The sequence below is a fragment of the Struthio camelus genome, chromosome 3 (genome assembly GCF_040807025.1).
Source record: "Struthio camelus isolate bStrCam1 chromosome 3, bStrCam1.hap1, whole genome shotgun sequence".
Classification (NCBI taxonomy): domain Eukaryota; kingdom Metazoa; phylum Chordata; class Aves; order Struthioniformes; family Struthionidae; genus Struthio; species Struthio camelus.
The window spans coordinates 111180316-111468673 of record NC_090944.1 but is presented as its reverse complement, the minus strand read 5'-3'; the positions used below and the strand labels follow the sequence as shown (position 1 = coordinate 111468673).

The 288358-nt window shown below is 38.3% G+C and overlaps 1 protein-coding gene across 1 annotated transcript; it reads left to right on the top strand.

Moving 5' to 3' along the window:
• The first annotated feature begins 70910 nt into the window (after positions 1 to 70910).
• LOC138066838 (uncharacterized) lies at positions 70911 to 287206 on the top strand. Its single transcript, XM_068939683.1, has 9 exons — positions 70911 to 70932; positions 71159 to 72234; positions 76384 to 76448; positions 79286 to 79327; positions 222269 to 222349; positions 251388 to 251538; positions 253993 to 254095; positions 283245 to 283348; positions 285916 to 287206. The coding sequence occupies exons 3-9, from the start codon at positions 76416 to 76418 to the stop codon at positions 286026 to 286028; spliced, it is 627 nt and encodes a 208-aa protein (XP_068795784.1). The 5' UTR covers positions 70911 to 70932; positions 71159 to 72234; positions 76384 to 76415; the 3' UTR covers positions 286029 to 287206.
• The last annotated feature ends 1152 nt before the right edge of the window (positions 287207 to 288358 follow it).

The following is a 288358-nucleotide window of genomic DNA, read 5'->3' as shown; positions in this document are numbered from 1 at the left end:
AATGGTCCTGCTGCAGTTTCACTGCCTAATACTCAGTTTGGGCCTGTACTGCCTGAAGACAAAATTATTCCTTTTAGCTCTAAGTGCCTGCATATTGGAAAGAGTATCTTGTATCTTGACGAAATGGTGTTTATATAGCAGGCCAACAAGGATTTATGTTTCAAGCCAGGAGTGTGTTTGAAGGGTCAAGTCTACCAGGAGCTTTTGGAAGACTGACCCAGGTCAGATGCGGGGCAAATGTAGCATCAGCTGGGTCCAAACTCTGCTTTGAGTAGAGTGGGCCATCTTAGCAGATCCCAGATACTGCGAACCTGGACTGAATCATGTTACTGTGCTCCAGGTTTTCACCTTGAGACTTGCTCTAGAAGGAAGATTGGAGACAGCTAGTGTATATGCAGTGTGGGCAAATGGGGGACCACAGCGAGGAACGAATTAGGGAGTTACACTATTTGACTGTGTAGATATACCTTGTATAGTCTGCAGAAGTCAAAAGGAACCTGAGTCAACCCTCAGATATTAGTCTAATGTATGAAGTTGCCTGGGACTTTTCTGAAATTCAGATTTGATCTCCTTCAAAGAAGGTATAGTGAAAAGTATACGTTTGTGTGTATGTATGGGCAGGATGGGTAAAGACTGAAATCTGATCTTTCAAAAACTTTTACGCCATAACCTCAAGCGTAGGCTTGTTGAACCCAAAGTAGGGAGACCCTGCAAGTGATTATTAGGGTATTAATATTGTGTTGGGGCTGTCTGTGCTCCTTCAGGGTTGAGAGGCGCTAGTGACAAGGCATTGCATGTGTTAAAATGACAGGGCTGATTTCATTCTATGTTTATTTTTACTGAGTTACATAGTTTAATTATGCTACAGTGGTGGATAACTTATCTAAAAAAAAGAAAAAGTCAGCTATTGCCAAATTCACATACTTATAATACTGTGGGTTAGACTTAGTGAGAGCTGTACTTTGAAAAGGAAAAAGTAAATTGATATTTTGCATTAGAAGTGTATAATTTTTTTTCTTTATTTTTTTAGAAAATGAAGATAGGGTAGAAAAGGGTAGTCAAGTAAGCTTCAGTTATAGTGAATGAAGCAGTTATATTCTTAACACTTCGTAATCTACTTATTGATACCATTATTTAGATTCTACACTGAATTTTCTGTGTAGCATTCCCCTGAAAGTGTAATTTTTATACTTTAGATTGCATTATTACAGCATTTATGTGTTCTTTTAAAGAAAAACTACCTACAAGTTCCTACCCTTTCTTCTGATGCCTTTCCTTTAAATTTATGCATCCATACTATGCATGAGAGCAAGAGATTACTATGTGCAAGCAGTGGGGAAACAAGATTTAATGAATAGCAGGAAAGTGTTCTTTCTGCTTTAAAAAAAAAAAAGGCACATTCTGTGTATTTTTTCATGCAGAGACCTAACATTTGCAAGGAAATGGCTGAGGTTTTTTTGTTTTTGTTTTTTTAAAGGACCAATGTAATTAGGACAATGGAAAATATACAGCATCCTGCCTGTGTTACATACATCTCAGATGTTCCTCATTAGTAGAATCATTCTTCGTATCCAAGCTTTCTTCCATCCAGTATTAAATGTCTATTATTTTACTTTCCCTTACCACAGTTTGCTGGTATCAAAACTGAAGACTGCAAAGAACGTACTTTAACAAAAGCAGCATATAACCTGCAGTTCACCCACAAAAAAAAGTAAAATCTTGTTGAATTCATAGTTTTTCTTCATTTTCAGGAGGGGTGGAAAAAACAGATTTAGTTTTCTATAGGGCAAAAAGTAGTATTTATCTCTTTATAGCCGGTTTTGAAAGAGCTTACCCCATGAGTTGCAATGATGGGGACCTGAATAAGAAAGGTTTTCAGGATTAAGTCTGTACCTCAGTGGGAAATTTTCTAAACAGTGGAGAGTGTTTTTTTTTTTTTCTTCTATAAAAATTGTTAGAAAATGATGACCTCCCATGTTTTAAAACAGTCTTGTGAAGAGTAATACAGAAATCACAAGGGAATGATTTTGGATTTTTACCCTGTTTTACTCTATACATTCCATGATGAGAGCATTAAATTATTAATTGGTCCTGTTAATTGGTTAGACTCCTAACTCTTATTTTCCTTATTTTTTCTTCTCTCGCAGTTTTCTCACGTTAGTTATTCATTGGCAGTAGGCAAAATAGATGCATACTCATATAATAATTAAAATGTAATCTATTTAAGATTAAACATAGGTTAGCTGAAATTTAGAGAATTGAAAACTGCTAAAAGGCCTTGGGTGGTATCTCATTTGATAGTTTATTCAGATCGATAAAAAGATAAGATAAGTCTGATTCTAAATAAGTCTGAAAATACACTTATTCCCAGACCAGCTAACAAATCTGAAGTTTTGGGCCAAATTCTGTCTTCAGACTAAATTGGTGCAACTCTGTCAGCTTACTGCAGCATTGGTTATTTGGCAGAACCTAGAGTCATTTTGTCCTTTACATGTAAAATACCTGGCAAGCTGAGACCTTAATCTGACTGATACTCTTAAGGCATTGCCACAGTACAAATGCATAGATAGTGACAGAGAAGGTGCTAATACTGGCTCTCCAAACCTGGTTCCCCATGCATTTCAGAAGCATGACTGGTCTCAGGCTAATATCATGGAATTTATAATATTTTATTTGTCCAAATTGTATGGTAAATCCATTGCTGTAAATCAGTAGAACAGTGACTTACATTGCTGCTAAAGCCTAGACAAGATGCAAAGAGGTAATAAGACTTGCAAAACTTTACCTTTAATGTAATTGTACTTTTAATGTAATTTCAAATATCTCACCAATATCTGTAATGTAAAGATACCAAATACAGATCTCAAACAAATCTGTAAATAGCTTGGGGACATTAATACGGAAAAACACAGATATTCGACAGGGTGCCTCTTGTTGGTTATTACTGTGTATCAATGATTCAAATCACGCTGTGAGGTTAATATGAATATCGGATAGTTTGTTAAAAATGTGGCTGCACACATATAGTTTCAACTAAATATATCTTTAGTATTTATGATGGAAAATACATAGGTGTTAAACCCAACTATGTATTCATTTTTCCTGATTTTTTTTTCCTTTAAAAAGGGTAATAACATCTATAACTCATAGCCCTGTTTATTTGCTAACTTGTTGCGTTCATCCTCACTAAATCTGTTAAAATAGCTTAATTTCAGAATGTGTAATATCAAAATGTACTGATGGGCTCAGGTCTTTTGTACCAGCCTAGCTTGAAATTTTGCTTTGAAAATAGAGTTAAAATGGATCTTGTAACAGAAACACAGAAACATAGCCTTGGTCTGTGTGCAGATACCACTGTGATATATCGGAAATTGGAAGCTGGAGTTTGAGTTCAGTAACAGAGTTAAACAGAAAAGGTTCCACTCACTACACTGGTGTTTAGATGAGTTGTCTGTATGATGCTATAGGTGCAGCATGTTTGCAAGTATTAAAAGTGAGAACTTGTGTAGTATTAGGATGGACTGTTTTTTTGACATACCAATTTCTGCTTTAGCAATGAAATATGATAAGTCAGTTCTCTCTTTAGCAGGCAGCCTTCTCCTGGGGTCTTGAATGATGAGGACAGAATTAAGTCCAAGGTATGTGTTACAACAACAACTTTCCATCATAAATTACTGGTCTCCATTTTGCGTAGCACCTCAGCTCAGTAGTGGCACTTGAAATGAGAAGTCCAGAAGAATTTGGCCCTGTGTTTTCTCTGCAAGAAATACTGGCAGCGGAGGTTAGTGGTGTGTTGCAATCTGCTTTCTGATATGTTGGAGTTGGGGGAGGAGGGGAGCCCTGGCTCTTATGTCTGTCTTGAGAGTCTTCCCAAGGTAAGCAGGAGGAGAAAGGCATGTATAAGGGAGGACAACCCTGTGTTGATAAGCAACAAAAACAGCCAATAAATTCACATCTAGCATGCCATCGATGACATGAATATATTCTTAAATCTGCTATCTGTACTGCAGTACGTTAAAACAATCAGCATTTAATAAAGGAGAATATATAATTGAAATGCCAAACACAGGGTCAAATGGTTACAGAAGGAGGGAGGGAGGAATCAGTAATAGAAATGGAATAATGGCAAAAGAAAAAACAAGAGGAAAAAGAAACCTTTTCATAATATTGTCAGAAAATCTTGCTCAGCATACATTGTCAAATACATCCTTTCAAATAATTTGTTTCTTCATTTAGAGATCTTTTAATGTCTGTCTCTTGATAATTATAATTTGTGACAATTGCCACAAGGCAGATACTAGTTTAATTAAAGCTACCGTTCATTACCAGTATCTGAATGGAATTCAATTGGCCTTGGATTTTAACAAGGAAAAAGTATCAGATAGCACTTCTGTTAATACGAATTTTGACTGAAAAAAGTAGCTATAATTTTTGAGAAATGAGTCCACCTGTCATGTTTAGTTTGGATATAAAATATCCTTTGATTTCAGATTCTTATTGTCCTGAGTTAACACACTGGAGAATTTACTTTTTATCTGCCCCCACCCCAAACAAAACAAAACAAAAACAGGAGCAGTTGCTAAATCAGGGTAGAAACCACAGCATGTGACTTACCTTTTCATATGCACAATGTGAGTGAAACACAAACAAGAAATACCTGAAATTAACATTTTATAAGCATCTTATTGATTGAAAATTAATGAAATTTTTTTAGTGATTATTTTAAAAATTGCCAACAGAGAAATTGGTCTCAGGAGAGAGTCTAATTTCATTTTGTACTTTGAACAGTATTTGTAACTAACAGGCATGGTCCTAATGCTTTGGGAGTTATTGCTTGTGAAAATATTACCTTTGAAATGTTGGCGCTTTGAATCTTGTTATTGGTTGACAGCTGTATAAATTTTCATCAGCCATATCATGGTTACCCACAGAAACATCTAAAATGTTTCTGACTATCAGAAAAATTTTTAAAACGTCTTGTAATGACTCACAGAGACTTGCTGTTTTATGTGGAACTGTTATTTGGAGGTAGTGGATCAACTCTTCTCCAGCATATGACTGGTGTGTATCCCTGAATGCCCTGAGTTAAGCAAGAGAAGCAGTCATATTTCAAATATGTAACACTGAACAATGTAAGCTGGTCTAGGTCCACATGTAAATAGTGGCCATGACATGCTGTTCTGTCACGCAATTTTTGGTACTATTGATAAAGTCATACAGTGGAGACAAATAGAAATAATCGGTATTTGCTTTAAATACATTTACAGCATAAGAAGATGGAAAAATAGAACGACTGGTGTATCTAGCAGGGATTAATGAGACTGAGCAATCGGGTTACATGTTCCGCCTGTCTTAACAGTAGAGCCACAGCTCTTAACATCACAAAAGAATCTAATATAAGGAGACCTATGGTAAACTCACAAGAGCTGGCAACATTAGCAGATCTTGCTGGTACTGTTTTTGGAGGGAGAGTTTTAGAGAAGCACCATATTAATTTGGTTATCAAATCAGATTTATCCACTATTAAACCAATTCAGTATAAATGTTTTTGGGTTTTCACCAGTAAACCAGAACAAGGAAGAGATCATATTTAAAAAATAACATTAAAAAAATGTAAAATAGATGTATGTGGTACTGCAGATATAGAGTAACAGCAGATACCTAAATTCAAGGATACTAGTTATTTTCTATTTTTTTCTGAGTCTTTCCTTCTTTCCTTCTGTTTGCTGGGGAAAATTTAACTTCACTTTCAGAAGTGATTTAACTTGTAAATGTCTGAAGTTTGGAATCCCCAGCATTAAACAGGGACTTGGCTTTTATTGGATAGGATGCTCAGCACCTTGTAAAAATTGACTTTTTTTTCTGAAGTATCTCAGACTGGCCAAATAAAAGCTGATACGCTTGATATTACTGGTACCCTTTTGAAAAGTTGAACCCAGAAATTTATAGACATCAAGTTATTGGACTAGTGTGGAGAATTGACGTGTCTGAAGAGCGCTGATTCTCGTTGGAGCTACCAGTGGGAATTTAGGTGAACAGGAAAGATGTTGATGAAGTTGCTGGACCTTAACAAGCTGAATAATTCAGGTTTTAGAATTGCGATATTGCTCTTATTCCTAGATGTTGATCATTTTGTGGCATATCTTTGCTCCCGCTCTCCCCCCTAGTCCCTAAAAACACAATAACATGGAGTGCTTATGATTAGGGAATTCCCAGTCTACAAGATGACCAGAGCTTGGGCAAGCTGAGCATGGGAAGATGCTAGAGTAGAAAGGATGACTTTTCAGTGGTGGCACCTGTCTGGAACGTTTGATCAGTACAAAACTGTACTGAAAAACTGCTGTCTCTGAGTCTGTTGATAGGGTAGTTGGCATTTTAGGCAGTTACCTTTCTTACTGGATGTCACAATCGAGAGACAAAAAGTTTTGCAATTTAACAAGCTGTGTACCATGAACCACCTTATAGAACCACCTTTTAGCTTTATATTGTATCTAATTTTGCTCCCATTGCAAGTTGCCTTGCCTCCAGTGAGATCAGGTTTGACCGATTAACATGGTAGCACAATTTAAAATAAGTAGTCTTGTGTCCTTTTTGAAATGATTTCAAAGGAACCTGAATGCCTTAGATAATGACTTTCATTGAATACCCTTAGAAATATGTAGTGTCAATCTTGTAATTAGATCAGTCAAATAGCTCTTTAAATTATGAAGGAATTTTTTCAAGTTTGTATTGAGAAATACAGAAATCTGAATTTTTTTTGTCTTTTTGAAATTAAAGATAAATCCCTTGTCAATTGTGTGTGTTTAAGCAAGGACCAGACAGGTACAAATAGTCATAGAATAAAAGTGCATATAAATTATATTATGGCTTGTCACGAGTCAGCTAAGAAATACATGGAATAGTGAAGATAAAGCAAATTACTCCTCTCCTCTGACCTTTGATCTTGTCTTTTCACTTCACACTCTTATGTTGGGTTAGTTAAAACATGGTTGACTAATATGTTATTCATGAATGCTTCCATACTTAATTCCCATTATGCCACTTTATAATAGCTCACGTAATTAAAATAGTTGTTCAGAGCATGCAGATGACTTGCAGTTTATAACGTGATCGTATTTTCAGGAGATAATCCCTGAAATGGATTACCAGCTGCCTTTGCAGCATTTCAGATTGGTTTAATTTGGGCTAGAAACAGCCACATACTTTTGACCTAGTTTCATTTCACTTAGGTTTCTCTTTGCCCTCCTACTGTCTGTAGCTCTCTGTCAGTGCTCTACCCAGGACCTAGCCACACAGTTTTATTTTATAATTTCACAATTATATACTGTGGTAGTGTTCTTATTGAACATGGGTGTATTGCTAACCTCCCTACCCCCTCCCTACCTCTTGAGAGGTAATTTTCAAAATAAAGAACTCCAGCTTAAAATCCTTTAGTAAGTCCAAAAGGAAATAACAGACATTTAAAAGAAGGCAAGGAATTTCTTGGTACGCTGTGTACTTATGGCCTACTGAACAATGGTATGTGCTGCTGCTGTGAAACTTGGATTTGGGCTTTGACCTGATTCTTTGGACAATAATAAAACCAGTTTTAGAAAATAAAATAATATATGTGGCTTATGGCTTTATCCTGAAGGAGTTGAACACCTTCTAAGTAGTGCCCATTGCATTTTAGAGATGGCATGCAGATGCTGGCAGAATAGGTCATTACTGGTAAAAATAAAGTGCTGGGAATGCTGATTCTTACTTTAATTCTTACTTAAATATTTAACTTATGGAATTTCATGTGATTTATGTAATCAGGTAAACCCTTTAATTTTGGATCTGCTATTTGAATGCATACCTATCTGTGCATAATTAGACTTGCCTCCCGACCCCGAAATTGTCAGTTTGCTCTTAAACATGCTGTAAGTCATGATTCAGGTTTCCAGTTCTGAAGTGTAGAATACATTGTCTTTCAAATGAATATTTACTTCTACAGTCAATGTTGCCTCAGGGGTGCAGATCAGAACTCAGGCTGGTGAGCATCTCAAGTTAGTCTATCTCTGAAAAACTTGACCTTTCTCAGATTCCCCATCTGTGAAATAGGAACGATTCTGCCTGACTGTGCAGGACTTTTCTTAGCTTTCAGTGTGTCCAAGACTTCAAGACTGTTATGCAGCGCACTCTGTATAAACACACAGCAGTGGTGTTACACTTGGATCTTTTATTTCTGCCACAGTTGCAGTTACTCTGCGTATTCTTTTTGTTTGAATACCTTGGTCTCCCCTTATGGAGGGGAGGTATCTTTAGGATCTCTGTTGTGCAACAGTGCATGAAACTGCAAACACCTGGGAGATTTTTCCATGGTGCAAGCATTAGTGCATCAGTGGCCAAACATCTGAAACTCATTGAGAGATTCCCAATGGTCCCTTCAAGTGCTGATTGAGATTTTTTCTTTTATAAGATGCACATCTTTCTTCATGTTAATTCTGAAAACTGAGAAAAAAGGGGGAGAGAAAGTTTCTGACTGGCAGACAGAACTATCTACCACCTGCAACTCTTAAAAATGTAAAATATCCACATACATGCACATATTTTTTTGAAGAAAAATATTCAGTTAAAATAAAACGTCATTTGTCGCAGCCACCAAATAACAGAATTGTAGATATCAGGTTGTCTGTAAATAGTTTTGAAATATGAAATATGGAGTTTCACCTTAGTGAAATGCTTTTCAAAGAAATGGTAAAACAGACTCAAACCTCAACATCTGAAAAGCGAAATTCTGTGATATATACTGGTTCTCATAATGTACCACCTTATCCTACATTCTGTGGCCTTTTTTGCGATGTAATGAAAAGGATAAACGAGGTGTCTCTCTCTGAAGAGAGATGAAGCAGCCCCAGTTATGCCTGCTATTTTCAATTTGTCATCCTTTCCTCCTTCCTGATCTTTCCCATGTGAGTCCTTATTGTGACCTATTGCTAATATCTGACAGTGTTGTTGAGAGTATGGTGCCGTACTCTTCTGGAAACATCTGACGCATTGTGACTTCATTACATCTGGAACACAGTAAAAATTAACCTCTAGTCATTAAAAATGACTTGACTTTGAGCGAAGTGGTGTAATTTTCAGAAATGTATGATGACATATGGAGGAACGGCCTGCCTCTACGTTTTTTTTTTTTTTTAACTGGTCTTTTATTTTGACTTTTCCTATAACAAAATATGGCTGCATCCTGGGATGTTGTGGTGCTGCTCAGCATAGGACACATATTGATTTCTTCCTAGTCAGACTGGACACTCTGGTAGTCAAGTTGGTAGTCAAGTATTGATGAGGGGAAAAAAAGCCTCCTTATCATCTAGCTTTTTCCCCAGTTCCACGCTCCATGTAGAGAAATTGGGAGATATGGGAGATCTAATCTGTGAGAAATACTTTGACTGTATGGTGCTCAGGAATGCCTCTTACAAGGAGATCCCTCATAGAACTTCTAACCACCACTGTGTCCCACTGGAGTGTCAGAAACCAGCTGGAGCCAGTCATGGGGTTTAGCCTTCGCTGTAATAGTTATGCTTAAAGGCTTCCATCTGCATATTCTGTTCATTCTTTTTTTAATTTTTAAGTTATAGGAAGATACCTTTTTTAAAATAATATAAACACAAATGTTTGAACTGATGAAGCTGAGTACATACAGGATGTTTCAAGCCTCTCTAATCTAATGTATTTCTGCTGAGTTTTCACATTTGATTCCAAAATTGAAAGCAAGGTTCTGAATAGCCATTTGTGTAACTCATTGATCTGTTAAATGACTTTCTGCAGAAGATCAACAGTTAGCGGCTTTACCGAGTGCAGGTAGGAAATCTAGAAACCCACACTTTGTTGTTTATAAAACATATCCACCTTTTTTTCTTCTCATTTTTGTCATTATCTCAAACATATTTTTAGTGGGGGTTCTTTGGGACAGAAGTGTTTGAAGAAAGGTTTATGAATATAAATGATAACCTTTTGTAAAGGTAAAGAAAGTTCAGAAAAAATGCTTCCCTGCCCCAGTTTAATCTTTGTGATTTAAATACATATGCAACTGTTCAAAGAAGAGTGAAAAATAACCAGGTCATAAACTCAGCTTTCTGTTGACTTTTTAGGAGCAAGGCCTTAAAGTCTCATTGCTAGTGTTTTTGTTAGGAAGTACCAAGGACCAATGGAAATGGACCTGTGGAATAAAACAGCACTGAGGATACGGTGTGTGCATTTCAAGATGTGTTCCTTCAGACTATCTCTCGCGAGGCCCCATGGGCTGAGTACCCAGGTCAGCAGAGTGCGCTGGGCAGGCCACTGGAGTGCATCTTCCAGTTCAGTTTCAGCTAAAACAGATCTAGTTCATATGCCCCGAACTGAAGCACAGTATGTGGAGATTTGCTTCAAAAGTGTGCTGGTGATCTAAACTAAAACAGTAATTAGTGTCTCAGCCATTATTGACTTCAGTGAGAACTGAAAATTTTGTTCTTGAAATATGCTTGAAATATTCTCTTTTTACTCTTTACAGTTGTATTGGTAATAAGGATTTGACCTGAAAATGAGACTTTTAGAAAAGATTGACCTAGATATACACATTGTCCTTTTTCCTATGGAGTTTGGGATACCCTTTGCCACAGCCTGTCAGACATTTATAGCCTTATCCTCGTTTCCAAGTGTCTTGTTTTTTTAACATGAAAGTTTCATTACAATCTTAATTTTAAATGGATGAAAGCTGAAATATAAGGACCGTTTCTCAGAAGCCTGTGATTTATAATCAATTAATTGAACTGCAAAATATTTTGAGGCTGCTCACATCCAAAAATTTGGATGGGTACTGACTTATTAACAGCAGAGAGATTCTCCAGTGTAATTTTGGGTGCAGCAAAAGCTTAATTCTTATAATATATAATCCTCTATTATCTTTACTGAGGTAAAGAGATTCTTTCTAGAGTGGCTAGAGTAACAGGAAAAATTTCAGCAGATTTAGGATGCCGCAGTTGAATCAAGTCTTTCCAGGGACAGAGGTCGATGGGACATGCTGAGTATGTTACTAGCCCCTAGGCTAGTAATCTGAGAGACTTTTCCAAACTTGCACAAGACCTTTATGGCAAATATAGAAGCTGAATCCAGATCTTCTGCATCCTTAGCCCAGCTCTCAAATCAGAGGAACATCTGCCTTCTCTGTGTACTTGATCTTTGTATGGGAAATGAGAACAGCACCAAATCTGTAACTCAAAGGGATGAGCCCACTGGTAGATTTAGGTATTATATCGCTGTACTGCCTAAGCTCTGCATCTGTAATCAGTGGAACTAGCTGGCAGAATGAGATAACCCTTGTTACAAAGAAAGTGATAATACTGGCTTCTCTGTCTGTAATGTCCACCCTTCTCGGTCACCTCCCAGATTTACTAATCATGTCAATGTGTATATTGCACTAGGCCTTATGGAGAAATGTAAACTTATAGTGCACTAAACTGCACCAACTGTAGCACAGTTTAATGATAAAAGAGCCATTGAAATATTTTGCTGGAAAGCCAGACTACATTTTTTCAAGCATGTGTTTATAAACTCTTGATTCTAAGTACAATGGCTGCATTATGAACGAAAACTCAGAAATAGGCAGCCTTCCAAACAGAGTCGGTAGTGGAAAAGGAGCAACAGCTGAGCTGTGTTTATCAGACCAGCTTGAGCAGGATGTGCTTTCACATATCTAAATATTTATGTAAACAGATGCACATTAAACCACTTAGAAATAAATAAGACTTTCTGAAAATAGAACTCCACAATGACATCAGGAACAGTTTATCTTTAAGAACTGTGGGAATGGGCTTGAATAACCAAATATTTCATTGAAAAAAATGCAATAAAACTGGCTTCAGATGTAATTCTGTAAGTTTATATGACACAGGCCATCTGACTGTGCTGAGTCTACAGATTTGCTAGTAGTATTTTTCTAAAACAAGCCAGCTTCACCTCCTTTCCCAACCTCGCACAATGGTTGATAGTCTGTACTTGCTACTAGTGTAGTGTTTAAGTGAGATAGTTTGTCTGCCTTTCTGCATCTGAAGGCAGAGAAAGCTGTATCGGAGCCCAGCTCTCTGGGAGACAAAGGGCAAAGGCTTGGGATCGGCTGTGTCTTACCCATGCAGCGCAACCTGCGAGATTTGCAGAACTTTTCTCCCACTATACTACGTGTCAGTACAGGATCATGTCTCAATAGACAAGGGTTGCTTTTGGTATGGTTGCCTGGGAATGCTGAATTAAAAGCCTATCTTCGACAAGTGTTTTTTCTACACTGTGCTACTTCCTCTGCTTCACTTCCACTATTGGTATGACAGTATATCAGAGTCAGGGTTTCATAGCTGATTTCTCTGTGTTCCTGTACTTAATTTTTTGCCGGGGTCAACTTGTGTTTATTTAGTCTATTCTTGCCAGCTCTGAAACATTTTATCACAATTTGTTGATGCCCTAAATGTTCCTCCATTTTCTTTCTCTAGTGTCCAACCTCGGGTAAGCTGTCAGTTTTTTTTTTTTTTAATGATGAATGATTTTGTTTTCCTTTGTTTTTTTTTTTTTTTTTTTTTAACTATCCAGTTTACCAAACTCCTAAGTTTCAAACACTATCATGGACATCCTCCTGACCTTTCTCTTCTCCTCACCCTTCCCCAAAACGCAACACAACCTGTTTTCAGATTTCTTTTCCCTCAGGCATCTGTCCATGTTTTCAAATAGAAAGTTAGGACCTATTTATTATAAGCCTGCTGTCCTGGAGTACATAAATGAAACAGTTCAAACTCAACCAAATTTATAGCAGAGGCGAAGGGTCTGATTTCTTTGCATTTTAATTACACTTTGTATATATGATTTCTCCTACGCAACAACCTTAGTTAAGATTTTTGATAGGTTTCTATTCTATGACTGTAATTACAAATCCTGAGGATTTTTTAAACACTTTTAACCCTCTAAAACTTCTTGATCAGTCTTATCTCTAAGAGCTTCATGTTACAAAAGCTAGCAAAAGAAACATTCAATCAAACTGCTTATTGTAAATCTGGGACAAATCTACTCTAGTGGATACAATAGCTATGAAGCTATATTAATGGACTTTCGTGATTTTTTTACATCAATAAACGCCTATCCTTGTTCTTTGTGTTCTTACTGTGAGAACAATGCATCTGATCAAATGGTTGGAGAGTCTGTGGTTGCAAAAGGAGATTAGTTCTGCCTAGTCTTGAGTAGATGTCCACAAAATCCATTTTTTTTCTTTTCTTTTCTCTTTTCTTTTCCATGAAGTACCGTGTTTATAAAACATAGTGGGCCAGTACCTTTGGTTTGTTCTTACTTCCAATAAATGTGAAGATACTGGCTCTACAATTAAATCAAGTTTGTGTTCTGTGATTATGAAATCCTTGCAGTGACTTGCTCCCCCAGAGCTTCATTTTGCAACTACGACAAACCTGACAATAGTTCTTTTGGCCAAAACACTCATGGTCATAGAGATCAACTTGGTAGACTCTGTCTACATCTGGAAAATATTTCTACTTTGGTACCTCAGTACGTTTGAATAAAATGAACAGTCACTAATTGCGTCCAGTTTGACTTCATAGATCCAAAAAGTCAAAAGAGTCGTCATTTGTGATACTAACCCAACCTGTTGTCTGGATTTTATTGTTTGCGCTTTAAACGGTAACTAGGGATAGAATTTGTTTCCTAGATTTTTCCTGTATATTTGAAACCATTTGTATGTTTCTTCTACTACCTCATGCATATTGAAGAGCATAAGAAAAGTTACTGCAACTTGTGCGATTGCAACTTGAGCACTTTTTTCACAAAAAATAGCTCTTTTATGGATATTCATATGAGAACTTGTTGAAGTGTATATGAAAGAAAGAATATTAAAGCAAGACTTTTTAAAGAGTTTTCCCCAAAATTTTCTTGAGATCATCATTTCTGTCCCTCACTGTTATGAAAATGTCCTATGTCCCCACAAGATCACATTAATTTAACAGAGTCGCAGAATGGTTACGGTTCTCGAGATCATCTAGTCCAACGCCACTTGCTCAAGTAGGGTCACCTTAAGCAGGCTCCCCAGGTCTGTATCCAGACAGCTTTTGAATCTCTCCAAGGAAGGAGACTCCACGACCTCTCTGGGCAACCTCTTCCAGTGCTCTGTCACCCTCACAGTAAAAGTTTCCTCATGTTCAGATGGAACTTCCTGTGTTTCAGTTTGTGCCCATTGCCTCTTGTCCTGTCACTGGGCACTACTGAAAAGAGTCTGGCCCATCCATCCTCTTGGCACCCTCCCTTCAGATACTTATATGCACTCATAAGATCCCCCTTCAGTCTTCTCTTCTCCAGGCTAAACTCCAGCTCTCTCGGCATTTCCTCATACAAGAGATGCTCTAATCCCTTAACCATCTCAGTGGCCCTTCACTGGACTTGCTCTGATAGCTCCTTATCTCCCTTATACCAGGGAGCCCAGAACTGGACACAGCACTCCAGATGTGGCCTCACCAGCACTGAGCAGAGGAGGAGAATCACCTCCCTCGACATGCTGGCAGAGCTCTGCCTAATGCAGTCTAGGATACCATTGGCCTTCTTTGTCACATGGGCATGCAGGTGTCACATGCTGAACTTGACCACCAGTAGTCAAGTTCTTCTCTGCAGAGCTGCTTTCCAGCAGGTCAGCCCCTAATCAATAGACTTAAATTCGTGCCCTAGAAAGGTGGATTTTTTGTTTTTGTTTTGAGGTTTTTTTGTATTTTGTAGGATCAGTGTCATAAACAAGTGATACATTTCTCAACAGTCTGAAAAATCAACCATCTGCTATGTGTATTCAATCTCCTATCAGCTTTAAGTCTCTGCCTAGAATGGTCTGCACTGTACACACACATATTGTTAGTGTGTGTGTGCAACTTATTTCATGCTCTATGAGATTTTTTTTATTTATTTCTTGGAGTTTCATTGCAGATAATGTATTAACTTTTTGACTTTATGTTCATTGTTGGCTATCTTGGGCCTTACAGAGATGGACATGCTTTAGCATTGAGTTTTTCTCACGAATAGGAATTTCAAATGAGATGCTGTTATAAAGAGCTGATTTGCTGTTTTTCAGTTTTTCCCAGAGATGCCCAGTGCTGAAGAGCTTGGCTTTGTTGTTGTTGTTGCTCTTTGTGATGACAGCTACCCTGTGTGATGAATGTTCTGTAATTACGTGTTGAGAAAGGAATAAATGATCATAAAATCATAGAAGGCTTGGTTGACTGGGACCTTTCAGGGTCATCCTGTCCAACTTCCTCCTCAAAGCATGACTGCCACTAACAACAGATCAGTCATGGCTTTGACTAGCTTGTGTCTTGAAAAGCTTCACAGATCACGTTGTCTCTCTGGGTAGCCTGTACAAGTGCTGAACTATTCCCCAGTGAAGAATTTTTCCTTAATGTCCAGTCTGAATCTCTTAAAACACAGTGTCTGGCCTTGTTGTATTGTCTGTTGGTTCTGAGAAGGGTTGGGCTCTGTCACCTTTGTAAATCTTCAGATATGTAGGATGCTATTAGATCATACCTTAGCTACCTCTTTGCTCTTTTTGTAAGCTACTGGTTCTAGGTTCCTGACCATCTTAGAAGCCTATTACTGGACCCTCTCTAAAATCTCAGTATTCCTCTTGGAGCGGAGACCTAGAGCTGGATAAAGTATTTCAGGTGCAGCTTCACCAGTACCAAGCAGAAGAGGATGTCACCTGCCCTTGCTCTGCTGGCTCTGTTCCTCTCAATGTAGCCCAGTTATGTAGTTTGCTTTAGTTGTGGTGAAAGTACACTGTTGGCTCATATTTAGCTTGGCATCTGTTGTAACTGCTAAGTCCTTTTCAGCTGATGCTACTCAGCCTGTATTGATAAAACTTCTGCTTCTGCCCCAGAAGCAGAATCTTGCACTTCTTGTTGAACTTCATAAGTTTTTGTTGAACTGGGCCTCAAACTTCTCAAGGTCCGTCTGACTTGAAGCTCTTCCCCAATTTCTGTTAGTGTTTGAAGTCCTGATAAAACATCTTCCCTTTGTAGTTCAAGAGATTAGAGCGGTCAGTGCGTTCTGTAGTGTTTATGCTCTAGACACAAATTAACCAATTTCAGAGGTAGTGTTTTGTGTTAGTATCCAAATGACATTTTTCATTGTCATTAAACTCTCTTTAAAGACATTTTGGAGATTATGTCAAAGGTTTCTTGAAGATAGATTTCAAATTGTTGACTATGCATATGGACATAGTTGTTTCCCAGGAGACAGTGATTAAAGTTAATGCAGGCAAAAGTGAGAGCTAGGTTGTTCCTTCTCTTTTGATGATGTTTGCTTCTGTTGCAAGCAGTTAATAGCTATGTTGTGATGTTTTGCTCCTAGCTTGTATTCATTAACGTTCATGAATGGTCATGTCATACTATTTTATGATGAGATGAAAATCTCTAACTGTTGTTTGTTTGTTTGTTTTGAAAGCTGCTTATTATTATTATTACAATGGCCAACTCTTTCTAACATCCTTCATGTTAGTCCTACAAGCACCCTGTGTGGCAGGAATCTGAATCTTTAAGAATATGACATGCTTTCTGAATGGCATATACATACATCCCTCAGAATTTCTTAGTATTCCCTTTAAAATTCTTAACTGTGTCAGTGTGAACACCAAATAAGGTTATAGGTTTTGGCTTTTTTGTTGAAATAGTGCATAGTTACTGCGCAGAATGTTAAGAACTTAAGGTTCAGGATGGCCATTAAGGTTTTCATGGTAGTTCAGGAAACCTAAGCCTAAAACGTATTCTGTGGTTGCATCATCCTCCTGAAATCCTTCTCTTTCACTGTGTCGACATCTCTGTTTATCTTTTGCTCGGTGTCTTTCAGAACTGTTTGTGTCTGCTAAGGAACCTGGCAGATGCATAGCTTTATCACATGGGGTTTTTTACCTGCCAAAAGCCATACAAACATGGGGAAAAAAATCATTTGTGAGTTTATGCTGGATGTCTTCAACTGTGGAGAAAAAAGTATGATGGAGTTTTTTTTAGAGCTTTTGAGGGGATAGTGCTTATGCTGATTTTTGTGCTATTTTAATAGTGACCATTTTGTTTGGTCTGCCTGTCAGTGATTTAGGCTTAAAACATTCATAACAAGACTGTTGATCTACTGTTTTAAATCCTTCACAGAAATTTCACCAGTTCTGATTTGCAAGTAGTGCTGCAGGAAAAGATTCAAAGGCCTTTAGAAACATTCCCATAATGACAACATAGCTGTCCCTTTGTGGTTCCTCTCCCTAGGGAAGGTTAGTGTGTGATACGTTTATGTAAAATTTATTTCTTCTGTGCTACCTTTGATGAACTTAATTTTGCTGCTGGGGAGAGAGGAGACAGTGTTGTGTTCTGATTTCCTCTTGAAGCTCCCCTTCTGTGTGTAAGGATCTGTAGTGTCTTCAGGGATCTCTGAGGAATCCAGAACAAGAAGTGGGCAGCATAGGGGAGGAGATGGTCTTGTCTGTGTCAAAGGACCACCACTTTCAGGGGGGGGTTCTAGACTATGTTTTCTGATGTATCTGGCTACATTGCACTGTCACAGAATCAAAGAATGGCCAAGGTTGGAAGGGACCTCTGGAGATCATCTAGTCCAACCCCCCTGCTCAAGCAGGGTCTTCTAGAGCACACTGCACAGGATCGCGTCCAGATGGGTTTTCAATCTCTCCAGTGAAGGAGACTCCACTACCTCTCTGGGCAACCTCTTCCAGTGCTCTGTCACCCCCACAGGAAAGCAGTTTTTCCTCATGTTCAGCTGGAACTTCCTGTGTCTCAGTTTGTGCCCGTTGCCTCTTGTCCTGTCGCTGGGCACCACGGAGAAGAGTCTGGCCTCATCCTCTTGACACCCTCCCTTCAGACACTTGTACACACTGGAGAGATGCTCCAGTCCCCTCATCTTCTAGTAGCCCTCCGCTGGACTCTGTCCAGGAGTGCCATGTCTCTCTTGTGCTGGGGAGCCCAGAACTGGACACAGCACTCCAGGTGAGGCCTCACCAGGGCCGGGTAGAGGGGCAGGATCACCTCCCTCGACCTGCTGCCAACACTCTGCCTAATGCAGCCCAGGACCCCGTTGGCCGCCTTGGCCACCAGGGCACACTGCTGCCTCGTGCTTAACTTGTTGTTGTCCACCAGCACCCCCAGGGCCTTCTCTGGGCAGCTGCTTTCCGGCAGCTCGGTCCCCAGCCTGTACTGCTGCGTGGGGTCATTCCTCCCCAGGGGCAGGACCCTGCACTTGCCTTTGTTGAACTTCAGGAGGTTCCCCTCCGCCCAACTCTCCAGCCTGTCCAGGTCCCTCTGAATGGCAGCGCAGCCTCTTCTGGTGTGTCAGCCTCTCCCCCCAGTTTAGTATCCTCAGCAAACTTGCTGAGGGTGCGCTCTGTGCCTTCCTCCAGGTCACTGATGATTAAGTTGAACAAGACTGGACCCAGGACTGACCCTGGGGGGACACCACTAGCTACAAGGCCTCCAGCTAGACTCTGCGCCACTGATCGCAACCCTCTGAGCTCTGCCATCCAGCCAGTTCTCAATCCACCTCACTTTCCACTCATCCAGCCCACACTTCCTGAGCTTACCTAGGAGGATGTGATGGGAGACAGTGTCAAAAGCCTTGCTGAAGTCCAGGTAGACAACATCCACTGCTCTGCCCTCATCTACCCAGCCAGTCATTCTGTCATAGAAGGCCATCAGATTGGTCAAGCATGATTTCCCTTTGGTGAATCCATGCTGACTACTCCTGATCACCTTCTGGTCCTCCACATGCTTAGTGATGACCTCCAGGATGAGCTGTTCCATCACCTTTCCAGGGCGACAGGCCTGTAGTTTCCCAGGTCCTCCTTCTTGCCCTCTTTGAAGACTGGGGTGACATTGGCTTTCTTCCAGTCCTCGGGCACCTCTCCTGTCCTCCAGGACCTTTCAGAGATGATGGAGAGTGGCTTAGCAATAACATCCGCCAGCTCCCTCAGCACGCGTGGGTGCATCCCGTCAGGGCCCATGGATTTCAAGTGGATGTCAAGTTTGGACAAAAGATCTCTAACCCGATCCTCCTCGACCAAGGAAGAATCTTCCTTTCTCCAGACTTCCTCTCCTGTCCCCAGGGTCTGGAATTCCTGAGGGCTGGCCTTAGCAGTGAAGAATGAAGCAAAGAAGGCATTCAGTAACTCTGCCTTCTCTATACCCTTTGTCATCAGGGCACCCGCCCCATTCAGCAGCGGGCCCCCATTTTCCCTAGTCTTCCTTTTGCTGTTGATGTATTTGAAGAAGCCCTTCTTGTTGTCCTTGACATCCCTTGCCAGATTTAATTCCAAATGGGCCTTAGCCTTCCTTGTCGCATCCCTGCACACTCTGACAACGTCCTTATATTCCTCCCAAGTGACCTATCCCCTTTGCCACATTCTGTATGCTTATTTCTGTTTGAGTTTTGCCGGAAGTTCCATGCTCATCCATGCAGGTCTCCTGCCCACTTTGCTGGACTTCTTCCTCAGAGGGATGCACTGCTCTTGAGCCTAGACGAAGTGATGCTTGAATATTAACCAGCTCTCCTGGACCCCTCTTCCTTCTAGGGCCCTACCCCATGAGATTCCTCCAAGTAGGTCCGTGAAGAGGCCAAAGTTAGCTCTCCTGAAGTCCAGGGTTGTGATCTTACTTATTGCCCTGCTTCCTCCTCGCAGGATCCTGAACTCCACTATCTCATGGTCACTGCAGCCATGGCTGCCCCCAACCTAGACCTTCCTAGGTCTGCCTGCAACTAGACCTTCTTTTTTTTGTTAGTACAAGGTCTAGCATTGCACCTCTCCTTGTTGGCGTCTCCACCACCTGAGTCAAGAAATTATCCTCAATCCTCTGCAGGAACCTCTTTGACTGTTTGTGCCTAGCTGTGCTGTCTTGCCAACAAATGTCAGGGTGGTTGAAGTCTCCCATGAGAACCAGGGCCTGTGATCGTGAGGCTACTTCCAGCTGTCGGTAGAAGGCCTCATCGATGACTTCCTCCTGGTCAGGTGGCCTGTAGTAAACCCCCACAACAGTGTCACCCATGTTAGCTTGCCCTTTAATCCTTACCCATAGGCTCTCCACTTGCTCTTCATCCACCCCGAGGCAGAGCTTCATGCATTCTAGTTGCTCCCTCACATAAAGAGCAACTCCAACTCCACCACCTCGCCTTCCTGGCCCGTCTTTCCTAAAAAGCACACAGCCATCCCTGACAGCATTCCAGTCATGTGAGCTATCCCACCATGTCTCTGTAACTGCAACAAGATCATGGCCCTGCAACCGCACACAGATCTCTAAACTCTTCCTGCTTATTCCCCATGCTGCGTGCATTGGTGTACAGGCATTTCAGAGAGCCAATCAAGCATGCAAGCTTCTCAGGAGAGGTGCAAGAGGATCCTCCATAGCTATGTTCCATGCTGTCTCCCCCGCTGTATGCACCTGCTGGAGGCATCCTGATTGAGCAGTGTTTTACTGAGTCCCCTGTCTCTACACCACTCCCCTTCCCCCGTCTTTCCTAGTTTAAAGCCCTCCTTACCAGGCTGGCCAACCTGTTGGCAAAGACAGATGTGTGCCCCACCTAGTGAGGTGGATCCCATCTCTCCCCATCAGCTGTTGATCTTCAAACAGGGTTCCATGGTCCTAGAAACCAAAACCCTGCTGCCAACACCAGTAGCACAGCCAGTTGTTAGCTTGGAAAACCCGCCTACTCCTCCTCCCGGTCCTTCCCCCTCACAGGCAAGATTCAGGAGAAAATGACCTGGGCTGCCAGACCCTTAACTACCATCCCCAGAGCTCTGAAATCCTGTTTGATGGTATCCAATTTGCCCTTTGTGTCATTAGTGCCCACGTGGAAGAGCAGCAGAGGGTAATAGTCCGATGCATGGACAAGCCTTGGCAGTCTTTCCATGACATCTCTTATTTGAACCCCTGGCAGGTAGCAAACCATTCTGGCAGGTTGGCAGATAGCCAAAAGCACTCAGAATGAATGCTTTCAATGCTATCAATATATTTCTGAAAGGAGAACTAAAAAGCAGAAAATACAGAAGGCCTGTAGCATTTATTGCAATACCTATTGTTTTTAGGGGACAATCGTCTTGGAATATCATCCACCCTTCAATCCAGACCATTTAGGCAGTTTATATTCTCAATCTTGGTATACTTAAGAAAGGAAATGATAATACTAGACTGAAATTCTGCATTCTGGAATTATTTTTATTTAAGTGGGTTCAGAAAGTACTGCACCAGTTTTTGTGAAATGCCCAACCAGCTGTACCTTGAGTGAACTTATGAACCTGCTAACTTTGGCTTCAGTAATGCATGTTTGTGTGTGGAAATCTTTGTATTTGAAGGAGTAAAATACATAGACTTTTAAAATGGTGCTCAAATTTCTTGAAATGGTTTCTAAGAAACAATTATGGAGGAAAAATAATTTCTGAGCAATTTTTCTGCTGCACTCTTTTCATTCATGCTGCCAGGCACTGCTCATATGCTTTGGTTAAGTCCTATTGGCTTTTTTTTTTTTTTTTTTAACTTTGTGTCCTAATTTTCAGGGTTATATAACCCTTGGATGTGGAACCTTAGCCTGTTCATGTAAACCTGAAGGTGTTAGTATCATTTTTGGATACCGGAGTATTTCATCACAAGAGAAATTCCTGGTAAATCATTTTAAAAAATGGGTGGAGATTTATTGCTTTATTCATTTTTATAGTGTCTTAATGGGGCTTGAGTCACTGGGAAGGAAGCCATAGATTCTTTGGTATAGAGCCTTTGAGCAGCCTGTGTGTTATTGTGCTGAATCACAGCACCTGCGCTGACCTAAACAAACCGCTTTTCAAGCCCCTGGAGATTTTAGACTTATGAATAGCAATTTTCTAGTCCATCCGATGCAATTATAAGAAATGCATCAAATGTTTTGAAATAGATGCATTTTCATCTGCTTACGCTCAGTCTGAGCATAATTAAATTACACCTGATGTTTATGATTCATTCTGTGAAGATTTACAAATGATGTTTTTGTGGTATGAGAAATATTTTGAATGTTGCATTGCTCTATGAGATACTTTCATTATTATTTCCATATGCACAAACCCTGGGATTTTTATTATGCATTTCACTTCTATAGATCATCAGGAATTACTGAAAAATGGTTGCTTAGGCCAGATCTCATTTTCCATAGTTTCATTGATTTTTTTTTTTAATTCTTGCTCTCCTACGGCCTCTTTGTTTGTATATCTCTCACCATTATTACCTGAAAATTTATAAAAGTAAGCAGAACAAGAGAAGCGAGATGGAGGAGGTACAGGTTCTTTCTGTCAAACTGATTCATATTTCCTGTGTGAATTTGGGTGAATCACCCAACCTTTCTGTGTCTGTTTCCAGATCTGTACAGGAGGAATAAATTTGCTAAAGGCTTTATAAAATTAATTTGTCTTTGGAAGGTACCTAGGAATTCTGAAATGGAAGGCCCTATAGATTCCAACATCTTATAATTTACATCATGATGGCATCAGTTAACTTAGGACTTTCCTTGGTCAAAAGAATGTACAGAGTCCTTGTACATTTGTGTCAACAGCTGTAAGTGGTATATTGATTTATGTTTCATAGGACTATACGATTATCACAAGTTCTCTGGTTTGTTCTTGCTGGTTATATGCTGTCAGTAGTAAACATGACAAATGCTAGCCAAAGCATATTTACATTACTACTAGAAAGCTCAGCTACCAATAAGAAGTTGTAGAGTGGGGCAAAGAATCTGGATTCAGAATAAGTACTGTTTAAAAATGTATTTATTTATTATCAAAGTAAATACTCTTAAGCCTCTTTGGCATTGCTGTCACTCTGTTTCTGGTCATAACTTATTTTTCCCCTATTATTCCTCAATGTTTAACCTTTCCCTTTTGAGTCTTAATAATGAAAAGGGTTGAATGTTTGCAAAGCAGTGCCTACAGCCATCTGGATATCTGTGCCTTTGGCCTCCTTCCGTGTATTTGCACAGTAATTGTATTGGTTTTCCTGACTGACCTTGTGATCAATAAAAGTCCAGATATATCTATGTTGATTTTTATTTTATCTTACTATTTTTGTCTTTTAGGAATAGTAATTGGAGCAACAAAATGCATTTCAGATTTCTTTCAGATAGCTTGGAGGTTAGCTAACTCCAAACTGAACAGCACGATGACAGAGAGAAGCCTCAGAAGGACTAAACAGTTTTTCGTCATCTAAGATGTGACAAGGTAGTTGCACTTGTCTGAGGTCTTTGGTGTCTTTCTACATCTAGCCAATAGAAGCTGTTTCTACCCCTGCTGAACAAGTATGATTTTCAGTTTTGGGAGACTTCTCTGAGCTACAGCGTTCCTTCGTTCAGTCTCGTGGATCCAGAAGGTGGTATCAGAAGCAGACATTTTTTAGGACAAATCTCAGCTTGGTCTGTGTTTTGTTTCTATGATTTCTTCTTGCCTGTTTGCTGCTCTTGCTTATGGCACTGAAAATTGTCAGTTCTTTGCATAATTTTAATCTCTAGGTTTGGGAGTGCGTTTTGTGATTTACAAAGGGAAAGGTTGTTATATTAAACATTAAGTTAATGTAATGTAATGTTTAATAATCTACTACTGTGCTGTCTTCTATTCCCTATGAGGTATCTCCTTCCTTCATGTATGTTTAGATTAACTGGCATCAAAATACAGAATCTTTACTGACTCTCCCATATTACTGGCTAATGAGAATTACTCCATAGCAAGAACCGGCACCTGAGGTCCCGTGAACTTAAGGAAAAATAGAATTCTTGATGGACAGCAGTAGTGATAAAAAGAGAGCCCACTAATAATTAGCTGCATAATTGCTTTAGGGTAGACCTCTGGAAAAGCTGTTTTCCCCACGTCGTTTTCTTCCTCCTCCCCTTTGCAAATCAGCCCTTGCCAAATCCTAACTTAAAGCCTTTGGCAGGCACAGCTAGCCATCTCTTACTCTGTATAAAGTACCCTCCATGTGAGGCACACATATAGAGAAAGTTTGGGTAATGGTTGGCTTGGCAAAGAGATTTTTTTGGACGGATAAAAATTCCCAAGGTCTCTGTTTATTTATATAGTTCTTGGAATAACCCTGGTTTCAAAAGGCTGCTGGCCAGCTGCTGAGACAGCGTTCCAGCTAATATATTCCCAGCGCAATCACCACACTTTGCTTTTCCCATCATGATATCCCCAAAGCTGTTTTTGGTTAAATCTCATGACTGGAACATAGGAAAGTTCACATTAAGTCAAAGCTCACAGTGGCACAATGTTTCTTTTTAATCAAGCCTCTTTAAATGGAAAGATGCCTACTTTCAGCTGCTTTAACCTAGACTATTTCTGTATCTGTGGGGAGAATAATGCAACTGTAATGCAGTGTATGACCAAAATATGTAATGCCAAGAATAAATGGATCACTATGGTGGATCTCAAAAGGTATATGGGAAGAGGTTACTTTTAGTAAGTAGATTGAACATTTTATTTCAGTGACTAACATAAAAGCAGAGCCAGAACTAAGGATTTCTGTGGTATAAATGCCCTTTTACCATGTCATTGTTCTTAGCAACCAAACCACTGAGGCAATGAGCCAGGACAACAAACTACACTTCTTTTCTCCTATTTGTTTGGTGTTGGTTTATTTATTTATGTATTTATTTGTAAGTCAGAAAGTTAGTGAGACTAACATATCTCATAGCCATAGTGCATAGAGAGCTTAAAGGACTTAAAAATGTGTACAAGAATTTTTTTTTTCCTGATTGGTTGAGCGAATGTCACTGCAGAAATTTTTTGCCCGTTTCTATCTTCCTACTCATGGTGTTTCTTTCTTGTGGTAAGGCACATGATTAATTTAGATCCATGGTACCCGTCTATTTATGTAATGGAGGCAAGAAAAAGGGTTCTCCAGGTAAGAACAATTCATTTATACTTGCATACCCCAACTTGTCCACAGGAAAGACTGTTGCTCTGCGGTGATCCATGAGCTGTATACAGTGTTGGTCTGAGCTTTATATGAATTTGAAGTTAGAGAGAGTATTTTCAACAGAGGCTGAATATAAGCAGAGAATTGGGCCAAGCAAATCTTGTAATATAACTTTATTCAAGATATTTTGAGGTGTCCACTGTTCTTCTGGAATTTCTTGATAATACCAAGCAGCCATTAGTGCTCAGTAAGATTTGTTTCTGTTTTTCTCTGCCTACGTACATTTCTTGATTTTTTTTTTTTTAATTTTAATTTTAATTTATTTATTTTTAGTATATCCAGGGTAAGGCAACTTCCACTACTGATTTGGCTGGTTCCTGTGTACTGATTGAGTATCACCAATTTCTTTAATTGTTTCAGAGACCGTTCCTCCACCCCAAACCCATATGCTTGGGGAGAATGGAATTTACAATTTTGGCAATTTTTCTCAAAATACGTATTTCACTTTCCCTCTTCCTTGTTCTAATCCCAAAGCTCACCCTCACTCTAATGAGCAGTAACACAGATAGTTTCATGCTTCCAGTGATCACAGGTCTCTTTGTATGCTATGGGAGCTTCTGTGACAGATTGTGGGTAGTTCAGTATATTAGTATTTGCTAAGACAGTAGTTTTAAGTAGAAATAGATGGGCCACCCAGAGAAGTGCCGTTCAGAGTACAGGGATATTTTGCTTAGTGCGGGATATCCAGCACTGTAGAAGAAGTATCTCTGTTGACTGTGTTACTCACTTTAGATATGGACATGAAATGCACATGTTGTTGATAGACACCTGTATGTCTCCAGAGCTCTATTAATTTCAGTTAGACCTTAAAAACACATCCATCTGAAGTTTTTTTTTTTTTTTTAAATGGGGTAGTAGACAATGAGGCTATCCTAGAGATACCCTTGGGGATGGTACACTGGAGAGAAAACATATTTTCAGTTTCTTCCTAGGGAAATTATGGTGAACTGAATAGAATCTATCCATGGTCAGTCATGCATGGGATTGATGGATATTTCATGTTGTTCAATATTTTAGGGCATTCCCACCCCCATAAAATGTGTGTTAATGCTGAAGTGTACTTAATTGGGGGAAAAATACAGATACCACAGCTGTGCCCAGTATGCCTGGGCTGGCCTATTGGCCTATTCTACTGCCATAGCTCACAGCTTCTAATTAAATGGTATGCTGGGATATGAAAGAGAAAAATTATGTTTAGCAAATATAACAAGAATTTCATGTCACTCTCTTCATACAGACAAACTGAAACTACTGTAGAGCAAAGAGTGGGAAGAATGGCTGGCATGTAACAGAGAAGGTGTTTAAATGTTTTATATACAGGAACATAAACCGGCTTGAGCTCCACAATTCAGTACTCAGATGGGCTTATGAACCCTGTCATTGAGATGTAACTGCAGAAAGATGGGAGAATTCAGCTACTGTAGAAGTCACTCTACAAAGAAAATTATTTGAACTATTATTTGTGTTCTTTGAGAAAAGAAGTGTGGTTTGCCTCTTGAAGATGGTTATGCCTGTTGTTCTGTTTTTTTTTCCTTCTCCCTTCTTGTCTGGCTTTTAAAAAATTGTGTTGGTTTAAAGCTATTTATTTAATTCATCCTGAGGACTTAAGTTCACAGAGCATTGAGAGGTGGATTTAATTTTCCCAAAATGTCTGGAGATGAGCCTAAAGACACTTAAAATTGCCTGTCACAGGCAGAAGGTTGCAAGATCAGAAGGTCCTGGCAGCAGAATGCAAGGGAACCAACTTTTTACACGAGAGTCCCACTGCATTTTATAGATAGCAATATTAAAAAGAGCTGAATGTTTTTTCCTGATGTTCCATTAAGTACACACAGGAAAGCAGTATTTTATGTGAAAAGGAGCCCAGCTCACATTTACAGTCTAGTTTGTGTCATCATCTTTTGTGCTGAGAGTTTTTTACGCTTCTAAAAATCTTTTCTTTTCAAAGTCATACTACATCAGGTATTTGTTACTTGATTTTCTCTATAAAAGGATAAGAAAAATGTCCCATCTTGCTTTCCAAGATACTCTTTGAGAAATCTAAACCGAAGGATAACTAGGTTATGTTGAAAAATAATAAACTCCTATACTGTAAGCGTGCAGAGACTACACTAGCTCCTATTTCATTTCTCTGCATATTTATGTGCTTATTCTAACACATATGCCTAGCTTAAATGTTTCAATATGAATAGTTGGTTGGGGAGGGAAGGGTCAGTCAGGCATAATTTAGATAGATGTGATTATTCGTTTAAAAGCTACTGGCTGGGCTACTTAAATGGCTAGGTTTGGTCAGTTATATCTGGTTTCCACATGTGTTTCCTGTTTTTCTTCTAAATTCTATACTGCTCAGGGACCTGGGGAATGTGAGTCCAGGATTTTCCTGAAAGGAAGGACTGCTTTGTTCATTACTGCCATGGGAATGTGTTAAATTTGAGCATATGTAGTACAGGTCTCAACAGTGTTTCTCCAATAGCAGATATCAGCTTAGCTCATTAAAAAAGTAAGACTAGAGAGAAAGGAATGGTGGACAACTTTTTTTTCTTTCTTTCCCCCTTCCCCTCCCCCCCCCCCTTTTTTTTCTTGGGTGGCAAAAAGAAGAAGGGAATATATATATATGCTGTTTACTGTAGTCCTCTTTACACAATCACTTGTTATCTGCCAAAGGCAATTCTAGAAAATTAAAACAACTACTTTGAAGTATGTAACTAAAGTAGCTCTGGTTTTTAGCCTAGTATAAACAATTTAAAATACATCAGTAGTCTCGGACCATCAGGAAGAGATAAAACATCTTCAGCAGAAAACCTGGGAAGATATCAAAAATGTGTTTATTTGAAATCTGTGACAAGGCACAATTGTGTTTTTCTCTCCTTAGACAATACTGTTTTAATTATGCGTGGCTCTGTCTCTTATTATGGTAATCCAGCATAATTCCTTAGAAACTGCTTATTAAGAATTAAGTTTCTGTCTATCTAACTAATAGGAATAAGATACTAAACCTTTTGCAGCCAGGTCATTATTGATACGTTTTTCTAAATGTTTCATGGACACTTTCAGTGGAATTACTGTAGTCAAAAGTGGGATTTTTCTGAGTAAATACTAGTTAGTTATAAGGGAGAAATAAAATACATGTTCCAGTCTGTGCAGATTATGCTAAGTAGCATAATGCACCCCAAAGAAGACACTTGCGCGGTCTACTCCAGGTCTCTAACTGCGGTGGATAAGTCAGAGCCTAGTTTCTCTAGATTCCATTTATAGTCAGTAGGAAAGATTCACTCTTGCAGAAGGAAACGCTGCTTTTTCCATCAGGTCCCCAGATATTATCACGTTCAAAATTAGCATCCCTAGCTTGTGTAACCTCCAGCTCTGTAAAACCGGGCTCTCCTGCTCTCGGAGCATTTTACAGTCACTCCTGGGGAGCGAGTCCTAGCACAGCCCTCAAATTCGTTTTGCTTGGTAGCTCCCAAATAATTACTAGGCTTGGGAAAATCGGTTGTGCTGGCTGTTTCCTGACTATCCAAGACAGTAGGAGAGGAATTAACAATTTCTTAGCACACCCTTCTTCCATGCCTGCTCAGAATTAATTTGTTTCCTCAGATTAGCTGGAAGCTTTCAGGTGACTTGGATTCTTGCCTCGCTGCCTGCGGCATGGTACTTATTGTCAGCCTGCACAGTCAGCCCTGTTGCTTCCATCTGCGCTAACTCAGGACCGTCTTGACGCTGAGGTTCAGCAACTTAGCCAATATTTGGGCAGATGGAGAGACTAGCTCTTTTTGAAGAGAAAAGTCTTAATTGACCATGAGGTATTTCTTTTCTCCAAACTTTAATCTCTGACTCCAAAACGTGAGCATGAGTCCATGTGTGTCAGTGAAGGGGCTCCAATGCTTTATGCTAGGCTAGAAAAAGAAAAAAAGATGAGGGTCAAGCTGATGCTGGACGCTCAATGCATTATCCAGGTGGCATACAGAGGAGGAGCCAAAGTGACAAAGTCGTACGTGCATTAATTAAGTGCAGTCTTTAGGAAGGGGAGAAGGAACAATTCTTAATCACATATGAAATGGATTGTGTTTTTGTTCAGCTGATTGTGAAAAATATTGCCCAGTACGGGTGGTACATCAGGTCTTACGGAATCAAATTGAAGGGCTTAAGCAAGATGGAAACTAGAACCATATTTCAAAATGTCAGGAATTGGTTTGTGATTTCCAGGATGTCTTTTAAAAAAGTATTTCAGAGAATCACTACTATTATTTTTAGCAAACTGCACCTTTTGGAAAATAAAGACATGGAGCTCTATATTAACATATAGTTAAATCATCCTTTCACTCAGAATATTCTGCAGAATGTTAAAACTTTCTTGGAAATCTTTGCATGTATTGCGTCAAATCTCCCGGAAGGATTTTAAATAAAAGAATATTGTTAAAGTATGAGATTTGGATGGTGAGAATTAAAATTAATTATCTTGATAAATAAGGAGAAGGTTGAGAATAGCACTGGGGAATAAAAGACCTGGGAAAGTGGCATTTTGCTCCTTACTCCTTAGAGAAACATTGGAATGTGGAGATGCCTTAGGAGAAGAGTGTGTTTTTAACAACAGTTAAGGAGGAGCATTTAGTATTTTGCAGAAAAGCATAGAACTGAGCAGCAAAATCAGGTGCTTTTGAGGTAGGAAAAGTATCAGTGTTGTTTTCCAATGACATACCAGATCCACGGCACTGTGGAGAGGTAAACTCTGCCTGATGCTCAGACAGGAGCCAAGAACTCACCTCAGTTGCTACTGTAATCACAAAATTATAATTCTGCTATCTGTTATGGAAGAAATAGTAGTAGTAGTTATAGGATTAATTACCTTTACCAAATTATAGCGTAAACAAACGTGAACAAAACAGTAAGACAGGTGAGTTATTTTGGCAATGGTGTGTCACCATCTTAGAACGATATATTTTTTCTTCTACTTTTACGCAGTGGGCTTGATCTTCCTCCAGGTAGCAGCAGAGTTTTTATTCAATTCTAGTGGCCACAAGAATTTGCCTTTTGTAATAGTCTTTCTTCCAAAGGATATCAAATGATTCCTCAAGCAGTGCTAAATCGGATTTATCCCTGTCACATTTCACACAGCTGTGCACTAGAACGCGTTATGGGGCAACAATACTGTTCTATGCGGTTACCCTCTCTTGTATTAATAATTGGTCTAATATTCTGTCTAAATCTGATAGAACTGTATTTCTCCTGTTTGATTTTAAGAAGTGTTGCAGTATTTCAGTTATGAATATATATTTGAGTTCCTTTTCTCTGTGAAGAAGTCTTGACTTGTTATAGTCTCCAGATAAAACGCACTGGTTACAAATGGCACAGTTACTGTTTTGAGTTGTGGATCTCCCCGGTTCAGCCCTTCTTTGCATTGGCTGAGAAAATGTTGTTTTGTTTTGTTTTGTTTTTGTTTCAAACTGAGATGGCAACAGGTACAGGTTCATGGGAAAAACTTTCTCTGAGCTAAAAAAGAGTAAGGTTTGCTAGCAAATGTGTGTAACAGCTCATGCTGAGTGCCACTGCAAGAGATAGGGATTGTTACAGTTCCTGCTTTCGGAGTTATTTCTTTTCCAATATCTTGTTGATCAAGATGCCCTCTGTCATACCAGTGTGCAAGAACTGGTGCTATGCCAGAATAATAGTCATACACATAACTTTCAGTGGTGTGCCATAATGAGGACACAAATAACGCATCTGAACACATTTCATGTGAGTACTGAATTGTTGAATCTCATGGTGACGTAAAATGAAGGCACAAAGATTGTCTCTCTTATAAGCCTGCTGGTACCGCAGAGCTGATTTGCATAAAATCTGAAAACATTTGATAGATAAAGCTTTAAGTAAAAGTTACTAAAAGCAGTGGATTTTTGATGTACTAAGGTGTATGATGGTGACACTGTCAACATAAACTGAGAGTGGTTGGCTCTTAGTCGCTGCTTCTGATTACTGGTGTCATTCCAGGTTTAGTGAACATAGCTACAAAAATTGTGTTTTTTTTTTCTTTTTTTATTGGTTCTTGCAAAACAACTTTGGCAAATGCTTTGTTCTTGATTTGATTTTTAAAAGCTGATGCTCAGAAATCCTAGCAGTACATCCTTTTTGGCTTTTTATGTCACAGTTTGACAGTGCAACTCTGCACAGAACATCTTTAGTAGAAATCTTAGGAAAATAAAAATTACATTTTAATTCTTCTTCAGGTCCCTTGATCTTCTCTTTGGGCTTATATACACTGTAAATTTATTTTCTATAGAATATTTTTTCACGAGCTGGGTTTGAGATTTTGAAGTTTCTTAGACTCATAGCAACAGGCCTTGTTTTCGGTGACTTAAGATTACTCAACCTGTTTTACTGAATGCTTTTCAAAATTTCTTCAAAATCAGCTTGTCAGAAACCAATCAATATTGATTTTATTCTTTAGGTTTATGTCAATATAATATTGACATATACCCACACATGGATTTTATATTGAAAACAGTGTACATATCTGGAAGGCTAAAGCCATTCTGTCCATTCTGAGGGTCAAGAAGGCATAATTCTGTTCTTGATGTAATTAGTGCTGTTGACTTTTTTTCTGACCTGACCGAAGGACTTCAGCACATAATCCAGAGAGCTTTCAGTTAAGTCACAGGATTATCACTGCCACTGTGTCAAGAAGCATGTTTATTACCAGAAGCAAAAAGAAATGTAAAATGGCATTTCTTCTTTTGAACTGATGCTCAAGTACCAGGAGGCAAGCTAAATCAGAGACAGGCTCTTCAGAGAGTTTTGCATGGACAAGCAATTTTGAAATAAGTTAGCGTTCCTGATGGAGCAATGTATTTTTTTTAAACTATTATTATTTTACTATCAGCATATATTTTCCCCTTGAATGGGGAAAAATGTATTGTAATATATGCACCAATATGAATTTCCACTGAAAGTATTAGTCTTCCTTCCTTTTCAGTATTTAGTAAATGTCAGTCAGTGCTCATTAACACTCTGAAATCTCCAGAAAGAATGTAGATAATTATCCATATCCCAGTTTTCCAGCAGCTGTGTTGTCAAGATGTAGTAGTTGAAATAAGCTTCTTAAAAATTGTAAAATGTGCTGCACTTAGTTTCTCACAAACCTCCGTTTAATAATCAGGTAACAGTATGCAGAACAAATGCCTTACCAAAGGAAAGCAAGTATCTAACTGTAGCTAATAATGTGATGAATGACAATTGTCAAACTCTTTTTGGGCAAGGATTTGGAAGCATCATAGCTGATTGATCTTAGATGGAGCCTGGGAGAGAGTTTATGGAATTCTCTCTGCACCAGCCAAAGGTTTCTTCTCAAAGCAGTCTTTGAACTCAAGTTCATAAACTAGACATAATAACTCTGAATGAAACCCAAAATTGACAAGAAAGTGCTAAGTATAGGATGTTGAAGAGCAATGCAGCCAGAGGTAGACTTTGCAGATTAAAAAATGCTGATTAAAAAATACCAGTGACTGGTATTTTTGGATTTTGGTGACTCCTGCAAATTCTTCTTGTTTTCTTTAATTTGATCATTGCATCCGTAACTCGGATTCCGTTACCACCTTAAGCTTCTTATTTTCTTCCCTGATTTTCTTTAGGGATTTAGTGTTTAGAGATTTCTTTAGGGATTTATAGCCCTGGGAACTCTGTACAGTTTTTGGCCTAACAGTCAGGGAGCTACAATTGGAATGGGAAAAGTATCCCCAAAATTTTTTGTGTTATAACTCTGCCTCAAAGGGTTTCGAAGTAAATCTAAAATTTTTCCTGTAGTAAATATGTTAAAACCCTGTCACAGTACTGTGCTCAGTGTGTTTCTGATCAAACAGTGTTGACACCTCATTTATTTTTGCTCTATTTGCCGTTAGCTCTGTTATAACATATACTTAGTTGAGTAATTTTTTTCTTTTGATTATTGAAATGGCAGTGCTCCAGATCCTTTTTGGAACTCTTTTGATGCTGTGCATCTCTGTGTAGCTTATTTTTCTCCTGGGAATTTGACAATTCATACAATGTGTGGAGGATTTTGGAGTTTTTTTGTTTTGTTTTGTTTGTTTTTGTTTAGACTATATAAAAAAATGGCCTTTCTTTCTTTTGAAATTATTTTTCTTATTTTAGTCCTGATGTCCAATTACAAATAGTTCAAGGACCATCTGTGATGGAACAGATTACTCTTTGGCTTCTAAACTTCACCTTGAATGGAGAAAATAATGAGTCTGGACAGAGTCCTGGACGTAAAAGATGGGTTGCATAGTTGAATTGGTTATTGTTGGAAGGAAACCTTTTCTCTGCTTTCTGATTTACACTGGAGCAAAAAGAAAAAGAAAGGTATGCCCAGTAACTTTAGAGGCTGAGCCCGGCTGACGTTGCATGGACTCAGTAGTATGTTAGGATACTGATGATATGTTAAGGGATTAATTTAAGAAATTCTAATTCCAATTCTTGAATGGGAAGCAGAGTTAAAAGTTACACACAAAACCAGTAAAAATGTGCATAATTAGAAATCTCAGTAAGATTTTAAAGCAATCAGATCCAGGCAGTACAAAGGATATTCACATGCAGATCGCAAAAGCAGCTGTAGCAAAAGGAAAATCCCAGAGGACTGGAGAAAAAAGATGGCTATGTTTGCAACAAAATGGAAGCCAGATCGTAATGGCCTTAGGTTCTGTCTTTGTGTATGTGTTACAGTCAAAAAATACGCATACTTTTCTATATCTATATGCAGAAAATAAAATAATATGTGTGGGCAGGGATGCATATGTATATGTACGTATGTATACATAAATAAGATGTGTACATGCATATGTATATACTGAAGATATATGTGTGTGTGCAAATACTAAATATACCAAGCTTATATTACATAATCATTAATTAAGACTTACTAATACAGAGAACAGACTCCTAAGTGATCGTGAGTTAGCCTAATGCCATTGGTCGCGTTTTTGATTCGTTAGCAAGTGGTTCAAATATTTTTTCTTGTCTTGTGTTATAAATCCCAAGTAATTTATTTTCATCTTCCAAATCCATATTTTGCATGAAAATTAACTCTATCTCAAATTTGCAGCGGGTATAACCCGATGCAATGGGTCAAATACGTACTTTGTGTAAAGTGTTGTGTCCATGAAATGCTTAACTCTGATTTACATCTCCTAAATCAAATTCAAGTAAAAAAAAAAAACCCTCAAAAGTAAAACTTAAAGTAACTTCAGAATTTTTTTTCTAAAAGAATTGATAGAGTTCTGAATGCTTGGCAAGATATGTATATCTCTGTACAGTTAAGCTTTGCTTTCTTTACATTATCTTGTGCATTCTATTGGATTGAACACACTTCATTTTTAAATGTTATCAGCAAGTAATGTTGTTTAATTGTTATTTGACTGTAATCATTCTGATGGTAACATTTCAATTGATACGAGTTAGGTTGTTTTATAAATCTAGTTTAAGAAAGAAAAAAAAGAAGAACCTGTGGCAAATAATTTTCAATGCACTCCTTGAAGGTCAGTAGAAACAGATCTTCATTAAAATCTTCTGCAATAGGTCTAAAAATAATGAATAAAAAAAAATCTATACTTATTTGAATTCTTCAGAAAATCTTCATGCTCTGCAGCTGTGAACTTGAAGTCATTGAAAGCTTTAATCTGTTTACGTGTCCTTTATGGAAGATAATATTAAGAGCTTGATATTGCAGTTAAGAAAGCTAAGCTACTAAGATACTACTAGTATCTTCTAACCAGTTGCTGGTATAACTAATTACAACATGGTAATAATCACTATGTACTATGTTAAAAGGTGTTCCTGCCAATATATTAACAGCAGCCATTTCCCAACATAATCAGATAGCTGTTTGGGTCAATGGTGTTATGATTGTTGTATTTCTGTTGCTATGCCTGTCTCACATACTGTCTGCTGGACAGATATTCCTTGGAATAAACAGAAGATGAGATAAATCTGGATTTTTTTATTTTATTTTATTACAGATTGAACATTAGCATTGCATTCGCTAGTCATGAAATTGGCTTCCTTTTAGCAACTATTAATAAAATAAGAACTCCATTGATTTATGCAGATTTTACAAAGATGTCTATATTTTCACACTTCCATCATCTTGACTAGCAACCTAGAAAGTTGAAAGAGTGGTACGTAAACTAGTCAGGCATGGTTTGCAGACACAGTTCTCTATAAATCTATGTAGTCTGTAAGTCTATCACGGTTAAGGCATATCAATTTCTGAGGCCAATATCATGCATGAGTGTAATGTTTTTATTTCTGTGCCTGTGAGCTTTTTCCTCCTTACTTGGACCAACAGTAGGAAGACTTAAGCAAAAGTCCGGAACAAGTCTTAAACTGATACCTCTGGATCCACAGCAAGATAATTAAATCTTTGAGGCTGGGGTTAGGAAAAGGCAACATCCTACTAGAAATCTCTAGCTTAATTTCTACTGTTATCCCCTCTCTGCTTGGGGTCATCAAAATATGCAGTTTGCTCTTTCCGTGTTGAGGTTCTTGCTTCATTTCTGTTCATTCTGTAAGTGCCCTGGGGGAGGGAGGGCAGGCAGGAAGGATCCTCTTTGCACCTTTCAGACCTTCCTGTCCTAGACTGAGTCTGGATTGGAACCTGCTGCTTGTGTTATCCATGCATGCAAAAAATGTTCTTGCAGAACAAGTCATGTTTGTTAACATAACACCAAGCTCAGTTTAGAGTGGCAAATTTTTCTTGTTTATAGCTCTCACAATGAGCAGCCTCTAGGACAAAGGAAGGAGGGAAGAATAGAAGAACTAGTGGAAGAACTGTTATCAGCTCAAGCTGTGCTGCTCTTGTTCACACTTAAGCAGCCATGTAGACAATTTGGTCCTGGAGTCATGACCATCCTCTGACATCTTTTGTGTTAATGCTCTTTGAAATGGAAGACAGAGGGACGAGAAGGAGATATTAGTACCTGTTGGGTAGCCTTTTGAACAGCTCGTGACTGTAGTTTTTGGACTGCTAAAGTGTATCGGCCAGCCCCGAGCTGCACCACGGCAGGTGCAGCTGCATCGTGGGAGCTGAGCTGCCTGTGTCCTGGAGCCCAGTGGCTGAGGAGGTGCAGAACCCCAGCTGCTCGGGCTGATGCATCTCAGTGGCCTTTGAGCCTTCTTGTGTTTCAGCTCATTCCTCTCCCACAGTCAAGTGGAAGGGTTACGGGGCAAGCATGGTTATTTCAGGCTCATGAGCAGCTCCCTGAGCTCCCCATCCACTGGGTTCTTCATAGTCTGAAGTATGTATTATGTAAGGTGCTTGGCTTTATGATGGGGCCTATAGGATTAACAAGGTTGATCTTTCCTAACATAGGGCATTTTCTTGTATTTGAAGGTTTCTGTTTACCAATTCATACTTTTTCAATAAAAACACAGTTATTGGCTCAAAAAATCGGTTTCTCCTTTCTGTAGGAGACATAACTAAGGTTTTATGAAGGAAATGTTGTATTAGTGACAATTTTATAAATGTAACTTACTTGACTTGTTTGTACTAGCCTGTGGCACATCTTATCTGACTATGTCCAGACCAAAACAGCACTGGAGTATTATTGGCAATGATTATTCTAAACCAGTAAAAAGAAATAATTTTTTGACGTTTAAAGCTATCAACTTTGATTTCCTCAAGACTTTCTGTTGTATACTATTAGATCCCTTAACTTATCAATAGAATTCTGTACTCTTTTTTTTTTTTTTCTTCCTTTATTTCCTCCCCTCTCCATCTAAAACCTGAAGGTTATGTTCTTTTTCTGTGCTATATAGTAGCTGGAACTCGGAGATTTTAGAAAGTCCAGAGTTTTAGTCTGACCAGAAAAAAATCTTGTGTGTTCTTTTTCCTCTTCTAGCTAGGCAAAAAGATCTTATATAGGATGTTATCTTTGACAGAGATGCAAAAATATTTGAAATAATCAGTGATGCCATAAAATTGTTATGTAAGTTTACAGACTTCAATTACTTTGCTCAATTTTTGGTTCTTCTGGAAAGTTTACACGCTGTTACTGATGGTTTTTTTTAAACATACTGTCATGCCCATCACCTAGCAATAGCTTCTAGATCCACTAAGTGTAACAATCATGTAACTGCACTAGTATTCAGAATAAATTACTAGATTTCTGATACTTCATGTATCATGCAAGTATTGCATAATAACCATATAAAACAAGAGTTCTGACAAGTAGTCAGAATCTCAGGAGGTATAAAATAGTTTAGTCCTGTTCAATGATAACTGTCAGTCTTTTACTATGGGCTTGGTCCAGGATACTTGACCTGTATGCAAGAATTTGGAGCCCATAACTTTTAAAAATTTCCTTTACAATCCTATTAGTAGTTCTTGCTTAAGCTGTTGTTTATATCTATTTCTTACTCTTATTCTAGGGGTAGGATAGCCTTTTCCCTGTTGTCCTTGTCAATGTATGAACAGAGATAATGGTGACTGGATTTTTTTTCCTTCTTTCTTTTTCCTTATATTTTTAAGAAGTGGAATAGAATCTATAACCATGGTGTTGTCAGTAAGGACAGACATACGTTTTATGAAGTCTTGCAAATTATTTTAGTTTAATTATTTCTAACAGCTCATCTTTCACTTTAACAGGCTTCTGATAAGTAACAAAAACCAATTTTTTCCTCCTTTGGCTGTCATGAGATAGGTCAGGAATAGAATAATTAATATTTTACTCTGAAAATTTTTAAAGGTTCTGTTGTAATTCAAAGGCAGAAAAAAAAAACTGTAGCTGCAGAACACAGTATAAAAAGGCAGTTCTTGTATAAACTCTCTGATGATCTATCTGTAGTTGGTTCATTGCAGGGACTAGAAAGTAGAAAATAACACCAACAATAAAATATTACTCAAAAAAAAAAAAGTTCTTGGCAGCAAGTTTTCTTAGGCATCTTGCCAGTATCCTGATTCAGTGTTTATGGGAACATCTTGAAATGCCTCCCAAATTAATGACTATATCTTCCATCACTCCAGTCTGGTGTCTGAACATGAGGAGAAATAAACAATAGTTAATGATCTGGAAGCTGCTGGCAGTTACTGTATTAGTTCTGGTTCTTATTTTCACTTACTAACAGTAAAGTGTTCTGATCAGATGTTTGTCTTTGAAAAACATATGCAATGGAAAATTGCACCTCAGATTGCTATCCATTTCACAGTTTCTTTCACTGGGACAGTTTCACACAGAACCAAATGATTTCATTTTGGTTTCATAGCTGGCTGCTTATTAGGATTAAAAAGTCTGCTTTAAAATAGACAGGGTTTTTCATCCTTTTTTCAGTGAGAGACCTAAGGCACCTCAACATACTGTACTGTGGGGTTCCCATTAGAACTCGACAGCGATACGCACATGCATGTGCCAGACGGCTCTTCTTGCCCAATACCATTGACCAAGTTGCTGAGGAGAGGCAATTCGTTTCTTATGCAAAGCAGTCAGATGTTATATCATGATCTCACATTTTATATTCAGTATGCATATCAAGGGGTTCTGTTACAACATTAGCTGTAAAAGCACAACTGGGCTTTTTATTTTTGTCCCTTCCATTTATTTGAGGATGAATATATTTTGTTTAGTTGGGTAATGTCAAGATTTTTTCTCACTTTCCAAGCTTTTACAGTCTTGTACAGTATATTGTATGCAGAGTTGAGATCCATGTGATAGATTTCACAAACATATGATAAACGTTTCCAGAGTCAGTTCTGAATTATCTAATTCTAACATTGGAAACAAGTTTTTCCAGGTCCCTTAGCAGCTTCATAGCTTCACATGTTTCTGTGTGTGTGTGTGTGAGTGTGTGTGTATGCAGACACACATACATATATGTACACGTATTTTTTATGATTTTGCAGAGGAATATTCCATAGCAACTCAGGATATAGGATTGGAAGGGTGCCTTGATTCATCAAGGCTAGGCCCCTGTTATTACAGGTACCATGTTATATAGCCACTTTCTGTAAGTACAGTGCTGCAATTTAAAAGCTCATATTCTTCCTTTACCACCTCCCTAAATGTGGAATTCTTATCCGTCCTTTGAGATCAAGGGAAGTCATTCATTCTTCTGCGCATAAATGTTAACAGCGTTTTCTAAAATCCTTATGCACTCTGACACATAGAGGAGAGTTTTCCATTGTCCTCATCTTCCAAATGCCTATTTCCAGTCCCTGAAGAAAGACCTAGGGTAATGCAAATTAGCATTATAGTATTTTGCAAAATTTGATTGAAACAGTTAAGTTCTGAATATATATAAATATATTATTTATATATCTACATAATTTATAGATATTTCAGTTTATATTTATATAAAATATCTGAAGGTATTGCATATCTATTAAATTTAGCATTTCTCTTTCTACTGAGTGCGGCTCATTATGAGTTATGGTGCTAAGAGAATAGAACTTATGATCATATTGTATTGGGAAATACATTAATACATACTTCTTTCATGTTGCTGTGATATTTCTATCAATATGATGAGATAGAGAAGTTCTGCAAGTCCGCATTTGTGTTGATTTGTAAAATGTATCATTGCTAATGCAACTTAGACTTCTCCTGCTCATGCTAATGAAAATCTTTGTTGCATTTAGGATATATTACCTTCTTATAGATGAGATACTTTTAAGTTTTAAATCTATTTGCTGGCTCACTCAGTTGCTATTTTTCTAGCTACATTACGAGGAGCAACATCTCATGATATGCTTCAGACTTTCTTGGGGTGGTTGGAGGAACTGCTGAATGATTTAAAAGAATGTGATTTTTTTTAATTTTAATTATTGTTTTTGCTTCTTTGAATACTGTTTCCCCAAAAATGTGTGTTAAATGTCATCTTCGATTTTTGATTTCTCAGCTTGAGACATTTTCAGGGATCTTACTTGCAAACATTGCTGACCTACCAAATCATCTCAAGTTCAGAATCTCAGAACCATGGCATATAGTATATCTAATCACATAAGAAAGTATAGACCATTTGCAGAAAGTTTTTGAAGTAAACAAAATGATTTTTCTCACAGTAGCTGCTGAATTTTCAATGGACATGAATTATTAAATTTAACTCAAGACCTAGTACTAGAAATGAGAAATCAGTTCCACTGGGGACACAAATTTGACAATTCTAGGCTGAGTCTGAATAAAAATTTACCCTAATTAATGAAGTCAGTGAAATATAACTATTTTTCTCAGTTAAATGAACGTAAATCTTGATGTGAAAGAAACTGACCTGGATCTACACATGGATGTAAAATATCTCTTTAAGAAAAGGGCACTTAGAACTACTTTAACAGAAATAAAAAGTAATTTCCCAGGACTCAGTCATTATCGTTTCAAATATTGAAGAGTACTTGTGAAATTAGGGCCACTCGCCAGACCATGTAGACTTTTCCTGTTCTACTCTTCTCCTCTCTGTGAGCCATAGAAGAAGCAGGACTTAGCCAGACCTGAAGCCGAATTTAAAAGAGAACTCCTTTTGAGGTTTGGCAAATTTATGTTTGTCTCAATCACATCAGTCACATTCTGTACCTTTGCATTGTTGGTATCTTGTGCTTTAAAGCAATAGAGTCGATACTCTGTAGATGGTCTCCACAGCAGAAATACTGTATTTTATAGCCTTAAATACATACTAGACTGCAATTCTGTGCTTTCATCTAGATTGCCTTTATCAAGCTTCTCCACTTTTGTTTAGAAATAAATCTGGCATTACTCTCAAAGGCAAGTGGGAAACTGCAGTGTGCTGCTTGACTCCGGTAAGCCTACCAGGAAAATGAGATAAACAGTTCTCATGAAACCACTTTCCAAGCGCAGGTACAAATGTTTTACCCTATATAATAAAGATTTATAAGTAAAAGGTGTTCAGGGCATTGGAGCAGTGTGTTCTGCTCTGGAGCTAGTCGTTTGCATTTAAGCTTTCACCTGGATTTGCACCAGCAGTTATTTTCAGTTGGTCCAGCTGCAAATAACTATAAATAGGTATCTAATCATTGAGGTGTGAAGAGAACAAGCGAGGGTGCCTGGATGTGATGCTACCTTGTGCATTGTTAGCACCAGAAACAAGTCTGCCTTAACTGATCTAGCCCTAGTTCCTCAGCTTCGAGTAGATCTTTTGCCTTTTTTTTTTTTGTTAACATTTGGCTTAGGTACCATGCTCAAAGTTTGATGTTCACATTTAAAAACATGAGCGGGTGTCCCGTGCAAAGAGACAAATTCATAATGTGGCTATAATAGAAATGTTATGATTATGGCCAGAGATGATTTATAATTTGAATTACTTTTTTAAGTACTGCACAGAGGAGCAACACAGTCTTTGAAAACGTTAATGATCAGAGTAAAGATAACACTAGCTAAGTCTCATATGAAAACAATGGTCAGCAAGAGATGTGTACTCAGTTTGAACATAAGGCATGTTGTACTGGGCAAGAGACTTACAAAACGCTCCCCAAAATAATAATTTACAAGCAAAAATGATTTTTATATATCAAATACTGCTACTTCCTCCCTTCCTCCAATACTTAGGTTGTGTCTTTTCCATTTATTAGACAAAAGTTGGTAGTCTAAACAAAAGTTAACACAATTTACAAATAAGAAACATTTGATACCAAATATGCTTTAGTATATAACACCATAATTTATATTAGTATGTGATATATAGAGGTTCATATGGAAAAGTAACACTAGCAATGAAGTATCTAGCACATGTGTTAGTATACTCATACTATATGATGAGAGTAATGGAAGGACTGCTGGTAATAGAATATTAAAATATTTAATGCTTCAACAGAAATAAATGTTTCAGTAATGCCAACAAAACTTTTAAATTACAAAAATAAAGTTTAACGAGAAGAAAAATCAAAAAGGATAAATCCCAGCCTACTGAAAGAAATATTTGTTTTCATTTCCCGATAGCTAGTAACCATACTTGGAGGCAAGATCAGTGGACAAAGGTAGGCTATCACGAATCCACCCGTTTCATAGTACGGCTCCAGAAATAGGATCTAAATTAGATAAATACTCATAATTTTAAAACAGAATAGGTCTCTGGGTATTTTCTACCCAGATCTTATGCCTAACAGACAAAACATCTCGCCAGATAACTGACACGAGAAGCCTAGACCTTCCGTTTAAGATGCAGCACATCTGTGAGATATAGTTTAAAGCTATAGTTGATGGAGTTTCTACCATGCAGTTTTAAATAGATTTTTTAAAGTAACCACACTGCTGTACCTCATTTCTGATTTTGGTTTAATGATTGAGTCTCATTAGCCCTTCCTCAGCTGGTGCAGAGCTGTGAGCTATTAGAAATTTCCTCTTTGTAAATGTTTGTCTCATTATTGCTTTTGGGTTCTGGCTTTGTGCATGCTTTGCAATTTTGACAGTGCCAGAGTGCCCCCCATCTACTAGCTGCTTCATTGCTCTATACACTCAGGAGGTATTCGCCAGTCACCTCTCCACCCTTCTGCTGACGTGCAGCTTTAAGGAAAACTTAGAATATTGTTAATAAACAGGACCTTGAACTTTTATAACATCTGCTTAGATTTGGCCATAAAAACCCCATTCCGTATTAGAAAAGCCCAAGAAACTGTGCAAAGGTTGGAGTATTTTTTTGCATCAAACAATTTTCCCAGTGTATAATTATGCAATTATTTAAGTAATAAAGTTTTAAGCTAGTACACGCCTGTAACTTCCTTATACTTTTTCTGTTAAAACAAAATGCCCTTAAGCATTTCACGTTGTTTTATATTCATTTCATTTCCCAGAATAATTAAGGTTTAGTCATTCTTTATAACATTACACAGGTAGGAACATAGGCCTGGTTTACAATCATAAAAGTAGAGCCAAATAATACTTTCAGATTATGTTGTTTTAAAGAGTAACAAGTTCTCAACAAAAGAACTCTCTGCGTTACATAATACAAGAAATTAAAACGTCAGTATTGGAAGATCTGAGGTCACATTTGCAGTTGATATGAAGAACTGTAACTTTATTGATTTCAGGACGAAAATGAATTTACATCAGCTAAGCATCTATGAGTCAGAAATAACTTTCTATTGTGTAGACAGCGCTATACCACCTAACATTTAAGAAAGGCCAAGATGGTTTAACAGGGTTACTTTTCTTTATTTTTGTTTTCTGTGACCAGAATTTTGAAACACAATTTAGTGTTTGCAAGCAATGCACGAGTGTCCACAGTAGAGCTTGCACTGATATCTATAGATCTGCTCACATCAATCTCTGCATAGAGCATTGATTCACCCCAATCCTAAAGGTAGCTTTCCAGTTGCATTTTACTTTTTTCTCCTCACTGTGAAAATTCTTTCAAGGTTCCTTCTTACACTGTACAAGTATCTTGATGCTTATCAATTGCACTGATCTGTGCAATTTAGGAAATGTTGCTTTCATCTGAGAACTCCTAATTTTCAATCAGTGTGTGCCATTCATAACTAAATAGCCTGTGCTCTTCATTGTTCTTCTAATTAATGATTGTTGATTGGTTTGACTTGCTGCACATTGTAACCAGGCATGATCAAAGAAAATCCAAGATTAATCTGCTAAAGTAGATGTCAGATTAGTAAATTCCTCTGTGCTATTACAAAGATTTTTCTCCTTCAGTAAAAGCCTGTCAGAGGATGATGGCTTGGCTATACCTCTGGTGGGTCAGTCCAAAGGTCAGTCCTTGAAAACATGCACACATTGATGCAGTAAAGCGTGGTGACTCATTTATATCCAGTTTATAACTCCAAGTGCTCTCTTCGTGAATTTTAGTTGGGTAGTGCTGAGAAAAAGATAATTTAGTTTGAGTGCTTAACTGAACTCCCTGGTATTCAGTAATCTGTTTTTTTTCCAAAAAAAAGTGCCCACCCAAAACAAACAAGCAAGCAAAAAGCCAAAAACCCACTAGTGAGAGACATAAACACAAGAAAATTCACTTATAACTATTTTATAATGCTGTTCTTTGGTGCAGCTCTCCTGGAGACCCTTTGTTGCTCCCCGTCTTCTACAGGAACAACTTGCAGTCTGGCTTTAGGTAGCAAGGCTGGATTTCAGCTGCTGCTGATCCTGTGTTGCAATCCGCTTCCATCCACCTAGCCATGCCCCTAATCCTTCCTTTCTCTGCCTGCCACTTCATTAGCCACTGCAGTTTTGGCGTTCAGCTCTCAGCACAGAAAGCACAATCCTGCTCCTGCTTAATAGCGAAAAGATGTTTTAAACGCATCTCCTATTTTCATCCTTTCTTTCCTTGATAACATCTGTATCCCAGTACTGGAAGCTATTGGTTGAGATTAAGGATTGATTGTTTCCCCCAGCCACATAGATGTAGTGAGCTGACTGGGCTTCTGACTTTCTTCCACTTTAAGAAATCCTTCCTTTTCTCCAGACATACCTTTTTAACAGAACAGAACCAAGTAAACATTTTTCAGGCCTGCCAACTGGTCCCTTTGTCTCATATTCCCCCAGAATGATTCTCCATTTTGGCCTCTTTGCCAGTGCAGAATGTCTTTCATGGCAGTGGCAGTGTTGAAGGTTATGGGTTGCTTTTGCTTACAGACCTCAGTCACAAAGCTTGCACCTTACTCTTTTCTTTCCCTCAAAGATCTTCTCGCTTACATTACTTTCACAGTTCTTGTTTCAAGCACAAAGCCCTTTCTAATTGTTCCTCCAGTTTGCCATAGTCCATGTTACAGACTTTATGGTGTCTTTCAATGCCGTAAAATAGCATCATGAGCTGTTCCTAATTAATTACATCCATATTCATTTTAGTGGATTTTAAATCTCTTACTTAATCTTGCTGAAGTGTACGACTTTGTTTTGTTTTGCTTTTTTTCTGGATGCTTCAGTTTCATAACCATTACTGTTTTCAGTAACCAGGATAAATAGTGATCTTCCAGATACTTTTATATATATAAAAGAGATCCTAGGCTGATAATAACACACACATATCGATGTTTTAAGAACATTTTCAGAGTTCATCTGTGGCATCATACCTTTTGAATTAACTGATGTTTGGATAGGGAAAAGTTCTATTGATTCTGTATATAACTGGATATTTGAAACACCATAATATTGTTCTCTAATTGCTTTTGTTATTAGTTCATCACATTACTAATATTTCTGTTAAACTATCTAAAACCTATTACATTTTTGTTTGAAGGTCAAGGAAGAAAAACTTAGTGTTAGATCTGTCACGTTGCAGACTAACTCAATTTGCCTTTTAAATTTCTACAGTTATTCATTTTTCCTTCTGCTCCTTAACGAATTTCTGGGTAAGTTCATTTTTGCAGCCTAATTGGTCTTCTACCATGAATAAAAGATGTTTTCCAAAACTTCAGAGTATGCAATGCATATGTAAAGTGGCAAAATGCTTAAAACATGTAATTCTTCTTTTCTGAGGAACGTATGGTCCAGGCTGATATTGAAAGAACATCATAACAGTTAAGTGGAAAAGAAATGACCTCTTCTTTCACGTTTTTAACTTATGGAAAAGAGTCATTTAACATTAGAAATGTTTTTTTTTCACAAAGCAATTGTTGATTCTCTGCTGGCAGAGTTCTGTTATTTGTTTTGTGTTTATTTTATATCAGTCCATAATCCATGACACAAAGAGATTTATCTGATCTTAAAATTAGGAGAAGAGCAGTATCATCTCCTGATTTATATTTTTATAGGCCGTAGTATTTCCATGGGCCATAGTACTTAAATACTCCAAGGATCGTAGATGGTTTCCTGTAAATGTGCAAACCAAACCGAGGTCATTTTGCACCTGAACTTTTCCATGCATGTCAGCAGATTGCTGCAGTTTCCTTAAGACAAAAGGAAAAGGAGAGCAGCTGAAAATAATTAATATTGAACTTGACACATCAAAAATGTAATTTGTCACTTGTGATTAAAGCATTTATCTTTAGTTCTATTTTTATATCCATCATGGGTCTCCCTTAGCTATCATTAGGTTCCACATGGTTGGAGTTAGTCTGACCTTTGATCCATCATCATAGACAAAGGGATCTGTTGCTACAAAATTGGAGCCCAAGTTAGTCAGCAATAGTGTAGATCAACAAATGTAGGCTTGGTTAATAAATATAATGATTGATTTAGCTACTCTGATTAATTTTTAAATCTGTGTGGCTAATATAGCGACATTTTATTGGCAATCTACAAAAGAAAAATTAGACATAGAGCAAAATGGAACATTAGGAATCTGTAAATTAATCTGATGTGAAAAGTAAAGACAGTAGAAGTGATATATATTTTCAGTGTATTCATATGCTACTGCTCAGTTGAGGAGATAGAGCAATGGTTTTTCAGACTCTGTTTAGTTTTTCCTTTGTCTCTGAAGCTTTCCAGAAGTTTTCAGACTGCCATAGATATTGTGGTTGCTTGTTTTTTAAGCGCAAGGAAGTGAAATGTTTGACATATCACTGTTCTACCACATCATTGTCCTACCACCACATTACCCTCTTTCTTATCGTTGTAAACCCAATCTGTCATACTGTATGTAAACTGAAGTAATGCATAAAATGTGGTAAATGAATGTTTTCATATCAGCCATGTCCTTTTTTTAGTACAAGCATGTGCAACTGAAAATGGCCTATATTTTCATGGGTGACCATAAGTGGCATCTTTTCAGAAGCAAAGCATTTTTCAGTGTTTTATCATGGAGAAGGGCTCAAACGGCAGTAGCCAGTCATGTTGCCTGTTGCTTAAGCTAATTTCAGTATCTCACTTAAACCCAGATTATATGTTCTATAGTGCAACTTCACTCTGTGGATGTGATGTGAAACTAGTTTCTAACCCGATGTGCTTACTAAATATGTCCTGTCACTTTCCACAATAATGAAATGCTAAGCCAAGCCTTAGTTTTCTGTTAAGTAAAACTCCCTTGGGAATCGAGTGGAGAGTAGTATATTTATAGTCCTATTATTAAGTACTTCTGTGGTAACAGCTTCATTATTTTCAGGAGGTCATTAATGCATTTCCTCTTTTACAGCAACTGATTATGAGTTAAAGTCATTATTTTAGACATGTATGTTTTGATTACCAACATGCAGTCATAAACAGCTTTTAGTTTCTGAAAGTCAGAACAATAGTTAGGAGAGGTTCCTATTACTCAGAAGACCAGATTCCCCTCTCACACCCACTTCAGCAAACACCTCTGTGCGTAAGGCCTTGTTTAGTGTGGAAGTGGTGATGTCTGAACCTCTGAATCTCGGCATTTAAAGACCGAACGCACTGAGGCACCGTTGTTATATTTCCTTAATGTGCAGAAACACAGATGTTATTTTTCAGCAGTTACCCCTGTGTTTAGCCACATAACTTGCCCTTCACTGTGGTGTAGCGGAAGTGTTTCTCCACTCACACACCAGCCTTGATCTTAGGACTTCAGGGTATGTCCCCATGTCCTTTGGCTCCAGTCATTAAGGAATAATTTATTCTTGTTTTAGGTTTGTTTTAGTAGTTTGTAAACAGGTTTCAGTTTCAAATTTACCTCATTTATGTGAATTTTCAATTCTTCGTGTTCAAAAGGCAGACATAGAGAAGTGATGTATGGAGAAGTGAAAAATATTTCCTCTCCGTGACCTTTAGTGGTTTTTTGTTGTTGTTTTTTGTTGTTTTTTTTATGACTTGCTGGTCCTGTGTTTGTACAGTGTCGTCTGCTTTTTCCCTTTTCTTGTGTTTTAGTTTCTTTGGGAACATTGCTCTGAGCTCATTATAGCATAAATCAGCAATTGGCTAGATGGGTTTCTTGTATCTAGCCAAATAATTTGGAATGGCTTGGGAAAATCTAGTTTCATCTTGAAACATCCAAAAGGCAAGGAATGCAGGTTTATGACATGTCATAGTGCTGTGACAGCCTTTTAAACTGCTGTTAGTAGTTTGGATCAAAATCCTATAGAATTTTTGTCATCAACTGTAGCAGGCCAGGTTCTTTCTGCTTTTAATTTTAAATATGGTAGAGCTCTCTTTTCACAGCTTTGTCCCACAGCCCTCATAAAACCATCGGATTTCTTCAGTAATGATCCCATGCTCTCCTGGTCGCAGAAGCGCGGTTGGAGTGTTTTTAGCCATTTCTGAATAATACTGTTCTATATAAGAGTAATAGGAAGATGTTACAACGTGAGGGAGTCTCTCCTTCAGTGATGAAAACAGTGTCCATCTGGAAGGAGAGTGCACTTAGGGCTTCTTCTGTATCAGACTCCAGTTCCATCCCATGTGTTTCCCTTGCTGCTGCTGTCCTAGTTTTCCGGGTTTTGTTCTTATATTTTTTCATGGAAAGTCAGTAGTCTTGGCCATTTGACAAAATGTGATTGCTCACCACACGGTTATTTAATTTCTTTTTAATTAGGTGTTAATCTTTCCTCTGTACAAATGCCCCCCAATCCCCACAACTTATTGTTACACTTGGCTGTCCTGCATAATGGGTAACTTAATATTTTGCCTTTGTAGACCTAAGGTGCTATGCTTCCATTCGCTATTATGTCGGTGCTATAGAACCCAGATAACTCTCCATATCCCCATTTATTTCACATATATTTCTATTAAAGTTAAGGAGACTTCAAGTTTATTTTGTTGTTGCTCTGGATTTAAACTAAATTGTTTGTTATCGGGATACCTATTTTCTTCTAGATCTTCTGCTGAGCCTATTTCCTTCTTCTATGAGGACAGTGCTGACACCAGTCATGATTTGAGAGGTAAGATACTACTTGATGTTTTATTACTCTTTGACAGATGGTGTAGTTTGTTGTCATTATTTTATATTGCTTAACAAATAAGTCTTAAACAACTTAGTGATGAAAAAAAGATCCAACTAATAAAGGAATGGTTCGAGGATATATTTTTTATCCTCTCCAGTTTTACCAATGATAGGCCTCATACAAAGATATTATTTGCCACGTTTTCTGTTGTTAAACTTTACAATTGTAAAAAAAAAATGTATGCAGAGAAGTATATGATGAACAGTAAAGCCGCTTAAGCAATTTGTTTTTACAACTTTCCTTATATTCTTATTATTCAGGTATAATTAGAATTTGAAACAAACTTAAAAGTTTCCATTTTAGAAACAACTTTCTTCCTTTTTTGGGGTAACAGTTTTCCTTGGAAAAAAAAATTAAGTCATATTTTCTAAACAGTAAAGCATGAGGTTTTCTCTCATAACCAGCACAATTTGTTTGAACTCACATATGGTTACGCTTCACTTGTGCAAACGTGCTTAACACTTACTCAGCGTTGGAAGTGTGGTTCCAGTTTCTTACCAATAAAACTGATCATTGCTCACTGGTGATTTTTAAAATGGACACACTTCAGTTCAATTCATTTTGTTCTCTACTTACTGCAATGTGAATTTCAGCATTTTGTTCTCTTTACTCCTGAAAAGAAGGTGTTAATGTGCTGCTTTGGCGCCTGGCTCAGCTAACTAAATACAATCTATGTTTTAACAGTGGAATTGCCAAAGTTACAAAAATCAAATGGGTGTGTCAGTCTAGATATAGTTAAATAGGCCGTGTACTGGAGTACGTCATAGTGCAGGCAGAAATAAACTGGTCTTCCATGCAAGTCAGTGGTAGTCTTACTGCTGTCTTCACTGCAGTGGATTTAGCCTTTAATTTTAGAATATATGACCAGCTTAGGCTATGCTTGGAGAACGTTTGGGTCTTTTTTACTCTGGAGATGTTTGGTGAAACTGTCAGGCTAAATACGGCAAGGAGCAACTCATGCTGGCCTTGAGGGGATGCCTATAGAGAGAGACACAAGCTCGTCGATGTGCTTTCAGGCTGGCCAGGTGAGGCCGGTGCCAGTGAGATAGGCCTGTTGCCACATTGCCCTACCCAAACCTGATAACCTACCATCAGTTACAGTACATCTATGCAGCAATACAGGTCATGGAAGAAAAATCTCTCTCCCTCCAAAATTCTCCGTGAGTGGGTCACTTAGTTGCGATACATTTTAAACATGTGGGGAGCTGTGAAGGCTTTGTGTCTGCCTATCTCTGGCTGGCCAAATGGGAGACTCAAGCAGAGCTTTGGCTTGCTCTGTGCTGATCTCGGGAGACGAGTGTGTATGTGGCTGTCAGCTGTCATTCCTTGGTGAGCTGAGATTACACTTGTGCACGCTTTTTTGTCTCTGCAATTCAGGTCAGAACTGCACTAATGGGATAGGTCATGTACAGGAAAAAGTGGCAGTGAATACACTGAGACTTTTATGCTGACTCGGTAGCATCAAGGAGAGTGGATCATATAACTGGGTAAAAATCCTTCACGGTTGTATGGCTGCTCTGCGTAACGAGCAGCAGACAATATTTCTGACAGGGCACAGGATCTGGCCCATGATTTGCTGTGGTAACAGTTCAGCTGAAAAGTAATTTCAATATGTAAGGTAAGGACATCACATTCTCAGGAGTACATTTCTCTGAAAGGAAACAGATAATGTGAATTCTCTTCAGGTTGAACGTGAGGCTTATAACATTTGCGTCTGTGAGAGCACACCTAAAGGATTCTCAGGCCTTGCAGATCCTGAATCCAAATTTGAATGTTCCTATTGATTATAGTGAGTAGAGAAAGGGGAATTTGAATAAGTGAACTGAGAGATTTCACGGCCTTAGATATTTCTGCTACATCTTACAAAAACAATGATTGCAAGTGCTTGTTATTGTGCTCTTTCCAGAACAAGCTGGAGAGAGCTTGCAGTTGAATATCACCTTGAATTAAAAAATACATTAAAACATTGTGGGTTTTTTCTTCTATACCCTTCATGCCTCCTTTGATTTTATTCTGTTTTGTTTTTAAGATTACAAATAGTTTTGTTTGTTTTGATTGCAAAATTACAGAACAAAACTTTAATTATACAGTTTGTACAGAAAGCAATTAAGAGACTAAATGTTTTTCTCTTGCTAGCTTAATAGTTATGTCTTGTCTGGTGAAACACCAGTTGCAATGTGTATTTGTGTAGGAGGTTAAATCTGGTGTCAGTGCTTTGTAACTGACAATTACAATATATTCCTAGGCAGTTATAGTGTTGTTCAGAAAAAAGACTGTGCTGTAAAATTTCTCAGCATATTAGGGTGTATTTTAAATTTCCTAATATGCAAAATACCAGGTACTAGCATTTTGTATTAAAGTGGCTGAGAGCCCCTCAGGAAAACAGCAACAACTAGATCCATGACTGTTTATTATAAACGGATTAAAACATTTAAATTACTCCTATATAGCCTAACTGGAGTGAGGAAACCTCAGTTCATCCTGACTCAGGAGGCCAAATGTTCTGAAAGAATAAGCCAAAGTATGAGGTCGGGGTTGCTGGGACCCCTGCCATCTTCTTTCGGAGCCTTCACAGTTTTGCAGAAATGTAGTGGTTAAGATTGACTCCAGTTTCTCTGAGGGAAAACGTATCCTTTGCCACTGACACTTTTTTTTTGGTCTTGTTTATGTTGAGCATTCAGTGAGAAGGTTCAGAGTTGAAATGGAGGGTGAAAAAGGAGAAGAAAAAATTTACACCTCTGAGTGCTACTTGCATGAAAATAAAACATACCCCTGCTAGTAGGCATCTTTAGTACAGCAAGTTCTGACCTGATCTAACTGTTCTGGCATTAAAATGCGTAAGAGGATCCTATGCTCTTCCAAATTGGGAATTGTAATTCTGTGTCTTTTTTTATAGACCCTTTTTATATGGGCATCTCTCCTCTGTATGAACAATTGCTCGTGTTAAGCCTTCTTCCCCAACTCCTGGGTGGTAGTTAAGTAACTGGTGTGGGGCTAGGTCTGCAGAAGCAAGTATGCTGAGCATACTTAACTTTGGCTTGGCTTCCAGTATGGCAAAGGCATCCCTAAACTTTCTAGAGAATGCATGGGGAAATTGAAGAGGCTGAACAAAATTCACAGGAGCTAAATGAAAAGCGATAAAAAGTGACAGGAGGAAGCCTGAAGAGAGGGGTCTGTCTTTTATCCTTCACCTTCCTAGAGCTTTGATACCTACTTCTAGGCTGTAGAGAGGCACCTATGTCAGATGAGATCCATCAGATGGAACCGATGGATACATTTTCACCTTCCTTGAGATCTATTTTATTTCTATTGTAGTTAGTAGTCCTACTCATAATCTTGAGACAAAACTCTCTGTTAAGTTACTATGTGCCAAATTGTCCAGAGTCTAGGAATGTGGAGTAGTTGGAGTTACTATTGCTTAGGACTGAGAGAGAAACCTAGAGGTAGGAAGAACATTGCTGGGCATAGAGACTGCTTCTCCTCATACTGAATTGAAATTCCCATCCTGGAATATTTTACTAAGTTATGCCTCATGCTGAATTAACCTATATTGTACAAGGCTTGTTCAAGACTTTCAGCTTCCTGTAATGGCTAGGCTGAAGTCCCCAAAATTCATTTGTCATTTAAAGTGGGAACATGAACAGTTTTCCTAGAAACTAGGCAACAAACCAAGTCATACGCTATTCTTATCACCTACAGAGGAGAAATAGAATTAACTGAAGTATAATTGTTTTTCCTCTTAATGAGCAAATCTTGATATTTGTCATGTCAATGCTATTTTTTGGATGCATAGGCATTCCAAATTACAGTGGTTTCATATATAAGAGTAGCATAATTTAAGATGATGTAAATCAAATTAGTGCCTTTTGAACAGAGATTTTTTGACAGCAAATTAGAGACAATAGGGATATTTGTCTTTAATTCACTCTGGGAAGCAGCATTCATCTCAAGTTTGTCAGGCAAGGTCTGTTGATTCACGATTTCAAACAAATAATGGAAGGAGCAATTACGTCTCGCCACAATAAAACAAACATACATATATAGTAGGTACATGGTAATTTTGCTGGGAATTGCAGAACGGGCGAGATAAAATAGAAAGCAAAATAGGAAATAAAACATGGAAATCCTCAGAGCTGAAGCCAGGAATTCAGGAAGGAGTAAGCAAATATTGCTCACGTGAAAACATAATGTGTACCCAACCATATGAGTGATTAGCATCTACAGTCATATAAGGAATAGATGTCGCTGTAGAGCTTTTATTTGCAATTCTGATTATTTTTATTCCGTTGTGCCTTTATGGTGTTTGCCAAGGAGCAGAGATTAGGGGAAAATAAAGATGAGTTTTCCTCAGGAAGTGACTTCTTCTTTCTCTCGTGGAATTTTTTTTTTTTTTCCTGTTTTGAAACTGTATACAATAAAGGTCTGTGCATTGCTATTTGCGATTGAGGGGAAAAAAGATTAACGAGTCAGAAATAGTGGAAAGATTAAGACTGGTCTGGTTGGAGGTTGTGCAGACCTTTTAAAAGGACTGTGAGAAGGGAAATCCCAGCTTCGCTGAGGTCAATGACAAAATCACCACTGACTGCATTAGGATAAGCACCTCCCCGATGGGAGCAGAGAGTTAGGGAAAGGGAGACGAGAATCGGAGATCTTAGGTGTCCAGAGGGAATGCAAGAGCGTAAGAACACAGAAGTGACCTTCACAGGACCAGTGCTTGTTTTTAGTAAGAAATGATTAAGTAGGAAGCAGTTGAGTCACCACATGAATTTCTGTGTTTTCCAGACCGAGAATCCATAGTCAGAATATATTACTGTTTTTTTTTTAAGTGAATAGCGCTTAAAAAATTACTGAACAAATGAATACATCAAAAAACAAGCAAGAACGATTAAGCTTTTTAGTTCAGTTTTATTTTTTGTAATCCACATCCAGAAGACAGACAAAGATGAATCTAGATATGGCAAGGATAATTGTAAGGTATATTTTCTCCTGCCTTTTCCTCAAATTGATCTTCTTCAAAGAACAAAATAATTGTACAAAAGATATAAAATTGATAAAGCTTTTGGGAGGGACAATATTTATATTTCAGTCTTTAATTTTTTATCGATAGTTTCAGGTATCAGATGTCCCTGGGTGAGTGACAGGCCAGCTAGCTTATAATAACCTGGTAACATGTCAGAATCAGTGCTTTCACCAATCTTTTGGAGGTTTCCTATTAGAAATATTCCAAAATACATAAAACTAATGTGAAAGACTCAGGAAGCTCCTCACATTCCTTTTTTCAGGACTGTCAGGTACAGATTATCTAAGCCTACTGATTTAAGAATGTTTTGTCCTTGCAGTATGTCACTTGTTACCTTTAATTTTCAAAGCTGATGGTCTTACAAAAGAAACTTCTTTCCTGAAGGACATTCAGAACAGTTAATGAATTTCAGTTATGTTCCTCTTGCCTTTTACCAAATGGGAATATCAATAATATATGTGCAGACTAAGAATTTCTTTTGGTTAGTCAAGGCTCGTGGCTTGTTTCTGCTGTGGGTTTACACTATGCTACCATGTCATATTATTGAATACTTCCTCTTGGGGTCTAGTTTAAGATCAAGTACATTTTTATCTTTTCTCTAATTCTAATTTGTTCTTCTTTCTTTCTGAACCTATCCAAAATAGAGGGTTTCATGGAGAGTAGTTATGTTGCCTTGCAATTTAATTCTCATTGCATTATTTATTTATTTTTACCTGCTGTTTAAAAAAGCGCTGCCCTTTCCAATCAAAAATAGTTTTTGTATGATTTCTGCTCTGTGTGATATACAAGCAAGCTGAAAATGGTATACAATTCTTATTTACAGCAATAAAAGCCAATGGACGCTGGCATAGTTACTCAGTCAGTTGAAAAGCTAGGCATTTGTGTTTTCTTAAGAAATTCATTGGTTATTTTGTCTCAGAAATCATGGCATACAGTAGCACTAATTGTTTTCCTGTGATAGAAAAGCTACAGATAAATGGCTTCTTTATCAATTGTTAGAAGTTTTACTTGCTGGTGTTTGTTAATCCATATGCCAATTATCCCCTGGCATGTGGCCCTGGAAAAACAATTATAACTTAAGTATGCCAATTGTCCAAGCTCCTTAGCCATTTTACCTATGCTTGTGTAAATAAAAGGCTGTAGAGCGCATAAAAGTAGTTTAGGCAATTTCTGGATTAGATTATCATTTTGAAATCTCACTGTACTGTCTCAAATTAAAAAATCTTTCTCAATGAGTATCCTTGGTCATAAAAGGCAGGGTCAAAAAAACATAGAAACTTCTATGTGACGTTGTCTCTTAAAACAATCAGTAGCAAGCCTTAAGAACTTGTTCAAGTTTGTACAAATTTTCATTTTAATGATAGGTAAGATTACAAAGTGAACACTCTGGATATTTCAGAAAAATGTTCGGATCAGAGAACCTATCAAAAAAGGTTTTACCTAAATGCTATTCTTCCAAGCTGACTGTAGTAACTGACTAATATAAGTTATATTGCTCTTGTTCATAGGATGGCTGTTTTTTAAAGAAATTCTGACACCTCATATATAATGATAATGAACTAGTGAAAAGACCTAGTGCTTACTATGAAGATTGGATAACCATTCAAATCTAATATTAGTTGTTCATGCTGTATTAGACAGGAATATACAGGAAGATTTATGTTCACTATCTAACCGTTTCTTTAATACATATGCTTCTGTATGTGAATTACAACTTTAGAAGTACTTAACTCCTGTTTCTGAACCATGGGGGAATGCACGTGAAGTGGAAGAGTTGCTGTAAGGTGCCCTGCATGTATGCATAAAAAACTCTGAGATCAAGGTCCCCTTCTGTATCTCTTGGATTCAGGAATCAATAATCAAGCCACGGTGCTGTGTTAGTACCATAAGATGTTGACCATATCCCTTTGGTAATCCATTATGCAACCATTAGGTCACTGTGCAACCATTAGAATTGTTTTTTTGAACTCTGTAGAAGAAATGTAGATATTTGGCTATCCAGATGTATAAGCTATGCGTGTCTAAACCAGACCTTGCATAATTTATAAACATATCATTATGGAACAGATGATTTTTTTTTTTTGAATGAAAGATTTAAAATCATTTTCTTCTGGGGAGAGGAAGGAGATGGCAATGCAGAGTCATGGATCTGTGACAAAATGTGGTTCCAGCTGTTCTAGGATGTGAACTAAGTAAAAGTGATGGTTTTAGACAACCAGTTGCTAGAAAATGAACTCATGACTTTTAAAAATATTAAAAGGAAATACTGGGAGAACATTTATCTGTTTTATTGCTGTGGAACTAACGGCAGGCTTCATCCTAGAAGTTCGTCTTCCTCCAAGTATATTTTAACATCACATGGGAGTTTTTCATTTTTCTAGTCACCATTCCTTCCATTCTATTTGTCCTTAGCAAATTAACTAACAAAAGATGAGGAAAATCCGAATGCATGCATCCAAAGCACTGTGGGTATCTTAGCATGTTTATCTGTGGTTTTCCTACCTGTCAAGCTTCTCTGGGGGTGGACATCCGTTGCTTTCTGCTTTGGATATTTTTCTAAAAGTAATTGCATTTTAAATATGGCATGGACTTTTCCACTATTGTAGAGCAAAATCTAAGCTCAATACGTACAAACAGCCTGAGAAATGAGTGTTGTCTTACTATGCTGACATGGGTTTAGATTACTGATAATTTCTTTTGCTTTGTTATAGCGCCCAAGAAAAGATTCTCCTTTAGTCAGCCTTTGTGGATTCTCTGATAAAGCGTGAGCTTATGCTACATGCTTTTCCAGTTAGTGCACAGGTAATAGTATGACCTTTAATGTCTCATTAGTTTCCTGTTTTCAAGGAACTTATAAGTACTGTGTTTCTGGAAAAGTTGATTAAATTGGCTAATACTTTCAAAAGTATTTGACAGGTAGGCATTTAGTGCAACTGCGTACGTCTTTCACAACAAATGGACTTAAAATTAAAATCCTCAGTACAAACTTTGGAAAAGCTACAGGAGACTAGAAAATACTGGGAATATGTTGGTTCCTCTCAATGCAGTTATTTTCTTATAGTAAGATTTTTCAGAATGAAATAGTTTCATTATACTGTATTAAACATATTACTAGGTCAGAAATCCTGCAAAAAAAAAAAAATCAACACACAGGAAACTTCATTGACGTAAATATTAGTCAGTTTAACAGAACTGTGTAGGTGCAGTTATGTTATAAACTTGTGAAGCTTGTCTTTTAAAAATATATTGATGTACTGGAGGTAATCTAGAACTGAGCTAATCAGGGAACTTTTGTCCATTAGAATATCTAGGAAAATGTATTAAATATTTTTAATGAATTTGGGTGAAAATTCCCTCTTGCAGAGTTTTTTTTATTAATTTATACGGCTGCTGATATCTATCAAGTGAATTTCTTTTGGAGAATAGTATTTGCATAACAGGTTTAAGAAATATTTTTGGGAGCATATGAAAATGTGATATTTTCATTAGTCTTTAAACTCATTTAAATACATTAAAATAAATCATTTTCAAAAGGAGTTTAGTTTTGGGGATGTTTCTTTCTTCTTTCTTGTTCCCTCTTCACTAGAGGTAAAAAGAAAGAAATAGTAAATAAATAAATAATACAAAAAGAAAAATTCACCACAATTTATCTTGTTGTTTGTCTAAGTAAAAATATTAGGTATTTGTTCTAGCCTAGGTGACAGAACATTTCTAATGTGAGAAAGGAGCTCTGTACTCTGAAGTAGGAAGACTTTAGCTTCCTTAATCCAACAGGAATGCAAAACATAGTCTGTTATGAAAAACTGATAAATGCTGGAATAAACTGGAATAATTGCTCGGAGGGAGAGCCAAGCAACCTCTTGCTGCAGTGAATAATAACTGAATTGAGGCCTTCTGATAGACTTGGCTCTTCAGTTTCCATTACAGCTGAAATGGATTCCATCCTCTTCTCTGCAGTCTAATGGAATTTCAGTAGAACACATTGGCAGGCTGTGCTTTTTATATTAGAGCACTAAATTCTGGTTCTCAGTCCCTCTTCTGAGCTTGTATTCTGTTTACATCTTTACTCCGCTCCCAGTTGCGTTTCCACACTCTTATTCCTGAGGAGAGGTATGACCTCCATTTTAGAGCTGTAAAGACTAGAATAAAGAATAGCAATGATCCTTTAACTTTTCTTTACATGTAGGAACCAACTTTAAAGTAGGAGAATACTATAGGAAGCAGATAAGAAATAGTTTTCGTCCAGTGGGGAAGGATCTGCAGATTCAGCCTCTAGACCTGCTGTAAGTGGATACAAATCTCCACTTACTTCACAGCCATGTTGAGCCCAGGCGTGAGCTTGATCCTTCCTCCCTTGTGGTTCATAGCAACCTCCCTTCACTGTCTGAACTTCCACACTTGTCATCAATTATTACTCCTTACTCCTTATTAATTGTAACCACAGAGCAGCGTTTGAGAGACCAGTCATTACCCAGACTGGAAAAACTTCATATTTATAGTTTGTCCAGCAATACAGCTAAGTGATGACATTGTTGTCATGTGACACTGGTAAAAGTTATATGACTGTCCTCAGTGATAACAATAAGTAACAACCTCTTTGTAGGAGCATGTATTGTACCAGATGGGAAATTTTGGATTTCCTCTTAAAAACAGTAATGTAACCTTCAGGTATTTCTAAAGGAGTTTTGCTAGGCATTGGATGGTTATTAGAGACATTAAGATCATAGAAAACAGTCATGGGCAAGACATACATTTTCATTTCTTTTTGGCAGCAAGCGAATTAATAGGTCTCTCTGACTGTGTGTTTTTCTCCAGTCTATCACAGAATTTATTTATTAAAATACTGTGGGGAAAATTTTGGATATATTTTTGTGGTATGCTAGAGAAAAGTCCCAAGATTTTCCTTTGCCATCCCATTTCAGGACCTTGGGCAGGATTTAACGTTTGGTTTTGCTAGCACTTCGTTTATAGCTTTAGGGGTGGTGGTGTTGGTTGTGCATCTGCTGTTACGCAGATGTAATGTCTTAGCCAGTCACATTTTGCATGCTATTTCTACACATGCACTTCTCAGTGCATTAAGTATACCTAGCCATAAAAATTAATGTCTGGATGTTCTGCACATATTTTGTCAGTCAAAGAAATTGAAGTGAATGGAGAGAATAAATATACTAGTTATAGTACATGCCTGCCATCACCTGTCCTAGTTAGATTGTGGCTTGGGTCAAATGGTTTCCAAGTTTTCCATATCTCAGTAATACTCTTTTGGGGGGCTGGTGTCCAGTTGGTCCCAGAATTGTGAGTGCTGAAACACTCACAGTGCAAACAAAAGGCTGATGCCAATGCATAGGCAATACTCATAAATAAACCCAATGTTGAGTTGAAAAGCCAAGTTTTTGGTGACAGTATTGCTTCTCAGAAGATGTTTAATCTTAATTTGGAGTCTTGTTTTGAAAGTCTAATAATATCAAACACATCTTGGATATTTATGTTCCAAAATGAATCTTAATGTCCTTATTAATGTCTATACTTACCAGATAGAAAGGCTATCTATACTTACCACTATATTTAAGCATTCTGCTAGCATGTAATGTCAGTTTTGCTTCTGCAGAAGTGGAAATATCTTACAAATTTGGAATGTTTTTTTGTGTCCTGTGTTCAATATCTGAAGTTTCGATTAGACCTTCTATACAGTACATTAATAATAGATTAAACTACCCTACAGCTAGAAGGAATCATTATCCTTATCCACTGTAACATAACGTAGGTACAGTATGACTAAGAAAAGAAATTTACCTCATCGTTTAGTTCCTACATAGCTATGGATTTCTGGCACATTTTGATATGCCCAATTATACTGAAATGAGAGCTTTAGAATAAAATAACATTGCAGTTTAAATACCAGAAAGGAAGGCATAATATTAGAAATGTCGCATATTATTCAGTATTTAAATCAACCCTCTCAATTTTTTCGGCATTGTCTGTCTTCTCCCTGACTCTCCGTACTGGATGTCTAAAGCTGATAAATGCAAAGAACCCATGAACCCTTTTCCATCTGAAGCAGGCTGTTCTGTTACTGACAGTGGTTTTGCCTTTTCCATGAATACTTTTTAAAGCACAGCTTTTTTTATCTTTCTGATCAGCAGATAGCTGAAGAAGGAAATATTCTAGACTTTGAAAGAAACATCTGTTATAACATAAGAACAAACCTTTGAACCACTCTAGTACCTTTATTATAAACTTTTGATAATTTTGCTTCAGGGTTTTAAACCTATGACTTTCAAAACATTTTTGTTACTAAAATTCATTAAACAAATGTCATTCAACTCTTGCTTTTGGGCAATTCTTTCTGAAGGAAAAACTTGCAGCAGAACTTTCCTGCAAAGCTCAGAAAGTTGTTCTCTGTTAATCTTTATCAAGAATTTTAGAAACGGATGAAGTAACCCTGCTTGTGAGAAGGAAGGGAGATTTTCTATTTCTGTGCAGTCTCTCTTCCTCCCTTTACTTTTTGTTGTTTAAAAATGACAGTAAATAGATTTTTCAATGAAAAGTACTTATCAATCCTTTGTTCTTCTAAACAAGTAATTTCACAGAGTTATATTTAAAAATAACCACCATAATAGCTCACAACTTCTAAGGCCCAAAAGGTATTTGTTTCTTTTCAAATTGTTTCCAGTTGCATCTAACAGCTGTTAAAAAATCACAATAGTTTTATTGAACGGAAATAACTTGCAGCTCAGGGATTCCAAGAGCTAAAGAGATTCAATGAACTTTTTAGCCCAGAGCTTTACTTTAGACTCTTAAACACGGCCAAGTATTTACCAAGGACACCTATCACTGTCTCCTATCAGGCACTTGGGAGTAGTCAGTACACTTGAATGGAACAGGCTGTAACAAGCCAAGGTGCTGATACATGTTTCAGATTCATTTTAAGGTCAGGTTCAGTGACAATGAATAGTTGAGATTTAGGCCGTCTTAGTAGAATAACTTCTAGTCCTGAAGAGGATTTCATTTTTGACTTTTTTTTTTTTGTGATTGCAAATCACAATTTGAGATTTTCCCCTTCAGGAATGGCAAATATGTTGCTATTTGAGAATAATTTAATAGGTGCAGGCTGTTACTGTCAGATTTCAGCCCCCTTAAACTGTGAGGAAAAACGTAAGCCTCTGTTTTTGACTCTCTCAGAAAACAAATCCTACAGAGCCTGCCACTGATATCTCTCAGAATGTTATGGATTTCCATGCTTCTGTTTTGTCCCTTTTCTGGAGGATTCAGAATCCTAATGTGGGAAAGCAAAGGCTGTAACATTTATTATGTCAGCAACCTCCGACTGAATTATCAGGCAGAGCAGATAGAAGTGGTCCTTACTTCGGAGTCCCTCTGAGCAGAAGTAGAGCCAGGTTCAAAAATTCCTATTTCTCCTGAAAGGGCATCAGTTTCTGTTATCACCTATGATAATTATGTTTATCAAATATACTGAGGCAGAAAGCTTCAAAGTGAGACTGGAGCTGTAAGAAGTAGGAAAGTTCCAGGTAACATCTGGACCTTATTTACATAGAAATGTAATATTGTGAAGAGGGAGACTTCAAAAGTAATCTGTTACATAGGAAGAGGCTGAAATTCTTGAAAGGAAAAAAGGAAGTACCATATACTGAGCCAGCCAACTTTACCCCTCTCCCTTGGCTATTTCCTCTGATACTGCACACTCATTCTGTAGAGCAAACATATTCTTCTGCAAGTGTTATGTGTTCAAGATATTCAGTAGAGTTGCTTCAGGGTCTATGGAAATAATTATACTTTCTGACCTCAGCCGTGCCGGGCACAGCATGTTCTACCCTCCCAGTAGACTCAGCACCTTGCAATATCAGGCTCTTTAATGATATGCCTTTATATCTTGGCATAACATATCACTAAATGTAACCATCCTGTGGTACATTGGACGTCACAGTTGTCAGCCAGTCAGCACGCTCTGACCACAAGGACTAAATAGTGGCTAGTTGAAAATTTCTGCTTTAAAACCACACAGTTCCTACCGCTTCAGCCAAAAGACAATTTCAGTAACATTTAGTATGAGAGCTCCTTGGTACTTTGTGCTTGAGAGTGCATCTCATTTTGCTTTTGAGCTGATCGAATAAAGGCCATATGACAAAAAAATTCTGCTTTTACAGACCAGCTCTTACTCTTTCAGTGGGCTACCTTTTTAACGCTTCAGTATACTACTTCCAGTAACTATGATCACTACTTGTACTCAAAGAAACGTAATTGTATTTAAACCAATTAAGAGCAGTGCAATTGCCATATTCTCCTCCTTGAATTAGTAATTTCAAAATTATAGCAATTTTTTCCTAAGGAAAATTTTAACTCATATTAAATATGAGTTAAATAAATTACATATTTAATTATTTCCAAACATCATTCCTTCTTAAAATAAAATCTTAAAAAACAAAAAACCCTTAAGATTTATAAAATGTCAAATGGCTCTAGCTGCTAGCTGTTACTAACGGTTACATGTCTTTCTATGCGCTAATAAGTATTATTGCCATGTCATTTAGTGGATCTTCTAATTCAGCTAGGGTCGATCACATACCTTTCTGGATTTTATTTATTTGTTGTAAAAACAGCTTATACTAAATTTGACTAGAGAAACTTAAAAATTCATGATGATCAATTTGCTTGACTGTTAACAACACTGAAGTCTTTAAAATGTTCCTATATGTTTGAAATTTTTAGGCAGAGCTCCACTGAATATTTGCTTAGAGCCATTCATGCTGCTTCTCTGCAGAGTGCACACGCTCACTATTTGAGACAAACTTCTGCTTGTTTTGTAGCTGCTTCTGTTCCCAAGTAAATATTTATACTGGCAGTTACCCCATTTGTTTACCAGTCATTCACAGATTGGACTGCATTTGGAGAATTAATTGCCTTACATAAAGATGCTGTTTATTCTTTGACAGCATGTTTCTGCATTGCCCCTCTAGATGGCATTTCTAAAAACAATTCCAGATGGAAACATGCAAGATATTTCTGTATTCCCCAATAGCTTTAAAAACAGATGCCTCTGCATGATTCACAGGGATCTCTATGTGCGTCTGAGCTGGCCTGGACTATAAACACTTTATAAATAAAGTATGCTAAAACAGTAGATACTTTTTTTGATTGTCTTATTTCTGGATTTTTTTGTTGTTTTTGTTCTCAGAGATGTTAAAATAAGGCTTATCTAGAATTAGATGTTTTTTAGATTAGAATATTTTATGGGGCTTCCTAGTTCTTTTTTTTTTTTTTTTTTAGTGCTTTCAAGTTGTTATCAGAAGATGTTCATGAATCAATCCTCAGCTGGCAAGCTATAGCTCTCAATTTATTTTGCCTGAAGATTTGACTCTGTGCTTTAAGGTAAAACATCCCTTAGACATAGAAGCATGACTTGTTCAAACCTGCAGGCACCATGGCTTGGAAATGAAAGTTTTCTCATGGGGTAGAGCAATGGAGAAATACTCCGGCCGTTACTGTAGCTTACGGGCTACAGGAGATTGAATCCGATTTCTACCGGCTTCCCTGAGCTCTGAACTACTAGATACAAAACACCTTTTTTGCAAATGGTTGTGTCCTGAGCATGCAAATGAGAAGTAGACCCTCTGTGGCTTATCTTTTGGTGGATCTCAGTAGAATTATTTTGACGTGTATCCTGCCTAGCTTCTAAACATGCTGTAAAATCTCTGGCTTTCTCAAGTACAGTGATCATCAGTTATAACGTTATCATTGGTTAATGATTTCTTTAAATTTCCTGTTAAAAGGGTAATCAGAGAGTCAGTTTTGGCATCTAAGCTAATAACTTTTGCCTGTAAGGAATTCTTTAGCTTGATATCCAGTTCCTGTCAAGGTAATAACATCAGCCCTGTTCTTTCGTTCCTGACATGCTAGATAACCTTTGTGTGTTTTTTTTCCCCCTAAACAGTTCCTTACCAAAAGTGACTGTTACTTATCAAAATATTTTATGCCTCTTAAATACGATTACAGTGGCCAAGAACTAAATATCTCTGAGCTTTTAATGGACAGTGACATAAAACATGGATTATTTTCCTCAGTGGAAGGTAACCAGCCTAACTACAATATTGCCCAAACGATCAAAACATACAGAGCTGTAAACTGTTGGCAGTGGTTAACTTCTCTGCTGGAATAAAGCAAATTTGAAAGGGCATATGTTATAAAATGAAACAAACTCCTCCTGGCTTTAGCAGCCCTGTAGTTACAGATGTGTGAACGCTTACCAAAGTGATCCCAGCTATGAAATACTGAGTTAAAATTCATAGCGGGGCTTGAGTCAACCTTGAATTGCGGCATTTTATGAAACTGTGAGGTAAAATATGGTCTGTGCGTTTCAAATGAACGGAATGAAAGAGCAGCAGAATGACATGTTATGAGAAGGGGATGAACACTCCTGTATTGCTTTGATAGTACTAATACTGCAATCATGGAAGTTTTGTCTTTTGATTTGGCTGAGGCTAAGGGATCCTTAACCAACTAGCTAGAGGTTATGGTGCAGGAACTTGTTCCTCCAGTAGAACTTTTCAGCGTAGGGACCTTTTGTTGTATGAGAGCAGGAAGACCTAAGCTAATTCCAGTTTAATATTAGTTCTTCCAAAATAATACATTTGTAAGGAGAGATCAGGGATCTGTATATGAGACCTGATTCCTTTGAGGGAAATGTGGGTAATGTTTAAGAGACCTCAAGACTAAGAAACAAACTGCAATCAAAAACAGCAAGAGGTAAAGGGAGGATATTCTTCAGAGATCTACTTTCTTGGGTATCTTTGGATTTACCAATGAGGGAATAAAACTTTTGGGAAAGCAGATCTTAGGTTGCAGAACTTGATAGCGTTCGGTTATGAAGCGTTTCCTTATTCTCTGCTGTGAGGGCTGATTTACACTAAATCATCAGGCAATATTTTATGACATAGTCCTTTTACTTTTGCTCCTGATTGATTTCTAGACTTTGTAAAGATATTTAGCTATATTATCTAAATCTTTTTCTTAAAAAAAAAAATCTGGTAAAATGGCCAAATAATTTACTAAGGATGTGGGGAACAGTCTTAACTGTTCAAAGACTTTAATTAAGCTTGCCATTTGAGTCCTGAGCACTTTCCACTTCTGTGGATATTTGTATTTGCAAATGCAAAATTCCAGAATTCTAGGGATGGTATAATTTTGCTTGCTGAAGTATGATTTTGTCTGAATGGTTATTTTATTTCAAGCATGTGAAGTGTTTATCAGAGAACTAGACATTTGCACAGTCCCAGACTTCACAAAGATTTAAGAGGTGATGTTAACGTTGTAAACATCCGCTGCTTTATGTATACCTTGTTTTGCCCAATCCTCTGCCATAGAAGACAGATGCATGCAGTGTTGCTTCCAAAGGAAGAAATATTTTTGCCTTATCTTTCTAGGTCTGTAAAAGTAAGAATATAGTGTGTCCCAGTGCAGACTTCAAATGCAGTTAACAGATGGTGTACTGTTGCAGGGAATTGGCTCTCTGTGCTATATCATTTGAGCTTCATGCTAGTGGATCACTTTCATGGACGGTGTAGGTAGTAAAGGGTAGCTCTGTAAATATACTCAGATCACTGGAATAAGTTATTAGAGGTGGAAGAGAAAGAAGTACATCAAAGCAAAATCACATCTGGTGTATATTCACTATGGCAAATATCAGAGGTTAAGAGGCAAAAATGAAAGCGTTGTTAGTAGGCTTCTTCTGTGTCCCTAATATTCCCTAACCAATGCTGAAGAAAATGGAAATTTCTCTTTGGGTACTCAAAGCAGAAAACGTGGAGGGTGATAAATCCTGTTAGTTCATTACCACTGATTGCTAATGATATGAGGAAAAAAGGCTGGATCAGATTTGATTTTAAAAAGTATATTAAGCAAATATTAATTTCAATGCATAAGGAACAGAGATGAGTGAGTGCTGCAGAGTAAATAGCCCTTTTGAGTAAGTTGCTGCTTAGTATTCAGAGAGTTGTATATATGTTTGGTGTTACTCAGTAGGATTCACCCCACAGCCTGAGAAATGACCTGTCAGGAATGATGAAACGAGTTCTGGAATCCCCCAAAATGGGAGTAAGGAGGTCTAAAATTATGGAAAGAACTGGGTGGTTCTTTAACAGGCACGGATTTCTATTTTCAGCCTTTTCTAAGGAGAATTTAACGGTCAGCTGGACCTAGCTATCACTTTCTTATATATCAAAGCAATCAGGAGAGCAATTCTTGCTTCCTTTTCAGTGCACCTTGAAATCTCACTTATCCTTTCTATGCTAGGTTGTTTATCAATGCTGTGGAAAATATTCCCCCCCTTCCCCTCCCCCCCCCCAGCATTCTTGATATGCTCTTTATAGCCCAAATGCCTAGACTCTGTCCCAGGCAACCTGAAACCAACTGAAGAATTTGCATTCATTGCAGTGGGATTTGGATCAGGCCCAGCAACAAGAACATTGCAAATTAGGAATGATGTGGAAAAGTGGGTGTCATGGCAGAAGTATGTGTGTGGGCGCTTGTGTAAAACCTGTACACAATATGCTTGTGCTGTGCTTTTCCAACTATTATTTCTTTTTAGCCGCTAGTTTAAAATGAATGAAATTAGAACTTTAAATTTGATTCATATTTTCATATAAAAGCGAATAGGGAGAACTGCATAAATATTTTTTCTGTTATTCTGCAAAAACAAACAGAGTGTGAAGGCAGGAAACAATTTGATTGAAGTACTCTTGAGAGACCCACAAGAATATAATCTTCCTTTTCAGAGAAGAACTAACATGCAGAACTGAGTTGTGTGATTTGAAAAAGATTCATACTAAATTGTTCAGTGCATGCCATATGTAATTAGTGCACACTGGCTGAGTGATTGTTTACAAAATAGATCAAATTTTGGCCTAACAAATCTCTCTTCATGTTGCCAATATACTCTGCTGGCTGCATTTTTTCTGCCTCATCCTAAACTCCCCCTCCCCTGTTACCTCCTGTTCTCTCTTTTCTGCAAGGACTTCCAAATGCCTCCATGTGTGCTGACAGCACCAGGCAATTATCACTGGGAGACTCTCTGCCAGGACAGTGACACTGTGCAGGTCAGGATGGGGTTGTCACTGTCTTCTGCAGAGTCTGCCTTCAATGTGGGAAAAGTTCTCTGAAACAGCTTCTATCCTGGCTTCCCTCAGGTTGTTGTGACCTTTTGTTTTTGTGCAACTGGAGTTTCATTAGTTTGTTGCTGCATGCACAACTTTCAGCGGCTGCTTTGAAGACATGTTAATTATAGTAATAATTTCCAACTCATTTACTAGTCATTGCCTATTTTCTTGCAGGGCAAAAGTGGAAATAAGATCTTGCCCAAACCACTCCTCATTGAACAGTAATGCCTTAAGTCAAATCTGAATCTGGAAATTCTTTTTCTCCAGTGAATTTTGCCAGAAGCCATCATTTTTCCAGGGTCTGTGCAAGTAACTGCTTAATGCAAACACTAATACTCTAGACCATTTCACACGTTAGTAATAGGGGAAGCATTTAGCCATCAGAGGAAGAAAAAAAAATCTATTAGATAGAACACTTCATTTGCTGAAAGCTAAATAAGCTGTTATGCTGTGTAAGTTCACAGTTACAGTGCTTTTCCTTTAAGGTTGTGAACAAGCCTTTGGGCTGCACTGCTTATTTGATCATCATAAGCATCAGTAGCTTCACTGTAGAAACTCCAACAAGAACTCGCTGTGTTAAGGTTTGATTCTGTGAGGAACTGAGCACCACCTGGAAAGTATTTTATGTCCACAGTTTGTGTCAGAGTCAGTTCCAACTGGCCTAGGCCTTTAGCCAGGATTTATCAAGAGAAATATAGATTTCTTTTCAAAAGGAGCCAGAAATAGTCATGTGTGAGCATAATGGGTAAATGCACACTACTGTGCATTTGCACATGCAAATTTGCTAATGTAAATACAGACTTGCATGTGTATTCACATATTTTATGGACTCAATCTCGATACCTGTTTGAATGTAGACCTCAGTATTACTAGTTTCTCTGATTGAATCATTTATCTCGACAAGATTAAACCAGAACTTCTGAATGCTGGTTCAGCTTGATGTCGTATTTTGTTAGGTGTGTTCATTGAAGCTTGTTTGAACCTTCCTTGGTTGCGAAATGCAAAGAAATCCCCTTCTCCCAGCTGATCTACAGGAAAGAAAAGTAAGCATACATCATCACCCATTCCCTCCTGCTCTTGTATGTGCCTCATGAAAAGAAAGTCTAACAATGTATTTCCTGTGGCTAGCCTCTTTGCAGATGATGGGTAGCTCAAGCCACAGAGCAGCTGACCTTCTGTGCTAGTTTCTGGTGTACAGTGCTTTACTTAAAAAGAATAATGCAGTAGAGTAGCAGCTGTTGAGTCATTCTGATTGTATTTTATGCTTACTCTGTTGTCTGCACTCTCTGGAATGGGAAGAATCACGTTGACAATATGGTAGCATGTTAGTCATATGGTAGTATTTAAAAACTTTATTGTCAAAGGTGACCACGTTTTGAATGATTCTAATGATGGCAGGCCTGTTGCTGGGAAATTGGGGAGAGTCGTTCTTCAGCTCATCATAAGGGGAGAGACTATGGTGCTTTGGTGTTGGGTGCTGGGGGTAATTTCAGTTTGAGAAAAGTCATTATATTTAATAAGCGAAGTATTCCCTAAATGTTCACTCAGGGAAAAGAGGCATTGCTTTGGAATTTCTCAAGTAATAGCATACTAGCAAGCCGTTATTTTGACACTATACAGGCCTTGCACTTAATAGAATACAACATTTATTTAGGCACTCTCTCAAACGAAAGGGAAATGCTCAGTGAGGCAGACCATATATTACACGTTTCAGTGACAGTTCGCTTGTCACAGATGCAGTAACTGAGCAAATGTTACAACTTTCTTTAGAAATCTAGGTTATTTTAACCATTTTTAAAGAAGTTGTTTCCACTATACACGAATGATTCCCCAACATTTTAGGGTTTTGTTCAGGAGAAGTATTCAGAAGTCTGATTACTTGCTTGAATACCTTTATTTCAGAATTGCAGTCAGTTGTGTTTTTAAAGAAATCTCTAATACTTCCTAGTCCAACCATGCCAGAAGTGTTTCAAACACTAATCTTTTTTGAGATTTTCAAGTTTCTACTTTTGGTCACAAGCAAGAGTTGAAGAGGGCTTTAGTAGCAGTTACTGAAAGCCAGCATCGATTTTGTCTAGAATTTTAGAAGAGGATTATAATCATTTATTATTTTTATTTGAGTAGTGGGTTGCAGTCACTGTTTGTGAGCTGAATGAGAAATACACATGAAAGACAAGTTTTAAATGGCAATCTCTTGCCTAAAGTAAAAATTTTATGAATTATCTGATTTTTTTAAAAAATAATAATGTTAATTGTGCCATAACAGATTCCTTGCCACTTCAAATATGATTTTATGTTTCCTTCTAATGTGGCTGTTAGCCCATTTCTGGAACATGAATGCAGGAATGGAATCTAGGTCTTCCTCTTCCACATCTTTTACTCCAAAAGTGAATTAACATTCGTAGATAATGGTATAGAACGTGTGGTGACCTAGCTGGACCCACAGGAGGTATGGAGTGAACACTGCTTTTGGTGAGCTGCAGATGAAAGCTGGCTAGGAACAACTTCTGTGGTTGATACTGGGAACGTTTGTTCAGGCACAGATTGCTGCACAAATGGCCAAGTGGCAACTCTGCTTCTGTGGATAGATCAGTGCAGAGCTGGTTAACAGCCATTTCTTGCTAAGTGGAAGGAGCATGTTTGTTAGAGCAGGGAGAAGAGCTTGTGTTTGTGCACACGAGGCCCAGCGCCCCACCAAATGAGCAGTAGATGTTCCCACTGGCTGGAGATGGATGTTATCAAAGTGGGGTTTTACCTCCCTTTTCCTAAATTTGCATAAGTGGTCTAGCTAGTTGCTGTTAGACTAGTTCTAAAAACCTGCTAGTTCAAATTTTTGTCGTAAATATTTGGGGGAGGGTGAATGGAGACACAGTTCTTTGCCCAGCACAACTCTGTGAGAATATATTTGAGGAGCTGATCAGCAGTGTGATATGAAAACAATTACCTTCTTCATTATCAGGAAATTAGAATAATGAGAGAAGCCTAGCAGTATTGAAATTTATTTTCAAAAAAATGTGCACAAATAGCACAAAGACCACAAATGATTCACTTGAAACATAACTTTGCAGTTTTCTTACTTTGTAGATGGAATTTTTTTCCAGTGTTTTTTTTCTATCGTAATTCATGCATGTTAGCTAGTATCTAAGGTGCTGAGTTTGGAATCCCAAAGCAGTACATAGCGAGTTGCTTTATAGTATTGTTCCTTGAGAACCCTGAATGGAGAGATGCACACAAGGACAGAATATTAAATGCATCTTCTATTTTGTGTGTAAAAATGTGTGCTTTATTTTCCCTCCATACAGCATGTTTCATTGCTGTCTTGGAAAACAATGATCCATGTAGATGATGAAAACATCTTTAATCATATCCAAAAAAAGCTCCCACCTGTAGTAAAATTCTGACACAGCTGTGCCAAGCTGTGCATTTTGACCAGGGCTAGATTTCAGTTTTGTACATAGCTTAAAAAAAAAAAAAAAAAAAAGGAAAGAAACCAGGTGGAACCACTGAATTGTGACATTTGAATAGGAGTAATAAAACAAACTGGTGGGTGGGGGAAAAGGAATGTTCCTGTCTCCAGAAAGAAGCTGTGTTTTTTCCAAGTGGAAATAAAATATGTTTGCAAAAGGTGGCTTGTTTGCACCTCATATCATATACACTAAAGAAAAGATTAAGCAAAAAAAAGTCTAATAATGGCCTATCAGATAAACTCAATAGTTTACCAGTGTTATGAATACCAAACTCATTAGAAGAATGACTTGGAAATATTTAACACAATAATAATCTTTTTGCTCTGTTGTGCCACTTGTACTCCTATCAAAGCTATCCTTTGGTAGTTAAACTTGTCTGTAAGAGCTTTCATTGAAATCCAGATTGATTGGTAGTCTAAAAAGTAATCATTAACTGGGGGATATCACTAGGTCAACATTAATTTCATCCACATTTGTTTACAGCATAAAAGGAAGCACGGTGAGAACGGTGAGATCCCATCTCTGCAGGGAACTTACGAAGGATGGGTTGAGGAGCGAGGGGCAAAAAGCTATAATAATTTTGTACTGGTTAGCATAGCAGAGTGGCTAATAAGGGAATTTGCATTATATAACAAATGGTTTGTTGCTTTTGGAAGATTTTGTTAATCAAGTTTCTATTTCTGCCTCTCCATGCTGTTCACCTATGAGCTCTTTGTTCTCTCCTTTCTTATTAGGCTAAAGATTACTCCTATACTCCCGTAATGGAATTTCTCCTTAGGGAGCTAATTCTGTCAGAGTGAAGAGCAAGCAGAGGTACAAACAATTTTTTTCTGGTCAAAATGAGTTCTTTGCTGGTCATATAGAGTGCATACAGATAACACCCCTTCTTCTTTTGCTCTTGTAATTCCTCTTATGCACTAGGAAATACAGTTAGTAATGTATGTTTTCCATCATCTGATGTACCAAGTGCTATACTAAAATTTTAGACTCTTAACTTAAATATCTAAAGCAAACTTGTGTGCAAAAAGGAATGAATAACAATTTCTCTTAGAAAAGATACTAGATGATTTTTAAAGAATGTTCTCTGTGTGTTGAATTTACAACACTTTTGTGCAGCTTTATAACCCGTAAACGAATTATCCAAATGACAAATACAATACGTCTTATTTCTAATTTGGGCTTGTGTGGTTTTGCATGTGAATTATCAAGTGTCTTAAATTATGCTATACAAAAATGCCTTTGAAATTGATTTGTGTATGATAATTTGATGGTTCCGCATGAGCGCTTTTTCTGTGCTAGCTGATGTAACACAGTTCAGTTGCTGGCTCATAGGAGAATTTCCAGCTTGCTGCTTCTCTCATGAAAGAATTGTTGCCATTGTGTCTGTACAATACAAGATAGCGGGGTTGCCTCCTACCCTGCCTGGAAAGATCAGTCCTTTTCAGTGATGGCATTTCAAGGACTGAAATGAATCATCGTAGCATTAAGTCATGTTTATTTTTGCACAGAGATGAGTGTAAGTAAGACTTCAGTGGACTATATGTATATATATAAACTTGGGAAAGAGTCTAGTAACAAATGGGTTAGAGGATTACTTGAAAGTATAGGTGAATGCCATTAGCTAGAGTTGCAGTGTGATGTTACATCCATCTGGTGCTTCAAGGAAATCTTTAAAATTTGTTGTTTTTTTCCTCTGTGTTTCAGTGACTGACCATCAAGTGCTGCGTACACTGCAGTTCTTAGATTGAAAACAATGTGATATTTTAAAATGATTTTTATGAGGCATGTGGATCTGTTAAAATACTTACCGGTAAGAAATGAGAAAGGGGAAAGGTCTATTTTACAGAAGGCTTCCATTATTTTTAAAATCTGCCGTCCCAGGAATAAAATAATGTTAGCGGTATTTGCAGTGTAATAACACTCCACTCTGATAAGTAACAGAGAAGATGCTAAGGTATTGTGACTGTTGCAACTGTTGCAGTTGCAACTGCAATTTCAATAGTGCTCACTGTTTAACGCTATTTAGTCCAGATCCTCTGACTTGGACTGCTTCACCAGATTTTTCATTTACAGAAGGCAGAGATCTGCTCACAGGATACCCCAAAAGTGTTCTGGGTCCTAGTTCTGAACCTGATCTGATAGAGTCCTAGAATTTGCTAATGTGTATAGAAAGTCATACTGAAAGATGAAGACGACTGGTGTCTCCTGTTCCATAACAAGATTTTTATGTGAGCATTTTAAAGAATCTCATTGCACTGCACCTTTTTCAAATTCTATTAAAAGATCACTCTGATTCGGTAATGCCTCAGTTAACTTAAAAGTGACACCGATGACACAGGTAGAAATAACTAACGTTAATGCTGCTTAATGCTTTATGTTCGCTTGCTCATAATGCTGCAAAATTTAGAAATTTCAGTTAATATTTTCCATGTGGGGTATCTGCCTCAGCCTAAATAGTTTTGGGAAGTGTTCAGCAAGAATGGAGCACCCATTGCTAAGAAAGCATCAGGAAGAGCTTGTTTACTTAGTTTTAAAAATATACAGCTAATGAGTTGAAATTTCTAGTCACTCCATGCTTGTAGGTGTGTGGGGCGGGGGGAAGAAGGTGTCCAAATTTGGTGGTGGTTAATATCCTCTGTCCTTCTGGTGAAAAAGCTGCTGAGATTTGGCCAAACTATGAGACTCTCAAAATCTCACTTATGTACGTAGTCTATTTAGATTTGGCAGCTTCATCATCTGAAGGATCTGTTCATATTAAGCATATTCCAACCCCGTAATTCTCCTGTCTGTCAACTGTGTATCTGTTATCTCCTCATGGCAACTATTCATCATCTAGTCTAAGGCAGCAACAGCTAATCAGGAGTTTCCACTTTTTTTTTTCTTCCCTGGCTGCTGAGATTCACTGTAATGCAAGTCACAAAGACAAAAATAGAGATTTTACTCTGAATGAAAAAAAAAAGAAAGATCATGTACCATTTTAAGACCCATACTATAGTATGCACTCACAGAGGAGACCAATTTTATGGTGCTGAGTCCTTACTTGACTAGGTATATTTCTTAACCTAGTTGCTGTATTTGAAGCCTGGCTTACACTTGTCTGCTCCTGAAATTTACATATAATACCTACCTGTGCATGCATATAGGTTTTCCACACAATTATTTGCATGCACTGGTATGCATTGCATAGTGATATTTTGACTCATTGCAGCCCTTGAATAACCGTGTTAAAGGTGCATGATTAAAGTTTGTGGTAGTTCTACCATCTGGAAGTCTGAATTCATAAGTAAGAGCATGCATGCTTAGAGTGTTGAAGAATAAACTTTCTGAGATTTAGAGGGTTTATATAGAGCTTTCTGGCAGGACGATGTATTTTCTACCTTAAGTCTTCCCTATGCTCCCTAAGTGCTTCTCATCTAATCTGTGGAATTGGGAACATGATTTCCTGGATAGCTACAACTGATTTCTGTGTGTTCTTCCAACTCACTGTATAGTTTTCATTTTAATTGAAGAAGGAATAGTGAAGTTTCATAATGAGATGGCTTTTTCCTGACATGAACAAGAGGATAAAGGACAAATAGAAAAACACAGATATTCTAAAGACATAAATTAATTATCCTACTTTCTATAACTACTCTGCAGAATGTTGTTTAGCAAGCTTCATATAATAGCACTCTTCTTTACAGTTTTGTTTCCATCACAGTAGCAGACTTTTTTCCCCATTGAAAAAGTATTTGACAGATGCTAAACTTCAGCTGTATGCACAACTCTAACAAAAAAAAGAAAGAAAAAAACCCTTTGTTTTCTTTTTTAATGGCCAACCATTAGTGATTCTGAAAATAGAATGCATTTCAAAAGTACTTTAAGAGCTGCTTTCATCAATCTTTATTATTTATTGGTTGACTCAGATGACAGATCTGAGCTACTTTATAGTTGGAGGTGTGGTTGATGAGTTGCGTGCCCTTCTTGACCTTGTCAAGGGCAAATGTAGTTTAAAGTTGTTTATAAACTATAAATTTAATGGTAAAGAATGATGTGAAAATAAATCTGATGTACTTCTGAAATGATTAGAAGTAGTACATTGTGTAAACAGGATACTACAGTGGGTTAGTCCCTGAAAAGTGTGATTCTACTCCTAAGACTGCTCTGAACAGACATGTAGTGCAAGATGATCATTAAAAAAAGATTTCTGTCACTACACTTAACGGAGAATGGTGATAATTTTGTGGGTAGTAGCTACATATAACAATGAAGCTAGTATGAAAGGTTGATGCCTGCTATTTTAAAGTAAGTAGGTAAATACAAGTTCCATTAATTAATTGAAGAAAACAGTTCACAATGATTAGAAGAGACTGTTCTGTTCTTAACCTCCTGAGGGCTTGGAAGCATAAGGTTTCTCTTTAGGCAGACCGGGCTGGAACGACTAGGACATTCAAACTCGTATTGGATGCCTTTAGCTCTTAGACATTTGCCCTTTAATTACATTGATTCCGAGTTTCTTCCTTCTGTAATACTTCAAACACCTCCCCAATAAAGGGTAGATTTGCATTTTAGTGTACATTATACTATTGGAACGTAATCAGTGTATAATAGTATGTTACTGATTGCTACTCTGCTTAACTTAAACAAGATGGTGCAATGAGTAAAGAAGAAGAAAAAAACAAAAACAAAAACCAGGATTAGAGTATTTGGGAGAACTGTTTGTGGTGTTTTTTCCAAAGCAAAGACTAGCAATCTCAATACTTTTGCAACTCTAAGAAAAACAAGCTGTACACAATAGTAAATGGACCTGGCATGGCATGTGGATGAATCGCTAGTTAATTGTATTCATGGTTCACAAGATTATACAAATTGCTGTGAAGATATTATAAAGTTTTAGTCCTGGAGAGCTTAAACTGATTGTAAAATGGCATAAAACCATTCATCATGAAGCTTGGCTTTCATTTGAACATAATAGGGAATTTGCTTCTGTGCTTCCTGCATCTGGTTTTAAGTTCTCCCTTTGTCTATGACTTTCCAGGACTATTTCTGAGTGGCGTATTATAATCCTTTGTCCTTCCTCCCCTTTCTACCCGATCCCCAGTTCAGCCATTCGGTTTTACCTAACGCAGAGAAAGGCAGATGAAATTCTGGTACTGTGGAAACCAATGGCAATCCTCTGCCCTATTAATTTCATAATGTAATTGCAAAGATAGAGCTAAATGGCAAAATAAAGACTTGCACATAGTTTCTAGTTGACAGCTTTCTTAAATTCCTTTGCATGTTTACAGTTTTGCTCTGATGCACAGATCTTTAGTAACAAAGTTAGGATGCAAGGCTGCCTTTCTCCAGAGATCAGAGGAGTCTGTGTCTAGACTTTAAACTGGGACGTACGCCTAGTATTAAGTTACTCTTTTCTATATGCCCATTACCGATTTCTGGAATGTTTAGATAGGAAGAATTTTTACTTAATTTCATGACTTCCACTGAATAGTGTCTGTACTCTTCTGGAATGAATTTACAAGCGAATCTCAAAGACAAAATTATATTTAATTAATTTCAGAAATTCTTAAAACAATACAAAGTATGTTAAACAAAAGTGTATTAAAACAAAGCATAGTATACTAGTGATCATGTTTCTCTTCAGCATGAGAAGTAAAAACCCTAGGGAATGTTTGTGCTACTTCTGACATAAGCTTTAAAGGGATTCTATGAGATCCTGTACAGAATAAGCTTTTTCAAAATCGAAGAACAGGAATACTTTTGTTTCCAGATGAACAATATTTTTCAAGAGGTGTTTTCAACAAAAGTGGAACAAGACAATGCTAGTATATGAAAATCAAAAATTGATGAGATGCTAAGTATATTTTAGTATGAGTGAGGACTGGACTGGGACTTGTTTAGCTCAACGCCATAAACAGCTCCTCCTTTCCTGGTAGTGGCGTGAAGAGATATGCTGTGAATTCTGCTGCTTCTCTTGTAGATGGGTGGAGGAGTGGTGAACCATAACGTTTAATGGACAGATCTTTGACCCGTTGTAGTGACTTGGTAAGAGATTTTGATCATATGTCTAAGACTTCATTTTTAGTTGCCTGGGGTGTGACAGTAGACATGAGTAAAGCAGGCTAGAAATTGAGATATATTCACGCAACACAAGGAATGCTTTAAAAAAAAAATCCATCCTGAATCCGAGTGCAAAGTACAAAATGTAAAGATTTCAGAAAAAAAAATTCTAACAAAAATATCAATTTTAGTGTAACCAAGTGGACTTCTTTTTTTTTTTCCTGAGGAAAGTTTCTGTCCATGTTTCCTTCTCTCCTTGTAGGCACCTGAAAAAAACTTTGTGGGTAGTCAAGGAGCTAATATTATGATTTTTTCAAAGAAAATTGAGGTTATTAGTTCTAAAGAAAAAGAATGTCAGTTCTTTCTAAGAAAACTGGAAGAATTTTCCACTTCTTTGTGTTTCATTTGAAAATTAACATTTTGGCATGCTTGGTTTGTTTAGTAAATGTCTACAAGGTCATTCATGTTTCAGATCGTAGCTGCCTACTATGCATTGTTTGATATTAAGCCTCTAATTTGTATATCCTTTGCTTATCTAGTAGATGGTGTGCTAATTCAATGTTTAGTCCAGGTGTATTAGGTGCATTTAGTTCAATTTATGAATTAAATAATTAGGATAGAGAGCCACAGATAGGCCCATTCTAAAAACAGACAAACAAAAAAAACCCAAAACTCTCCACACCAGAGTTAAACTTAAAGGAAATTTTTGTGACTATCTCAAATTTGAATCATAAATTTGAGCTGCTTTCAGCCAAATCAGAACTATATGATCAAGCACTGTAGCCTTTTATGAAGTGTGGTAGGCTTCAGAGTATATATGTCCGGACTAAAATTTTGCAATTCAGCCATTTTTTGAAGCCAAATTATGATATTGCTCTTCACTCCAGATATTATGACAGTCCAAGAGCAGCCCATTGACTGTTAGAGATACCACATCCTGTTCCCGGTGAATGACAGCATTCAAATCTGCCCCTGATTTAGCAGCAGCAATGTAACCTTTGTAAGTTTCTAACACATTACTTTAGCAGAGATTATCAAGCTGATAAGTGCTGCACTTCTGAACTTAAGAGGCAAGAGTGAATATTAAAAGTGGAAAACACACAAGAGGATGTAACTGATATCCTTATAGCTTAACTGCTCCAAAACATTTTTTTGTGAATACATAATCCAAGAACCACCCACACAGATGCTGATCTGAGTAAATGAAGCAGCATTAAATGGTAATGCTTTTTCCTTTAGTAGTTTTATATGGTTAAGAGAGTTGCCAATTTATTAAATAAAAGTTCTTTTATATCGTCTCTGGAATTACCAGATGTTTCTATAAATTGATGGCATTGATGCGTGGATGACATTTTTTGCTTTAAGGAAAAGTTGCAGGTCTTCCTAGATAGCTGTTGATTTAGTTTGCTCTTATTTTAGGCCTATTTAAGAGTTCCTTGCTAAATCTTTGTTGCTTTTGCTCATAAGAGGAATACATACTTGAGAGTACTCTCAGTGTATTATCAAGATATGCATGTGCCATTCTTTATTTGCTTGTAACAGTGACAGAATAATGGTATTGTTAGGGAGAAAAGTATTAATATAATTCAACTGAAAATTTTAAAGTGCTTTACAGACTTACTTTATAGATGTACTTCCTAGATAGGCAAGTTTTGCACATGATGTACCTGAGGCCCAGAGTTTAAGCCGATTGACCGAGGTGAAACAGAAACCTGCAGTTGAGACAGTGCTATTCAAAATGATGACTTCTCTAACTATAATTAAGGTCTGTCTCTTTCAGCAAAGATGTGTTTGCTATCATCTGCAGTGGTCTAGGTGGCAGACTTTTTGTTACTGTATTAAGAATGATGATTGGTGTAGAATCTCATGAGCAATTTGAACAGCCTCTTGCACACTTACTTTCAGTAATATTCCTATCAGGTTCAGAATGTGGGCCCCATCTAGGCAATATGTAGAGGAAGAGTTTGGGCAAGCTCCAGCACGGGTTCTTTGTTTTGCTTTTTTGCCTTTCTGTTAAAAAACAAACAAACAAACCAAAAAAAAACCCAGACATGATGCATGGACACTTTCCTGAAGATGAATGCATTGAATTGTTCAATACTTTTCAAATTTCTAATTGTCTGGCAATAATAGAAGTGAGAGTGTAATGGCATTGCATCCTCCAACAAAACACTTGATTTTCCTGTTGAAGACACTTAGAATATCTCTAACCACTCACAAGGCTAAGCAAATAATGAATTCATCATTTTACTTGAACAACATGGTATTTTAGATTGTGAGCCTGCAAAACTTTGCAGTGACTGCAGTCAGTTAGGATTAAGTTCTTAATGAAATTCTGAGAAGACTGTAAAACATATTGCTTATTATTATTTAATGCCATTCAGTGTTCGGTGGGCTTTGGCTGGACTCTTGACAAGTTTCTCTCAAGTTATGTTTCCAAACAGGTGATGATTTCAAGGATAGGTTTAAGATGGGCTATTGACTCTATCCTGCTCTTCGTATTCTTCCCCAGTAATAAATATATGTTCTATTATTTACTGGGCTGTGTACTGCTTAGATGATGATGATAACCTCTTGTAGAGTGTGTACAACATCAGTCTTTACTCCCTTAGCCTTACTCAGTAAATTCATTCAAATACTCTCACTTTTATGTTGTTCTATAACTTCTAATCTCTTCTCATCATATAGCTACTTGCAAATTTGACCTTGTATTTTTAATCCGTGTGATGCTTACTTCTATAAATAAATTCTGATAGGATTGTGGTAAAAATAAAGAACAAATGGAAGAACAAATGTAATGGTATTGATCATCTTTATTTCAGAAATTTCAACAGAGTTTTCAAGTAGATGTGACACAGCAAGAGGTAACGACAAATTTCCTTGCTGACTTCAGACTTCTGAGACCGTCTTACATGCTTTACTCATTTACAGTGGTGCTTTAATGATTTTAAATATCAATCTTCTGAAGCTGTTATTGGCATCCACGTTATAATAAGTTAATACTTCTTGAAACGGAACTACTAGTAGCTATTGTGTATATAGTGTTCTTCTCATGAGAACCTACAGCGCTGCCAAGCTGTGAGATGTTTTACTGATTGGCAGAACTGAGATAAAAGTTGTGGAAATTAACTGTTGCCAACATCCGTCATCAGGTCGTGTGGTATCTGTTTTTCTAGCAGCTGGGTGGCTTCCATCTCTTCTGCTGAAGACAATGCATTAGCAGTCGATCCATAGGTAAGGATTCAGCAATAGCTTACTCAGCACTGCTCTAGAGTTAACTTTCCCCTACTGCAGGGGATACCCACTTCATCTAAATTGCAGCTTTTCCAAAGACCCACACGGCATATTCCCATTCCCTAGAATCTTCCAGGTCCTCTCGTGTTCATTTGTATACAATTATCCCTGCCTGTCACAGGATCAGAGGGATAAATGGTACTTTAGGAGGTTTATACTGCAACACTCCCTGCTTGAAGCAGGGTCAGACCAGGTTGCTTTGGGCGTTACCCAGTCAGCTCTTGTAAACCTCCAAGGACAGACTGCACAGCCTCTCTGGGCACCTGCTCTGCTGCATAACTGCCCTTGCAGCTTAAGGTTTCTTCTTGCATCCAGTCTGAACCTCTCTTGTTTCAATTTATGCCTGCTGTCTCTCATCCCTCCACCGTGCGCTGCTGTGCATAGCCTGGCATATTGGCTCAATAACCTCCCCCAGGCACTGGGAGGCAGTTGTTAGGTTCCCCACCCCCCCCCACCCTCTCCAAGACCAGCTCTTCTCCAGGCTGAACAAGCCCAATTCCCTCAGCCTCTCCTCATAGGGCAAGTGCTCTTGCTGGACTCTGCAGAACTTGCTCTGGTTTATCCATGTTTCCTGTGTTGGGGGGCCCAAAACTGGACATGATATTCTAGATGTGCTCAACTGATGCCTCTCATCAATTGCTCACTCCTCCTTTTGCTCACCTGCCAGAGCAATTTCAGCCATCGTCCTATGTACCCCAGTCACTCATAGCTACCAAAGTGGTATTGACCAGAATCAGAATGCTATGGCCATATGCACAAATCTGAACACAGTCTATTTTTATTATAAATAAAGCTAATGACTCTAATTTTCCACAAGAACCATCACATTCAGACTTTTACGGTGGTGGTATAAATTCCAAAAGTTCTTTGATATAGGTAAGGTCTGTCCAAACATACAAAAAAAGCTGTTTTTAAGGATTGCTATACTAGATATTAAAAAATAACGTGTCGATTCTGCTTATTTTACAGAAGATATTTTTTTCCCCTGAACTTTCTCATTAAACTTGTTTTCCCTTTCAAACAATGAGGTAGAAGAGGATTTAAATGCTCCCTTCAAGCAGACCTCTGATACTTTTTGACCTGTAACCACAATACACACAAGTACTATTAGTTTTAAAGTACAAATGCTTAGAAAGTTAGTGTGAAAGGCACATGAAGTCCATTAAGTATTTAAAAAACATGGCAAAATAGCCAAGGTCATAATAAAAATTAGTTGCGAACATATGCAAAGTAATTCTGTAACACTCTTAATATGCATGTCTGTGTATTCAGTTCCACTCTATGGAAGCTTCACTCTTTTTGATTCTCGTTAGGGGTATTTACAGATGGCTGCTGAAACCAAATAGTGCTCCTTTGGGTACTGTGAGACAAGGTGTCTTGACAGCTTCAAAATCAATCTGGTATACGACTAAAATTGTAGAGAATTACTGCAGTTCAGAGGCCATACAAGTAGCTGAAAGGCCATGCTGAAACTGGAATTATGGCATAGGAAAGTTTCAATAACTGATGCAGTTTAAAAGAAATTCAGTTATATCAGCAGTAAAAATAAAAGGGCTGACATGGTGGAGGCATCTTAATGAATGACTCATTAATTTGAGCTGGATGTTGCATAATAAAGACTTAGTCTTACAAATAAAGTAGGGTCGGGTTGCTAAAGACAACGTAGCTTATACAAATAAACAGTAGTAATGGTTGCTAATAATAGTCAGTAGTACTGTTAATCCCAAATATTCAATCTATATCCCCAAATCCTGAAACTGAATTCAGACCTATATGGGTTTCTAAAAGAAAACAAGAAAAAATATGGTTTATTTTCATTTCACTGCTTTTTTAATTGTTGGAATACATTATTACTCCTTTTATCAGAAACCATAAGACCTTCTTTACTTATGAAATTCCCATGAAGGCTCACGATCACATTTAGGTAAAATACAAAATATTTGAGATACGTTAAAAATTGCAAGAATTAACAGCAACAACAGTGCAAGTTTTATGATTTTTTTTTTTTCAAGTTACTATTGTTTTAGGGTAAATGTTGTGGAAAACTTTGACCTGCATCTTTAAAAGTAACTAGTGTTTTTTGATGTTCATCGCTTCATACTGTAATTAGGTTTGATTTTTCAGAGTTCTCTGTACTGCTGTCATTCAGTCATCATTTCTTTGAGGGACTTGCATTGTGTGAAGGGGACACATTTTTCTGTTCTGCTTTTTAAGTTGCTGTGATTCTGGAGATAATTTCATGATTTGGAGGGACTAAATCACAATTACCATTTCAGTAAATAGTGGTTTTTTTGTTATTTAGGGAGCAATGAACAAAAGTATCCGTAAAAGTAATAATAAAAGTCAAAGCTACAAATACATATTTTTAATTGCTAAGTTTAAATTCCATGTTTCCTATGGCATGACAGTAGAATCATTTAAATAATGAAAAAAAATCTTTAGATATGTTTTAAATATTTTTAAAATGTACATTTCTTGTCTGTATTTTGATGGGCATAGCCATTTTACTGTTAGAATTTAATATTTATGAACTTTTTTGAATTAAATATTTAGTATCCTATATTCCTATACACTATTAAATAACATATATGTGTTCCTATTCAACAATATGAATATAGTTTTGTGACCTATTCTAAGTACATTAAAGTCCATCATACCTCAGCATAATGAATACACGGATAATACTGTTCATTGCTGAGATTAAATTAAGATGTCAGACTTCCTGAAAATGAAGCATCCCAGACTATGAAATAGTTCCTAAGGGAATAATCTCATACTTATTATTCATATTTAAAAAAACAAACAAACAAAAAAGACCAAAACCAAGCAACAGCAGCAAAACATATCAAAAAGAGAAATCATTTGAACATGATTTAGTATTGGCAGCCTTGGCAGGATTTTCAGTGGGACAATGGAAAGCTTCCCATGGGACCATAAAATAATCCTGGGAAACTCTTGCTAATTTCAAAAGGCTGTGTCATCCTAGTAAGTACTTTGTATCTCCCTTCAGTCTTGATTGGGCTCCCTGAAATGAACCCATTGGAATGACTCTGCTGGCAGACTGGCCTCAGAAAGACTTAACTGATAGGATGTGCCAGAATCCAAGGACAGCGCAAAAACATTATTCCTTCCCCCCGTTACTATGATCACAGGCCAGTCATTCAGTCAAACATCCCCACAACATGCCCTACGTGCCAGGCAGAGCTTTTGAAACCTACAGTCGAATTGCGTTCTACTTATGGCTTCCACTGAAAATGAACCGTGTCTCTGGATACCATTTACAGCCCAGTGCAGTGGACACAGGGCTCATATTAGTGGTTCAAATCCTTTGGAAAATATATCACAAAATACATAGGAAGTTGTTATTTTCTAGAGTTACTGTATGTTCTTACATTATGCTCTTGTTCCATAGACTTCTCCAAGAGAAAAAGTTAGGTTTTTAGTTAAAAGAGTAGAAATGCTATAACTTGGACAGCCTGAAAGTTACTTTTGTATTTCTTATAATAATAATAATAAAATTATTCAGAGAAACCAAGAAAGTGTTTGAGGCGGAATTGCATTAATTCAAAAGAGTTTTAAATAAGTGAAACTCAGAACACCCCCCTCCCCGAAGTTTTACTGTACGTGCATACTTTTGATAGTCATAACTTTGGAAAATTTTATATGCCTGTAAAGTCAGATTACTTTCTTGCATTGGTTTACTAAATAAGGCCTGCGGTGCAAAGCCTGGAGAAGGAGAAGCTTTCTGTGGTTACCTTTTTGTGAACCTTGGGGAGACCGCAACTCAGCTAAGAGGTGCCTATTGACAGAAACTCTTTACGGAGGAGAAAGCTTGCCTTCATTTACTGGTGAATAAGCAGAAATGACAGAATAGGTCAGACCCTGTTGAATTTTGATATGTTACAGCTTGGCATTTTAGTCAGATGCTGTTAAGATTCAAGTATGCAGATAAAATGCAGTTGCTGCTGAGTAATGAGAGAGCAAAAGTATAGTCCTAACACCCTTAGTTTCTGTTGTTTCACTCCCCATGATTAATCTTTCTTTCCTCAAGGGACAAAGCCAGAGTCAAAGTGTGCCTGTTTACGCAGGAGCCCAACATAACATTCTGCTTTTCAAGATTTCCAGGTGGGGCTTTAAACTGATGTTATTTAATTTATTTTGGGAAGGAATCCCTAATTAATCAGACATGACCTATTTTGTTGTACTGAACAGCTGCAAAGGAGTTGTACTAGAAAGCTAAAATCATGGAAAGGACCTACTTTTTATTAATTAAGTGCAGTGACACAAACATTACAAAGAAGGTTGGGGCTGGATCATCTCTAAAACTGACAGAAAACAAATTTTTAGGCCAGATCCTGTGTTCGTTATCAGATAGAACTTGCCAATAAAATCCGAAGCGGTTTTGTTGGAGTAGAACTGCTCCAGGATTCCACCTGGTATTTTAACAATTGCAAACCTACACTGTACGTGCATTTCATATTTTTAATAGATATTGGCCACAGCTACCATGCTCATATGTAGAATTTGGATTGAAACCAAATCTGGAATCTGTCAGGTTCTAGGGTTTTACATTGGCCCATCTCTTATTTTTACAGTTCCCTAGGCACTGTTCAGATTTTCAGACACTAGAGAGGGAGGAAAAAAAAAATTACTATTAAGGAAGATTAATAGCAAATGGTTATAATATTAGAGCAGTTATAGAGTTAGCATATTGCCACTTGTAAAAACATTTTAAAGTGGAAAACATTTTACATCAGATTAGAGAAACATGTTCGATACAGTTTTGGAGGGCATCGCTTTGAAATAACATCAGTAGACAGCACCAATATGGCTAACGGGGCTTAAAAATATTCAAGGTTACCAGTGTCTGGAAGATCTCTTAAATGGGTATTATACACAACTGATCTCCAAAGAACATGACATTGATGATTATCACTTAACTTATGATACCATGAATAATAAGAAAAAACATATTTATATGGATAGCTAGGATTCCACAGAAATTAGTAAGAAAAGAGGTATAAACTTAAATACTAATTTTTCTAGCAGAGGTTGGAGCAGGGAACTTTTGCATTTAGTTTCCGGGTCTCCTATTTATTATAATTTAAATGAAAATAAAATTGGGATGTTAGTTCAAGGAGGCGTATGTTGCTGTACATTGTCTTGAGTAAATGGTGCCGGTGAGATACAAAGTTAGGCGAAAAAAGGCATTGCGGCCACAGGAGAATGCTGGTAGCCAGCAATACAATGCACAGTTTCAAAAACAAAAGGCTTTTGAGGTGCTGCCAAACAGAATGTAAATAAAAATATTTTGGTATACAAAGACATTACTGCTGCAATTTTATGCTTTATCATTTGCAGTTTAAAAGGAGCTTGACAAAGTAAGATAAAGGATTGTACCATTGTGAGATTGAAAACTCTGTGAAATAAGATGAAAGGAAACCACCAAGAAAAGGTAGTATCCGTAATATCTGCAGCTGTGAAAAACCAGAAGCCCTCTGCTTTTTTCAGTTAAGAGGGAGGAATTAAGCCAGGAAATTAACACAAAAAGAGAAGGCTTTTAGAATCAGATAGTTTTCTTTTTCCCTGTCCCATACCGGCTCTGAAGCATGAGTTAAGGTTGCATGTGTAAAACACCACAGTTTATTGCAACATTTGTCTGGAAATTGACTAAGTTTGTTTAAGTGTGGGAGAAAAGAGAAACTTGCCTTGTTTTGTTGGTTTGGGTTTTTCTGGTCAGTCCCCTGCCAAGATTAAACTATACAGTTGCGTTTAAGTGACTATATATTTGCTGCCTCGACGTCGATCAGGAACACTTAAATAGCAGTGCAGTACAAGAAAGCGCTGCTGTAGAGATGAAGCTGTGGAAATGCCCACAGCTTGGTCCTGCGATGTGCTGGGCGCTGGATGACATCCGCTTGAATCAATCCAGGTTGCATTTTAAGCAAGGCAAAAAGGTCACTCAGGCTGCCGCAAGCAAAGCTTTCAGCAAAGTCTGGGTGCCGGAGGGAGGGAGGAAGGGAGGGAGGGAGATAATCCTTTAAAGCAAACAGAGTTGGTTAAATAATGCCGTGAAACTTCCAGTTCTCAACAATGGTCAGAGATCAAGCTGTGTTTGTATATACAGGGTTGAAGGTTAACCAGTAACTAAAGTCCTGCCTGATTGCCACAGGTTTACATTTTCTCTGTCACTGATGTTTGCCAAGTGAGATTTTGTGAGATTAGAAAGAATACAGCTGCTCAATGGGTATATTATAGGCTTTACCCAAAGAGAGTTAAAGAAGAGGACCGCATTGATACGATACGCGTTGTGAGTTCAGGCCAGTTTGAGAGTCCTGGTGGATCGTATAACTAGTAAGAACTGAATTCATTAAATTTTAAAGGGCACTCTCAAGCTGAAACACCACACTTCCCTCTCATTTCATACTTCAAAGGCATTGCAGCAGTGTATAAGAATACTGCAATTAAAAGAAGGTATAAAGGGATTTTTTTCCCCCCATGTATTCTCTTTGCTACTTGATAGCCCTTACCAGAAAGTTAATTTCACTCTTTGCATTCTTTAACGTTCGCACTGCTTGCTGAAAAGATCCTGATAATCAAAAAGAAGGGTAAACAGCTTCTCTTGCTAAATAATAATAAGCAGCACATCATATGTGATTACAATGGTTTTGCCCAGTAATTTTCAAATAACTGATAGTGGAGTGAAAGATTATTTCCTTTGCAGAAATTCTCTCCTTTGACACTTAATTCTTTCCCCTGTCTTTCAGCCAAGCAGAGCTGGTAAATTTTTCCCGATTCTTGATGCTTCTGCTATTTCTACAAGCTCTGAAAAGAGCTTAAGAAATGTCTGTAATGAGATGTGTGATCTTGTTGCCATCACATTTGACTGTTGAACTTAACTTCTTTGTTGTTTACAAAAAGAATTATTTCTATTAAGCTAAATTACACTGAGGTAGAACTGATTTCTCTTGCTAATAAGTGGTCTGGCAACAAACACAAAGACGACTATTCATACGAATAAGCCTATTTTCTGTTCCAGCATGTACATTTGTCCAACACCCGGTACAAGGTGATTCTAGTTTAGCATTGTGTTGTGGGGTGGTTTTTTTTCTTATTACAGTTTATAAGTAGTAATAAGGATTGGTGCAAAGGAGTGAACTTTGGCCAGCATTGTTGCTCAGAAACTTGATGCTCTGCAGACACTGAAAGTAAATGCAATTTCTCATGTCTAGCAGTAGGAATTACTAAAGGTTGCCTCATTGTGCTCAGTACATAGCAGGATAGGTTTTAAGACAGACTTCTACTAAGGGGAATTACTTTGCGTGTATGATACTTTTCTCAAGCATGTTCCATGCAGTACTGACTCACCTATTCTGGCAATACAAAGTTTTGCCTGAGATCTATTATATACAGCAGAAGAATATAATGTGTTTACTTTTTAAAGCATATCTCATAACCCTGAGTAAATGAAGTTTCCTAAGTACAGCTGCATTGCAACTACATTAAAGGCAGAGAAATAAAACAGAAGTCAACAAGTGAATTTCAAAATCTAAGCTGAAGTCATGAAGAATGATTCTCTTCTTTCAAATATTGTATAACATTTCTAAGGACCAAGCTCCTCCATCTGTACCCCTACTGAATGGTACTTTACTTTGGACATTAGTCAATGTAAGTTAGAGAAGTAGAATCTAGCACTCAGAAGATCATGAGATTTATTAAAAGCACTTTTCACAGACTAAGATTGAATCCTAGAATGAGAAAAATCTGCTAAATTGACAGTTGTCATGAGTTTTCTTTCTCAACTCAGACTAACTCCCCTTCCCTTTCGAGGCATACACCTTTGTACTTATGAGCTGCTGCAGAAATAATAACTTGAGTGGAACAATTTGGATAGCACAGAAAAGGATCCCAGTAGTCCCTGGATCTGAAACAAGTGACTCTGTAGTGGTAACTGTTCTGTATGACTGTATCCCATGCTGGGTTTCATGCAACCTGCGCATGAGTAATTTCTGCATCATAGGCTTTACTTTATTAACTTCAAAAATGAGAATTTTTACCTTTCTATTTTATGTGAACCGAACTCCCAATCATTTTAGGATGCTTTCCTTGATTTTCCTTAACTTACGAATATTTTAGTTATTCCTAAACATCTGCATTTCTATTCTTAATTAATGTTATGTAGAAAATAGTTAATGTTATTAGTCATTACTGTTATGTAGAAAGAGGAGATCTCGCCAGCTACTGAATACCCCAGCCAGGTGGTAAAAATGGAGGCAATCAGGACCTTATGAGGCAGTATGAAAATTATCTATCAGTGGTTTTGTATGCCACTTCCATGGAGTAAAAGACTTAGGCACATATACCTGATATTTTATATGCCAAAAATTCTTTAAAAAGTAGGAGCTGTCTCATAGGTTTTCACTTAATTCTGCTTGGTTAAAAGCAGGAAAAAATTCAGAGTCTAGGAACTAAAGGTCAAAGTCCACCTATTTTAACATTTCATTTACTGACACTCACACAATAGAAAGAGATAAGTTAGAGATTAAGGCTTTTTTCAAAAATTAAGGTAATTAAAACATTAATTATATCTTTCATCTAAACAGTCTAATGCATAGTCAGCAAAACAAAAGACCTTTAAAAGCATTTAGTAAGTAAATGTTTGTGCATAGAGGGCTAAACAAAGATAATATTAAGGCTTAGTTAACATCATTTTGCTTACAATGAAAGTTAATAGGCTGGATTAGAAAGCATAGTTTTCAGAACCCTTCAAAATTACTTTTGGCCTTGTCAAGAAGTAAATAGCTTTTCTTTAGATACTCTTATCTTAGTAGCAAAGGAGTCATAAGGTTTCAGTGCTAACACAGTTAGGAACTTTCTCTTATTCATTAGTTAAACTTTTATAAGGAACGATTAAATAGTTGAAGTACTGAGACCATTGGAAAGACATTCACATTTTTCTTTAGCGTATGATTTTAAACATTTGAGCAAAATATAGTTGTAATTCTACTGAAGCTGTATGAGTGACACCTTCATACATTGTAGTCAAGTTAATCAGTTTATCACTCCATATTTGTATATTGTTGAATAAATTCTCGAGCGTGGAATTTTTTAATGAGCTTTTCTCCCCTCCACTTTTACATGGGAATAAGTCAACTCAGATCTTTAATACGGCCCAAGGTTTCCAGATAAATATTGGCTAAATACTGACCATCTGCTGAGAAAAAATACACTGTCTCTGTCGGCGGGTTTCACTGTCAATTAATGTTTTTGTATGACTTCATTATTAGAATTATATGCGTGAAAAAATTGTTGATTTGGAGGTTTTAGTATTGTAACTCATAGGAAAAAAAATCATGCTTCTGTATATGCAAGCTACTGTTTAGCAGTTTGTTCGAGGCACTTATCTGGGTGGTCAGGGAAGTTCAGTGTAAACATACAGTTTATCCGTAGGCTTTTACAATGGTCTCTTTATATTTTGTAAAACTACTGAAGAATTTTAAGCCTCTTCATTCTAATCCAATTTACAAAATGATCCTATAATTCCTTAGAACATGAACCATTTCTTTTAATGTGAACCGTCTCATAAGGTAATAGAAACCTGATTGCACTGTGTATAGAGGAAAGTGGCTGGTTCCAGCTTTTTGTGAATTCCGAAGCTTGTTTAAAATACAGTTTACAGACTCTGAATAGTAATAGATATTAAACACATCCACAAAAAATTTGTAGATTATTTTGAGGGACTACCTGTAAAGTTGCTGATGTGTGTTAGGAACTATTCACAGAAATAATCCCATTGCCTCTAATAAACATACTCAAAAGAATAAAGCTTCTCACTTATTAATGCTTTGCAGAAGTACGCCCATGCACCCAAGTTAATGCACGTTTCAGTGATGGAATAGGTAAAGCAGGGAGGGCATGCATGCAAGGGACAGAACACATGGAACAGCTTCCGAAATCCAGTGGCACTGAAACATCTTGATCGTAGTCTTTCTCCCCTGCTTTCTCATTCCTCTTGAAAACTTGGTCAGTTAGTACTACATTAATTCAGCTGCCTTCAGGTAGATCTATTTTCATTCTATAGTGAGTAGCAGAAAGTAGAGCCAAAGTTTTGCTCATTCTTTCCCCATCTATGGTTAGTGAACAACAGTTCCAATTAGTTTTATGTAACCAGACCCAATACTCAAGAAATCTGCAGAGCAGTACGTTATTCCTGCTCGGTTCTCCTGTGCAGTATAAAATGGGGTCTAGCCATTATGGATTAAATCTTCTGTTGTGATATGTTTGTCTGTAGTGCCCATCAATTCAGTTTGTGCAGGTATAATTAGCAGAAGCAGTGATAAGAGCAACTATTTCAAATTTTGAGGTTGCGTTTGTGCTTTGTGTACAGTTGTGTAAACAGAAGTATTCAACTGTGTTCATGAAATACATTTTACAGACACCAAAAGGAAGCCGAAGCTTTTGAGACTTCACTTAGTTCCCTCAGGAGTAGTCTATGCCTGTACAATGCAGGAAGACAAAACTAGCGAGTCAACCCAAGCATAAAGCACGCATAAATGCATAAAGCATACGCCATAAAGCAAAATGGTTGACACAATACTGTAATTAACAATTTTCTAATTGTTAATTTAGAAAATTGTTAATTTTCTAAGGCCTCCTCCCAACGCCCCCGCCTTGGAAATGTTAGCAAATGAGTTAACATTGAAATACCTGGTTAGATGTATCTTCTCAAGATAGCAGGCAGATGTTAACCTCTTGCAGAACTCTAACGTTCATGTTTGGTAGAAATCAGGTTAGAGGGGTTTAGACAGTTTCAGATTTATCACAGTACTGGCTTCATATGAAATATCCAACTGAAACTTAGAATATAATGCTGGTGTTTTCCTCCTCTTTAGAAACATTTCAAACACCAATTAAACTTTATGCAGTTAAAGATTACTTTTGAAAGCTTTCTGAGATATCAATACTAGCAGCTAAATAGCTTTAATGCAACACGGTTCTTTGTGGAGAGAGTATCATTCAGCACTAGCAGAGAATTCCACTGCCAGTTCAATCATTGAAAACAAATGCTTTGAAAGGATGAAATCTAGACAAGGCTGAAGTATGCATGATACCTGTCAAATGTAACAGAGCAGATTCTGTGCAAATCAAGAGCAGTTTCCACAGACTGTCAGGTCAGGGTAGTGAACTGGCAGGTCTCCAGTACTGAAAGCAGCCTCTATAGAGTGTGAGCATTTATGATAAAATTCTATGTTTGGATGTGGTCACTTAAGGGAATAATTTCACGACAATTTTATCTTGATGTAGTTGTTCATTTTTGGGGTGGGGGTAGGATAAAGAAAGCTACTTTATTTGCCTTCTCAAAGCTAAGGAAGTCTCCCACAAAGGCACTTTGTTTTCTTTGCTTGGCTTTCATGATGTTGTGCATTTTTCTTTTTCACCACTAGCTCAGAACAGACTGACTCTAATAATATGATTTGAAAAATATAATTCAGTAAAACAATATGTTAATTTTTTGAAAGTTATCTCTCCTTAGAAATTTCATTGACTTCAGCAGGATTGCTATCTTTGAAAATCCTGCCATAGCATTGCATTACAACTTCCCAGATAAGTCCCATTACAACTTCCTGGTGCTCAGCAGCAGGTGGTGGAAAATGGTACTGATGTCGTAAAACATCATTCTGTGCATTTTGTCAGACAGAAAGTACTAGAAACTGATGAAAGCAGTATGGTCTGCATGGTTCTGATTGTAGGTAATTAACCTTTTTTTGTCATCTCTGCAGAGCATGTTCACAAGAACAGCTCAACACCTATCCTCTGCATGCATACTAATGGAACTGTACTTAATTTTAATTAATATCTGGGCTGGGACCTTGATAGATATATTTCTTCTGCTTGCCACTTTTCTGCCTTGTAACTCTTTTTCTTTGACATGTATTCATAACAAATTAGAAAGAAGTTCAAACTCTAATACAATATAAAAATCAGGCAAATGGATACAGCTAATGGATACAGTACTGACACCTCTACCACAAAACCTAATTTATTGGTCAGAGCCTTATGCTTTAAAATACAGAAATAAGGATTTTGAGAGTCATGGTTTCATAAGATGAGTAACATAAGATAGTGATATATTGTTCTATATGCTTCATTATTATTCCCATTCTTTTATAACTATTTGTTTTTGTAACCTATCTGTGGACTTTGACTTTGTTTTCCTGAGACATGCGATGGAGTCATTATATCACAATATGGCATGACATGTTCATTTTTGTTTATTCATGTCAATAAAATCATGATAGCTCACAAATCTGTACTGGAACTTTTATGAAAAATGAGATGCAGTGGTAATTTCTGGCTAGTATCTGTGGGGGTGGGAGATTTTGCTAGGAGGAGGGAAATAAAGTCTTTTTCATGCATGAGCTTCATGTTGGAATATTTTTAGAAAATTAAATAGACTTGCTGAAATATAAAGTTAATTTGAAGACATAAAATAATCTAATTTGACTTCTGTGAAAAACATGTTTTGGTAGGTCATGGGTTGGGATGCAGAAGCCAGGGCTCCATTTCAAAAAACAAATAAAAATTTTACCGCAAAGTCAGTGTAAACTCTTAAAATAATTTCTGCCTTTCATGCTTATACCCTAGCTAGTGAGTAAAATGGATAGAAACGAGATAAAGGAAAGCAAGATACAGTAATGATACCTGGCACTTAAGAGTTAAGCAGAACTTTATGCAGGTAAATTGCCTTAGATGTGTTACAGCAAAGGGAAGATCTCAACATATTTCTTCTATGAAAGAGCTTATGCTGCCTTCATTCCTGTATCATTTGGACTGTTTTGTGGACAGACATTAAATGTTGTGCCCATAATGTGTATTTTGTTCTTTCTTTCATCCTGTCCCCAAGCTGAAAATTGGCTGGATAGTGCAATGTTTGATTTTGGTGGAATTTATTTTTAAAAATAATAAATCCTTTTTAAAAATGGATAAGCTGATGTTAGAGAAGGTCAGTAGAAGAGGGATGTCATGCAATTGGAGTGAAAGGTGGAAATGTGTGCGATGACTCATAGTTTCTGATGGAGCTTATTCCTCAGTTTGGGAATGGCCTCTGAAAAAACTTTTTCTGCACAAACAAGCTATACCCTTGCATTAGAAGGTATCATGATAGAAAGCTCCTGACTATTTTACTGTCAATCAGTGTTTTTCACTTCCATTCTGTAAGTGGTTTCTCATATTATCTTTGGCACAGGTCACTGAGTGCTTTGATGGTATAGACCTTCACGAAGTTTCAAGCAGGGAAGCCAATGTAGAGTGTGGAAAGCAGGCATGACAGACTTGTTGTAATCTATGCTGGTGAAGTGCTATACTGAAAGATATATTTAAAGAGCATTATGTATTGGTTGAAGTGCAGAGAGGAGGTAGCAATACTGTATATAACTAAGGAGAAGTTGCGAGAGTTTCCTCTCACCTGAAGGTAATAAAAATGTAATGAACAGATGCAGCCATACAAGTGCTTAGTAACAACAAGAAATCTAGGAGCAGTCCTGAACTGTGTATTCACATGATCACTGATCAGAGCCAACGGTATGGTCCTATGCCATGACATACAAGCAGAGGTATGTGCCATCTTCGTGTTCCTGGCATACCTATGCCATTTTCTTAGTTCACGTAGATGTTGAAAAGAGAGAATGGGCCTTTTTGGCAGTGCAAGTGAGAAGTATAGGGATGGATGTGCAGTTTACTGTTACTAATCTTTGGAGGGAATAATTTAAATCATTCCAGTGCATTCCTTTTGGATCTCTGGCATATCTTGGGACTGATGATATTGGATTATGCTGGAAGATCAGGAAGATGAGAATGTATATCTGCTCCCAGAAAGCACGTCTTCCATCAATCTCTCTAAAGTTCCTCCTGTCCTCTTTGCTGGTCTTGACTCCAAGTGTGATGGATCAAGGATTTTGGCTTCAGCTGAACGAGTTCTATTGCTCTTTGGCTGCCATTTCAGACTTATTCAGATTTGATATCCAGGATAATGCTAAGACAGAATATTTCACACTCAGGATTTTTCAAGTGTTAAATACTTCATGCGCTAGGGAAAAAAGGAATATATCTTCCATAACCCAAGCATTAGTTATTTCAGTCATGAGTGGCTCCAGTTGCTTGTGACATTCTTTTGCCTCTTAGGCATCTTATCCATTTGCTAAAGCTTTCATGGAAGGCTCCTATACAATTTGTAGTATTCCCTGAGCAGTGAGTGTCTGAACCCAATGCAAGTCTGTTATCTGCTGGCTGATGAAGGAGGAACTGGACCTTTTAAGAAGCTTTCTGAAGTATATGTGGTCATGTCACCAAAGTAGGATGACAGTTCTTTGCATCAATATGCATTTATGCATTATCTATCTCCCATAGCAAAGGATCCCAAGTACTTTACATCTCAGTCTCTTAAATTTGCAAGCTCTGGCTCTGGTCTGGAGACCTCTGAAACAAGGCTTTCCATTGACCTCACTGGACTTCATACTCCAAGCTCTCGCGGTAGCAGTGATTTCGTATACCATGCAAATGAAGCTACTCCTATTGCCCTCCCAGTTGGGGACGACAACAATATGTACCAGTTCAGTGAAATAAAATACATGTTGCAGCTAATTGAAATTATGAAAGAAATTTAGGTAGGTAAAAAGGATAGCGCTTTTCAATGCTGGCAGTTAGCTAAGGCATGCTCCTCTTGGAAAATAATACAAGCACAAGTTGCTGAAGCAGCAGAGTGGCTCTGACATTAAAATGTTGCCTCGTATAAGAGGAAAGTCACTTTCTGAATCACCACTGCTAATTTTGTCATCACCACAATATCTTTGGATGTCTTCTAGTCAGGCTCCAAGACCACTTTTCTCTTTTGCTACTGAGAAGGTTCAGAACATGGGAAGTGATTGGTATAAAATGACTAGAGACTCAGTCCATGTTACCAGCTGGTCAGAAACAAGTCAGCCTTGGTCTGGAGGGTGTGTGGCAGGATTAGCTGTTGCTGCGCTTCATTAAACAAACCCACTCAGCCATGGCTTCTTAGCTCAAAGTCTGTAACATGTTAATGTGATTGCTCCCAGACAAAAACTAGTTTGTGTCCAGCTGGCAAAAGTGTCAGTGGTGTGGGTGTATTGCTATACCTGCTTGTATAGATATCATCAGCGTGAAGAAGAAAAAGATTTTTTGTTAGAATGGCTCCTCTGCTTCCAGTGTTAGTGTCTCCTGACTGAAGCTGCTGCTTTCTGTTCTGCTTCTTGCAGGTTAATTTGGAGCTTCTGTCTCGGCCTGACAGCACCAAGAGAAACAAATATGTCCTAATAACATAACAACAGACCCAAAATGTTTCCTCATATTTCCTAAGCTTTCCTGTACACCTCAAAAACATGTAAGGATTATGTGGTGTACCAGTCCCATCACCTGCGAATGTTTTAGTCGGGCAATCTACATATTAGGTTACATTTTGTTTTAACATTCCTTACAGTATTTGCAATACATTTTTTAATAATAATAAACTTGTTTTCATCCATTAAAATCAAATGTCTCCCTTCAGGAAGTTTGTTTACTATTTTCAATACTCATCATTATATTCAGTTCTCTTTCCAGAGTACACGCTGTATGTCTGCAAAATGTTCCCTAACCAAGTGGAAATAGATTATTTTAACAAACGAGGCCTTGCTTAGTAAAAACAACAGCTCATATCCCGTGTAAACTAAACATAAAGGAGCAGATTCTCCGCCACAACTAGGTGACTACAGCAGTATAACAGGAGCAGGCATCCCTCCCTTCCTTACCCCACCCAGGACAAAGCTGCTAGCAGCTTCCCCATACATCCCCTTCCCCAACTATTGCCTTTTTCTTTCCTTTTTCTTTCTTTTTTTCTCTGCTGATGGGAATTAAAGACAATTCATTCTATTACTCACTGCTTGCTAAGGACAATCCTGCTGAGAGGTGTATGAATTGTTTTTGCACACTTTGCACCATGAGTCCCATGAAAGGCAGAGAACATTGTAGTTTTATCTCTCCAGTGGTTTAATTTCTGTATATATTTATATACATCTCTATGCGCAGGGAGAGAGCATGTCCTTGAAAACATACACTCTAATAAATATAGTGCCATTTGTTAGGCCATATGGAATTTTAAACTTTTTTTTGTTTTGGCTCCTGTCACGATAGACAAAACAATGTTTAATATTGAGATTTAAGTGTATTTATACATCAGTATCTGTCTCTGTAAGGCATGTTATTAGAAATGTTGTTTAATGGCATTTATGTAGTTTATCCATTATGCATAAAACAAGTCAGAGTACAATTTGAAGCAACACCTTAATCTTATTCTTTTCTTTTTCCATGATTTTATGGGGAAGCTAACGAAGATTGTACATCTAGGTGCAAGTGGCTGCGTCTACCTGTATGGTGGAGAGCATATCTGGTATCTCTCTCTTATGAGATTAATTGGGTACTTGGGAAGATATCAGCTATGCCTGGACAAACATCAGGTTGAGGTCTTTATGCGAGAGTTTGTACAAGCTTGGGAAGAAACCTAAACTGAGGCTCTCTTTGGCCTTCTTCATAGTGCAGATCACAGCTTCAAGATCAAAGCTGAGGAATGGCTTTCAACAATGATTGTTTTTTGTTGCTGTAAAGAGGATGATTAAATAAAGCATACTAAGAGGGTGCAGCCAGGTATTTCACTTTCGATACACATAGGGAAATGATTAATGTTGTAGTTAAAAGACCGAGTCTACAGGAATGGACTGGAAGTGCCTACAGAAGTTAACTGCTGAAATATTATGAGCAGAGAGTCAGTCCTGTGTTTTGTTGCTCTTATATTAGGAGAATATCACCATAATAATGATTTGTAAATCTCTCTATCTGTTGCCTATAAATGTCTATTCTTGGTTCTGCTTTATTTTCTATGTGTCTTTGCATAAACGCTGTTTCTAACGCGGCAGAAGAGAAATACCTAGCCTTGTTACATTAGTCATTAAAAAAGCATAACTATTCTGCTGCAAGTCTGCATAGGCTATTGTGAACTCTAGTAACATCATCTTTCACATGAAGTGTATTGCTAATAAGCTATGAGATGAGCAGGGAAATGGAATATACCTGCGGGTGTATAGTGATGATTCTTCCATATCAAGAAGTGATTTAACTTTTAAGTACATGTGCATCTATATCAAATTTAGGTGCCTTCAAATGTTTGCTGAGGTGACTGTTGGTATTTGAACTGCCAGAAAAGCAGATTTACATAGGTGTGTAAAGAGGAGTGTTTATTTTTTTTAGATCTGTTTGTGACACATCCCTTTGATCCAGTTAAAACAGTGAAGAAGCAGCTTTACTCACTGAGACTGTTTGCCATGTCTTTGTAGTTTTCTGAAAAGAAACAGGCAAACATGACTCTTATAATACCTGAAATACTCTGATTCTGAAAATGTTGACCAGCTCCTATTTGCGAACAAATTCATCACATACCTCACATCTGAATACCGCTGACGGCTCACGTTGGCATATGACAGGATTGAAATGGCACGCAAAGCACATAAAGGGATCATGTTAAGGCTAAGAACTATTTTTTACCTGTTTGGTAGCTAAGGTCTTACAGATGGATATTCATTGCACTATTTAGATCATATAGTGGAAAATATTTCCTGCTGGAAATAAAGCAGGAAATTTATGTACACAGGGGTCAGAAGGAAACCCAAACATGCTTTTCACATTAATAGTTTAGCAATAGTTGTCTCTCAGTTTGAGTTTGATAGGGACAGCAGATGCGTTAGCAGAACAGAACTGAAGCAGGAGCGTAAACCATGCAGGGGATGAGAGGGAAACGCAAGCGTGCACATAAGGGAGGCAATGCTGTAGGAAGATCCTAGATGATGAAGGGTTTCAAGGCAGGAGCCATTGTGTGGATCAGGAGCTAGTACTAGAGTCATAAAACTTGAATTTCCAAAAGCATGGTTTTAAAAGCAGCTATTTTTTGTCTAGTAGGGGGAAGATGTTCTAATAGAGATGCAGGTCCAGTCTTTAGGATGTTTTTATATTTCGAATATTGAATCATGAGTATATATTCATTTTTATTTTTTAAACATAAACCCTCCACATTCAAGGCATTCCAAGACTTCGTGTTCGCATCAACACTGAATTTACAGCTTCCGATGTTACCCGGTTACAGTGTTACACAAGCACAGGAACAGATTCTTCCAAGTAATGCTATATTGTGGGTCGGTGTAGCAGAAAGGATTGAGCAACCGCTTTCCATCAAAGATTAAACTGTCTGTTGATATGGTTCAGTAACAGGAAAGGAAGGGACAGTTACTGCTCCTTTGCCAAGGCTGGATTTGTTCATGCAACATTACTTTTTGTAATGGAGCACTAAAGAAATGTAAAACATCAAGGGAGGGGATGTGGATGATCTTTTTTAGGTATGGTAATTAACTTCTCTCCAGGGGTTGAAAGACATCAGCACCTATTCGTTTATTGATTACAAAGAATTTAACATCTTTGAGGTGATCAGGTGCATCCTGTTTCTATTTTCTCCTTAGAGAAGCACCTGTAATCCTGTAGATTCCATGCAAAATGATGAAGCTGCAAAGGATGAAAGGAAAAGTTAAGAAAATCAGTGTTTTATTCTCCTTCACATCAAGAGCCAATGTTTCACCTCACTTCTGAGGGTTCAGTGGAGACTTCTGCCCCTGATACTACCAGGGCAGGGAATTAAGGCAGCAATTTTGCAGTACTGGTCATATGACACATTTTCTGAGAATTACAAGATCTAGGTAAATTTCTATTCGTTTGCAAATAATAAACCTACTCTCTCTCATTTAATGAATAAAAAATTTGACTAAATAAAAAGTTGTTCAACTATGTGTACCACAGGTTCTCACTTTAATTATGGAAAAGGATTAGTGAGATGTCCTCCCATGACATCTGAGCTGAAGAAAAGGAATTTGGATTAAAGAAAATAACTTCACAGTTCCCATAAATTTTCCTTGGTATTTTGCATCTATTCTTTTGCTTAAATTTGAGTCTTTTGCTTCCATTTTTTGTTTAAATTATAGTCTGCTTTTTATGACATTAATGATTTATGAATTGCATTCCTTCAATTTAAACTTACACGTCAAGACTTACAATGCTTTTATGCCATTCTTATCTTAAGATTCTTGAAGAGTTCAGTAGTATGCAAGAATTTCAGCAAAAGAAAGCATAGTTTTAGACCTATAGTAAGCTTACTTTTAGAAGAGACTTTCTTTTGTCTGTTGGTTTAGCACTCAATCAATAAATTATTATTTTTATTTTACAAATAGCCTGAACAGGTTGCATGATCAGAAGCCTTTCATATTGCTCACCAGGCCTTAATTTCTAGGGTAAAATTGCTTCTTACTAGAATGCAGCAGTGTTCCCAGCCATGTCAAAAGTGTAACTATTAATATTTTTATGTTAAGATGTTTTCACATGCCTTTTTGTCCCATTTAGTAACGGCAGTCTGAGATTTCTGCAGACTTCTTTATATGAACAATACCGATTGCTTGTTTGAGGTTCTGAATATTTCATTTCATATACAGTTTTTGTTATGGATGTCAGTACAGATAGTGTCATAGAAGCAGCAGCTCTCAAAACTAAATGCAAAAATCATTCACATGCATATAAACGAGCAGAGAGTAAGCATAAACTGCAAACTCTTTTGTTGAAATGATTGGCTCTGATACTATTTGTTGAAACAAATGTACCCTTTAGTCCTTTTAGCCTCTTAACTTGTTTTTTTGGCTTGTATGTTGAGTTCACATTATCAGCTCTTTCTAAAGCTGTTAAATATGGATCATAAGTAAAAATATACCTTGAGACGGACATACGGTTTCAAGACCCATTTGGTGATTTCTCTCATCACTTGAGATTATTCTTCTCACCTTTTATATGGTATGTGCATGTGACATGTTAGAAGATTCTAAGTGGTGAAATGCATGTTTGTTGTCTCACAGAAATATTAAATACATTTGTGCATGCTCTGTTAGACAAACTGGTCCTTCTCTCGCTGGAGGTGAAGTCAGGGTGCTGCAGCGAATCGGGATTAGACCGATGACAGTTCTAAAATACCTGAATGAACTTCATCAGTCTGAAGGAACGAGTATCAAGCCTATAATGCTTAAGATTCGTTCTCTGGAGCCTTTCCTGAACCAAGCTGAAGTAAAGGGGAAAGAGCTCCCTGTTTTATACATAGAAGGTAGAGGAACATCACTGTAACTCCATGCTACAGATTTATTCTGTCTCTATATCCAAGGAGAGCTTTTGACACCAGAAGGCAGATGTGGACACGGTTTTAGGGTGTGTTAGTAATTCCCTTGATGGAGAAATGAATGCTGTATTGACTCACAAAAAGCAACCTAGCTTAAAGCTGCTAGCCCTTTCTGCATTCTTTTATCACTCAGCAGTTCAGGCTATGCTCCCGGGTCTAAGTGGAAGCATGGGGCATCCAGAGTTAGCTCTTGCCGCTCAGTGGAGTTAGATCTTGCTGTCAGTGGAGTTGGAGATGCTGAGATCCTTAATCCTTTTAGCTGCCAATAGAAGTGTTCCTGACAATGATAGAATAAGCCTGTACTGGAAACACCTGCACAGGCTTTTTTTCCAGCCAGTCCTTCCTCTTGTCCATAGCTGTCTGCTTCTCTTTATTAAATAAGGGAAATCTATTCAAGGAGAAATCTTGTCACAGACTATATGAAGGCTAAAAAAAAGAAAAAAAGAGTAATAAAATACATGAAAAATACACTGAACGTGAATTAAGGATGTTGGGAGCTGATTCTACTACAGTTGAAGAAAAAGTCATTCAGTTTGAAGAGGAAAATGGAATGTGTGTACATTATGCTTTCATGCTCTTGGGGAGAAGCCACCAGGTCTTTGTTGATTAATCAGGATGGTTTGAGGAAGACTGTGCTATATTTGCAGAGAAGTTACTAAAGAGAAGCAGTTAACTTGGCTACACTGGCAGCTGGCTAGATAGCTTGTGTACATACGAGCCACTCTAAAAATTTAGCAAGAAATCTTCTAATTAATTTTTAGGAGAAGTTAAATATTAATGCAAAAGTAAACAGTGTATTGCCTTGCTATGTTACTCTTCAGTTAGGGGCGTAGCAGCAGTGCTGAGATGCCAATAGCTTCAAGAAATATATGCTGAACTTAGCACTCTCTTTGCAAAATAGCTATGTAATACTAGCTGAAAGAGATCATAGTAAATGCAGCAGTAATTTGTGTCTGGCCAAAGTAAAAGTCCAGAAGGCGGAGATTCATCTTGTTCACTCTCTGAACATCTCAGGCATTTTTGGCTTTGCTGTTCAGATTGTAATCTAGTCTGTAGCATGGGGTAAAATTATGTTTATTCAACAGTTATACGGTGCAGCTTCTGTTCTTTAGCACAGTAGTGGTGCTGCTGCTCCTAGAGAGAACCACAGAGCAGTTGAGGTTGGAAGGGACCTCTGGAGACCATCTGGTCCAAGCCCCTGCTCAGAGCAGAGCCAGCTAGAGCAGATTGCTCAGGTCAGTGTCCAGTCAGGTTTTGAATATCTCCAAGGGTGGAGACTTCACAACCCTTTTGGACAACCTGTTTGACTGCATCAACACTAAAAAAATTTTTTCTCATGTTTATATGGGATTTCCTGTATTTCAGTTTGTGCTCATTGAATCTTGTCTTTCACTGGGCACCACTGGGAAGAATCTGGCTCTGTCTTTACCGTAAGTCTGCCACCATCAGGAGTCTTAGCTGGGAGAACAGGTAGAAAAAACATTGCCATTGTTATCTGGATAAATTGCTGGCAGCAGGACACTGGCTGGGAGTTGGAGTAGAGAGATGCTGTTGAAGAAGGGACTGGAGGTAGGTGATGTGCAGCTGACTAGCCCATGGCAGCAGGACACAGCTCAGGGCAGGGTGTAGGCTGTTGGGCAGACTGTGACCCTTTAGATCCTGCAGTGTGCATTAGAAGGAGCAAATGTCTACAAGAAAGAAAGTACCTTTACAAGGAGGCAAGGAATTTGGTGAAGGAGAAGCCACAGACTATTTGTACTTGAAGGAAGCAGGGTTCTTTCTAGGTGCCTGAGATTTGTGGTAGGCCAGGGACTTTTTTTTAATTGACACTGGATTCTGTGCAAGTTGGTAAAGGTTCAGGAACATGCCTGTGCGCTGCAGTGATTTGTAAGTGCCTTCCTGAAGATTTTATGTATTTATATCTATATCAAGCACAAAGGGAACATTTTAATCATGGAGAAAAGAAGAAAAGGAAGAGATTGCCGCAAATGATTTTTCTTGGTTTATTTCTTAGTTTCCAGTTTTATTGTGTTGGGGACCAAGAGTTGAGGACCAAGATGAGGCAGTGTTGTTTGTTATCTAAAATTCACTCTCCCTCAAATTGTGACAAAGATTTTGGCAATTTAAATGAAAACTGAAACCCTCATGATTCTTTTCAAATCTTTAATTCAGTATGTGTTGTTCAATATATTCTTTTTGCACTGCTTTTACTAATACCACTTCAGGAAAGTTGATAAAATGATTCTTTATTTTGATCTGTGATCAGTTGATTGATATGACCTTATCTAGAAGTTTATATTTGATTATTTCACACTTCTCTGACTCTCCACTGCCTGGCTTTAGTGTAACTCAGAAAGGACAGTAAGGCCATGTTGCCAGGGGATAGGCAACAAAGGAACAAGTCAGATCTTTGATAATTTCACTATCGATTTACTCTATATTGAAGATCAGAATAAGACTCTGAAGATTTATTGATCCATTGCATTTTCAGTGATGTGTCCTGTTTTTGATAGCACATTTCATATAAAACTTCGTTCTCTTTCTGAATTATGGTAACCATTCAGACTCCTTCTAAATATTGAATTAATAAGGCTTGAAATTAGAAGGCAAAATGGAGAATTTGACAACTTCTCCAGTTGTTGATTAGTAAGAAAAGAATCCTTACCTCATCATAGTTATATGGGAGTTATGCTGTCTTCTAACTAATCAGCTCACAAATTAGCTTTACGAAACCATCGATCAGGTTTTATGTTTTATATGTTTCCAGAATGCTTCGTTGATTGGAAGATGAGTGGGATTTTGTTTAAAAATGCTTGTCTTTTTCCTTAAAAAAGACCAAAAGTCTCCCAGGCTCTGGAGCTAAATTTTATTAGAGCAAAACATGTTCAGACCGAGCCAGTTTTTTAAATAGAGGAGCTTTTGACTTCCTGAGCAAGAAAGAATCAATCAAAAGGTTTGAAAACACCTCCTCCCCACACTGATGCCCTTGCAAGAAGTGACCCACGCAGCAGTCTTGCCTCCTGGCCTGAGAGCTTTCAAAAGCTTCTCAAATGAGACAAGCTCCACGTGCTCTCCCCTAGCTCCCTGCACTCCCAATGCATTCCTCAGCTGAACAGTGTCCGTGGCTTTCAGGGAGGTGATCTTGCCCTGCTGCCAGTACGTGCCAAGGCAATGTAAACAAGAGCCTTTGTTGCTTTGTTGCTCTTGGGTCACACTCCCGCAGCAGAGCATCATATACAGTAAACTGAGAGCAAACAGCTTAGGCAGATCTACTGTCCATCAGAATGATGCGGGTTCATTAAGTCACATCACGTCAGGCTTCCCATTCTTCCCCATGAGCTAGTTGGACAAGTTCTGTCTTTGGCTTGATCTGCTCAACTCCAGTGGCCTATGGTCAGTGCATCATTGGCTGTCAGCCGTTTGCCTAGTATTGAGAATTAAGTTCGCTGCGGTTTCAGAGGTCATCTTGCAGAACTCATTGGTTTGTTACACTGAATTTTGTGAAACACAATGGCTGGAGGCCATTTGCTTTGTCATGGAAAACCTCCACTGAAGTAAAGCTCAGAGGTATAAACTTGCACAACCTAAAAGAAGTTCTGAAATCTTCTAAACTGAAACCGTCATGGTAGTTATGAATTTAATTCCAGTAACTTCTATTACGTATGTTTTCCTTGTAAGAAAATGCAGGAAATTGCATGCATTGTTTTAAAAATTGTTTTCTTAAATACCATAGTTGTCTTTCCTGGTGACCAAAGGAGATAGATTTAATCTGCATCTAGACATCAGTACGTCCTGCTGGAACAAAGCAACAAGAGCTAAATAAAGCACCATATTAGGAAGCTGTTCTGGTCTTTTCATATTAGTCCTCGTAAAAACATTCTCTTGTATTATACTGTATTATATATTTTATTTTTTACCTAAAATTCATTAAAGATACTTACATTGAACTGAGAATAAAACCTAAAATAAATTTTAAGTGTGACTGTTATGTATCCAACATATATTTAGCGTTTGCAAAGGCTTAGTCCTAAGGGAAGAAATACTGCTGACATCATTTTCATTTCCCTGAGCAGCTCATGCTGGGACAGAGAAAATTCTCTTTCCTCATACCTCATTAATATGTATTGCTAGATAAAATGGAGGTGCATTTTTAAAATATGTCTTTTTCTTTGTAACCTGCCAAAATAGGTTTGGTAAAGTTCCAGGCTTACTAATAAATCCTGCTTAGTCTACAAGCAGAAAGCTGAGACGGCTTTTGTTTGCTACTTTTCAAGCTACTGGTTTTGAAAATTCAGCTTGAGGAATGAAAGACGATCACATTTTCTGTTTTTGCACATCCATAACAAGTATTCTGAAGGTTGACTGTGTCTCTAATAATATCTGTGCATCTCCACTGCTGTCATGTTCTGTGCTTAGTGTACCTGTGTGTATCCACTGCATTCTAAAAATAATTCACCCTGCAATTAATTTGGAATTTGGCTAATGGTTTTGCTGGTGAGGTTTTGGATCTAATCAGCCTCTTCTGTATGGTGCTCTGTGATTGTCAACAACCATAAAAATGTAAGGTTAGCTGAATGTATGGCTTACGTGCTGAAAAATTATATCCTCTCCATAGTGGGAATCTTGAATCCTCATTTATATACTTGAGTTCCCTGCACTGTGTAGGGTCCTCAAAGTTGATTCCAAACAAGTTGCTGGCTGGTTAGAGAGTGTAATACAGTTAGACAAAAAAAGTCTAAGGCCAACAGTGTGTCTGCAAATCCCGTCTTACCCGGAGTTTAGACACTGTATGGTACTGTGTGTCTACTTTAGATATGCTTTATCTTTTTTTTATGCTCGAATAAATAGCACCTGCTTTCCGCTGACCAAAGGCAGGATCAGTGCAGTGTCAGGAGAAAAACCCTTTAAAAAACAAAGACAACTCTTTAGATGCCTTTAGAACAGTGGGAAACAGACAAGTGTGTGATATTATATCTAGCTAGGATAGCATCCTAGATATGCTTTTTTCAAGGTGAATTTGTTACTGTAGAACTTGATGTGGCTGTAACTAGTTCCTTACAGTGCATGTAAAGCTACTTTAGGTATCCCTGAAGTGCACCACTGTTCGCAGAACAGACATCCCGGGCCACAGCAGATGCCGCCTTCGCAAGCAGGGCCTTTTATTCAGAGGAAAAGCAGCACTCATTTTTGTGTCTTTTGAAGCACAATTGGAGCAGAAGGCAGAGCTGCTAATGGCTTAGTTGTTAGGACTGTCTCCTGGAGGCTTAAATCCTATCTGTTTGACGCAAATACATAAATCCGCATGACTCGTGTGAACCAAGATGATGAACCAAGGGATGCTGTCCCTTGCAGACTCTTTTTGGCCCATTTAATTTTGGATTCTTTTCTGTATAATGGCATAGCATCAATGAGACCGGAGAGTGTGCCCAGCCTGAAAGGCTGGTGGTAAGGACGTTCTCCTGGGAAGTGAGATGTTAGGCTTGCAGGCTTGAGATATTAGGCCTGATATTAGGCCTCCTATCAGTTTAGGAGGCTATTGAGTCCAGCTCTCTCACTTCCTGAGTCCTGTAAATGTTATGCTGTTACATGAAAGATTGAGATTCCCATCCGCCCTTTCAAAAGAAAGCAAGCAAAACTGCGTTTGTGAGGAAACTCATCTTGTCAGTGTAGTCTTAGTATTATTCAGTAATGATGAATGCTTTAGATGCCTCAGGGGACCTACACATTCCTTTCCCAAATTTCTAGATCCTGTTTTGGGAGGAAGATGAGAAATAGGTACTGGGGCAATTCTAAGCATGTACAAAAGCGCCTAGGAGCCTTTCAGGTCAAATGGGGAGGAGTGTGGTAAGTGTAGCCACCCTCTGCAGTAAGAAAATCTTACTCCAGTGTTTTGGATTTCAGTTTTGGACAACTGGCCTCATTTCTAACTTAATTTTAGGAACGTATGTTCTTTGCTGGATCTAGCTAATGGTCACTGAGGAGAGTTGTAAATATTCTAGATATGCACAGGAAGCAAAAATGTTCATGAGTATGAAGATACCATTTTTGTTTCCATTTTGAATCGTACTTATGTTTTGGCTATCTTATTGCAGGTGATACCTGCACGTGAGTAGTTGTGCTTTTTGAGGGACTCTTTAATTTCCTCTTACTCAATTTACAGACTTCCTTTTCAAGGTTTTTATTCACTAATATTGTTTTCCAGTCAGAAACAAAATGTTCTGGACCTTCAACTTCAGCTTGGTTACGCTTTAGCCAGGAAATACTGGGAAGGTTAAGAGTGTAAGCTGTCAAGAGGTCTGAAAAAGATAAAAATTGTTAGCATTTTCAGATATCTATGTTAGCAAATCCAGCAGAAGACACAGTATATGTATTCTCATTTGATTCCTCTTAATCTTTTCCTAGCTATTGCTTTGCAATGAGATTTTTTTACATAACTGACTATCTTCATATTTGGCCGAGAAAGAAAATATTAAGAATCTAGAATAGGTCAGGAGATGACTTCTTCATCAAGAGAGTTTCACTTAGAGAGAGTTCCACTTAGTCAGATCAGCATTTACATTATGGACACAGAAACCTTGATTTTCAATTTAATCTGGATATTGAGTTCCAAAGTTATTTCCCATGAATTCAGACCCGTTCACATGACCTCACTGCATGAAAGCTCTTACCTTTGGAAAGCAAAGTTCAAAGCTGGGTATAGTTTCCTGAGTGGAATTATTTTCAGGTCAGTTTCCCTAGGATGCTAGATACAATATCACACTCTTGTCTATTTCCCACTGTTCTAAAGGCATCTAAAGAGTTGTCTTTGTTTTTTAAAGGGTTTTTCTCCTGACACTACACTGATCCTGCCTTTGGTCAGCGGAAAGCAGGTGCTATTTATTCAATTTCTGCAACACCCACTTCATGGGAATCTGTATATCATTAGCTCTGCCCTTGATTTTAGAAAAACAAATCTATTCTGCTTTGGGAACGCCAAATGAGACTAGCTCGGGTCAGACATAAAGGAAGCAGGAAGAGAACAACAGTGAACAAGGAAACATTAGTATGAAAACACATTTATGAATCATAGAGCCTTTGGTGAAATTAATTAAACGGTGTGTCCTGAGCAACATTCAGAGAAAGAGCTGAAAGACAAAACATCTCTGTGAAGGTGAAATAAGTTCATACTACTTCTTTAAGTATTCTCGGGAATGTTTCTTCTACAAACAAGGAAAGTGGGAAAATATGAAAGTCAGTCAGGGCTTGCGAGGAGACGTAGCATTTCTTATTAAATTGCTGCACTAGAAGAAACTAGTCCTGATTTTAGGCACATAAGCTTGTCATTAGGGGGTAGACAGACAAACTCTTGAGACTGACGCGTATGAAGAATGCACTGATACCATAAGCTTTTCCATTTTTCCCACTATACCAGAGGTAAGGAGATACTTCTTGCTACAGTCTTTGCGAACCTCCTGCTTGCATCCTTTGAGCATTACCACTACAGTAACATGCTTGTAAATGTGAAAAAGACCTTCCATCCTTTTCAGTCATAGTTATATTTTTACTTCTATGCTGAGAACTCTGAAGAAGCAGATATTATCCCACAAAACTATCCCCTGAATATGCTAGTATGTAGCATCGTCTTCCTAAGCTAAAGAAAAAAAAATGAATGAAATTAATACAGTTGAGTAGAAGTATGTGCACTTTCTACGATATGTTTAATACATTTTTCTGCAGCAAATAAGTCATGCATTCTGAGTGTTATCATGAAGGCTTTTGCTACTGTTGAATTTAACAACTTCTCATCTTGTAATCTGCTGCCTCAATCTGGTTTCTGCACACGTTTCTATTTATTGCACTGTAAAATAGGCCTGAGCAGTTCTCTGTATCTTCCCTTTTTTCCCCCCATACAAGAGTCTCTTTTAAGCCAATATTTTTTTTTATTTATTTATGTCTGTTCTTGCCAAGCTTTAATGAATGCATTAAGGCTTACTATTAAAGCAAAGAAACAAGCAAAATCATATTCTGAAATATCTTGTTCTAGCCTGTGCTGGTTTGCATGTAACTTTTAGGTAAGGTTCTTTCTACCTGATCTCTACATTATTTGCTCTAGCTAATGGAGGACGTTCTTACTTTTCATTCAGTAAATGAACAGTCCCATGTTTGAATATTTTCAGTGAAAAAAATTCAGTGTTTGCACAAGGATGGCATGAATGGTTATTATATAGATATACATCTCACTGCTGTGTGGTGGGCAGGGAGTAGGGGAGGAAGACAGGAGTAAGGGGATGGTGGGAGACAAGAAAAACACAGCAGAAGAAGACTATTCTACAGCATATTCTCTGCTGGTGTAATAAACTGGAACAATATTGTCTTTTACTCCATGCAATACACTGACATGTCAAATATTAGGAAATGCCTTGGATATAACTGTTCTAATAGTACACTGTAAAATAGTATTCTAGCTTTGTTGGAGTTTGATTGTCAGTTACAGGAAATCCTTTTTAACTGTCCCACTAGTAGAAAGGAGCATTAAAGTAAATATAGGTTACAGAATAGTTTACTAGGTTAGAAACTTTCCAGTGCCATCAAAACTTTATTGAAAAATGCTACTACACTAAACTCAAAACATTTTATTTAAAACTCTTGGAATTGATTAACTTCCATCGAATCCAAGGCATGTTTCTACGAGAAAGCTTCCTGGATTCTTGCTTGTTTTTTCCTGGAGTCAGTGACACTGAATGTCTTGGATTACCTAGTCTTTGGGGCAAATGCATGTGGTAAGCATCTCCCAGGGCCAGACACCACTGGAGCCTCTTGCAGCTGTTAGTGAATTGGGTAATCAGTTTATATTAGTGCAGAATTGATAAGAGATAAGTAAGAGAGCACTTGAGTAAATTAAATTACTGGATCAGCACTTAATTTAGTTAGGCTGAGGCTAAAGCCCAGATTTTTTGAACTTGGACTCTACAACCTGTTGCTTGTTTTGCAGACCTGAGAAAAACTTACTTATTTTTTTCTAATTCTGTGAGTGGCTCTAAGAAGAATGGTCTGATTACGACCTTTGCTTCCATGAGAAGAATATAGTTTTCATTCAGCAGTTAAAATCAAGTGTCAGAATTTCTTGCAGACTTGGATGCTCTTTGGTTTTTGGCTAGATTTGTAATTCATTTGAATGTTGTATTTTTTCTACCAGAGCAGCATGAAGAGGCCTCTGTCTATATGAGAAAAAGGTTCATGAATTTTTTATTGTTCCATTTGCAACAAAATGCAAATTGCACAAACTTGAATCCATTAATCAATTTGAAGTTGCAAAATTTTTACCAGATTATTGCTACAAACAGGAAATAGGATTCTTTCCTGACATTTCTCTAATCAGCTAAAGCGTAAGGAAGAATTTTCCTAATTTTTTAAATTACAGACTTTTGTATTGCGGAGCAGTGTAGAAGGAGGAAAATGAATTTTTTTTTTTGATTAGAGACTTTCTGATTTTGGGGGCTGAGTTTGCGTCTAGGCCATCAGATAAACACTCCAGATCTTAAATTTGGTACAAACATTTGAATCCAAATTCTCTTAAAGTTGGTTGCTGGTAGAGAATGTTGGTATTCTAGACCAGTCACATCTGTAAGTCACTAGGAGGAAATGAAAATTTCGAGGAATGGTTTTCAGGAAATATTTTTGTAGGAATGTATTTGCCTCCCTCCCCCCTCCCCCCCTTTAACCACTCTGTAAGAAGAAAACCTACTCTATTTTCACTGTCTTCAAAACTCATATGAGAGCTTTGGAGAGGGCTTCACTGCATACCGACTGTAGAACAGAGATAAATGAAATATTTTCTCTTTTGACGGCAGTATGTTTGAAAGCTGGATCCTTCAATGTCAGCAACTGGGGCAAAACCAGAACAAATGATCGAATCAAGACCTTACGTCCTTAAACGATTTTAAAAATAAATAAACCTGTAAGAGTGCCAGCATGCCTGAAGGAGACTGTTTGCAACCCCTTTGTTTCTATTGCTTGTTCTGATAACTTCCAGCTGTGTGAAATATTTAAACTTGGATAATAAAGGTCTACCACTACGCTGTGTACTGTACAGTGGGCCTAATACTATCAGTTACATCTTTTAGAGAGTGCTGGGTAAAGACAGTGGTAAAATCTAGTTTTTGTAATTTTTAATTGAACTTAAAAAGTTAAGAGATTTTTCAAGTTTTAGAAGCTGTTGAGTAAAAAAGTTCCTGGATCATCTGCTCAGTATCTTCCTTTGCTTTCTCTTAAAGATGTTCTATAATCATTTATCTTATCTGCTAACTTATCAGCACTTAAGATTTGCTCTTTAAAGTATCTATCAGTTATTTCTCTTAACAGAAATTGCCCTTGAAGTTTTAGGCTGCTCCTCATGAAATCTGTATGTATAGTCAAAAGCCATTTCAAAAGCCTAAGCATGTCCTGAGGTTCTAATGTAAACTCTGAGACAGATACTGGGAGCCCCCTTGCAATTCCTGTCAAAGCTTTACATTCCCTCTACTTCCTTTCATCTGTCAGCAAAAGACATTATACTGATTTACAGTTTATTTTTTGAGGTAGAATGAAACAGATTTTGGAGACTGTTATTGTTGCACCTGAGTTAATGAGTGCAAGCAGCATCTAAGTTTTAGAGGTAAAGTTTGATTGCCAGTCTTAGTCTGAAATAGACCATTAAATGACAGTTGTTGTAAGCATATATGTGAGTGCATACATATATATTTCTCCATCTTAGTCCGTGCTTCTGTATGTGTGTGTATGTATATACATTTAAACAAGTATGTTTTAGACTTTGTGTATATGACACTTCAAATCGGTATTAAAAGCGTGCAATTTCAGTGAGAAAGCAATCTGAAAAAAAATGTTTTGATTTTGGGCAATCCAAAGATTTCATTTTCATTGGACATATTTGTTGTGTCTTAAATTTCAAATTAAAGAACTATTTCAAATATACAAATGAGATTTTTTTGTTTTGAAAATGTCAAAAGGAACCACTTCAGCAACTTCAGGAACTTTCTTCCTAAATAAGACATTAATTAAAACTGTCTTTTCCTCCTTTAATTTCAGTCAGCTGATGTTTTCTAGCAAAATAAATGTATTTAAAAAAATAAATGATGGACGGGCCTACTTTTCCGAAAGAATTCTGCAGTGTTTCATTAACTCATGGGCAAAATAGTTTCTACAGATTAGTTATAGCTGTCAAGTATATTGAAGGGGCTATTTTCATTTTCTGTCTTAAATACCTGTGTCTGCAATGTGACACATGTATTTAGATAGAAAATGAAAAATACACATCCAGTTTAGGTAAATATTCACGTCTTAAAGGATTTAAACAAAGTTAAAATCCAATGATGGATGCATAATCAATATAATGTTCTTCTACACTTAAACCATTTTGAGCTATGGAAAATGTAAACATACTATCAAATATTTCTGTGGTAAGTTCCAGTCATGACTAAAACATTATGATTATATCTATGTGGTAAGCATGTTTCAATCTTCTGGTAGCGAAAAACCTAAATTGTATAATAATATATAAATTAGTTCCAGAACTTGGGGAGTGATTTTATATTTATTCAGATTCCTAAGGACATGTTGGGCCAGTGCAGTAGAAACAAGGTTATTACAATAATTGGGGATGCTTTAGACTAAAAAAGGTCAAGTGATGTAAACAATCATAGATTTAGCATGTTGTCTCTTTCTAATTAAATAAACGTATTCAGGACAATGGCATGACTGGAGAAGGGGGTTACTTTATTTTTGGCTTTGATGCACTTTAAGTACATAGTAATTTTGTATAATTAGTCATTTGAAACATGCAAAATGTCTGAGCGGTCTCAGCACCAACTGTAAAATGTAAAAGAAATCTGCCTATAGCAAGCACAAGCAAAGTGTGCCTGCAGCTCCTAGTCATAATGGCTTCTCTTTTGATGAATGCTTTAAAAACATTTTACGCAACTTGCGAATAAAAAGTCTGAATAATTACTTTAATCACAGTATCTCAAAGTGGGCGCAGGCTCAGCATCGTGTTAGAGAAAACTTTCAAGAGTTGTCCTCTGGTGTTTACTATTTTTGTAATAGTAACAGCTGTACATTTCATGTGAGCTCGTTATTTCAGATAAACAGTTCTTTAAAATATATAAAGCCCGTGCACCAAAGAAGTAGTTCCCAGAGATGTATTTTAGGTTTCAATCAGAACATGCGAAAATACTGACGCCTCTTTAATAAAAACACCTTTATTGCTTTCTATTTTTACCCAAGCAGCTGTTCCAGTAGGTCCCATAGGTTTTCCTGTTAGGAGGAAAAATTGATGATAAAGGGCAATGTCTTTAATACATTCCTGCTTATTTTTAAAGACTATCTAAAGGCTATTTTCTCTGAGCTATGGAGGAAGCAAAAAAAGAGAAAAAAAAGTAGTTTCATTGTTCCCAGTATCAAGGCTATTTGAGCCTGCTAGCACATATATATTCCAAATATTCCGTAACTCCAAAAACATACTCTCCAGACTTTTCTCAAGAAAATGGGACATTCATTTCTCTGCAAAATAAGCGGAAGTATTTCTGGCTTTCTGTTACTTGTATGACCTTCTGAACAGCTGTTTGGGTGAGTTATGTCAGGCAGCAGAGCAGGGTCACCAGGCCAACTCCAGGCTTGATCTTCTCTCACCAACAAAGCTGATGGTGACGTTGTCCCAGTAGGAGAGCGCGGAGGTAGTGACCTTCCCAAGCTGGGTTTGCAGCAGGGGAATGCAGCGACTTGGAGGGAGAAGGCATGTTAGATTAGAGGAGACCAAGGACAGTGAACGTTGCCTAATGCTTTCTGCCTTTAGCACTCTGTTTTCATTTGCTTTCAGCTAGCTAATCATAATAATTTAAGTTGAAAATTTCCATAAATTATTCCTTCGTCACATTACATTTTTTTGAAAGTTTCAACAAAAGTAGGTCATCCGTTTCCAAGAAAAAGGTTAGTGAAGAACAGGTGTTTTTTCCAGTGTTCATTTTCTTCAGTAGGTTTTCTGAACAGCTGTGTGTCCTCTGTGGTTTGGAGATATATGCTGAAACTTGGCAGTGAAATGCTTTTCATTGTTCTCACGAATTTCACCCTGCATTAGCCAAGTTGAAAACAGGGGGAGAAACTGTCATTTTCATACATGCAGCAGGATTTTACTTCAACTTTTTTTTTGTTGATGAAATTACTAAGTTTCAGAAGTGTGGCCTCCAAAACAAAAAAACCTTTGCCATAGCAAAATAGTATAATTTGTTACTAACTTCAGTCTGAACTAGGACTTACTAGCTGATATAAGGAATAAAAAATTATTTAGAAATATCAAAATATATTTTGTTTTGGCCCTGTTCAACTTTATGTCCACCAGAAATATGGTGGTTACTCATGAGAACAGGAATACTATGACGTACCACCAGACTTCAACAGGACAGCAGCTGTGGTGCTTCATGAGAAAGTAATCTAAAAGAAGGCCAGGGGAATGAGATTGCTGAACCATCTTGCTATTTCATATGAATGTTTGTTAGTGGTGAACTGAATAAATTTGTTCTGAGAAATATTTTTCTGTGGAAAACTTTTATTTTTTGTGTACTTCCACAGTTTGTATCGTACACCTCTCTATGAGAGAGGTTTGCTCTATTCAGTTCAGCAGAGACTTTACTGGGCAGGATAAGTATTTGTCAAAACTGACTTTGAATGGGTATTGAAAGGATTAATTCCATAATGCTTTTAAGTCTCCTTGAACATAATAAGAATAATGTTTTTATTAATAATGAAGAATGTGATATATTGCTCCAAGAACAGGATTTAGAGGGAAGAAACTCAGAGGTCTGAGAACTGAACCAAAGAACTTGAAGAAATCATGAAAATCCATCTAGAATTAATTCCTACATTTTTCAGGCCTCTTTGCTATCTTCTAACCTCTTAATGGAACAGACAAAAGAAGACCCAGTCTCACTGAGAAATTTCAGGCATCCATTTCAAGTTAAAATGCCTCCTTTGTTTCCTGCTTTCACCAAGTTGCTTGGAGGAAAGAGCTTCTCTTAGCCATATCACCCCGGTGTTATGATCTGCATGAAATAGTCAATAGCAGTATGTGATAAGCTGCAGTGTGATATACTGATAAATGCAGTTTTTGAAAACTAGAGTATATAAATGTTTTGTGCTTTTTCAAATTAAATTTATGAAGGCCTTAAAGACACATATGTTCAAAAGTAACCGTTGTTTTTTCTGGATTTCAATTCTGTTTTCAAAATGCAGAACTTTCTCTGGTGTATGGACTCTCAAATGCTTTATCTGTGAAGTATGTGGTCCATGAATTCTGACTTTTGGTAGAGTTTTTCTTCTCACTCCTGATTTCAGCTTCTTTGAAAGAAACTACATCTAAGCTAGTATTGATGAATCCTAAAAATGTTTTTCATGGAGTTGTGACTGAGGTATTTGTGTCATAAATGCTAAGGAGAAGGTTTGTGCAGGAGTGGGAGAACAGACTGGCTAAGAGGGCAATCTTTATCTTTAGTCAGTTTGTATAAGAAACTGTCTTTTGCTATTTTTTATGAATAAGACCGTACTCCAGTTTTAGACCGGATTTTACATCAATGCCACATAGATGCAGTGTACTAAAAATGCTATTAGCTTTATCTAGTGGGACAGTTCTCATGCTACTTTTTATCAAGGTAAACCCTGTAATCACTGAAAAATTTTACAGGTAATGTAAGAACAAGCAAATTTAAAAAGTAACCTTTGAGGGTTTTTTTCATATTTATTTCAAAGGAGGAGTATCCCTACAGCTACACTGTCACCTTGATCCGTGCTCATGCTGAAAGGGGTGATCTCATCTTCTCCTTGCCACAGCCACTTCTCATTTTTTCCAGCGTAGTGTTTGTGTTGCCACGAGTTATGCTAGATCACTGGAATGTGGAACTGATCCGGAAGGAGAAGGATTTTTCTTTTTCTTTTTTTTTTTTTTGGACAAGTTAGATTTTGGTTGGATCAGTTCTTTAATCTGACTCACTGCATCACTGTACAAATGCTAGTGCTGGCACAATGGTGGGGGCTGGAATGGGCATGGGACATGACAATGTTGCTTTGGCAGCAATGTGAATTTATGTTAAAGTAATCATGTCATGATATTTAAAAATTAATCATATTCTAGGCTATTTTACTAAGCTGGAGTCTTTGAAAGCTTATATTGCACGAAGGTATTTGTCAAGCCGCAAATCTTACACAGGAAAATTCTGTGTATAAAATAATGGCTTGAAATAACGCACTGGACATATGTAGCTTTCATACTTCATTGAGAACTGTTTCATGAAATAGTATGCAAAAATTTAATTCCACTTTGCTTAAATAAAAACAAGGAGGATGAAACCTAGCTAAAAGACTAAATGATGAGAATGAGAAATGAAACTGAATCAAGGACGGTGGAGTATGGTAAGTAAAATTATACGATAGTGCTAGTAAGAATGTTAGGAGCTGTTGTAATTGATGTTTCTTTTACTGACTTGCACACAGGAGTTAGCCACTCAGTAAATTAACAGCCCCCAAACTGCTAGGCGTCTGAATCTTGATCTAGACAATGACATAAAACAAGAGCTTGTAGTAGAAAAAAAAAACTGAGAAAGAAATAGCAAAATGAAATTAATCTTTTGTAAATAGCCAGTTAGGAAAGCCCATGCTGAAACGTATTGTTCTCTAAAGGAATATGACTCTTAGGAAGCAGGACTGGTAAGAGACATCAGGTGATGTCAGTGTATGCTGATTGGATGTGAATTTGTCAAACAGTATGGATATGAAAAGGCTTATGGAGTTCTGGGATGCCTGTAAGAAGTCATCTCATTTGCAAAAGTCACTATGATGAGCCAGTACTGGAGTTCTGGACGCTATCTTAAGAAAAAGATACAGCTATACTGGAAGAAGTTCAGCTAGCATTATTAGGACTGTAAGCATGAATTTATGAAGTCTAAAAAGCTAAATGCGGGTAGTTTAGCACAACTTCAGTTAGTGAAGAATTTAGGGCTTAAACACCTGGAGAAAATCTTCAGTTTCCGTCAGTTGTCATAGTTCCATTGACTTAGGTAAGATGCAATATCCAGGGCCAAAGTGGAATGATTTAGCAAGGCATGGATGGTCAAAAGCAGTGAGGCAGACTAAAATAGAGAGTAAATTTAAGTTGAAGATACACACGCACACATAATTCCTTCAGCGTGATAAAATTGGCTGTGGAATAGCCTACTTACAGAAAGTATAATTCACATTGTTTGGAGCTTTTAAAGTGATTGTGAACAAAGCCCAGTGTAGTATGCCCAGTGAAGTGGAATGATCTTCTGCTAGCTGGAAAATAGGCAGTATTCCACAGACTTTCCAGCTACTGTTAGTCTTTACAAGAAGCCATATAGGAGAAGGCTTAGATTTAAATATTTCTTAGGAAGGAAATAAGGCACTGAGACTTCAAATTACTATCAGATTTGTGAATTGCTGTTGCTGCATTGTCTTGATAGTGCCTTTGTACACTATTTGTGCCCATCATTGAGATTTTGTTACCCAGGTGTTGCTCTACTTTTCTACAGAAAGATCAGAGCTGAAATCCTAATAAGCCTGAGTCTTCTGGTCTTTTCCTTTTCTTTAATAAAGATTTGACTAATACAGTAGCTCAATGCACCTAAAAATCATCTTGACCTCACAAAGGACTAACATTGAAGATACATTTATAAATTTGAGTGCTGTCTATCCTAAATACATACCAGGTAAAGTTTTGAACTTTTCTCTCATCCATTGCTCTTTCTCTTCTCTGGGAAAGAGCTGAATAATTTTCATCTTATAATCTCAATAGTTTCTCTCCAATGACATCAGTAGTTGTGCCTAAAATTTATTTGGAGTCTCAGAAATATGTAAGCTCTGATTTCAAGGTCCTTTTAGATACAGGAAAAGAGAGATAGTCACTACAACAAAATGTTCTGCACACTCACATATGGTAGCCAAAACTAAACCAGACAGAGAAAAACATGCCACTTTCTTGGCAGAGATATGAAGTAACTTACATAAGCAAAAGCCATGGTTGTAGCCACCATAAAAACTTAATCTTTATGCTGAGATTCCCATGTTTCAAATTGTTCAATATAGAAGCTAAAAGACACAATTAATAACACAGTTAGTAATAATATATCTATCATCACTGGACAGTAAGGAAAAGGGAAGAAATTGGATAGAAATGTTGTGGTTCTGTCCTGTTGCTTGTATTTGCCTTTGAGAAAGAAGCTTTGCTTTCTTGATTTGCAAAGAATTTCTAGAACTATAAATTGCACAATGCTACACTAACGCTAAGCTTTAAAACTGGCAGTGTTGATATAGGTCATTTGGAGTCAGCATTGTGCTAGTGCTAGCATTATTCTGTGTCAAACTAGCAGTGTGTGAATCGGTTGATATATGTTGTTGTTAGGTATAAAAAAAAGCATTCTTCAACCAGATATTTGAATGCTGCAGATATTATCTTTGGAATTTAAGAGAATTCCCGTTTTTTGCTCTAGCAACAGTAGTAAACAGGATGTCAAGGCTTGAAAAAGGTGTCTGACCCTACCATGGCTGCTCACATTTCATCATTTCATGCTTGAAAAGGAAGAGGAGGCTGCTGATAACCACTTGAAAACAAGCTAAGATGTATGCTCAGATGGAGAAATACAATGAAATATGTCAACATTAGGGCCTGTCTTTCACTACAGTACAAGCAACAAGTTTCTCAAGATTATTCTGTTTCTACACTAGTGAAAACTGTGTACAAGGGGATAAGTTAAAGGCTTGTAAGAAGGACAGTGCTGTGCATTCAAGATAAAATGTAGAGGGCCAGAAGAAGCCTACAGCTGGTTGGTTCCCCATGACCGTTAAAAGCAAGTGTTAATAGGACTTAGAGTGTGTGTAAAATTTCTAGCATCCCCGTCCAGGAAAGTAAATTTTACTTGTAGGTCTACATTAGACAAGTATCTGTTAAGTTCCATTTATCTCCCACAATAGTACACCAGTTTTCCTAATTGACTAGAGGAGAGATTTGGAGAGGGGATAGGCAGCATTTTTATGCATGCCAGGGGTGTTTCCATCATGCTGAGGACCATCCTTTTTTAAGCCCCACTTTCTAATAGCTAGAATTAACTTGCTGTTCCCAGAGCAGCGGGGCTGTGTCTAGTATCAGAAGGGCTCTAAATGCAACTCGTGCGTGTCTTGGGGAATGATCCCTTCCACCCAAGGAAGTACTTACTGCCTTCTCACAAGGCAAATAAAACCACATGGCAGAGAGCAGAGCTATGCAGCTAGTTGTATTTTCAAAATGAAAGCGTTTCAGTGTCACGTGGTGTTGGCAGGATCTCCCTCCTAATGTTCACCATTTTTATTTTGTATGCTTGTAATGTTGTGGCATTGTGTTTAAACTTAAATCTACAGACTTTGTCCTGTGCAGTCTTGCCTACTGATGCATTATCGTGACAGAGTGTGATAACTTAAAACCAGTGGAGTCTAGACAGCCAGTAACGTGCTGGAGGCAACTCAGTTATTACTGTGTGAATGTGTATCTCTAACAGACCGCTAATTCTCTTGCTTCTCATTGTGATGAGTATGGAGCCAAAGCCTCTCTCAGTCCTTGCAGAAAATTGTAGGAACCTCATTGAGTCATTTGTTAAGGAAGGAAGAACGTTGATGTTCCTGCGTGGAGCCGTGCAGGTGTCCAGGAGGGCCTGCCCTTGTTTTCTGGAGAATGAAGAAAGGTTCCCCGCTCCAGCTTGCTATTTTTCATGCAGTTCAGATTATAGCAACTGAAGTGCAAATTTTAACTGGCTGAGATGTTCAACAAACCTCTGGGTATCCTGCATCTTCATGTTTGCATATTTGTCTTTTGTAAAGCATCTGGCTGGGCCGTAGGACACATTTTTCAAGGATGTTGCTTAATGCCCTGTTCAGAAAGGAGATCAGTACTTTGAGCAGCATAATGTTTGCAGTTCTTGGTTTCTCATTTAATTTCTTCTACCAAGAGAGATTTGAAGGCTAATATGTGCCTGTTGCGCTTGTGCTTAACTGAAAATGAAGTGTAAAAACTCCCAAGCAATTCTGAGCCCTGCCCCACCTGCCTGAATCCCGTTGGTGACTGGTATGTTAACCCGCAAAATAACATGGTGATTGCTGAAGGATTCCAAGCTATTTCTCCCTAAAAATTATCTCATTTCTTTTAGCTTGCACAGCTGTCTTTTGCTGTCTTGACAGAACTACTTGTCGATTAAATTTCTTGGCACAGAACAGCCTTTCGTTATGCGTACATCATCATTTTGATTATTTCTGCTCCTCAGGGGAACTGAAAGCATGTAATCTCTAATTCGTAAAGCAGTTTTGTTTTTGTTTCTCCTTATTTATAGGATTTAAAATAAGGATGTGTTTGGTAGGTTCCTGTGAATTGGAAGAATATTCTGCTTTTTAATCAAGTGGGTTGTGAGGTTGTGGTAGCCGAAGACTTAATCAGGGACACATATGTTACACAGTAACTCCTTTTCTTCTTCCCCCACCTTTGTTTTGCTTTTACTTTTCCTTTTAAAAACACTCTTGCCCTATTATAGTTTGAAGTCGCTCATGAGCGTCTGTTTAATGTACCTTAGACTAGACGTCACTCATTTTTTTCAAAATGTGCATCTTGGCCGCAAGAAACCATTTCAGCCCTTTGCTCTTTCAGGAAAACACTGATAGCTACAGGCTGGTTTGCATCGTAGCAAAAGCAGCTGCTTTATTCAAGTGCTTAATGGAGGAGCTTAACTTTAAACAAATTTTAAGACAGCTGTCCTTGCTGTTACACAGCTAACTCATATAACCTCCCAGATTCAAAAGACTGAATAGATAAAATATTTTCCTTTTATTTAAACCAGAGATTTAGAGTTACCTGTGAGTTAAATCATCTCTGCACTGAAACCAAAATTATGCTTGTTAAGGTGCTTCGTTCCGACCATTTTAGGGTACTTAGTTAAATGGCCTGCAGTAACTGTCATAAAATGAAGTTACCTTACGTACTAGAGTTATTAAGTCAAACAAAGCCGTAACACATAAACAAAGACATTTAACAGGAAAAGAAAGAGCATGGAACTATATGAAAAATCATGTTCATCCAAAAATGCTATTTTGTTGACATAGAAGTGTCTCACAGAAAGATTGTGGTGTAAGTATGGAGTGATTATCAAAACAAACAAAAATAACAGCAACAGTTTGATTTTTTTTTTTTACACTGAAACACTTTTTGATGAAGGTTGTTAGAGTCTAATGTTTACATGTCACCAAAACAAAAATGTTTGCTCCACCCGAAGTCATTTTTCCTAATTTAGTATCAAGATAGTACAGAAAAAATGCTACTTTCTGTTGCAGAACAAGACCGTATTTAGAAACCTGAAATTTCTAAAGGAGCAGAAATATGGTTCTTATATAACTGCAGTAGTTATATACTTATAATATACTATTTTTCTCTTTATATTGTTTTGCACTAAATTACTTCAATCTTAAAGCCTGCGTTCAATACGAGTTCACTAATAGCTGAGTTTAGACCACCATGCTGTAAAAAACATAGTGGATTTTGTCCAGGTACAATGCTTCAGTGCTGTAAAATGGGGTTACACATAAAAATCTTTCCTTAGTTTTTTGTGGTGAAACCAAAAGCTCTTGCAGCAAAAAGGTAACTCTAGTTCTTGGTTTGCTTATGAAAATAAGTAGACTAGATGTTGTAGGCATTGTGAAATAAATGGATTTGTACAGACACTTAATTTACTAGTTCTATCACTTATAAAAAAACAGACCCAAATAGCCCACAGAGTTCCAGCATTCAATTATTGCATGCAAATAAGAAAAAATATTCAGTATTATCATACAACTAAAGGAAGATTAAAGTATGCGCTGGTGTGCTTGTGGTGAACAATCACACGTAGAGACACATGCGTGTAATAGCGACTTATACAGACAGAGGAGTTTGGAGAAATTGGATAGTCTACTGCTAGTAAACTCTAGATGGTCTCAGAATGATTTTTCTAATTAAATTATTGATGAAGTGATCAACTGATTGTCTTTCCTTTGGAAATATTAGGATTAATCTTTTTTGGAACATATCTATTAAAACAGCAGAACAGAATCTGCTGTGGGGAAACTAACAGAAACTACGTTACGCCTGGTACAAGTTCATTACTATAGTTAATTAGATACTAACATTCAGATTTGTATGCATGCAACTGAGTTCTTCCGAGTTCTTCATTATAGGCGTATATGTAATCTGTTATGCTGTCATAAGTATACACTATTTCTTTAATCAACTGTATTATTTCTGTCTCTTTAGAAACATCCCCAGTTGGAGTGATTACTATCTATGGAAATAACAATATGAAAGATGACGTAAAGTCTATGAGCAAATACAAGGTACAAAAGCAAAGTAACATTCAAGACCACGTCTTGATAAGTGCTGCAAATATTCCTCTGCATGTTGTTCCAGCCTGTGAATGTGCAGATGGATTGCTAGAAAGGCTGTTACTCATTTTTACATACCAATACTGATTTGCATACGCAGCTGGATGTGGCCATATATTTTAAGTGTATTTAGATATTAAAAATGTGATCCACAAAGCATAATCTGCACCGCTTACGCTATCTGTGCTTGCTTACAGTTTTTACTGTGGAGATTTTAACAAGGAATTCTGGTTTGCTCTTCTTCTAGAGTTAGGCTTACGTTTATTTAAAATTCCCCTTCTTCATCATTACAATTAATCTTATGTACAAAACATCTGCGAAGTTATTCTCCAAATCTCTCAGCTTCCCTGAGGAAATAATGTACATTTAGTTGTGTTTGGTGTGGAGCAGTTTAAACAGTTGGCAAATACTGTAAATGGTTCAGATCATTTACCTGCAGAATGTTCTTTTTAGGGAGAAGAATTAGAGCTCAGTATGATAACTTTATAATGTGTTTATTTTACCAAACTGATCAAATAGAAAACATTAATGGCTACATTGTATGATTAGCTGAATTCCCTCTGTGGCTCTCGAAACTCCAGTCAGACTTTTCTCACTTGCTTTTTCTATGTGGAACAGGAATGTTTCATTGTGTAAAGTTGTACTATTATTTTATTGAATGGAGGAACATGTAAGGAGGAATGAGGGGACATCCTTACACTCACTTCACCCCATGCAGATTTGAAAGTAAAGTTGATGTTCTTGAGTGAAAAATGAATGATAGTATCAAACTATCTGGAGAATGAAAGAAGTGACTGAATTTGCTAATTACTCAAAGTAATCCACTGTATTTTAGAGTAATGTACTATTCATTATGATAGCCAGGGCCCAGTTTTCATTTATATCACTCTGACCACCATAAAGAGACAAGTATTTCATATATTTATTTATTTCCTGCTAGAAACACTAGAAAGGTCTTGCTGCAGCGTGAATCGTGGTTGAGTCTTACAGGTATTTTCTGTTATCTCTTCAGAACTGCATCATGCTGCTATTGACGTCAGTGAAAGTTTTGTGATTGAAAACATATTTGCAGTGATGGCATCCCTTTACTCTTTATTACTAATCAATTCAAACAGCTAATCTCTATAAAAGAATCCTCCTATGTCTATCTCATGTCCTCAACTGTTGAACATTTTACTTAAATTAAAGAAGTGCTAACTTCTTTGCATTCCTGTTAATTGATATCCTTGATCTCAGGGAAGGCTTTAAATAGTACTCATTTTCTGTCTGTGGTATACAGTACTGCAGATCTCACTTTCTGTGAATGTCTGGGGTTTTTTTAGTCACTTTTGGTTTTACACTCTCTTTTATATATAATGCAGGAATGAGTGGATGCATTGTTTGCAGTTTGTGGTAGCATATGGAATTTACTGAGCAGATTTAAGTTTCCAGCAAGATTTTTCGGTTGTGAATGTACACCTGCAAGACTGCAGTGATTATTGTTTAATGACGTGTCATGGCAGACACAAAGGCAACCACGGTCCAATGTAGACATGTCTGGGTCATCTCACTTTGGACTGCATCAGGCTGGACCAGGCCAGCAGGGCACCATGGAACACCAGAAGACAGAGAAAATGCATCTGTGTGATGCTTTACACTGACTGCTGGGATTGATCTATGACAATCAAAGCTTGCTAGCTTAAAAGTTAACTTTGGTGCCTTTTCATGACGCTGAAGTCATTTGGGTGTGAATGTAGTAAATATCATTTACCTTCCTCTGTCTGATACCCATTTCAAGCTTGCAGCTTTTAAAATAGCTCTCCGTTTTGTCTCTTTGAGAGGCATTCACTGCTTTTGCTTTCCATTGCAAACACAGCAGCCACCTCCTGCATCCTCAGTAAGGTGATGACTCAAAATCCAGTGAAGTTTAGAGTCAGAACAAACCTCAGTTTTCTCTAAATGCACGTAAAGATTTCTTGTTGTTATTTTACCCCGAGTGCTAGAGATGTGATTGCTAGGTCAGGGAGACAGAAGAACATACCTTTTCAGATTGCTTTTCCATTCTTTCAACTTTGTGGCTTCTGTCTGAAAAATGAACAAAGCCAATCACATACCAAGTAAATGCTACAGAAAAAAAAGACTTCTGAAATGTATTAGCTGCCTACAGTGACAGCCCAGGTCTTAGTTCAAAGAAAGTTGTCCCGAGCATCACAGACACTTTGGAATATGTTCTTTCCACATTCCTCGCTGAATCCAAGGACAAGACATAATAACAAGAGCCTGTGAGTTGTTAGGAGCCAGGAAAGAGTAGCGTTAGAGCAGGGGAGAGAAGTTACGCTTGAACAAGGAAATATCAGACTTTTCAGCTGTACTACAAACTACCAAACTGAATCCTGAACAATATAAAAGGGCTCATTCATGTTTTCAACATCCACTGGAATATATTTTAAAATGGTGTAATATCATAATAGGTTAATATATGCTGTTTATTTCAAAAGAGAACTGTGTCAGCTATGCTTTTATCTTGATTGGACTCCTCAGTCTTTTTCATGGGGTCTTGGAATAAACTAAGCTTATAGGAATAAAATCTATAGGCAAAATATAATGTTCTTGGCAAATAAATATACATATATATGCTATACTATTTACAGTTTTTCAGTCACGAAGTGCAAGTTCATAATTAATGCTGCTCAGTTCTCTTTCAAAAATCTATTTGTAAGATGGTTGGGGGCAAGGTGCTGCTAGGGTACAGAGATCTTTTCTAGTAGCAAATTGGACTTTTCTGGACAGTGTGTACTCTGTTTTGCGTGTCCGAGGCAGATCAGAGGCTATGGAAATGTCCATGGCCAAATGTCCAAATCTAGTCCTGCTTTGTTTGGTGAATGGCAGCTGTTTACAAGCACTATTTTCTTTGAACACGGAGTCAAGAAAGGCCCCGTCATTAAACTACATATATTTGAGGTGTTCCGCTCCATGTGCATGAACTTCACCGCCTAAGAAACACATGAGTATTTCATACTTTCATATGAACAAGTGTATTTTTTATTCCTTATTCACTTTGCTTGCTATATTCATCATAAATTTGTTATATATTTAATGTTCATTCAGAAAAAGGAACATTTTTCCTTCTTCCATAGAAGGATTGAGAAATTAAAAATGTAATTACTCAAAGAAATGGATAGCAAACTTGTAAGAATTTTAATAATGTGAATCTTTAATAAAGTGAAGGAGTTATTTCTGATGGCTTTCTCATTCAGTTTTGCTTTAAATCTTCCTTGCAATTTTTTTTTCTCTTCCAAAAGTGGCTTTGTTCATGCCTGCGCTAAAGGATAGTCTCCATTGTCCTTCATGCCAAAAGACTTTATGATAGTATCGCAGACTGAAGCCCTCTGACGGGAAATTCCGCTTCACCAACATGGGAACAAAATCTTTTGATTTCAGCAGAGTCTGTTTCTTTTCTCATAATGAGGGAAGACATTTTTGGTGACTACGCTGCTTTTCCTGTGATTTGTGGTATTGTTTATTATAAAAACAAATTAGTTATCTATTGGAGGATATAGGGCCAAATTTGCTGCTGTCAGTGAAGATACCCTAAGGCTGAAATGAGGCTGTTATAATCTGTGAGAGAACTCAAAAGGCTGATGAGGCAAAACTCCCTAAGTCTGCAGAGTTTGGGAGCGTTTTTAACTGGGAACCACTGGCAGTGGAAAACGAAAGGAGGGTCCAACGTTTGGGTTGGACTTCATTTTGAAATCGAAGAGCTAGGGCTGCAGCACTATCTGTTGTCATGAGCAGTAGTCTCCAAAAGCAGAAGTAAGGAATTAGGCTTTCAAGGAATACTAATTCACCTGTGAGGGGCTGGCACATGCTGAAACCGACCTCCAACTAGCATCTGTCTCATCTCTCAGCACCAACATCTCTTCCAGGGCTAGTTTTTGCAGAATTGCACAGAATGGTTGAGGTTGGAAGGGACCTCTGGAGATCATCTAGTCCAACCCCCCTGCTCAAGCAGGGTCCTCTAGAGCGTATTTCCCAGGATTGCGTCCAGGCGGGTTTTCAATCTCTCCAGCGAAGGAGACTCTCTGGGCAACCTCTTCCAGTGCTCTGTCACCCTCACGGGAAAGAAGTTTTTCCTCATGTTCAGATGGAACTGCCTGTGTCTCAGTTTGTGCCCGTTGCCTCTTGTCCTGTCGCTGGGCACCACGGAGAAGAGACTAGTCTCATTCTCTCGACACCCCCCCTTCAGATACTTGTACACGTTGATGAGATCCCCTCTGTCTTCTCTTCTCCAGGCTGAACAGGCCCAGCTCTCGCAGCCTTTCTTCAGAGGAGAGATGCTCCAGTCCCTTAATCATCTTTGTAGCCCTAAAACGCCGCTGAGAGAAACTGTTCCTCAGGTGGAGGGAAACCTCTGCTCCACATGAGCCTTTGCTCTGAAGAAGGCAGAGGAGTGATAAGAGGAGAGCAGCACAGGGCTTTTCTAATGAATCCATTGCCTTTGAGACACAGCCAACTCCGTGCTAAACCCTGACAAGGGACACAAATCGACTGTGTTGTTTCTTTCTGTAACAGTGTAGAAAAGCAGGTTTCTGAAAACCTGATGACTGTTGTTGCCTAGTGGTGGAAGTGCTGAGCCATAACAGAACTTTCCCAAGCACTGAAGCATCAGAAAAGGCACGACAGAGAAAAATGTGAGAAAGTCGTGCTGGCCTGTTGTATATTGCACGTGTACTGTTGTAGGAGCTTCTGGCAAGGGACTGCTTCCCAGCTGCTTATTGGGTGCAGTTCTGTCATTCTGCTTGCTAGGTAATAGGCTGAGGAAGAGGACAGCTCAGCTATCATCAACAGTAAATTATCATGGAGTCCTTATTTGCGAGAAATGTGATGTCTCAAATTGTATCTATTAACTAGTATTTATAATAGCCATGTGTCTCTGCTGTGGGTTGAATTGCTTCACCACCTCTGTGATCCAACATCAAGATTATACTGTGAAAAGAGAACCTTTCCATGGTGAACGTAACCTTGCTTCATATGGAGTTGTGAACATAACCTTGCTTCATAGGGAGTTTTCTTGTACTGTGGCAGTATACTTTCATAGCAATTAGTTTGGTCCTTTCCCTTAAATATGACATGTTGCAAGCTTTCAACTTCACTCATTTTGAGTTAGAGAAACTGATTTCTAAGACTGACAGTGTGATAAGGAGACAGAAGTACCCTCTTTCACTTTGGAACATGGAAATGTAGGAATAACACAGGCAGTCTGTACTTCATATCTCCTTAAGATGTGTATCTTATATATACACCCTAACCATGGTATATATGTAATTTGTGGATGTAATATATGTTATTGCTAAAACCTGTGACTTGCTGGGCCGGTGTGAAGCTCACACGGGCCACAGCGTTCCACTAGATTGCTGCTTGCGAGCTTCATGTAAACCTTAATCAAAATCACCTTTCTGATATAAATGAGCTTAGAGCTATAAAATAGTTTTAATTTCATGAATGGACACTCCTTGGGAGATTGGATTAGATCTTAGTTTCCCTCTCTCTTTAAGGGGGAAAATATTTTAGCTGAAAATTGCATAATTATGTTTCTTTTACCTAAGGCAAGTTCTGCCAGTGAACCACCATCAAAGGTATGCATTTAAGCAGGAAACCAGCATTTCTGGCTGGAAAGAAAAGCAGCATTATCTCTACTCTGTTTACTTTAAGCTGGACCAGCAACGATTTAGCACGAACAGGGGAGTTTTGCCTGCACATAGCTAAGGGGAGAAAGAGTGCCTAGGCGAGGGAGAGATGAAGTCCATATGTTAGATAGGGGTGTATATGCCTTCATGCCTTGCTTCGAAGGTTTAGTATACATCACTGAGCAAAGCTGTGAGATGTTATCTCAGTGCCAATACATCAGCCTGTTTTACTTGGATGAAAATTGACCACCTTTCAGAATGCCAAGTCATTTATCACAATAAAAGACCCAAAACTATCCGCAAGAGGCAGAGCACATGGTTGGTCAGAGAGTGTATGCTGGAATGCATTTAACATCTCTGAACTTCATGCAAGAGAGGTAGAGTGCAGCTGCTATTGGCACTTTTCTCTGGACTCCCACATGCAGATTTGTTCTGTGAAGTAAAATTGACCAGATAACTGTAGAGCAAGAAGAAAGTTAGTGACACTAAATGGGCTCTGAGACCTTTGTATGGTAATACTGGGGAGAGGTGCTCATGTAACTGTATTTGTAACTACTGTAAACAGGTTAAACCTTTTTGTTACTGAAACCACATGGAAAATAAATTATTTATCAAAGAAACTGTTACTTCACTCTGCAGGTGGTTACAGCCTAAGTAATTTTGAAGTGAAAATTGAGAGGGCTTGAAAAATTGTCTTGCTCTATAAATTTAGAATGCAGATGATTTCATCACAGAAGTAAAATACATAAAAGGCATTGTGAAAAAGTATTTTCTGGACGCTGTGACATTTATTTTTGTGCTATTAGTATACTATTAAATGCAATGGTGTTCTCATGTATAATATAGGCCTAATCCAGATCGCAGTGAAAATGATGGAAAGACTCCCATTGACTTCAAAGACCTTGGATTAAAGCCTTTACATAAATTGTTAATTAAACTTGATTAGTAAGTAAGATTGGCCAATGGAAAAAGTTTTACCAGATTTATAGCCAACTTGAATAATAGGTAGTGGAATTAGCAAAGGTCTTGAAACTTTATTGCTGGAGTTCTGTTTAACCACAGCACAGCATGAGCTATGGGCCTATATTGCTTTTCCTAATACTAATGCCCTGGTTCATAGAAGCAAGGAAAATGTTTCTTTCTAACATGGATTTTTATTGTTTACATAAGACAGGCTTCCTTTTCATTAAAACTTTTGTTATGTTTCCTTTGAAACACAATGATGTAAATTAAGGGAAAGGGAGTATAACTTGCATTAATGGGTTGAAATTAAAAAAGGAAGACTTATGCACAATACCAGGGGAAACATCCTGACAGCAAGATCTATTAGAGTACTGAATTGTCTCTTGCAGGAAGTAGAGGAAGCTACATGGCTTGAGACAGATTAAAACTAGATCAGATGAACCACAGAAAAATCCAGTATATAAATGAGGCTGGGTAATGGGCTGGATCACTCAGTAGACCTTCTGTGTCTCTGATGTCTAGAAGAACTTACAAGTTGTACAATTTTAGGAAAGCATACGTATGTCTAGGCTCCACTGTGGTACTGATTATACAAAGCAGTTTACGTTAGGCAGTGATGTTTGCAGCAAGCCTCATGTAAAGCTAACCAGGAAAATCCTCAAGGACAAAAAATTCAAAATAAGATGAAAAATAAAAGCCTGTAACTCTGAAAAGACTTAAGTAAGAGACTTAAAGACTTAATGTGTCTATACCTTGTGATAGTGCCTTACTGTTCATTTCGTTGTGGTGTAACAGTTGGACTGTACAAGTGGTGGTTAAGATTCTGACCTATTGGTATAAACAGAGTTTGAGTGAGGTCAGCATTTAACTGAGGGTACTCACTGCATAAACCTAATTCTCTGATAATGAATGCTATAGTAGCTTAAATGTGTTGTGCCTGCACCAATCTGGTACTAATACAAATCCAGTATACTTTTATGGATTACAGTAGTTCACTACTAGATTGTCATTTCTAGTGATTTAGTTACTTGATGTCTGTAGTTGCCTGTGTTAATTTATTTTATTAACAGACTTTGCTGTGTGTATTTGACCTCATTAAATGGGGGATGTGTGCAATAAATTCTATTAAATATGGAGTAGAGAAGAACATCGCATACCCCAAAAGCTCCCCTAATATGCCATAGAAATATTTTTGTCATTAATATGAAAAATGCATCTGCAGAATGTATCTTAGAAAGGGAAAAAAAACTTTTTCTCATAGCTTGCTTACAATTATTAAGGTGCTCTTTGAAGACCGTCGCAGTATGGTTTAGAATTAATCAACAAACCGTTCCTTAACGCCATTTGCCAGGAATAATCGAACAGGCATATGTTCAACACTCAGGAAACATTTTAGAGGATTAAAAGTCACAGTGTGAAGAGGAAAATGAAATCCTAAACCTTTCCCTGCACTCAGACAAGCAGACAGCCACATCATGAGCAGCTGAATCAGACTTTAGGAACTGCTTGCACAAACTATGAAATGTCTGGCGAGATAAAATGTACCCTCAGCTGGAAGAAAATGATTCAGTGGTCACATGGTGTCCCATGGCCAGAGCTTTAAAACAAACTTTCAGAAACGTATTCAACATGTGTTGATGATCACACAGATGAAAGCATGCATTGTACAGATGGGAATTCCAGTGTCTTACTCAGAGACTTTAATAGTTATGAAAGAGAGAATTTACAGTGTACTTTTAGGACGAACAGTGAAAAAAGTGCCTTTATCAGTCGGTACAGTAGTTAAGAAAGTCTTGTTTTCTTGAGCATACTGAAGTATTCATATGTACGCATATGGTATTAGAGATTAATTCATCTGTCCCTTGATGCATTCCTCATCACTGAAATAGAAAAAACAAAACAGAAGAAAATGGAACAGAGTGCTGGGAAAGAAAAGCCCCATTTTATTCAGTCTTAAGCATGACAAAGAAAAAAAAAAGATTGAGGTCTGTCTGTGAATTATAATTTACATGCCCTATGGAGTTGAATCCCCCCCCCCAAGGTATTTTACCAAGCTTAATGACTGGGCAAAATATCCCTAGATGTTTACTTGATAAATCATAGAGGGATTTTAAAAAGCATATGCAAGTCAGAAAAACTCCCTGCTTTCTGGCAAACTTATGTTAAAAAATTCAGGGCTGGGGGTAATCTTTCTAACAAGCTCAGTCATAGAAGTGGTTTTATTTTCTCTGAATTTGTATATCCAGGGTATTTCCTTTAGGAGAGGTCAGTTAAACCTCAAAGCAGCCAACCAGTTTTGTTGAGATTGACTATAGCTTGAGATTGACATTGCTTAATGAACCTAAACCCCAAATCCTGCCTTGCTGAAAGCAGTCTAGGTTTACCAAGGTTGCTAATCTTTCAGTTCAAATTTTAGATGTATAACAAACCCTCAGACCAGGCAAGATTTCAAAATAAGCACAGATCTTTCTGGACTTTTTCAAAGTGTTCTCTGGAAACATATAATTCACTATGTAGGTTTTATTGGACATATTTTCACTTGGATTCAATCTAACCTCCTGATTTTTCTCATTAAGCTCCATATTTTTATGAAGACACGGACATTTGTGTGCATATATTTGTCCGTTAAGTGCACAAAAATTTAGCGCAGTCTGGGCAGAGATAGACTTTTAGATCTAGGTTGTAGATATGAACTTAAAAAGAGGATGGAATAGAATATTTTGCGTTAGGCACCTATTTGTAACTGCAAATTTGAAGAAGGGTAACCTTTTAGTAACATTATGAAATCCGTTAGCCACCACAGGCAACTGTGTTAATTTGTGTTAACTATGATCTATGTGGGTGATAGTGAAGCTGTGAACTAAACCTATATAATTTAATATTACAGCTAAGAATCCCTTCCTTTATAAATATTCTGCCTCTTTCTAGAAACCTAGAACAGGAACACATGTATCTATCAATTTCCAGGATGAATTTATCAGTTGATTAATGCACATAAAGCTATTTAAATGCTTTTAAAATGATCGATGCAATTTGAGACTAGACAGATTGTCAACTGATGGAGGTGGAATTACATCAGAGATGAAATTGGGCTACTGTTATAATTTTTAATCTTGGCCCAAAGACCAAAATTTTACCTCGGATCTCATTCAGTCAGAATTCCCATTGACCTTTGTCAAGTTTTTGCTTGCAGAAGAACTGATTAAAGAATGAGAGGTTTGGCTCCATAAGCTGTATGGCATTAAAAAAAAATTGTTGACCTTTCTGGTAGATGATCACAGTGGCAATGTAAGATTTCTTGCTATAAAATTAAACTGCTAAGATTTATAATTAAAGTCTAAATTAATTCTGCCATAACATCTAGACTAGGAAGTAAAACAGTTTAAGATGAATGCTTTCGATAGGTGCAGTCATTCTTGAAGAGATCGGATTTCCTTTGCAGTCTCCTTTTTTTTGTTACCCTGTAGGTAACAAATTCCACCTGGGTGTATGACAGCGGTAGTGATATTCAGTGTCCCAAACAGTTGGCCACCCAAGGTAGACGCTTTGCTCTAAAATATGTATCTTGATCTCTGCTTCTTGGGCAATGCCATCACAAATTACAGCTGGCTATTTCATTTTGTAATTTCATTGATCAGACTTACCACTGTTGTCTTTGTTGCTAATACCTGTAGTTATGTTTGGACTAAATGAAAAGACCGCAGCAAAATGTCTGAGGAGCCCTATAACCTGGTTTTCCACCTTCCTGGCCTTTTGTTTGTTCCAGGATTTGTAGCACAGTAATTGATAATGATAGGTGGTAGATGAGATAAGTGGTTTTACCATCATGCCAGGAAATTAGTTTACTTGCACTCAGGGCCAGAAGTGTATTTCATCCAACTGTTTTATAAATGTTTGCTATAATCCCTGCAAGATTTCATTTTATTTTGTGTAGTTCCTACTTTAACAAGTTGCTTGGTAGTACATAAGCCAAGATAGTAACTGGCAGAAGGGCAAACACTGAGGCAGATAGGCTGCTAGTGTAATTTGACAGTATCTTTTTGTGAGTGCTGTTGTTTCCATGTAAGTAGCACTTCTGCACTTTTAGCTATACTCCAATATTAATGCTTGTATTAACATGGTGCTGGTAAATATGTATGTTGCTTACAACGTTTCTAAGGTAACGTTACAAGGTTGAAGCATAGGTTTCACATCTATGGTAATGATCATGTCTGTGATAAGCAGTGAAAGCAAAGGAGAGAGCAGAGTCAGAAGACATTTTTCATTCACTTGGCTTCAATGATATACAACTTCATGTCCCTCCAGATGGCAATCTATTGTGATCTTGGGACATAATTAATAACGTATTCTTCTGAAAGCTGATTAAATTCCCACTGATTTTTCAGTTTTGGATTTTGCCAGAGTCTTGGATGAAGCTGAAATTCCCAAGCTTCAGTATCATCAAAGAGGCCACACAACTTTCACTGTGAACATAACTTTTGTGTTATTGAAGAAAAACAAAGTGTCATGGCTCTGGAAAAAGAGAAATTTCTAGAAATCTCTAAGGCAGGGTCCAAATAAGATAGAAAGCTAGTACTTTAAAAGACAAAGGACTTATGAAGGGTAATTGGACTGCCAGTGTTTCCCGTTTGGAAGAAGCACTTAAATGTGTCAAGAAGACTTGTGTCAATATCTGCTGAGCACATTTTGATGCCTTTCTCTGTAGCTACTCATTTTTACAAACCAAGCTTCTTTCTGAAATGTATCTGAAGCTACAGTTCTGTGAGCAGCTGAGACAACCTATCAGTTGCTTGACAGTGGAAAGAGGTAGGCTCCTTCTTTTCTTCCTGTTACTGGTGCTCTTCCAGCCTTTCCCTGGTCTCTCCTGGTTATTTTTCCATAGGGTTAGCAGTTAATTCATGGAGGGGTCCAATCAGCATTAGATATTTGTGTGTATATGCCCAGTAGCAAAATGGATGGGATGAAGTTGGAGTGGAACCACTTTCTTTGAGCAAAGTTGTGTTATGAGATTCACTAGCTGCATTTTGTGGATCCTAAGAGATGGTGGTAATGGAAAACAGTGGGCGTCCTGGGTCTCTTATGCTGATACAGAGATGCAATGCTAAGATAAGCATGGACTGTAGGGAAAAAGGATAGGACCTGCATCTAAATTCCATCTGTGCCATGATACCCTGGATTTACGCATACAGTTGTCTGAACTGTCCACTCTGTGGACAACATACAATATGCAAATGATATATTTACATGTTAATCACACAAAAGGGCATGTTCTGAGACCCCAGAAGTTACATCCAGAAGTCTAGTTGTTATAGTTGAAGGGCTGTACACTGAAGCATAGGTATGAGATAATTGAGGGACAGGTTATCACTGAGTTGTTCCAAGAAAATCAGCAAAACTAGAAATACCTAAGACATTGAAGTACACCCAACGTGTACTAAATCTTTGGTTTAACATGCAATATTCTTGGGAAAAATGATCATTTTAATATGTGGTGATACTGTCAATCTACTTGCTGGTCTGTAATCCACCTTATCCCCGTCATTTTCTTAGAGGACTTCCTGAAATCATATAAGGTAGAGTAACAGGTGCACAGCAGCTTCAAGAGGAAATTATACTAGGAGTAATTACTCTGCACAGAAATATTATGATCAGACATCCAAATAACATTTTCAGACATCTTCAAAAAAAAAACAAAGCTTGGAAGGATCTTAGGAAATGAGTAATTCTCAGAACAAGCAGGAATTTACTTAGGAACTTATTAATTGCTGGATGCTAGAGAAGTTATAGCATGTCCATCATCCCTTGGCATTAGCATTACTCAGTAAATGTCCATGTGATTAATGGAGTGAGCCCATTCCAGAGAACGAAGAGTGTTAACAAGACCTTTGCGAAGCCTGTGGAATGAGCCCAGTGATTGGCATTACACAGAGGTGCAGAAAGTTGAAGAATTTTTGTAGCTGTTGACATTTCTTGGGAGATTTCCATAAAAAACACTGGAGATGCAACACAGTGTCTGACACGTTCATTTAAAGAGTGGGCCTGCAGGTCAGATGCAAGATAGCTGTCAACGGAAGAAAAACCGTGCTCGAATCTAACAGGTTATACTTGGGCAATAAACAACAGAGGGTCATTCAGTGTGTGACTAAATCATGTGTGCTCAGAACAAGCTTGGAGTTTGTGAAATGCTTGCATTCCTGTCCAACCAGTGAGTGCATGTGCATTAGTAATGGACTCCAGTAGCTGTGGCAAGCTATGTGCAAGCAAAAAAGCTGTATCAAAGAACTAGTCACTGAAAAAAGCAGTTACATATATTCATATCAAAGGAGGTCTAGAATATGATGAAGAGAAAGAAAAAGAGAATTCTAAAATTGCTAGAAGTTGGTATGCCTTATAGTAGGATTCCCCAGAGGAGACTAGTAAGTTATTTGTTTATGATTACTTCGGACAGCTAATACATTATTTTAGCTTTTTACTTTTATTAAAATCTCTTTTTTGACTGACAGATGTGTTACAATACAAAAATATGTATCTCAATATATGGGAGGTAGCATATAATGCAGGCTACCATATCTAAACTAAGTCTATTGACAGATGTCTTCACAATGTATTGCTAAATTTCTGCTCTCTGAGGTCATATTATTAGCTTTCTTTTTATCTTGGTCTCCTGAGTATAAGCTGGGACCTACCCTTTTTAATATATGACTCAGACTGTTCATTTAATATATTTAATTGGATGCTAAAGTCTTTGTAAAGAAAACTTGGAAAAAGATGGGAACGTTATATGACTTGCTAACAACCCTTCTATGTCTCTGAAGAACCAGGACAGATTTTAGAGGAAACTGATTTTAGGAATGGGCTTCACTACATCTTATGCTTCTTGCAGTACTGAAAGTCAGAGGAATTGAATTTTAGTCCTGGTTTTACTTAAGACTTCATTTTTTGCATTGATTTTTTGCCAATCTCTTTTTCTTTCTTTTTCTTATCTTTTGTTTAGATTAGAACAGGTAAAGGATGGACAGAATGTATATAATACTTCACTGATTAGAAACTGGCATTATTTTAGTCTGTGATATTTACGATTAAAGACATCAGAACAAACTTTTAGACCACTCTTTAAAATATGCATGCACAAAATTTCCAGTCATATATTTCTGCCCATGCAAAACTTCACAGAGCTATGTGCAATTATATGTTCATTTTGCATTTTTATGAAAGAATTTTGCAATAGTGGGCCCATTAGCTAAACTTAATTTTTCTTTAAAGATGCTGACTTTAGATAATTTGGAAAAATATCTAAAAGAAATACAGGGCAAATTCCAAAACCATGCACTGCATTTAAAGAGCAGTCTGCATGTGAGGGGTGTCTTTGCTTTCTTAAAGCTTTGAATTGGTTTTTATTGTATAGCTATATCCTTAGAGAACTAAGATTTACAACCCTCATTAATGTAATTTATACGACTACATGACAAGCATACTAAAGGAGCTATAGCTGATCCAGTCAACAACATCCAGATAATTCAGATTTGACCAACCTGGTCTTGTCAAGTCAAGCAAAACAAAATCAATCAGTGAACAGAAGGAGTGGGAGTACTTAAACTGAAAAAGAGAGTCTGTTTCCTGCTAGGGGAGTGGGACTGGGCAATCTGTGTCCATTTTGCATTTCAGAGCAAATCCTGCAAGAGTGATTTTTTTTTTTTTGGTGTTGAAAACCAACTGACTTTCTCTGAGAATTCCCCTTCTTGCTCTCTTCTGTGGTAGCTTGAAAAGAGGCATGATGGCAATGCTCAGGAACAGCTTGCTCAAAGACAGTCCAAGTCAGAAAATTGCTATTTGCCAGAGAATCGAATTTCCATCTTGCTGCCACTAATAATAACCCAGAAAAGTATTCACTCTCAGTTTTAAATGACCTCTTGTGTTTGCTGCTGCCACTTCAGTAGGCAGTGAACACAACTGGTATTTTTCCTTCAGTTGAGAACAAGCTATGAATGGCAGGCACATGTGCCTTAGCTGAGAAGAAAGCTGCCTAGCAGTCTGAATAGAGGACCTGATCACCCAGGCTGTGGAGTCTGCCTCACCTCTACTCCCTATTTGGCTGTATGTGGCTCACCAAAAAAACTAGCTCAACTTGGGTTGATCTGGGGTGTGATAGAAACTTGGTTCTGTTACTGCTATGTCAGTGTTTATCTGTGTTCTTCACAGAATACGGCCTGCTTGTGAACATCCTATCATGGAGCTTGAAAAGAATGTAAAAACTTCATAAGACACATACATTAAGAGCTAATGAAAACTGTCCTTTTACTGAACAGAGAGCAGACCAGCAGCTCCAAACTTTCTGCATCACCTTTATTTTAGTTGATTTTTAGTTGATTTTATTTAGCTGTAACATATGATACATATCAACGCACCTAGTGCCGTGAGCCAGTCAGAGACACGTGAGCCTGTTTGTGAACAGTTCATTGAACAAGGAACTGGGGTTTGCTTTATCAGTCTTGTTTTCATGCTTATCTACAATGAGATGTTTATAGCTGAGGAATTTTGAACTTTTTTTAGTAACTAAGACTAATTTGTTTTGGGTAAAAGCAGTAATCAAATCATCCACTTGGCGGACAGAAGTAGTACAATACAGTTTACGTGTTGGATCATGAAGATTAAAAAAGCAAATTCCTAATATATTTGCTTCCTGGCCAGCAATGCAAAGTAGAAAGGAGTACAGTCTGTTGACGAACATGCATTTGGCTCCCTTTGCCAGTGGCTCGTTAGAATGCTGGATAACCAGCCTCTCTACAGGTGGACAGTTAAGGGCCAATAATTTTAATTAGCAGTTTTTTAGATCCAAGGTTCCCTAGGAGTTTGACCTTGCGCCAGAAACCAGTCTAATGTTCTAAGTCGCTATGGGCTGCTAAGATTCTGGTCTTGCTAGTGACTAATTTATGAATCATTCTCTCCTCCGTTAGTCATAGTATTGCATGTTTCCACAGCGTGAAGTTGCAAAGAAGATGTGGAACTAGGGCAGAGAAAAAGCTAGGGAAGGAAACTAAAATGGGAAAAGATTTATGAAGATACAATATGGCCTGAAAGGAAAAAGAAATAAACTAACCAGACTTGTTTATCCTCTAATGTAAGAGTTTGCAAGGTAAACTGCAAGACACTGTTTGGGTTCCCTGGACACATTAAGTGTTTCTAAATGAATTTTTTAATATTTAGGAGAAAAAGGGAAAAGAAAAAAAAAAAACAGTGGATATCATGAACACCTCAATGAATCTCTGCTCGGTGTATTGTGGATCAAACTGCAAATGGTCTCTGAATAGCCCTAGCCATGTTCTGTGACCTAGTGATGAATCTTTACCTAGGTAAGTCTGGTTGGTTTTGATGATGTTCTTACCAAAAGATTTGGGAAAACTAGAGAAAGTCCCGTAGGAAGTAATGTAAACCTTTAGACTGATAGACGTTAAGAGGGATTTTGCAAGGGGAACATGTAAAGAGCATCATGAGAGATCTATGCAAAACATTTAAAAATAGTGAACAATAAAACCGTACTTTATTCTAACACATGATGAAAGGACATAAAGGTTGAGAAGTGTCACATTTGAAACTGATCTAAAAATGCTTCATAAGGCAATCACAGTTTTCTTTTTGTCCCGTACAACTGTGAACAAGAGCATGGACATCAGGTAAGTAACAAAGTACAAAATATTTCATCCTGACTGCCTTCTTAGGCATGCCTTCTTAGACTGTGCTTCTCAGAGACTTCATTACATGCTTGTCTGTTGTGGGAAAACGGTGTGTCATATTAACACGTTCACTTTATTTGGACATATTCCAGGGAATCCTGTTAAAAAAAAAAAGGAAGGAAAGAAAGAAAACAAAAAAACCTAAAGCAAAAAAGGTACTTTCTTCCTCTATGAGGGGAAGAAATTCATAGAAAAGCCCAGGGCAGAAACTATGGCTATGCAACTAATTTGTGTCCATCCACCTTCATCATAACAGCTATAATGACAACTTTTTTCAAGGAGACAGGAAACTTCCTTTACATTTATTGAATCCTTTTCATTATGGAATCTCAAGCAGTCTTTTACAGCTGAAGGGATACTTTTTCTAGTGAGATAACTGTAAAGACTAGGAAGGTGACTTAAATTCATTTTAGAATTGAATGGATTATAAAAACAAAACCCCACTATCACAGCTGCTTTGGAGCAGATTTTATGGCATTTGAGAAGCAGGTCTGGATTTTGCCGTTATCTAAGTGAAAGGGATGCTTGAAAAGTTGGAACAGGTTTTATCTGAAGAACCTATTGCTACCTTTCTTTTTAGGTCAGAAGAAGGCTTGTTTCAATGCTGAGAAGTTAAGAACATACACTAGAAACACAGCAGAATAAATGACAAGCATTTTGGATAAGAGGTTTTTGTTGATTATATGTGTAAGTGCCAACAGCTCTTCAAATGGATAGCAACCAATGCTGAACCTCAAAAAATGCAGACTGTTCAGTTCAGATAAGCAGCCAAAAATTAGTCTGCTTAACTAAAACTTGTCCAAACCTCTTTGGTCTGGAAATCAGCTGGAAACGTTACATGATCAGACTTTCTTATGAGATTTCCAGTGCTCATTTCCTTCTGCCAGCACAGAGATATCCTCAAAACAATTTCTTACACTGTCGTGTGTCGGCATTTAGGCTGCTTCTCTTGGCTCAAAAAAAAAAACAGTTAACCCAGCCTTTTTGAACTTCTGCAGGGAATGGATTTGATGCAAAGCCCATCCCTATTAATTATATAGGCCATATAAACCACATACTCTTACGCAATGAGATATGCGTAGTATTAATTCCTTCACAAGATCTTAAAGCCACTTCCTTTCTTCTTATGGCAATAAATCCAATAGTTTCATTTTAGAACCTAACTTGGACTGAAATTGAGTTCATTCAGAAGTGCACTTCAGATTAAGTCTACCACTAGAAAAATTGCTAATGCAATAGAATTGTTTCTACTGTTACCTTTTTAATGCCTTTTTGTATATGGTCACATTTCAGTCTATATTTCACATTATCCTTTTTATGAAAATTAAAAAGAGAAATTTTTTTTTCAAAGGCTTCAATGTGAATTAGGCGAGGGGAGCTAACCAATGTTAGGAGAATATGTTTGAAAGAGATAGAAAGCAGTATGCAGTTAATAAAAGTACATTAACCATACTCAGTGGCCATTTATTCTGCCCAAAGAAGGCCCCAAACCTGGCAGAATACACATAATGGAGGACAAAGCTGAGAACCCTGAATCACTGACTTAAAAGAAGCAGCATCTCAGATCAGTGATGCTGATGACTGTTTTATCTGTTTAGAGTTAAGATGAAGTATTAGGGCATTAATTCTTGCAGAGTCTGCTCATGTGACTCCTCTTTGTTGGACTGAAGCGTTTCAAATAATAGGAACTTAATGGACAAACTGCGAACTGAGTTGTTGCCGTCAGATATACATGCCTGTGGCTCTAACTGACGCAGTTGCTAGCAATTTCCTGAAGGCCAGTGGTACTTATATGGGATCTTGAAACTTCAGTGAGGTTTGCAATTCAAGCGTTGATCCTTCCACTGACTAAAAAAGGAAGGTGTTACAAATAACTAAGGGTAACTTCTTAATCTATAAGGGCATGAAAATATAGCTTCAAGAATAGAAAACTGGTCATTATTAAACAAAGAACTATTAGTAGAGATAGTGCTAAATCAGAGGAAAAATACTGGTTTTCTAACACTTCAGTGTCAAATAACTCATCTGTGACTAAGTGTAACAGAGTACTGGGAAGGAGAATTTACCTTTAGCTGTCAATAGCATTTCCCATACAAACTTTCGTGCCTTGTTTCGGTGTTAATTAACAGGGCTTCCACACATCGTTTCTGTAAAGCTTTTTCGGTCAAAAAGGCATTACTGGCAAAAAGGCATTTTAGAAGTGCCTAAGAACAGATTTTCCAAAAGTCGTGAGGTAAGTTAGGAGCCATTTGCAACATAAACTGTAGCTTAAAAATGGCATAAATCCCCCTCACATTCAGCTTATCTGAAAATTGGATGTCAGCTCCTCATTCATTTTTGTGGCTGAGAATTGTACCTGTCCTTTTTTGCTAAGTAGTTATTCTGTTTTCCATCTAAACTTTAGTTTTCATGTGTTCAGCTCCAGGTCTTCTTTTTCTTTGTTGCTCCATTTCAATCTTACGTATTCCTAAGAATGCTCATCAGTTTTATTTGTAGTCAGTGTAGATCTCACCAGCTGTTACGTGTTTCCCATAGCTTTCTGTAAAAGGGAAAGATCAGACATATTTTATAGTTTACATTTTTTGTTACCACTAGTCTGAATAATATCAGATAGATGGATGATTTGACATTTATCAGGAAAGGATTCATCTTTTATTTCAACTGATTTCTGATGAAATTGCCCACAGAAGTAACTGCAATGTCAGAGGTTAGGGAAAAAACTCTGTTTTTTTAAAAAAGAGCAAAAACAAACAAACATGAGAGAGTCAGACATCTGACATCAGAGCCAGAAAAGCAGTTTTTTTATTCACCCTCGCTTTCATCATGTAGTTTCCTTCTGGTTCTACCATACTCAGGTTATTAAGTTTTTCTCTGAAGTGTTCCTTACAGTACCCTGAGCTGCTTTTGCCCTGAAAGCAAAAAATCATTCCAAAAGAATCAAAGTTCCTTAAAAGGATTAATATTCCTAAGTAGTCTAAACATTCAGGACATTGTACTCCATGGAACAAAGAGTTTCCATAACTAGTTGCTGATTGCTGAATAAAATTGCTGGGTTTGTATTAATAGATTGTCAAATCCTGACTTCATTCTTTCTTCACTGTTCCCGAATAGATGCCATATACAGAGAGAAAAAAGAGAATGGAACTGTTTTAAACTAATCATTATAAGACATTCTTTTTTTTTTCTCTTATACTCACTTTTTTTTTATTTTCGGTAAAATATATGCAAAACTTTAGTCTTGGGTTGCAGTGAAAGTCTTGCAGTGAAAGGATGAATCTTGAGCCATGAGTGTTATGAATACAGGCTGATTTCTACCAGTCCTCAGAAAAGAGGAGCCTAGCTATACCTAGGGTAGGCGGGAATCTAAGGCAGTAAAATATAAGTGAATTTGGTGCTGGTTAGACAGGAATAATTTAGGTCTCCAAGGATAAGTAAGTCAGTTTAAGGAACTTTCTTAGACCCAGGGTGAAGTGAATCCACTGAAAGCACAAAAATTGCTTTGAATTATTTTATCATGAGTACACCTTACAGAGATACTGCATAGAATTCAAGGTTTATTGGGCTAAATCCTTCTCTTCTCTCCTTTCCCTGACTGATGTCAGACTGGAACTCTGAATGGCCACCTTTCTATCCTTTCCCCTCTTTGCCCTCCTCACCCTGTCCCCCTCCCTGCCCCCTAAAAAGAATTTGCGTGGAAAAATAGGTGTGAATTTTCAGTATCTACTTTTAGATCTTACATTCCTCTAATGCAGTGTTGCAATAAGTAAGAACTCATTTTAACCCTTATTTCCCCAAAAGAATCACTAGTTAGTCTAGTCAGTATGCCCGGCATATAGGTGTGTGAATATGCCTACCTACAGCTTATTTTGATGCCTATGGCAATCTAAAAACCTGGGGAAAACCCACTAGAAATGAGCATTGATGCTCATTTGAAAATGATATCAGGCAGCAGGCAAATAATTCTGGGAAAGTACGTCAAAGAGCAGTGGTACCATTCTCTCATGTCATTTCCTTCAATAACAAAGGAAGGGCTAACCCTAGATACTTGGATGATGATAGTCAAAATTGAAAAAAAATAGGTTAATCAGCTCTGAATCTTGATGGAGCCCTTTTGTCGTGCAATTTTTCTCTAAACAAACTCTGAATAAGGGAAGAGAGATCGGAAACGTAAGTACAAAATGTGATCTGGTTAAAATGCAGCTGATTGAACTGGACATCATTTGCAGCCACAGAAAGAAATTTGTGTAAACTTTCTGGCGCTTTCACTATGGGTCTAATCCTACTGTCCTGGGAATCTGGGACATAGAGAATGTAAATAGTCTGCCAGTGCCTGGTAATGACCTCTTATGAAGGATGAGACAATAGGAGAAAAAGAAGCAGGCACCTGAGGAGCTAATAGCAATGTCATCATTGCCCTTCCCTGTTCTGATAACTGCATGAGTTAATATCAGTAGCATAACTCACTCTTAAACAGATTGTTACATTCCATGCCTCATCTTTTTTTGCAAAGAGAAACCTAATATGCGGGATAATTATACAACCACTTTTCTGTAGCAGAAAGGCAAAGCTCAGTGTAAACTGAACATCACCAAACTTGGGAAAATTCAGAAATGGATAAGATTCAGAGTAGAGTAGCACAATCCCATCATATGAAATGTAATGCCTTGGCCATTAAGCACAAATAAAATTAAAACTATAGATTACTCTTTGTATCTGTACAGAGTCCATTTGGTGAACCATATGCACCTGAATAATCTTAATGCACTTAGTTGGGCTTAGTTTATGTGAATTATGACAACATGGTGGCAAAACTGTTTGCATTGCATGTAACTAACTTACTTTAACATCAAGAGATGCCTATGTAAACATATACAATCCTCCACCTACAAGTCAGACTCCTTTCTCTTATTCTGTATTACTTTATGTTCTTAAAGGAAAATCTGCCAGGCCTGATGTGTCTCTCACTCTCTGCATATATGAAAACTGTGCAGTGGATAATTTCATGTAGGTTCTCTAGATGTTGTCCAAATGCTAAGACTGCTTCCACTTCAACATGTTTACCAAGAGATCTAGACTTTTTTTTTTCATTAGAATACTGATATAGGATGACGTTTTGAAGTTCTCATGGATAGCACTTTTGGAGCTTCTTCTTTAAGAGAATATTTCACAGACAGTGTCTGACAATGAGGACATCTTCATGTCCAGCTCAATACACAACACATTTCAGAAATCCTGTTAAAGGGCATTTTTGCTCTTGAAGAGGAGAAATAAGTGTGTATGAACACACAAGACAGAAAGCAGTGAAGAATCAGTGATTTCAGGGAACTTCCCCATTTTTTTTATTAGTAGTTTCTTTTTTGCCCTGATTAAGTTTTACTTTTTTTTAGGTCCCAGGCTTCTTGTGAGGCTAGAGAGAAAGGGGAAACACCCAAAGTATTTCAAAGATGGACCTTAATCAATTTATGAAAGGAAATATAGAATGTGATTGCTTGCAATGTAAGTATGCTGGACTCCAGTGCACAGGAATCCTTTCCAGACCTCTCCCAAACCCTCATTCCATGTTGTCACAGAGAGAAGGGCATTTATTTTTCTTATTCTGAATTCACTCTGGCGTGTTCAAGGGGGAATATTTTTGCTTAAACCCTGACTTTGTTGTGAATCAGCAGAAATACCTGTGTTCACTTTGGAGATAGAGAGAAGAACATCTAGTATGTATAGATGACGATTCAGATACAGCCAACAGTTTTAGTGAATGGTATTCCTTCTTGGGAATTATAGTTTTCAAATTACTCATGCTATCTTTCAAGAGAGAACGGAGAATTTCACAATGATAAACACTGAATGAACATTGAAGAAAAAATCTTCCTTATCTCAAAAGACTATCTAGTTTAATTAATTTCTTTCTGTTAAGTATTTAAATTATAGCATTTTTACTTTTCTTGTCGAATTCTGTGACATGGGAAAAGAGTGCAACTTAGAAGCTCCTCTGTGTTGTACAGGAATAGTGAAACTTTGTGGCAGGAGATATGAAATAGGCATGTGACTAACCCTGTCATTCTTGCATCCACCTCCAGTATTACAAGTTATAAATAAAAGCTTTTGACACATTTTGACATCACAGACAAGTAGTTCTAGGGATAAAAACATCACTATGACAGTATGAACATTCAGTAGTTCCTGAAATGCTGCTTTATATTTAGAAATCAAGGTTTCACACAGAAATATGAGTGAAGTGCGGTAGAATTTGTAGGACATGATAGGACATGTACGGGCCAAGGCAGTATGAAGTACATCCAGCATTTGCCCTGAGATACTTCCAGGTACCCGCAAGAGAGGCACACAGAGAGCTGATTGTAGTGTATCTCTAAACCACTTGGAACAACATTGTCTGGAGAGTCTAGTAATGCTTATTTAGGATCTAGACTGAATCCAGATCACTATGGCTAAATGCCATTCTATTGACTAAGGTCTTTTTTGAAATGAGACCAGTCCTAATGCAGTATTGCCATTGTGTGAGACTTTGAAAATAGTGCCGTGGGGAAAGAGGTGTGGGGAGAGCCTGGATGTTGGGCTCCAGCCTCAGCTGATCGAGACTGACGTGGTGTGGGACCTCCATATTGAGGATTCTTGGTATTTACAGAGCTTTTCCAGCTGATATTAGTATACAGCTTCCAACCCTAATCTCTTACCTTCCATAAGCATTTAAATTGTTTTACTTTTCTATCAGTTTACCTATCTGTCAGTGCAAATTAAATTCACTGATGTTGATAGGTGGAACTGAAAATGAGGGTGAACTTTCATCACTAGCTGTATTTTCTGACTGGGAGCCATTCTTATTCCTGCTGGGAACAGTGTCACTAGAGAAAAAAGATGGAAGGACTAGACAGACAAGGCAAGAGACATATCCAGTGCCCGGTTGCACTGGATGTATTTTATGGACGATACTTTAAAAGTGATGGCAATAGTTCACATTTGTGGGCATCTTTATTTCTTGGGGAAAGGACCATACTAACAACTTGGTAAGACACAAGTTTACAGGCATGGAAGGTAGGCAGAGGGTATAAAAAGCTAAGTAGGATTCAACAATGAATTTACCTTTCTTCAGAAGCAAAAATCCAAACTTTATGATTTTGTGTTTTGTGCCAGTCTTTTTTTTTCTTTTTTAATTTTTGATCATTGTGAATTGGCACACAGGTTGTAAAAGAACTGGCCAAGGCTGTCTGCACAGGTGCAGATTCTGTTCTGTCTTGTCCTTTATCTTTCCAAAATTTCAAAAATCCACAAGTTCAGTGTAAATAGAGGTACAGGAAAATTTTCTGTGTCTAGTGTTCCACAGGAGTTGCAAGCAAAAGCAGAAGTGCTGTAGTCACTGAATTTTTTCATATGCATAAATCCAAATGTGAAACCGGGTCTTCAGTTCACTTCAGCGTTTAAATCACATCAGCCACCTGTAGCTCTGTTTCTTCTTCCATTCTCTGTTTTCACCTAATCAGACGTAGTACTCTCTAGGACAGAGAATTTTGAGGCTTAATACAATGAGGCCATCATCTCAGTTTGGACTTGTGGATACTGCTTAAATGTGAATAGAAATGAGCATTAATGAGACCCTATTTTTACCTTTAATGTTGAAACACCATGAAGGAAGGTGTGGGAGTGATTTCCCTTTCTTCTACAATATAGCATTACTATAACAGCATTTTGCATTTTAACTAAGGAATCGAGATCCTATTATGATGTTTTAGAAATGCATGAAGTACAAATACATCAAAAAAAAAAGTAGACTCTGTTGTAGACATTATTTTTTTACACATTATCTGTTTTATGTTTATTAATCATGATTTGTCCCCATATTAAGTAGTTCCAACCAAGTGAAATTTTAAGCTTTGAAATATTTTTCCTAATATTAAAATCAAACAGAGGTAAAAATAGTAATTTTGTTTCTCAGAGGTTTTTGATGATTTGACATTTGTTTTTGTTCCAACTGAGTAGAAAAAGGAAAGTATTTGGTATATTCCATTAATGGGGACACAGCTCTCACACTGATTGGGGGAAGGACAGCTGGTGATCTGCAGACCCTGCAAATCCAAGTTTGCAGCAGCCTGCTACATGTGCTGCCAACAAGCTGGATGAGCAAGCCAGCAAGAACACAAGTTTTAAAACTTCCCTGGCAGTGAGGATCCTATTGGAGCCTGTCTAGGGTCTGTCAGAACATCTTTGAAATTAAACCATGTCTGTGAAAAGTTCTAAATTTGCCAAATCATCAAATTCCAATGAAACACTATTTGGTAAGAATTTTTCCAGCCCGTTCTAATTAAAATGAAACTAAATCATCACATCCACTGTTGTGCCTGTTAAAATTCCCAACTGCAGTTGTTCCCACTATTCCAGGTTGAAGTGATATGTAGATCCACAACATGTTTCTCAATTCAGGAAATCACCCTCTCAAGACCAGCAAAAAAAAAAAAAAAAAAGGCAATGTCCATGGCCAGGCTGTTTGTAGTTCTCTCACCTCATGATTTTTCTCTGAGGAAGGTCTTTTTGAACAAAAGAAATATTTGCCTTTGCACAATTTATGTGTTAGAGAGAGTGTGTGGTGATGAAGAGTTCCAAACAGGTCATGTAAACTGTACTGTTCAGGCTGTCTAAAAAAGATCGCTATTAAGTATGCCTTAAACTTAATATTCCCTGGAAGATTAACTGCCTCAAATGACATTTTGACTGATTATTTTAGCTACAGGGGTGTGTGTATGTGTGCTTAATTTTGAGGTCTGCCTGTTGACTCTCAAAGTGAATTTAAGTGAGTAATTTATTTTGCTAGCATTTAGTACTGTATCTCATTTGTGAAATAAAGAGATCTTGATCCGGGGAATATGAAAGATACTGTAAAACCAGCAGGATTTTTAACTCCGCACACAGCCACTCCCTTTAGACGAGGATAGGAGAAGAGACTCCTAAAATATGTATACAGATTTTAAAAAGGGGAGTAGCATTTTGTCATGCTGAGTTCTTTAGAAGTTCTGCTTGTACGTGGGTACAACTAACTATCTCTAATTGTTAACAGAGGTTTTTTGAGAGGCTTGTTCACTGTAACACTGACACTGTCATGACAAGATCTAGAAAGAAACATCACTTCTATTGACTATCTGACAGTTTACCTAAGGGGAAACTGATCTATGTCTTTACATATTTAGTTTCATGGCTCTGAAGCTGAGGAGCGTCTTGCCTTAAAGCCGTGGCTGGGTAAAGGATCCCCACCTGAGGAGTATTCTGTGTACAGTGCGTCTTTCTGCAGAGAGAGGAGGGCATGTGTTAATGCCTATGGCTTCAGCCACAGCACTTCTTTTCGCGTTGTGAGTCTTTTTACACGTGTAGAGTCTTGCAAAGGAGCCTTGTGTAAGACTCTCTCCTTTACAGGTACAGCAATAAAAATTCTGTGGGGCAACCCTGGAAAGCCTGGTCCTACTCTAGACCTAGAATAATTAAATAGCAAGAGGAAACTCAGCAAGAAGAGAAGGATAGCCATTCGAGTCATATTGGTTTCCACAGTCAGTAACTGGCCCTCTTCCAGGTTCAGGAGTTAAGTATGAGTGGGCTCAGGGACTTTGTTTTCTGCTAGAGAGCTCAGAGGTAATGACCTTACAAACCTTTATTCTCTGGGCTTAAATACTGTGTTTATTAAAGAAAAACTCCTGACTTTTTTTCTTCTGGCTTCTCTCTTCTTGACTGTGCCACATATGTAGGAGTCAAGTAGAGAGCCCCTTGTGTCCCAAAATGTCCTGGAGGAGATTATCCTGTGTTGGACATAATAACAGCAGGCTGACTGACAGAAACTACTAGTTCCAGATTACGCATCTGTCTGCTTAGCAGTGACTGAGGAGCACATAGCTGGTGCGCATGAGAAGGGCTGGCCTGTGTCCTAACTATTCAGTGAGAGAAAGAACCAGACATTGGGATTTGCCCAAGCCTCCCTTTCTCCATGATAAGCTGTAATGAGAACCATTTTTGAGTGAATCACTACCAAAACTAGCTGGGAAATAGGCTTTTCAGAGGTGAAATGGGACTCACTGAATAGTCTGTGGTGTGCTGAGGAGTGATTTGTAAATGGTACTACATGGCACTGAATAGATGTATTGGTGGCGATGATGAGATGAACAACTTCTTTCTTGTCCTTTCCTGAACATGATGGACTATGCGTTCAGTATATGTCTGACCAAAAACTAACAACATTAGAGAGTTAGTGGGTGACATGACTCCATGCTGTATAAGAGCATCTTCCTGACTGTGTCTGAGCATAACTCTAGTATTTATGCCTAACGCGGGGTCTGTAGAAACATCTGACAGATGGCCAAAGTACTTACAGTGGGAAAGCTCAGTCCCACTACTAGCTGGCCAGCCAAAAGCAATGATGGGAGATAGGTAACACTGCTGATATTTCCTTGAGTCTCCACTAACAGACCTTTTAAGACCCAAAATATCCCAGATCAAGATTCTGTCATGATAACAACCTGGGTGGAGTAAGAAGCTTCTGAAAGGTCTCCAAAAGGTACAGGGCTGTTGCTTTCTGTGTGCAAGCCACTGATGATGAATAATTGCTGGCTAATGTGATGCAAATATCCAATGAATAAATGTGACTATTTAGCATGCTATTTTTGCTGGTGTTATGATAAATGAGTAATATTTTTGAAGACTCAGGAAATAAATGTCACAAATAAAAATAAGGAAAAGCACTGTGGAAGGTTTGGTGGAGCTGACCTATTTCCAACACAATCTCGTTTTGCGCAGAAGTCAGATCCAGAGGAACGCATCTGAATTTTGCTCATACATGGCAATAGTCATGTGAGCTGATTATATTTCATGCAGTGCTTTGTATTACAAAAATGATAGTTAGCCATTTGCCATATACTGAGGGCACTGAGATGATGCCTGCCAAGTAATGTATTTGGTTAAGATCATTCTGGTCTATAATGGCTTTATCAGTGTCAGCTTTACCTGCCTTTACTAACACTTGGTGTCCAGAAAAGCAGGCCTCTAGGATTGCTTTCCTAGAAGAGAATGCTGAAGCATAGATTCCATTTCTTTAAGAAACTATTAGATGACAGGGTTAAGTAGATAAGTTAATGAGCCAACATAGAAAGGAATTATGTGCGTCTTGCAATTTAGCCTTTATCCTGTGTTGTGTTGGTAGAGGCCCCAGGCTCAACCTGGAGATGAGATGGGAAAAGAGTGAACTGACAGCAGCCACTCAAGGTGTTCTGATTGTCTCTCTTCCCTGTTTCAAGGGATGAGTTTGACCAGGCTCAGGGACACTTTTTTTCTGAAAAAAATTAAGGACTCTTAATGAGAATCCCGAGGTAAGTGCCACCTGAAGTTTTGATAAGTCCACTGCTTCAGTAAGGGCATTAAAAGGAAATATTTTGTTTTGTTGGCTTATTTTGCCCTTTCCTTATGTGAATCCTTTACAAGGAAAATTTCTTTACATATAGAGAAGTGTGCAGGATAGGCATTGTGCCAGGTTTACAGCCTGTGCCATCCTTCAGTCCTAGGGAGTTTAGTTAGAAAAGACATGAATATATTCTCCTCTGAACATCTGGCAAGTGAGAGGGGAAGGAGTGAGAACTGGAAGTGAGACTTGTGTTTAAGCAGAGAATTCCTGTGTAGCTGGACTCGCAAATGAAATCTTTCAGGACAAGACAGGAACTGTGGAGCTTGTGATGAAAGACACGATCCCATATTACGGCTGGGAAATGGGTGTTGTACAGGCATCTATGCAGTGTTTTTGCCCTGGCAAGGGGGCGGGGGTCCCTGACACTTTGTAAGACCTATTGATTAAGTTTCCTTTTTCGTTGAGGCTCTTTGAAAAGGGGCTTGTAGTTTCAAATTTCTTATTTGGTTTCATATGTTTTAAAAATGTGTTGGGTATGTTTATAATATTAAATAGATACTATATATGGAGATGGAATTAAGGAAGAATCTTAATGCACCAGTCACTCCTATTTTAGGAAGGATTTGAATTCCCTGATCTAAAACTGTCCATATGCTCTTGCTTGTGGCTTAGACCTGCTCTTGGACATGGCCTATTACTCCTGGTTCAGATATATGTAAAAAATAACAGAAGTCCTAGGCACTGAAAGAGATTCTCATCATCCTATGAATGGTCCACTTTAGGTAAATGTCTATACACAGCTTTATTTTCTTTATTTTGTGGATTAAAACCTCAGTCTTCATCTGGTGTCCATTTTGGCTTTGAGGAGGCATCCGTGGCCTAGGGAAGCTATAGACAAGAAATGAAAAGGCAGTTTTTGCAGTCGTTCCAACGAGCTAGCATGAGAACACTTAAAACTAGCCACATGTGGTACTCATGCATAGAAACTGAGACTCTGTGTTCTTGGCAATGTAAAATGAGTAGAAAGAGAAACTGAGCTGAAAAGATGACAACTAAGACCATAATTATGAAATGTAAGCTCTATGGGCGAACTTTTGCTAGAAAAGCTGTAATGCAATCCATCACATATTGTGGGACAAACCCACATATAAATGAGACAAGTCTTTTTGTTGTCCCCAGGTCACATGCAAAGTGAGGAATAAGACATTTGAATAATTGGCCTCAGATCGCACCAAATGAATTAGAGCACTGACTTAACTTTTCTGAGAACCAATCAAGGGCCTTAAAATCACAGTCATCCTTCCTCTCCGATGGAGTTTAGTAGAAATATTGTAACAGCCAGCTCTTGCAAGACTTTCAGGTATACGGTTTTAAGCTTCAGCAAAGCTCAATTGATCTTTAAAATCTGCAACTGATCTACCAAAGCTGCCCAGCTACTACAGAAGCTTTCTTCACAGAAATGTCGGTATGACCTTCCTAAATCTTAAACTCAGACTGAATTTCATAGGAACTTTTGGCAAAGTGTTTCATCCGTCAGCCTTCGTACCCCTCCTCCTTACCTGCCCAGTGCCACTAATACTGATTGCTAGTTTGCACTGCATAGTGAAGTGGGGATAATTTCATCATTATTGCCAGCTCTGTAACATAATGAAATATCCTTATTTTCCATTATCTTTCATGCAGATGCACAAACATAATTGTAACGCATAACCGAAAATGTTCTTGGATGTACCACTCAGGAATTATTTATTCCTATAGGTATTAGAGTCCCAGTCCAGCAGCTCTAATGTCTTCTGTATGGCCAAGCTCAGCATCGTCATTGCTCCAGAATCACTGCTGACAGGCAAAATAACAGATTGCAATCAGCCTCAAAAGTATAGCTTTCCAACTCTCTAGCTGCTGTTTTTATTTTGTTAGCAATCCAAATCTAAACAGCAGTTTTAACTCCCATTTCTCCTTGTCTTCGAACTGGACTACAGCTGTAGCTTCTTGCTTGACTGGCTCCAGTGATGTAGCATGGACTACAATAAAATGCATTTTTTATATTCACATATATAGTAGTGGGGCTCTGAACTGCCTGCGACTGCTCAGGAGTGAGAGTATTTGGTGTTATGATAAACAGCAAACATCAGCTCAGGGCTTAGCAGCAGTTAAGCAAGCAAATAAAATGTTAGGTGCTTTTAGGAAAGGAAAAAAGAACAAAATGGAAAACACCATTATGCCATATATATGAAAAACGCCATTATGCCATAATGACGCTTGGTCTGAATCAGTATAGCCAGTTGTATTTTTATGTTCTAACAAGATCAGAACAGCTGGTATGAGCCGGAAACAAATATTGAGCCTCTGACTTTGATAAGAAGATCCCTTTTTTCTGCAGAGTCTGGAAAAATGCCCTTGGGTAGACAATGATGGGATCTGCAGTGTGTGAGTGAGGTGATCAGACCTCTTCATACCTCTCATACAAGCTTTCCAGAATCTGCAGACTCAGGTAGGCACTGGTTATACTTACACTAGTATACGGTACATTATAAAACTCATTTAAATAATAGCTGATGCTCTAAAATAAGGACCTGCGATGAGGAGTGAATTTTGTAGCGCATTTCATATTCCCAGGATCATAAACTATATGAAGACCTGATTTTATATTTTCACTTACTTTACAGGCGTTCTGTAAGGCTCTATGAATGTTTGGAGCATCCTTCTTTGAAAAGTCAAGTATCGTTAGACAACCTATTTTCATCTAGTTGCAAACTGAATATTCTTCCTGGCAATGAAATGAAAATCTAAAATTATCATTTCAAGAGGAGGAGAAATGGGTTCCATATGAGGATAATTATGTGGTCTTCTTTTCTTGAAGTAATACAAAAATCACTACCCTGATGAAAGGGTCAGGAATAGCTTGTTTATCTAGCATTTATTTGGACATTTATTTGGGCATCACAACACTACAACAGGTCAGATGGAATCTGGCCCAGATATTTCCTGTCTTGAGTACTGATTGGTAATGCGAACAGTGACTTTCAGCTAAGACAAGCTTACCACAAATTGTACTAACCTGTTTTCCGAGGTATCACCTCTCATAGTGAAAAGATTGTTCTGTCTCTGCTCCACTCAGTCCCTGGTTTCTTTAGTAAAATATCCAGTAAAGGTGCCACTTGTGGCAGAGGTTTCAGTGGTATGGATTCCAGTCCATGAGATCACCAGCTCATGGACCAACCGTGACTTGGTAATGACCACTTGGTAAATGACGTACACTGATTTTGAACTGGTGACCTTAATGTGTAAGACTCTATATGCCACTTCCAATCTCTGGAGGGTTTAATTTCTGGGTTTTTTTATTCTAAAATAAACTCTGTTCAGACTTCTTCCTTAAGAGAGATTGTGACAACAATCTCCTCTCCTTTACCTTGAATTCCTTTGCATCTTTCCCAATGCTAAGTTAATCTTTTTCATCATTTAATGCAGAAATGACCTTAATATATGTTTAATTCATATGATTTGAGAAAACTTTACTGCTCTAATCAGCTAGCATTTATGGAAATAAAGATAAAGGATTTTAACAGCTGTATTCAGTACCCTAGAGAAAACATCATGGCCTGTAGTGTGGGAACAGCTGTATGCTCATTATTGCAGCAAAAGCCTAAGTCAAGAAGACTTGTGCCTCAGGAACTACTGCAGAGCTGGTCCAAATATTTTGACGTTTCTGTTAGTACAGAAGTACACAAAAAGGAGAAGGAACCAAAACCATTCCAAATTTCAGAATATTTAGCTGGAGTTTGTTTATGTAGCATTTTTTAAAAAATAGTTATTCCATAAGATTAAGTTGTGTAGCCCTAACTGAGCCCAACTTTGGATCAGGTATACAGATTAAAAGCCTACAATGGCACAGTTATTTGGAAACATGTAAAAGCCAGTGTTCAGTTTGGGTATCTTGAGTTGCATTTATTATCTTTTTTTTTTTTTTAACAGAAATCTTCCTCTAATTTTATTATCAAAGTTAAAACTAAAGTGAAAATTAAATCATTAACATATCCTGTATTCATGAACTTTCTTGAACAGCCATTGTCACTCAAAACATGAGTGTTTATATTTGTCATCTTTCACCACAGAATATTCAGACTTTTACCTCAGAAAATCTTCATTTTGGTAAGTTCCTTTTAGGGGAGAGAGGGCATATGGATGTGACTTAGGTGCAGAGTTAAAATTAATATTACTAAAATAAACAAAATTAGATCCTATGAAAATCAGTTGATATGCATTCCTGAAAATTTTTCTCTTTTTTGCATTTCTGATTCCTGGCTTAAGGGGGAAAATTTTACAATGAAATCCTCCTTCATTAGTAGATGACTTATATATCCAGACATAAAAATTAAAAAGATAAATAAACAACCCTTCCCTGAAACATAAAACTTGATCAGACTTGTTCAAGTAATGATGCAGAATAACTCAATATAAAATATTGAGTTAAATGAAAAAAATGGCAGTGAGTCCTTGTCTTCTCAGATATCTGCTAATTTGTTAAATACATTAAGGAGCTAGACATATAACCCTTCTCCTGTGCAAATTGCAACGTGGATATTCTGACTTCTCGAAGATTCCAATACTGCTATACTTTGTTACTGCTATTTCTCCATTTCTTTGATCAAAATGACCAGTGTTCAGGATCTGTTCAAATACTTAACATATTTTGTATAGCATAGCCAGGAAAATACATTTTTAATTACAGCTCCATAAAGCCCCTGTGGTTAAGAAGGAAAAAGAATCAGAAGTTTCATCTGAACTTGTTCTGGCTTATTGATGAAGAGAAGTCAGATAGGAAATGCACAAGTATACATATTATATTGTATATTTACTATACGAAACTGAGATCAATTTTGGATGACTATTGCCCCTGACTTGCAAGACTGAGCAAATCTGGCAGGGGGAATGGGCATACGCTGAGTTTCCTTTTCCAATGTAAAGTCTAGGCATTTTCCCTACAAACCAAAATGTCTAGCTTATGAGTTCTGTGTTATGCTTTCAAAAACACTTTTGCATCATACCTCTGCTGTATAACCTTAAGCCAAGTCTGCTATACTCCTTGTAGGAAAGCCCATTGAAATTCTTAATTCAATACATTTTCAACAAAAATGAAATATTTGTCTTTCACAATGAATTTTTTTCTAGTAAAATGACAACTTTTTAAAGCAAACTTTAATTTTTTGTAATGAAATTACCTGAAGAGAAAATGGCCCTTCTCCACAAAGGCATACCTTCTGTTCTTCCCCAGAATCTCTCAAGAACTTTTAAGATAAATTTAAAACAATAATTCATTTTCTTTTCTTTCCAAATTTCTCATGATGATCCTTGCTATGTTTTTGACCTGCTTCAGTGTGGTAATTTCTATTTAATTTAGCTTGGAGCTAGTTACTTTCTGAAAAAACAGAGAAACTCCATGTGTAGATTCACTGGACACAAGAAACGTCGCTTTCATTCGTGAGATTGCAGAGTAGGTTTCTCATGGTGCCTGAAGATATTGAGAAAGTGCTTTTACTTTTGATTGCAGTCTACTCACTCATTCCTCTCAAATTTTTCTTTCTAAAATATACGTTTAGTTAATTAAAGTGAAGGAAAGAGGCATGAAATTTTGTCCTCTGAGGAGTGAAACATTTATGGTCTTTTTTCTAGATGTAAATATGATTCATTCTGTGATAAATTTTATTTCAGCCATGGGACAACCAGTTGATAAGTGGTTAAAGGGGCTCATTAAATAGCAGAGCTGGTAAGATTTTTTTTTTCAGCTGATGGCTCATTAGTAGTAATAATTAGCTGTACAAGCAGCAACAGTTGTCAGGAGGTGATAGCACAGAAGGCGTCAGCATGACAGAACTAATGATAGGGAATAGGTACTAAGAATTGGTCTAGCTTGTCGCACACAGCAGCCATGGGTAGCATAAGCTTCAGTGTTACCTTACTAATACCTTTCCTTTAACTCCGCATACATGAAAGATTTGGGTCAGATTCATATACAGGGTTGCAACTGCCTTGTGTCTTGTGCCTTGTGCTCAAGCAGCACTGAGATACCTCCCAGAGGGCTCTCCCGTTGGGAAATAGCCACTAGAGGTGGACCCAAAGGCATCCACTGCACCCAGGCTGTGTCAGGGCAAGGCTCAGCCAAAAGAAAGATGCTGTTTTCAGCTTATCTTTTCCTTTCCCATTTGGTTGAGCAAGCTGCTGGACTGCTTGGTGATCTTGGGAAGCCTTTTCCCCTCTCTGGCTCAATTTTCCATGAGGCAGGTGTAAAAAGATTTGAGATATTCTGATGAAAATATAGCACATATAAACTAGATGTGATGCTCTTTTAAGCAGTTGCGCAGTGTTCTTGCATTCACTGAAGTGGCTAATGTTTTCCAGAGGAAATAGCATTTCTACAGTGGCACAGAAACATGGATATAGCTTGTGTATGTTTCATTTCATTCAATAGGAGCAATCAGTGGGACGCTCATTTGTGTAAAAACTCCAAGACCAGCTCTGAATTTGTGAAGTGCTTTTAGAGTCTTCTGAAAGGAAAGCATTACAGCTTGTAAATGCAAAAGAGTGATATGCAAGTTGTTATATGTATTGACAAGCCAGGGCACAGTCATTTGAGAGCAGCTAATAGCAAAAGGTTATATCTGGAGACCTTTCAGCTATAGATTTTAGTCATCTCCGGCTTTTCTCAGGCCTCTGCCTTCCTTTTGATACAGCATGTGGACGACTCGGACGTTGATCCACAGTTCTTCATAGATGAGAAAATATTTCCACTGACTTGAGTGAGGGTGGTGTATGGCTCTGTTTAAGATGACAGTGCAACTAGTGCATAAATGATGAGAATTTCTGTAATTAAAAAAAAATTAAAATTTTAGAAAGTATCACAAGCTTCAGATTGTTTCTGCTAGTGTCTGTGTGTGGTGTTTCGTATAATACATACATTTCTATTTGCATTATAATGTCCTCAGTTTTATTTAGAGCTGAGCAAATTAAAAAGGAATTTAGAACACCAATGTTTTAGAGAAAAATACTCTCAACTAATTCATTCTGCTCCACCTAAGACAGGTGGGCAACAAGGAAAAAACATTCATCAAATTAATTTTACATTTCAGAGTAATAAGTATGTTATGCCGAGAACAACTGCCGTCTTACCATTTTTGTTACAAAACACTGATAAACCTAATTTCTTTTTTATCACAGTCTGCTACATTGGTTACTGTGTACCAGAAAATAGATCTAGATGAAGCCCCATTTCTCAAAAGATGGGAAGAAAGCGGAAGTTGGAATTTAGGTCTGACTTGCATTGCAAGCTTGTGTGTAAGTCAGAAAATGGATTGGGTAATGGGTTATTTTATTGGGAATCTAGTCTGCATGAACTGCTGTCAGTATAACGGAAATGACATTGTAAAACCTGCGTTATTTCTACTGCATGTATTTGAAATCCTTAGAAAGTAATGGGATTGGTAACTGGGCTGTTCTTCATATGGGCTATGTAGTTCCATCTGTTGTGGTGTCATGATTGTCCTGCAGTTTGGATGTGAGCTTTCACTTTTCTTTACAGCATTATGAGAATAGTTATTTCAGTGACATTAGTACAGAATCTGCCCTGGCTTCCATATCAGAGATTCAGGTTTTCCAGTAGGATATTGCTCCTGAACAGAAGGAGGAGGGGAAAGGGCCCCCTTCCTTTGTTATCAGCTGGATAGCATAAGAGATTTTCCAAAGACCTCTTTGCTGAACCAAACAAACAATGACAGAAATTCCCCTTATTGCTTGATCCCTATAAATAGTGACATGACTTTGATGACTCAAGGCTAAACAAGATGTCTAAAGCTCTTCCTCCTATGGCCTGATGACTTTTTCCATTATATTCTCACAAGTTATTGCAATAATTAGTATCTGCTGACAATTATGTACAACATAATTTTATATAACACTCTTCTAAACAGACTATTTCTTTCACAGAGTGTAAAGCAGATTCATCATACTAATTTTCTATATGTCACTTAACTTCCAGGTTTCATCTGTTTATATACATATGTCTATTTTGCTATAAAGTTTTATAGAAAAGTTTTTGATATGCATACAGACTTTTAGCATATCTAATTACATCTCAAAAAAAATGGGAGGAAGGGGACACATTGAAAAGAAAATATTTGAAGTAGCGGAGGCATATTCTTCAGCCGCTACTGGTCTCAGAAAGTATTTTTAGCAAGACATTCATCTTGCATTCAGCTACAGAATGTGGAAAAGGGGACAGGCCGCTTGGGAGGAATATAGGGACGTTGTCAGAGTGTGCAGGGATGCGACAAGGAAGGCTAAGGCCCATTTGGAATTAAATCTGGCAAGGGATGTCAAGGACAACAAGAAGGGCTTCTTCAAATACATCAACAGCAAAAGGAAGACTAGGGAAAATGGGGGCCCGCTGCTGAATGGGGCGGGTGCCCTGATGACAAAGGGTATAGAGAAGGCAGAGTTACTGAATGCCTTCCAAAGAAGGCATTCTTCACTGCTAAGGCCAGCCCTCAGGAATTCCAGACCCTGGGGACAGGAGAGGAAGTCTGGAGAAAGGAAGATTCTTCCTTGGTTGAGGAGGATCGGGTTAGAGATCTTTTGTCCAAACTTGACATCCACTTGAAATCCATGGGCCCTGATGGGATGCATGCACGAGTGCTGAGGGAGCTGGTGGATGTTATTGCTAGGCCACTCTCCATCATCTTGGAAAGGTCCTGGAGGACAGGAGAGGTGCCCGAGGACTGGAAGAAAGCCAATGTCACCCCAGTCTTCAAAGAGGGCAAGAAGGAGGACCTGGGAAACTACAGGCCTGTCAGCCTCACCTCCATCCCTGGAAAGGTGATGGAACAGCTCATCCTGGAGGTCATCACTAAGCATGTGGAGGACCAGAAGGTGATCAGGAGTAGTCAGCATGGATTCACCAAAGGGAAATCATGCTTGACCAATCTGATGGCCTTCTATGACAGAATGACTGGCTGGGTAGATGAGGGCAGAGCAGTGGATGTTGTCTACCTGGACTTCAGCAAGGCTTTTGACACTGTCTCCCATCACATCCTCATAGGTAAGCTCAGGAAGTGTGGGCTGGATGAGTGGAAAGTGAGGTGGATTGAGAACTGGCTGGATGGCAGAGCTCAGAGGGTTGCGATCAGTGGCGCAGAGTCTAGCTGGAGGCCCTGTAGCTAGTGGTGTCCCCCCGGGGTCAGTCCTGGGTCCAGTCTTGTTCAACTTAATCATCAGTGACCTGGAGGAAGGCACAGAGCGCACCCTCAGCAAGTTTGCTGAGGATACTAAACTGGGGGGAGTGGCTGACGCACCAGAAGAGGCTGCGCTGCCATTCAGAGGGACCTGGACAGGCTGGAGAGTTGGGCGGAGGGGAACCTCCTGAAGTTCAACAAAGGCAAGTGCAGGGTCCTGCCCCTGGGGAGGAATGACCCCACGCAGCAGTACAGGCTGGGGACCGAGCTGCCGGAAAGCAGCTGCCCAGAGAAGGCCCTGGGGGTGCTGGTGGGCAACAACAAGTTAAGCACGAGGCAGCAGTGTGCCCTGGTGGCCAAGGCGGCCAACGGGGTCCTGGGCTGCATTAGGCAGAGTGTTGGCAGCAGGTCGAGGGAGGTGATCCTGCCCCTCTACCCGGCCCTGGTGAGGCCTCACCTGGAGTGCTGTGTCCAGTTCTGGGCTCCCCAGCACAAGAGAGACATGGCACTCCTGGACAGAGTCCAGCGGAGGGCTACTAGAAGATGAGGAGGGGACTGGAGCATCTCTCCTCTGAGGAAAGGCTGAGGGAGCTGGGCCTGTTTAGCCTGGAGAAGGGAAGAGTGAGGGGGCGGATCTCATCAATGTCTACAAGTGTCTGAAGGGAGGGTGTCAAGAGGATGAGGCCAGACTCTTCTCTGTGGTGCCCAGCGACAGGACAAGAGGCAACGGGCACAAACTGAGACACAGGCAGTTCCATCTGAACATGAGGAAAAACTTCTTTCCCGTGGGGGTGACAGAGCACTGGAAGAGGTTGCCCAGAGAGGTTGTGGAGTCTCCTTCACTGGAGAGATTGAAAACCCGTCTGGACGCGATCCTGTGCAGTGTGCTCTAGGTGACCCTGCTTTAGGAGAGGGGTTGGACTAGATGATCCCCAGAGGTCCCTTCCAACCTCAACCATTCTGTGATTCATTCTCTTTAAGGTCTGATGCTATTGCACAAAAGCTCAGAAGCTTAGCGCGTAACTTTTCTTCTCGTAGCGGTATATCTTAACAATCTGCAGTGTTATTGCTCCAGTGGGCCTCTGACTATAGGCTATTGGGAAATATGCTCACCTAAAATCAGCGTTTCACACGCTTGATTTTCCCTGACAGTTTTCCCTAAACCTTCTGTAGTACATTGAAACTAATTTTGAGCTAAGCTTAGTTTATTTTCAGTAAACGGAGTTGTGTTTTGTTTTTTAAAGTAAAGTTTATCAAATTATTTCTTTTGTGCAAAACCCATACAGCTACAGAGAAGAATAAGATATGCTCGGGATTTAGCAACTTTGGTCAATGTCCACAAAGCTGAGGGATAGTATAAGGCCCAGAGACATGTCTCTCAAAAGGATCCATGATTTGAAATCAGACCCTGGTAGGAGGGAGCTTCGTCATCTTCCTGCCCACCCACCCGTTTCCCTCCTCTGCTCACACACAGAGCCATTACCACATCCAGCAGTGTTTGGCTTCGCGGTCAGGTAATGCTGGCACACAGTTTCATGTGAGGCCTCGTCATGGCCTCCAAAGGAATTTACTTTATGATTTTCCTTATTGAAACAACCCTACTTTTTCTCCTCCCAGCTGTGTGGCCAGAGTGGTTTATCACAATTAGAAACTATATTTAGGACCTTGAATAGGCCACGAGACCCATTTCCTTCAGTGGTATAAATGGGAGAGAAAAGGGCTGGAATTGGCCCTTGCATAATCACTCGCCAGAGGACTGAGAAGACAAAGTGGCAGTTGTGGCTCCTGTGTCCTGGCTTACAAAGGTATGGAGGACGAGCCTCCAGGGAGGTCTGTTTGAAGATGGCATAACTTAGAGCAACCCTGTTATTGTTACAAGCTGTGTCCATGGCTGGGAGCCAAGTTGAGAGTCAGCAGTAGTAGATGAAAACAGCCAACATTGTTTCCTCTGTGCCCATTCTTGCACTAGTGCACTCTGTTAAATCTTTATGAAACTACTTCTCATCTACAACTTGCAAATAAAATAATAATTTGGTCCTTTTAGCTTTTGCATGTATACTCTATTTTATAGTGTACTGTGTTGCCAGACCAATTCAAAAGCACGACAGCATAAAAAGATTGTTCTCAACAGTTCTTTTATGCTGTTGATTTGAAATACTTTGAAAACCATTAGATTGTTCCAGACTTACCGGGACATTTCCATAAAAATAAGTGGCATGCCAAAGAATCTGAGATTCATATATTACAGGATATGGTCTCCTCACACCCTCCGCCTACTCATTTGGAAGTGTCTCATGGTTTTCCTGCATCACTTGACACATCTGTAGTCATTTAATTGTTCTAGCCTTTCAGACTCTATTGTGAAACAATTGCTTACAGGAGTCATTAAAAGAAAATATAACAAAAAATTCCCATGTGTTGTACCTCCTCCACAGTAACATAAGCCTTGGAAACTTGCAGGGTATCCAAAAATGATTTTTTTTAAACAGGACAGTTAGATCTGTGTTAGAGTGGGTAGCCAGTATGCAGCATGAGTATTTGGACAATATTTCTATATTTCTAAACAAGTCATGAGTGGATTGAGAGTATGTTATACTCTCCATGGGCTTTTTAATTGTTATTTGTTTATACTGGTTTTGGCTCTGACTCAAAAAGGTACTTAACCACTTGTTTATGTCAACCCTCAACTAGAAAAGCCTTTTCTTAAGTTCTGTTGAAATGAGTGGAAGCTGAACATATGCTTAGAGGTAGTTTGAAACTTTGTTAGCTTTGTTAGCTTGAAACTTTTTGCTGACTAGGGATATTCTCTTAAACTAGTCTTTGGACGTTGACCTGGCAAGAGATGTTATTGCAGTGCATCTGTTTATCTCAGTAAGTATTGTGTCATGCAGAACAAAACACACTGCCAAATGCTTGAAATTCCACTGTTCCCTATTTCACTTCTTAGCAGAGAGGATAACTCCCTGCATCTCAGGCTGAGATACCAAACATCTGGCACATCTCTAAATTCCCGTCTGACTCAAGGTCATAGAACGAGACACTTGATATCGATGCTGAGCTAGGCTTCTTAGATGTAATGGATGTAGCTAGTTGCAAATGTTTAGAACTGGTTGCAAAAAAGATGTTAAACAGTCTCAGTTGAAACATGCGTTATTTTACATGCAAATAGGACTTGTAGTCTGATGAGAGCCTCTCCAGAGAGTATCACAGGGAATATATAGCAATGCTCTTCAGGTTTGCAGGGGCATGCCTCATCGGAATGAATCCAGAACTAAATTATCGAATCACAAATCTTGATCATCAGAAGCTTTTGGATGGAATTTGGTAGTAAGACTGTGCGAGCTACTGACAGGGAAATCAGCTTTCTTAACATGAAAATAACTTAGCAATGGGAAAGTAGAAACTAACCTTTCTTTGCTTTTTGCCTTCTGTTTAGTAAGCTCATTAATACAACTGTTTTTTTCTGAGGTTACATTGTTAGTGATTTGGAAATGTTAATATGCTAGAAAGATAAAAAAAAGTCTTATCACTTCCATAACTGAATTACGCTGACTTTGTAACAGAATACCTATGAGTAAAATCTATCAGGTAGTAAGTACTTTAAGCAAAGCTAAGTATACGGTTTTCCCAGTTTACTAAGTAGGCCCCAAGTGATGAACATGCTTCTGCAACAATGTATTTTACTGTATTTAAAACGGGTAAAAATGTATTGTACTGTTTCTCAGAGTACCATATGAGTCCCTTTTTATTCCAGTCTGTCCACATTTTTATGTCACATTTAATCACCATTACATCTGATTGCTTGAGGATTTGAGTCTGCCAGTTCAGCTTTTCAGGTACACAGATAAAATAGTGATGAGCACCCAGAGATAAGCTTTGCTTAAAGCTCTGGCTTTCAGGCTTCAAGATCATTAGCAGAGATCTCGGATGTTCTAGCGTGACCAGCTGCCTTGGAGCCTGGGATCTCAAATGCTGGCCTTGAAACAACCTGCTCAGGATCAGCAGGAGGAATAATAGGGCTTTCCCTCAAAATAGCAAGGCCAGATGTGATATGTCCTGAGTCAGACGCCATATGATCCCATGAGAATTAGGAGGGGTATCTTGTTTTTCCCTTTTCCATCCCTAATCACTTTCTACTTATTGCTATCATGATTTCATCTACCTCTGGCTCCCCCAGAACCATATGTTGGATTTGGCACCTCAGCAGTTTTAAGTAAAAATGTGCATTCCCCGAGTGATCATTTCCAAGATAGCTTTATTTCATCAGAAAATCACTGTCTGTCTTTGGGTCCAATCCTTGCCCCAGTGAATGGGACGCGCAATTCATTACAATTCTGTAATTCGTTACAATTTTGTTTGGTTACCCCGTTGCCAAAGATATTTAGCAAGTCCACCTTGCCCGGAGATAAAGAGTTTGGTCTATATTATTATTAAGCAAAATATCAGTTTCCTAAACATGGGAATAAGATTTGTGATGAACATGAAGAGCTTCAGGTAAACAGAGACAGTACAGTAGCTTTACAAATCACTCCCAAAAGGTTAGCAGTGTTTAATAACATAGGTATCTCTCTTTGCACCTACTGTTATACAGTATGCCTTATAAACTACCTTAATATTTCACTATTTTCATTGCAAGGCCTAATTCTGAGTGTTAAGACTTCACAGGGGAAACATTGTATACAGCATGGACTTTATCTTACTTCCTGTTTCAGCTGGCTTTCTAACAGAAATGTGAGGTAAGTACTCCGAGGAGCAATTTAGTTATATTCAGAAAACAGATTTTTCTATAGATTTACTGAAAGCTCTCAAACCAATTTTTTTTTAATTAGTGTATTGCAACAGAGACAACATTAAGTAGGCATTGTGTATCTTCAAATAGGTCCTGAGCTTTTGACAATTTTAGTAGTTTTAGGTGTATACAGGAATGTGTGTGTGTGTATATATACACGCACATATGTATATATATACCAGTATACAGCTGAGATGTAAATATATATATTTTTATGCATTTGGAATTTAATAGAAAAGTTTGAGAAAACAATAGAAACTAGTTGGAGGACTACATATATGCTCTTTATTAAATGTTTTTTATATTAAGCAAATTTAGTGCTCTCCTGCAGCAGCAATAGCACAGAATTGTATTGAGTGTGTCTAAAACAGGAAGAGTTAGCAAAATCCAGTGGACTGAACAAGGCATCTTGTGCAAAGCGAATACCAGACGTAACTGTGTTATAGCAAGTCATTTTTCTGGGGCCTGACAAACAATGTGTGCCTATGCAGCAAATTTAACAGAAAATATGCAGTTTTTATTATCTCTTTTTTTCCCCTAGCCAGCTTTTCCATCTAATGGAAAGAGAATGTCATTGGCCTCGTCTTTATTCCACCCTCATTCCATCAAGTCCAAACTCTGAGTTGGGTAACTCCCAGTAGGATCAGGACACATATGGTTAAAGAATATCACTTAAGTAATGCTTCTGAATCAGCACATGTATTTGTAAAATACATTTTCACTCTTTCTTAAATTCTTTGTCAGAACAATTCATTGCTTTGCTTGCATTTCTTTATGAACAAATATAAATGTATATGTTTGTGTAGGCATATATATGCACGTATGTGTATATAAACCCATTTTTTCCCATAAACCTCCAGAAGGTGGTGCTTCCAGCTTTTTATATGTGAGCTGTGAAGAGACATTTCATTTTGTATATACAGTGACAGGAAATGAGATGTACCAACTCACATCTGTTAGCCGTTGAACACCAAAATAATAACAACAACAGTAATAAAATATTGTTTTACTCAGGCTGACAAGAACAGACGTCAGTCACAGAAAGCTGATGGTGAGTCAAAAGAGGGCCCACATCCAGCTGATTTCTTCAAAGGCAGAATACTATGTACTCTTTCCTGGTTTTCAGTTCTGCAAATACCACCTTCCTGGATCATCATAACATGCCATCAGAATGAGTGGGTTTGAGGATTTCCTGTAGAAAACTGTGGAAGCATTCATTTTTCCAGCAGTGTTCTGAGATGAACAAGTATAGGACTCAGGGAGATTTTTGGATCTCCTCTTTCTGTTTTCACTTACCTTCTACATTTCAGCTTGCTGATTTCCTTCCCAGGAAACTGCTGAATGATTCTAAAATGTATTAATTAAAAATGCCTGAAATATTAAATGAAGATTACCCGAGTGATTTTCAAAGGTTTTTCTAATAGCTCTCACATGATGTTGTATTGCATCACAAGAAAGAACAAGAGGATTGCCTTTCAGTAACATCTATCGAGTCAGTGAGAATAAAGGGGGTTTCAGAGGCTCATGCCTCAGGCCATTGTGATAAAACAATATGTTATTAAATTTAAAGAGAGAGATTGCTCTTTTGCTGGTATGATAGTTGTTACCAGATAGCAGCTGCCACACCAGAAAACTCTGGCAAGGCAAGGGAACATCATGATTAACTGGAGAACTGGTTTCACAGAAAATGGCCAGCTGCCAATGGACTGCAAAAGTAAATAACATCAATTAACTCAGCATAGCTAATTTTGTCCTGAACTAGTAATTATACTCTATACACAATGACCTCTTTACTAAAATAATAGAATACTGCAGAAAGTGTGGGTGTACAACTGCTAAGTGTTATTCAAGCTATTTCTTGATAATTTAATGCAATACAAGATATGCACTGATTTTTACCTTCTTTCGTCACTTTGGCGGATAACATTATTGCTGCCCGAGTTCTGTTTTTACTGCTTCTGTTTCATGGATCTGTTTGCATGTAAATAGAGAGGTAAATGCTCGGTGGACTGTTTTATAAACATCAATGAGCAAATATTTGGTACAAGTTTGGATCTTAGTTTTAGGCTGTTTGTTCTTTTTTAAAAGTCCCAGTGTGCTGCTTAAGTTTGAAGCTGGGGATCATGTGATGGTGAGTCAATGGTCCTGTGTTACTGGTCGTCTTTCACTGGAAGAGGGACAGCACTGACTTTACCCTCTTGGGTCAAGTGTTCATGTCTGTGGGTGCAGAGGGCCAGGACAAAGGGTTTCCAGGACAGACTGTTCCAGGCTTGAGAGACATGTTGATGCAGGCAAACTGGCAGGAAAGAGTCTTTACAAACCTGTGCTATTTCAGTAGATATCGCAGGGCTCAATGACTCAAAGAACCCTTGAGAGCTGGATTGAACTCACCCCCATCTAGCAGGAAATGGTAGGGAAAATGGATATATGTAGTCTTTAAGTGCTGAGCTCAAAATATAATGTGGTGTTGGCCATTCCCTGAAGAATAAGAAAATGACCCCAATGACAAGAAAAGTGCTGTGTTCTCAGGTGAGAAGGGAGTGGTCTCTGTGTGTTTGCACAGTGCAATTAGGTGGTAACCATGCAGATGTGTACATTCAGCATTTTAACTGTCTCATAGAGAAAGTCGGCAAATTATCTGAATCCTGGCCAAACTTAAAAAGTTCAGAGGTTTGGTTCAGCAAAAGCTGCAGTCACTGATCCAAAGTTTATAAAAGCTCTCCAGATTTTCTGAGACTGTAAAACTGGGCTGGAGCAGCATTTTTCCGGTAGCTTTCAGCACTTCTATTTCCTATCCTAGCTGGACAGTGGAATTGCAAAAACACTCCTTCAGAAATTCCAAAAGCTTAAGAACATTTGGTCCCAGTCTGGTTCTAAAAATGAGTAAAGGTCTGGGAGGCTGCCTGGTGGGGTCATATCTAACCAAACTAGTCTGCCCCATTCTATCTGCAACTGTGTTTAAGCTGAGTGGTACTTTTGTAGCTAGAATCCAGTGTGACGCTGACCAAGTACCCTAGCAAACCAGTTTGTCTTCTTTTCCCAGCTGCTTGTTTAGAGATTCTTCTTAATATTAAAGGTCTTGATTCAGAAGCAGGCTATTATGCTTACCCTTTGATAGTTACAACTGTATTCTGGTGAAGAAAGAGCACAGCATTTTGACAGCTGCAATATTGCAATGTCAGCTGGGAGTCTTAAATTTCAGAATAGTAGGAAGCAAGATCCTAAAGCCTTGGTGTTGCAGGTAGGAAAATGTTGTTTATAATATCACATGACCAAGGCGTGGACTAGTCAAGTCATAGGAAGAAATATATATCAGCTTCTACTGTTAGCTCTTTCACAAAGCCACTTTGGGTTTATGCCATAAGGACTAGCTAGCCATGTTTTTTCCTCCTGCCTGGAAAATACTTGTTTTTTTTTTTTTCCAGAGGATAGTTAAAAGAGTTGCTGGACCCACCGTGACAAGTGGGTCAATCACCAGGATGCCAGCAATTGCCGCTACGGGAGCAGCAGCCTGAGCCCTCTTAGTTCTTCTGACAGAGACTTTGTCAGGCTTGAAATTTGGATTTGCTTCTTGTCCAGCTGAATAAATACATAGAGAAGCAAACCATTCTTACCTAAATCTAAGGGCTTTTTAATTCTTCAGTTCATCGGGAAAGTTAGATCACTTGGACTTTTCTTGAAGTGCTGAGTGCTAAGGATTATTATTAGCGTAGCATTAGTTTCTATCATTAGTGAAAAATAACCAGTTCACACATCGTCACAGGAAATGTCAGAAAGGTAGAACTGGGCAGGCTTTTGCAGAGACATTTCAAGCCACAGGTTCCAGTTTCCAGTTCTGCCCTTCAGATGTAAAATTATTGAAGTGCAGAGGTGTTTGCATTAAGAGAACAGAAAGAATCATTAATCCTATTACAAAGAAAGGCTCAGAGTTTCAGTTCTGGATCCAGGCTCAGATATTAAGCAGTTTAGAAGATTTTGGATCTGAGACTCTGGTTTGAGATCATGTCTGTTGCTGTGTACAATAAGAAACTTTCTGCAACTATATCATACCTTCCTTGAGGAACAGATACTGCACTGAGCTTCCTAAAGCTCTTTGTGGGAACAGGCCACAGCTGTAGCCTCTGACTCCTCCAGGGTGTACCAGCTTATATATCCCAAATGAGGGAGCTCGGAGAGACATTTATTCTTACCAAGGGAGAAATCTTCTGGTAATTTCCTGAGGGACTGAATGCAATGGGATTGAATGAAATATTTTGGTTGATTCCTCAGGGACCTTGGATAAAACCAATTAATCTTATCTATGACTTTAAACCACTTACTTGCTACCTGTCTTTTTATCCCAAGAAAAAATTTCCAATAAGTTTTCTTAATTGTGTTTAAAGTCCAAGTTATTCAGGTTTATACCGCTGTAATAGTACCTCCTTGTATTTTACTTTATCTATCTTTAAATAACTGATACCCTACAAGTAAACCAAGCATAACTCATCTTTATGTAGTACTTAGAACTCTTTAGGTTAAAGGTAGTGTAAGAAAGCAGTGTTCACTCAATGGGATAAATTCTTCTGAGATGGTCAGAAAGCCAGGTTAGGCAATGAACCATGAATGGCAGTTGCTGCTTACTCATGTCAGAAACCAGCATTCTGCTTAGCTGAGATGTATTTTGTGAAGTGAAAATGGATTTCATGCTGTGTTAAATCTGACATTTTAAACTTCATTTTCTATTAATAGAGAAAATTACAAAATAATAGTGATGTTATTAAAAATAATGTAAAATTTGACTCCCTGATCGCAAGGGTTTTTTTTTTGTTTTTGTTTTTACTAATTACATGTTATTTGGACTCTGAAAGCAGCAGACAGTTGGATTAATATTGTGTCTGGATTGATGATGGCCTCTTATAGAGATGAATTTGATCTTTAGTGAGTATAATTTTAGCTCTTTCGCTTTTATTCCATGCTGCAGGTTTCTCCACTTTACTCAGATGCTGGGTTAAGATTCTCTTGGAATCTGTGTAACGGTGAGGCTCAAAATTCTGGTAGACTTCCCACTGAACATATTATGACTTCCCACTGAACATATTATGAATGTGTACTACATGCACAAGTCCACATTAAAAGAACAAACATTATGAAGGTTGCTGAGGCAAGTAATTAAAATTATGAAAGTGAATTTTGAGACTACATGTACAATTTTAGTTCAGATTCCTTGCACATTTGCATTTTAATCATGTACTCTGTTCTTACACTGCAAGTCTCCTGCATTATTCAGCACATAAGATATGTATGTTGTTAGGATGCACCGGGGCTGTGAAGTCAAGAAAGCTATTGCCTTTTGGACTTGGATTCAGAGATTATAGGGTTGTATTAATTGAGGTAGACGACTACAGGAAAAGAAAGGATGTTCTCTGTCCATCTCTCTTACAGAATTCCTGTGAAATGACATCAGGCAAATCATTAAAACTAGCCTTTTCAAATGAGATAGAGAATTTCACATTTCTTATTTCTGGATCCCATGTTCAGAGTTGCAGCTGAGGACAGTAGGGTCTGTACTTTGGACATATAAGTACTGTGAAAAGTTGAGTCCTAGATGTCACAAACTAGAAAACTGAAATTGCTACCACCATTTCAGCCTGCAAAATGGGAACTATACTGTGAAGATAAAAGAAATTAAAGAAATTAATAAAGCTGTCTTGAGAACAGCTTTTAAATAAAATACAGTAAGTAAGTAGAAGCCATGATCACACACTGAAGACTAAGTGAGAATAGCTGGCTCAACACTGTTTTTTTGTGAGCACTTTTCATTTTATTCATGAAATGAGATAAGCACCCACTCAAAAAAATAATAACTGAATATGTAATCATCGTATTATATATGCACAGAGGGACCAAAGCAAGGTCAAGTATATTGTCATTTCTGACTTTCTGAGTATTTGACTTGGCAACTTTAACACTTTTTATGTGTCGCAAATCTACTGAGAGAAAAGTGCTATAAATCTGTGATCAGGTCTTTTTTTTGTGTTGTTCTTAATCCTTAATGTCATGAAATAATTGAGTGCAGCCTAGCTCATCTCACCTTTAAAAGAAATTTAGTATTTAAGATGTGATTTTGTGCTTAGTGGAGAATGTAAAGTTGACATAGAAGAACATTAGTTCATTTCAAGTAAAGGCTGGGGCTAGCAGCTTTTGAAAATAGCTTTTTTTCTTATCAGAAGCTAAGTAAACGTAGGCTTGTGACGTGCTACGAGAGGGGCGTCCGGGATTCTTTCGTATTCCGGGGTTAGTTGCGCCGAACTTGAGGGATCATCATTTGTCAAGTGTGAGAATTTATTAGAGATAAGAGGTTATAACAAAACTAAAAGCAAAGCTAGAAATATAACAGAATTCAAAACTAGAGCTCTGCAGTTCAGTCATGGGTGTATGGTACAACTCCACAGTGTGGTGGCTCTGGCCGTGGTGCAGCCAGCGTTTGTTAATTCTTGGGGAGCATCCCAGAGCAAACCCCTCTTCTGTGGGCTGCACCGTCTGGAGTCCCATGGTGACCTGTGTGGCTTGTCAGAGCTACGTTCGGAAATGCAGTTGGCCCTCTCCTGTGAAGAAAGGAGTACTGTTTCTTTAACTTTGAAAACAATATTGGGAAGTCAGACAGGAGCAAACAGGAGCAGGGGGAGATCTAGACGAAAGTTCCTCTTGGCGAAGCACAGGGTGAGCAGCAGCCCATGGCTAAGGGAATGCTCTTTTCCTCATCGTCTTTCTTGATTCTTTACCATTGTCATGTGCCACCACCAAGGGAACAAGGAGGAAGAAGTAAGTGGGGAGGCAGAGACCTGTCCATAGAGAAGGGATAACTTTCACAGCTCACAGAAACCCACACACATCGCCACATGCAGATTGCCCCGAAACATCTGGGTGCAGCTATGGCCACATTCAGTAGGCTGCTGGGCCTCCAGCCGGAGCTCTCTTACCCTCTGAGAGGACAAAGGGGTCTTCAGATTGCCACTCAGTTATCCAAATTACCTGCTTTTCCTCTTAAACTAACATCATTGTTCTCATCTATAGGCTCTTATACGGCACTGTCAAGTGAGAAGGTGGTCTGCTGAGGTTAAATGAAGAGAATATTGTTACCGAAGTACTTAGAGTCTACTTAAAATCAGAATAGATCAAATTTAGTTATAAACTTGCAATTTATTCTTGTCAGGAGGTTGTTTCCACACAAGAAGCTGGCAGGATCAGGCCACTGTTTGCACACACCAATAGTCTGTAGCCCTACAGCCTACTGCATAGCCATTTTTCTTTTGTGACAATTGGTGGTGGTAGCAAGCACTTACCTTGGCACAATACTATCCAGCCGAGGTGAGGACAAGTATGCTTTCAGATCAGACCACACATTAGCTGAGCAGGGGGGGCTCCCCAGCTTTCCCAAAGCAAAGTCAAACTTCCAAAACTGCTAGCTGTATTTACTTCAGGCCAAAGCAAATTAGGAACTGGGAGAAACAAAAAGAGGGTGAGGGAGAGTAGAAAATCAGTTTCCTTATCCTCCAATGGATGTTCAATGAACTTTTTTGATTTTCTGTGACTTTCTTTTTTCCTTTTCTTCTTCATGTACTTAACATCCTCATTTGGGAGTGAGAAATAATAGATCTAGGGTGTCTTTCCATGGCTTTGAGGGCAGAAAGGGTAGCAGGATAACATAAATATGGAGAAATGTGTCCCTCTGTCCTTCTTCCAGGGATTGTACCTGTGACTATATACTATTGTGTAATCAGCGTATGTATATTATGGTGTTATATTGGGAGTAACTGGGTGAAACTGCTCCGCACAGTTTCATAAACTTTTTCTTAGCTTGAGGAAAAACCTCTTTAGACTTTGAAGAAAGTTCTTCAGACTTTGAAGAAATGCTGCTTTGCTGTGAGTTTAGGATGATATAGTTTCTTCCAGGAGAGTCACTGCAAGGAAGAAGAATGTTGAGTCTGTTCAGCTCTTTTCCAGAGTCTCAAAATAAAAGAAACATAACAGCAGAGGTGCAAGGTCATAGTAAGAAAATGTCTAAACTTGCTATTGCTGAATCCTTCTCTACCAGAAAGCTAGACTAGGAAACATAAAACTTGCTCATGGTCAGCATAGACTTGATCCAATATGTGAGTCTCATAGACAATGGATGCTAATGTCTGCATGAAAAGTCTGAATATCATACAAAAGCAGATCATAGTTAACAACAAGCTGATCCTAGCGACAAGGAGCAGGTAAATATTCTGCACCCAAGATTCAGGATCTTCATACTTATTTGCTGCGATTTCACCTCCCTGGTAACCCTTGGACCATATTTCTGTGTAGCCGTTTCTATTGCATATTCCATCCATTCATCAATTCCATTTCCTTATTCTGTCTGCTTTGGGTTTATTTTTGGTGGTTATATAAGCTGATGAAGCATATAACCTTGGATCAACAGTGTTTCAAATTTATCTCTCAGTATTGCCTATTTTTTTTGACTAGGAAAGTCTGAGGTAAGCATTACATGTACTAGTAGTGAAATGTACTACAGATTGCCTCTTCAACAACTCACACAGTGTATTTTGTTATAGAAGAAATAAATACGTTGGGCAGACAACAGTATCACTTACATGGTGCATGATAATGAGTGGGAGTTTACAAACTAACTAAAAAGCTTTGATTCCTGTGTCCTGTAGTTGCACTAAGTACCAAAAAATGTATCACAGCATAATATAAATGAAAACACTGAAGGCAACTCATTTGTTCATTACTGTTCTGTTTAAATTCATGAATACACATGTTCCACTCTGCATGCTTATAGAATTGCATAAATAGGACTGCCAGGATAAGTTTCTTTTTTATTTTTTTGGAGCCACAAATTATAATGTTTATCATGCTGATGAAGCAACAGTTGGGGGACAAATATGACATTAAAAATAGGCTTGGATTTCCCAGTCATCTGAAGTGCTGGCTTGCATGCCCATGTAGCAATGTTGATTTGTGGGTGGTTAATTTTCTTGCCCATTGTTTTTCTACTCTGTGAATGCTGTGAGGTTATTTCTAGGCAAAATGAAATATACAGTTATACATAGTAAGAGAATTGTATAGTAGAAAATGTTCTTGGCGCACAGTCACTACTCAGAATCAGTACATAACGTGCGCTTGAATGGACTAGCTGATTTTTGTTTGTTTTTTGATTGGTACGCCAAGAAATGAAGCACAATCCATTTTGAACTTAATTTTCTTTTTTTTTTTTCAAGACTGAGATACAAAATCTTATTTTCCTTTGGACCTAGTCCCAAGACTCTAGACCAAAAGCTTACTTAAGTGATATTTCCATCACTTTGCAGATGTTACTCATTGACTTTTCAACCAGTTCAAAAATCTTAAAAAATCTAGATATTTGAGAAAACAAAAAGTGATTTCATCACAGCAGTGTTGATTTCAGGTTTTGATCCTGATATAAATATAGGGGTGAAATTCACCTGGGGACAGAGGCCAGCGTTGCACAGAAACTCAGTTTTACAGTGTTTGCCTGGGGATAGCTCCACCACCACTTTACAGGGGTTTTTCCCTTCAGTTTTGCATCACATGGAGCTGAGACAGCATATGGGTTAGACAATGCATGGGGCAAAGCTGGTGGTGGACTTGGGTTATACATAGTGTCAGAGGACTGGATTCAAGGCTAACCGGAACAGAAAGGAAGTTTTTCTTTTATTTTATTGATCTTTAGACCAGCCTCAGATTATCTGTCCAGACGAGCTAAAATTTACTCCCAGGTTATTTTTTCTTTTGTTTCATTTGTTGTTGTTGTTGTTTTTTAGGACATCTGTTTGTCTTTCTTACATGCACAAGAAATGAGACTATCTGAGCTTTTAGAAGGTGAAGCTAATTTTACCCACAGCAAGTAAAGGACAGAATTTAAGCTTTCCCAGTATGACAAAGCCTAATTTACAGGGCTTGTTAGGCGTTCCCTTGCTAAAGAGAACTTGTGACACAGCTCCCTGCACTATGAGCTCATAACTCACCCTTCTAGGAATATACTCAATTGTTATTCAGGCAGGTCTGCCTTGGAAATAGTGGAGAGGGGTACAGGCAGGATTTGGTCTATTAGTTCCAGGTACAAAAAGGTCACTTCTTGGAAGACATGTCTGATAATTTTCTTTGTAAAAAAGGAGGGAATAGTTAAATAATGCGAGTAACTCAAGCAATGTGCCTGTTTGACACCATGTATTTCCTGCCCTTTTTATCCTCACTTACGTACCTACAAAGTAAACATCCTCTTTTACCTTAGAATTTTGCATTTATTCTTCTATATAGACAATTTTAAAAACAGTTCAATTTGCGTAACTGTCTTCCTCTTTCTGTCAAGAGCAGAGTGTCCTCAATATAGGTGACGATGGAGACCAACTAGAGTCAGGAAGGTTCTTTCTATCTTTTGGATTCATGCCCTAGACGGAAAAAAATGGTTAGTAAACTGCAGAAAACAGATAATTTTTGCTCTTGTGACACAAGAGTTGCAGATTTCTGTCTACCTCTGCCCAGGCTGTGAGATGTTCCTAAAACATTAAAAGAAAAGAAGAAACAAAGGAGTAAGGTCAGCAGTCCGGAGTGGACACCTAAAAAAACCTCATTGACTCTATTCATTTGTATTCTTTGTAGAAAGCAAGATGTGGAAAATCATCCATTTTCCATCTTAAAACCAGATTCTGCTAGTAATTTTGTAATTCCAGGGTTCTTTTCCTCCTCCCTCCTGTCCCCAGCAGTGCTTCAAAATTAGCTGTAATTTTCATGGTTCAGTTATTAAAGTATGAAATGCGTAAGGTTTGGCAGGCAGCAGTAGTGAACCCTAAAATTAAGCCCGTTTCTTACTGAAATGTCTGTATTATCTTGGATAAATATGCCTATATTTATGTTGGAAGGGTTCAAGAGAGCAAAACAGGCTGGGAAAAGTTGAAATCTACTCAGACTAACTAGGTGAGGGGAGAGAAAAGCAGTTATTTGACTCTGGTTGGAGAGTGAGGAGAGTAATAAGGGGAAAACTGAGCAAGACACTTGAGAGATGTCTTGACAGGGTTAGAATATCAGATTAATATCAGAGGGTTTATAGGTATTGCTTTTCTATCTATCTGGTTCTCTTTATACTCTCCATTCCTTACCTTTGTCCTGCATTATTGTGCATTCATATTTTTGACCATATTTCCCTTTTCCTTTTTTCTTTTTCTTACCAACAATCTCACTTGACTAACACTATACATTCTATTTCTATATATCTTACAGCAGCCTTTAGCCCCAAATTAAACCTGCATATTCCTCTGTACATTACCACAGAGGACTTCAACTTGTGCTGAAGGCCATAACTATTCAGAGAAATTCTTGTGCTAAATTTCAGGTGCACAGTGCGGTCCCATGTGGAGCCCTAAGGTATTTACTGCCAGACAAGAACATGAATAAGGGTTTTGTGAATATGGAAGGAATACTGAATGGCAGCCTAAATAAATGCCTCCAGCAGGCCTCCTTCTGGGAATCCCTTTGGGCCGAGTGCTGGGCTGGTGGTTCTGTCTCTATTATTGTGGTATTCTCACTGAGAACAATTGTATGAGATAATGCCATATGCAGGCCATGCAATAGCTTATGCCTATCTGCCACAAACATTGTTCCTAGTCTTTTTCTATTTCAGCCTTGCCCTCCCCTTACTGAGAAGTTCAGCAGCTTCTCTCCAGAGTGTTCACAGACATTTCTGCTTTCAGGTGTTAAAATGCACGAAGGGGCTCTCCTTCATCCACACGTTGTTCTCCACCTCCTCCTACCTCTTTCCTTTTTTCTTTTATCTTCTCCAGAGGCTAAGAAGAAAAGGAAGAATTCCTTTTCTGTACTGTGCGTCTGTGGTGGTGGGAGGTTCTTTCTACCCATTTTTCTTCTCGTACTCATTACCTCTGATCTCTTCACGTTTTCTTGCTCTGGCTATGAAGCGTTGCTCCATCCAGTGCATTAACTTTATGTTCAGCATCTTCAGCTGATATCATTCACTGGGACTGGATCCCTTGGTGGTGTACTTTACTTTCCAGGGTATAAGATAGGGTCCTTTCCTGTTATGTAACCAAAAAAGCAGGTGCTTGCTGATCCAAGCTGATTACACAGAGGCTGCAACAGAATAGGTTCCACATGCTACCTGCAAATGACCCATCAAAGCTGCTGAGGAAAACTGTACTAGAAACATTTACATTAGTATCTTGGGAGAATAAATGGAAATGTCTGACTGTGGAAACCCCAGTAAGAGTAAATAACTGGAGAAGGGCTACAAGAATGGCATATGTTGATTGCAGCTGGATTAGCAGGTCATCAGGATCCTAGCACACATCTGTGTGCAGCTCTTCAGATCACCCAGATTAGGAGACAAAGTACACTGAGTAAATCCTGATGACTCCTGATGATCCTGATGACTGAAATGATTAAGGGACTGGAGCGTCTCTCCTATGAGGAAAGACTGAGGGAGCTGGGACTGTTCAGCCTGGAGAAGAGAAGGCTCAATGTGTATAAGTATCTGAAGGGAAGGTGCCCAGAAGATGGGGCCAGACTCTTCTCTGCAATGCCCAGTGACAGGACAAGAGGCAACAGGCACAAACTGAAACACAGGAAGTTCCATCTGAACATGAGGAAAAACTTCTTTCCTGTGAGGGTAACAGAGCACTGGAACAGGTTGCCCAGAGAACTTGCGGAGTCTCCTTCACTGGAGATACTCAAAACCCACCTGGATGCCATCCTGGGAAACGTGCTCTAGAGGACCCTGACTAGATGATCTCCAGAGGTCTCTTCCAACCTCAATCGTTCTGTAATTCTGTGATTCTGTGACTCACAGAGGTGGAACATGATGGAGTGATTAATCTCTGTCATCTCCTGGGGGTACTATAGGGCATATCCAAAACTAGCACATGGCCACCAACTGAAGAAGAACAGGAGACAGAAGGAAGAGTCGATAACCAGAGTCCCTGTTTCTCTGTGTCACTGCAGAGAATTCCAGACAGGTCACCTGGATGCAAGTGTCCGAGTGCCTGCATGCTGGGCAGATCACTCAGGCACACCAAGTATCTCAGTGCTTGCGAGTGTATGGGTATGAAAGTGTGAGTGAAATCAGTTTTGTTTACAAAGAAAATCCCCTTCTGTCCAGTCTTGCTTGGAGATTTGCTACATTGCTGCTACAGTGCTGCATCATTATTTTTTGCAAGTAGGGCAACTTTACCATCTCAGGGCTGGCAGGGAACTGAGCTTCTGCTGGGGATGGCTCTCACCCTAACCCAGAAGTGGATGGAGGAAAGAGACGGGTGATAGCAGGTAGTCATCCAGCATACAGACCCTGCAGAGATAGTGCCACTCTTCACATCGCAGCCCTAAAGGCCTTGGCCTTCCACCTGATGTGCAGGGCTCTGAAGCTACCCTCTGTGTCCAGCCAGAGCGCCGTCCTGCTCTAGGAAGAAGTAGGAGCACACACTTTTTTGTTCAGTGAGCGCTACTGCCTCCAGCTAGGGGACAACCCATCCTTTTTATCCATTTCCGGATAAAGCAGAGAGAAGAAGAGACTAGTGTTTAGAGTAGCAGAGAAGCATGTCTCTTGTTGACAGATGTGTCTTTAATGCTGGAACATACAGTACTTGGCACGAGCTACATGGCATTTAGTGGGTCTGGACTTCCTGAAGTCAGCTATTTGTAAGGTGTTGCTAAGGTGTTTTATGTTGGCGGTCTAAAGAGTTAGCAAATGGTGTTATTTTATAATGTCTTGCAGCAAAATTGGAAATGCCCAAGAAAGTGACTGTAGTCACCATTATCATCTAAAGAAATAGCCATACCATCTTGTCCTCTAAAGTGTCGGGTAGCAGATGTGCCAAGTTTTCTAGGTAGAAAAAATGTTTGATGATACCTGAGTGGTATAGAAGCCAGGAGCCTTTTTGCCAAAGTAGAAACAGATACTGAAATAAGTACCTGGGTGGCCTACAGATCTTAACTTTTAGATACTGAACACCAAGATATCAAGGTTTCTTCTTTACAAAAGGACTTTAAGGCTTCAGATAGGTAGTTAGATGCTTCCAGCCAGTGTACTGAGCAAGGAATCCCTTAGCAGCAGCAAAACAGCTTATAGTCAGCCAATAAAAAATACTGAGCTCTTCAATCTTAATTCAAGGCTATAGAGAATTGTTTACCTCTGCTATGAAACCACAGCCTGGAGTTTTCTTTTAAATGCAGATGCTGTGACATGAGAAGACAGGCATTTTAGCTTGAATTCTGGTTCCAAAATTGAATATATTGTTTAGCTATAGGTCATTTGTAGGAATAGTGGTATTTTATGTTCAAGGCCAGTGCAATCCTAAACTGTGGTTTTTATTTCAAGAACATGTGTAACTGGCATTTCACAAATCTGTAAATTTACACAAAACGGATCTCTTATGAAATGTCTGTTAAACATTAACTCACTTTCATGGCACCCTAGCAGGTTAGTTAAAGTTTAAGTCCCATTAAGAAACATTAGAATGAGTCACAAATGTCATGACATGTCCAAGGCCACTTATTTTTTGGAACAGAATAACTAGTAACAAGGAAGGAGATGGTCTGGCTGTCTTCTGTGTCCGTCTCATGTTTCTTTCATTTCCACTGTCCTGTAGAAGTTTGTATGTGAGTTCAAACCTGCAAACACTTTTACCCAATTAGCAGCCCCTCAGTCAATGGTCTCATTCAGCCGTCTCAATGTCGGCTTTTACCAGGTTCCTTTGCCTTTTGGATTCAATAGAATATTTATGTAAGTGAGAAATGGTGATGTTAGTGAGGGAATAGCAGGACTCACTTGGGTTGATATTCTATTTTATGCCTTTAAAATATAATTTTTAAACATTTGCTTCTCAGAAAGACTGAGATCTCTCTCACTTTTTTTTAAGCTGGTATTCTCAGTTAATAATTCTGTATCATTTAAAGCTAATGCCAAATTAGTGCTATTTTATGGGGTGTTTGTTTTGTAAATGAAGAGCTGGTAAATCAGTGTGCTGATTTCTGTTGTCACCTCACTATGTGATTTTCATTTTATCAGATGATTATCTGTTATGTATGCAACCGTATAATTTCATACTTGTAATTTGTCTCTCTCAATTATAAGATGTGTGTTGTGCTCCTGTCTCAAGGCTTCTTCCTTACAGACATCTGACTGCAGCAAGTTTGCAATTATTATTTTATAAACCTAAAAGTTATAAAGTTGCAAAGGAGGAGAATGCTTTAAATATAACTGTGCATTAAGTATGGCTACTGAGTCATTGTTTCGGTTTTATACAGTGCATATTTCTGGCTAGTGTAAAATGCACTGAGAACTAAAGTTAAAAACCATCTGCACCTCCTGTTTCCGTCTAAGACGTTATTTATGTTTTTGGCTTTGTACCCTGAGCTAAATACAGAATGTGTAAAGACTGTTAATTAACCCTTTGAGACATGAGTTTCCCATCAATGCGTGGAACAGGAACATGTTTTTAATTAGGTAGTAAAACTCCCAGGATTTATATCGGTTCAAAATTTGCTCCAGAACGAAACTAAAGGGAGTACATGTTAAATGAATTAAAAGAAAGAAAGAGAAAAAAACCTCTCTGTGTTTAAGTAAAGCTAGATTTGTACCACACTCCCACAAAAGCCAGGAAACTCAAATTTAAGGCCAGTGGTCAATGGACCAAGATATTTATCCAAGATATTTTAGTAAAAATGATTGGTGGTGTATACATTTTTCCTTTTTGAAAAGGCAGTCTCTCAGTCTTTACCTTTTCTCTTTTTCTAACATATTTTAATAAGATCTGCCTATGTCCTTTGGCATTCACTAGGATTCCCAGTATTCTCCTGATACTGTAGATCAGACAGTGAGTTAAAGAAGGGGTTCTGTTTAGAGCTGAGCTTGGCTCAAGTTCAGTGAAGTGTTTGAGCACTTGTCTAATATAAAGCAAGTGAATAGTCCTGTTGAAACTAGTGGAATTACTTGCATACTTGAAGTTAGCCACACACTTAAATAAATCGTAGCCCAAAGAAATACTCTAGTTGTTTAATGATAAAATGGAACATTAGGCTTGTGATGTGCCATAACCTGAAAACAACAGAATGCTTTAATGGGAATGTAATCTTATCAGTAGTATTATTTCAATCCTCAGTTAAACTTTATAGGGAGATTTTAATATTGATACATGTAATAAAATATGCTATAAACAATAAGTTATTGTCAAAGCGCGGGGTTTGCTTTCTGATTCCGGTGTATTTGTCACTTGGCCATTGCAATTTTAAATAAGAAATTCCAGAAATGCCTAGTTCAAGCAAAGGTCTTAAGGTCTGGAAAATATCATGTTTTAAATAAAAGCTTGTTTAAGTTACACAAGCAAAAGGGAGAAAAAAAACAGTTTAAACAGGGAAGCTTATTTGTTTTTCTTTGTGTATGTTTAACTTAAAATTAAGCACAACAGATTTTTATTTATTTATTTATTGATAGGATTTTGATGAATCCCTTAACACTCCTGTGTCATATCTTTAAGTGCCAAGTTTCAGTCTAAGTGAATTTTTATGGACAAATGAAAAAACACTAAAAACAGTAATTCAAAGTAAATGTCTCCATTCTGACTGAAAAGAGGTTCAGCAGTGTAGCTGTTAGTCCAAAGAAGCTCCATATGAACTTCATATTTCGTACAAGGCCATGGATAAAGTTTACACTTCCCTGAAGAAAAGTCCCTCTGCATGTCCTTTGCAGTAGTAGTAACATTGAAATAAGATTCAGAAATCGTGATCAGAAGCAGGGCCTGATCCTGCTGACTTCACAGGAAAATAGTCATTGCTTTAAAAGCTTTGCAGGCCCAGAGCTCTAAAGATTTAAAGAACAAAACATGAAACTCATTGAATCATATTTTCCATTATCTTGCTCACACTTGAGTTATTTGCAGCTGTGCTAACTGGGTGCAAATTGATGACATTCAAATTCTGATTAAGCTTGTATTTCATCCAAGTGCTGATGTAACTGAGTCCCCAAGTTGAAAAGCAATGGATAACCAGCTTCACAGAGTAGGTCGTGAGTATCTTTGGAGGATTACCGGTGCATGGCATCTAAACTACCGTTTCAAATACACCTTAAACTGGCATGAGATAGCATGACTTTCCAAAGAAGCAATCTGTCCTTTCCTCAGCCCGCACCCTGTCCTCTGTCTTCTGCCACAAAGTTTACCACAAACGCTGCTCAAACAGCCAGGGTGACGCAAAGGACACAGTGATGGGGCGAAGCAGCCAGCAACAGGGGTGGCCTGGAATCATCTCTTTCAGCGCAAGTGCTGGGATAAACTAATTGTAGGTGAAACACCAGCCGTAGAAGGTGAAACTATCAAAGCACTGATTGACAACAGAAGTGCAGCTTGGACAAATTAAAATTTTAAAGCTCAGCTTGAACAAATTATCATTTAAAGTATGTTCAGTAAGTACATTTTCTATGCTTTCATATTCAGAACTACTATTGCTTATACTTTTATATTTTAAATAAGAAAAGTCGTAATTAAAAATTAATTTTAATTAACAAAGCATGCATATAGCTCTGTATGTGTGTACTTCAGACTTCCAGTTCCCTCAGTACATTTTTCTTCTATGCATCACTTAAGATATTAAAGTGCACAAAACTAGTGCTGTACTCTAGCAGTGAGAGACCTGCATCTCTGAACCTGAGTTATAAATAAATAAATGAATCTCAGATTGGAAATTTGGGATGAAATCATTGTTATACAAAGAACTGCCTATTGTGATGCCTTCAGCATCTCAGTGCTCTTTTTTACTCTTCTTTCTTGCTTCTCACCTATTAGCTCTTCTCTTGTGCTTCAAGTGTGCTTTGAGACAGCAGATCTGGTGACACACTTCTGCTGTTTTCCCTTTTGGCTACCCTTATGCCCACTGCTCAGCCTCGCACTCCCGTTGGCCTGCTCCGATTTTCCTCTGATCCTTGATGAGCTGATGCAGTTTGGTGATCCAGAAGAAAACCATACACTTGTAGGGAGGTGGGAGGGTGGGGGCGTGTTACTTGTCTGCTGAATTAGTGTCCTGGGCCATTTCTAAGGACTTGATGAATATCAGAGCCAATGCAAGGAAAAGATAGAACTATAAAACAGGAGAAGAGTGGACAGAATTTACCATTTTGTAGCATTGAACGGTTGCAGATCAGTCCGTCTCATCTAAACATGACGTCAGCCTGCATGCTGCTTAGAGCAGGGACCATCTTCTTTTGGTCAGGGATCATCTTTTATTGGTCTCTTTTTGGACCATCCTTTTTCAGATTCCAGTGCTTTTATGCAGTCATTAAGACTCCTAGGCACTGTGCTAATAGAGATAAGAGTTGGAATGTGCCTTAGTACATTTTTTAATAAATATTTCTCTGCTATTTGGTACTTCAAAATCTGTGTGTTGCAGGTAATGTCTCATCTGAGTTTGACTGTCAAAACTGTTTTCTAATAGCTGTGATCCTTTCTTTAGAAACACCTAAATTTTAGCAGTGTAGTAATTAAGCTTTTGAAACGCCTTGAACCTCCTCCTCCAAAATATTGTACCTTGCATAATCATTTGCAGTTGTTCAAAGCGAGTGCAAAGTGGGTGCAAAATGCTGCCTCTTCAACTGGTAATGTTTTACAAAGGTGTAAATGACTGTACAGGCTGCAGTACTGTAGAAAAAAGCAGGCATCTCATCCCTGTTGTCTGGGGAAAATCCATTACACTTTTTAAAAAAGACCTCTTGTAAACTGTAGTACCTGTTTCTTCTTCCAGTTTAAGAGGTTCTTTCTTGCTCCAGTGTTTATGGAAGGTATTGACCATGCCAGAGGGCTCAGGGAAAATGGAGGAAAGTTAGGCTACCCCATAGGATTGTATGATGTTTTGTATTTACTTACAATAACTGGTAATTGCTGAAAAAAACTGCAGTATGGCGAAGGGGATTATAAATCAAGATTCTTCACAGTGCGTCTGTATGTTACTCTTGTTTCTAAGCTTAATTTCTAAAGCGTCTTGCTAGGTGTTGTGGGGTAAAGGGAAAAGGAGCACAGTACTGCTGTCTAGTAAAGCACATTGCTTATTTTCCCCTCTTTGTTATCTCTGACATTGGAAAAGCATAGATGGCTACAGAACTGAAAACTGAGTTTGTGGCTTTCACATCCTGGCAACCGATAAACTAAGTAATGTTGCTTTTGGAGTTGTTTTGTTTTCTTGGGTTTTTTTTTGTTGACAAATCTGATATTAACACACAAGTGCACAATCTCGTTTTTGCAGTATCTCTTTGGAGCACAACTGGGCTGAAAGATCTTGGTTAGTTCAGTGTGTAAATAGACAATAACAGTATACTGCTGTGTTTGGGTAGACTCTGTGGTCAATATAGTATCCTGACTTTATCCTCTGCTTCTGTCTTACAGTATGCCTGTGTTTTTATACATTTCATGTTTATCACATTCACAGACCTGTGCTACTAATGCAGACTGTTTCCTGTTACTAATTATCTCCTTCCTCTCGATTTGTTAGGATCAAAGCATTTTAATATAATTCAAATCCTATTTGTGGAAATACAATGAGACAATAATTCTATACTCTGTTGTTCATGATAAAAACCTACCTACAGAAGCTATCTGGAAAAATCTTGTGAAGAAGGATCTTTGAACACTGATGGTTAATCAGAAGTTCTGTCGCTTGGTAGAGAATAAGCAAGTAGGGTAATTGGGACTTAAGGGGATGGTTAAGCATTAAAGTAGTTGCCCGGAAATGCTATGAAGTCTCGATCCTTGGAAGTCTTAACTGGTGCCTTGGCAAGCTGATCTAACTTTGGAGCTGGTCCTGCTTTCACTGAGGGTTTGAACCAGCTGACCAGAGGACCCTCCCAACCTAAGCTGTTCTGATTTTATGATTTCTAAATGTGCACTGCCTCTTAAGTCACAGGCTCATCTTTTGGCTCAAAGGAGGATAGTTCAAAAGCTTTAATGTCTAGGTGGTAATGATTCTTCAGTGGTGTATGTTTAAATGAGTAGATAGATGACTTCAGCAGGTAACTGTGTGCTGACATGTCTGTGCTACTATATGTAGCTGGTGTGTTTTGGTGGTGCTGTCATACAAGAGGCCAAGGACTGAATGCAGAGAACTGTATGTAATTCTGAACTTAGACTATTTCTTGCATGTGAGCGGCTGACTGGCCTCTTCCCCATCCAGCCTAATTCTGTGAAAATTCTCACCCTACTTGTAACTTTCAGTATTGCCTAGGACCGTATTCATCTAAAAAAGAAATCTTCCTAACCCTGAAAATTATTTATTCCAAATCATGTTACTTAATGAAATATACATAATTATATAATAATTCATTAGCTAAATGAAAGGAAAAATCGCTTGTAGTGGGTCTTTTTGAAAAACATTTCTTGTGGAGAAACTAAAGCTGATACGCTGCATTTTTTGTAGCAGCTGAATCAGTATGTGGTTTAAAACATTACGTCCAAGAAAAATTAATTATTATTGTGATCTCTCAGACAATATGCTATTCGCTACTATTTTTTGTGTATTTTATCTCTCAGTGTCTGTACAACAGCAGAAAAACCTCAAAGCAGGTCAGCACGGTGTGAAATTAGAATTCCAGAAAAGTGCTCACAGACATTTGAGCTACTTCAGATGCAGAGATGTCTAAGAATGGGCTGCACTTTCTACAGAGCTCCTAGAAAAAATATATACTATGTAATGCTTGTTTATTTATTACAGTGGTGCGTAACAGGGCTAAATCTATACCAGGACACTCAACAGGTCCTGCTCACAGCCTTGAGGACTCTTTTGCAGGTGCCCTATACTATTTTAATTGTTAGCATGCTTCCTGGCATGACTTTGATCCATGCCAACCAGCAATTTCCTTGGAAAGCTTCAAGGAACAGCATAGGCTAGGGACTGCACCCAACAGACAATAAGACAGAGACACACATTTTAGGGTGAGAGAAAGTGTAGCTGTAAGGAAAGTGAACTGTGCCGTGCCACTTGCCCCCAGGACCTTCTGTAGCCTCGAGACTCCTTCAGTAGAATAAAATTAGACAAAACACTTTGGATTTTGCTGTGTAAAATCACTTTGTACTTGAAAACTGTTCAGCATGAGCCAAATTTTCCTCAGTTGTCCTCATCTCCTTTGAGGCCAACTCTGTGCTAGAGAAGTCTGCCAGCACAGCTACGTCAGTCCACATACAAATAGGTGTCATTCCTGACCAGAACTGCAGTCCCAGAAGTGTCAAATAGAGATGCAGTTATGCTGTCAAATTATTCTATAACAGTGTAGCTTGTTTAGTTTTATCAAAACAATGAACAGCTTTATAAACTGTCTATGCTGTAACCTATTTTAGAGTGCCACGTTCCTATACCAATAGACTGCTGCAGCTCAGGATACAGGCTTAGTCAGCGTATGATCCAAAGATTAAAATAATACAACTAACCTACAAGGTAGCTTGCAGGTGAGCTCTGTTATGCCACTATTCACCCCCTGACAGATTCTACAAGCAAACATTTATTACCCCTACAAGCTCACATTGTACCTTTCTGCATGCTTATTTCTCCCATACAAGCAGGAGCATGTTGTATGTTGACTCAATTGCTGGAGTGAAACTCTATTTGAACTTTTTTCCAGTCCAATCATGAAAACATAACTTGCTGGAAATTCAGTTCTCAGTCTAAAGTAAAAGCAGCTGCAGTTATGCAATTTTTTTCAATGACATGCCAAAAAGGTCTGCAAAGACCTGTGTGGGAGAGGAACTGTAAAGTTTCCCATTTAATCATTAATAGGAACTGCTTTTGTTGGTGGCTAGTACACCACTGAAAACAGCAGAGCAGATTTATTTTTGCACTTTGTGGGCCAAATTCAGCTCTGTGGTAAGGAGACTGAAATTCTACTGAAAATGTTAGGAATGGTGCCCAATTGTGGAAGCATTTTTTTTTGCCCTAACCATAGGGGTGAGAGAGAGAGAGAGAGAGAAATACATTTGTTGCCCAAACCTTAGCCCACAAGCAGGGATATCTTACTTAAGACTAAAAGTCAGTGTCTCCTTTGTTGAAGTTGATTAATCAAAGCATTCTTCTTTGCCAAGGATCACAACAAATCTTCCTTAGCATCTTTCACATAAAGGACTTAGCAGGAAGGTCAGTGCTGATCAGGTTATTGGGCCATCTGTTTCTCTACACATACTCCATACTACAAGCAACAAGCCGGTTGATTTTGCATCAGTGGCTTATAAATGTAGACACTCATAAGGGAGTTCAATGCTGAAAATTTGGTGACCTTGCTATAGTATGCCTAGGGGCTAGAAGGTGTAGAAATGCATATAGGTGACTTAACCACAAAGAGTATCAAAGATGTGTTATACGTAGAAGTCTGTGGATGAAGGAGAAGGTGCTAGCATGGCATATTTATCGTTTTCTGCTGCTAAAGTCTCAGAAACACTTATAGTCACACACACCACTTTCGCTGAAACAACTCTCATGGACTGGAGAGATGTCTGAAACTTTGAGGAAATTTTACATCCTCACATGAACTGCTTAGCTGTAACGTACCTTACTGTAGAATTATTGAATTTGCAGTTCAGCGGCATTCAGGAGGATGTTAGGAAGGAGCTGGGTTGCAGAGAAGAGGAGCATCTATCAGGGAAGAGAAGCTTCTATCAATCTTGAGCCGACAGCAGGACTAAAGATGCTCCAATGTAAGCCAGCACATACCCTGTTTCAAGCAGTAACTTTGTAGCCAAAGAAAATATTTCTTAGCTCCATGCTATTTGCTTTCCTCAGCTGTCTCCCTTTCCTCTGAAATACATGCATTTTCCTCCTGCATGAGTGCGGATCTAAATAGGTATGTTCAGGGACCTGAGGAAGGGATCCAGCTGGTTTGAGTGTGCATTTGCACCCCTCTCAGGTGCTCACAGGATGACACGATCCATCTGTAAATATCAATAGCCTTTCTTGGGTGGGAGAGTAATATGGCATGGAGTGACATCAAGCACATGCAGTTGAGAGGTTGAGAGCTAGGGCAGGATGTGACAACAGCTGAGACTTAGTCACTTCATTGTACCTTCAGTTTGCTGCTAGTATTTAGCAGCAATAAAGAAAGCCTGGCATAGCTGTAGGCTCTTGTCCTAGGACTTTTTGACTGGAGGAGGAGGAAGTGCATTTATGAAAGCAGAGTGTTCTTAAACAAGCAAGTTGATTACAGAAGAGTGCAATAGCCCATGGTATGAAGTACAAATCTCATATTTTTGTTTCACCCAAATTCTGGAGTGTTTGGATCTGTTTTTTCATTCTTGCCAAACTTTTGTCTTTAGTGTTTTGGATCTGCAGAAGGATAGCAGAGATAGCCAGCTCTGAATGTGCAGTCTGGCTACATTGCTGGAGGGAGTGGCATATAAATCAGTAACAAAAACATTGTACTGGATTTTCTTTTGAACTTGTTTTAGAGGAAGCATCACTGTGCGCAAAGATCTTGAGGGCAAGTCTTCTCAATTAGTTGTCTCCCCTTTACATGTCTTTGTCTCCTCTGGGTGACAGCACTACTTAGGTGTATCTTTGGGTAGGCGTATGGGTGACAGGATAGATTAGAAAGCTATTTCTGTTAATTGTTGGAATTCATTCTCATGTCAGCAAAGTGAAGAGCTATGGGTAATTCTCCCTTCACATAAGTTTTCTTTAAGAGTTAAGTTCTCTTCTTTGTGTACGGATGAAGAATGGTGCAAAAATAGAGTAAAATATTACGGTTTCTGTGTAACTTGTGAAAACTTACTGCTTTTATAGTCTAAGCCTCTGATATTTATGCAGATTTATATTTGTATATATCATAATGTGTATATATATAACATATAATGTATATATTAAAATATATTCACATTTATGCAGATCATCTTATAGAACCAAATCATAGATCATTATGCATACTCTGTGTACGTAGACTATATAATGCACGCTCCTAAATGGGTTCTTTACATCTGCAATGTGATAAAATAGAATAAATATAAACATAAAATATACTACTTGAATCTGTGAAAGTAAACAGAACCTTCTAGTGAGAGCTCTCAAAAGGCAGGTACAGATGAAAATGCAGATGAACTTGGACCTTACTGTACCCACTCTTTTATCACCCTGCTTTTCTTTGACATAAGCCAAAAATAACATAGCATTTTCCATGAGTCTGAAAGCAGAAATTTTTGCTGGAGTTATGATTCATTTATAGCTGTATTTAGATGGCAGGAAAGGCTGTCTGTGAGCCACATGCTCGATGAGTTGGTTTTCTATACAGACATGCATATGTTCATACATTCTCTATATAAAGGTGCATTTGTAAATGTGTGTGGATAGTGTGTGTACACACATACACCTATAATAACTGATGTAATACTTGCTTTGGCAGTGGACAGAGACAGGATAATGGAATGATATTCTAATTCCAGTTTTATTCCGGGTTTCAGTCTGTTAGAGCAGACCTAGTGCAATTTATCCAGGTAATAAAAGTGCATATATTTGGACCTGGAGGAACATATTGAATGGATCCTCCATTCCTGTTGCTTCCCCTTCAATTAGTAGCCCCAATTGTCAGCAGTGTTCTCGTTAGACCTCAAAAGTCCTGAGGTATAACTACTGCGGAACTGTTGCTAACAGCAGCACTTGTATCAAGCCAATGAACACAGACTTTATAAGGCTAGAGTAGGAGAGAAATAATGGTATAAGGTGCCATTTTTGTGTTCCCCAGACCAGGATCCCCAGCTGTGTTCCATTTGCACAGATCAGCTAAAAGTGGCCATGGGAGAAAGGTATAGTTTGGGTTAGAAGAGACGCATTTTTAAATCAGTCAGGTAAGTAAATAATTTTACTCATAGGGCAAAAATCGCTTCATTTAATCCAGTGAAAAATTGCATTGAGATATGTGAGGCTTGAGAGAAGGAAAAATAAGCTTGAAGACTGGAGAATACTAGAGTTGTTTTCTGTGGTTCAATCTTCACAGGTGAACTGCATTTCCCATAATATACTATGTCTGTAGGACTTCCATGATCCACTATTTTTGATTTAGCTAAAGGGAAGACTTTGGAGGTCACTAGAGGTGAAATGTAGTATGGAGCCAGCCCATAGAGGAGAACAGAAAGAGACATCCAACCTATAGTTTTCCATGAATCATTGTGGCATCTCAGTTAGGCACAAATTATTTCTGAACTGACCCCAAATAAATTATTGCTTCTTGACAGCTGAAATATTTTGACTTGTATTCACTTAAAACCAAATATGCTGTTAAAATTTTCCCAGTGGACAGTCAAAAACATAATAGTGCCCATAAATAATAATGGTTTAATGGAAAACTGAGTGGCTCTGTCTGACTCTAGGGTAATGCCATTTTCCACCTATTCTATCCAGTTCTTTTTTGCATGGGATATTTAAATTGCTGAATATATTAACTAATAGAAAGTATATTGAAATAATGCTGGAAGAGATTAAAAGGAATTTTTTCACTGATCCTGCCTTTCTAATCCCTTGTAGGTCTTCTTTGCTGCTCTGCTTACATGGCAGTGACTGGTTGCTTGATTATATTTTAAAGGCGCATAGACATGCTGATGAGGACACAGGTACACTTACAAGGATATTTTTTCTCCAGATTTTCTCTGTTATGCAGTCTGTAGGCCAAACTCTGTATCATTTATTCACAGTATTGGGCACTTACTAAAAGAAACATTCTTAAGATTTAGTGAGGTTGTTCCTGTAAGTAACAGCCATCAATAGAGGAAAAGTATAGCTTCTTAAACTTCTCTTTCCTGTTCTTTGTTCCTTCTTTAATAACTGAAGTCTAAGTACAGGTCCTGAATGATGATGCTTTCACCCTTGAAGGGTGAAGTTGACTCCTTGAGCCAAGGCACACATTTCTCTTCTAAAAATGGCTCAAGTTGATTAAACCTTTTGTTTCTCTATTTTTAGAGTGGCTACAAAATGAGGGGTTTCTTGTAATTTCAATTTTATTTTTCTAAAGACCACCTCTGTCATCAAATCTCTGCTTTTAAAAGAATTTCAATTGTTATAGTTTGGCAAACCTCGAGCAGGTCTGTTTGGACACAAACAGCTTTTATTTTCAGCAAGGAAATGAACTGAAGTAAGATGAATATAAATAAGCTCGTATATAAAAATAGAGCTATTGTTGGTCTATGTCTGGATAGTACTCTCATTTGGACACTTAATCTCTCTGGCCGATTTTTGATGGCTCACATGTTTGAACTACCCCAGGGTGAAAAAGACCAAGTACCCACATCATTTGAATGTATAACCTCTGCTTGATTCTTTGAAAAATAGGGCATACGCTTTTTGTGAAGAGGCACCCCAGACTGTTGATCACCGCAGCCTCACTGCAGCCAAGAATGAAGGTCTCAGACCCTAGGAGGGATAAGATCGGGGGCCCTGCTTTGTGCTCAGTGTTTCCTTTTGGGAGGGTTCAAGTAGCTACATGCTGAACAGTCCTGTATGAGTTGTGTCTCCTTGTAGAAAAGCTGCTTTAGCTCCCATACGGAGGCTCCTTACTCTCGTTAACTGTATAGAAAACTGAGACACCTAAAGAATCTGGATGCCACAGGGAGGTAGGCTGTATGCCATTTTATTTTAGTTGGATCTGGCCATAAATAACTTTGGAACGTACACTGAACTGATCTGTGCTCTTCACTTCCAAGAAAATCCCAGCCACGACGAAGAATTTGCAGGGTTAGCCTCATAATGTGGCAGTGAAGATACTCAGACTGGCACAGTTCTAACAGGTATCTTTAATTTTTTACCTTGATAAGATTTCCTGAAAAATCTTCTCCCCCGTAGAATCTGAAGATTCCTTACAAACATTTCTTTCTTTAACCATCAGCTTTTTCACAGAGAAGGAAAGAGTGAAAGTCAGGAGAAAAAGGACTGTCCCTTTTAAAATATGCTTATCACATTAGTGACATGTAAATCAAGGGGCTGATATTCATTTCAGGGCCTTCAGACAAGGCTTAGTGGCTAGTATCTGTTACTTCCCATGGCCTTGATGCAGCTTTTACAGAAGTCAGTAGGAATTCTTGCTCTATCCTTCAACGGCTGTTTGGATTGGACCCAAAGTGAGCAAGAGTAGCCATGGGGAAATGCTACAAACGATGAAGTTTCTCGCTCTCTCCCCGACCCCCCCCCCCCCCCCCAATCAAACAGCTTCTTGTGGGTGCTAGTGAGATTGCCCTGCAGGATCACAGCATAAAATTTAAAGCAATGCTTTTGTGCCTGCAATTTATTTAAAAATATTAAGTTTCCTGGATTTTCAAATTCCTAGTGAGTCAAGATTAGTACAAATAGCTTACAGAAAACCTTTTCTTCCCTCAGCTGGCAACTGGTTTGAAAGTGAACCCTGACTGTCAATGCAGAAGTTATTCAGAGCTGCCACTGCTGTAACGCATGCTGGGCTATTATCTCCCGCTTTTAGACCTCCTTATTGTACGATGTCACCGAAATGCTGCTTTCCCTCTCAATGCACATTCAGCAAGATTGACAAGAGTGCGGTTCATGTGGTCTGGCCCTGCCACCATACTTCTTAAATCAGTGGCCATTCTTCTTTGTGATGCCGGACAATATGCTCTCAGAAGGGGGTGGGGAGTGGGGGGGGGGGGGGGCAAAAAAAAGAAGTCAGCAAATTTCTTCAGAGGTGCTTTGTGTGAGAGCCTGTGTTCCCCTTGCTCCGACTCGCATAAAAGGGCACTCACATCGCTCAGAAAGGAAAGTGACCTTCTGATCTGGAGCTATGGCCAAAAAATAAATGAGAACTAGCCCCTAGGCAGTCCCCCTGCGGGTGCTAAGCGAACCTCCACTCTGTCCTTTCTGTGGTTTATTTATAGATATCCTTATTTGTTTGTATTGTCAAGAAGCAATAATTCTTAGATTATTTCTTAAGTGTCTGGAGAATAAAGATCAAATGCTGCCAAGTGTACACATGACAGATAAATGAGAGTATAACACCAGAATCCTCCTTTGTCATGGAAATTGTGTTGGTTTCCTGTTAAGAAAATGAAAAGCAGATGTTAAAAAACATAGCCAGTTGTGTGCATACGTATGCTACGCTGGGACAGCTTGGATTATAAAATGGTGAATACTCAGAGGAGGGAGGGTGTTTTTAAATTTCACTTTAAAAAAAAAGTAAAAATGAAATAGAGCTGCCATTCAGATGTTTCTGATAACCTCGAATCTGCCACCTTCAACTGGTTTGTATGATAGGGAAATATTACTGAGGGTCCTTTTTAGATGAGGGCACTCACAGTGATACTGCAAATGCAGGTATTTTCTCTCTCTACCGCATACTTTTGTCATGAACAAGAACTTTGGTCGGTCAGAGTTATTTTTTTCCCTTGGATTACCTCTAGCTGGCAGCCTAGCCTTATGATTCCAGATCAGCTTCTTGAGAAATGAATCAGTCATGACTTTCCTCATAATGTCATTTCAAGGTGCAAGGCAGGGAGAGGGAAGGAATTAAAGCCTTCAAGCAGAGGAAAACAGATTGTTAATGTCAGGATGCCTCTGCAATGGAAAGATTCCTAACCAGTAAGAGAATACTTGAGACTGCCTTCTGAATGGACTCTCTCTTCAGACCCTGTTCTCTCCCCACCCTTCCGAAGCATTTTCTGTGTTGACGAGAGAGCAAAAGAGCAGGCGATTAAGTGATAGGGAGGGTGTTATAGGAAAAGGCAGTGTGAAAATATGTGATTATTTATAACGCTGCTCGCTCAGGTAGTTCCGTGAAACACACATCGCCCTTTTGTGAGAGCGTAGAACTATGCGAGATTTGGGATATGCCAACTATGGTGGAAAAGGCTTGATTTTTTTTTTTCTTTCATTTTTCAGATGACTCTCCTAATTCTTGGTTGGTCCACAGACTTTTTAATGACCTGTTGCTGCAGTGCCACTTCCTGTTTGTACAATATGTTGACATATTTGAAATTTGAAAGACTGCCTTGTTTTCCCTGTAATTGATATTAAATATATTTGTATTATACATATATATACATTTTTATATACATACATATATACGTATGTATGCATCCACACACATGCACGCGCACTCACACACTCTTAACAGGAAATGGGCAGGGTGAGGCAGGCTTCAGCTTTAGCCATTAGAGCCATCGCCAAGCAGAGAGAAGGAGTTCCCCAGTACTGTACTGCTTCCAGGGAAGTCACCCAGAGACATAGAAATGGCAATTTTGAATGAGCAGGGAAAGGCCAGGAGGGCGCAGGGAGAGGAAGGCTGGAGCCTTCCCCTAGCGCTCTACCAGTCATTCCAGTCATTCAGGAGCGCCAGTGCTGATCTGCTTTCTAAGTAACCTTGCACCTCCTTATGACATTCCAGTTAGTCCTCTATGAATTTACTTTGGCCATCGTATTGTGACTACTCCTAGTCCACATTATGCAAGTAAAACTCGTATTGCAGTCAGTTGCTGAGTAATCTCAGTGAAGGCATATGTGCACTCTCACAGGAGCTTAAATTTATATTTCTGCTTTAGCAGTTAAGTGTGTTAGGGCTGAAGGTTGTGGGGATGGAAGCAGTGGACGTGAAATATAGTCATATTTCTGACTTGTGCACAAATAATTGTCATTTTCAAGAGTTTTCAAGTGTTGAAAATGTTCATTTTTTACTTGACAAATTCTCATGCTGTTGTTATTTTTGTTTTTGTTTGTCCTTTGTCTTCCCCTTATTACTTTTCCATATACGATTTTTTTCTCTCCCCGTAGTCCACAGCTAGTTACAGGTCACTTACTTACTCTAATAGTTTTACTGAAGTCACTTAAATTCATAGGGGCACTGTGTGAGCTGAGTAGGTGAGATACAGATTTTAACACCACATGCAGCCAGTTCTACTCTGAAATACAATACAAACTCCTTTATCTACCCTGGACAATATATTTTTTTGTGTATATCTACAAGGATGGGTCAGTTAAGCATGCACATTCTTTCCAGTTCTGCTTCTTCTCTTCTCTTCCTCACTAGTCCCATGTCTTTAATCCCTGTAGTGAGGACAGGCGAGTTCCAGATTCCTGGATGCAATTAAAAGGTCACATCCTTTTGCAGTTGTTGCTATTCCATTTCTAACCTCGGAACTGCAGGGCAGAACAAGTCCTGAAATGTTCAGGTGGGTATTTTTTTGATCAATGTCCAGCAATATTTATCTCAATCATCTGATGCTCTGCTGTCCGCAAAACTGTATTGGAAAAGAAAATGCCTTCAGAATATATTTCTTTGTTACAGTTACACTCAGAATAGAAATATTTCATGATTTGTCTTGGGACTTTGTTGTTTCCACATCCCTCCCAGCTAGAAGCTGGAAAAAAGAAGATGTATGAAGATGTGTAGGCTATTACTTATGCTACCTGGTGCCTGATGTGAAATGATGTTGGTGGCATATGGAATAAATGACTCGTCTAAGGGCCTAAGCTGGCTCATTGGACTAGATTTGTTATGGCAGGTGGCGTCATAAGATCCCCTTGGTGACAGTTGCTTCAGAGAAGTAAACTGGAGAGGCTCAGAATTTATTTTCACATCCCAAGTAGTATAAGTCTTTTCATGTCATATTTAAGGCACACTGAGACAATAAAACAGAATATTTTTCTCTGTTGATTACTGCTCTGCACTATGTCTGTAACTAACTAGAACATTTTAGCTCCAAGGACATCAGTTTGGCACACTTTATAACTGCAAAATTGTTAGACGGATGCAATTTTTATATGTTGCTGTTTCGTTTCACACAGACAAATTCACCAGTCACAGCCATGAGTCTTTCAGTGCAGGATAAAGAGATGGGTTTCCCATTGGGCTCTTGTCAGTTGTGTTCCTTAGTAGATTGAAGAGTTGTTTAGTGAGGAGCTTAGCCTCTCTTCCAGTGAGCTCATGGCTGTTTTAGTCTTCTCCTCACTGATTTAACAGAGCATTGAACTGAGTGGGGAAGATTTTAACATTTTAAATCCCCCAAATGTGACATTGTACCACATCTAAATATGACCAACATCCTTTTAGTACCTACTAAAGTCTTGTTTTCTAAAGTCTTGTTGTAGAAATATTTGCCTATGGAAAAATTACTCGTATATGAGAAACAGTTTTCCTCTGATTGAATAAAATTATTGGGAAAATTAATTTCCTAACACCAAAGAAAACAACAGAAGTAAACTTTTTTTTTTTCCTAGTAGAAATAGAAAGGCTGTCTTAAAGCATTAAGAAAAATAATACTCCTTTCAGAAGGAGTTGGGTGAAATCGAATTTTAAATGATTCCCCATGAGTTATAAAGCATTTTCTTTGTCGAAGCATTTTTTTTGCTTGCTGTTTGCTGAAGAGGACAGGCGCTGGACATCAGGCACGCTGCGGAGAAGGAGAGGCTGACACACTCCTCTCTGCACCTCTGCCTTGCCCCGCACGAAGTGAGGAGGGCTGCTAGGCACAGTGAGGGACCCGGCCGTGCAAACTGGGTGTCTTCTTGTGGGTATTAGCCAAAAACCCGTGCTGGTTTGGACGCAGGCAAACACTATATAAATCGTTGTTACACGGCAGCGTCTCCAGAGCCTGCGATTAATTCCTTGACAAGAAGGTGGCGCTGGCACTCCGAGACTGGGATTTCTTGCAGTTTGGTGGCTTCAGATCCGCAGGGGTACCTTTTAAACAACCTCTGTAGGCTGCATCAAGTGAAAAACAACTTCCCTGCAGCTGTTTTATGTTGTGATGTTGTTTTGTTTTGCTCCGATTTTTTTTCTCTCTTTTTTCCCCTAACACTTGGCACTTAGGAACTTTCTCCCTTGCAAAAAGGCTCCTCTCTTCTCCTGTGAAATGCTGCCTCAGCTAGTTCACTTCTCACACCACCTTCGTTGTGTCCCGCCACGAACTAGCCTGGGGAAGCTTTTGGTTACAATGAGCTGCTTTGTGAGAGGCGCGCGTGGCTTTGGTGGTGACCCCAGCGCAGTGGTCCCCTCCGGCAGAGAGCAGGGCGCAGGGCTGTGCGAGGGGACCCCTGTGCTGGTATCAGCACTTGCCTTCTTAGTTTTGCTGATTAATGAGCTCAGTGTGTAACTCTGAACCTCGCTTTGTTCCCAGACCCCTTTTTTGTGCCCACCTCTTGCTGCTTTATGTCTAAATTGATGTGTTAGGCATAGGTCTATCAAGCTAAGGTGCCCCTTCTTTTCTAAGCTGCCTGTAAATGATGGGTGTTAATGACAACGAATTGGATTCACTTTAATCTTGAACTTTAAATCGTAAAAATTCAGCGTCCGTTACTCCTCCACCCTCTCAGTTGTTTGTAAGTAGTCGTTCTGGTGAGCACTGTCCATACACTTTGCAGGGCAAATGACTGTTCGTTTTATTTTCAGTATGCCTTAGGTGTGCATGGTGTATTTCATATTAATAAAATGCATGCTTTCTCTTGCAAGGAGCTCTAGTGTGTCAAGCGTTTCTCCTTCTAAGATTATTGTTTGCATACTCTGCCACAAATACTGACTATGGTTTTCATGCATCATAAATTTAAGTATAGGAGATGAAAGAGTTAAAGTCTTTTGTCAGAGAGGCCATGCAAATGGCCTATGTGTACATATCTGAGTTTTTTTTTCTAAGCAGACTTTTTTGTAGTTTAACTAGAGCATTGAAAAATTAAGTTCATTTTAAATCCTAGATTTATTGTATAAAGACAGTCATTTAATAATAATTTAAAGTGCTATCCTGTTCACAAATTAGTCCCCACTACGTAGCCCACATTAATTTCTCTTTTAAATAAGTGGGGGAGGGGTGGGAGAACTGGGGAAAAGAAGACGTTTTATGAACTCAAAGCTGCATTTTGCAATTCAGCCAAGTACTTCCTGCCAGTACAATGGTTACCCCAGTATGCAATTTGCGCAAAACGGGTAGATGATTTTCTTCATAAGCGTTAAATACAAAGGCTACTCCATGATGCCATCTAATTGCTTAATCCCCAAGGAGTTCTTCAGGCATTTATTTAACACTAATTGCATGTGTAAATGTTCTTAATTTACAGCGTGTGAAAGTTGCAGTGAATGCACACAACAGAAGATGTCAAAGTGACGCTTCATGGAAAGGTGCAGCTAAGGCAGTGTTAAGTTACTTTTAAATAGGATTGATCATTTATTAAAGTTCAAAGCTCATCAGAGCATGACCAAGTATATGATGACTTGTTAGTGTTCAAAAGTGACTTGTGGAGGCGAGTTACCCCTCTAAAATGTCTACGCTATAGCTTAGTACATTGCAGTAAATGGTGAACTTAAAAAAGCTAAGCAAGGCAAAGGATTCAGCACAAGGCAAAGAACTTGGCTTGGCAACCATCGCACAGAGCCTGCTTGGGCTCTTAATTAGTGCTCATATTATAATAGAGCCATGGAGACCCGGTCTCTGTACAGAGCTCTAGTTAGGGAAGGTCCCTGCCCTAGAGCTCAGACCACTTCGGCACACGTGGCATGGAAACAAATCATTTTTGCAGGGTTCAGTATGCCCTTAAAGGTCTAAGGACAGGTAAGCATCAGAATTTGGAAAGGAGCTTGGAGCCCTGATGCCCAGTGCCCTGTCAGCTCTTTCCCACTAGTGGAGTCAAAACTTTGATCCTCTTAGTAATCTTGAATATCACTATAAATCTGCACATAGGAACACAAATAACAGCTGGCATCTGAGCTCTCAGAGAAACTCTGAAGTCATAGGTTTTCTCTGTGCTGAATTTCACAGTGCAAAGTAACTCAGGAAATCATACAATACAGAAAATTATACTTTTTGTTACATTATTATATGCTCTGGAAACATGTTTGCCCACGAGCCCTACTTCGTGGTGCATATTTCTCAAGCATACAGGAGTAGCTTTGAAAAGGAAAAACCTGATATTTTATGGTATCTGTTAACAGGAACAGAGCTCAGGAAGGCTGTGTTCAGTCCTGACTCATATATGCTTTTACCCAGGGTAAGGTATACAAGCCCTGGCACTTCTCTCATTCTTCAGTGGATACTAATACTGATACTTGGGTATTAGCATTTTCAGAGAGGGAGTAATGCCCACAAGGACTAGCCTGTGAGGGTTCCTTTGGAGAGGAAATTCAGGTAGAATTTGACAGAATGAGTGTGAAAGATGAAGACTTGTGTGTGAATTTCAGTAGCTATCTGTGTGTTGTCCTGAGCTCTTACTAGCTGCAAGAAAAATGCTGATTGAATACTGTCTGTTTAGAGACTGTTGACTTGAACATTCATTCTCTTTATTCTGAAAATTAGATAGGTGTATTCATGAAATTAGATACCTTTTGTGAGGAGGTCAGTCTTCATTATTCTCAGACCAATGAGGAATACAATGTGATCATCTCCTTTAGGGTTATGAATGAAGCTTTTACTTTCATACATGGGAGAAGCAGATTTTAATTGTCTGATTTACCACAGATTTCCAGGGTACTGACCAGATCTGCCAAAGGAGCTAAGCATTCTGTCACTTGTGTCTAGGTTTTTTGCTACATAATAGAATTCATAACATATAATTTGGTGTCTATAATGTAGAGACAGACTTTAGATGCATCAGAACAGGATCGAACTGTATTAGGGTATGGAGGAAGGAGTCATTTACAGTTTCCAGTGGGACATGCTGAAGAGAAGCATGTGTTTCAAATTTTGCCCTCCTCTGAACTTAGAACTGAACATTAAAGTGTTTTTTCAGCCATTCATGAAGGAGAAGCATGTCAAAAAATGAACAGAAGAAGAGTTCATCAAAGATATCTGAATGCCAAAAACATAAATTAATGTGTATGTGAATTCTGGTCCAGGAGTCAAGCCAATTCTTTTGTTAGAATGAATGTCTTCATCCATCCCCACGTAAAACTTTGCTGAACAGAGCTGGAGGCAGTTGAGTATGTAAAATGAGGAAAACCTAACCCCTTATACATCTATCCTGGGCTCTCTGTGATTAGTGGGAAGAGTTCATTGATTTCAGCATATGCTTTTTGTCTCTAGGGAAAAAGTGGTCGTGGTAGAAATCACCTTCTACTCATATGGTTTAATTTCCTCCTCCTTCCATCGAATGAGACCAAAAACTGAAAGGGGTACAGCTGGACCAAACAGTTTAGTTTAAAATACAACAGAACAGAGAGGCCACAAGTCTTTGTATGCCCTTTGCACTAAACTGAGTTGGTGGAAGGCTTTGGTGCTCTGTGAAAGGTTAGTTTGTCTCTTTGCTAGCTGCTTGCCTGTTGGCAGGAGTGGAGTGTACTGAGCTCAGTGTTATCCGCAGCTTCTGGAGTAATGAGACCGCAGAGGGAAAAGCCCACATCTCACATAGTGAACTGTGCAGTCTGCGCTGAGGAAGCCCCATAGGTGTGAAATTCCAGATAAGAGCAGAAGCCAATGCCTCCTACAAGGCAGGCCCTGAAAATGGTAGGAGAAAATGTCAAATTCCTGGGGAAGGCTGCAGTGTTGTGAAGACACAGCTGGGACAGTTCTGCTGCTCTGGGAGAGAAGAAAAAGGCCAGTAAATTCTGGCTTTATTCAAGCCAGGCTGGCTATGGAGGAACCGCTGTGACCAGCAAGCACAGGAAACAGTGCAGAGGATCATTAGGACAGATACAGTAGTCATAGAGTTTAGATGAAGTCCATTTGGGTGCTGTGTTTAAACTGCTTAATCAGTCTGTACCCAAACTCTTAACAGAGACCAAATTCTCATCTTAATTTCAGAAGTTCACTTTTGAACTCTAGTTCAAATGGTCACTGCAGCTGACTCACCTCAAGGAGACTGTCTGTCTCCTTGCACAGCATAGGTGCGTGATAGTTAGAAGCAGATGGTATTTGTTTTAGTTCTTGGTTCAAAAAAGAGTATGACATGTCACTAAGAAGTGGCAAGGCACAGTGGTGTTCCTGGAGGGAGAGGACTGCATTCTTCCACAGGGGAGCTACCAAGCGTGTTGAAGGGGACAAGGACCAGACACTGCTGTGCATGAGAGTCACAACATGAGTGTGGCCAACTCTGTCCCGAAGAGAGACTGCGGTGGGGGACAAGGAGCAGGCTGGCCTCACAGGGGATGGAAAGGACCTGGCTAGGCACCTGCAGGAACTGGGCACTGCCGCTGCTCCGGAAGTAAGTAGGCTATGTCTAACCAAGACCCAGCGCCCTAAGGCCCCACCTGAATAGACGTGGCAGTTGAGGGAAGAGCTGGGTTTAAAACCTTCCCTTTTCTGTTCTGTGTAATCTATGTATTTGGAAGGGATTGTGCTTAAAGAGTTAACTTTCTAGTTTTTATTCTAATAAAATCTGGCCCTTTTTTTTGAGTTCAGTAGTCTTTCAATCCCTTTTGCGGAGCTACCTACAAGAGAAAACCTAGGTAGATCTAGCTCATAACTGGCTGGCCTGGTATCTTGTTGTAAGTTTTTATAAGAATTAACAGAATATGCCTTTTTGTACCCCTTTAAAACTCCATTGTGCTCCAAAGTGTTTATTGTCCAAAAACAAACCTTTTGAAACTAGAGACCCATAAAAATGGATCCTACAATTAAAATAAAAAATATCAGCATAAAAGTAAGACACTTCTAGTAAGGACAAATCCATACCTCATCTAGGGTATTTATAACCCAAACAGTATGGAGAACCTAAAAAAAGAAATTGGCATTGTCCAAATTCAATGAAAAGCAAAACATAAAAAGGGGACTGTTTGTGATTGGAACGCTGATTGTTTTAATTCCACTTCCTTATAAAACGCTGTGCCATTAGTAACATAAGCAAACCATCCATCTTGTCATTTGAGTACCTTATTAAGGACTGTTCTTATTGATTGGGCTGGGGTTATGCCTGAGGCAAAATATTATTCAAGACAAGAAGGAATAACTAAATTTATGCTATTAATAGTTTCTAAAATTTCATCATTACAGTTTATATGCTTTTATAATGACACCACTGACACCCTTTAAATGTCTGTAGTAAAATGTGATACAAGCTTTTAACTTTCTCCAAATGAACATCTGAATGAAACTATGATGTAGAAACTTCAAAAAAAATAGTGTGTGTATCGCGGGGGGGGGAGGGGGGGAGGGGGAAGGGAGGTGGCAGGATGCAAAAGAGCAGCCTTTGTTTATCCTTGATTTTACTATTGGTGGACCAGATACTGAAGTGGATGTAGTTTTTACTGAGATAATTGCTATTCGTTTTGTGAGAGCTTTTCCTAAGCCAATGTTTAAGCCGTGGGCCCATTCAAAATAGCTTGGTATGGTACAGGTGTGTACGTTTAACCTGGAGGGAGGCCTGAGGAGGAGAAAGACGATTACAGGAGTTCTCTTCTCCCTTTTCCTCCCCCCACGCTTTGCCCCCTGTTTGCCCAAGAGGAAGAATCACGTTTCAGATCCTAGGAAGTCACACTTGCCCTGTTTGTTCTCTGATATAGGCCTATAAACAGAGACATTCAGTCTGTAAACAAGTCAACCTTACAAAGTGACGGAAAGATAACAGTCCTGCATCTAACAGAGGGAGAGGCGGGAGGGAGCAGGGGCGAGGAATGATAGAAAGGCTGCAATAAAAACAGGAAGGTCTCTCTTGGTCCTCTTGAAGTTAGTGGTTAAAACATCAAAGGATGATTTTTTTTTCCAGCCAGACTGCTGTGTCACTTTATAATTCTTCATAAAGTAACCATCCAGCCACCAACATATGCAACTGTTAGGGTGAGCTGTGCTTTAATTCGCAGAAACTGTACCCTGCTTCAGGCATGTGAAGTTAAGGAATCTCTTGTACATTTACTTGGCATGCTGTGTGCCATTGCAGAAACTATAACTTTTCAGAGCTGCTAATTATAAGCTGTTCAGAATCTTTTTTTCCTTTCATTTAAAAAAAAAAAAGTCACAAACAAATTGCAATCCCCTTCTCTCTCTCTCTCTAAGAACCCCAATTGTTTTCCCAGACCCTAAACTCTTTTTAATGCTTTTCAGAATTTCCTACCTTGAAATTTTAAGTGAAAACCAAGATGGCATTGGAAAGGAAGGGAAAACAATTGTACCATATATTTCAAAGAGAAATATGCATATACTCAGCTCAGTTCTAAGAAATATAAATTATTCAATAGCTATTTTGGTAGAGAGAGATATTTTTAAAGTTCCAAGCCAGCAGAGTGCATCAGCTCTCTTAGACGGCAGGGAGAGTATTTTGTTCTCTGAAAATAAGAGATTCAGGCAATTGCGCAGAGTTCTTGTCTGCCCTTGGACAAGCAGCCAAATAAAGATAGGTGGGAAGAGACGCAAAGGAGGGCAGGAACCTTTAAAGTAAGGAAAGGCACAGCATTGTTCTCGGAAGGGGAATCGTGAACTTTCACGGAAACAGAGTTAGAAGCTCTCTCTCGTGTACTGTACAGACAAACCAGTCTGATTTACTCTTACTTGAAAGCTGATTTACACTGAGCAGCATTTGTTTTTAGCTTTAGCATAGGAAGGAGAGACTTTTATTTGCTGAGCTGACAGCAGTAGCAGCTCTGTAGAAGGAGCTTTAGGTGCTGCAGAGCAGTCAGATCAGAGCTGCTCTTTGGCCTGTGCTGTAGCAGTATGCTTTGGGGTCAGAGGCTAGATTTTTAGTAGTTTTCGCCTGGGGAAGTAGCCTCTTTCCCCACTCCTCTGTAGTTGCATTTGTGAGGAGGGGTGGACATGAATGTGGAGGAGAGAGTGGGGGTAGACGATTGGTGCTTATGTGCTCCGTTACCAGGTACAATAGGTAAAATTTGGCAGCTAGATGATGATTTAAATTTCCTCCACCTGTGATTCAGGATTTTAGCCTGGACCCTTCCCTACAAAGAGGAAACTCATCAGACCTAACAAATGCTCTCAGCAGTGGTGAACCTGAGGCATTGATTTGAAACGGAGGTCAGCAGAGCAGACCCGTTTGGGGGCCTTACTTTCTGTGGGCTTCCATTTACGAGCAGAATTTGAACAAGCACAAATTGTATCCACAAAGTGAAACACACATGCATACTTCTTTCTTCCTGTATTTCCTAATGATATACACACTGCCAAGTATTCATATAGATAACTAGCATGATTTCCACAAGCAATTTGTAAAGATTTTTTCCTTTTTTGTGAGCACATCTTTGTTGAAGTCTTATATATTGCTACTAAAGTGAAAATTTGCTCCCTGTAGATTTTAAATACAGCTGAAAAAACAAGTAGAAGGCAACTTAAACTTACACAGCACTTATGGTGGACCTGCATCTTTATAAAGGGTTGATACTCTTTCCAAACATGTCTACTATATCTAATATTGCTCATTCTTAAAAAAAAAAAGTCTATTCCACATAATGCCAGTAATAGTAATCAGTTATAATAATACAGATGCACGTCCTGTCTTTAGCACCAGATATATCAACAGATGTAGAAAATGATTAGGTAAAGACATTTATGGGTAATAATATGCTAAAACAAAGAGCTGCAATCATCCTTTGTCTAAATTTCCACTCATATTCACTTATATTGAGATTTTGCTTCTAAGTAGTGAGATATGTGCCCAAAGCACTACACAGGCACTTATTGGTGAACGCGAACACACCCACACAGATAAACATATTTAAAAATTAAGGTAAATACATGTAGGGTAAATGAGCATGTGAGAAACCTCAAAAGGCTTAAATATTATTTCTTCAAAAAGGGGTTGTATGAAATGGCTACCTGCTACAAAACATAGATTGAACTTAGTTCCTCCAGCATCCTCTTACAGTTCCTTCAAACTTCCTTTAAGCGCACAGGTACGTGCACACAGCTTTGCTTATTTTTCCTCAAATTTACTGGTTGAAGTAGGCTGGTCCAAAGTGTTGTGGATGCTAGTGTATCAAAGGTATTCAAGCACTTTTTGCAGGTTGGAAAGACAGTGGAAAAGCAGCAGGTCTCTCCTTTCTACTTTGTCTGTATTCTTCCATCTCCCCCATGTTAATGTTTCTAAATATTCATATTTGCGTTCCTGAAATCCCTTTCATATTTTTGCAACCTTTTGCAAAAATATCACAATCTTGCTTGCATCCAAATCAATGTAAAAAGTTCACTAATACAATAAAGAGAAGAACTTGTCATTGCTGACCAGTCCAGTGACAGGAACTCTTTGAATCTTGAGAAATCACGGAAATCTCTCAGGCACAAGCTTAATTTTTCAAAAACATACATGCAGTTATCTTTTGGGAACTTATTCAAACCACATCATTGCCCAAAGGGGCTAGTGGAAATTGAGAATTGGGTTTGTTTGGCAATTTAGAGTTTTTTCCTCTGTAGAGGTTTGCTGGCAGTGTGAAAAACTTGAGTGAATAATGAAACAAAGTATTCACAAGCATCCATCAGATAAAAGCCACAAACTTACTTCAAAGATATTAGTGCATCTTTTTACTTGCTTTTCATGCACATTCATATGCGTGACGTTGTGTTTGGAAGAGTGTCCGTGACAGAGAAATTCCAGAACGCTTGCATGAATAAACATGAGCAAATGTTCATCGGATGTTCATACCACCAGTGCCTTGCTCAGTTCTTTTGCCTGTTTTTGAAGGCTTGTCATCCATTTGGAGGTAACACAATACTGTGTGAATTTGAGGATCTACTTTTTTGTTAATGAACCCTGGAGTTCAGGTTGCAAGGTTGTTTTTTTTTTTTGGTGGAAAATACACATTCTAAAATAATTTCTGGGAAATGTTCGTAGAAATATTATGAATAATAAATACTTTGACTTTTTACTAAGTTTGTTCATGAATCAAAAAGTCTGTTTGCTGCTGGTAGTTCACACCTCTGTGCTGGATTACAGTTAGCTATGAGGATTAAGAGTTGACCTGAGTATACCAGATGCCTCAGGAACCTGCCATATTTCAGGTAGCTGGGATCCTATGATCCATTTTTTTTCCATATGGCAGCATAGTCTTTTAATTGTTCTGAGGTAGATTGTTGACTCCCATGAAAATTACCTTCAGGAGGGACTGTTAGTTGTAAAAGTAAATGGTGCTAATTCAAATTGCCTAAATCTTATTTGCTACAGTTTCTGTGAAGGTATGGATGTCATCAAAACCATTGAAATCAACAGAGGCCTTTCCGGTGACTTAAGTCACTGTAGTGTAGGCTACGCATGTCTTATCAATGCAACATCCCAGTTTTTGCAGTGTGTTGCATGCTGGGTGACCTGTGTCCCTTCCCATCTTAATGGAAGCATTTCTGTGCAGCCGAGTAGGCCCCAGTGCTGTAAGCAAAGGCACACTTACCGTGAAACTTGCCTGGAAATCCACTGGGTTTCAAGGATGCTGAGAGACGGCAGCTGAAGTACACATATATTGAACAAACGGACTGGGGAGCTCATAAAGCGTTTGGAAAAGCTGTGGCATGTAGGTTGTTGTATAAAAGCAAGATCCTACATGCTATTATTTAGTAAAGAATTTGCAGTCCAACAAAAGTTTGTGATACCTCAATAAAACTTATTTCTTATTTAGAAACCTGCATTACTGAGTGCCTTTTTCTCTCCCTTACTGCTCTCATATATTGCAAATAAATATGAATGTTTCTTCTTGTCACTATTTTTATTTGACTGAAATAATTAGCAGTGGTTTGGTATGAACTGTCTGGCTAGTACATGTTTTTCTTGGTTGTGAGCCTGAAGTTTCCAGGATGGCATCATCTGTAAGAGAGAGCAAAATAATAATAATAATGTCATTGCAGAAGGGTGAGCTGATTTCTAAGTGAGTGCAGAGGAGAACAGAGAGGTCTCTGTGGTTTGATTCGAGCTCACTACAAGCCTGGGGAACTGTGTATTTTATATAACTGGAGCTCAGTAGAACAGAGTTTTGTCTTGGTAACTCAGAATGACTAGATCATGCCTTTTAGCTGGTCCTGGAAACCTGACCCTTGTCACAGGCTGACTAGATCAATTAGCAGTGGATTGATGATGTATAGACTTTGGATGCCCCAGGGGAGGCCTAAGAAAGGCCTAAGAAACTTTGTATTGTTAATCCATACCCCTCATTAGCTTCTGCTGTGCTGGATTTAAACTAACTGGCAGGGCTAGATGAATTGGAGGGAGAATGTTGTGTTGTCTGCTGTTGTTATTGTTACTTGCCTTTTGAATGAAAGGATGCCTTAAAATACCCTCTTTCTCCAAAGTTTAATACATCAAAAATAGAAGGACTTTCTATTTTCCTCTCCATCCCTGTTGTCAAATGTCTGAAATTCCTAGACGTTATTTGTATATTGATTTAGCATTCTTCCCTTGACAGCCTGAGCTTTATCTCCTCCCGATAACAGTCTTTCTCTATCCCTTTCCAATCTTTCTCTATCCTTTTCCAAAAAGTGGCAGGCATGCTATATATGCTATAATCAATTTATTTTTCACTACTATTCATCAGCTCTTGCTCTGCCTATGAACAGTATAATCCTGCATTCACTATTTCTTTATGTACTTCAAGATGTTGCTTAACCATTTATTCTCAGTGCAGTGCAAGGTTTTGATTTGAAGTAGACTGTACTTTTAAACATGGTTTCCATCTAACAGTAACATCTTTGTCAAGCTTCAACAGAATTAACCTTAACTGCCAAGGAAGTTTTGACTGCCATCATAAAAATGTTTGATTAGTGTTAATAATTTATTAAATTGGTTTGTCCTGACACTGCCAACATGTTGGAAATCTCTCAACCATTAAAACATTAATGGAGGCTGTAATACAATGCTCCTTCTGTTCTATATTTTATTTCAAGACCGCATTCCTATGAGCCTGGTTCTGTGGTGTTCCAATATGCTCTCATTAGGACTGCATTAAAAGATGAAATATGATGAGTATTAAAAAGCGTGGGAATAAGGAGTAGAGCACGCTGGGTGTAGTTTTGTGGGCAATTTTGCTGCGACTAAATTTTGCAAAGCAAACTTGTTGTTGCAATATGGGGAAATAAAATTACTAGGTGAGCATTTAACTGAAACAGGCCTAATGTGTTTGATAACTCATGTATTTTAGGGAGGTGAGCAAGGCTCTGTCAGAATTTCTAATGAGACGTGAAAGTTGATATTAGACCTGCTTATGTAGAGGTAAGGCATTCAATTATATTGGAAGCAACGTCCTACTTAAGAAATGTATTGATGCCTTGAGAATAGCTTGATCAGCTTTTGCTCTGATCATTTACATCTGCACTTCAGTTTCCAGCGGTAGGAGCTTCCCTATATTCTGCTGGGGACAGCTGCTTTGGCTCATGCAAAGTTAGGTATCGCATGTAATGTATTCTCTATAAAAGGCGATTTAAACAATAGCAAGAGTTTTTTTATAACTACCTTGAAGGTAATTGAAGCAGAGGCTCAGTTTATCCTTTGTGAATTGCTGCTAATTTCAGTTACATGAGCAATTAATTTTTTTCTGACGAATCATTTTTTTCCTCTCTGTAGTACTCATATGTGAACCCCAACATTATATCTCAGGTATATGGACCAAGGGTGAAGGTTGTATTAAAGAAGCAGAGAGATGTTAACAAGTGAAAGCAAAACACTCATTTTTTGGTCACAGTCATGAATACGTGTTGGAAACAGTTTTAGTACCTACCTTTGAAATTTAATCCAAGGCTTTTGAACTTCGGGAGTGAACTATCCTGAAATTATTCATAGCCGCTGCATTGGTCCCCTCTCAACTCTTTTCTTTGCGGTACCTGAAAAAATACGATGAGTGCATTGTGAGAAGTATATTGTATTCTAGGTGAGGAAATAATCAAAACTAGTCATACCTGTATGTCCATGCATTTTTGGATTCAGAAGAACAGATCCCTAAAGCAGGATTAGCTTAGTTTCTGTATTTTATGGCTCTCAAGTACACAATGGCATGGAGCATAGATATGAAGTAGTTGACCCTAAGTCAGGGGACCAATTTACAGTGAGGTCAATAACAGTAGAATTTGGCTCTTCTTCTGTTTAGTCTCCACTGACTACCTTGTTCTGTTATGGACAAGGGACTTCTATGGAAATCAGCGCATAGCTAATCTTTTTCCCATAAACTTTATAAAGTCATTCTTACTACCTAACAACACTGTGAAAATGTTAATGTGTTTTAGTAAGTACTGTGCCTTATTAGATGGTGGCAAAATTATGTAGTAACAGTACGTTCTGTGGAGAAAATAATCAATTGTTTCAACTTCAGAAAGTAATAATTCATCAGCTTGATAAATTCCCAATAGATATGTCAAGTGCATGAGTGTTCTGGGAACAGACTTGAGGGTAAACATTAAAATCATGTCTTTGGAACTGACAGTAATACTCTTGCTCTTTTATGTTGTTGTTTGCTTTTGTAATTGTTTCCTAATTACTGGCTGTGCTAATAATGAAAACTGTTGAGCATTCTGAAACCTCAAAAAAGTCCTACATTTATTAACTGTAACAGGAAGATAAGCAGAGCACCTGACTATGGTGTGATATGAGATTATTTTGATATGAGACTTCAAATGTGTTTTTCTGCTCAGCAAAGTCACCACTAATCAAATTTTTTCCTTATGGTTCATGAACTTAAATGTTGTTATTAGGAACATTAGTCTTTGTATCTTGAGTTTTTTAACTCAATTCTTGGCTTCAGTGAGATAAGCAAAGACAAGCACTCTTATGCAGTGTTAAGAAATTTCCATCTGATTAAGAGCTTCCTCAGCTCCTCCTGACAATATGCTGTGAGTAAATGATTTAGGAGTCCTTTCCAAAACTGTAAACCAATCGTTGTGGTTTACCTGCATAGAAAAGGCAAGACAAGGGATCAGGTATTCATGGTTAATGCATTTCCATATATATATATATATATTTTTTTTTTCCAAAATAGAGAAGATTGAATAAAGTTCATAAACTGTAATTATTTTCAGTTATAATGTTGTTTCTTTTGTAACAAAGCTCCTGACTCAGTGATTTTGTAAATGCTCTGCAGTTACATGCCCCTGAGTGTAGTCTAATGAGGGTTGCAGGGTACCTCTTAGATCATGTTGGGAAATTAAAGGGACTTTTTTTTCTCCAGCTTTTCAGACTAATTATTCTCTTTTTTATATGGGAACAATCCTTATATATATGTTGAAACCCTCTTCAATGGCACCATTTACCTGTCCACAGCTTTGATGTACTGCACACACACACAAACAGGCTATGTTTTGAGCACAGCAGTCAATAGATCCCACTATGGTCTTAGCTGTTTAATGGTGAATTCTTATATGGTAGTATGAATGAACTGATATTCAGTAGAGCAAAAGAATTTGTGTTCTGTACTTTCTGTACTTCAAAATAAAGTCATATTTCCTGTTTTTCCATTTGTTTGTACCCATCTTCTACCTATATTTCTTTCTTTTAGGGACAGAATAGTTAATGAATAAACGGACCACAAAAGCCTCTGACCCAGTTCTCTGCTTGTGTGTTACAACTTGATGCTTGAATGGCTGTAAAGGTGTTGTCTATTGCCTGTATCTCTGGTCTTAATTTCTGCATGCATGATGACTTTGTTTACCATTATCTTATACTGATTCATTCGTTCACACTCTCTAAAATAAGGTACAAGCAAGACTTCATAGTTTTTTCTTTTCACTGCCTTTCACTAATGCCTACAAACTCATCTTTTAACAGTTGTGATCCAACCATAATACTTACAAGGTATATTTCCCAAAGATCTAGTAGTACAAAAATGGATATTAACATAGTACTTTCTAATACTGAACATCTCTGCAGCATTAACCTGCAGTATTATACAGGCTCACACTTCCCTTTTTTGACTAAGTCATGTAATCTCTGTGTCTGTGCAGCAGAGCAAACGCTGAGCATAGTCCAGTATGTAGCTCTGATACAATTTCCTATAGAGGAGTTTTTTTTTTTTCCAGGGTTGTTTGATTAATAAATGTGTACTGTACAGTTATTTCAATGATTTATATGACGCTAGACTGAAATCTAAGAGAATATCCTATGCAAACAACAAAAATGCAAATTGAAGATGAAGTTCACTATTCATACTTTTTGACTGTGAGTTTACCTCACCATGAAAAATAAACAACATAAAGCAGTATGATCCGATAGGGAAACTACAGTCCTGCACGAGGCAGGACAAGAAGACACAGAGCATAGGATGGCTCTAGAGTGACCATGAGGTGATAAATAAGTAAGTGTCAATGTAGAATAAAAAAAAAAAAAGCAGAAATAGCCTATATATAGATAATAAATGAGTAATGAACATCAATTACAGAGAAGCTCTAATCTCAAACACAGTTTTGAAAACCAGAACAGCAGGCAGCATGAAGGGCAATGACATCTGAAAATGAGAAAGCCAGCCTGGTAAATTAAGAGATAACACCAACTATAGATCTTACTGTTTGTGACTGGGAACTGAAAGAGCAATACTTAGTGTGCCATGCTTGTTTTGATTACTAGGGCAATAAGGTTATGTATTTCAACTTCTTTTAAATCTAGCTTCATATCTTTTTTTCTCTTTCTAGCTTCCTATCTTTCTACATGTGAATTTAACTTCATGATCAGTACAGGATCAGATAGAAGACAAGGTGGCGGAAATTAATGGTGACATCTTAGATAAATCACAGTTCCTCCCTCAGCCAGTCAGAAATTTGTCATCTGTAAAAGTAAATATCAGATGTTTTATTACTCACAAAGCCTTTGAGTTGTTTGGGTCAGTCTTTTGTGTTTCCTTGTTGTCTTTTGGTCCCATTTGCCCTTCCTAGATAGTTAATAATTTATGTCAGGAGGTAGACGGGAAAAATAGAAATTTAGCTGCTGGTTATTTTCTTGCCCATATCCAGGCAATCTGTTCTCAGAATATAGTCTTTTTTTGAAATTTTTCCTTGTAACAGAGGTAGAGAAAGCCAGGACAGACAGAGGTAGAGAAAGCCAGGACAGACAAAGGCTCATAACTTTATCCTCCTTCTGCATAAAGACTTGCGCCTGGCAGTTGGTGCAGCACAGACGTGTATTATATGAATGCTTCAAGTGCAGAGTTCAAGAATGAAAACCGTTCCACAAATAGTCAATATTTAGCTATGATTATTTAAATTGTACTGGTATTGCATGGGCATCTATAGCAGGAAATGAAGAACTTTGTTCCTTTACAGTAAAGATTTTATCTTTGTTAAAACATCAGTCAGGGCAGCAGTGCACCTGTCCTTTTGTATGCAGCTGAATTTGACCTGGTAGAAATCTTTGTAGCATCAGCAAATAATTAATGCTGTTGCCTGGTAAAAAAGACGGTGCTTTGCCTTCCTTCCCTTTACTGCACTTCTCAAACTGAAAGCACTTCCCACTGCCCCAGCTAGAGGAAATTTCTTCAGAGATATAACATCAGGTGATTTATGCATTTCAGTCTGGTGTAATGAAGATAGGGAACCTTTCAGCATAATTACTTAACTAGCCAAATATTTACCTTAAATATATTGTAGCCTGAATTGCTCTACAGAACATTAGACAAAGTATATATTGTGTGAGTGGGTGGAACTTGGCGGCTACCTTCATTCATCCTGACCCCAGTCAGACTTTTATCAATAACTACTCCATGGAGGCAAGACTTATCACTTTCATGGGGAACTACAGAAAACTTTTTATTTTTGTTCTGGCAGGAGTCGATTGGAGGGTAGATTTTCACTGAGACAGGTGTTGACAGTACTGCATCCTGCGTCCTTTCTGGAGCAGCTGATTGCACTACAGAGCACTTGTTATGGGATTAAGTCTGTTATAAGCACTGGGGAGTCTGATTTGCCTCATGTTTGTATTACTGCAATGCACTATCTAAAGGCAACCTGTGCCTAGTAAGCAGCAAGAATGCAGCCACATCCTCTGTCTGGTGTAAAACTCAGGAGGCAAGACAGGACCTGAGAGCTGGGCACAGCAGTCCATGCAGGAGGTTTCTGTATCTTCCTCTTCAGGTGTGTCTGTCCGCAGAGTTCTTGTGAGTGTCACAGAATTGTAAAAAGACTCTTGCGTGACAGAAACCTGAAAGTAGCGCTGTTCTCCTGTACAGAGACCCTTTCCTTCAAGAGGAAAGGCCAGCATTCTGCAAACTTTGCAGTATCATAGTCAGATTTATCTACGCGAACAATGTATTCCTGTGAACTTGTTGCAGTGTTACAGGGTAAGTGGGAGAAGCTGGAATGAAATCCAAGTCTCCTGATCTTTGTGCTGCTTTCAGTAGCATCTCAGCCCATCAAATTATGCGTTATTCGAATTGGCTTCAGTAGAAATACCCACTTGCTAAAAGTTAAGCAGGTACTTTAATACATTCTTGTATCTAGGTGTCAACACACATGCCACTATAACCCAACTATTCATATTTCTAGGAAAGAAAAATGAGATTATTTTATGTATATACAAGATAATTTTTTTCCTCTGGCCATGTATTCTGTTGAGAAGTAGGTGGGGGGCAGGAAAAGTATTAAAAGGGTGGGGGTGGAAAATGTATTTTAACAGAAGAAAGAACATGCACAGTTATAGTCTCACAGCAAGAAATAAACACTGTAATCATAAACAAATGTAACCTTGAATACAGAAGACAGTGATTTTATTGTATTGACATATGGTGCTTGGGCAACAATGGGGGGTTTGTTCCTTTACATTAGTCAGGACACATTGGCAGGCAGGCCCTTTCTGTGGCCATTGCTTCCGGATAGCATGTGTCATAGCTTGGATTATAAAATGTCTAGGAATGTACAGACAAAAGTAAGGAAAAAGCTTGCTTTAAAAGGGGAGGGGGAAATCTCTTCAGCTTAAGGCCTGAATATGAATATGCTAAAATATAACACTAGAGATTAAAATAATATTAAGAAAATTCTTCCCTTTCATGAGGTACCTGCTCTACCTTTCACCTTTATTTAAATGGTTAGTTTTACATGCTGCAAAGAGTATTTATATGTGGTATCTTAAGGCATACCACACCATGGGTATTATTATACAAAACCGGCTTTGCAGATCTATGCAAACGGTGAAGAGGCAGTGTTTTTTTCAGACAGGTGATGTGGCGCTACACAATACCATGCCCTGTCCGAATGTGTCAGATTTCTGCTCTCAGTGCCACTAGCTTAGATTGCATCAGGTTCCTGACACAGATCATTTGGGATCATGTTTCTAAATCTGGATCTCAGTGAGACAGAGAGAAATTATTGTTTCTGATAACAGAAACTAGAAGCTACCTTGAAGGAGGGAGACCGTTTTTGTATGCTCAGGGACAGAATCTACATGGCACAAATAAGAGAAAGACAGTGCTACAGAAGAATGTCAGAAAAGTCATGGCCATCCAGAAGTTACCTACTTTTCAGTTAAGCACAATCAAGAAAATATTTGCAAGAGAATACTTGCTCTTTTTATTTCTTTCTGTTTCTATTCATTATATGCTAGCACTACTTTCAGGGTTTTGATAAATTGACTGTATTGTGGTTCGTACTGTAATATTTTACAGCTTCTTTCCTGTAGAATTTTCAGTCCGGCATATTTTTAGACAGGGAAAGAGTAGCAAAAAGGTGACATCAATTTCCTTTTATGGAAGGGGAGAACTGAGTCAAGTGAAATGACTTGACCAAGGTCCTGCAGAATATCTGTGCAGAACTAGGTGCTAAAGCAACCGAGTCCAGTCTAGTGCTTATTTAATGCACTGTTTGTATTTGCTTTAAAAGTATCTTCCAAATCTTCACTTGTTTGTTTAGCATTCAAATTAATTCTATATGAAAACTGTATTTTGTTGAGATTGGATTACAGTTGATTGCATTTACAGTAGATGCAAATGTAACATGACGCTAAGATCCTGTTTGGGTTTTTTGTTTGTTTGTTTTTAATTCTAACACCAGAACGCTTTTAGGGATAATTAAAAAAAAAAAAAAAAAGAAAAAAAGAAGAATTATACCATGCCAGTGCAAGGATAAAGAGGGGAACTATGTTATATCATTACAAGGAGAAAAGTGGAAGGCAGCATGTTTCTTTGCCTATAAAGTGTTTCCTTCTCTTCAATAGTATCCCGCAGTGGAACAACTCGTCCCATTTGAGACAGTGAAACTAAGGAAATTTTGTATACATTGACAACATAGGCAATGAATTCTGGGGCACATCTTCAATCCAGTAATACTTATTATTACCCCACGATAGATGTGGCCCAGATAGAATCATCTAAATGCTGATCTAAAATGTTGGTATTGCTGTTGTTAGGATCAGTCCCTGTCTCTTGCAGAGACACTTTTCTAGGATGGCAACCTCGCTGCAGCTCTTTCAGAGAGTCATGAACCTAGAGGGGGCCTCTGGAGGTGGAGACCGCCTGATTGTTGGATCAGCCAACTTGGAGCTATGCTTAGAGCAGCACTAACTTTGAAGATAGATCCAACTTCAGAGATAACTCACATTGCACAGGGCTGTGTCCAGCTGAGTTTTGAACATCTCCAAAGGTGGAGACTCCACAAGCTCTCTGGGTGCCTGTTGCAGCCTGTGACCACCCTCATGGTGAAAATTTTTTCCTAACGTCTAGTCGGAATTTCCTTTGCTGCAGCTTGTGCTTCTTTCCTTTCACTGTGCACCTGTAGAAAAAAGTCTGGCTGTGTCTTATTTAAAGCTACCCATTAAGTAGGTGAAGAAAAGCATAAGATCTCCCTTCACCTTCTCTTCTTAAGACTGAACAACCTCAGTTCTCTCTGCCTCTCCTCTTATGTTATGTGTTCCAAATCCCATCAAGTTAGCAGGCTAGTCCCTTCATCCAAAGCAAAAACTCAAATTACTTTGCAACAGATATGTCTCAGCTTTCAAGACCTCAGGGAAGGCCAGACACGTGGGGTAAGTTATTTCTATGTTGAAGGGAGATGTGTTGGCACAGACACAAGATACCTAGTTGTTAATGTAATTTTTGGCAGGTATTTTCACTCAAACAAGATTGTTAGATGCCAAAAGCAAAGTATAGTGTAACTTATAGTTCTCAGATGTGGCATCACAAACAGGCTTGTGTTCAAACCTTCAGTCAGCCTGTGTTGTCTTGACCCTTCTCCTACCACATGGCAATGTATATCTGAGAAGAGTTCAGTAAATAACAAGAGAAATAATTTTGAGTATTCCTGTGACTTCTGACTAGAATTTCAGTTTAGTTGTATGAATGCCCAGTTTTATTCTCTTTTAATAAACATTCAGAATATTTGAAAAAAATATACATATGGCTTGAATTTTTAGTGTGATTCTTCACTGATTTCCTAGATAAAATTGCTTCCAGCTTATAAAAATCCTTTCTGGGTCTTGTCTGTCACCAACTTTTATCTCACTTGCTCCATTGTAACCTGCTTTAATTGTAAACAAGGTTTCAAAGATGTTATGAGGGCAGATTGAATATCCAAACAGAGGAAACAAACCCTAATTGTGTAGCAAGTTTTAGTTTTTTGGTTTGTTTTTCTTCCTTACGGAGTAAAGTGGGCCTGTACTTGAATTAATTTAACTGCTTTGGAAAAACTTGATTTCGACATGTCTCACTGGTTATCTCAGTTATCTGTCTTTATTTCATGCTTTTATGGGGAGCGTGAAGGGGGAATGGAGCTAGGAAAGTGCTTTCTAAGCCAGTATGCTGACATTACACTTTGTTGGCTAAGGAGGACTGTGGAGATATCTTGTATGCTGTGTGTATAGCTCCAAACTATGGGAGGCCAACAGACTGTCGATGTTATGTGTGTCATTTAGCCACTTATTTGTAAATATCATTAACACTGTTGCTTATAATGGTCAGTAGGGATAAAGATGCTTTACTGTCTCTCTCTCTCTTGCAGTTAACAACCTAGTTGTCTTCAGAGTCAGTGATGCCCTAATATACAAGCACAGTCTGCTCTCTGGGGAGGAGAAATGAGGAAGTAATTAATCTGGGGAAATAAGCATGTGACATTTATTGCTCTGCCAACTCTCATAGCTTCTGCCTTCATGATGAAAACTAGTGGTTTGTACTTCTGATGGCACAGCTTGAGCAAAGATAGCAGGAGCTGTGTTTGGCATAACACTTGCGCATTCTGTTACGAGCCTCACTTGCACTGAGTTTGGGAACTTCTCTGATCCCCCAGATTCCTCCCTGCTAAAGCCGGTATGAGAAACCTCCCCAGTGTAGACAGGCAGCATATTACAGCTTTTTAAAAATCCACTTTACAAACTGTATCACTGCTGTGATGTTGACCATGCCATGAGTAAGTAATTTTTAATGACTTTAACAGAAGAGGCTTTTTCTTTGCTATTAGTAGTAGCATTGAAGATATTCATAGCAAATTTGTTTAGTCTAGGAGACACTCTGTTCAGGTACATTTAGGCACCAGAATTTAGTTTCTACCCATATTTAACTAATGGAACTTACGCTCTTCCACTTCCCATTTCCTAAGTGAAAATTAGCTATTTGGACCTTCTTTTTTACCTCGCTGGGGTTTCGTATAACAGACCACGGTGGCTGTTGTTATCACTGTTACTGCACAAACGTCTAGAACCCAGCAGAGCCTGGCACCAGGCTGGGTCCCAAACAAACATGAAGTTTGGACAAGTAAACAAGTTACTCTGAAGTTAATCTCTGTATGTGAATAAGTGCCAAGTAATTTGAGGTGACTTCAGTGAAATAATCAGCTAATGTCTCACCTGCAGTCCCTGCGTCCCAGAGCAATCCTTTTAACACCTGAAAAAGATGTTTTCTTTTGTTTTAAATATTGTCACATTGTACATTCCTGTTTAGTTTGTGATCTTTTTCTACCGTACTACAGCCTCATTACCTATTCTTCTGTGAGTACCTGTTATTTGATTTCTTCTTCTAAGTGTAATACTTCACAGTCATCCTTAATAAAGTTTAGCCTCTGGTTTTGGATGCATTAATTGTTCTAGCTATTTTTAATGACCTAATTATAATCCACTATTTGCATATTTGTCAAGAGTCCTGGAGGACGGGATTACGCCTGAATCTATGCTTGCAAAATCTGCTTGCTTGATTGCTATCTGCGCATTTTTTACCTGTCTTTTCTACTCGGCTGCTCAAATCATTCATTAAATTATTAAATAAGAAGTATTTCAGAACAGGTACTTGAAGGACTCTGTAACAAGTGGTTTGACAGTAAATCAGTAATAGATGCAATTTCACAGTGTTCTTTTTCAGTCCACTATGAACATGTTCTATGGTGTATACATTTCAACTATTTCTTTCATAAATTTTTGATAAAGTCATAAACAGCATGTCAGAAATCTTATTCAAGCTGAAATATATGCACCACTTTACTGTTATCTGCTAAGCCTGTTGCCCTTCAAAGAAGGAAATTCGGCTGATTTGCTTTGTTCAGCTACTGTTAATCACTGTTGTATTCCAATTCTTCAAAATTGATTGCTTAGTCATTTGTTCCAGAACCTTTCCAGGAATTAAGAGTGGTTTGCAGCTTCCTCAATCACTTCACGATTTTATCTCTTCCCTTCTCTTTCTTCTCCTTCTCCTCTCCCTTCTTCTTCTCCTCCTCCACCTCTTCCTTCTCCCTCTCCTTTTTCTCTCTGTCCTCCATAAGTTCTCAAAGATGATTTCCAATGATTCAAAGACTATTTTGACTACTAGTTCCTGCAGCAGTCAGGACTAGATTTCATGAAGCCTTGCTGAACTGGAGACATCTGTCTTACTTAAAAAATCTATTTTAGCTCTTTCTTAGTCAGTGTTTATTTTCCTTGGCACCCACAGAGAAGGAAAAGTCTTTCTTTTAATATCAGAATTGACTACTCCAATCCAGCTTCACAGGTCCAACATATGGAGTATCAAACAACTATAATTAATTGTCATTACCTTAAAGAGGGTGGATTTTATCCCATTTTAGAAGGAGAAATGAAGTGACTCGCCTAAGTGACTTGCCTGATCCTTTACAGCAAATCAGTGGCGAAGGAGTGACACACAGAAGTTTTTGACGCTGACTTCTGATATTTAGCACTCAGATGCCTCATCATGGGTCAGGACTCAGTTGTGCTAATCATTGTATAAGCAAGATAATCGTGTCCCAGTGCAGTTTATAGTCAAAACGTGTGACAGGAGGCAGGCAATAGAGACAGACAGACAAGAAAGCACAGGAAAACCCAGAAGTCAACAGTAGTCCGTAAGATAAGCAGTAAATCAGAATTTGGCCCTAAATTCTCCTCTCAACAGCATGCTATTTCCTAAAAGGACATCCCTTGAGTATATGAGATCAAAGGTTTTCTTGGTGATGTTGACTGTTCTTGAGATGAAGAAGCCTGAGTAAGTTCATGCCAATTAAACTGCAGTTATTGAATTTGACTCGTTGCAGTTTTCCTTCAATCATCCCTACAAACAAAATGAGTGTCTCAGGTTGTCCCTAGCCTCATTGCACACAACTTACAAGCTTGGTGTCCCATCAGACTTTCAAAGAGAACTAGAAATGTAGTATTACCCCACTATATTTGGAAAGAATTCACATGAGAATGTAATATTAGTAAAACATCTTTAGTCTCTGTATAAACTTCAGCATTCAAAGTCATAACCAGATCTAGAAGCAAGATCACATGGCCTTGTAACACCTGCTGCACATTTCTGCAGGCCGCTCTGTTGGCTTTATGCATTCTTCTGTTTTAGTTGTGCATTTTTTCTAGTTTCATTCAGGATTTGGTGATCTGAGAGGAACGTGTTGAGCTTGTACACACACAATGACTACACAGCAGGTGTTACTGTTCAGCCTCTGTTTTGTATTTAAAAGACTGTGAACGGTTTTGTGACTGTGCGGCATGATCTACAAGGTACAGGAATCCTGAGATAAATAAGAACACAAATATTTTATTGTTTACTTGACAGGTTAACCACATAACGTTTATTGTGCCTTTGCTGTCGTTTCAAACTGACAGGGAAAACAGCTTTTTACAAGGATTTATTTATCCGTTTCTGCTATACAGAAGTAAATATAGGGAGGCATCAGCTAGGTTTAAAGAGCCATCCTATCTCTAGCTTTTCCATGTTAGTGGGGACAAGGGAACTCTATCTGTTCACATTGGCAATATATGACTGAAAAGGTGAAGACTGCCAGTGAAGAGCTTCCTACTTATTGCTAGGAAGACAGATTAAGACATTTGAAGACACAGTTATTCATCATTTTAGGGGTGTATGTATTAGCTAGGGATGTCTGAATAGCATAGATGAATACATTCTTGGACAAGTCGGAGAGTTTGAAACATATATGGTGCTATGGTCTTTCTGACATCTGAAAGTCTGGAAGGCAGCTTACAGAGAAGTTAAGGATGTAAACAGTCACATGCAAATTGTTTTCCCAAATAAAATCTTAGGTTATATTCTTCAAAACAATGCTCATATTTTAAATAACTCCCTAAGACTTGAATATGCAGAAAATGCACAGGTATTAGACCAGAGGCTGGGTGTGCTTACATGATTTTTAGTGGATGTTTAGACATTCTAGATGCTGTATGTGTGGCTTTTGTATATGTACATATTATAGTGGTGTGAAAACTTTTCTTTAGCTGTGGATCAATTGAATCTTTAAATTGACCAAACCTTTTCAATTCCATGAAAACAGGTGGGACAAAAGATTTGATGTAAATACTAACTTCTGTAGCTTGTACACCTCCTTTGAAATAACAGCCATCGCCACTGATTTACAGAAATCAAACGGTCTTCAGAGTGGGGCCCTAGCCTGCAAATAAAAACTGAATATTCAGCCCTAAGCTTTTCTGTATGTGGGCATATCTACTGCTCACATTAAAAGCACAACCTTGCAAAGCTGTGTAACCCGCTATTTAGTTATGTCGACTCCACGCCTGATTGACTGATCATCTGACTCACAATAATTCTCAGCCTGGGAGTCTCACTCTTAAGCCTCATATGTTGACTTGTTCTTTGTGCTATAAAGTTCCTTGCTATGTTTTTGAAGACTTTGGCCATCACACATGAATATAGATAACCTTACTAATTAATGTAAGCCAACCCCTTTAGATATATTCATAAGAGGTTGCAGTGCCATACCTTATATGATCAAAGAAGTTATCCAAATCCTAAATTCTTACTTTCATTCGAGCACATGTATAACCTTCAACGTACTCAATTGTGTTTTAATTAGCTGTTGAAAGCAGTAAGTATTAAGCTCTGAAATTGATTATACATTTAAAAATTACTTGGGCTAATTAAATAATTTAGTTTCTACTCATTCCATTGGCTCTTTCTCTCCTTTTATTATTTTACACAGAAAAAAAAAACAAATCACTAAAATCACCCTCAGTGTAAGTGCAAGCCCATAGACTTTGCTCTGATCCCCAGTGTTGGATATTACTTTCAACTCAGACCTAATTAACATTGTATGTTCTTTATTGAAATCAGAGCATTTCTGCGTATTCTGTGTCAGAACAGATATTTGTCGTGTGCTGTCATTTTCAGAATACTGTTCTTGTCCATGTCTCTGCAATCCTTAATTTTAGGACGCTTCAAATTACACTAGAGACTCTTCTGACATCACAGAAAGCAGAGCCTTAATTTTCTCCTCTTTTCTGTCTAGTATAATTATACTGCTTTAAAAACTGTATGTGATTGGTTGCCTGCGCTCCAGTTTCCTAGAAGCATCACTTTCAAAACCAGTGGTGACACCCTCAGCAGAGAGTCCAAGACTTGAATGGGCATTGAGATTAAATGCCTTTTTCAGATGAGGTGTGAGTGACAACGATGCAGCGCAGCCGTATAGGGAAGGTGACTGCTACCAATGGCTCTGCTTCTGTCGCTAGCACAAGGTTTTCAGATCAGCGCAAGGTGTAGGCATGTGCTTAAATCCTCTTTGCACTTATAGTGGAAAAAGACTGTGCTTAACTGCTTTGTAGAAGAGGGCTTAGTTTAGTCATATGATTAAAATTAAACATTTGCTAAAGTGTTTCATTGAAGCAGTGCCTAAAACTACAATGAAAAAAAGTCAAACAAAATATCAAAGTAGAAATAGATAAGTGTTTAGGTTTAAAATATATTCAGAATAGGAACGATTCAGCATCGCATTTATAGCCAAGATTCTGCTTAGACATGTAGGCCTGCCGATCACGTTAATACTTCACTCAGAGAGGAGGGCCACCTACTTCACTGGGACTCCAAGGAATGATCCTAATATTAGCATTTTGGTACCTGGTTTGCTGAAGGTGCAGAAAGGTCAAGAGTTTGGTACAACCAGAGGAAGTATCTGAAACTAGATTTAAAACCCACTTATTATTCTCAACACTTTTCAGAGGTGGTATCCTACAATTTAAGGCCCTGTAAATCTGTACTACTGAAGTGAAGACATCAGAAGGACCACTTGTGGTAGTGAGGGAGGCTGTTGGATAATTTAATTTTAAATGCAGTTGTATAGTAAGAGCTTGCTTTTTTTCCTCCCCTATTCAGCCTTTGTCATCTTAGTGAGATCACTGGGATTCAGTGCTTTTAGCACCTCATTTATTAAGTTATTGGGATAGAATTACAGTTGGAAGTCTTCAAATGAATCATAGTTTGTTGCTAATATTTAGCAGAGGGAATGCTGTTTTGTGGTTTCACCCTTGGTCATTGACACTGAATGGATTTGTCTGGAATAATAAAGATGATTCTGTTAAAATGACCATATATTCACCATGAAATTTGATTTTCAGTGTGAGAATCTTTTGGGCAGGTTGATTTTAGAAACTGCTTTTGGCTACAGACACTGATTATGGCATAGATTTATTTAGTGTAGCTGAATACAGCAGTTAAGGCTACATAGTCTCTTAGAATGTATTTAAGGTAAGGAAATTATATATTGAGATTCTGAATGCACAGAGGTTGCATGATACTTAAGTGGGAGCAAATGAAACTTTTCTGCACAATTATAGTAAACCCAGCACAGACTTCTACAAGAGTTCCTGCCTTCCAGCTGCATGAGAAGTGCTGTAGCTAGAAATGATTCTTGAATTCCCTTTTTTATCTGAAAGACAAAGACAATTTAATTCTTAAAAGCAGCTAACTTCTGGTTTGTAGGAATACCTTAGCATTTGGGTACTCAGCTGAAAACACTTTTAAAGATCTAGGGATATGCTGTTTTCTGCCAAAACAGGCTCTTTTCTGTTGGTTCAAGTCTATCAGGCACAAACAGAAGTACCTTAGACCAGTACTGCAAGTGAGTGTCAAGTCTATAGGGTTAAAAATGGGACAACAAAATAAGTTACCTGATTCTATTTAAAATGTACCTGAAGCAGCATGGACAACTGCTTGAACTACTTGAGGGACACCTGGGTTTGCCATTAATCTATTGACCTCAGGCAAGGTGCTTCTCCTCTCTATTCTTCAATTCATGAAACAGAGATAACACTCAAGACCTTCTTTGTCACATGCTTTCAGATCTTCTGATGAAAGGAGCTTCACAGAAGCTAATAACAACCCTATTCACTGAGAATTTCCTATCATAGCAGCTTATTTTCAAGGTGAATACAAATAGATCCAGGAGTTCTGGAACCAGTAAGTCCGATTTCTGCTTTGAGGCTAGTTAGGTTTTAAGAAGGAACAAGCCTCAGCTGAAGTTTTTCCTGCAAGATAGACACTTCCTAAAAGGAAAATTCCTAAAAGGATTCTGAATGTCTGGTATATTATTTGCTTATTCTGACTCAGATAGAGTCTCTGTTCTTGGTTGGCTGCCTTTTTTCACAAATCTTGTAGAAATGTAGTCTTTGAACTCTTCATTCCTGTCAGCTCAGGTTGAGATTGACCTCCAAGTTCAAAAGTTGCTATGGGGGTGGGATGGATGGACAGAAAGTCTTATGTAGTGCAATTATGTAGGACTTGTTCCTTTAGGAAACCAGGGCAAAAGTCATGCTATGCTTCATTCCGTGTGCTTTGAAGATCAGTGAATGGAATTACCAAGACAGTATCTCCAAACTTGAAGCTATCTTTCTCCTAGAAAATTGGATAGGCTGCTGGCCAAAAGGGTGAAGGAATAAAATTCACAACACGAATGGGACTGCTTTGTGCATAGATATGGTAGGAAAGATACTAATTAGGGTCTTCGTCACTGCATAGTCTGATTCAGTACAACTTCTTGTTGCAGAGGAAGCAAGGGAAAGTTACACACACCACTCCTGGATTCAAACAGACTCTAGCTATCCAGAGAAGACTGAAAGAATATATGGTAAGCCTTAGAGGGGGCCACAAAAAGGAGAGGAATTCTATTTTCCCTCTTCATGGTGATTAGAACAAGTCTTAGGGTGCAACAGGAAAGAGTTAAGGCAAACTTTTTAGGAGAGAGAGAACCTTTTTAATGCAAAGGTCCAATGGATTGTACAGGGAACAAGTAGAACCTTTGTCATTTCATGTTTTTAAGAACAGGATTACACAAATATCTTTCAGAAAGGGCATAGGAATATCTGATGGACTAAGAGACTTCTTGAGCTCTATTCATACCACCTTTTCTTGAACGAGTGGTTCTTAAAACCATAATTCTTTTATAAAGCCCATGTGAAGTACAGCTATGTAATAATATAAATAAGCCCTTTTTTGCAATAGGCTGTAGCAGTTAAGTTTTGGTTAGCTGGAAACTGACTGAGCTGAAAATTTAGTTTCTGAAAAATTAAAAAGGAAATGGAAATAAAATGTCCCAGACATATTGCTGAGCCCTCAGAGGAGGGAGAACTTAAGTCTTTGAAAATTTGCCAAAGTTTGCCAATAGCAGCAGGACTTGAAAGCGGTATCAGTACCGTTCCTAAATGCTAGGGCGGTAAACACCAGCCAAGTCTGATATGCTAAATTCTCCAGAGCCTTTTACCTCACTCAGGTGGCTCTCAAGCAGAAAGAAGTTTCCCTTCCTTGGCTTCCATCATGAATCCTTGAACCCAATGCCATGTGAGATGATGAAGTACCGTCCCTAGCCTGTCCCCAGTTAGATAAAATAAGGTGTTGCCTAGTGAGCTACTATTCAGTATGAACTTGGACAATAGAACATGGCTAGTTCTGGACATCTGTAGTGCTGGACATCTAAGTGCTGGACATCTAAGGTCCAGATCCCATACTCTTACTCATACTTCCAGTCCTTATTTAATCTGTTCTGGAGTCAGGTGCTTGTTCAGCCCCTTAATAATTTCCTGAGATACTGACAAAAGAATCTAGCAGCTCCGAAGCTGGTTATAATACCTTTTTAAACACTCTTCAGTGGCACTGAATTTAGCAGCACAATTTGTGCACTTAGCACTGTATGCTGAACTTAGGTTGCACAGCATTTCACAGTTTCATTGTCTCCCTGTTGATGTTACAGCACGTTTTTCCAGTGATTTTAATAGACAGCTGTGGATAAATATCTAAACTGAAAGTTTTATCCAAAAAAGTGCCTGAAAAATAAGCCTTTAGTAAGCAATATTGTGTTTATTTTCCTCAAAAAACAATAGATACGTTTTTATCAGAAAACTGAAAATCAGACAAATGTTTAATGATGTTTTATGACATTTTCTGGTTTGCTTTCTAGTTAAGCAAACAGATTTTACTGTAAAAGGCCTCTAGTTTTCCAGTCAGCACAAGTTCCAGGCTTACAAAAGCACTTTCGCTTTGCAGAAAAGCAGTGTAAAGAGTCGCTTATAGTGAAATACTAACTTGTCACATTAAACTTACTGAACCAAGAAGGAAAAGAAACCCCAACAAATTCACAAACAGAGATGCTTGCAGTCTGCCTTGAACTCAGCAAGTATTATGAACAGTGACATTGCTGTCTTAATGTATTGCTGACAGAGCTGCTGTACTCATTAACCTTTGATGAAACAAGATGTCACTTTGTTCACATCAAATGTTCCTTGATGCTAGTGCCCAGAGACTGTTTTTGTTGCTGATGCAGACATCAGCTATTGTTGAAAACACTCTCTCTCCCTTCCAGTGTTTTACTGCCCATGAGGATTTATGGGTACTGATCGTTATCAATTTACAAATGCAGTCTGAAGCCAGGAGTATGTATTTAATTTCCGAGGCTTTTAATTATTTAATATTATTATTTAATTTAATGTGTAGCCATTTAGGTGTATATAAACATCTAAATATGTTACATTTTTGACATGCTATGGGATATTACCATGAAGTCAAGGATGCACTTGGGTGCTCTCATGATCTTTATTGAGGCTCCTGGAACCATCAGAAAAATATTTACAGCATTTAAATTGGTACATAGTAAAAACACATTGTAGTGGGAAGAGAGGCATTGAATTGTGAAGTAATTTGAGCAATCTCATAACTAAGTAGTGGCGCAGCCGGGATTAGACTTGAGGTCTCCTAACTCCTGATCCATTCTCTAGCCATTTATCTCCAGTGCCTTCTATTACCAACGTGAGGAACCTATCTCGTGATTCCGTGTGCACTACATGCCACATAGCCTACCAAGGAGATTCTGACCTGTCTTCTCTTATCTGGGAATGATTAATGCCTATAAGTGTTTTCTCTTCGTTTAGCCTATACTCTGATTGGTAAATCCATTCATTTTGCTATGTAATAAATAGGGGGAGCAGAGAAGCAAAAGGAAGAATGTTAGTTTCCTAGCAGAATATATAAATTGTCAGTACTGGAAGACCAAATCAGATAGATTAATTTCACATTCTCACTGTTGATTTGAGTTTGTTATTTTTTATGAGTAGGATAATATTTACAGATGGCCTACGATCACATTCTCTGCCATAGTCCTCTAGGTTTTTTCCTTGGTTAGGAGAGTTTGCAGTTTTTGCTTGTTATTTGTTTGGGTGGGTTTTTTTTGCACAATTGGGGTTGCAGTTGTTACAGTTATCATGCAGTTGTAACATCTTGAGAGATGGCTGAAGATAAGAGTGGGTATTTTAATTTACAAGTGTGCAGGCAAGAAGCGTCTGATCAGAGACCGGTGCTGGAATTCTAGCCAAAGCCAATCTCATGTCTCAGGTGTACTGAGCTTCCAAAGCTTTGTGGAATAAAATGACTCTAGAAGAAGTAGTCCTTAAGAACAAGATTTGAAGGAAGGAAAATTAAGTCACTTTGGAAAGGCAAGTTGTTTAAAGCAGAGGAGCAGTTGCAGACTCTTTCAGTGAGAGGAGAGGAGGCAGAGGTGTAAGTTAAAGAAAGTATCATTAAATGAGATACAGGCTGAAGTACTTTCCTAAGGATGTAGGAATTATTAGTATTATGTAGGTATTATTAGTTTGTCTAACACTGAGGTGCATCTGTCCCTTATTGAGTGATGAAAGCTCAGGAGATTGACCATCCACAGAAGACCAGCTTTACAGGATGAGCATGTGAAATTCACCCAATAGCTAACTTACATGAAATTTGACCGTCCCACTAAACAGCCACACAATGGAAAGTGCATCTGAGAACACTTATGGAATACGATCAAGCAGAGCTGATACACAGTCCTTGAAAGGTGGTAGTAAATACACTCGCTTAAAGACTTTCACCTGTTGCTTTAAATCATTCATACCCCACGGCACGTCTGCCAGCACTATGACCCCTGGCGCAGAGTGAAGAACATCAAAGAGAGAATGAACAGATCAAGTCTCAGGTAGGCGTTGCACCCTTGTTATGGATAAAAGAAGTGTCAGTAAGTTACAAAACAGGTGGAATTGGAATATTGTAACCCTGACATGTGTGACCCAGCAAATACAGGACTGAGCTATCTGTTCTTACAGAGTCATATAGAAGGCATTTAGAAAAGAACATTTAAAATAATTTTTGTTCCACTACTCCAAAGCCATGTGAAAACATGTAGCCTATCTAAGGCTAGCTTACTCAGAGAAAACGTCTCTTGATTTCAGTTTTTCGATTTGCAAGATGGAGAGGATTTACAAGCTCTGACACTACCCATAATCATAAATAAAAATAAGATTATTAGTTTAGTTTTTATGAATCAGGTTAATTTTTATGAGATGCGCCCCTGTGCCGTGTAACATCTCTGCTTTCTGCCACCAGGCTGCTTATGGTTAAGTATTTACTGTCAAGCACCGTTTACTGATGAAATGGCTGTTTTTTCTGGAAAAATACACACACTACTTCCCTTCTCTAAATATTCTTCATCTACTTTTAGGTACAACATGTACAGACTGATTTTAAAACAGTAGAAATTGCTCCCTGGAAGTGAACTGTAGTTAAAAAGGAAGACAAACATATTTACGATCAGAGCCAACTAACTAGTCTGCAGACATATGCTTCGGGTATCTAATATCAGGCCAGTTTCAGTAATGTTCATTTGACTATGTACTGTATAATCTGAAGTTATTGAACCAGAAAAATCTGTTACAAAATAGTGTATCATTTCTAGTAACTGCATCCTAACATATTAGATACTCAAGCTGGGAATGTGAATAAAAGCATTTTCACAAATCCTCTTCAGAGAAAACAGTTTGTAGGATATTTTTCCAAAGTAAGGGACATTTTGAGAGTTGAACAGATTCATGATAATATTGACAACAAGGCTATGATGATGGCCTCGTGGCTTTCAACGTTGTGTTAGACTCTACTGACTTCAGAGAGTTTTCTGTGTCATCCTTATACCAGACTGAGTCAATAGTGACTGTGATTCCAAAACTAGAACCATACTGAAGCCCCCACTGTGACAGCTATCTGCCCTCTTTGCTTATGTCATATTTACATCTTGCTTACGTTACTAACAAATTTATTGGCATATTTGTTTGGGCTTTTAATACATCAATGTCCTCAGCATTAAAATTCTATTGAGCAGGGAGGTGTTTGATTGGGGTGTTTTGTAGCAATTCAGTTATGACTTTGTGTCCCAAAGTGAACTTTGGGAGCGGATTTGGGTTGAAAAGCATCTTAGAAAAAATATTTTGCAGTCTCCTCAGAGTGATCAGAAACTGGCTTCACTGACTCAGAAAAGCTCTCTCTAATGGTCTTGTGTACTCGTCTGGGTTCTGTGATCCAGTGTGTACCACAGGAGTTCAGGTTTCATAGTGCCCTTGAGCAAAGTGTGCCTCTAAGATAAATAGCAGTCTGATAGTTGCACTGAAATGCAACACTGCATAGTTGCACTGACGTTATGGAGCTGAATAAATGCCAGGGGCATGTGGGCCTGGTGGAGACCTGGTGGTCTCTGCAGGGGAGTGAGCAAAGGCATTTTCTACCAGCTAAAGCACGTATCATTTTCATATTCAGCTCTAGACAGAGTCAATTACGGTAATCAGTGAATGTTTGGGTTGCTCTGGCCAGGTGTTCATCTGACAGGAACTGACAATGTTTTCTGGTAAGTTAGAAGTAAAAAGCATCTTTTTGAAATACTGTTGCTACCCAGTTATCCAAATTAAGGCTTCAAATCACTCTTTTGAAAGATGTCCTTCAGTGGCAGAGAAGACAACATCTTGACTGACGCTTGAGAATATTTGCCATTTTCAATCAGCATGACTTCAGTCTTTCCTGGGCCAATGTGATTCAAAGAGATCTTCCTTCCAGAATGAATTTCTGTTACCCACCTTAGTTTTTCTGGCCTAGCTTGGTATAAAAAAGTCTTAATATTAAGTAATGGTCTATAAGAGTGTTCAGGATATCTTTGTTAGATGATGTTGTGGGTACCATAGACCTTTGGTTTATGTGTATCAAGGTTGAAAGGTTACTGTCCTCACAGAGAGTAACATGATCCTGAAATAAACATGATGTTCAACATAGTAAGTTACCTTTACTATTTTTTCTGTCTGCTAACCGCAAGGTATAACTTGCCATTACTCCTTTCTCCTACTTCAGCCACCACTGTTCTAACCATCAAGGAGGGTGGGAGGAATGGAGTTATGCAAGCGCATAGATATGAAGGGGAGGGGAGAAATCTGGTGGCCAAGCTGTGGGCAGCTCTAAACTAGAGGTTTCCCTGAAGTAATCCTGTCTTAGACTCTCCCCAAACTTCATGAGTGTCTGCATATGGGAAAAAGACTTTTTAAATGAATCAGCTGTGACACTGGGGCACAGGTTTCAAACCTATGCTCAGAGCTGAGGGCTCTAGTTGAGCCAATTTCCACACCGTTGTTTGAAGTTCTGGGAGCTGGGAACGTTGCCTACCACCAAAACTAAGTTTGAAATGCCATCTTGTGTTTTTCTTCATCTCTTTTCACATCACTGCTGATTATCACTGACACTGGCTGGAAAAGGAGACGCTCTCCTATATAATCATCCAAACACCACAGCTTCCAAACATCTCCAAGGCAACCCCTCTTCCTGCCATGCTGTGCACATTTTTGCAACTGCTACCCTGTAACATAGGCAAGTTTTATGTCTTAAGGGGTTGGTGCCCAGAGACCCAAACTCTTGGCAGGAATAGCGAGGTTAATTATTTTCTATTAAGGTGAAATCCTGGCTCAGTGAGACTTTTCCTTGTGATTTCAACAAGGCTTGGATTTCACTCTTTGACCACCAGTGACAGTGTGGAACAAAAGAACATGTGTCCTGCCAATTTGTGAACTTTTGATTTTAGTTGCTGCTGTGCTACTTAGCGCTGTATGCTAACTTAGCTATGTTAGGATTCAAACAGTCTCTGGCAGCAGTTCTCTGACCCTATCTACCTCCTGGGCTTGGCTTCACCCTCCTTATAACTAATAAGCAATGCATTATTTTATTTATTGACTGGCTTAATCTCCAACTATACTGCACTTTGTTACTGGACACTTTTCTGTGTTGTAGGAACTTTGTATTTTATTTTGGAAACTTGGCTAGTGGCAGTCTAACCACAAAGGCTAGGAATAGAAATAGCAACATATGTGCACTTTAGAGAATGGTTTGGCAAAATTACAACAAATTACAGAAATTCTGCATTTCTCATGTAGGCAAGTGGGGATTTTTTTTAAGGCCATGATTGGTCCTGTATATCTCAAAGTTACCATGGCAGCTCTATTAAGTAGTCAGTTCATGGCCACTTACACTTCTTAAAAAAAAAAAAAATCTAGGATTTTTAGTTGTGTTTGAAGGTTTCTAAAGAATATCTTTTCCCCTGCTCTTCAATGATGAATTATCAAAGGCTTTTGACCTCAAGGTTATAGCTTTGTTCAAGGGTACAAAGAAAAGTTAGGACAACTCAAGTAAATAGTCTCATTGACTTTAAGGAGGTCATTCATGTTACTAACGGTAATCATGTGCAGGATTTTCAGCACTGGCTCTTAGTTAAACTTCAAATTCAGCAGAAATACCCACTGAAGTCAACTGGAAAGTTTTCCTAAGCAGGGAGTGAATATAAAGCTGAAGAAAGTCTTGAGGACCAGGCCCACATAAAATAGTTCTACTCCCTGAACACAAACAGCTGAAGGTTTCTGAATAAGCCAAGACAAATACCTTTCTTCTGATTTTTTTTCTTTGCTGGCAAAATTTTTAGTAATTCGTTAGATAAATTCCACTAAAGCAGCATGGAAATTAAGTATATCTGAAAAAGATATGTGACTTCAGTCTATAGGTGGTTGAGTTTGTTTCTCTTTGCAACATATTTAGTTCATATCTAGTCCCAGTTGCTGCTCAGCTTTTCTCGGTTTTTTTCATTTGTAGTATATAGAGACAATCAAGGCACTGTGTTCTTTCCATAAAGTTTTTCCTTTCATAGCACAAGGCTGGAATAGAACTAATATCAGAGGGAAAGTGTGCTTTGCAAATGCCAAAAAGAAAAGTATACAAAGTTAAAGCTTTTAAGTTAAAGAACATGAAGCTAAAAGTGCAAAAATCAAATAATGCAACTTTGTCTGATTTTAAATACCTGGGACCAAGTTCCAAAATAGGATTTTTTCTTTTTATTAAAAAAAGGTAGAAGAAACACAGTGTCCATAGATGTCCTTTTAATGCTGTCTTTTATTACCTTATTGCGATAGGCCTCTCCTTCTTCATTTTTTTTAACTCCTACTGACAAGTAATCCTAGCCTACTAATCCTGACCCTTAAACTCTGCTGCATTATAATTAACTTTCAGTGTCTCATGACTCTGATTTTTATGTATTAAGTGCATGCCTTGTTATCCACTCAGCGCTGCATAAGACACCAGTTTAACAAAGAATGAAATCCAGTGCTTGGGAGAGAGCTAGAAAGATGTCCATAAGACAAATAAACCCTATTTCCAGGACGTATTTGATATTAAGAGTTAGTTTATACTGAGAAATTTAATCCATTCAAATGTTTAAAAAATACTTTCCAACTAAATTCACAGACTTACTCTAAATCTCAGCTGTTTTAAGCTGCAAGGATTTTTTTTTTTTGGTTTAACTGAACGGATTTAAAAAAATTCACCTAAACAATTGTAATCTTTTTCTCAGGATGTGAGTCAGCTGGCATGTAGGCCTTCTTGCATGATCCATTTGTAAGGTGATGACTTTTAACCGAAAAATTGTGGGCTTGTTTATCAAACAGAAAAATCTGAAATCAGTAAACCTGCTTTTAACAGAGAAGCTGAATGACTCATGGGACCGAGGTACTTTCTTTTCCTAAGCACAGAATCAAATTTACCATGTTTAGCACTAGAATTAAGCTTACATTTAAAATTAAAACTTCTGTGGCACGCAGAGCAGAGAGGGCAGGATCGTGCATTTCTCGAAGCATAAGCTTCAAAACCAAAGTGTTTTTTCCGAATAAGTCAGCTTATTGTTATTTTCCCAAGTTTTGATGGCACCAAAAAAGAGTGGGATATTTAATATCTTGTTTCTGTCGGAAATACCATGTTATCTTTAGAACAGCAGATGTCATTTTTTCAGATGAGAAAGGTGCATTTTAATTCACTTTTGCTAAATACATCTATGGCTTTATTGGCAGGTTGTCAGGAAAATTAAGTGAAAATGACAATATGTTTGCCAAAGTACAAAAGGCTTGGATTTAAAACATCTCCACGGGAAATCTGCATTTCAAACCATTAGTGTGGAAGTTTTTCTTTTTTCTTGGTTTTGATCAAAATGAAAAGCAGAGAATAGGGCCTAAAATTCAGAAGAGCTCAGCTCATTCCTTGTTGAGGTCTCAGAAATATGTGGCTGTATCTGTTTATTGGTAAATATTGACCTATCTTGTGAACTACACCCCTATTTAAGCGCTCAAAGGAAAGAAGGACTTCTGGAAAAACGTTGATCCAATTGTGGATGCTGGAAATCTAGGCTTTGGTAGGCTCAATAAAAAGCCTGAGATTCATCTGGGGAGAAGGGCAGGTGAAAAGTAGTTTATCATTTAATTTCAAGAAAGCCCAAATACAGCAGTGAATGGAAATGGGAAGTAAAGAAGACTTTTGTGGGCCTACAGGAGCAGCTAGCAGGAATCAAAGGATAGTAGAGCCTATTAATACAGATGTAGTCTGAGCCTATGTTTCCTTGAAAATAGGGTTGTTACTCTTTTGGAAAAAGCAAGAGCTCGCAAAAAGCCGCAGGCATGAAACAGAGTAAACAAACAGTGTGAGCACTGGGCCAGTGGGAGAAGGGTGAAAGGTTGTCTAGCTCCAAGTATGCAAAAGAGGACAGCCCGATAAAAGCAAAGCATTGAATGATGTGGGGCGCAGCTAGTAGTTAGAGCCAGCCACCAGGGCAAGGAAGGAGCTGACTGAATTGTCTTTCAGCATGATCATTAACTCATAGATTCACAGTGTGCTTAGGCAAATCCAGAGCTTGGATTGAAGGGAAATTGCCTTGTTAAAACGTTAAAACAAAGCAAGCGGTTGAATTGCTGTAGGACAAAAGGGAAGGGAAGTTCTTCTTTTTACTGTCCTTCAGTGGCGAGTTTCCCTTCTCTTGTTCATTCTTCTCCTCCAGGGCTCCTAATTGTGGCCACCTGCCCTTGCTGAAAAAGGCTCAGTGGAAGCCTGTAGGTAAAGAAAGAGTTGCTGCAGAGGAAATCTCTCCATGCAGTCCTAGGTTGAGAGGGCACAATTCCCCCCCAGAACGGTATGAAACTCTTGTGACTTCATTGACCTCATGAGCATTATTTCTGAATAACACTGGTGTGTGGGAAGCAAGGCTCTTGGGAGCCTTACAGCTTTGTCAGGCCAGCTGCAGAGCTGGGCAAAGCTCCCTGGCCCGACATTTCGCCCCCTTCTGCGGGCAGATCTTCCACAGACCACAGGGGGAATTTCCCTGCATGAAGGCTGCAGAATAGGGCCTACAAATATAGGATATTTGAGGAGATCTGTCTATCCAAAACCAGTACATTTTTTGAAAAAGGAAAATGAAGTTAGTTTCCTGCTTGTTTATATCTCTGTGACTAAGAGCTCATATGATAAATGCTTCAGACAGTTGTTTCTCTTCAAAATGAAGGTGAACGCCCATGAGCTAGCTTCTTTAATTTAAATTGATCTTGGTTTGAAAGAACTACAGCATTTGTAAGCATGATTAGTACTTAAAACTGCTGTCATTTAGCCAGCAGACAATGCACGTAACAACCACTTAGTTCTTGGCAAAAACAGAAAGTTTGGGGTTTTTTTTAACTGTAACCTGATTTAAAGTACAAGTAGTGCATATGATAGTGGTTTGTAGTGTATCTTGTGTTGCTCCTGAAAGAATTCTTTCAGAAATTTTCAGAATAAGTATTGACGCTGTTAAATTCTCTGTTTCAGGACTGGTATGAGCGGAGTAAAGGAGAATGTAGCAGAATAATTTTTTTCGAAGTTTAAAGCCTGTATCTCTGAATCTAAAATAGTGGGAGCCACTAAACAGTAAATGTACTGTAGTGATAATTAACCATTTTTGTGGTCATATGAAATCAGAAAAAAGACTGGTATTATTTTTTATCTTTTGGCCACTGAGAACTTTGGCCAAAATGCTGGAGGTGTAATATAATCCCCCATAATTACATGTTTTGAGATAGAGCATTCCTTGGCTGTTTATGTGGATTAAAACTGACTTAGAATGCTAGAAGGCATTCCAGCCATAATGGTAAACTAATTAGCAATTAATACTGTGCTATGGTTTAAGAGTCATTGTTCTGTTATGTTTGTCATTAAAGTACAGATTTTCAAGTAAGCTATGAATGATTATTCATAGAGTTTGGTCTTATTAAGGTGATACATTCTTTGTTCCTTTACAAACAGAAGAAAAGTGTCATGGAATAGCACTTAAGGGAAAACAGTGTTGGGGCTGGCACTGTGTGTAACTTTGCTAAGTAATTTCATAAAACTCACTACTCACTTTTTAAGCTGTGACAATAAATAAAAAAAGGAAAGGATCAGATCATTATTCAGATTTCAATTGCCATTATAAAAGCTCTCTCTATATATAAATTGACCAACAGTTTGTTTTACAAAACCATATTTCTCTCTGTTAAGGCGTTGGAATCCTGGAACGGCTAGACAGATGTCATAAAACAATACTTCATAGATTTATCCTTATATAGATCTATCCTGGCACATTTTTTTCTAATGATAGGTTAATATGTTTAGTTTACATCGGCTGCCAAGTACAAGTACTTTTCTGAACCATATCCAAACAGAATATGTCTAAACTAAAATATGAGACCCTTTCTTTCCATTTACTTCAGTAGGGTTTGGATCAGGTCCTTATTGAATCTTCAAAGTCAAATTGGAAATCTTGTGCAATCATACCTTCTTATATCCCTTGAGTTGATTCCAGCCCTAGAGCTGTGATATGTAGACATATCTGAAAATGTTTAACGGGAAGTAGTCCTGATGTGAATCTTTGAATTTGTTAAGGCATCCAAGTAAGTTGTTGATTTCTGAGAACCTAGAAAATGGACTCTAATACTGTGTTTTCACTGGTTTCGTATTAGTGTTTTATTCCTTTTGTGTAATGGAGTTACCATTCTTTAGTGTTATACTCTAATGACAGAAAAAATCAGGTTTATGGGCAAATATAGTGACTGTCTGACTCTCAGTTCTGATAGTTCTTGTTACATACTGTCTGTTTTATTAGCAAAGACTATCCAACAGATAGAAGGAAGGCAAGAGCTTTGAAATAAAACCTTTAGATATATGTTTTCTCCATGCTGCATTTGCAGATATGACTTGGAAGACTGGAAGAAACAGATGAAAGAGAAGCCTTGCATTTCATTCCAAGCTTTGGCTGTCAGCTTAACGTACAAGTGCCTATCTGTAAAATATTGTTGGTTAAAGTGCTTAAGAGTTCAAACAGAAAAGAAAACTTGCATAGAAAGTCTCTTTTTCATAAATGTCCTCCTGCTTAACAAAAAATGGGTTCTTATCGGATAACAATTTTGTTCTTGCAACACTGGCTTGATGTTTTCTTAACACCTTGGCTGGAGTCCCTGCACACCAGCCAACCTTCTGCAGATCCCGAAAGGACTTCTCGCAAGGGAAGTCCCTCTCTAAGCAGGCCCCAGAAACCCTGCTGAAAACATCTGACATAAGAATTTGGGGCCTGGAGACTTTTGGAGGAAGTCAAAGGAAAGGAACGAGATGGGAGAGTGCACAGGTGTTGTCTTCAGAGGTCTGGACTAATTGAACTTAGGCCTTCCAAGAAAAACAGACAGACCTGGGTTATTTCCAACTAATGTCATGCAAAATATTCCTATTGAAAGGCAAAACTGCTCACAATTAAATGTTTTCCACATTTCATTATAAGTTTGAAAATGGTCCAATTTTTATGAAGAAGGGGGAGGAGAACTGCTGAAGTACACAAATTCTTAACTGGAGATTGGCCAGCTTAGGGTGTCCCCTCGTAAACATGTAGAAATGCACCTCACTGTTGTGAAAAGTAGTTTGTTGCCCCCCTACTGCCAACCCCCAATATTTAGCATAAAGGAAAATGTGGAGAGCATGAAACCGCATCACCAAATGGCAAAGGGTTAGCTCATAAACACGTATAACTTTCTCACTGTGCAGCTTTGAAAAAATGTAGCTTGCAAATTGTGTTGCAAGCTACATTTTGCAAGAAAATTGTGTGGAGTTTGCACAAGTCCATGGTATCCTTCTTCAGTTTGCCCCTTTTTTCTCAGTTGCAGGGGAAAAGGAGTCAGCATTCTACTCTGCATGGTTTGAGCAGCCTTCCCATCTCCCCCTGCAGCCCTACAAAGCCCTGGGTCACTGCAGCAGTGCTTGTTTTGTGTGGGGTCAGACTGCTGGGGAGACAAGTGGAGAACTGCCACGTTAATTCATTGATCATTGCTGTTGTTTCACTGCTGCTGTTTCAGAAGTGCTGTGGCCAGATGCAGAGGAACCCCAATTTTGCGCCACAGCACGAGGGTTCATGTGTGCAAACTTTTCTCTCTCTCCAGCCCAGTGACTCACTGTAGGGTAGGGGCTCAATATAGTTGAGAGAAATACCAGCAGAGCCCAATTGTTCCGGTGGGCCAAGTATTGGCTTGGAAGTCAGGAAGCATGGCTCATTCTTTTTTTCTGCCTCTTAGCTCCTGTGAATTTGCTTGAGTGAATTTTCATCTCAGGCTTTAACTGTTTTATTCACTTCTGTTTTGAAGACTCAGAGGTATTTCAGCATTGTTAGGTGTTTGTAAGCGTTTAAGGATGGTGGAGTTCTCAGAGGCAAGGATCTTTCTTACATTTTACTGAAGGCCTTCTACTTGGTGCAATGCAACCATGCCAAAAAAAAAAAAAAGAGCTTATTCCCAGGGAGCCTGCTTGCAGGCCAGAAGCTGCTTGTCTGTGTGAGTGCCACAAGCTAGTGCACATGTTTTTCAGCATGGCTGGTTAGGCCAGTGTCCCAAAATCATATACCTACACTTCTATCATCTCTCAATCTGCTTGAGTGTCTCTTGCAACACTACACTGTGCCACATAGACCTGCAAGTAGAAGACTTTACCCAGTAAGTCCCCCATCTTGTCTAAGGGGCAGTTCTGTCATACAAATAATAAAACACCTCAGTATGATATACTTACAATGAGACACTAGAAATTCTGTCGTGGGATAGAATATCGTGGAATAGGTAATAGCACGCTTTCCATTCAAGTTCTTAATTCAGAAGCATTCAACGTTAAATTGAATTGAACCCTACTTGTCAGTCCAGGGTAGTTTAATGTGGCTCTAGTTGCTAACCTGGATTTAAACTTTTGTCCTCAATTAGTTTATCATTTAATTTACTTCATTTAAACACTACAGGAAAATAAAAAGCCGGTGTTTCCTTTATCAAGCATCTACTGTTATGTTCTTTTCTCTTCTGAGTTACAGTCACAGCATTTTAAATAATGAATCAGGATCTCCTCTTTGTTTTCAGAAAAGTCTAGTGTACGCTAGAGGAATGGAATGAAGTAGGTTCTCCTACTGGTTACTGTCGTAATAGATAAAGCTCTCCCACAAATGGGGGAAAAGGAAAGGCAGCACCAAACTTTTATTTATCATCATTATGTCTTAGTGGTACTTGCAATTTCCTGTGGTTACTGTGACTAATAAAAAAGTTCCCAGATAAAGGAGCAGGAGCATAGCTCTGACCCCAGAGCATAGCATTGGTATCCCAGTTAAAGCTGAATTCCTTTTACAAAGTTATAGAGCTCCCTAGTTAACTGCACAGAGCTATGTGAAATGTAAGGAAGATTGTTGCATCATTTGGCTGAACAGTGATTTGTTTCACAGTTCAGCCATGATGACAGACTCCTATGTGGATTCTACTTAAATACTATGCTAGTCTTTTATGAAGAGCAGTGGTTAATCATGGCCTGCAAAAACAAAAGCTTATAATGAATTTGAGATAGTCAAAGAAATGGCCAATATAAATTGTTTCAAAACCATTCAGAGTTTTAAATATACGAGGTTTAAATAGCTTTAAGATATAGTCACCATGATCAAAACTGGAGGTATTTTGAGTGAAGAAAAAGTAGATGAATTCCATGGCACCTACCATGACCTGCAGTCTTCCAAGGAAGTTATATGTTTGCTAAATATTTATATACAATCAGTTCAATGTTGTGCATGCATTTGAAACACAAGAGGTTAAGGCCCATCTTGGAGGGCACTAACGGGTCTCAGTATTGGAAGTTCCCTTTCACTGAGTGAGGAAAGAGTCTCTGAAATAGCCTTTTTTGATTATTCCAAGTGGAGAGCAAACAGTCAAGCCTAGGAAGTGTTTTCTGAGAATTCTTGCTGTCTGAGGCGTTATTAGTCATGCCAAACATTTAATTAACACTGACTTAGCTTGATTTTCCACTAGCAACGGGTAAATCTAAAAGAGGTCAGTGGTTTCATTCATTTTAGTAAAGGATGTTTATCAAGACCATCCCAAAATTCTATGAGATAGAAATCTTCTGAGATTAGATACTTGGAAAACTCTTGCTTAAGCCACAGGAAATTGGGTGTGATCCTTTCATTATGAACCAATTTGATCATTGGCTATCTCTTTCAAGTGAAAATCTGCCAGAAAATTTACCAAATACTGCATTCAGTTCCTTAATATAATTCACTCCACTGATTTCAACTGAAGCACAGCAAAACTGGGACCAGAACATGGCCCATAATGCTCAGTTGTGCTTCCTTGTGAGAGGACGTATTGGGTTGTACAACTAACACAGTTGGGTAGGTCTTTAGGGATGGGGAACAGCACTTGCAACTGATGAAATTCTACTTGTCTTGCTAACATCACAGTCATGATATTAAAATGGTGGTTTTCTCAGCCTGCTGTGGCTTGAAACACTAGCTTACATTTCACAGCAGTTGACCTTCATCATGCAAAACAATGAGCAGTGGTACCATGGAAAAGTCCCAGAATACAATTCTGTTTAAAAGGAACAAAACAAAATCTAATCCATTGGTAAAATTATTTAATCTAGCAGGACAGAAGACTGCTTCAGTAGCAATATTTAAAGACTTCTAGCCCATATGGTAGTCCTTGTGGTTTTGAAGTACAAATGAGAATTCAAAAATTAAGTCCCCAAAGAGACTTTTTTCCCCTTTAAATGCTTTACCTTATAACAAATTAGCTTCATGTATAGGTAAATACTGACTGCAGTTTTGCCATGAGGCTTCCACTTTCTCAGGCTAGATTCATATCTGCAAATGTTTTTAGCACAGCACATGCATGAATAAGCGCAAGAAAGGCCATGCAAATGCCACGTTTCTGTTCCACTTGTTTTTAAAGCACATTCCATGCTCATGAAAGCTGCTAGAGTGATGAACAAGGAAGGCAAAACAATTCTGTGCCCTTATATATATTCTGCTTTATAATGGCAGTTTAAGCATTTTTCCCGCCTTGTTTCACTAAAATGTATCAATCAAACGGGAACTCTTCTGTAGGTGATAGTCTTTTTCTTATGCCCATGCCATCCTTAGCATTTGTGCTGAGATTGCCGGCATGTGGGTAATATTATTTGGGGGAAGGGGAAATGGGCTTGCTTGCTCGATCTCTCTGTTTGTGTGTGCACAGAGACTTGTTCAGCAAAGCTTCCTAAGTGTATGCTCCAGTCTACCCATGGTAGTGAAGCTGTTAAAAACATGCTTAACTGTAATCAGATGTTCAAAAGGATTTAAACATCTGCTTCTCATTAAGTGCATGCTTAAGAGCTTTGCTGAATCAGGGCCTTAGCCGTTAGGAAATAAACAGAGACCACCAACTTATTTTACATATATTCTTGTTGCATGTTCAGATAGATAGTAATGACTTTCAGTCAGTACTGACCAGAGCTGGCTTTGAACTGCTGACCTAGAGGTGAAAGGCTTGTATCCTGTTACCAGTCCCTGGGGCAAACCAGTCCTACTTGTTTTCAAATATTAATGAATTAAATCAAGTCAAAATGTAGCCCTATTGATTGCCTTTTCCCAGTATTTTTCCTGTGTCAGCATCAGTAACTGATGCTGCTGTAGAAAATCTTCCAGAATCAGTGCTGTCCACGTTTCTCCGGTTTAAATCACTTGCATTGTAAGCAGAGTCTTAATAACTGGAACAGTTGCTTAGTTTCTAAAAATATTTAGAAATGGACCTTTCCACAAATGTTGATAGTAGCTGTTCATCAAGGAAAACATACTTCGGTGGGGGTCTAATGAATTATTTAGGTATCTCTTCTCTGTGATATGCAGACATAACTCTCCCTGACACTAATAGGAGATTCATATGCATTCCAGGAGCAGAGACTATCCCTGGAGAGTATTTAGACAATATTCCTTGAAGGACTGGGAGAAGAGGAGGAGAAGGACTGGGAGAAGGTGTGGAGAAAAATCATTGATGCTAACATGAATTTGTCATTTTTATTCAGAAGATATGTGTATTTTTATTTTAAAAATGCAGTTGAGACCATTAACCAACAAATATTTAAAATTTCATTTGCATCTCTAAAGGTATAACTTACATGCAGGCCACATGCAGGCCTTAATAGTAAGGAAAGCAGATATTCCTGGTAAGTGCTCTTTTGAAAACTTTGATTTCAGTCTTGGATATTTGACTTTTGGGCACCTCTGTTTCCAATTAAGGAGGCTCATGGAACCACAACTATTGTCTGGAATCTGGGGTTACTTCTTTGTCATTGGATATAGACGTATGTTCAGTTCGCTGCGTCAGGTGAGAATGGTGTAGGTCAGATGTCAAGGAGGCCTTTTCTTAGTAGGATTTGTTCGGTTCCTGGGCAGCCTACCCACAGACGTAACAGGCCAATAGACCAGGGATATCTGGATCCTAGGCCGTGGCATGACTCTGCAATTGTGTGAGATCCAGATACTATGGCAAGACACGTAGACAATATAATTTTTGTTTTGTTTTTTTCAAACCATCCCAGAGAGCTGTCCCCTAACAGTGCTATATCAGAGGCAATTCAGTCCACTTTGGTGGAAATGGCCACCAAAAATCATGGTAAAATCATAATGGACGTACTCTGTTCCCTACCTCTGCTGCTTCTCCTTCCCAGAGCTGTTCTGCCCTATACAGCTCAGCCAGGAGGTCCTCCAACTGTATCAGACGTGAATCCAAAAATCCTCGAACTTAGCTTTACCAGAGTGCTCTGTTCCTCAGACTAGTGGTTTGGCAGCAGGGCAGAGCTGCTGTCGAAACAGGGCTTCCTGGGGCTTTTGTTTGTTTGTTTTACTTGCTTTTCCCCTGTTTGTGTGTTCTGCCATGGTCTGACCAGGACCTGAGAAGAGGGTGATGCAAGGCAGTGTCTTAGCTGAGGCTTGTGGGGTCCACGCTTCTTGCATTTTTTGTATATTAGAATTGAAGTCCCCTGTCCCTCTGTACATTTCTGGTACTTGGTGTATCTGAACTCTTTCTGTAAGTTGTTTCCAGGCAGGTTTACAGTTTATAGGGGGAATTAAGATGCCATTCGTAAATGCTTCTGGCAAACAGCAGGAAGGAATCTGCAACATGGAGAAGGTTGTCGTGACCTTCTCCCTGTGCACACCTGGCAGGAGGGCAGCACTGCAGGAGTTATCACTCTGTGCTTCTTTGAGGTTTCCTGGCTCTGCAAGGAGTCTGGCCCTTGCTAATCTTAGGTGCTGCTTGTAACATGAGGAGGCATACAACCTCTGGACTGAGAAGCAGCTTTAAGTGGGTAGTGTCTCTTTACCGTAAACACTTCCCATCAGTTCTGGAAAACATCAAAATAACAATAATGCAAAATTGCTGGGAAGCAAAACTGACTAGAATTTGTGTCCTGACACAAAAATAAGACGCAGCAAAATGTGACACTTACCTAGGAGAAAAAAAATGTAAAAAGGGCAAACCAAATTCCTAGTGAAATATTAATTGGGTTATTAAAACATTTTAATTAATCAGAGATTGTATCAGTAATTCACAGAAGGACATCTTGAAAATTTATTATCTTATCTTGACAGCATATGTGTTGCTATTGGAAAATTACCAAACCAAGTGCACAGGATTAGGACCCTCACCTATAGGCATGATGACATGTCTAGGAATGAACGTTTTCTAGCCTGAAGAGACTTCAGTTCATTTTAGCTGAACTTACTTTCCAAAAACATTCATAAGGTTGATAAATTCCTCTACCAGCTATTTTATCATATTTTATATGCTGCTGAAGATATTTACTACTTTCTCCAATGCTAGGTTTTCAGGTTGATGTAAAAGAACACGGAGGAGATGTCATCACTTTAAAAAAGGTTTTTATCTTAATAAAGACTGAAAAACCTTTTTATGAGATGCTAATTTGGTTGTGCTGGATCACTAGATTCAGTTCAGGGTTGTGACTTGCTTTTAATTTAATTGGCATGTCTTTTCATTATAATGCAGAGAAAAGTGTGCAGAGACCATGTGAGGAAAAAAATCACAAATCAACAATAGTAAAACTTGTTTTGGCTTTTTTATGCCTGACAAACATTCTACAATTAAACTGTTATTTCTGTTGAAATGTTTAAGGTTTTAGTAGGAAAAAAAAGTCCCTTTTCTTCTCCACCTTCCCCAAGTCAGTTTGCTTTCTTTTTTGAGAAAGAAAACATTCTTTCATAGAGCTAAACTTAAATTCACATGGTCCTTTGTATAAGTAGGTATTTACCCCTTTATATTGTTTGCTTCTGATCATGGTATTTATGATACTTTGCTCTATAAAAAAGAAATTTTGAAATGATATGGTACAACTGAACTGCAGACTCAAAATATTATAACTTGCTGTACAGTTATGCCATACTCTTTCCTGGGACTGGTCGCTCCAAACCAGAGGCAAATGCTGATGGAGAAAATACGTGAGATTTTTAAGTGTCTGACTGGAATGGATTTAACTGGACTGAAGTGAATTTAACTGTACTGGAATCTTGGTGGCTTTAAAACTGGTTCAGATGGAGACAGAACAATGTCAGGTAGAGTAGTACAGTCCATTAGCCCATTCATTTTCACTTAATGAGTAGAAGACATACATATAGCTGTCACTGAAGGTAATAGAGGTCATTTGTAACCAAAATGGTTTATTTTCTCAAGGCTTACTGTAGACATCAAAGAAGGTCAACTGGGGCAGTGTTTACAGTGCAGCACTTGTATGCATAAATATTGATGTCCTTTAACTTGAGTAATAAACCATTATATTATAAAGATATAGGGAAGAGGGACAGGGCTAATTATTTTCAGTCAATTCTGCTCAAATATACCAATGCATCTTCGAGAACTTTCCTGTCAGTAGATCTGCCTAATGGAGAGGAGGGTGTTCCACTGTCACTGTTAGACCTTCTGCTCCTCCACAGATTGTGCACCCTCCTCCTTGCAAGGAGGCATATTCAGAGCATGCTGTCATCGTAAGGAGGGTGGGCAGTCACCCAAGCCAGCTACAAGGCTCAGCGCACAGCTATGGCACAGCTTCCTATTCTGCTACGCCAGGCTGCTGCTGCTGCTGGAGAGACACACAGCCTTCAGCAGTGGTCATCATCATCACCCTCAGCCCCTTCCCTCTGCCTTGCAGCTGATGGAGCAGCAAGCCAGGCGCTACCCCAGCTTCTGCTTTCTCCCCTGCCCCTTGCCGTGATGAGACTTGACTGGGCTTGCATCTCCATTGTGCAGGAGACAAAATCCAGTTTTCCTTGTACTTCTGGAAGCATGATGTTTCTTTAGTGCAGCCCCTCCATATTTCACGGGCAGGTAGCATGAGCCCTCCCCAGATCTGGTGACTGAAAGTGCAAGGCTAGGCTATGCAAAAACTTGGATGCAAGTGAATCGCCTTCCCCCACCCGACTGGTCTCTTTGCAAAAAGAAACTGAATTTACATCACTAAATTTGGTCTGAGGGGGCTTCTTTCAGGGTGAGGGATTTACTCAAACCTGTTTTCTAGCTGGGTTTTCAGTGGTTTGGTCTATGTCTCCTTAACAAAGATATATACTAGGATTAAAGGATCTTGAGTTAACCTCCCTGGCTTATTTAAAATGCACTCTTTGTAAAGTACACATCAAAAGTGTCATGAACTCTCTTTCACTCTGGGTGGTAAGGAGGGTGGAGAAATGTTATAAACAAAGTAATACAGGGTAAATTGTAATCTAAGAGGCAAATTTTTTCCTATACAAGGCAGCTGAACCAAAAATACACTCCCTAGCTGCAAAACCATACTAGAGAGGCTAATGTCTTATTATTATCATTGCTTTATCGTCATGCTGCTTCAAAGCAGTATTTCGTACCCTTCGGGGAAAAAAGGTTAGACAGAAATATACTTTCTATAAAACTGAGGTTTGCTAAGCACTGCTGCTTGCTTCACTGAGATGAAGTTGCAGGTGGCTCACAGGTTGGCAATGGATGTATTTAACACTGCCCAGCTTCTGTAGTTTGGCCTTATGGGTTAGAGATTCACTAACTTCTGTTTACCTTATGGCAGTTCCCAAGACACTCCCTTAAATACCAGCCGCTGGCTTTGCTTTCCTACACTTGTCAAATAACAGATTTGGAACAAATTGTGTAGTGGCGCAAATGCAATGCATAATTATCTACCTTGCTACCATAAGACAATGATAATTATGTTTTTTATTTTAAATCACACAGTGGAGATGGCTATGTCTCTTACAGTTCTAGTGTTGCTATGACCACAATAACACTTTAGGCTTCTAGTTCAGAAATGTGGTTTAACCTTTTTCTTTTTCCCCCAAAGCAAATTATAGCCTGAGAAGCAGAAGGCAAATAAACACCTTACTTTACATCTTGGTTTTTGCAATATAGCAGGACACAGAGCAACAGTTGCACATACTGGAAAGTATGTATGCATTTTTTAATAAATGCCCTAGAGAAGATGTGGGAGGTTTCAAACTAAGGATTGAGGAATTAGTCTTGTAACAATATCAGGATTTGTATTTTAATGTCCTGCATAGTTCATGCACTAAAAAGTACTTGCCTCGATCACAGACTTCAGTGTTTGCAGATTGAATACTCAGCAGTATTTTAAGGAAAAATGTAGGTACAATATGGTAGCTACAGCTGTGAGAGAAAAGGATATGAGCTGTCAGTTGGCCTAGCTAGTCCTTATGGCAAAGATGTCACACTGTACTGCCTTTCGCCCTTCACACATGTCACACTATCTACTGTTGCTGTTTATTTGTTGCAGTTTTGGTCAGAGCTTTGGGACCTTCATCCCACCTGCTCCTTTTCTCAGTACATCAGATGTGCTGCTGCATCTGTGGCCGTGTAATTTGTTCCTGCCTGTTAAGTATAGCTCTCCAATCACCAGCACAGCTTACTGGCCAAGAAGTCACCAGTGAGAGCAGTAGCCATATGGGATCAAACTTGTATGTTTTTGTACTTCATAAAAGGGTTTAGCTGAGACACTCTTTTTGCTGCCTGATATTAACATTGCCCTTCTTATGCTAGTAAGTGTGAAACAGTCCTGTTAGGATAGAATTGTTAGAAAACAAAATATTTTTGTTTTGTTCCCCACCAAGAGACTGAAAGAATCATTCCAATCACTGAGAAAAAAACCAGCAAGTAATAAAAATGACCTTCTTTTTGAAGGACAGAAGGGCAATGATCATGTGGGTAGGGGGAGCCACAGCCCAAAGTATTGTACATCCTACACACGTATACACACACACTGCTCAGAAGTTAACATCAAGCAGTGAAGAGAAATGAAGAGTGGAAAGCACAACTGATAGTGATAATATTTTAGAGTGTCAACAGTAAATTAGCTCACAGGAACATTCAGACTTATTTACTCTCATTAGGTCACCACTTCCATTGGGAAATGAAGTTTTGATTTAGAGAGGCTGACCGTTCTCTGCAGCTCCCTGAGTGATAGTCTTCACTTTGAGCTATACAATATTTTATAATTTTTCCATCAGTCTCGCCTGTTAAAAGCTTGAATCTTTTCCATTTGCTAGAAACACTTTTTGTGTTTATAGCTCCACCTTTGTGGGGATGTTACACAACCCCATGTAGCTCTTTGTAACTCTATAAGGTCACATTTTAATAAGTCCTTTGCCATCTGCAGATGACGAACACCTGCATTAGGAGAGCACTGAATTCTTTCAAGATATTCTTGAATAGACTTGTGAATAAAAGTATCTCCTGGATCTCAAGACATGTGAAAACAATAGTCCCACAGAGTCAGAGGCAGTGTATTATGAAATTTAAACGTGTTTTGCTTACATGGGTCTTAGGATAAATCCTTTCTTTCTTTCAGCTGTGAAATCCCTCTTTCAAGCCTTCAAATAACCCATCTGAAAGAAATCATTCCAGCAGAGCCATTACAATTAATTCTATTATGTAAACCTGTAGTTTCAGATTTTCATTAAACTGACAAATGGTTCCTCAGAGTCATTTTCTAAATTACAAAATTCATCTCGGCTGCTTTAAAAGGCCTGTTATCACACACTATCCTGTAACATGGAACTATATTAGTGGGTTGAAATTTAGTCCTTAACCAGGATTGTTAAGGAACTATGTTAGGTGCCAAGTCCATCTGTAGGTACATAAATAGGGAGCGTGCTTTCAGAATTACTGAGGATCCAATGGAGTTGACTGGTGCACAGGATTTTTGAAAAATTTTCCATCTCTATTAGTGCCCTACAAAAACAACAGCGTTTGGAACAACAACAAAACGTGGCACAAATTGCCAGGCAACATTAATGATGTTAGGAGAGAGTTTTTGTGCTAGCCTTTTCTGGCTACATTATGCACATCCTCACCCCACAGTGAAGTTCCTTATTCTTTTGGGCGAGCACTATGGAAAACTCATTACCACAAATCTTAGGCGAACTTTCCCAAAATGGTAGCGGTGCCATTATACTACCAGGCATGGGAATTTAGTTGAATGGTCTCCTAAAGAAATCAATAATCAGATCATTTCAAAAGAACCATTCAACAAAACCTTGGATAAAATGACAGATTACTTACAACGTTGGTTTAAAGCATTTATGCTTATAATTAAGAATAACAGACAAAGAGCATTAAGTAAAGGAGAGTAAACATCCAGCCAGTCATTAAAAGAACGGAATTTTTCTAATCCTCTTACAAAGATGCTGTTTTGGGTCAAAGTCCCTCTCTGCATAAAGCAGTCACACCACATTTTTAAAGTCAATGAAGAGCTGAGAGCCATAGTCCAGACCCTCAAAAGTACTTTAAACAGACAACTCCCACTGAGAGACAAGCATCTGAATAAATCTGGGGACTTGGGCCCATGAGATGAATAAAGAGGGTTTAGTTCACACCACTTTGCATAGTAAATAATTACGTAGCCAAATTAATTTGATATACCAGAATTGTACTAATGCTTTATTGGCTGGAAGTTTCCAAATTCTGTATCACACATGTTTAATCTCAGGGTTAAGAAACTCTGAAAAGAGTTTTTTTATTAGGTTAAACTGACAGGTTTTATTTCATACAGAGCCACATTTATAGACAACATCTGGTCTTTACATTTCTTCCCCTTTTTGTTCACCAATGATTGTTTGTTCCTGGGAAAGAGGGCACATGCTTATTTATATCTGCCTCACAAGTAACTGTTTGAATCTGCAAAATAAAGTCAAATTTATGTTTTTATTTCGTAGGTACCTATGAATCCCAGTCAAGCCTTATGGTCTGCTTGTGCTATTCCAACCATTAGTAAATACTCTTAATTGCATTTGCCTTCCTTTGAGAGGAGTTTTCCTGAGTCCTTTTGACCCCTCATAGAACCTGTGAGCCAGTAAGGTCCGGTAGACGCTCCTTCAATACTAAGCTCAAATCTTATCCAATTAGGCCCCCTTGTAAGACATTGCTTAATGGGTTGGAAGGACCCTGAAATTTGCTTCTAGCCTATCAATCCCAGTAAAAACTCCCTAAGCTGCATAATTAACTTGGCAACTTTTTCCACACTTGCCTTCATGTCACTTTGTTGGGAGACTTCTCTGTCTGAAATGTCTTCATCACCACGCTTATCCCTCACTTCTAAAGTGAGTAGTCTCTTCTTCTGCACGGCCTATTAACTTCACTCTACCAGCCAGTATAATAAAGCAACAGAGCAGGTGGCATTGGATCTCTTGTTTTCAGTGTCTCCTGTTTTTGATGGTGCAAATGTAGCATATATGAACAGTAAGGTCCAAATACTCATGTTTCTAAGCTATGTACAACACACATAACTAGGAAGTGGAATCACATGCCCTTCTGAGAAAGGCTCCTGATGAGGCTCTTAAGCTGTTTAAGAATATGCTGGCTGGTGGTGCTTTTCCTCCTTGTGTATAGGTAGTTAAGCAGACTTATTCTTGCTTCAGAGAAGGGGCTCAGAAGTCTGCAGAGGACTCCATTTTCAAAACTGTTCTTTCATTATACCAATGTTTTAGGCACAGTCTTAGCCTCTGGTATTCAGAGGTGATGTGAATCTGCAGCCTAGGGTTCAACATCCCTGTTTAGCTATGGACATTTAAAAATGGAAGTAACTGAAGTTAGAGGGCAGTTTCCAAATTCTGAAAGTCAATTGCCCAAGATCATCTCCACTGCAAAGAACAATTCAGAAGACCCCTCTTCACAGAATCACAGAATCACAGAATGGTTGAGGTTGGAAGGGACCTCTGGAGATCATCTAGTTCAACCTCCCTGCTCAAGTAGCGTCCTCTAGAGCACTTTTTGCTCAGCACTAATTGCTCAGAACTCTTAAAAATATTGACAAATCTAGCAATGTTTAGCACATGCTCATCATCATTACGTATCTTGATTTTCTTGTTTCATGAGTTTAACTCTCAGATTTATGAAGGTCAGTTTTAAATTTCCCTCCTTGGAGATGCTAATAAATTTTAAAGGATAATCTGAGGATGGTTTATTTTTAAAGGTCTGTAATTCTCACATTAAAATGTTCTATTCAGGGTGAAGGGGGGAAAAAAACTCCTAAAGTCCCTGAATTGCCTGAATTAAGACTATAATACTTGGTGAATCTTTGGTAATGCTGCTCTGTGAAAGCATCTGGAGTCTCAAGGAATTACTGGACTGATTTGAGATTCATCAGAAATGTCCCTGTAGCTCAAGCATAGTTTGTACTGCACGAGTCTTTAAACATCATACTATCTAATTACACAAACTATTGAGTATTCTAAAAACCACAGAGCACACCCATTCTTATCACTTGATCTTGGCAGGCAGTAGGGAAAAAAAAAAAGTCTTCACTTTGGTAATCTGGATCTCTAAACTCAGCCATTGATTGGAAGTCTAAATTTTACCAGGCATTGGAATTAAAACCACAAGCACATAGAAGCCAGGTTTCTCTAAAATAAGTAGACCTGCCAGAAAGATATGAAGTGAAAGACTAGGTTGGAAACACATGCTGCTCCTTGGTTTTGCTGTTTTTTCCTGTCTTTTTCCAGGGCACACAACACAGATTGTTTAGATCATGCATATATAATACATGTTAACTTTATAGTTCTGTATGAAAAAGTTAGTGCAGTATTATGGGAATATTCTTGCACAATTTTCATCATTGCCAGTACAGATCAAAACATTAATTTCTTTTAGTTTTGAAGTAATAAGTCCAATGTGTATATGACATACTGGTCCTCCATCTAACCTCAACACGTGCATTTGGTTGTCATATGTTAGAAATGCTGCTTTGTGACTAGAGTTTCATGAAGGGCAAAGTCTAAGTTTCTGAGAAGACTACACAGTGCAGTTCACCAAGTCTTTGTTACTTGTTTATTCAAATTCACATAAGAAATGTAAAATGATTTAGCTCCTAATGCTTTCAGATACTCTTACCAATCAACAGATTTGGTGTAAGTTTCTAGGACACTCATAGAATCTTATCACGTCCATCGCTTTATATATTAGGTCTTGATTTGGTCCCTGATTTCAGAGAGAAGTTTCTAGGCCAGTACTGAAAATACTAGTTCAAGCAATAGAGGCTATGAGTTTAGACCTTGAAGGCCTTGTTTAATATTCTCAGAAAAACCTAATCAGACCTACTATGTTGCCAAGGCCATCACATTAATTCCTGGATATTTGCAGAATAGATGGGGAGAAAATGAAGGAGTTGCTCTGGATTTGGGGACTTACCCTATGTTCAGTCAAGTGCAAAACAGAATTGAAAAAAAAAGGAATTATATCTGTACAAATCCCTCTCCCCACAGAAAAATTCACACCTACACATTGTCTAGCGAGTGTCAAGTAGATCTCTGTTCCAGCGTTACAGCTTTGTTCACCCATGGGCTGTTTATCACATTTTTCAGTTTGTTTCCCTTTATAATGTTTCCTGCTGAAAGGCCATCATTACGGGCCTGACCTGACTACTGGAGTTATGAAGAAGAGAAAAGTTACGCTAATGGAGAATAGCTAATCACAAAGAGTTTATTCTCCTGTCCAAACCATCAGCTGAGAGGGACCTGCTATCAGCAGTAACTGAGCCTTGAATTGCACGTTTTCAGTGCTGCAGGCGGGAGATGGTCTTGAGTTACAAAGCTAAGTCTCACATCAATTAAAGTCTGTGTGCACAGCAGCTGCATTCAGAAAGGTGGAGGAGATTTAATCTTCACCTTTCACCTTGGGTCAAAATACAAGGTTACCAAGACAGACTGTTATTAAAAATGGATTGTTTCTGCCAACTTAATGTTAGGAGTTTGCAGTTATTAGTAAAGCACTTTATTACTTGCTCCCTTTGTTAAGTAAACTTGCAGTTAAATAGCAAGGAAGTAATAAAACAGTTGAAAGGAACAAATAAATATTTATGCTAGACTTTCACAGTCTGTACCAGTTTTATTCCTTCTTCTTGATAAACAATTAGAGAATTATTCTCTACTACATCTTATTGGTGAGTAGGTGAATTATATTGGTTTAGTATAAAGAGAGATTTCCAAGATTGAACCCTAAATGTGAACCTAGCATGAATGGAGATGCATAGAGTGGAAGGAAGATTTTTATTAGTAAGAAGATTTAAGAAATAAACCTTATATGAGGCACTAGCTTCCTAGCTGCATCTCAGAAATCCTGTATTCAAATTCAGCTCTGTGTGTATCTTTGCACTGTTTTTCAGAGGAACCTGAATAAAGCCTTAAGGGGAACAAATTATTGATCTTTGTTCCCATGCTGCACTAAAGATAAACAAGGTGTGATTGATCATGTGGGTATCTCACTGCCTTTTAGATTTGGTCTGTGCTTTGAATTGAGGCCAAACATCTTTGCATTCAAATAACCAAAACCCAATAGCCATACCCTTTGTGTCTGTCTGCATCTAAAAGAATAAATTGCCCCAAAAAGACAGTACAGATATTTTCTGTGTTTTTATACAGCCTATTTTTCAAAGTTTTATGGAGCAATATTTAACTGCAAGAATATATGTGCACTTTAAAGATAGGGTCAAAAATCTGGATTTTGTATAGGTAAAAGTCTGCCATTACCAAAGTCAATGGAATCTTTGTCATCGGCTTGGAAAGGTATGAATGAACTGCCTGTGAACAAGGGAAACTCTTACTGTCATTAATTTACAGAAATTTTGTCGTTCCAGTTTTACATCATTAACCTCAGGTAGAGTAAAGCTGTCATAACAGAACAGAAAAAGCAAGCTATGCTGGTAGCAACTCTTACTCTTTAAGGACAATATTTGGAAAGACAGCGCAGCCAAGAAGGTTGAATTTAGGGAAGGAATTTTCGTCTTCTGAAACAGAAGTCAAATACACAATTTGCTGTGTCTATACTGGGTTCAGTGGCACTCACACTGGGAGTGTGCCCCTTTGAAAAACTAACTCAGAGTATGCGTTAGTCCTCTGTACAAAGATTGTATATTTTATGACGTGTGCATTGTTTGAGTTATAACTGAATATGACTTTTTAATATATTCCAGATATATTAAGCAACAGCTGAAGAAGTATGTGGAGCTTATTCTAGTTTTTATTTTAAAACACATGTACTTTATTTATCATGTGGAAACTGTACAGTCATCATAGAAATTACACTTTGACATTTAGCTTTTTTATTCAAAAACAGTACTTTTATTAAAATTATAGCAGCATTTTTACTTAATTTTCCCTTTAAACATTTAGTGTTTAAATTAGTCTATTTAGTGTTGGAATGGTATTGTGTGAAATTGATCATCACTTGCCCATTAAAAAAGATTCTATACAATCGCTCCAGGACTGGAATAAGCCATAGACAGCTTAAATCTAGGGCATCATGTGATGACTTTTATTCAAAAAGACAAAAGTCTTCTTACGGTAAAAAAAGGCTAAAAATATGAACCAAATGCAACAGTAAAAGTGTCTTCCTGAGTCTGCTGAGAGCCTGAAATAGTACCTGAGAGAGGTGTGAACTAATTTCCATTCCATCCAATTCAATGGAAGAATTCCTTTATAAAAGCCCTAGCAAAAGATTTTGTCTTCAGAAGGGTCATGTAACCTAATACGTGAAGAGTCCAAGGGAAAAATACGAGTGCATGTTTACAGGCATTGCTGTGTCTTTGGGAGAAAGGAAGCTGCACCGAGGGAAAAAGATAACCTATAATACTATTCTTATTTCTTTCGAAAGCCAGGAGGCCCAAAGACTCTTGTTGCAGGCGAGGAGTGGCATAGAAGAGGTGTCATGCTGGGCCACAGAAGATGTGATTTCATGCTGTTCAAGAACCCGCTGCAGCCTTCAGGTGTCTTCGGCACTTCTGAATCAAAAGTTCAAGCCAAAGGTATGCGAGATAAAAGGTCTAGTTTTAGCCTGTGTTGCTGTCACAGATTTCCTAACAGCAACTAAAAAGTTTTTATTTTACTTTGGGATGGTGTGGAAGAACACATTTTCACAGAATTCAAAAAGTGAGATAGCAAGGTTTTTAAATATTGAGTAAAATATTTATGGAGTAAAAATACTATTAAAAAACCTGAAGGTTTTTAGAGCTCTATATGTATCATTTGTTAATTAAAAGTCACCATGTAGTTTTTGTGGCTGATGTCAACTCTCCACAAGCTTTCTAAACCAGCTGTTTATGTAACGAGAGGGAAAAAGTATTTGTACTTACCTTATAACAGTCTCTCTACAGTAGTCTGCAAAGAAAAGCTTTGAAAATCTAGTGCAGAGAGAAGGGGAAAAAAAAGGAAAAATAAGAAGGAAGGAGGGAAAGGGCAAAGGAAAGGGAAACAGAAATGGACACAGAAAGGAAGGGAGAAATCACCTTGAAGATTAGAAACAAAACAAAAAAACAGTCATAGTTTCCCAAAACTCTCCTTTCTGCCTACTCAGCGCTGTTACACTCACCTTGTAAAACAGAGGAAGAAATCCAATCTTGAAGACACAGAAGTCTCAATTTTGGAACAAACTACACCCAGTAAGCCCTCCTGACCCCGTGGCTTTGGCACGGCTTTGCAGTGCACCTTTCTCCATATGCTTCCTTTTGGCTTCGCACAGGTACCAGGATCACTTGCATGGAACCCCGTATAGGACTGTTTCCAAGTCACCTGAAATAATATTGGCAGTGCAGTTTATAAAAACATCACTGTGTACCACCTTATTAAACACAGATGTTGCTCTTATGAGGGCCTTGTTATCTGGAGGTAAGGTCTTACCTTCATTTGCTTGGGTACCAGCATCTTACAAAGAGATCTCTGTTGTACTGCATTAATGCAGTGGTGGCAAAACTAGCTGCAGCTTCTGGTAGGGACTTTCTGTAGGGGCTCCACAGATTCAGGGCAGAGGTGTTCCTCCAGTCCTGACCTCAAGACAAGGGTCAGAAGGCCAGATTTTTTTTCTTTTTCCATAAGTATGTTAAGTGCCAGACTTTGGAAACTCTTAGCTAAGCTAATAGTGTTTTGAAAAGTTCACCACCAAAATCTAAAATACTTTATAAATAACATTTGAGAAGGCAACAATTGATATCTGTTAATTTATTAATTTAGGAAGCTAAGGATGTTGTAGAGAAGAACATCAGAACAGGTATCAGAAATGCAAGTAACAGACTTTTCTGAGTTTGAGTGGGATTTCTTTAGTATTACTTTGTTTTTAAGTGCCTTATCATCTGTGATTAATATGTGATTTGCTTCTGGACAGAAGCTGGATATAAACTGCAATAGTTTGACAGAATTTCTTCTTTTCATCACACATTTTTACTGAAATTTGCTGATTTTGAAGTGACTTCTACCAAGAAGAGTTTTCGTCTCTAGGAGAGAATTTCTGCCAAAAATCTCTATTCCTGGCAAAGGCTGACAGAGGTTTTGGTAGCCCTGTATTCAGATATCTTCCCTGGGCTCATGGAAATTTAATCACAAGCCTTTAGTCTGATTCAGACAGACAAGAGCTCTGACCACCAGGTTTTAAACTGGGACTGCATAGATCTCCCCTGAGTTTTTGTTTTTTACATAAACTTCAAAAGAACTTGTTTTTCATCCCAGCAGAGAACAGGAAAAGTTTTTGCTTGAAGGCTGAAAAAGTTTCATGGTACAGAAACACCATTTCTTATCCATATGTAATCCAGAATCGAGTTTGTCAGTGCAGTCTGAATTTTTTCTTTGATGTCTGAAAGAAAAAGGCAGCCCATGAAAGTGCTGCTGAGCTAAAAGAACATGAACAGGCTTAAAATACCACATTATGATAAGGAGTAAAATACTCCATTCTGCTATAGTATATCAGACAAAATCCAAGGCCCTGTGAGTTTAGCAGAAAGACTTGCACTGCGGTAGCAGGACAGTTTCAAAGTTTTGAAATTTGGTTTTACTTTGGATACTTATCTAAACCTTAACTGAATTTATTGAACGTCTAGTCTTGTTATCTGGTCTTTGATATTTTCTCTCCCCAGAAGTATGGCAGAAAGAATCACTTCTTGGCAAAGAATGTGCATATCCAGTGGTCACTTTTGCAGCATGGATTTCTTTGGAGAGACCTTTTAATTTGGTGAACTCCACAGGGCTAGCTTAGTTGATTTTTGCTTAGTAATAGATAGGCAGAGGGTCAAATAATGCTCTCCCCAAGTGCTACAGGAACTTGCATGAACCACATTCCCCTGAGCCACCTGCAATAGAGCTTTGAGGGCTCGCACCTTTTAAAAAATCGCTGAGGGCTCCATCAACTAACTGCACTGAGCATGCAGGGTCCTGGAGCATGAGCTAGTCTGCAGTTGTGTGCATGACCACCTTTTAACTTAGTTTTATCCTAGGACACACTCCATGGGTAGCAGCCTTGTACACTCTCCCTCCCTCATCACAGGAGCAACTGCACTGCTCAAATACGCCAGAGCGTTTGACACATTCCTTTGTCAGGTGAGTAAGCACATGCAATTTCATGTCAAGGAATTTGATAGTTTGAGAAGTATTTTAAGGAGTGGACTAGAGAAAAGCCCTATCACTCCTGCCTCTCCACAAGTCCTGATCAGCCAAGCAGGGGCCATGGAAGAGGAGGTGTGCTATTAGCACTGTGAAAGCCGGTATAATCAGGGCATTTTCAGGGCATGCTAACAAATTCTGGTAAGCCAAAATTCCTCCCTCCTCTAAACTTTGATTAACCCTGTAGGAAGGGACATATCAGTATGAGAAATAAGTTCTATCTATCTAGCATGAATCTCTTTCTGCCAGAAAACAAGGAAAGTACAGCACAATTATTAAAAAACTCATATGAACAAATACTGAACTTTCTTCTGGATCAGCAAGGAGCAGTGAGGCTGTGAGTGACCTAAGATGACTTAGCCGTTATCTGACTTTTACTCTGATTTTATTCATGGAAAACTTGTTTTCTTCTCTGTGCAGTACGAATAAGCAGTCACCTACAACATTAGGTGACTAATGAAATTCAAATGTACTGAGTTAATCACTGGAAAAGTGTTTCATCTGAAAACTCCATGGGGGATCACGTTTCAGAACACAAGTGTCCTTGTACAGTATGCATTTCCTCTTTGGTTCATAGGTTTGCTCATGCAGAGATTTGGAGTAATATTGAATTACTGCCTGAAGTCATGCCTGCCTATCTCTTTCATTAATTACCTTGCATGGCATTGGGACAGATTAACTGATAAATATATGAATCCCTGGTGTAGTAACCTTTACTGAGTACTTAGAATAACTGATAGGCATGTAATCTCAGAATCTGCAAAAACTTTTTTCCTTCTCACAGATTTCTACTATGCTCTTGCTATCTGAGTTGCCTTCCACCTGATTATATTGTGGTTACTAAACAATGGTACTAAACTGATAACTAGGAACGCTACAACAGAATGCAAATTTTCAGTCAAAAGAAAGATTGATAAAGCTTTTCGTAGAATGGATTTGTTTCTTTTTTTCTTTGTTAATATTAAAGATGGAAGAAGCTCCATAATGCCCTGTATAATCTTCTCTGGTCACCAGATGCTTCAGAGTAGGCTAACAAATGCAAATCAACCAACGAACCATTTTTCTATACTTTTTTATCTTTTGGAAAATGTCTCAGAAACTAGTCATTCTGGAAGGGTAATCGCACTATCTTAAAAAAAAAGGTTGTTGCAAATTATTTGGCCAGTGGAGCTCCTTTTTCGGTGTGCAAAGATTACTCATAGATTTGTTTTAATTTTTAAAATTTTTAATGTGACAGTACTTCAGATACCATTTCAGCATCTAGAGAGCTGGTGAATTCTGTGCTTTAGTTATTTATTGTTAGATTTTCTTGTTGCATAATCTAGCTAGTGATCTAGCTAGACAGTATTACTGAATAGAACCTTATGTTGCTTGAAATGTGTATTCCCAAAAACTTTGCTTTTAGTCATCACTGCCAGTCAAAAGAATTGGTTGACTATAGTCTGAGGAAACAAAATAAAAGCAGATATCAGTATTCTAAACCATGTATACACATTTCTCTGAACTGATGTTTTTGAGCACTCCTTTCTTAGGCCGTTGTGGTAATATATGTAATCAAATCTTATAATTTATGATAAGACCATCTTGTTTACCAGGAAATGATCTCAAGCGAACAAATCATTTCACTAATGCCTTTATATCAGGTCAGATGGTAACCATCCCCATTCACTGGATTAGATATGATTGGCTATCTATATCCGTTTATCAGTTCTTTGATAACCTTAACTCCCATACCCACAGCATCTTTGCTATTTTGTTGTTCTCACATATGCAGTGTCTTTTTTATAGTTTCCTTTGGTCTGTAAGTGAAAAGGTGGTTTCAAAATTATCAAGAAAGAATATAAAAGGCAGTTCAGATTATGCTAATGGAGGAAGAGGGAAACTGCAGAACATTTCATTCCTCTGGTAAAACTGTAGCTGAACAAGTCACAGTATTGCATCCAAATAGGTAATTATGCATATATAGATAAGGAACAGAAGATTTTAGGGCAATATTCATGGAAGGTGCTGAAAGAAGCTGAGTTGAAAGGATAGGATTTTTGAATGCGTTTGCTACTGATACATAAAAAATTGCTTTTGACTTCCCAGCCCTGACAGATTAGATCTAGTGCTATGGTTTCCCTCAATATTTCTCCCATTTTCCCACAAAATCAACTAGTGTTTTTCTGTTAATTCCATATAGTTTAGATAAAGCTTTAATAAGGTTGACTGTAAAGGGGAGGCACTACTTTGGTTAAAACATTGGTTTAAAACATTTGGTTAAAACATTTGGTTAGGCCCAGTATTAATAAACACATCTGGGAGATAGAAAGGTATACTGGAAGTGTAGGGTGAGCCAATTGCATCTGCAAAGCTTTGAATATGAGAGAGAACTATGAGGAGGGGAGAGCTATCACTCTTTTTGATTTATGAATCTTTTTTGACACTGATATGGAATTTCCTTCACTAGAAGATATTTATAAAATTACCACAGGACTATGTATGCCCATGAACTATGAGAGTAACACTGATAATCTGTAGTTTCTTAGGATGAGAGCTTGGGTTGCAGGCCCAAGTTAAAAGCAAGTCATTTTATAGCAACCTCTATCCTCTATCCTCTATCACTCCTATTGCTAGGCATATAATTTATGCCTATAGAAGTTCAGTCCCTGAGAGTATTTTTTTTTCCATCTGTTCAGCTTGAATGGAGAACGTTTGTTAAATGGTGTTTGGAGGGATGTTGGCAGTAAAATACATGCCCACCCTGATGTTAGACTAGTTAACTGGTCTGTCTAGGCACAAAGCTGATATTGTTAGGTGGCATAGAGCTTGAGCAGCTACAAATATGAGAGAGTACATTTTCTTCTTTTCTTAACAAAATTTAAGTATTTGTCATTGTTCTTTTAAAAAGAATTAAGATAAATAACTAAATACCCACTTAGAATAATTAAAAGTAGTCACAGTCCAGCTGTCAATTGTATAAAGTTAGATTAAGTTCAGTCATTGCAGTCCGATACTTTTACAGACTCGAGAAGCCGGAGCCATGTAAACATTGAAAGTAATTATGTTTCCTTCTCCCCTTCTTCTTCCTTTTTTCTTTTTTCTTCTTTCTAATGTTAGTTGTTACAGAAAAGAGTCAACTTGAGTTTCAGAGAGTCTGCCAAAAAGCCTCTGGCATTCCCTGGAGGATTGAATTTTACATTCTTTAGCAAACAATGTCTGTCTCCAGAAATGCAAGGGGAAAACACTATTTTTCTTTTTCTTCTGATATCAATGTCTAAGTCTAACAGAGCTCAGATTTTTTATTTTCAAGCCTGAGGAACATCTTGTGTTGATGTTAGTATGTGCCTTTTTAAGCTTCATTTGTTGTCTTTAAGCAGCTGTTAAAGCGTAAACAAGTTCTTTTTCTTTTCTGTGCTAAAAAAGGCTTTTAACTTATCCAAAAACTTCGCTGCTATTGTGCTTATTGGCCTATGCTAACAGCAATGAAAGAGCATTATTGAATGCAGCAAACGTTTGGTTTATTTCAAAGCCCTTCTAAACTATAAATCATCCACATTTCTTTTCAGCCTTCTCTTTTTCCTTACTAGTACAAAATAAACTCAAATCAGTAAGCTAGGAGATAGTAACAGAAGAAGAGTTTAGCTCTGATTTTTTTCAAGTATAACAAAGAAGGAATTTCATTTTTGTGATAGTGATTTACATGTATAACTCATGTATGAGCTAGACTTTTGAAAGTGATGTTGGATAGGCGTTTTAAAGGAGGCCTGATTTTTCAAAAAGCAGGAGGTGCACAACTTTGTTCCTTTTAAGGTAAATTGAGCTGAAATCTGACCTTTTGGATTATTTACATACAGGAAATATGCATATCTCCCTTTCCCCACATTACCCTACCTGTATATTTCCCTGACAGACCATGAAGACTTTTAAAAGTTAAAAAAGGAGGAAAAAAGTGATTTGAGACATTTTGAACACAAACTTTGCACATCCTTGAGAAGCCTGAATTTCAGAGGTCAGCCATGCAACAGAGAGGGAGGTGTGTGTGTGTGTGTGTAGAGACAGAGTGCAACAAGTGACTTCGAAACTGGAACTGTTTAGCATCTCCACCACTGGACACCCCCTCTCCAGCAAGATCACTACCACCAGATATGGTTAGATCAGTAAGACAACTCCTTAAACGTTTACAGGGTATAGAAATCTTGTAATCCTCTTCAGACATTCACAGAAAAACATCATAGCGAATAAACCACCATACTGCCAATTTATTCCTTTCCAGAAATTTCTATTTTTCACTTTGTTTCCTTTTATTTTCTTTAACTTGAATTCTGTCCGACATACAAATGACAAGTAATGGTACTTGCTTAAAAAGTCATGGTAAAACAACCCCAGGAGGCACAAACAGCTATATTTTAGCACTGAACTACAGTTTATGTATCCCCTTTAATTAGCAGCACCTAATGTGTGGATCAGGAGTACTCTGCCAACCTAAAGCCAGCACACGGCATGTTCAGCCTGTCATTATTTAAAACTGCCAAAGGACCAGGCAGAACTATGTGAAGGCAATGTGTGCCCCATCTGATAGGCAGTTTTTGGAAACACATAGCGTGTCTGGGTGCTTCCTCTCTGCCTAGTGATCTGCTAAGTAAACTCTTCTGTTTTACCTTGTGCAGGTTGCCACTTCCTCACTTGCCACTGCACTGCCTGAACACCTTCTGCAGGACTTCAGGCACTGCTGTTGTCCACCACAGCTTTGTCCTGCCCCAGCGCAGTTGAGTATCTGGTTTGGAATGAATGTTGGTGTTGACATACTTGCTTTATATTTATGTTGGAGAAATAGAAGGGTTAAAGAAATGTGCCTTGTGCTGGAGCGAAAGGCAGCTTGTTTATGAAACAAGCTCCCTGAAGAAGCTTTGTTTCCTGCAGATTGCCAAAAGGTGGTACGGAAAATGCATTACACCAGCTGCAAACTTCTTAGGAACTCCCAGCTTTTGAGAGGGAGCCTGTGTGTGTGTGTGTGTGTGATTGGGGTGTGTGTGTGTGTGTGTGTGCGCGCGCATGTGTGCACATGTGTGCATGTGCGTGTTTGGGAGTGGGAGGTGGAATAAAATCTGCTGGCAGGGTTTACTGCAGGAAAGGGGGAAAAAGAAACCACTGTAAGGCTTGAACGAGCCTCCCAAATCAAGGTGTGATTTGTCACAGGATCTGCCATTTGCTACTGAACTAACTTTTCTTTCTTTCAGTCACCTGAGATGTTTCCTGTGTTTAAATCTTCCTGGGTCCCTAAAAGTACCCTACAGGAAACCCTACAAGTTTCTACTCTTTTTTTAACTTACAGTATTTTGAGTGCGTATAACATATTTAGCAAGCATCAGGAGAGCATGAGAACATGCCCCAGTACAATACTGAGTTTGGAAGCTATCTTAAATATCAGGGACACAAGCAGACTTCTATAATTTTAACTAGAATGTTTTACAGCATCAGGGACACATGCTGAGTGATGACTTCTCTGTCTTAGAGTGGTGCTTTTTTTCACCTAGCAGGGTCTAGCTGATTTTGGAATTGTTTGCCACTCAAAGGTATAACAAATAATATAGTTCTGTAGTTTTGCCTGGAGTGCAAACTGTTACTGAGACAGATTACAAACAGCAAGAATGGCAAAGCATTTGCTCATTTGTAGATCTCATTTGAGTTAAGGGCAGGCCAAAGCTCCAAATACATTAAACATAAGGGAATCATTTGCGGTTTACTCATGGCACTAACATAAACGTTAAAACCTCCAGAACTGTGCAGCTGAAAGGCATGCTTATAGGCATCCTATAGGGGTTTTGTCCTACTGATTCTGTTTGCCATTTTGGAAATAGTTACAAGGAGCTGCCTTAGCAGATCCCCAACAAATCTGAGCAGAGGCGAGAGGTCCAGTCTGGGAGCGTGCACCAGGGTGACTCTTTGCCACCTGCGTTCTGACCTCATCGGATTTTCTAACCTCCGGACGGTGCTGCAGAAAACAGCTGGCTGAGTGATTTAATATACAATTTTCTCCCCTCTGAGCCTCCGTGGATTTCATTTCACAGTAGGGGGCACTGTGCTGTTGGAGTTTGTCATCCCGAGAAAAGCTGCATAAACTCTGGGTTTCTCAGAGACATAAAGATTCCAGGGCACTCTTCAAAGTTACAATTTTAGCTACAGTCTCTACGTTCATGCCTAATTAAGGTAGCTATATTTTACTTCAGTTCTTGCTTTGGTTTCTAATGGATTTTTTTCTACTCTTTCTTTCCTACACTGCTGTGCATTGTTAAATAGCTACAGTCTTCCATCCCAGATATGGCTATATTTTAGTGGTCAGCGAGTAGATTGCTATACTGAGTATTTAGTTAAATGCTTTGTGGATCTTTCTGTATGAAAAGACCTCCATTGAGACTAAGAGGATATTATTATTCATAATGTGGTGACTAGTTTCACACATGGCTGAAGCAAAATAAATCATCACTGTTTTTAACAAAACAGTGAGTAGACCTCTTGTTGACCACAGCATATTTGTGGTCAGCAAAGAAAGAGTCTTTTATAGCTATTAATATGCTGCCAAGGTGCTTTAGCTGAGATTTTTGCCCTAAGGGAGGTGGGCTTCCAGTACCACATATTCGTGTTTCTTTGCTAAGCCCATTTCCAGAGCCCTACCCGTACACAGTGATTTGATATAAGAACCCATTCCTAAAAACAGATACCAGTTATTGAAATCATTGATACAGATGAGTATTGCCCTCGTGCTGCATCCACTAAGAAGATGAACACTGCTCTCTTGATCGTTCAAAAAGTAATTTTTGGTCCTGAGCACTCATTCACAAAAGGACAGATATGTTAGCATTTCTGTTGTGCACACCAAGATGAAACCTGTTTACCAGTTAACCAGAGCATCACACTGATCCTCCAAGCATTTACGCTTCCAGTTGTGTGCAGTTAAACTAGAGTTCAAAAATTATTTTATAGTTGGTCTGTTTACTATACGGACTGGGTAATATTGTTTGGGAATATTGTCATGTTCTCATTTAGTGCCCCTACAATTCTGCAGGACTTCCTTGGAGAGACTTGGGACAGAACATAGCATTTCATTCAGCTGACAGTCCTGCTAAACAGACATTGATCGCAGCCAGCGCTGCTTCTTCAGTGCATCCTCTCATCACTTTACAGAAGTTAATGTGAACTTTTCAGCCTACGTATAGACATCTGCCCAACTGAAAGTCCCACCGGAAATTCTGAATGATTTTCCAGTCCAAAAGCAGGAAGTTTAAACACATCAATATGCTGTTTAAAGAGCGCAGAAGAAATGTAGTTTGTAATGGGAATGGCAAGAAGAAAAAATCTAGAGTAATATATAATGAGAAGAGTCACGGGTGGTATGAGAAGAAAGAAAGGAATATAAAATAGGAAAGCTATTCTACATAACGTATCATTATGTAAACCAAAAGCAGAACCCTTACTTTAAAGGCTTACATTTGACTTAAACATGTTTCTTGACATACCATATGTTTACAAAAGACCCTATTCTGATCTCATCCCAGTGTAAAAAGGAACAGCTCTACTGAACTCAGTGAAAGCTCAGTGAACTTGTGGGAGGGAAAACTTGGGGAAAATAAGAAACGGGGTCATCCTTACAAACTTATCTAAACCTTGCTGTAGCTCTCTAGATGAACTTTTAGAATTGCATATTTGCAAACATGAAAAATGCAAATAGTTTATTGAAGACATTTCCCAGCTTCTGGTGTATTTATAAATAAATTTGGATTACATTTGTAAGGCATACAGAGTGCGCTCTCTGTGTTTACACCACTGTCCAGATTGACATTTTCATGTAAAACAAATGGTTTCTGCCATCTCTAAACCACATTAAAAGCATCCGTTGTCTATGTTTTTAAAAGTTGAATTCTTTATGGCTGTTTGTCTTAAAGGTTTTCTTCAACCTGCCACATGCTGGAAGGGGGCTGAACTATGCATACATATAGAGGGGACTCTGTAACTGCAAAAATGCAATTTGTCAAGATTTACTATCTGCATCTGCGAACTGAGATCAAACTGATCATTTTCATTTGCAAGGGTAAGTTGCACTTAAAAAATGATTTTGGAGTAAAAACCCTGTGACGCAAACTACATCTGTGTAGACAGATCTAGGCAAACGTAAGCCTGCACTGCCTTCTGCCTATGCCCTGAGCTGGCCAGATATGATCCAGTTTCAGGAATACTATGACTGAATTATTATGAAGATGTATCCAGACAAGTGTACACTACCTCTTTTTAGGACAGTCATAACTTACAGAAAGCTTTGAACATTTTTTTTCTGGATAGATAAACATGGTAGACATACATTAGGTGCTCTAAAAAACTTCTTGCTAGATGTACTTCTTCCACCAGTAGGTATGTCCCCTGGTGCCCAGTCGTGATAGGTAATGTGGTTAATAGTGCTGAGAATTCTCTGGAGGAATAGAAACAGGGATTATCAGTTTGAAAAATGACCCAGTAATTCAGCTGCAGGATCTCAACAGACCTGATTTTCTGTCTGTGGCAAACACCCATGCTCTACAATTTGAGGTCCTTTTAAGACACTTGGCAAACTCACAAATAATTTTTATACATAAAGCCCAGAAAGTATTTTCCTAAATTTTCTTGGGATTCTGTCCATGCCTATATCCACTTTAATGTCCATGTTCTTATTCATCATCTTGGAGATTTTTCTTTCAAATTCTGGTGGTAAATAGAAGTATTAGAACGGTCTTGATTTGGTTGGTAATGGTTAATATCACACTTGTTGCTGAAATAGTTCTGTTGGTTGCTATGGATCAGAAATTATAAATGATAAGAAAAGAAAAGCAGGTGACATTTGATAATATTTTCCTGTGGGGAAAATTTCCTCCTCCTTGCTGTTTCAATACTACCTTCATGTAAATGTAATTAGCCATGCTATAAAAATGAGAAAATTTTATAGGTTACACTTTTTGCCTATAATCAGACACAAACACCAATTTGTGGCATTACCTGCCATGCTGCTATCTGCTTGCTTCTGTATTAAAATGGAAGCATTTTAGATAGCCCTGTTCCTCAGTCACCACCTGCAAAAGGAAGGTATTGCTTTTTAACTTCATGAATGTTCTCGGGGTAAGATATTCCTAATGGCTAAGTGTTAAAGTTCTGTAACAGCCCTATAAATGTTTAGCGGAATTTTACTTCTCTTTCATGCTCCAAAATATTAACATTTTAGAAATATGCATTAGTTCATTAGTTTTAGGGGAAAAACAGTAATGAAGGTCTCTGAGTTGTTATGACAGTTATGAAACTTGCTCACGATAACTGAAAGTGCCTTATGAGGGCTCTTTAGCTGAGCTAGGAAACTTGTGAAGTTTGCAAAACTCATTCCGTTTCATGGCAGTTGAGCTCCTCTCCCAGACAGCAGGGCTCTCTACGACAGTGATCCTGAACGTCACCTTCCTCCTCCTGCTGCTTCCCTGCCGAGTCTGAGCACACCATGTTGCCTTTGGCCTTAGGATGTGAAAAGCAATGTTGGCCACTGAGGCCATCTCATTTTATCAATAAAAGCAGGGTGAGAGGCCATGCTAGGATATAACAAACCTGACCTTTCTGTTTGTAAGTACCAGGCTGCTCAAGCTAGCCACAGATATTTTAGCTGGTATTTTTGTCTAGGCCAAGCTGTTCTTGAGAAGTAAAGCTTGTTTATGAAACCTCCACTAAAAGCAGGTGTTGCAGACATCCCATTAGTAACCTTTGACTTACCTTCCCCTTTGAAACTTTTCATCCCAAAGGACTGACATTTCAAAGCCCTTTTTTTTTTGTCCCTCCAAGTTTGCATATTGTAAACATTTTTCTTCTCTGCTCTGATGGAACAGAGCCAAAAATCTGCACAATGGGGGAACTAGATGTTAATGAGCAGAGATTGTGGGAAAATGTGTACCGGGCTGCCCTGCCTGACCTGCATGATAATGCTACATTTAGCACATTCTTTTCCATTGGTGTAGCAGGCCTTGAAATGGTAGCAAACAACGCATATTGTGAAGGTTTGTTTTAAAGAAAACTCCTTTCCTAGGAGAGTGGAAATAACAAATTATTTATTGTATACAGTTGGCAGACAGACAGCTGGCCCTGGAAGTATTTATGCACAAACAGTGGTGTGAAATTATATATTCTTCTGCATGTTTTCTGTAAAATTGCTTTTTGTGAAGGTTTAAATTACTTAAAACACAAGTGTTGCATATAGACTCATACTGAATCAAGGAAGCTTACAGCCACTCTATGGTATGTAGGGACTGATGAGAAAAAAAGGCTATTGGGTCTGTTAGGACAGAAAAATATTCTAGCATTTTGGCATCTTCTAAATAGATTTTTACTCTGGCTGTGCTCACAACCCCTTTTTAATGTGTTTATGTCACTGGAGTTCTGTTTGTACAAAATGCTTCTGAAAAATTAATTTTGGCTTCTCTGAGCCAAGATTCATTTAATCATGAAACAAAATTTATGTCTCGACCATATGAAAATCATTAGGGGCAAAAGGATTCTGAGAACATAAACAATACCATGTGACTTAGACACCCAATTGCACAGCTTGAACCTATCAAATGGTGAACATGTTAAAATACTAAAGGGAACCTTACAGTCAGCGTTTGGTGTGCAATGAATAGGGAGAAATTTGTTTGCACAAAACTTGTGACTAACAAAGAGGAGTACTGAAGGAATTCATAACAAAAGACTGATTGTAGATAATTTCTGAGCAACGAAAGGGATTTCTTGCAAACGTTTTGCCCAGCTATTTTTTTAATTATACTTTTATATGTCCAGCTTTGCTCTCTCAGCTAAGGAAACAATAATTCATGTAGTAAAAATTGCATACAAATGGGAACTGTTTACAAACGACATTCCAAATCCTCATCGGGAAATGCTCATTTCTTCATAGTCAAAGATTCCTAAAGAGCTTTTCTAAGGGGAAAGAGACTTCAACTCATTACCTTAAAAACAACACTCTTATCTCCACTGTGGAGTGGATATGGGCTCTGAGCCATATTTTGTAAAGGACAAAGCAAATACTTTTGTGTAACATCTGCTAGATAAGAGCAGCATTCCTTAGAATAGGTTTTCTGATGAAAGAGATGCCAAAGCCTTGATGCCAAAAGTACTTATATCCTAAAACAACTACTGTCTGTGCCAGTTCTGTTACATGCTTCCAAGTATGATTTCAAATCCAGCTAGCACCAAAAATACAGAGACTGTTAAAAATATACTTTGAGAATGCAAAAATCAACTTACATAAAGTAAAAGAAAGGAATGTACAAGTATAATTCAATTTTCAGGAATGTTAGAATGGTGTAATATGTCTATGTGATCAGCTGGCAAGCAGTCTCCAAGCTAATTATCTGGTGGATTACTTTTGTCCACAAATAATGCATTTGTGCCATAAGCAGTCTGTGACTGCTGTCACTGTACCCTCAGAGCACCTAAAAGGCTGGTAGCTGCAAAGTGAATTGTGAAGTCTTCATGCGGTGAGGGAGACATGTATGTATGCTCACGCTGTCACACCACTAGGAAGGCCTTGCTCCAACACACTGTATCCTAGCGTGCAAAAGCTGAGCACGGCATTGAGAAAGGAAAAACGGCAAAGGCAACTGAGTGAAAGTTTAGCATGTGCTCACAAAAACACATTGCTAGCACTAGGATAAAGCGTGTTGCAGAGACCTTCCTGGAGTGCAAGGGTCAGGCCAAAGCTGAGCCCTGGGTTCAGGAGAGTGCATGGATGACCCTGCTGTTTGTTCTGGGGAAATCTTAATGTTTCAGATGAGTATCTACTGCCAAGCTGAGTACTTTCAGTTCCCATTTATCACCCTCCTTCTTCCACATCCATCACTCAAGTTCTAGGTTTCCAATACCCCCTGCTGCTGAGTATAGCAACTACAGAATATCCCTGCATTGCCAAACACTTCTTTTGGATGATAATTCAGACCAAATCTTGACACACTTTTACAGCAAGCAACAACTCATTGACCTTGTCCAGGGAAGTCCCATACTCTGTCTTGACTGACCTTTGGCTTGCCTACGCTTCTCATGGAGCTGTACCTTTGTCATACATCCTTTCTTCTGTTTGTTTGTCTTCCTCTTCTTTCCACTTCTTTTTCTCTCATGGCCTGTGTTTTGGGAACTGTCCTGAGTGAAGGACTCAGGGAGTTTCACTGTAGCTGGAAGCAGGAAAGAAGGATTGTAGTGTATGTAGTGAAAGAAAGAAGGATAGGAAAAGTTACTTATTCTTTTCACCTCCTTCAGTTCCCACTGAATGCTGGCTATTGTGTGGTCAGGATTTTAATTCCTCAGCTGAAAAGCTGCAACTTATAGGCCATCACATTGCAGCTCATATATGATGATTATGCCCCCACAACTGATGAGCACTGTCAGCCCACTTCCCTGCTGGTGCCGGTGTTCTCTCGAGCCTTGCTTTCAATGCCCTGCAGAAAGTGTTTTTATCTTTCTTCTGTATTCCTGAATTGGTTCCTCCAGCTTCACTCTCCAGGAATTCTCATATACTGTATGTGAATGCTATAAGAGATTGCATCCAGCTTGGCTAATGCACATTAGGTTTGACTTTTGACAGTACTGCTAGCTTCCTCTTGAGAAAGTAGCATCAGTCAGACTAAGTGTTGTAGGGGCTGGACTAGGTCTGTTGAAAAATAGAAGGTATTCATCCTGCCCTGCTTTTCTACAAACCTTTACTCACAGTGCTCAAACTCCGATGAGTTAAGAATATTTTCAGTAGCAATGCCCCACCCACATCCGTACTCAAAATAGGGAGTATTAGGGGAGTAACAGGGTGTTATGTTATATCTTAGGATTTTTCTAAAATTTTCAAAGCTGCTTTAATAACTGTGATACTTATTCAAGAAAGGATCACTAGTAAGAAAAGCATTTAAGTGTAAGTTAAAGCATGATTCTGGATAGGAATTGACAAGCAAGTGTTTAAATGCTTTTTAAATCGGGTCTTTATAGAGATGATCTCACATCATCTTTTTATTTCTTGCTCTGCTGGTAATTGGTGTCATCTTAATGTTATTTGCAATAAATCCTTCTCAAGTATTTGTATGATCTATTACTGATAGCTTTCTACTTCTGGACTTTTAAAACAGTCTCCAAAACCTCTGTTTTGAGAATAGTACCAGTATTCCCATTTTACAAGTGATATTCTGAGTTACAGAGAGACTGCATAACTTTTCCACTCTGAAAAAAGAAAAACTGGGGTTCTGGAGTTCAGTGTTATCCCTTGAAGGATCAGGTCATCCTTACTTTCCTCATCACATGCTTCTTCCTGAAAATGAAGAAGATAATTTCTTCTGAGTCAGTGGTGCTTTACAGAGTGATTGCAGCTCCACTCTCCTGTTAAGAGTTTTGAGCTTTTGAAAATCCACTTGCTGCCAAAAGACTCTTCTCTTTCAAGATTTTTAGCTATGGATGGCGCCCTGTTTAAATTCTTGTCCAGCTGTACTTTAAAATATCTCTTAATTGATAAATTCATTATCTCCTTCAGTTAAGCACTCCATATTGCAATGCAGTTTTAGTAAATCCAGTTTTGCAGTAGACTTATTAGCTTGCCAAATCAGTTGTGTTGTGTTGTCATATTTGGTAGCTATGCTTCTGTATATTTATAACTGTCTGGCATCATTTTGACCCAGTTTGGTGAGGTGTTGTCAATCATTGTTGCAAGACACAAGAAATAATACTAGAAAATAGGATCTAGCCATTTTTAATCTAACAAAACAGCTCTGTTGTTGATCTCGTCTGGCTGTCTAACAGATGGGCTAGTGTCCCATGAGAAGACAGCCACTTCCTTGCATAATAAACAAAGATGGTGAAGTTGTCTGCAAACCATTAGTGTATTGTAAAGTTAGATGCAATGTCTTGATAGCATCAGAATGGATTGCTCAAGCACATTTCTTTGACGTTCTGTCATAAGTCACATACAAGACAGCATTAAAACAGAATTAAAACTTTAAAAGGCTGCCAACTGTTTAACTGTTTCCAACAGAAGTACACCAGTAAAAATATCCTCCATTTTCTAAATATTGATGACCAATTATCTGATAGTAAAGAATAGAGTATGTCTACCTTTTATTTTGATGGAGACGAGATTATTCAGCCCATGTGAAACATTCCCAAGAGGTAGTGGAGATTGCCTTCTCATTTTTCCCTTTTACATAATTAGTAGATGTTAGTTCCAGCACTGCTTTTGCTTGAAGTACAGACTGGTTATTGTGTATGGAAGCTTAAGAAGTTCACGGCTGGTCACTATGTTACAACTGACTTTTTTATGGAACACCCGAAAAAAAATATGGTAAGGCCCACAGAAATCAATGGGATTTCTTAAGGAGGGTATTTTCCCTTAAATACAAACTACAACATATATAAAAAATATATATCTGTGTACAGCTGGTCATTTTTTGCAAGAAGTACCACTGATGTAGAAATACCTGACAAGCATTGTCATTTTCAGAACAAAGAATTTTTTTGTAGTGAATCAAGTTTTCCACCTCTTAAAAAAGCGTTACATATGATGTTCAAATATTAAACTACAAATTATTATTTCTTTCTGGGTCTACTAGCAAAAAACATTTATGTATAGTTCTCAAACTTTTTTTTAACCAGCTACCTATGGCAGTTTTGGCACGGTATCTTTAAAAAAATGAAAGGAAAAGAAGGAAAAAAGTGATAACCAAATTCCAGATGTAGAACGCTATTAAACCAGTAGAACATGGCGATGCTATTTACTTTGCAGCTCTGACAGTTCTTAAGACCTTCACACTGAAATTCCACGTTTAAGTTAGAGACGGAAATAAATCCAGTCCTCTGAGGAAAAAAAAAAAAAAAAGAAAATCTGATCTGGATAAATTGAGGTGAAGATCCCTTTTTATCCATCTTAAAACTAAGTATGATTTAAGGCTAGAATGAAAGCCTTCCACATGTGCAATTGCTCAAGTCATTTAAGGAACTACTGTAAATTGAAGCACTAACAAAATACAAATAAAATTACAAATAATGCTGCAGACTGTTTCTGTTTGACCTTTATCATAGTTTTACCAGTATTTCTGTTTCTAGAATTAATTGTCAATGGAGAAAATTTCAGGAAAAGTTGATCCAAAATACTGAAATTAGTGTAAGCCCCACTTTACATTGTCTTATCTTCTCTGGTTTAGAGTGACTGAAATGGGTCTAATATGTCAAAAATGGTGGAAATTAGAGGACAGATTTTTGCCAAAGATCAGTCATGTCTGAGTTTTTACACTCAGAATATATGAGTGAATGTGCAATATGTTGTATAGTAGAACATTGCACATTTCCTGAAGTGACTTGAATTTTTGGATTGGTAGTTGTGTCCTTAGAGTATTCTTTCCATCAGGCCTCCTCCCTTTAGTTCCCAGAAAAAAAGTAAAAATTTTACCTCATTGTCTAGATGGCATAAAATTCTACAAATTTTCTAAAAGTACAAATCTTGAAAATGCAACTTTACTTATTTACTGCATGTAACTAAATTAGCATTTTGTTTCACCCCATATATGTCTTTCTATTTCATTCTGAAGATATAAGCAGCAAGTTACTAAACCACCATAAGCCAGATACAGTGTTTAAGTGGTTATTGTTAACTAGTGAGTTCAAATCACCCAGCTGTGCTGCAAGAAACCTCAACTTAACCTGATAGAATAAGGATACTTTTCTTAGCACTTCTGAGGTAATATGACAATTATCAGAAAGCTTATTTTAAAAGATCCTCCAAATGATTACCTGTTTTTATTGATTCTTCTGTCTATCTTTACTCGTCATTCTTAGGAAATGAAATGAAACCCACCTCTCCCATAAAGTTTATAAAGAAATTGTAAAAGTAATAATCCCACGCTTATAAACAGCAAACCATATCATTGGTAACAAGTGTCTTATTTCATTTGTTCATTCTTTATTACACAAAATTTGAGTACTTAGAAAGGACAACAGGACAGCTCTGTGGAATATAAAACAGAGCAGGGGGCTTGAGGCAGAGTTTTTGACACTTTGAAGCAGATTTCCAGTGTATTTAAAACACTACAAAGAATAGTAACTGTTTCTTAATCCTCTCTTTGAATAAGATAATGAAGTTTCAAAGGCTGTGACACTTTTGAAACTGTAATTAAGCTAAGCTCCTTTAACTTTGCATCATATTAATTCTGTGCAATCATCTGCAGCCAATGATTAAAGAAAAAACTGGATCAAGATTCATGCTTCTAGTTTTAGTTTAGGACATTGATTCTTAACCAAGCAAATCCTGAACATTCTTTTCCCACATTCATTTCTGCTAGGAAGTTTTATGAAAAGCACAGGCAGCACAGTGAATCAACTCCTTTGAGCTGGGCTTTTAAAGTCCTGGAAAAAGTGGAAAAGAACAAACATGTTTAGGCTGTTCTATTTGTAATGAAGGTCATTGCACTGCTTTTTGTAGCTGTTATTTCCTTCAGTAAGTTTGTAAGCCTGCTTGGATAGACTGGAAAAAAAAATAGAGCTAGAACACACAGATTTTTTTTTAATTAGGTAATGAAACAACAGTCAAATAGGGTGAGTACTTTTAAAATAATATAATTTCAGCATCTTTTACATATCATTCTGAATAATAATTCTTACTATCAGAACATCTTATAACGTACCCCTTCACGATCCTCAACCATAGAGTTTGCATCAACCTTAAGTGTTGCCAAGTTACATTGCTTAAATGTTTACTCTGCATATTGGTTTCAGTACTAAACTTTTTCCTTTTGTCCTTTGTTATTTCTTGTCTCTTATGCCAGAGGAAAATGATAATCTCCATCACTGAATGAAAAAAACCCAGAGGTCCTACTGATGTGATTAAAATATCGAATTAAAAGATCTGGTGGAAATGACAGAGGAGAAAAGCAAGGAAGGGAAAATAAATCACAAAATCAGTGAAGGAAATAGTTTTGCATTAATTGTTAGAATGCAGCCAAAGTCCATGAAATCTATGTTTTTCAATTTCTGAACAAATACAGTTGTCAGATACCGTGATCCCCTGTGTATTAAGAGTTACATCGGAGATCTGTTCAATTTCTAGACTTCTACAGCTTATGGCCTGGCACATTGGGTAGTGAGAGCGATACTCCATGCTGCAGCCAATGACCTCAGACCACAGTGCTGGGTGCGGTTTGAGAATCTGGTTATCAGAAAATGCTAACAAAAGTGGGAGTTATGGCTCACTGACTCCACTCCCTTGCTATAGCAGACAACGGCGTCAATGTAATCCTGTTTGTAAACACAATTTGCTTCATCTTAACCCAGATGGCTTCTTGCCTGCACTGCCCTGCTGGAAGGGCACTCCAGAAGCTCACTGCTATCTCAGTTGGGAATTCTTTCTCCTGGTTCTAAGTCACACCCATGGTTGTACCAGCTCCTTATGCTGCTTAGCATACTAATTAAGCTCATTCAAGCCCCTCTTGGCCTACATTTTCTAGTCTGAATTTACCTTTCTTGGATATTGGTTAGGAGAATTTATACGCACAGCCTGAGGGGAATTCTTACCAGGGCACTGAGCAATAGTTTTAGTAATTCCCTTTTCTACCTGTCCTGCAGCCTCTTGAGGTCTCATTTGCCTGTTTAAGTGCTGATTGTGACCAAATAAAGTCCTATGGTCATTCTCCTCCTTTGTCACTTAAACCGTGGTCTCTGAGCTTGTAACAGAAATTCAGTTTTTTCCCTTGTTGTGTATGGAGTTGCATTCTGTGCAGCTGAATCCTGTTAAGATTATCCCTGTGCAATACACCTATCTTCCTCAGCGTGGGCAAGGCTTCCCAGCTTGACATGACCAGTAAGTTTCATTAGCACATTTCTATTGCTTGTTACCGAGATCGTTAATGAAAGTATTAAAATCTGTTCCAGATTTTAAGGTGCTCATCTCGTAACATTTCAGTCTTTCAGGTCTCCTTTTGCCGTGATCATTTGTGATTCAATTTCTTTGCATATTGAAGTTCTGGTACTCATATCTGTCTTTTCTGTATTAAACTAATTTTTTCTTTTGGTACCAGATCTAGTGGTTTCCTGAAAACCAGATAATTTCCTTCTTCATTTAGACAATGAAGTATTTTATCAAGTAGTGCTGAAGAGGTAGTATGTCACATCTACCTTTGGCACATCTGAACCTTTGGCACATGTTTTATCCTGTTTTCCTTTTATCTTTAATAGTCTTTATTTTGACCTTATTTCTTCCTCCCAAGTTAATGTGTATTATTGCGTAATAGCCCAAGGCAGGACCTGCAATTGCTGAAATTACTCTTTTCCCATTCTGAAATATAGGGACTAGGTTTGCTGTGCTCCTGTCATGTAGTACTGATACACTAGATGTAGTAAAAGACGTTCACCATTTTTGTATGAAGGTTGCTTGGTGCCCCTCAACTTGCATGCATTTAACTCTGAGCTTTTCTTCCGTTTCTGTACTAACATCCATATTAATTACCTTTTTTTGTGCTATTGTTCAACATCATTAGAAAATGAGTTACTCTCAATAGCAATAAAAAGAACTTTGTGAGTAATTTCCTTTGGGAATATCATAATTAAAATCTATGTTTCATTAGGTTCTCAAGTGTTGTGTTAGCTCCAGACAAAGAGAGGATTTTCATAGGCACAGATAGGATTCAGACATCAGGTATTTCTCTTTTCTTTGCCTTTCAGCTTTAGAAAACCTTCCCGTGAAAGTGTACATGATTTCTGACCTATTGTTTCTCAGGAGGTGGGGAGTAATATAAGGAGCAGCTACCTCTGACTTTTTTCACACCTGCCAGCTTCCTAGCACCTCTGGCCTTTTTCTTCAGGGCTTTCATAATCAGAGCTGTGTGAAGTTTCACATGTAAAATGAAACTGGAGGATTCTAGCATCTAATCAGGTCAAAGGGTAAATTCCTCCTGTATGCAACATGTTGCCCTAGGCTGAATTATAGCCCTGTAAACTGGAATTGTTAGATCCTTAACTTTAAAATATTAACTTTTTTTTTTTTTTTGAATAGATGGAGAATCACCACATCACACAACTGGCAATTTTATATCATCACTGACATCTTTTGCTCACACCTTGCAACCTGAATTACAGGATATGTTTCTATGCTGTGTTGCAATGTCTCTTTGGTGTTCTGACTGCACGAGGACAGGTGGACGACACAGAGTGTCACATAGCCTTGACCCAACAGGCCAGCTGCTAAGGTAAAGCAGCGTAGCTACCAATTTGCACGCTCTGAGGATTGGACCCAAAAAGCGACAATCTCACTCAGGGATTAGTTGTATAATCTGCAAGTTGCAGCCACCAGTTTAAAATGGAATGCGTATGCTGGAATGGTGTATATAGGCTGTATGAACTGGCTATGACATTTTTGCCTCTCCCATGAGAACTGCAAGCTCTGGTCACTCAAATTAGGGTTCTTAGAAGAACAGCAAGGCAATGAAGCTTTGCTGGTAGGTAAAACAAGCCACCGGCACAAGTTTTAAATAATCTTTGGGTTAAGTTTTACTTTGTGCCAAGTGCCTGAAGAGCTCCATGGTTGTTTATTGCATGCTTTCTAAAGTTGGACTGCTGATATTATTTTGTTTGTGATGTATTTAAAGTACTGAAACGTTTTCTTGAGATTGATGTGTCTTTCTGAAGGACACCCAATAAATAGGCTAAATGCTTGGCATGCTTTCATTCGGGCTGCGCAATCTGGAAAAGGCCATGGATAACCTGCATCCACAGTTGGAAAATGCAGCTCACCCCCTTTTCGCAGATGAGATTCTTAACAGCACTCTTAGTGTGGCAGCCAATCACTTCTATCAATATATAATTGCCTCTGGGATCTCTGCTAAGCTTTCCTCAGCCACAAATCATTTCTTCATTGAGCATGTCGCTTGACATCTTTGGTGTTATAAATTAGTTCAAGAGGGTGGACACCCAGTTCACCTCCTTACCAAGGGCTCGGTTCTCATGTTTTCTAAAGTTATTTATTTTTGCTTTAGGCGACAATGCAGTTTTACTCTCCTACTGCACTATCAAGAGAACAAGTCCCTTTGAGCCAAACACCTGCTTTCCTTTAGAAAGAATGATGGGGAAATGCCTTTAAAAGCCTCTATTTATCTACTCACTTAATTTACAAAAAGTCCCTGATTACTCAGATCCCCAGAGATATAGTAAAATGTTTTAACAGACCAAAGTCAAAAAGAAAAGGAAAAATAAAGTAAGTACTGCCTTACTCTTGCCACAACAGAGACAAAACCATGGCAATATGCCCTCAAGGTTACCAGACCCTTATTCTTGCCCGGAGTCAGAATCCAAAAGCCTACGGTCTCCAATAAGAATACAATAGGTCACTTAGGGTCTGCAAACTCCAGCCCTCAGGGTCTCTGCTGCCCAATGCTTGCAAAGTGGAAGTCAACTGAGGTATGTCTACTCTTACTTCACCTAGGCTTCAGTTTCCTAATCTGGAAGCTTTCCCTCCTGTTGGATATAGAGATGGCCCCCTTTCTCAGAAACTGCCCAGGATGTTCATGGAGATTGGCCTGTTACGATTTCAGATTTCTTCACAGTTTTCACTTCTCTGGCAAATCTAGAGAAAGGTGTCACAGAATATTCTTAGGTAGGATTTTCATAAGGTCCAGGAGAGTTATCAATCTAAATCTTATTAAGTTCCTGATTCTGTTATTGTTTTTGAAAATCATATCCTCAGTTCTTCTCTTTCCACAATTTTTAAGGTGGTGTCTTGCAGACATACCTGACCCTAGTAGGTAGTGTTGCTGTGTATGCTGGGTAGATGGGATCCCTCTGTCCTTCTGGCATGAACTGTCTCTTGCATTTTCACAGGGAAGAGCTGTTACTGCAGTACATCTGAGCCCTTAAACAGTGCCTCAGATTTTAAGTTACAGATCGTGTTCTGTGGGCTAGCGGATAAGGAGTACAAGCACTCCAAGCATACGTTACAGACTTGACTCCAATTAAATTTGCTGTGACCTTCAATTACTCTTTTATTGTATCAGTGCCTGTGAGCTCAGCAACAGACTAAGAATGCATTGTAGTGAGTGCTACACAAATACACAGAGGAAAAAGTCGTTCTTGCTACCAAATGGTTTAGTCTGGGGAGAACTTGCTTAAGATTTTGATTTAAAATGTGCAGAGAAGCGTAGTTCACTTTGATTCTAGTCTAACTTAACTTCCTAAGATCAGCGCAGAGCAGGGATATGGCTATAACAGTGACTCTTATGCCTACAGCTCATGTTGAGCGCTCCAAATAAAAGTTTGTGCCTGCTCAGTTCTACAGCTTCTTGCCTTGGTGTGTGATCTGAGGCCAGTGAGCTGTGGTACGCTCTTCAGCAGCTGCTCCTGCCTTCGCACAGCCTTTAACATCCTAAACATCCTAAAACAGGTACTCTCTGAGGCCAGGTGATTACATCTCTTTCTGCTTTACCTTCTGGGCTACTGTGTGTCCAGCTGTTGGCTGAAATGAGGAATGTGGCATCATCTTTTAACTGAATCTTTTCCCTCTGACTCAGTCCAGATTTGGGAAGGTATCTAGGAATTATAGGAATGAGAAAGTCTACAAGAAGTTACCTTCACTAAAGGTGGTTTTGGTTTTTTTATTTGTCTTTTTTCATGGTAATATAAAACTTTTGCTCACAAATTTAGTGCTCTAGTTTATGGAAGATTCAGATGCAGGTCTCAGGTCAGATGCTCTGATTTGGAGCAAGGATTGAGCCTTGGTTCTTCCTGCCACAGGTAAATATCCTAACCTGGAGACTACTGACTATTTTGTGGGGAGACTTGCACAGTATTTTCTGCTGAAGATGTTATACTTTGTAAAAGAGAACTATGTAGTCCATGAGCAGAAAGTTGACTCTACAGAGCTGTTTTGGAGCTTAGTGGTGGGAATAGAGGAGAGGTTTTAGAGAGTTAGTTTCAGGTCCCTGCATTTCATGATCAATTCCCTGAGTGCTAAACTTCCTCACTTCCAGCAGCTGGGTGAATGAAATCAAAAACTCAGAAGATCTTAATCTGAAATCCTTGGCAGATGCAGTGAAAAGGCAGAAAGTACATTACAGACAATAGCTTATTGGCACTGGAATTAAAGTATTGCAGAAAGGACAAATATTCATGATTGATTCATTGTGAATTTTCTAGCTCACCATAAATATGTGTTTTCAGCTCAGTCTCAGACATCACGGTATAGTATAAGTATAGACTAGTAGAGTTAGACTTTACACTAAATTTTGTTTAAAAAGCATAGTGTATTTTTTAGCTACGTACTTAGACACTGCTTTATGGGCATCTGAGCGCAATTATACTTAGAAGTATTTTTCGTAATAGCAACTATTGCATCTTATGTATCTTTAAATGTGAAATAGTTCAGCACACAATTGCGCGCCTAGATGGAAAAGCAACTGCATAAGCAAAATATCAATTTTTTTTATAAAACGTATGTAATTTTACAGGCACAGCAGCTTTCTTGCAAGCACATTACTTCTTTCTAGTAATCAAACATATCTCCTCTTATTTGCCTTCCCCTTGTTCTACTTAAACAGTGTCTGGTTGTTAGCGTATCCCTTTCGTGCAAACAAACTAGCTAGCCTTTACAATGATATGCAAAAACGGTTATGTCTGGTGAAACTCATTTAGCTGAGAGCAAGAGCCTGATGCTTTCTGTTTTGAAGAAAATCCTACTCTGCAAATAATCCCATGGACTCCAGTGTGACTGTGAATGCGTAAGCAGTGTCTATTAAAAACTGAAAGAATTCTTGAAATCTGAAAGTATGTAGAGATATGAAAAACTATATATTTTTTATTTTCATTTTCCTTTTTAACGCCTTGAAAATGCTAATTGATGTTTGACTAAAACTGTGTAGTGAGTGAGTAAGTGTAGTCAAGACTCTACATCTCTGAAATATTAGGGAAATTCTTTGTCTATACTTCCACTGGCAGAAGGAAGGCTGTGCACTAAAGAAGGTTCTTGAGTTTTAAATCTATTTTTGTTCAGGTAACATATGAATTTAATTTCCTCAGCCTGAATTCAGTAAGGACTTCCCTCAGTGTGGCCCAGTACAGATTAATTTTCAAAAATTACTACATTCAGAAAAATAGTAGTTATCAAGAGCAAACACATAATCTCATGCAAGCAACACACCTTGTGTTTTATTCAGTTCTCACTGACATAAGGTATAATTTAGTTGTCTAAAATGGAGTCATTCCTGATTTACGTCAGAAACAGGCCCACAAAGGCTATTTTTAACATATATGACCAAGTGACATTTAATTTTTTCACATTCACCCCATGGTGTTGTTGTATATGTCCTCAGTGGCATTATTAAGTGGAGCTTTTCAAACAGACAAAGTATGCTACTTACTGTGGCTAAATTGTAATGAAAGAAGAGATGGCTGTTTGCCAGTGAATGGTGTGTAGCTTGTAGAAGCATGTAATTACATAAATCACAAACATATGCAGAAGATGTTTTCTCTTTACGTTTAACTGGTGTTGCCTGGAGCTATAGCTGCTTGCAACTCTATTTAATTACCATAATTATTTTAAATGTGTATATCTGGGCAATCTTTGAGCTTTATGAGAATGTTATTCATACCTTATCAGTAAAAATCTAAAGGGTCCTATTCTTTTCCCAGAGGGGCTGCAGTAACCAGGTTTCTCCAGATTTCAGGCATACGGTGGTTGTAATGTTTATATCTCTATTTTGAATTACAGGTTTTTAAAAAACCCAAGCCTCTGAAACTAATCAGATTTTGAAATCTCAGTAGACGCTATAATTTCCTGGTAGGAAATTAAGCATTGTACATTGTTTGTGGAAAGAAGGTACCTGGAGAGGTCCTGATTAGCTGCTTTTACATCTTAATTTGCTGACTGTGTAAATGTTGCTTGGCCAAATAGATTGACAAGTGTCTAGGAAAAGTATTGACTGTTAAAATGGATGCTTCCGATGGGAAATGTCACAAAATCTGAGAGACTAACTGTATTTTTTCCAGTCAATTATGTCAAGCAGTCAAGTGAGTTACAGTGGGGCAATTTTTTAATTCTCTTTTGCACCAGTGTAAGCCTGATTCAAACAGCTGATGCAAACGGAGTTATCCCAGAAATACAGATGGCACAGCCTTTGGGGTCCAGGTTCTTCTCTCATTTACATCAATTTTATATTGTTTTAGTGCCATTGATATTGGTCAAGTTACTCATGGCTCACACCAATACAAATGAGAAAGATAGGAGTCCTGCTATCTAGGACGGCTGGCCAGTGTAGACATGCCTCAGTTTACCCTGACTAATACAAACTGGTGAATGTAGAATTCCTCCAGTGCATACATCTGAAGTGGTGAGACCTTTGGGAATAAGAAATCTAATAACTAAATAACCTCAAAAGACTAAACAATAGGAACCATGAGCAACTATCAGATAGAACAAATGAAGAATACTTATAAGTATAAATACAGAACCCTTCTGCACTGAAAGACCAAGAAAGGCAGGTTTTGTGAGACAAGGTAGTATAATTTATGAGCTCAACTACACATTTAGAAAAAACATATTTTTGGACGAATGAGCTCTTCTTAAAGTCATTATTATGTTACAAAAAACAGTCAGTCAAACACCTGAATGCAATAACAGTGAAGTTCCAAGGGTTGCATGTTCCAGTAAAAATGAAAAAAGTAATTATAAGCAATTCTAGAATTGCAATAGTAGAAATAAGGTAAATATAAATAAATACCCGAAGGAGAATCACACTGAGCAAACACAGCATTTTTGCATTCCTCAGTGTCAGGAAAATAGGATGATAGTTTGCACCTTGTCTTTTTCATCAACCTTTATAGTTAAACTTGCAAGTGATGTCTCCTTAAAGAGCTTTTGTAAGTCATGAGATCATTTTTGTTTGGATAGAATGTGACAGGCCAGCTGTAGATCATATGTGCAGTTTTGTGACACAGCTTACTTAGTCTTTTCTTCCACCACCTAAGAGAATATACAGAAAGCATTATTGTCAGAGATCAGTTACTACAATTTCTCTGGAAAAAAATGCAAGCCTATGGAATGCAAGAGAACAATGCACTTTCCACATCAGACGCTGGTTTGTTTAATAACCACAAATTATTCCAGGTAATTTGGCACCAATTTAATTGCACCCACAAGAATGTCCTCAACAACAACAACAGAAAGAAGTAACAAAAGAACCAGCCCTACCACCAGCCCATCAGGATGAGCTGAAGGCAGAGTTTCCATTCATTAAATTATGATTAGCCTTGCTAATACTTTGTCTATCAAACCGCCATACCATGCTGTAGACACACCAAAGGGAAACATTTATTTGATGTTTTGAAAAGGAAGTTGATGAAAAACGATACTTTTACCATCTATTAGAATGATAATAAAATCTTTCAGATGAAGGTACACACTAAAACAGTCATTAAAAATGCAGATTATAAACAGTTCAAATTAAAATCAGCCAAGGCATTGTCACTTAATCTGTCTTTCGTTAAAACAAAGATTACAAGAACAAACAAATTATTTGCTAACTTTGAGGAGTAGTTAATCTGGGCTTGTAGTTGGATCGTGTTCTTTTCTCTTTCACTTCAAGTATTTCCAAATCACTGTGTGCTTGAAAGATTGTGATGGCTATATTAACGTACAATCTCTGCAGTACCGGCACTATACAGAGGGTGAAATATGCCTTGTCAGTAAGTTACAAAGCTCTTTGCTAAATAGCATAAGAATGTGGGAATAGGAAATCCCCCAGGTTTTGCCTCTGGGAAGAATATATTTTGGTAATTTCAAACAGTGAAACTAAACACAGAGGTCTGGGAGATTCATTTTGAAAGTTGATATTGGAGAATTGATGTGAAATTCCATTCACTTCAAGTGTTTTGGGTTCTCTCCAGTACTATGGAGAAACTTCCTTCTGGCCTCCCTGAAATATATGGATCTGTGGCTGACCAGAGCTAGAGCCGTAGAGAGAATATAGTTCTCTTAAAGAAGCCTTTGCATATTAAGACCCATACACTTCTTGTGAAAGCCACGTTCACTATGGCCTTTTCCACAGTGAGATTTCCCTTGCATGGAGCAGAAGGGAGCCTACAGGCCAAATTGTGATACAAAGCCCTTGACTGAGTGTAAGAAAAATTATTAAGCAAATTTAGACAGCATGATTTTGCCTTAAAACCTAGACATCATTCTGTTCATACCTGACCAAGGATTCATCAAGGCAAAGAATATCCAATCTCAAGTCAAAAGCAGACTATGGCCTGTGTAATAGATGCATTGTTCTTGGACTGCTGTCAGTTTCTCCAGCTTTGTCACAAATGGCTGTGTTTTGGTTTTGATTGTCATGTGCTACAAAATGTCTGCTTGTATTCCCTGTAGTAAGCAAGTTAACCTGGTTTTGTTGAAATGCTATTCTTTATCATATAATGATATATGACGGGCCTTTTCGACCAGGCCCGTCAGTGATTAGCTACATAAATACATCTACAATTAAACAGTCAGTCTCAAATTTCTAAGTGATAAGAATTTTTCACTACAGACCACTTGGAACATTTTCAGCCTGAATTTCAGTTGTTCTTCAATGGATTGCTTTATATGATGACTGAAACTGTTACACGATTGGTGAGAAGGAGAGAAGAGAAAAAATAGGTTCTGCATGTCAATACTAATTAGATGACCACTGTGAGATGAAATATTACAGCGGGAAGACAGTTCCTAACTTCATTTCACTTTGAAGTTCACCAGATTGCTATAAAGTTTGCAAAACACTTGACCATCTTCTGTTCAAAACTCATGGTAAATTGCCCATCTTAAACTTACATCCATACAATGAAAGGCTGTGGTGCTTGAGACATGAAGTCAAAAGCGCTGGATGTGATTACAAATTAAACTGCAATGTAATCTGGTCACTTCCAGTCAAGTTTTCCAGTGAAAGCTGAGGTTGGCTAACGATTTCTTTCCTCTGCACTGCCCTAAAAAATCCGTTTTATTTCTCCAGGGCACCTTGGCAAGAGACCTGCAGATATTTAAAACCCATAATTAATGCCAGGTATTCACTTCACTTTTTTATTTTTAAAATAAGAAAAAAAAAATACTAAGCCAAAGAAAAAACAAATATTTTCCATTTGCCATTCATTAGAGATGTCAGACAGCCATAAATATAGAAACGGTCAGCTGCAGGTGTAACCTGGTTCTGTTGTGTAATGCACACTCTATTCCTATAACATTGCTAAAAATGGCCTGTCTGGCTAATAAATAGCACTACCTTTTACACAGTAAAAGGTGAAAATTAATGTGAATGCTGCTGGTGAGTTAGCTATATTAACAAGCCAATCATGTAGTATTAGCAGTTATAATGGGGAACAACATAAACTTTTAAGAGCCTCTGCAAAAACTTTCAGTCCTTTCCGTGGTGGAAATTAAAAAATAGTGCTATCCTATAACTTTATTTCTTTGAATTCAGGAGGAAAAACATGGAGAAATGTTGGAAATAAAGTCACTGACCTCTCCATCTCGAAAGAACAGTTGGGTCCAACCCTGCATATATCACTGTTATCTCAGATACTCTGCGGGGGTAAGCTGGTAAAGCTCTTGCCTCTGTCAAGGCTTCTGGCCTGTGAATGATAACCTTTGATAGCTAACTGATAGAGCACTGATAACCCCTTACCAATAGCAAAACCTTTCCCACATCCAGAGCTAGAAGAGAGAGCAGTCTAAACTGACAGCAAGCAGAGGAAGACTATAAACAAACACAAAGCTAATTAGCTTCTTCTACATAGAGACAGTGCTATGTTTGACCAACAGCTCATCTAGCCCTGTATCCTATTGCTGATGTTGGATGGTACTTAGGGAAGAATTTAAGACCAGAGCACATACCCAATGTTCCCTCCCTGGAGTTTCCTTCCATATTCTGTCAGCAGTTGAGGCAGTTCCTGAAACAGATTAATCTTGACCATTATATTTAATAACCAATAATGGATCTATCGTCTCCAAATTCTCTAGTCCTTCTCTGAATCCACTTCGGTCTCTACAGCGTTCGATGTCAACGAGTACCACAATTTAATTATGTGCTGTGTGAAATGCAGCGTGCGGTGAGTCACAGCCTTTGCCAGGGTGGTTCTCAGGTCCCGTTTGTATGTCCTCAAAGAATTACTGTTGTGAGTAGTCCTAGAGCAGCTTCCGCTCCAGCCTGCGCATCTGGGGAGAAACCACATGCAGTCTGGCCCAAGATGATAAGCAGGATGATGGGAATCTGCCTGATTAATAACATATTTTGTGGGTTGTTTATATTCAAGTCAAATGTACTAATTCCCCCTCTTTGTCTTCCTTCCATTCTTCTACTTTTATTTTTGGATGCAGAAAAATCACTACAGAAATATGTACCTTGAAAGACAGACTGTTATTTCTGGCAATGTCTTACTATGTTGCTGTGGATCAACACCGTATATTTGATCTGTACTTATTTCTAGGAGATGAATAGATTAAGAGAAAATTAATTGGAAATATTTCTATTTATTTCATGTATTGGTTGGTAACATCAGAGAGTGCAAAACTTAAAAGACAAATGTCTATCAATTAGAAAAGCATATCTGCTTCCAAATCTCGTGCTCTGAGTACCTATGGAAAACTTCACATGATATGACGTTCCTAACCTGTCTAAACAGCATATGGAGGAGATGATAGTCATTTTATCCTGTCCTGTACTTTAGAACTCATTTCAATGAAAATTTTGTATATCCCAAAATCTTTTTTTTTTTTTTTTGTAGGATAGTGCCCACAAGTTTATGTGTGTTTATAAATTTGTATTTTAACTGCATTTATAATTTCACTCTGTCAAGTACTGCAATGAGATGCATTTTGCAGGAGGAGGGGAAGAAGGAGAGAATTGATTTATTAAATATTTTGTAAGATAACATTAACTTCTGGTCTCAGTCAAGCTAATGTCAAAAACATGAGTTCAGTGTGAGCTGAATAAATGCTGAAGATGTTTCGTTATTGCTTGTACCTGAGACTAATTGTAACTCCCCTAAGAGTGAACACACAAGTTTAAAAAATTGTTGTCTCCAGACAGATCCTCTCAGCAGCGCTGAAACACCGTGCTTTGGTTGGAAGTGCTGTTGCTGAAGCAGTATCAGCTGTCTCCAAGTGTGATGGCAGGAGACCTGCTGCAGGTGAGGAACAGGGACCCAGCACAGCATTTTAGTCCTTTTCCCCGCATGTGCACATTCCTAGGGGGCTTGGGTTTGCAGCAAGTCCGGGAGGGAGGAGGAGGTGCTTACCTGCCAAGCACAGGCAACCCAGCACTCCGTAAGGAAGGCGGTGTAATAAAGAGCAGAATTTACTGTCTGGGATTTCATAGCTGGTTTCCAAATGGCTGTGATTTTACATGCCAGCTCTACTAAACCAGACAAAACTGCCCTTAGTGTTGCTCTAGGTTGAGAAGCATTTTAAAGCTATTGAGTTTCCATGATTACTTTTAGCTTCTTAGCCTGGTGAAACCCAGAAGATGAGATGCTGCAAGGAGGTATCCTGTGCCCAGGAGAGAAAGGATGGGTACTACAAGGTGACTGGCCCAGAAGTGCCCCAGAGGGGCAAGGTCCTGCAGGAATGATAGCTTATTGCATGATCTGCTCAGTGAGGTGAACCAGCACTCTGTCAAGAAAGCAGACTGTAGGGACATGGCCAGTCAGTTTTGCAAAGTGTTATTGCTGCCCTAAATTAAAACATTTAATGATTACCCATCACTGTTCAAAATGCAAGTATCTGTGAAGTGTTATTGAAGAAATTGAATGATACAGAGCCAAAATGTCTTGGCATTGCCAAAGAGGGAGAATAAAAGCATATCGAAGACCTATTAGTATTTTTATGCCTTCTCTCATATTCTTGAGTTTGTAGCAGCCTCAAAACCAGTTTACTGTTATATTTAGAAAGGAAGGTAGTTGTGAATCATAGCTCAGTTAGTTGATAATTCCTACAAAGTGTACCTAGGAGTTATCACTGTCCTAAACAAACTTCCAGACCGAATAACTATCCTCCACTAATAGTGGTTCCAAATTCACTCTTCAATTATAATTGAAATGTCAGGAAACATCCCAGAGAAAACACTATTTTTATTTTTTTATGCATTATATGGTGGTTTTAGGAGCCTTTTTGAGTCAAGGTAAGAAATAAAAAATAAAAGATGAAAAGATGGCTCAAAAATAAAAGATGAAAAGAAATGCAAGAAAGATTGTTATTATTTTAGAAGATCACTTTTTCAGAGACCTGTGTTAGACAATACCTATGGGAATAGTGAGGTGACGTCGTATTTTTCATCTATGTGTCGTGTCCTCTAACTTTGGACTAGGTTTTTTTCCAGAAGAAGAACAGACCTTCAGCCTAGTCTACCACAAAAAGGGAAAAAAAGGGAAGTAGTCAAGAGTGAAATACTATTTTCTGGAACCCCAGCTAGTGGAAAGAGAAAGGGAAAGGAGGAAAGTGGAAAAGAAATAAGACCATTTAAAAAGTCAGAGAAAAAAAATGAGTGCAAGAAAGGGAAAATGAAAGGAGAGAGCCTGGTGAAACAGCTGATAGGCAGGTAAAATGAGGTAGCCGTAAAAAGACGGATAGGAAGTAGGGTCAAAAAGGTAACAAAGAGAAAGAGATGAAAAAATAATAAAAGACGGAATTAAAAGAGAAAATAAAAGGGGATAAAAGCAAATAAAAACAGGAGATGGAAGGAGATCTAAAGACAGGAAACAGGAAAATGTGGGAAAGAAATGAGATAGTGGCATTTAATTAACATATGTTGCTACCTTACATCAGAGGGAAGTAAACACAGGGCTGTCATGCTGGTTAGGGGTACAGGATTGGAAAAGAGGGGCAAATTCTTTTTTATGCGTTTCTTCTATAAAGCATGAATATAATGAATCTGAAGATAAAATGTTTAAAATAGGTGATGCATTTCTAAAAGTGGAATGTGGACTCTAGAGGCAACCCCTACTGAGAAAATCACTGTCAACCACAATAGGGACAGTATGGATACAGACATTTCTAAATCATTTTGAAATTCTAACCTTCATTTCTAGCAGTTCCAAAGTTCACCCTTATTATGCGACGTTTTACAGAACAAATCACCAGCTGGGGTTGTCAGGCCTTATGCTGCTTTATATGGCTGAAGAAAGCTATAAAGAATCGTAATACTATTCTGGCTTTGTCAGCGAGTCCCATCTCTGTGGTGACAAACTGGATCAGTTAAAACCAGACAGTAGGCTACCAGATGCAGCCAGCCACCATAAAGCAGACTCCTTTCCCTCTGCTTTGAAACTATATTTTCATGTAAGAGGTCTGGCATTGGGGTGGTCACTATTTCAAAGTATTTTCTGTAGGCAATTTTAGTGAGTAACATTTAAAAAAAATCCAAGCTCTTTGGTGCATGTGAACTGGTGACCAAAGTCAATGCTGAAGTGAACTAAATTACAGTTAGACTCTTGCCTTGGAGCGATGAGGACGGTCAGTGGGGTCACTGGTAGCAATGTTTTCCTGGTGTAGGAGGAGCATGCAAGCATGCATGCAGAGCCATGGGAGTTGCACCTGCAGGCTGAGGGCCAAATCATGGTCCTGCTGAGCTGAGCAATAGGTTTACCTTTGATTTCAAAGTGGCCAGGAGAAGGATATTTTTGTTAGATCTGAATTAAAAGATCATCTTTTATCAGCCATCAAGTTAGACAGCATTAGCTGATTCTGTCCTTTTCTTCAGGATGGCCTAGAAAACTTGAGCTCATGGGATGCCAGTTCCATGCTATTGCAGCATTACCATCAACACCAGTACAACAGAATTTAGCCCTTATAGCGGTAGGTGAAGTCTCCTGATGGGTTGAGGGGAAATCCACAGAAGACTGAAACCTTTTCCTCCTTGGGCCAAGAGGAAGTCTCCATCCACAGCATCTGGAATATTTCTAATGTGAAACCCAAATATAATAAAGGTGTGAAGGCTAAAAATGGGAACACCTACCACAACTCCAACAGCCAAAGCAAACAGAAAAAGCTAAGTCTTATGGCTTCCAAAAGCTTGCTCCTTGGACCTTTTCATATTTCACTGGCATTCTCACAGACACTGGCCCATGTACATAGCAAACCCCAAATGGCTTTTAAACCTAACCTAGAAAAGAAAAGCAACAGCCTTATGGATCAGAGGCAGCTGCCTGGCCCTAGACTCTGTGCTGTATTAACATCTTTTGCCTTTTTTTTTTTATGTTTGTTTGGTTTGGGAGGGGGAGTTGTTTTTTGTTTCATCCTCTCCTATTCTTTTGTCCAAGTTTTCCAAACTACTATACAAAAAGTCGGATCATCAGTTTTGTTTTAGTCTATTTTATAGTCCACTGAGAGAAGCTATAAAAATTAAATTAATTTTTGGCTTCTTATTTAAATTCTCAGAAGAGCAAACAACCAAACAAAGTATTAATGTGAACAATGATCTGATTTTTCCAGCAGCATTGCAATTGTTCTGCACATCAGTGAGAATGTGTGATTTGATGTTTCACATTTGCTGTGATTATTCTTTGAGAAAATCTCAACAAGTGGATTGTCTTTACTATACCCTCAACATTCCTAGCAATAACGTCTTTGCTACATTTTCATCTAGAAAAAATAAGAAGCTAAGGCTGTTACGTTGATCTAGAAGGGTAGAAGGATGATGCTTGTGGATTTGTGTACCCACTTGAATAAAAAACTGAACAAAGATCTACTTGGCAATCACGTACAAACCATGTAAAAGCTATCCACGTGCTGGTTCTTTCAGGTAATTGAATACATTCAGAAGAAAAAAGGAGCTTCTGACAGAGAGGCTGACAGTGCAGCAACAAACCACTGATTTTTGCCTCTACCTGTTCATATCTGCAGACATACGCGTATCTTGCTGCTCACACATACTATGAGCTTTCTTGGCTACAGTGCAGCAAGTTTATCTAAAAAATGATTTTTCAGAAATAATTCATGAACCGGGTATATCAGTTTTTGTGTTCCTGGTTTAACTTTGAGGTCAAAAATTACTGAGCACAGAAACCTGTGAAAAGAAGACATCTTATTTACATCATATTAAATTTCTTTTACTAAGGAAAATGGCACCCAGTTTGCATTTGGATGAAGGTTTGGAATTAGGAAGTTTTTTTCAACTTAATTTAACTCTTCTAAACTGAAAGGAACCACACAGATTCTCCTAACTTTGAGCTCAGTATGGAGCTGTAAAGATCATGCTTAGTTTTAAAAGAATCTTGCTCTCAGGCACAAATTCCTTTTTTCATGTGTACTGGAATCTCAAATCTACATGTACTGAGCTCCCAGGGGCTGATCTAGAAATGCATTCATATAAAGGTTTGATTTTGGTCCCACTGGGGCCAGTTCCTGAAAATGTAATCATACATTTGACTACTTTATTGAATCTAGACCAGAGCACCCAGTCTTGAAGATGGATGTGTACGTGCCGTGCTGTGTTGTGCTGTGCTGACAAATGCTCACACCTGGAAATGAGGTAGGCTTGGCTTACAAGCTCTGTATGCCCCTTGGCTATTTTAGGACAGGTTAGGGACCAGTATTGTGGGAGTTTATTATGTGAAAAAGGGTCAGGAGTTTGCCTGCTTGCTCAAACCAGCAAAATCTGTTTTTAATCCTTGAAAACACATCCAAAACACCGTTGCTGAAAAAAAAGGTACACGTCGTATTTTTCCGGACCAGTGTTTTCCCCAGAGACGAGTTCCTCGTTCAAAACGCTATCCCCTCCTTTGTTTATAGGACTTTACAGAAGAATTTACACGGGTTAGTGAGAGGAGGGACAACACCCATATGCAGAAACACAGAATCCATTAAAGTGCAGGAGGCTCTGGTGGTCCCCCTCCACAGCTGCTACCAAGTTTATTTCCAGCCGGCAGCCTGAAACAGGGGTTGTGGCCCATCTGCACCCCTTATGTGGGAATCCTTTTCCAACATAGCTGCATGAGTGTGGATTCAGGATACCCTCCTCTAACCTCCTCTCAAAGCCCCCTCCGTGCTGACCTAACTGGAGCCAGAGCAGACACCACCAAGCACCGCAGTGTCGGGGCTCCTCTGCATGGCTGGTTCTCCGACATCCCCCACGGTTCCCTCCCTCCACCCGTGCACTGGCCTCCAAGGCACAGCATAACTGTGGGGTTAAGCAGCAGAGCAAG

Coding starts and splice junctions, on each gene's coding strand:
- LOC138066838 (XM_068939683.1), top strand. CDS start 76,416: ATGGACAGATCTTTGACCCGTTGTAGTGACTTG. Junction 254,096..283,244: donor TTGACACATTCCTTTGTCAG/GTGAGTAAGCAC, acceptor TGTTGTCTCCAG/ACAGATCCTCTCAGCAGCGC. Junction 283,349..285,915: donor TGGCAGGAGACCTGCTGCAG/GTGAGGAACAGG, acceptor CCTTTTCTTCAG/GATGGCCTAGAAAACTTGAG.